General features: G+C 46.9%; 11 protein-coding genes across 18 annotated transcripts in view; 4 read left to right on the forward strand and 7 right to left on the reverse strand.

Moving 5' to 3' along the window:
* Positions 1-1,774: 1,774 nt before the first annotated feature.
* TAOK1 (TAO kinase 1) lies at positions 1,775-66,965 on the forward strand. 2 transcript variants are annotated; one of them, XM_059487207.1, is made up of 20 exons: positions 1,775-1,879; positions 29,489-29,715; positions 33,706-33,777; positions 36,694-36,795; positions 37,589-37,634; positions 38,529-38,625; positions 38,985-39,098; positions 39,860-39,951; positions 42,421-42,514; positions 43,157-43,238; positions 45,087-45,254; positions 46,230-46,433; positions 47,614-47,748; positions 48,369-48,605; positions 49,365-49,493; positions 50,739-50,942; positions 51,426-51,665; positions 55,257-55,469; positions 56,555-56,737; positions 60,221-66,965. In XM_059487207.1, exons 2-20 carry the CDS (start codon positions 29,584-29,586, stop codon positions 60,680-60,682), a joined length of 3,006 nt encoding a protein of 1,001 aa, XP_059343190.1. In that variant the 5' UTR covers positions 1,775-1,879; positions 29,489-29,583; the 3' UTR covers positions 60,683-66,965. The 2 variants fall into 2 exon arrangements, with proteins under 2 accessions (XP_059343190.1, XP_059343191.1); XM_059487208.1 differs by lacking the exon at positions 55,257-55,469.
* A 2,153-nt stretch (positions 66,966-69,118) lies between these two features.
* ABHD15 (abhydrolase domain containing 15) lies at positions 69,119-71,932 on the reverse strand. Its single transcript, XM_059487209.1, has 2 exons — positions 71,088-71,932; positions 69,119-69,887 (listed from the first exon to the last, which is right to left on the reverse strand). The coding sequence occupies exons 1-2, from the start codon at positions 71,930-71,932 to the stop codon at positions 69,410-69,412; spliced, it is 1,323 nt and encodes a 440-aa protein (XP_059343192.1). The 3' UTR covers positions 69,119-69,409.
* Positions 71,933-72,187: 255 nt separating this feature from the next.
* Positions 72,188-79,617, reverse strand: GIT1 (GIT ArfGAP 1). The gene is made up of 23 exons (XM_059487245.1): positions 79,423-79,617; positions 78,652-79,107; positions 78,126-78,336; positions 77,504-77,637; positions 77,310-77,422; positions 77,127-77,232; positions 76,965-77,051; positions 76,725-76,855; positions 76,554-76,648; positions 76,431-76,473; positions 75,892-75,940; positions 75,740-75,812; positions 75,043-75,140; positions 74,851-74,962; positions 74,639-74,766; positions 74,410-74,562; positions 74,101-74,328; positions 73,938-73,991; positions 73,580-73,666; positions 73,403-73,476; positions 73,127-73,309; positions 72,967-73,030; positions 72,188-72,866 (listed from the first exon to the last, which is right to left on the reverse strand). Exons 1-23 carry the CDS (start codon positions 79,615-79,617, stop codon positions 72,654-72,656), a joined length of 3,087 nt encoding a protein of 1,028 aa, XP_059343228.1. The 3' UTR covers positions 72,188-72,653.
* A 2,788-nt stretch (positions 79,618-82,405) lies between these two features.
* Positions 82,406-90,036, forward strand: ANKRD13B (ankyrin repeat domain 13B). 2 transcript variants are annotated; one of them, XM_059486991.1, is made up of 15 exons: positions 82,406-82,516; positions 85,780-85,915; positions 86,166-86,290; positions 86,359-86,404; positions 86,645-86,788; positions 86,872-87,061; positions 87,146-87,212; positions 87,310-87,391; positions 87,460-87,524; positions 87,604-87,734; positions 87,841-87,998; positions 88,075-88,227; positions 88,373-88,533; positions 88,731-88,807; positions 88,897-90,036. In XM_059486991.1, the coding sequence occupies exons 1-15, from the start codon at positions 82,406-82,408 to the stop codon at positions 89,105-89,107; spliced, it is 1,857 nt and encodes a 618-aa protein (XP_059342974.1). In that variant the 3' UTR covers positions 89,108-90,036. The 2 variants fall into 2 exon arrangements, with proteins under 2 accessions (XP_059342974.1, XP_059342976.1); XM_059486993.1 differs by having other exon boundaries at positions 88,731-88,811; positions 88,897-89,124.
* A 649-nt stretch (positions 90,037-90,685) lies between these two features.
* Positions 90,686-96,718, reverse strand: CORO6 (coronin 6). 3 transcript variants are annotated; one of them, XM_059486807.1, is made up of 12 exons: positions 96,580-96,718; positions 94,294-94,606; positions 93,554-93,676; positions 92,985-93,114; positions 92,721-92,902; positions 92,486-92,605; positions 92,157-92,276; positions 91,677-91,781; positions 91,444-91,589; positions 91,309-91,366; positions 90,997-91,227; positions 90,686-90,888 (listed from the first exon to the last, which is right to left on the reverse strand). In XM_059486807.1, exons 2-12 carry the CDS (start codon positions 94,489-94,491, stop codon positions 90,766-90,768), a joined length of 1,536 nt encoding a protein of 511 aa, XP_059342790.1. In that variant the 5' UTR covers positions 94,492-94,606; positions 96,580-96,718; the 3' UTR covers positions 90,686-90,765. The 3 variants fall into 3 exon arrangements, with proteins under 3 accessions (XP_059342790.1, XP_059342788.1, XP_059342789.1); XM_059486805.1 differs by lacking the exon at positions 92,486-92,605; XM_059486806.1 differs by lacking the exon at positions 92,157-92,276.
* Positions 96,719-98,299: 1,581 nt separating this feature from the next.
* SSH2 (slingshot protein phosphatase 2) lies at positions 98,300-148,665 on the reverse strand. Of its 4 annotated transcripts, none has more exons than XM_059486731.1 (14): positions 148,572-148,665; positions 130,697-130,800; positions 125,972-126,036; positions 121,252-121,373; positions 118,808-118,876; positions 117,982-118,047; positions 116,779-116,973; positions 115,129-115,222; positions 114,873-115,001; positions 112,774-112,820; positions 111,268-111,414; positions 110,476-110,676; positions 105,603-106,425; positions 98,300-104,369 (listed from the first exon to the last, which is right to left on the reverse strand). In XM_059486731.1, the coding sequence occupies exons 1-14, from the start codon at positions 148,625-148,627 to the stop codon at positions 102,414-102,416; spliced, it is 4,074 nt and encodes a 1,357-aa protein (XP_059342714.1). In that variant the 5' UTR covers positions 148,628-148,665; the 3' UTR covers positions 98,300-102,413. The 4 variants fall into 4 exon arrangements, with proteins under 4 accessions (XP_059342714.1, XP_059342716.1, XP_059342715.1 ...); XM_059486733.1 differs by lacking the exon at positions 148,572-148,665 and adding an exon at positions 147,187-147,294; XM_059486732.1 differs by lacking the exon at positions 117,982-118,047.
* A 43,654-nt stretch (positions 148,666-192,319) lies between these two features.
* EFCAB5 (EF-hand calcium binding domain 5) lies at positions 192,320-223,955 on the forward strand. The gene is made up of 19 exons (XM_059487078.1): positions 192,320-192,409; positions 195,363-195,938; positions 199,699-199,855; positions 200,122-200,185; positions 201,935-202,005; positions 205,445-205,600; positions 210,274-210,373; positions 211,052-211,702; positions 212,789-212,994; positions 214,222-214,378; positions 216,426-216,715; positions 217,347-217,519; positions 218,244-218,472; positions 219,168-219,320; positions 220,517-220,614; positions 221,372-221,625; positions 221,978-222,207; positions 222,397-222,493; positions 223,775-223,955. Exons 2-19 carry the CDS (start codon positions 195,373-195,375, stop codon positions 223,900-223,902), a joined length of 3,780 nt encoding a protein of 1,259 aa, XP_059343061.1. The 5' UTR covers positions 192,320-192,409; positions 195,363-195,372; the 3' UTR covers positions 223,903-223,955.
* Positions 223,956-224,938: 983 nt separating this feature from the next.
* Positions 224,939-236,725, forward strand: NSRP1 (nuclear speckle splicing regulatory protein 1). Its single transcript, XM_059487135.1, has 7 exons — positions 224,939-224,972; positions 226,102-226,189; positions 231,597-231,653; positions 231,816-231,947; positions 232,477-232,684; positions 233,255-233,363; positions 235,088-236,725. Exons 1-7 carry the CDS (start codon positions 224,953-224,955, stop codon positions 236,112-236,114), a joined length of 1,641 nt encoding a protein of 546 aa, XP_059343118.1. The 5' UTR covers positions 224,939-224,952; the 3' UTR covers positions 236,115-236,725.
* A 669-nt stretch (positions 236,726-237,394) lies between these two features.
* SLC6A4 (solute carrier family 6 member 4) lies at positions 237,395-258,138 on the reverse strand. Its single transcript, XM_059486755.1, has 14 exons — positions 257,875-258,138; positions 250,521-251,113; positions 249,707-249,841; positions 248,883-249,102; positions 248,350-248,488; positions 247,848-247,982; positions 246,064-246,167; positions 245,246-245,373; positions 244,848-244,960; positions 244,037-244,168; positions 242,953-243,052; positions 242,502-242,602; positions 241,034-241,201; positions 237,395-240,370 (listed from the first exon to the last, which is right to left on the reverse strand). Exons 2-14 carry the CDS (start codon positions 250,972-250,974, stop codon positions 240,296-240,298), a joined length of 2,004 nt encoding a protein of 667 aa, XP_059342738.1. The 5' UTR covers positions 250,975-251,113; positions 257,875-258,138; the 3' UTR covers positions 237,395-240,295.
* Positions 258,139-262,176: 4,038 nt separating this feature from the next.
* BLMH (bleomycin hydrolase) lies at positions 262,177-278,227 on the reverse strand. The gene is made up of 12 exons (XM_059487069.1): positions 278,173-278,227; positions 277,538-277,735; positions 277,057-277,166; positions 276,303-276,444; positions 274,886-274,974; positions 273,492-273,584; positions 269,880-270,035; positions 269,239-269,397; positions 269,074-269,141; positions 268,443-268,560; positions 266,729-266,798; positions 262,177-263,160 (listed from the first exon to the last, which is right to left on the reverse strand). The coding sequence occupies exons 1-12, from the start codon at positions 278,183-278,185 to the stop codon at positions 263,009-263,011; spliced, it is 1,368 nt and encodes a 455-aa protein (XP_059343052.1). The 5' UTR covers positions 278,186-278,227; the 3' UTR covers positions 262,177-263,008.
* A 1,224-nt stretch (positions 278,228-279,451) lies between these two features.
* Positions 279,452-282,535, reverse strand: part of TMIGD1 (transmembrane and immunoglobulin domain containing 1) — a 4,764-nt gene continuing 1,680 nt past the window's right edge. Inside the window, exons 3-7 of the mRNA XM_059486740.1 lie at positions 282,498-282,535; positions 281,326-281,604; positions 280,435-280,538; positions 280,134-280,162; positions 279,452-279,807 (exon numbers count right to left, since the gene is read on the reverse strand). The exon at positions 282,498-282,535 is cut by the window's right edge and continues 241 nt beyond it. Coding sequence (XP_059342723.1) covers positions 279,804-279,807; positions 280,134-280,162; positions 280,435-280,538; positions 281,326-281,604; positions 282,498-282,535 — 454 coding nt within the window. The 3' untranslated portion in view covers positions 279,452-279,803. The remainder of the gene's footprint in view (positions 279,808-280,133; positions 280,163-280,434; positions 280,539-281,325; positions 281,605-282,497) is intronic.

Genomic DNA, 282,535 nt, shown 5'->3' on the forward strand with positions numbered 1-282,535 from the left:
CTACAAACACACCTTTGACAAACTTTGTGTCTTATGTAACTGTTTCTATTAATTTATTATCAGGATGTCAGTACAAATTGTTATTTTGATGATTCCTTGTCCCCCTACTTCTGAAAGGGAAAGCAACGATAAACACAAGGGAGACTGACCTCAGTGATTTCCTCTGTTCAGACAGGAGCACAATGCGCTCAAACACCATGACAAGGAGGAGTGGACTGTTTAGAATTCCTCCAGCTGTAATCTATAGCAAAAACAAATAAACAAATACGTGACTACAAGATGCGATAATTAATCCCTGCATGAAGCCAACTGTTATCTCTGCTTCGTAGATGGAGATACCAAAGCACACAAAGGCTCAACAACCTACCAAGTTCAACACCCACCACTGTGAGCCAAGGGTACAGTTTAGGAGACCATGTGCTCAACCCATGAGATTTTTTTTCCCTCTTCTGGCCACAACCCAGATACAGCTTGGCCAAGGGCAGCTGAAATACACCCATTTGGTGAGGGCAGCTACACTAGAGCAGTCACCTACCACCTCCTGGGATTGTCACTGCCTGTAGATGAGCTGCTCCTGGCCAAAGAGGCAGCTCCACTTGGCTCCATGGCCTCACCACAGCCAGCCTGCCCCAAACCCACTGTCCTCTGCCACATTGCCCTCAAAAAGCTCCCACCCGTGTCAGGCCTCTCCCATACACACGTCCTGGCCCCATGTATCCCCTTGCTGAGCCCCTCATCTCTCTTGCCTCCCTCCCACACCTTTCCTCATTCTCCCTCAGGCCTGCTGCCCCTCAAAATGCTGTCTGAGCTCAAATGGCCTCAGCAGCAGCCCCTCACCATCTGCTCCCTCAGGCCCCGCTCAGCCCTCAGTGTCGCCACATGGGGCTTCCACAAAACCTCTGTCCCAAACTCCCCTCAGCCAGCTCTCTCCTGTTCTCCTATCCCTCAGCAAGCCCTCACCTGTCCCCTAAAACTGCCCCTCACGCCAAAACCTCTCCTCACAGCTGGTTAGGTTACCCTCTCCTCACACCAACGACCCCTCTCCAAGACCCCCTCACACCAAGGGTTCCGCCCCACATAACCCCTCACAACCGGCTGCCCCCTCCTCACAACAGCCCACCAGACCAACGCCCTCTCCCCACAGAGACCCTCACACAGACACTCCATCCTCGGAGAGACCCTCACACCGAGAGCCGCCCGCCCCTCGCAGCCGGGACCCCTGAGCCCGCCGCTCGCTCCTCACGCAGCCCCGCCCGCCCCCGCGCCACAACTGCCCCTCCGCCGCCCCCTCGCGGCCCCGCCCCTGCTCCCCCCGCCGCCCCCAGCCCCTCCCGCCGGCCGCGGTGGTGGGGGGGGAGGGAGAGGGCGGCGAAGTCTCGCGAGAGGGGCGGGCGGGGGCCGCTGGCTGCGGGCAGCGCGGAGCGGCGGCGGCGGCGCAGCCGGAGCCCGGGCGGCGCTGAGGGGAGGTGGCGGCGGGGCGGCGGCAGCGATCGCGGCCCGGCACACGGACCCGCTCCGCCGCGGCGGCACGGCCGGCGCCGCCCGCCCTCCCGCACGCCGCGTCTCCGCGGCGCGGCCTGGCCGCGGCTCGGCGAGCGGGGCCCAGGCAGCGGCGGCGGCGGTGGTAGTGGCGGCGGTGGCGGCGGCTGAGCGCTCCGCCGCGCCCGCCCTGCCATCTTAGGTGCCGTGCCCCGCCGCCTTTGTGCCCGCCGCGCCCGGGCACCCGCGGGGGCCGGGCCCGACGCCCCTCCGGGGGCGCCTCCCCCCGCGGGGCCGCCGCCCCTTGCCCCGCTCCTCCTCCTCCTTCTCCTCCTCCTCCTCCTCCTCCTCCTCCTCCGCGGGGGGCCGACCGGCGCTCCCAGCCCGGCTGCGGCGGAGGGTAAGGCAGGCAGCGCGGCGGGGGTTCGGCCGGGGCGGCCCCGGGAGGGTGCGGGAGGCGGCGGGTGGGGGGGGCGGCCCGGTGGGGCCGGCGCCTCCCCCGCCGCGCTCTGCGGCAGTGCCGCAGGGTCGGGGCCGCCGCCGCCGAGCACCGGCGGGGGAGCGGGCGGCGAAATGGCGCTTCCCGCGGAGGGGCGGCCGCGGGCGGAGGGATGTTCCCCGCTGTCAGGGGCCGCCGGAGGCCCAGGGCTGGGGCCGGGGCGGCCCCGCGGCCAGGCGTGCCCAGCGCCGCGGCCCTTTTTGTCTGCGGCTCCCCCGGGGGCTCCGCCGGCCGAGCCCCGAACCCCAGAGGGGCTTTGGGGTCCCTCGGAGACCCGCGCGGATTTATGCCCTTTTATTTTTTTCACCCTTCCCTTTTTTTTTCTTTTTTTTTTTTTTTTTTTTTCCTCCATGCCCCTCGCTCCTCCCCAAGCGGTGAGTTTTCAGTGTATATACCATTTTGTTCGGTGCTGGTGTGGGATTTGGCTGAAAGTGACCTATTTTAAAGACCTTTTATTGCTCCCCTCTCAGCAATGCTTGTGGCGGCCGATTCCGTTACCCAAATAGCGTTTCCCAACCATTTTAATTTGTCAGATTAAAACATCTCATGGAGGCTGGATTTCTGTAAACCAGTGTATGGGTATGTCGTTAGAAATATCTCTCACCCAGCTTTGCTGCAAGCATCTTTGGAGCATCAGAGTTGACCTTTGTCACTGTGAAAGCAGAAATAAATACCAAGGCGATACCTGGGAGATGCAGTTGTACCATTGTGTTGGGCGCGGTACAAGAAATGGGGAGGGGGGGAGAGAACCACAGATTAAAATGGTTGTTGTCAAATGTAGATCTTTACATGCCTTCGGAAGAAAATATGACAGATCGGTAACAGCCCTGAGGACTTCTAATATATTTTCTTAGAAAAACGTTTCGTGTTTATCGTGCTTGTCTCTGCTGCTTATCATGGTACGGAGTATTTCATTAGGTGGCATTTTAGTGGCTCTGTTGGTTAAATAGCAGTTGCATTAACTAGTTGAACAAATTGTGTCCTTCACCTTTGACTATTGCATTTTGAGAGCCGTTACAGCAGTGTGCCCATGCATGCCAAGGGCGGATTAATAAGATGTTACCTAAAGGTTTGGATGTTATTGATTCCTTACTATTAATGCTATTTATAGTGCATTTGACATGGCTCTTGTTTTATGTATTTGGATAAAGGTTATCAGCTTGGAATGCTTCAGATGAAACGTTTCAAAAACCCACCATATATATATATATATATATATATATATATATATATATATAAAATTGAACAATATAGTTCAGATTCTCAGTGTCTGAAAAACAGCTTTAGCAGATAGCACATAATAGTGAAAACCGTGGAAAACTGATACATTTTGACACTAGGGAAGGCTTGTTTTCATATTTCAGGATTACAGAATAGCAACTTCTGTTGCAATCAATACAGTTTTTGGTATGCTTTTCTTGAGCCTGTATTTTCCTTGCCTTTGTGCCTCCTCATAGTTAGTGTGCCATAGTTTCTGCTACTTATGTCCAAGGGCAAACCTAATCAACGATTGGCTTGAGCCTTCATATTAGATTCTCCACAACATTGGCCTAGTTCTGACTGGTATGTTTGCCATTTTTAGTACTCCTCTTCCTTTTATCCATTTGCTGAAATACATTGATAAACTTGAACCTCAATTTGTCCTTTGAACTTGATAGAAGGTTTTTCTCCTCTGTTAACAATATCTCAGTGAAGAGAAGGTGGTTCTGATGGAACAGCTTAATTTTAAGTTTTATCCTGCTGAAATACAGCTGCCTGAAGTAAAAACTCTTTGTATAGTTGGATATTATTTTTCTTTTTAAGTTCAATGAATTAAGTGTTGCCTGTAGAGGACCAGATGTTGGCATTAAAATTATGCACAGATAAGGTGGCTTAGGCCTCAAGTTAGACTATTTGAAAAAGTTATCTATGTCCTGCTGTTAAATACCAGTGTAAGCTAAACTGGAGAACTTTTAATGTTTACTTACAGCTAAATAACATTTCCAGTTGTGCAGTTTTCATCTCTAGCTCTATTCACCAGTTTTGTCTCCAGAATAACATGTTTTTAATGAGTAGTAGGACAGTCTCAGGTTTTATGTTTGGTGAGATTCATTAGAAGAGAAACAAATATCACACTAATAATTACATCTTCAGATGTATCCTAGTAGTGGATTTCCTGTAATGAGGATGTTTTGTAGAGAACAATAGATATGGCAGCAATTTCAGAGATTTGTTTTAAAGATGTTGTAGGTAGCTGACTCTGCAGTAGTGAGTTCCACTTTGACACAACCCTTGCATACTCAACATTAGGTGGTTTCCAGGTACTTGGTTTTTTCAGATGTAATTTTCTTTCTAGCAAAGACAGACTGGATGTACTGCTGCTGGTGTCTGTCACTTCTGCAAGGATAAACTTGTAAGGTCATTTCCGAAATATGCCTCATAGAAGTTTTTTTGACAGTATAGGTATTTTGTCAAGTTAGAAGATAATTAGGGTTGATCTGGCTCTCTTTGTGATCCAGAAGTGGTGAGGAAGCTATGGTAAATACCACTTGCCTTATTCCATTCTCAGTGTGTTTTGAAGAACACTCCCATAATCACTAAGATCCTATCTTAGAAGCATTTTCTGTTGTGTTCCTGTTCATATTAAAATCATGTAAACAACATCCTGTTAGATTGAAGTGCATATTAGAAATTAGAAAAATCTTTGGTGTTACCAGGGATGAACCATGCTCTTGCCTTCTGAATGGCAGTGCTGCTGGGGGGCCCTTATCTTTTTCCTGTTCAAGTGTGCTGTGCAGTGTCAAGGATTTTACTTTTATTTCCTTTTGTGATCCTGGACAAAGGGAAGAGCTGAGCTCCAACCCTGGCCTGGAGTCATGTCTGAACTGGAAAGTTTCCTGGGTCTGACAGCAGAGTTTCAGTTCTGTCCTCTCCTGGTTAACCATGCTTGGGACAAGCTTGCCTGTAACAGCACAGAGCAGGATGATTTAATACTTTCTGAGACCCACATCTGTATTTTCCTGTGTAATAGTGAGTGTATCCTACTCTTCTCCACCAAGTGCTCATTCTGGATGGACACAGTGCAGGATGAAGCCCTGGTGTGTGAGGCCTGGTGCTCTTTGGCAAATTCCCCTTACTGAGGTGTCATTCCATTGGCTCTGGTCTTTGATCCTGCACCAGCAGAAAGCGGTTTTATGTCAGCTTGGTGGTCTGAAATGCTCAGTGCACAGTGAGGTGAGATTAGAGACAACCCCAGGGACTGGGCTGCACCACCACAGCCAGCAGTGAGGTTTAAAGGCAGAGGTGGCTGGTGGCACTTTTTGCTAAACTTGTAGTGGTTAGGGTTCAGGATTCTTTGTTTTTATTGTCCTTTAACATGCTGAGGCATTGCTGATTGTACATTGATTTCTCTGTGGAGAAGAGACTGAAAAAGATTCAATGGACAAAGGGTCAGAAAATCACTGAACCCCTCATGTGAAGGGAGAGTCCTTCCTGTGAAAAAGTTTAAAATATAAAAACATGAAATCAGAGGTGAAATGCAAAGTGTCTGGAGGGAAGAAGTGTGCAAAAAATAGTAGGAAAAGATAGAGAGCTGTTTAAAAGCAGAGTTGGCTTTTACACACTATTCCTTCCTCTTTGCCTAAGTGCTCATTTACAGTACGGAACATGGAGGAGGGAACACTTTCTGAAGGCCCTTAGAAACACAATGGACATTAGCCAGCACAGTGGGGGCTCCAAACGTGCTTTTTAAAGCAGTTTTTGAACAAATACTTGATGATCACTGGAATTACAGCATTTTTTTAATTGTGAAAGAGTAGCCATTAGGAACTTCTAATACTTGATGAGAAATCAGTACATTATTAGTCTTGATTTTTTCTTTTCTCACATTCTGCTAAATCTTTGTTTCTTTGCCAGAAGAAAAGGCAAGGTAGCCACTGTAAACAAAACATGAAATTGCCAAAGCAGCAATAAGTTTTGTCTAAACAAAGAAGTTTCTCCAGTTCAATCAGAGCTTGCTGAGGACAGATCTACAGCATTAGTTACACACCTATAGCTTGGAGGTGAGGTTTCCTTTCTCTTAGGAGTTGGTGAGGACAGTCCAACATGAGTTTGAGTGCTGATGGCTTCTTAGTACAACTGGACAGTAGCTTGTAGTTTTGCCTGCTGTATTGCTTGGCTGGAAACAGTTTTGATTTTTCTTTAGGGGTCAGAATGGGGTGACAGCATGAGATTTACATATTGAGTATTGTCCTCAGGATGGAAAAGGCTTGAAATGTTTGGTTTGGGGGAAAAGTTAGATCTTGAGGAAAAAAAGTAGAAGTCACAAAACTCTAAAGCTGGCAGGCTCTTCAGTTTTCTGTGCCTGTGATCTTCCAATGACCCTTATTACACTCCTGGCTACAGCCATACAAATATTTTCTTTAGAGTGAGATGTAATTTTATAAAAACAGTTTTCTGCTATGCTCATTGAGTTCAGCATGTTTACAGGGCAGACTCCTATCAGAATGTGGGGGAACAGTGCCTGTGAGTTTCATTGGAAGCTTTTATTGCAGGTCAGCTTTATCAATCCATATTTGAAAGGAAAATTTCTTCTGTTTACTGTTAATCTCAGAGATTTTTGCTATGGCTTTAGACTGAAAGCCAATATGTATTATGTTTGATTTCTTAAAATGTGAATAAAGTCGCTTTCAGCCTTTCACTTAGTTCACCTAAATTTTAAAACTTCTTTTACTTTCCTTTGGCCTTCTGTCTTTAGTTGAGCACTGCTAAACACAGATTTTGGGGGAGTAGGCCCTGAGGATCAGTCCTTCCCTTTGCATTCCTGGTTCAGCTTCAGCTCACTCTGCTCTGACTGATTTCTAATGTCTGGAAAGCTTTGGGGTCCAGGAGGATGGGAAGGAGGAATATGCAAGTACAAGTGTGTTGGAAGTGTGGGGAGCATTTCTTGTAGCACTTTTGGCTTGTTCCCCATCCATGTGTTCAGTCTGTTTTCAAGCACCCAGCAATCCTTTCTGTTCCCTGACATTCCACTGCTCAAGGGCATTAACAGACCCATGAGCCCATGCCCAGAGAAATGTTGGACTGAGATTTCTTGGAAAGAATCTCATGTGCTATTGCACATATTTGTTATTTTTGCCTCCTTCACCATTCTTAATATGCAGTTCTCATTTCCCACCTCAGTCCCCTTTTAATTGGTGACTGTCCCTCCCTCCTCAGCTGAGATGAGATATGAGGAGAGGTTATTTTTGCTAGTGCTGTTTCTCAAATAGGCCACGGGTTTTCAGTAAGTAGTGCAGTAACTTTCTCCATCAGTATTAGGATTTCTCAAGCTGTGTCCTGGTGGCAGTGCAACACGTTTCTCCTTTAGTTCTGCCTTGCAGTTGTCACTGACATTAACTCCTCCCAGTTCCCACTTCCTTGTAACCCAATCTGAATAAAGATCATGGGATTTGAATGTGCCTTGCTTTGCTGCTGCTGCTCTGGATGTTTGGGTTGTGTCTGTGCTCTTTGTAAACTGTGTGCTGTGATCTTCTTTTTGGCTTTGCCTGTTTCAAGGAGCAGTTGACAGTTGTTAAAATCAGTTCTGGGCCAGCTGTGATTTGATGCGATTAAACTGTGTTAAATGTGTTCCAGAACTGTTTCCTGGCCTAGATAGCAAACTAGTTAAACCCTGGGTTTGGAATCTATTTTGGTATGATTTTGCCCTGTACCCCTAGGTAAGCTGTGTCCCTCTTTGAGGGTCAGACAGAACACAGGGGCTGTGCACAGCACCCAATCTTCTGCCTTTAATCCATCACTCTCCTCTGTCTCCTTGGGCTTTTTAAATTGGTCTTTGCATATCCAAGTCTTGTCTTGGGAATTATGTGCTGGACTGGCTGCACAAATGTGGTTTTGCCACCCATACAGACCAAGGTGCAGTGATCTGATTTTCACTGGCATCAGCTGAGCTGGTACAAACCTCCCTTTATACTGGCTTGGTATATCTGGGTGTGCAGCCAGGCTCTTGGATTGGGGTTTTTATGAGGGCTTGCAACTTCAGTTAAAAAAGAGGGTAACCTTGGCCTTGACAAAAATTCCTGCTGTCTCCTAGAAGTGCATGTCAGAGTTGGGAAGGAAATAATGATACATTTCAGAGGCAGTGCCTTGCAAAGAATGCCAAGCTTCATTTTTATTATGGGTTAATTGCCATATAGGCAAACCCTGAACTCTTACCTGTGTTTTTGGCTTAATTTTCCTTCTTCCCTTTCCACACAAACCCCCTCTAACACATGCTTTGAAGTGTTTAAATCTAGGTTAGTCTCTGGCTGGAGGTGTGTGGTAGAACCTCCTTTTCATTCTTGCTGGGACCTGCCCGTTTTGCAGCAAGAATGCAGGCAAACCCATCTGAATGCTGATCATCTGGCCTTTGTAAGTGATGGAAGGTTATTTTTCCCTTCATTTGGCACAATATATGGGCAAGGAAATCCTAGAGCATCTCCATTCCAGAAGCCACCTTGAGTGGCCAGATCTGTACAAATTGGAGTGCTCATGGAGGGGGAGAGGAGGGCTTGGTGAGGATGCTGGGGCTGAATTTAGGTGGTTGCATGACAATCACTGGAGACATTTCCTTCTGCTCTCAGAAGATGTTGCTGTCAGCTGCTAGCTCAGTAGTTGACCACATTCTTAGCAGATCAGCCTACACATATGTCCTGAACTGACCAGAGAATTCAACATTTCTATTGCTGACTGGAGGGACAGAGCACAGGGAGCCAAACACTAAGATAATCTGTACTTCAGAAGACATCTGAATACGTGTTTTTTTAATCCAAAATAAAATGTTATGGAATAAGGAAGTCTTCATCCTCACCTTTGCTTTGATTTCATTACAATACTGATGATGTAAATTTATTTGCAAAAACAAGACTGGGCAAAAGATTCGTTCCTGATTTGACAATAACATGCAGAGTGCTTTGAATACTAGACTAACGTGAAAATAGTTTACTTATAAAGTGCATGATTTACCTTCACTAGCTCATAATTAGTCACAAAACCATAAAGAACATTTAAAGAATTACTTGCTAGTTTATTGAATAAAAATTTGACATGGAATTTTGGAAAAGCCCTTAAATTTTCCCAGATATTTTAGTGCTTTTTCTCGAATGGCCCTTATATATTTAAAATACTAATTAGCACATTATTTTAAGTCTCTTGTGTTTTCCTCTGTTGTTGGAATTTATAATTGTGGACCACTGGGCAGGTGGGCTGTCACATTGGGCTCTGGAGTTTCTCCAGGGGCTGGTCCAGCACCAGGGTGTGTGATCCACATTTGAATATTCTTCCCATTGCTGTGGGAATCTCTGGTACTGAAAAGTAATTACTCTAGTGACTATAAATTAGTATAATCACAATGTTTTTCTGTAGGTATTACAAATATTTTATGTTTAAACAGAAATAGTTATAATTAATATTAATATGAGAAATGAAATATTAATACACAAATAGCAATTTAAGCTATAGCAAAGAAATATTATCTTACATATGTGATAGTTTTATGCTTTTCTCTGAATTAGCAGGATAATAATAGTAATTCCGTGCTCTGAATTTCACCCACAAATCTCAAGGTATTTCAAATGGATGATAAAGACATATTTATTTTCTACATTTATGAGGTGGGGATGCTGAAGTACAGGTGGAGAAATGAGCAATTTGCTCAGCATGGCTGGTGGTGATGGTGTAGGAGAATTTGTCTCCTTGGCTCCCAGTTTGCATCAGCACCTCCCAGGTTGTGAGGTGGAAGCAGGAGTGTAGGAGATGCTGCTTTGCCTGTGGGGTGTGGTGGAGCAGCACAGGGCTCAAAGCTGAGCAGCAGCACTGTCCCAAATCTCCCTCTGAAACTCTGCCCCACCTGCTGAAAATGCAGGGGATGGGGTTTGGGGTTTCTTGTTTCATCAGAGGAGCACTGTGTAGATTTTTCTTGCCATAATGGCAATTTAATGCTGCTCATGAATAAGCTGGCTAAATCTTGAAAATTTTAATATTCTTTGTTATTATGATCTGACACTTTTTGCTGATTTTTATCTTAACATAAATCTGAAAAGAGCTTTTAATGCATTGTAAATCAGTCCCTGAACTTGATGAACAACAAACTTAAGTTTTTTTCATTTTTGAAGTCAGTCACGCACAGGGATAACCAGGGACTGCCCATCTAAGTTAAAAATATTCCTGTGCATATAAAATGGAAAGACTTGGGTATTGTCTGGACATTTTTATGGAGATCTGTGGAGGCAGAGTGTATCTTTGACCCTGTTTGTGCAGTCTCTGCCACAGCTGAATCTCACCTTTTCTTCAGGGTCTAGTTACTGTGTAATGCAAATGCTCACTGCTGTAAAGAGCTGAAAGGGTTCTCGCCTGGTGCCCTGGGAAGGAAGAGGAGCTCCCAGCCCCTGTGCCTGTTGGGAATCCATAAGCATTGCAGGGTGAGACATTACTCAGCTCATCACCAGTAACTTTCATCTGATCTAGATTCTGCTGTACCTGTCTTTGCAGTGTGGGGATTCATTTAAGGCATATCTGTGCAGTAAAATAGCTGGGGCTTACCTGGAAATAATAAAATTAAAGAGTATTGTTGCTTTAGTCATCCTTTTAAACTAGAATAACCCCCAAAAAGCATTAAAACCTTGAAGTCTGAGTACCTGTGTGAAAGTCCTCAGTATTTTGGGACCTTGTTTTTCCAAAGGATTTTTGTTCCATGTTGCCACATACCTGGAGTGTGAAATTTAGCAAGCTTTCTCCAAAAGCTGCTTTCAGCTTTGAAACTAATGTTACCTGTGCTGGTTTGAAGTAGTTCATACTTGTTTATTATGCCTGTTGCAAAATCTGCCTACCTATTTACATAGATGTTGGGGAAGCAAGGATGATATGGAGCAGCATGAGTGGAAGGAGAGGATGGCGTGAGTTGTGATTCTACTTGTCTGCTTATTTTCTGGTTTGGAGGCAGTGAGCACCTGCTGATTTAGGGGTTTTCTGTATGTGATTTCATGTCTGTGATTAGCATTTCTAAGGACATGACACATACGGTCTCACCACTTAAATACATTCTGTAAATATGTAAACAGAAAATTACAGAGATGGTCACTGTCCAACTGTCCTGACTGGTCTCTGGAGTCAACCCAGCAGGACTCAGCACGCTCCATTGGGCCCATCCAAGACAGCAGAGCTCAGACTTCAAACTTAGAAGCAGAATTCCATCTTGGGTTGGAGTTACCACCTGGTTTTGATGCTTCCTTAAAGGCAATTGCTTGTTTCATTTTCCTTCCTTTTAATCGCTGAGGCAGGAGATTGAGATCTTCAGATAGACCCTGGAATGCACTTACTGTTTCACTGCTGGAAGTCAAATTCTATAGAAAACATCAGCTGCTTTACAGAAATCTGTAATTGCATTTGATCTGAAATCAGTCATTGTTGTGAGAGGCTTTCTCAGGGTAGTTGATCACAGAATGGTCTGAATTGAAAGGGATCACAAGGATCCACAAGGATCATCAGTCCAACTCCTGTGCCCCAAGAATCCCACCATGTGCCTGAGATCTTTGTCCAAACACTTCTTGAACTCTCTGCCTGTGACTGCTTCCCTGGAGAGCTTGTTCCAACACCCTTTGGATGAAGAACCTTTTCTTAGTATTTAATGTAGAGTAATAACAAGACATTTGAGTTCTGAAAGGAATGTGAGATCCTCTGTGAGGGCATATTTTAAAAATATTTTTGGGGACAAAATCTGAGAATAGTCCCTGGTTAGCTGATGTTCCTGGTGGAGCATTGTCCCTAAGTTAATAGCAAGTCTGGGTTTATTTTGCTGCTTTGAGGAATTATTAGTGTTCTGTCTGAACTGAGCTTGTACATAAGGTAGAGATGGCAGTTTTCTTAGTTTCATCTTCAATTACCAAAGAATCACAGCAAAAGCAATCAGATGCTTTGTCACCATTGTGCTGTTCAGTAGGTATAAGTGGAACCATGTGACCACTGAATATTTAGTAACTTCCACTTCTGTAATTCTCTGTTTCTTTCCTGCTTTTTGTTGTTGTTGTGAAAATTAAGTCATAAATTGTTAGAAGCAAGGAGAGCGGTCGTGTGCTATCTAGTTTGGTGTCTTAAATGGAGATTTTCTTCCAAGATTTGGCAGGTATTTCTCACTTAAAACCTGCTATTTCTGAGCTTGCCAATCATGTCAATGTGTTGGGTCAGGAATTAGATGAAGGGTAAATCTCCTTGTGACATGGAGCAGTGAGTGCACATGTTCTGTCAAGGGCCTTTCCTGAGATTTAATAAATACAGACAAGGAATGAACACGTTGTCACCACAAGAGGTGTGTTTGTATCCTGTGCAGGTGCTGCACTCTGCATGCATGCACACCTAGCAGTTCCTCTGCTCCTGGTGCAGCGTGGCTCCTTGCTCTGCAGGAAGGATGCTGCTCAGAGTGCCTGCCTCATACAGAAAAAATAACTTTATAATGCATTTCAGAAAGAGCAGCTTCCAGTTTGCTGAGTGACTTAAATGTGCTGTACTTTGCTTTATTTCATCATGGTAAAAGCCACTTGCCTGTGTAATTCCTAACCAACAATAAAACAGGTATAAACAGGCAGAAAACAATGTAGTGTTCAAGGTATCTCTAGAGGGGAACAGTAGCTAAACACTTTTTAACTTGATTTTTGCCTGGCCTGGAAAGGAGCAGGACTGTCCCCCATTTTCATGGGCTGCTCACACGGGCCAGGGTTCTGAAGGGAATATTTGGTTACCCCCAGCCCCAGTGAGTTTGAATTATGCAGAAGGCAGCACCAGCAGCAGAGCTGGTGCTGTGAGCTGTTGGAGGGAGAGCTGCTTCCCTCCTGTTTGGGTTTGGCTTTTTTTGTGGCTGTGATGTCATCATTGTGCGAGGTCTGCGCCGCCGCCTCCTCCAGGAAAACAAAACGGGGGGACGAGACCTGAATGGCAAATGCAAAAAACAACCAGATCTGATTCTTCCTATCCTCCCTCCCCCTTTGGCTTTGAAAGGAGCTTTCAAGCTGACTTTATACAACAGGAATTAGCTTAATAGAAAAAGAGAGTGAGAGAAGTTGAGTTATTTCTTTTCAGTTGTTACTATCAAGTTCTCAAAAATAACTCCTTCCTGTCTTGCTGGAGGATGGGATGCATGTTTTGTGCCAGATGCAAATATAGGGGCACTTCATGAATATCCAAATATCCCTTTCAGAGATCTTTTATCTTTTAATATAATCTTTCTCTGGTTTTGATTATTTTGGAGATATTTAAATGAGCACTGCACAGCGTCTTCTTGCCGTGCTTATGTGAATTTCTACCAGGGAACTGTCCCATACATTTGAGGTGTTTGTATAGATATCAAGGTAGTACTAGCAGCAGCCTTCCACCAAGATTACTTTTGGGCCCTGGCCAGAGTCAGGGGAGCAGCCAAAACCAACTGCTGGGCTGATACAACCAGGATGATTTTTATTCAAGCCTTTGGAATTATATTAATATAAGAATGTATTGGAATTTTTCCTTCTTTCTGGGAGCCCTTTTGTGGCCTGGCAGCAGTTGGCTCTCATGCAGCTTGTTAGCTATACTGAGCAATACAGTTCCTGCAAACATGGATAGGTTTATTCTTTTTCAGGCTAGAGCTTCAGATACTCCCTCATTCAGAATGACTTTGCAAAATAATCTGCAGAGAGGCCTTTTGAGGCTTTTGGAGGCTCTAAACTGGGTATTGATATTGAGAGGATGGGCTGGTGGTCTCTGAGAAGCTGTCCAGATGTATTAAGAACTTCTGAGCAGTGAGCAACACTGGAGCTGATATTTTTTGCCCTGTTATGTTCAAGAACCTTAATTACTTCTTGGTTGGTCTTTATAGCTTGTGTCCAAAAAGTAAATAGTGTTTTCTGGCATGGCCTGTTGAGCTCTCAGTAGCTCCCTGTCCAGCTGGGCTGCTCGGGTGAGCTGCATGCATGATGAGGGAGCAGTTCTTGCTTTTTGCTGGTTGGTTGTTAGGGATGTATCTGCCCAAGGTATCAGGAGGTTGTCCTACTTTCCCAGTTCAAAAATCCAAGATCCTTAGAATTTATAAAATGGACACCTGATGTTCCCTTTGTTTATTAGCCAACATGAACAGTCAGAAAATAGCTCTTCTTCTAATACAGGAATTGTTGCTTGAAACTTTGCAGTTGTTTTTTTTTCCTCTTATTTGTCTGTTCCTACTGACAAACAAAAAGGCAAAATCCATTATTCCAAACTGCTGAAAGAGGCTTCAAATTGCCAGGTATGAAATTATGCTGCTTGTTCCGTTACCAGTAGGAAACGGCATGTGAGATGTTTCAAAACCTACAAAGGAGAAAGTTCTTTGTATGTGTGAATTTAGTATTCACAAAAGGTGTCAGATTGACAGCCATGGAGATTGTGGAGATCAGAATTTTATTTATCCCTGGAGAAGGTGCAGTGCAGACTGCAGTAGTGCTAAAATGTCCTGTATTATTCTGCTGTTCCACCCTACCTGTGCCCTTCACACGCAGCCTCTTGGGGTGAGGAGCTCCTCCTTTCTCTGTGCCCCTGCAGGGAGCTGGCTGACAAAAGGATGTGAGGGTGGTTTTTGTGTGTGTGATGTGGGTGCTTGTCTCCTGAAATCTAAAGAGATGTGGAAGGAATTTGATAACATCTACTTCTAAACAGCCACTGGAGCAGAGCCAGCCTTTGGCCCCCAAGTTCTCTGGCTGGAGGCAGGCTGAGAGTCTCCAGGCAGAAGATGTTAGTGGTCATGATTCTGTTATTCACCAACTTAGCTGTTCTTCTGCAAAGATTTACCACTCTAGTATGGAAACTCTCCTACAGCCAACTCCTTCTGCTTTGTCTAAAAGTGTTTGATAAATTCTCCAGGGGAATGGGAGGTTCTCTAGGAGCTGTCATGAAAGAGGAGTGTGATGTGAATCGTCCATTTGCCAAAATGAAAATGGAGAAAAAATATCAAGCCCTTTTTTTGAGGGGAAAAACCAAACAAACACAAACCCAACACCAAAACAAACCAGCAGGTGACTGATTTTTGAAAATTTCTAGCACCTCTTTGGCAGGATCTCTTGTGCCACTGCTGTCTTGGAACTGGTCTTGTAACTCTCCTTGTTCCCTGATGCTTTGCTTCTTCATGTCTTGCTAGAGCCAGGCCCCTCCTGTCACACATTTGCAGACCATTTTAAGGAGGCCCTTCAAACCATGGAGCTCAGTCCTGCTCCAGCTGTGCTGTGTGCTTATTGCTCTGGGTAGTAGCTTTAATCATCTGCAGCTCCCATCCTTCATTAGATGGCTCTGAGCAGTGTGGCTTAGCTTGGGCCAAATCACTGATTGCCTTCAGATCAGCAGCTCCTGGAGCAGCCAGCCCAACCCAGGACACAGCCTTCCAGCCCACTCCCTGTCAGCAGGAATGCTTAGGGAGAAAAATAAGATTAATTTAATTGCCTTTTTGTTTGCAGCACCACTCCTTTATATGTCCTGAAGATCAGTTCGGTCTTGGACAAGTCACCTGTTGGAAGCTTCCTGCCTCACTTCCTGAGAAAGCTGAGGCCAAAGTCCTTGAAACAGGCAGGACAACCTTGTTTTCACAAAGTCCAAGCGTGAGAGCTGGTTCCACCATATCTCAATTAACCTTCTGTTTAAATGCACAGAAAATAGTTTTGTCCATTGACTGAAGCAGTCAAATTATTGTTCCCCTCAGTTAAAGGGTAGGAGTGGAAATGGTTACTAATTATTTCTTTTTCATTCATTTGCTTTTGTGAATGATTGCTGAGAACAGCTGGATTAAGTGGCTTTATGTGTGAGCACATAAAGAACCTGTGAAATATAGAGGTGTTTGGATTTGTGCTGTTGAAGCAGAGCAATTTCTGATTACAATTTTCTGTCACATTTTGGATGGATGTGTTTCTACATAAGCTGAAATTGCCATTCCAGCCTTAAAATGCTGTAGCACTTGGTAGATGCATACAAGTGGCTTAAGGTCTTTCCTCCTCTCTTCAGACCAGAAAAAATGCTGCATTTCTTACTTGAGAGCTGAAGAGTTGTGTATCAGAGAAAATTTTTTAAAAATACTAAGAGTTAATTGAGGTAGAAGGAGTCTTGGGCATTAAACTTGCTTTGTGGGCCATGTTCATGAATTGTTGTTGCAAGTATTTGCTTCAGGTGCAGATGTTGACCTACCTCTTTCATTCCTTATGTTCAGGACAATTAGTAATACTGCCAAACCAGAAAATACACAGATCATTTTCTAAGAGCAGGTTCTTGGAGAAAAGGTGTCGTCATTTACCTTCTGTGTGTGCAGAATTATGTATCAACTCAGCCTTTTTCTCTAGTGGAGAGGCAGCCATGCACAAGGATGTCTGAGTCCATGGTTTGATGGACTTTTTAGGAAACTTGAAGGAGAGATGTGCTGAATGTTCTGGGTGTGTTCCACTGCAGTGGATTCAGCTCCTGACTCCACAGTGCTTGCAGGTGCTGGTGTTCAGGGAAAACACAGCTCTTAAGCATTCTGTGTATGTGTCTACCTCCTAGCAGTATATTTATGTGTATAAAATAATGCTGTAGGGAGGTAAAGTATAAAGGTTAATTTGTTTATGTTGAGTTCCATCAAGATGGAGACTGTATTTGCCATCGCTCCCTGAGATGGGGGTGTGTTCCCCAGTGGGACCCATCTTTGCAGTGGCAATAAGAGGGTGAAGCAGCACTGAGTGTTGCTGAGGCATTTTGCAGCTCCTGGTGCTGGAGCAGGCAGTTATCCCTGGAGAGCAGCAGGAGATGCTCCAGCCCTGGACTATGAGAGATCAGAAGGATCTTTTCCTGCAGGAGAGGCTCCTCTTGTTTCCAGTTCCTAGACTGTCAGGAATCTGCCCTGTGTTCAGTGAATCATTCCTGGAGAGCACTCAGGCAGTGTGGAGGAGGAAAATGCCTGGTGTGAATGCAGGAGGTATAAAAGTCAGATGAGAGGGGAGAGATAAGAATATGTCAGGACAGAGTGCAGTGAAACTGGGACTGCAGAGAAAGGAGCTGGAGGTTTGCAGGAGAGGTGACTTGGGAGCCTGGGAGATGGGGAGGGAGGCAGCAAAAGAAGATGGGTTGGCAAGGGAGATGGCAGTCTGAATTCTTACACTTTCTAATTTTGGAATGCTTGCCTTTGTAACCTTAATAATTTTGTTCTAATACACCAGATACAAAAATTGCATTATATGTTCAGAGGAATTTGGTTACTATGGTAATGGGTATATAAGTACATAAGAGATGAGATGTCAGCAGTCAGAACAGCTGTAATGTAGCACACAAACCTGTGACTACCAGAATTGGGGAAGCAGGCCCTTACAAACTTCTGCTTCAGTCTCATTTCTCACTGCCAGGATGTGTGTTCCTGTGTGAAAGTGACATCAGAGCTTCTACAACAAATCTTCTGGGGTTTTAGAATTATTATATATAAATATATGAACTAGAAAAATATGGTTTATCAGTTAGAAATGGAAAGATGCAAAAGACTTGAATATATGCCTTGGTGCCATGGTGATTTTTAAACTTTTGTGCTGTTTATCTAGGAAATAAGCAGATGTGGGAAATGGTGGTGGAGGATTAAAAAAAAAACAACTTCATTTGGGACAGATGTGAGGAAGGGCTGTTAGGATGGTCTGGGAAGTCAGTGCTCTCTCCTGTGTCATAAAGGGAGACAAAACTGGCTTTTTTCAGCTAACAGGCTTAAGGGAACAGTTCTGTCTCTCCTTGTGCTTATCCCTCATATTGAAAAGGGAGGAAAACTCTAAACAGTAATGCTGGTGTGGGAAAAAGAGTAAGGCAGTGTAAACTTACAGTAATAAATCTGTAAATCAGTCTTAATCAGTTCTTAATCTTAAATTGGTTCCTAATCAAAATAGGAGTAGGGTTCTGGAGCAGCCTTGTAATCAGAGTAGTGGTTTTGAGAAGTTCTCAGGAGTTGGTTATTATTTGATGATTGGATTCTATTATAAAGTTGCTTAAAATAGCAGGAGCAGAACTTAATTGGACCTTCAGTCCTGTGATCTTAACAATTCAATTGAGACATATTCTGTATATCTGAACCACAAATTGTTTTGTGTATTAGTTAAAATGAACATTTTCCCCATGAAAGCAAATAAAACTCATCAAATTAAAAGGTTATGCTTGTCATCTTAATACATACTGAGAACTATTTTTTGTTTTAAGTGGAAAGCATAAAGAGAAGGGATTCAGACCTTGCAGAAACTGGTGGAGAGGCATTCCTTCTAGTATGTAGAACAGTAAAAAAAGGGGATTTTTAAATTTTGTTTTTGTTTGGTTTTGGTTGTTTGCCTCTTCCTATTGTTGTATGCTGTGTAGGAAATGGTTCTGCTTAGTCATGTGAAGACTGGAAAAAACATAACCTGAGCTGGAGTAAAGCAAATTGCCATGACTTTGGGGAATTCCAGCAGGAAAGGAGGTGCTCACGGGCTCTGGAAACGTGTGACATAATTGCTCATTAAAGCTATCCCATTTATGGGTACAGATAATCTGGTAACACAGATTTAACAGCTATAAAAGGTTTTAAACTCTTTTGAAGCTGAAATATGTTTGAACCGCTTTTTGAATGAGCTTTAAGTTACAAACATAGGTGAGCAGCTATAAATCCTTGCTGCTCTGGCAGTGTCTGTGTGCTGCAGTGGGTTGGTCATCTGAAGATGGTAATCTTCAACCTGAAGAACAGAATAATCTTTCACTGGTCATCTGTTCTGACAAGGGCTTCTCTGCCTGTGCCCAGTGCTGAAGGGCCATGCACTTTCCTGGAACCTCTCCTTATTTCCCTGCAGCCTTCCAATAAACCTTTTTTCTATTAATGATAGTAATCCTGTATTTTATAAAATCCTGTGTTAAAAGAATTTGACCTTTTTCATAGCAAGGTGTGTTTTGATGATGCTTATTTGACCCTAGAAGAATAGAAGCATAAAAATTGTCATCCAGGTTCTGATACCTCGCCTGTCTGCTCCTATCTCCTGTCCCTGGCAGTGGTGACAACCTGGGTGCTTGGGAAGCAGTGCCAGGAGCATCCAGGAATACCTTACCTGACCTGGCTGAGGATGTTCTTGCTCATGTAAATGTTTAAAAAGCAGTTTCTGGTTTCAAAAGCAGTGTTTCTGTCTCTTGGGTTCAATGCCTCACAGTCATTTCTGCAGGTTAATTTTGCTGTTTGTACTTTGATTGGTTGAATTCCTTTGCTGTGTTATAAACATGTTGCTCTTACAGTTTATGGCTTCTCTCTTTGTTTTTGAAGTCTGAGCACTTATCATGGCGTTCTTATTTATGATTTTTAACTACTCTTACACCTTTCTGCTCAAGCTTAGTTTGTCTTTTTAGGCATTTACAACTTCCCATTTCTGAGACTTTTTTTACTGTACTTCCATTTTACTGCTATATGTGAATGAAGAATAATCTCCAGCCATGGCAGAGACTTCTTCAAGTACTGTCAGAAATTCTGTATTATTTTTCTGATTGATTCTCCATCTTGTTTTTTAAAAAAACCCAGTCTGACATTGTCTTTGGCATAATTGTGCAATAATTTTGCTGAGTTTTCTGCAGCAGGCTCAGCTCCTAAGTTATGTTTAGTTTAAGAGTAGATGTTTGCTTTATGGTTCTTTACTTTTTTGACCTTTCATCTCCTGTCTTGTTGCTCATTTTTAAGGTTCTTGTGTGCTTTTTGATGCTGTCAGCTGCCCTAAATAAAACATGTCATGTACCTTTCCCTCCCATCCAGATCTTAAGTGCAGATATTATGCTGGATTCACACATTATCTGTGGTCACTCTGGTTGCAAGCACATTTTCTCTTGTTCAAAATGTAATGTAATTATTATCTGACCTCTTGCCTTTTTTAGTTTTGTGTCAATTCAGAGGTGATGATTCTGTTCTCCACCTATGACTAATTCTCACAGTAATTTTGTGTACTTTTTCCCCTTCTTTTTGAATATTCTTTTGAGTTGTACTGTTCTTTTAATGACATATAGTCTAGTGCATAAATGGTTCGTTTTCTGCTTCTTAGTGCAGCACAGTCACCAAGTGATTAGCATGTTGCTCCCACTAATTGATAGTTCAGTTAATTCTTCTGTTCAGTTTGGTTGCAGCCGTTGTTGGGAGCTTCTGGAGCAGCAGCAGCTGCTGGAAGGGGACAGCAGCTGTGACAAAAGCTGAACGTCACTCTGGAGCTACGTCAGACTTTAGGGCAGCTGCTTACTCGTCCCCATAGGTCAGTAATGTTTAATTTAAGTGTTTATGGAAGGACCAGCTGTCCTGGTCTGTGACAGCACCTTGCCTTGTACCCAGTTATCTTCTTTGTTTACTTTCTCTCCATTCCCTTGTTCTCCTGTGTGGCTTTTTGTCAGGCTGGGTGACTCCCCAAGGCTTCTTGCTGTTGGTTTGTAAGATTGTTCCTACAGAATCTCACAGAGTTCTCCTGGATTTTTCTGTTTGTGTTTGGTTTTATTTTCTGCCTCAAGTTCTTCCTACTGGCATCAGTTTTGTCAGGTTTATACTTGCTCAAATAAGAATCTGACCTGTGGACTGGAGGGTTGGACACAGCTTCTTGCAGGAGTGGGAGTGTTCTTCTGCACTCCAGGGAATTCATTTGCAAGCTCAATTTAAGCATTTTTTCTTTTTTTTTTTTTTTTTTTTTTTTTTTTACTGATTGACCAGAAAGACTTTGAATTGCTTTCTTTCAGGCCTCTTTTCAAAAACTATGGTGATACTGCCACTTTTTAATTACTTCTTTTCTCAAGGGTAATTATCTATGTTGTGAGCTTCAGAAGCTTATTTCTGAGTTATTTATGCTGAATCCAAAATAGCTAATTTGCTTACGTTTACTCTATTTATTGTTCTGGGACAGAATTGCTTAGGGGTCAAGAAAAGGTTTCTTTAAACTCAAGTCCCATTAGAGTATCTGACTTATTTTTTTTTTTTTTTATGGGCAGCTGGAGTTTCCCAGTATTTTTGCCTCTAGACTTAATTGACTCTCATCAACTGGCCTCTTGCTAACCTCTTCCTGGCCAGTGTGCTGCCAGCACAGCATCTCCCACACTGGATCCCTTGTAAAATGTGCTCCTTGCTTGGAGAGATGTGGCCATGGAGAGCTGGCTGTAGGTGATGCACTCGCAGAATGTTTGTTAATGTGATGCTTTACATTAATAAAGGAAAAGAGCTGGCAACGACTGTGAACTTACTGAATTGCGAAAGAAGGGCGACAGAAGATTTCATTTTTTCCAGTTGCCTTCCTCATAGCTTTGCTAGCCTAAGGAATCACTAAATTTAGAGCTGACCTTCTTAATAAATGTACCAGAACTATCACAGGCAAAGACATCCAGGAGATGTTAGTGTTGAACATGTTAAGGAATGGTGAGCACTTCTTGAACATTCATTTGAGAAATGAATGTTGGCTATTCTTCAGCTGTTCCATAGGTCTAATTTTTGATCTTGTGGGATATTCTGCTTTAAATAGTAGGAGGAAAAAAGCAAGATTTTTTTAGTATTAATTTTTCTCAACTACATCAGTATTGTCTTTTATATATGTTGTTTAAGTGGTAGGGTCAGTGGTAGATTTGGTGTGAGTGATATTGTAAAAATTGCCAGTTAACAAAACTAGTATTTTCAAGAATACAGGTAGTGTTTGCTTATAACTGACATATGAAACCCATCAAAAGAGATTTAGTTTGTTCAGAATATCTTGTCTTTAACACAAGAACACACATTATCTTTTAAGTTCTTAGAAAACTTGAAATATCGTGGAAATAATTAAAAAAAATATTTACACCCAGCACAGAAACACAGATCCTGGGCTTGTCAGAAAAGGTTTGGGAAATACAACTTTCTGACCCTTTTGTTAGTGACATTCCTGGAAAGTTAACACCCAAGCAGAACAGCTCAGCTGGATCAGAAAGTGTGCTGGGGTAAGTAATTCAAGGAGTTGATGATGGACATTTTAGTGTCAGAATCTTGAGAGGAAATCAAAGTAAGGCAGAGAGTCTACAAGTACATGTATAAGAGAAATGCAAGCAGTGCTCGAACATAAAAGTGTCTTCCTGAGGCTATTCTGTGAAAAAGTATAATGAAAGAAAAAAACAGAAGTAGAAAAGCAGAGAGGGAAAGAAAAAAAACCTGCATAGAGGTTTTTTCAGGATAGAACCATTCCTCAAAAATCTTTTAAAAATAAATTGAAAAGGGAATCTTATAGGAATGGTAGGCTTGTTCCTTGTCAGATGAAAAAAGAAGGACTGAGCAGGGAAGAAAAGCCTGTTTGAACATAGATGCTCACACAGACAAAAAATTGCAAGAATTCACTGTAATATCCAGGTGCAGATTCATCTTATCCTTCTAATCTATTCCTTCTAGAAATACCTAGGTGAGGGAATGTGAAAGATAAAGGGGACAGCATTTCATGCCTGTTCTTTGCTGAACTCCTGTGGAGAAGGTTCTCTGTTCCTGTGCAGGAAGCAGAACTTTGTTGCAGAGGTGTACATGGGCTTGGAGACCATGTGAAGTGCCCTTGCTGCTATAAGGCAAGTGATGGAAGTGTCTGAGATCTCACCTGTTCAGGCTTTGGCAGCAGAAGGGTCTCCTCACCTGGAAATGAAATTATTCTGTCTTTCCCCTTCCCCTGGAGACTGGCAGAAAGCAAAGGAGAATCTCATGTACATGGGCTTGGAGTGAAAAGCAGTGTGGAAAAGAATCTCAGTGGGGCTTCCCATGTTCCACAGGTACCTTCCACAATCCACTTTGCTCATCCCATTCCTGGTGGTTTTGTTCTGCTTGCAGTTGGCATTATTTTAGGATGATCAGTTTGGTGACAGCTTTTTGGATATTTTTCTGAGTATTTAACATTTTTCTAACAGTTTCGTGTAGAATGTCATTCATCTGCATTTCCCTTTTCCTTTGTGACTGACAGCCCTGGTGGATCCAGTGTGGAGAACAAGTGTACTGAAAAGAATGATTTTAAGATCATTAAGAGAAAGGCAAGTTCATTACTTTGTCAGCACTTTTTTTGTCTGAGCTGCAGCTCACGACTAAGTGGTACAAGTAAGTTAGCAGAATCCCAAGGGAGATGTTCCTGAGTGCCCTTTGTCCCCTTTGCAGGGCATGGGAGAAATTAAATGCCCCTTGCTGCATCTCCAGCCTTTTCTTGTTTCATTTCTGGGGTTTTTTGGTTTTGTTGTTTTTTGTTTGGTTTTTTTTTTTTTTTTTTCCCTCAATTGCCACTCTAGGAAAAATTCCAAACTGCAGAACTAGGAGGAGAAAAAATAACATGTTGTTAGCTTGGTGGGAGAGGCTTAGCCCAGTGCACCAGGAGTCTGTGATATGGGGTTTTGCATGAGTCAAGGGACTGCAATTCCTGTCTGTTCTGGGAGGTTTGAGGTGCTGATGGACCTTCCATTGTGACAGTCACTGGGACACAACTGTCTGCTGCCATCTGCCTGGGGTCACTGAGGGTGGACAGGAAGCTGATTTTGAGCTATTCAAGGAAACAGCCACCTTCTGCTGTGAGCACAGTAACTCTTCTTCCATGTGTTCAGAGCATGTTAAGGCCCTTGAGAATTACCCTGCTTTTGTCAGAACAGGAAAAAAGGGGCTGGCTGGGTGGAGCAGAGCCTGGGTTAAGAGGTTTGAAGAAATGCAAAGCAATAAAAACCAGTGTCTATAGTTTTGACAAGCTTGCTGGAAGGAGGAGTGTGGTGCAGTGATCAGGAATGTGCTTTCCCAGGATCCGTGAAGGACCTGATGGACCTGAGTCCCTCTGTGTTTGCTGAGCTGTGCAGAAGGATGGGGACAGTCTTGGATCTGACAGTCTCACACTGGCTGCAGGTTCCCTGAATTTCAGGGGAGCCACCAGAACTCCTTCTGTCTGTGCCCTTGTGGAAAGGCCCCACCACTGCTGGCACCTGGCTTTGGGAACAGTAAATAAAGTGATGGGACCTGTAGTGGGTAATTCCTGCCCTTTACTTTTCTGGGTAAGGTAACTCCATGCATAGAATTTATCAGGCTAAAGTTTTAAAGGTTGATTTAAATGCAGATAATAAATTTAAATCGCGGTTAAGTGGCATCATTGCTAAAGTGGCATATATGAGCACTGCCTGATAATTGTTCATGCTTTATGATGCTGGACCTTAATCATCTTTTCTGCTGTGTTCCCATTAACTGTACAGCCCTTCCACTTCCCATTCCAGGTTAAACTCTTATTTTTCTTAGACCGCTTTAATCTTTTTTATATTGCAAGCTTTTATTCTGAGTTTATAGAAATGGGGAGTGATTTGTCTGCTGCTTCCAAAAGAATTTGTGCTTTCAGGTCAAGTATTCAATACTACAGAGAAACTTTTAAAATTCGTTATTTTAAGCATTTAAAAAATCTAATAATTCTTTAGGCATTCTTACCATCTAGCTCTTACTTCAGGTGTAATTGAAAATAATTGAAAATCAGTTCTTTCAACAGTTTCAGTTTATCATATTTAGGATAGTTGTGGAAATTTTCAGTGTCAGCTGGAAGCCATTCAGGAAATTTTTAATAGTGTGTTGAGAGGATAATTTAATCTCAGCTTCATACACTCCCTGGATCTGACCCATATGCAAGTAACAGAAAATCCCTTTTCCCATTTTTGATAGTTGTATGATGACACTCATTCCCCATCTTATTTGGTGCTTGTGCATTAGATCATGCCAGAGAAAATTACACTCAGATTTAGCAACTGTTTGCACTACCAGCAATACAGATTCTTTAAAAAATCTAAATATCAGTTTCTAAATGATGGGTAGTTGATTTTAGTGGTGTGAGGGGTGATTTTGTTGGTTGTTTTATTACTTTGAATGAGAAGATCTGCGAAGAGCCAGTAGTTTTTTGTGTTGAATATTCACTTTTTAGTCTTTGCTGTTAGTGTCAGCTGTGAAGATCTTAGGGGCTGTAACTGGTCTCCTGCTTGGTTTGTTTGTTTTTAAAGTGTCATATATATTCAATGAGGGAAAAACACAGTGTAGCTATGTTTGACAGCAAAGAGAAGTTTTTATAGATGTTACTGTGCTAAGTGTATGGGATACCAGATGACTATAACATAAAACAAGATTTATGTCTGGAATTGTAAATAACTTTGTTTGTAGCTCAGTAATAGAGGACAGCTTTCCTCTTGGCCTCCACAGCCATTGTGGAAGCCTGTGTGGCTCTGGTTCCCAGTGAAATGGGCAGACACAGGATGATGGATGCAGAAATCTGTTTATTGTTTCCATTTTGTGCTCACATGGTATTTGTTTAGCTCTGGTTCTCATATTTTTGTTGGATGTGTTGGTTCCTTGAAATGTCATTTGTAGGGACAAAGCATGCTGCTCTTCAGTGCTAATCATCTACAAGCAAGTGTGTGGTGTAATTTGGTTTCTGCAAACTTTTGAACTGTCTTAAGGAACTAAAAATGCTATACTGTATCTCATGATTAATGTAACCAAGTACCTTCTAGTCACTGTCACTCACTGAGTTGGTCTGAATGGGAACTTGAAAAATAATATGGACAGGTGATAACCTCAGTGTGTGATTCCCTTCTCTTCTGCAGGGAATGCCAAGCACATTCTCTTTAGTACATTGGTGTATATTACCTGAAAATGGTTATCTGTGACACTGACAGATAACCAGAGTTATCTATCAGAGAGTTTAGTGTAGCGTGGACAGATTTTAATTTCTCTGAGGTCTCCTAGCATAAGACTGAAATATGCACTTTAATTATGGCAGCTGACCATTTGGAGCTTTGCTTGTTCCACTCTGCAGCATCCCAGGGGATGTTAGTCACAGGGGTGGGTCTTAACTTGAGCTTGAGATGACATGGCAGGAGGCAGAAAACTCCAAAGAGAACAGGTCTTATCCCGTCCTCATCTTCAGCTTTCTTGTGTCAGAGGTTCGAGGGGTGTGTGTGTACCTTTAATGTAGCCATAATTACAGGGATGTAACATCTTATCGATTCATAGACTTTTGTGGATGTGTGCATGTGGTTTCTGCTAACTGATAGTTGTTCAGATGAAAGTAATGTGATAAAACATTTTGGCCTGTAGTCAGTGTCATTTACACCAGTAATGGTAGCCACTAAGTGTAGTGAGTTCAGACTACTATGTGGAAATAGTCCTGTGCTTTGGTCATTCCCTGGTTTGCTTTGACTCTTTCTCACATTCCTACTCCACCTTATTGGTTAAGATTGAAGTCCTGGTAATTGTGTTAATGCAGTGCAGTATTATCTTTTCATATGAGTGACACCTTGGAAAAAATGTGGGTTTATTTTTTCTAATTTTAGCAGCCTGCAAGGTGGCCTGTAGGTAGTCGCACAAACTCAGAGGGTGCTGTATCCTGTTTGCGGTGCCTGTCCCTTGGCCAGAGCCAGGATCCAGCCACCTGATCTGATCTGAAGTGAGATGATCAGTCCCATCCACTGGGAACAATTGTATTTAACAGTATAGCTGCACCAATCCAAAAACCCTGTAGTGAATAGATTGCACTGGTGGAAGAATGTAAAATACCCAAGTGCAACTTGACTGTACTTCAGAAAAGCAGCTGCCTGCTGGTGTGTGATTTAATTTTCAGGGCAGTTTAGTTGTGGGGTTGATTTTTTTGTTTTAATCCTAAGTCTCGCTTGTATTTTTAATACACTTAAAATAATGCAATGGCTGCTTTGTGTGCCACTTCTCCTGCTTTCCATTTCCCCACAGCATTCAGGTGTCATTACTGCAAGGCAGGAGGCAGAGCTCTGCTGCTGGCACTGCTGGGCTTTGGCAGGCAGTGCCTGTTGTCTGGGTAAAAAGAAGAGGGAATTTAATATTGTAGCATCCATAAAAATTGGAGCACTTCATTAAGTGAGACTGTGTAAAGATTTCTTATGGATGGAATTTACATTAATGCATTTTACTGCTCCATCTGAGGAGATCAAATGATAAGCACAGTGTCATGTACACGTTTGTGACTATTCTGTTAAATAGATTTTAATACTTAATAGTTTTTTTTTTTTCTCATGCATTTCAAAGCAGCAATTATTTCCAAGGATAAAGATAATGAAATTTTTCTTGATGTTCTCAAGAATAAAGGGGGAAAAAAATGTATTTTAAGGTGTATCACGGTAGGTGAGGAGTTCTGCTCTGTCCCATCCCACGCCTGTGTGTGTTGTCAGTGGGCCTGGTAGGAGTTTCAGCTGCAGGAAGAAATGTTCGTGTTGCTGACATTTCAGAGCCATGCTCAGAAGGGACAGCAGGAATGAGTTTGGTGGCTGGTTTGGCGTGGGGGGTCTCTGGGGAGGGGGAGCAGGCTGTAACCCATCTCAGCTTTTCCCCGCGCGCTGGCTCTCACACGCACGCTCGCTCACAGGGACATGTGACTTTTGGCCATATTAGCAGGTTTATCCAAGCCTAGCCCCTCTGACTAACAGATGTAGGGAAAAGGGCATTCTGGGATTGCAGCAGTTGCTTTTGAACAACAATGTCCTTTTTGTAAGAATCTGATGCTTCTTAAAAGATGGAACATGACATCATTACCGTCGATCCAAGAAACATTCCTTCAATAACACTGAGTGTGCTCTGGTTATCAGCTCCCTTCCCCCAGCTCCTTTCTCTTGCTTTTCTGACACGCTTTTTGTCTATTGTTTTGTTGGGGGCTGTAAATGTGAAACAGTTGTCTTTCAGTGTTACGTGCTTGCTAGAGCTGGAATCAAGTGGAATATTGTTGATATATGAAAAAGAAAAATAACAAAAACCCCACTTTTCCTCCAGCTTTCATAAATGTAGTGTGCTTCAGGTATGGGCTGAGCTAGAGCTAATTATTTCCCTTCCCACACAGTATTAGTTATGGTGTTATGCAAGGGAAGGTGGGGATATCACAGTCCCGATCCTGTGCATCCCACTCGGCCTCCCTGGCAGCTGTGTGCAGATGCTGGTTGTTCCAAGGCTCCTGCAGTGATCCTGCATCATAGGAAAAGTGTGAGTGCTCAGCAGTGCAGTGTGGCAGGGCTGTGAGCAGCTGCGTATTTTCTGTATGTGTGTCCTGTTCTTCTGCTTGGTCCACCACTGGGATTTCAGTGTCAGCTTTTCCTTCTCCCCTGAGAGCGGGCGATCACGGAAATGCATTCTGGGTTGCATTATAAATCTCTTTGAATGCTGACTGCTTGGAGGAAAATGCTGGATTTTCCTTCCTTTCTGTGCTTTCTCTCTCCCCATGCCTGTCTTCCTCAGAAAAACTGGAGATTCCTGTGGAGTTTACAGCCAGGTACATCTCGGCTGTGTTTCACAGCCAGGCTCTGCAGCAATGCTGGGAGGTCTCTAACGAGGAGCAGGCAGGCTGTGGGACTTGCACATGCTGCAACTCTCCAGAGAGGAGAACTACTGAGCACAAACATGCAGGAATATGTCTTTTTCCATCCTTGTAGGAATTGCTCTGCAGGGACTGGAAAACAAATGATTCATTGATGGTCTAGAGGCTTGGAAAAAGGTGGAGTTTATAGTGTCCAGAAAGGGAGGAGAAATGGACAGGGCCTTCTGATGTTTTTTAAACTTAGGCTTGTTGTCTTTCACATCTTCATAATGGAAATAAACTTCCAACTTTTTTAAAAAACAAATTTGATATATGAAATAAAAATAAAAAAAGCACAACTCTTGGCCAGACAGATTTTTTTTTTGGAAAGAAGAGAGATATGTGATTAACTGTTTGCCAGTGACAGAATTGTTTTTATTAGTGATAATTTACAGGGATTTGATAGGAAATCCTAAGACCTCCCTTTAGGAGAAAAAGGGCTTTTTATTTGTAGTGGTTTTTTGGCATCACCTGTTGTAAAAATATTGTAAGATTTTAGCACAACTTAACGTTATACTTTTATTTTGGATAGATTCCAAGACACAAAGCTTGTAGTAAATGAAAGTGAACTCATGGTGCAGACAGAATTTTATACATTCCCAGTTGTGTCTGAAGTTGCAAGTTCCTCTGAAGAAAGGGTTTGCCAATGGCCTATTGTCCATTGTCTCAAATGCCAGTCACAATTCCAATGTGCGTTTGCCTCTGCTGAAGCAGAGCAGAAGGAGGAGCAGCGGGTGTGGAATTGGGTATCTCCTCTTCTGGATGCTGTTTCTCTGAGAAAGGGATTGCAAGTAAACCTCTGAAGAGCAGGCACTTTGTGATAGACAGCACAAAATCCAAACAATTTTTTAGGACACAGTGGGTGTAGCTCTTCAGAGGGAAGGTGTCACAGTAATGTGGACTCACTGGTGATGAACTGGTCAGAGATTCTCTGGCTGCTCTGCAGGTGATGGAGCAGATGCTGGAGCATGGAATGCGCCTCATTTTGTGTTTTGATTTTGGTCTCTGTCCTAGATGAGGTCCTTGACTGGTGTCACAGTGGGGCTGTGACATTATCCCAGCACCAGGGCTGCCTGCTCTGGAGGAAGTGAAGCTGCTTTGCTCTGGCTTGCTTGGGGCTCTTTGAGCAGAGGATAAGCAGTGAAGGATTGCAATCTTTTTCTTGCAGTAATCCATGCTGAAGAGGCTCCATTCATACAGATGAGCCAAGGGTTGAAGCAGCACTTTAAACCCAGATAGTCGGTCGGCTGACTGCCCAGCAGGATGCCATCAACCAGCCGAGCGGGCAGCCTGAAGGACCCCGAAATTGCAGAGCTCTTCTTCAAAGAAGATCCAGAAAAGCTCTTCACAGATCTCCGAGAGATTGGCCATGGAAGCTTCGGAGCAGTTTATTTTGTAAGTAGCACCACGACTTGTGAATTTTAGGTGTGTTTCTTTTTTAAACTGTGGGTGTAGACTTTTTTGAGCATAATGAGGAAAAGAAACTAACTACTGTGACTTTTTTTTGTGTGGTGTTTGGGGCAGAGATGTTATCTTGTGTGTCTGTATGGTCTCAATCCTTTCACAAACTTGCAGTCTCTGAGAGCTGTTTGCATACAAAAAAAAAAACCCCTGGAAACTTTGTCCTTGCCCTTTAGCTGCATCATTATGTTGCAGGCAGGGATTTATGTGCAAATTAAAACGTGGACTTCTGCTCCATCAGTTCTGACTGGCAGTGCACTTCTCTTGGTCTGATCATCTCCTTATCACCTCTTGTTCCTTGAGAGAAATTGAGTTCTCTTCCCCTTTGTGCATACCCCGAGGCTCCCTTAAAGCCATTCTTTATGTTTGACACCTGAGTGTGGGTGCTTTTGTTGTCATTTGTCCTGTCACATCCATTCCTACTGCAGGCAAGAATCCCAGTATCCATCTGCATAATACTTACCTGACATGAAGGGATCCTCATGGCAACCTCAGTGCAGCTTGCTGTGTGCTAACCAAATATTGTGGGGCCTTCATTAAAAAACACTTTCCTCAGAAAACCTTTTCACGTTTATAATTATAGGAGGTGTGGCCAAACCTGCCAATTTTCCTTCAGAAAGCCATTTGTGTCACTATTTTATGAGATGCCTATTCAGTGTTAATAATTGCAGCAGACCATGTTGGGAACCTTCCAGCACAAATTTAATGCAGCACAGATGAACTAATTAGGAAAAGCTTCTTAATTTTTTTTCCCTGCTTAAAACTATGAGCCACCACTGTCTGGGAACAGATCTGGGGGAGGAAGTGTTTTTTAACGAAACAGTCTTCACCTGTGGCCTTAAATTCACCTCACTTTGGTTAAACAGTGAATATCAAGGGGGGGAGCTGACAGATCTGTCTTCCTGCTATGTGGAAATATTATTGAAGAAATTTTGTGGAAGTTTTTTTGGAACACTGTATCTTTCAGAGGCACGCATGGACCACACAGATATGGAAACCCAAAATGCAGCTGCAGATAGGCTGTGAGCTGGAGGCAAACAGCATTCCCAAACACCAGCAGGAAGCTGCCATGGGGTTTTTGTAGCCTGCCTGAACTTTGTCCTTGTGGTAAGGGCTGATGGCCCATTACCAGCTCCATCTCCAAAGCAATTGCAACTCAGAGGCCATTAATTTCTAGCCATTCTTTCTCTTTTCCCCCCACCATTTTAAATCACCAGTTCATTATAGATTGGTATTTACTCACTATAGAGTGCAATTACTTGCTGGCATTCGGATTGTGCTTCTTTGTCAGAAAGTACCTCTGATTTGGCACTTGCTTAAAGACAAGTCTAAGCAGTGTATCACACAACCCCAGCCCATGTAGGGGCTTCATTTTTGTCAAGAGAAGGTTTCTGATAAGGGCACTCTGTTGCTGTTTCTGTGTTAGGAAGTTTAAACCTCTAAGTTTTGTGTTGTGTCTTTTTACTACTAATGGTTCTGAGATGTTGAATCTAAAACTGCTCCATGCAACGTGCCCCATCCTTCAAAGAGAAGCCCAAAAGATCAGAGAGACAACTCTGGAAAGGGAAATTAATTGTGAAAGCATGAAGAACTGAAACATAGGGGAGTCTGTCTCTTGGGTGCTTTATTCCTCTGTAAAGCTAGAAATAAAACTTCTTAAGTTTCTTGACAAAATTTTGATTCTGCTACTGCAAACAATTAAACTTTCTCTAATTAACATAATGTTGGATTATAGTTAATAACTGCTTTAAATGATATTACTGAAGCCAGTGACATACTCCACTTTTTCTTTGTGCATACTTTGCCTGTATCAATGCTGAAGCTACTCTGGTCACCAGATGTTGATCCTTTGTGTGGAGTTTTTGGAAGAAAGCAGGATATATGTGCATACATGTCTGCCATGAAACAAGCCTTGCTCATTTGGATGGTTAAAGGGAGCTGCCCTTGCACATCTTCCTGGCTTTTGTCTAGGAATTGTTTTTCAATTATCCCAGATCACAGGGAAACTTAAAAAAGCAAATGCAACTCTGTGATTTTAGTATTTCTGGGGTGTCAGCCAGGACAGTTCTCCCTCTCTAGGACTGTAGGTGTTCAGCAGACTCTGTCAGGTGTTGTTTGCTTGGGTTTTCTGATGCAAAGCATCCTCTCTCCAGGCAGCTTTCATGGCATGCAGCCTGCACCAAAAATTTGATTGATAAATAGATGTGGGGGTAATTACCCAATAGAAAATCCATATAATCCTGAAATCTCTCCTATCTAATTTAAAATAGAGTTTAGGGTTTTACTGATAGTTGTACCCATCTTTCTTCCCTTTTAGCAGTGATCCCACCAATGGGTGATATATATTGATCTTACTCCTGTCTCTTTGTTTCTGTTGCATCCTTCATAGCAAAAAGTTCCTTTCATTTTTTTTTTCCTTTTATAATTGATATGAATTTTGCTGGTTCACCTCATGGTTTTAGTTTCTTAGAAACTGCAAGTCTGGCACCTCTGAATCATTTTTGGTATTATCCTTACCCTACTCCCTGCTCTGCAGTGTAATAATAGCTTTTGCTTGACACAGGAAACCTACTACACTGGAACACTGCAGATGGAGCAGAAGAATAACCCACTCTCTTTTGTTAGAGCTGGGTTCCTTCTGCTTTACTGTAGTATTTTGCTTCCCTGCTTTATTGGCAGTTCTTCACACAGTTGAATGTTTCAGAGATTGTCTTTAGTCAGTAAAGATCTAGCAGTCAGAATTTTATTCTTTTTGTCTCAAACAACAAAAATAATCTCCCCCCCCAACTTTACAGGTACTGTCAGTGAGAGGATCCTCTGAAACAGAAAGAAAAGTAAAAATAGTATTGGTTCAAGCTTATCATAGCCAGTTGAAATAAAGACTGGCAGGGAATTCTGGGAATCTCTTTAATGAACAGCAGAATTAAAACATGACTGAAAAATCTTTTTACAAAAGGCAGAGCCCTAGTACTTCATTAATCCATGTTCTGGTAGGTTGTGCTTGATAGTACAAATATATTAAAAATCAACATTTTCATCAGTCATCTGTGAATGCTGTGGTGCACATGATTCTGATTTATATCATTTGGCTTCATGTCCAAGTTGATTATTATTATCACAGAGACTCAAAGGTCTTTTCCTCCACCACCCTCCTGTGCTGCTGAAATCTCTAACAGAGGAAATCTGGGGTCTTATTTGGAACCATCCTTCCTGCAAGGTGCTGCCTCTTCTCCTGCTGTGGAGAATGAGCCCTTGCTTTGGTGCTGAGTTAAACAAAGCTTCTTGTCTAGTCCTTGCCTTGCATTGTTGCTGTCTGAAGTCAGGAAGTTTGCCTTTGAAGTGTGAAAAACCATGTACATTTATGGTGCAGTGTAAATAACAATACTATGAAATTGAGAAGCCTCATCTGAAGATGGGTCACTTGGATTGCTGCCATGTCTCTCTTGTATCTTCTGCCTTCCTTTAAGACACAAAATTTTTGGGACCACTGGGGAGAAACCTGCTCCAGACACTGGTGGCTGTCTCCAGTGCATCATGTGACATCTTTCCTTATGGATTGAGTGGAACTGGGTGGCTGAGCCTTGCTTCTGTTTCATGTGGAATGGACCTGGGCAGGGAGAGAAGGTGATTTAGGGAAAATCTCTTCTACTTGAATCAGAGCTGAGTTTTAGTTTAAGTCACAATGCTTGACTCCTGTAGAGACTTGGTGGATGCTGAGCATGGAAAAATATCACACCTTGTCTCCCTTTCACTTTGGAAAGAAATTCCTAATTTTTGCAGCAGTCACAACTCTGGAAGATATTTTAGTTTAATGTTCTGCAAAAGTTAGTTAAGAATAGAGATTATTTGATGATTGTGTGTGGTTTGCATCTTATGGAAAGCTGGGGCCTGAAGGAGCTGATGGATTGTGTTTTCCTGTTACAGGCACGTGATGTGCGCACCAATGAAGTGGTGGCCATCAAGAAAATGTCATATAGTGGGAAGCAGTCCAATGAGGTATGTAAAACATGTTGTATATTAAACCTTGATCATTGCAAATAATTGCTATATTGGGATGGTTTTAGTTAGCTTGGGTTCCTGCAGGAGAAATATTTTCTATATATTTTCTATAACTGCAAATGTGAATAAGAGTACTGTGTAAATAAATCAATTTACTGTTCTGTGTATTTCTGTGTAGTCTGCTCCTGAAAAAAGAGAGGTGGAACTCTCTTCTTTCAGATACAAAGGGCTCTTTTTGGGACCACAGAAATGTGTAGACAGGAAAAAAAATTAAAATGATGAGTTTGTATGTTGGTGTCTTACTGCCCTTAAATGTTCCATTTTAAATACATTTCCAAAATCCAGGACAAAGGAATGATAGAAATGGATGCAGTAGTGAGAGGGAGCCTTCCTTGTACCAAGTAGTGAGGCAGAATGCATCTCTCCCTGAATGACTCTGCTGATGAGCAGCTGAAACAAAGGCAAAAAAAGAATGGTGAATGAATGAGTGTGAAAATCTGAACAGCAGCATAATTCCACAAGAATTGCCAGAGCCAGGGATTAAGGCAGTCTTTGCAGAAGGGTCTGTACAAGTGGGCCTCTGAGATTTGGACATTAAGTGTTTTTATGGCCACCCCAGATGTGTATCCTTTCCCTGGGATGCTTAGCAGAGAGAGTTGATTTTATACTTGAAACATTTAAGTGCTAATACAGTTTCTTGAAAAGCCCAAGATGACACAAGCAGCTAATTTGGTATTATTTCTGGTAAATAACATCTATCAAATCATGGCATGATTTTTCAGCAGAAGTATTTTTCATAGGCATGTTGTCCAAAGCATTTATGGTTCCCTCCCTCCATTCTCTATATTCCAATCTTAGCAGCAGCCTTGCTCTGATGAGTTCGACTAACAGCTCATTGCTTTCTGTGCCTGCCTTTTGTGTATTGATCATCTGCACTCCAAGGGGCTGAACTATTCCTTCCTCTGTGTGTGTGTCTGTGTAGGAGGTAGAGGTGGCAGTGTCTCTCCAGCAGTCCTGAATTCTAGCTTCAGAGTTAAATTTGCTGTGCCTGTTTCTGTTTTGTCGCTGCGGTGACTTGTTTAACTGTGTACTGATGAAAGAATAATTTGTACTTGCTACTTGTCCTACTGTTTTAATTACTGTGAGCTATAAATACTCTATTCACATGAATGAAACAAACTGTGCATGCTTCAAAAATAGCTTTTGTTTGTCTTCAATGCGTATGTTTCTTTATTTTGAAGAAAGTAATAAGAGCAGGATTAAAACACTTTCTATTTTACATCCATATTTATTTGTTTTGTTCAGAAGTTCACTGGAGTTATGATAGAGCTGATGTAAAGAAAATTGATTAAGGGCATTCTGGTATCATTTAGTTTCATAATAAGATATTATCATTGGTGGGAAAAAATTATTCTCTCAAATAATGTCATATTTTGTACTAAGAATAGGTTTAAAACCTTTGAAAAATGTAGTACTGTGCTCTTAATGTGATCTTGGAGCTTTTTTTTTATGCAGGAAATCATGAATACTTCTTGACTAATACATGACTTCTCTCTTCCCAGTATAGAAATTTAACATGGTGCTGCTTTCTTGGTTTGGCTTTTATTGCTTAGTACCTCAAAGCCTTTAAGGCTGAAGGTAAAAGGCAACGAAGTCACTCCAGTGTCAGTGAGAGGGTTTGTGCTATAGCTGCACTGTGTCATTCTATAGCCATTCTGGTGTTGAGAAATGCTTAATGTAGTCAATCAGCTGCCTCAGTTGTGGGATTCTGTGTTCCCCAGTTTCGTGTGTTTCTCTAACCCTAAAATTGTTATTGAGGTTTTGCACATGTTTTCCAAAACCTTACGGTGGATGGGCCCTCTGTCCCTCTGTGAGTACTACCCACATACCAACACGTGAGGAAGAGTGTGCTGAGAGATTAACAGGACCTGGAAACCAACTTTTGAGCCTTTTGGTGTTGGATTCCTCTCCCTCTGGTTAACTTCACAACTGATACTGTTGCTCAAAAGCATTTGCAGTGTCAACACTCTTACATTTATGGCTGCATACTTAAATGGTTTCAGCCACTGCAGTTACTATTGAAGGTACTTTCTGTGGTTGTAGTTTTGCTGTGGCACTCTCAGACTCTTGCCTTTATTACCTGAGGAGATGTGGATGTGCAACACATGGGGGGAGTTGGAGGTCTCCAAGGCAAGCAGTGTCAGTGTCTAGGCACACGTTGGAACTTGACATTTTGGCCTCTTCTGTGCTTTAAAGTTGCACTAACAGAGCTCTCCTTATTATAAACCTGGCTTTGTCTTATCTGTTTATATTTTTTCTCCAGCAGAGCCATCCCTTTATCTAGCAGGTAACTAGTTTTAAATTGGCCCTTGTAAAGATTAAACTAGTAATAGAGAAACATTATCAAGAATGTACTCAGATAGTTGGCAGCTGATAAAGTGAGCCTCATCCAGTGTAATATAGTGACTAGTAGGGGTAGGTCTTTATAGTAACAAGAGCTGAGAGAGGCAGCTGATCCTACTGAAGGACACTTAGCACCCACATCTCTTTCAGGTTGGGGTGTATGTTTGATTTGACAACAGAATTGGTATCCCTTAGTAGAGGATCACTTCTTTTTTGAGGACTTGCTCAGATATTAAGTGTTTACCAGTATATCCTATGCACACATACAAATATATAAACATAAAGCATTACATTGATGAGAAATTCTTGCATTGAGCCTAATTGATCAGCAACTTATTTTGTGGGTCTGCTGAGGAGTTAAGCAGTGAATATCATAGTGTTGATACAAACTTACTTTGATTTGAACCTTGAGATAGTTTTGCCTCTTGAAATAATTAAACTACATAGTAACAACAACAAGAACAAGGTAACAGTTCTAAAAAGTCTTTCTGTTTATTTTATTCCCTACAGAAATGGCAGGATATTATTAAGGAAGTCAAGTTCCTCCAAAGAATAAAACACCCTAACAGTATAGAATACAAAGGCTGCTATCTGCGGGAGCATACAGCATGGGTGAGCAAATGCTGCTCTGCACTTCTCTTCCTTGCTTTAAGGTGCTTTGAAATCCCTCCAGCTGGATTTTGGGAGGCACCTGAGCACTGGTGTTGTACAGACTGAGATGAGCATAGCCAAGGGCCTTGCAGGTGCTCAGCAAACTGGATGTACTTTCTGGAACCAAGATTTAAGGAAATTTGCCTTTTTGCTTAGATTTAAGTGTTGCTGTTCTAGTGTATTTAGCTTGATAAACTGAGTATTTGAAATAATGTGCACCCATCACTAGTAAAGTTTTGTAGTGCAATATACTAAAGAAATCATATTACTGAACTAATAGTTTAAGTTGTAAGTACTGTTTTGTGAGTTAGCTTCAATAAATCTGTAGGGCAAAGTTTTAGTTTCTCTTTTTGAAATCTGTCTGGGACAGAATCTTAAGTAAATCCCTAAATAGCCCTTTAATACTCTGATAAGCTTGTTAAGTGCAGTATAACATTCCTGTTAAGTATGTGCATATAAAATATGATATGTAATACAATATCTAACTGGTCATGAATGTGCTTTGGCCTTCCTTGCAAGTGGTGTTGCTTGGTATCTTACTGGAGGGTTATGCTTAATTCCACTTAGAGCTGTACTTGTGGGAGGGGTCAGTGCTGGGATGGAGTTTATGTTATAGTACAAGCAATATTTGCTTTGTTATGGCAGCCTGCACTGTGTGTTCCAGGAATTAGTTCTGGATTTCTCCATACAAGTCTAGAAAACATTTATTTTCTATTACAGATTTTCTAACTACTTTGATTTCTTCCTATAACAGCTTGTTATGGAATATTGTTTAGGATCAGCATCAGACTTACTAGAAGGTAAGTGAGTCACACATATTTATTTGATGGAAAGTCAGAAGTAGAGTACTGAACTAGGGGGTTACAGCATTACAGAATTTTCCTTGAATTTATAGTTTTGTTTGGGGCCAGAGTGTGTATAAATAGGTGCAGTTTGTCAAATTCTTGCATAGTTGTAGTGGGTTTTGTGTAGAATACTGATTTTCCCAGGTGTGCTTAGTTTCTCCTTGGTTCTTACCGTTTTAAAGTTGTCAGTCTGCTATTTGTTTGCTTCTGAGTTTTAGGTTCTCCTGCCATGACAGTTCAAGATTTACTTCTGAAAACCCTTGCTGTTGATCCAAATGCTTACTAACAACTCTAGGCCTGTTGACTAGAATAGCACTACAGCACTGTTAGGGTTGTGCTGATGAGGTCTTTCATTAAATGGTCATTTTTCTATCAGGCTTCTTAAAATGGCCTGGCTTTGAAGATTTCTGTATGGCCAGTAAGTTGTTCCTTGCTGAAGGAAGCATTTCAGGACCAAAAGCTGAGCTGCCAGAATCTGATCTGTGTTGCTAAAATTTGTGTGTGAATTGCTGTAAATTTCTGGGGTTTGGGGTTTTACCTCATTAATGGAAAACTCAATCCTGAGTCTCAAGAAGTTACTTGGGAAACTGGTCACATAACTGACAGGAATGCAGTTTATGGTTGGAGAGTGGTCTCTCTCGTAGTAAATAGCTGCTGGTTTACAGTTAGAAGATTACATCTGATTATAGAATGTACTCTGTGAACTATTTTTACATTTGCTTCTCATACTGAACCCAGTGAAAATGGACTTTTAGTATTTCTGTTTACATTGTTAACAGTACTGGCTTGCATGCTGCAAACTGTGTTGTTTTCTGTAATATTGAATTTCACATAAATTCTTTCCTTAAGTTCATAAAAAGCCATTGCAAGAAGTGGAAATAGCAGCAATTACCCATGGTGCTCTCCAGGGATTAGCCTACTTGCATTCTCACAATATGATCCATAGGTGAGTAGTTACACTTTTGCTGTCTCATACACATAATTTATTTTGTTGATTGTATCCTTATCCTCTCCATCCCAAATTCTACATTGTAAGCAGAGATTTGCTTTTCACAGTATCCATATACTCCAAACAAGTTATTTGTAGTAGTCTAAAAACTAGCAAGACTAACATGTAAGACAAAAGAATCCAAAATCAAGGGCCACTTTAAGCAATTAACCTAATGGTTAAAGACTTGGTGTTTGGAGGAAATGTGAATATTTTGCAGCTTGAACATGTGAATATTGGTGTGTTTCATAGTCTGTCCAATAGGGAGTTTTCTTCTTAGGAGGGGAGTAATACTGACACTTGTGTTCTATCACCAGAGATATCAAGGCAGGGAACATCCTGCTGACAGAGCCAGGACAGGTGAAACTTGCTGACTTTGGGTCTGCTTCCATAGCATCTCCTGCCAACTCATTTGTGGGGACGCCATATTGGTAAGCCAAGAGATTTACTCATTTCTGGCTTTGTGAAGTGAAAGGATCATGCATTGGCTATTTAATATACTTGGGTTTATTGGAGCTAGCTTTGTAATCTTCCAGTTGTGGTGATGATTAAAATGTACTTTGTTAGAAAAAACAGTTTCAATAGTAAGCAGGCTCTGAGTTCCAAGAAATTGTGTATCCCTGTGTTTGTATTCACAAAAAGTAATAAAAACATTTTGCTTTCTGCTTAGACTGACCTAAAGTGATAGAGGTGGGATTGAATCATCTGTAATATATTTTAATCACTCCCCCCAGTGGTTTAAACAATTCATGTATTCTCACCATGTCTGGTTGTTGAAATAACTGAAGTGTTTTTTCTTCCATAGGAAAGGCCAGGTTCACTGAACCACCCCCTTTGCAGATCCCTTGTATGCTTTTGATCTCTTACACCTAATCTGTGGTGTTTACTCAACTGCATGTTATAATTATTTCACCACAGTTGGTCAGCCAGCTAAACTATTGGAAATGTGGGAGGGTGAGAAGGTGATGATACTCACAAATGGAAAGCTGGGCAAGCACAGGAGAGCATCACCCAGCCTCTGCAGGCCTGCACCAGTGTGAGTGCCTGGTCTTTGTTCCCAGTATCCCATGGTCATGCCTGATAGCTTGGGGAATATTTGTTTATGGTAGCTGAAATCAGGGAAACATCTTTTTCATACTGATGGAGATAATGTGTTCCACTGCCTATTTTGAGCACCAGTTTCTTTTCTTAGGATGGCCCCAGAAGTGATTTTAGCCATGGATGAAGGGCAGTATGATGGCAAAGTAGATGTTTGGTCTCTTGGAATTACCTGTATTGAGTTAGGTAAGTTTTTTCCTTTGAAAAAAATTAAAATGTTATTATTTAATACCTGGAATTTATTCAGTTGAATCACAGTGCAGAAGATTTGTGCTCCTTTTCTTGTCCTGGTTTCTCTGGGCCCTGACCTTTAGAAAAGAGAGTGAAATGTGCTTTCTAGAATTCCAGACCAAGTCTCCAGTTTGATGTTTATGGAACTTGTGTTTTCATTACCTGAAGAAAAAGAGTTATATAGACAAAGAGAGTGATATCACTAAGGGTGTTCACATTCTGTGGGAGAGGCAGTTAACTTCTGAACTGAAAAACAGTCAATTGCTGAGCAGCTTTAGAAGTGAACCATTAAGGGTACCAGTGTGGAGATCTATTTAGTGCTATAAGTTGATATTGTTTCTGTGAAAATTTAACATACATTAAAAATTTTGCAGTGATGAAGTTCTGGAGAAGTTGACAACTTCAAAGCTGTATTCAGTGTGTGTTGTCACTTCTGAATAGGTTTTTTGTTCCTTCAACAAAAAGATACGAAATAATCCAATTTTGAAGTGGTAACCTGAAACTCAAAGCTTAAAGAAATGATGGCATTGCATTGCCATAGAACAGACCCTTTAAAGCTTTAAAGCAGGATGTGAGTTTAAAGGGACAGTGTTAGTATGGCATTCTGTTTAAATTTAACACATCATGTTTTCTTGGAGCAAAAACACCCTGGCTGAAGCACACCATGCACGCCACTGCTCCATGCACCTGAGGCTGTCCTCCCATCCTTGTCAGATCTGATTGCTCGTGCTCCAACCCATCCTCCATGGAGGAGCAGCCCAGCCAGGCAGTGAGAGCTCTCAGGAACACACTAATCCATGTGAACTGCACAGTTTAGCTGAAAATGCTGTCTGGCATTCCAAACTGTCAACTTCATTTTCTTCCAGGACGCGAAATAGATTCTTTCTTCAGAGCAGAGATTTTGTTTGTTGGGGTTTCTTTTTTTTTTCCTCTTGGTTGCCAATATAAAGCAAGTTGAAGGGGTGTGACTGTCATGACAGAATCCTGCTCTGAGTGGAGTAAGGAGACTTGGCTGGCTGCAGGGCTCCAGGAATGCAGTGAGCTCATGGCCACCACACCCCCGGGAGTCCTGCACGCCGCGTTCTTGCAGGATGAAGCGTGTTGGGCTTCGTCTACGGCTGCTGCTGTGGTGGGAGGTGAGACTAGGTCAGGACAGCAGAGCAGTGTAGGCTGGGTCCATGCCTGGCTCATTTGTGTTGCTTTGAGTAAGCATGGGAAGGCAGCAGGGAAATGAGATGTCTTGTAGTCTTCTCAAATTATCACGTAAGTCTTAGAAATGGTCTTATTGAGGACTCGGTTTCGGGGTTTCCAGAAGATTTCTGTTTTATTCAGGTGAGCTAAGAGGGAAAAAAAGGTAGAGAGAACAGTCAGTTCCAATAGTTTAATGAATAATCTGTCTGATCCTTGATAGCAGCAACTAGTTATCTGACAGATTAGAGGAGGTAAAGTGCTGAATTTGAGCAAAGACTTAAGTCCTCAATCTACCCGGTCTGAGGAATTTGTAGGGCTTAGTCCATCCTGCCGTAGCCATGAGTGTACCACGATCTCTGATCCATAGTTCAGTGCTGCTATTCAACTCAGAACTGAGCAGACTAAGAAAAGCAGCACATTTTTTTGTTGTTGTTTATTTTTTTCGAGGAAGGAAAGTTTTCTGTTGCATTTTCAGTAGTGTAGGAACATCCTCGTGGCCTGACCAGCTTCTCTGGAATGTCTATGGCAAGGCTGAGCTTTATAAAGTTTGCCCCATAAACATTCTTATGAAGCTTCAATTTTGTTGTTACAGTGAGATCATCTCCTTCCTCATTAGGCTTTCATGCTGTGTCAGTCTATAAGAGTAATACAAGCTTGAAAGAGAGAAGAGCCAAAGAGAGAAGGCAACTCTCAAAATAGTATAAAGAGTTGGCCTGTTGCTGACTTCCTGCCCATGTGCTTAGTCAGTTAAGTGTGATTTGATGGTTCTTGTAACCAGCATTTTCTTCATCACTGCTATCCTGCTAGAAATAAGTATTTCTTAGCTTTTTAGCAACTGTAGATTAAAAAAAACAAAGGGGGGGTGTATGAAGCCAGGAATGCTTAGTGGCTGAACACCCAGTATAGAGCTTACTGTTAACTTACTCCTATTTTAGTACATTACAATGAGTCAGAGAACTCAACTATGATAAACCACGTAATTTAAAAGCTTGAGAGGACAAGGCATTTGATCTTCAAAGGGCTTTCATCTTCTGCAATGGCACAGGACATATGCCAACATATCTGTCTGATTGCAGGGTAGGGTTGGTTTGGGGTTCCATGTTCAGGCCGTAGGGATTTTGCTGATGTGGTTTTCTTTTTAAAGAGTTGTAAACTGTAAAAAAAAAATAAATAAAAAGAGCAACAACATGAGACTATCTCCCAATATAAAAACTTCTTTTCTCTTGTGTGCAGCGGAAAGGAAGCCTCCTTTGTTTAACATGAACGCAATGAGTGCCTTATATCACATAGCGCAGAATGAATCCCCTACACTACAGTCTAATGAATGGTGAGTATTGCTGAGGGAGGAATGTTGGAGGGGATGGCTGTAAATGGAGTGCTTTGTCATGCTGAGTTCTTGAAATGGCTGGAGTCCTCTTGGGAGGATGTGAGCTGGAAGGTTCTCATTAGATTCACTATACATTTCGTACACAAAATTGACCAATTACTAAATATATGTTTGAGACTCTTCACTGTAGTAGGAACAGGACAGGCTGCTGGAAGAACTTAAGATCCTGTAAAAAATTCCGTCCATGGGTCAGTAAACTTCTGAAGCTCCCAAGCTAGCCAAAACTGTGGGGTTTAGGTTTTTTTTATCACAAACCACACTGACAATTTCTAAATCCTGTTTTGTTGAAGTATTGCTTTGCAAGATGAAGACACAGCTTGTGTGTGGCAAGTGTCTGTTGCATAAACTTCAGAAGAATAAAGCACAGTAGTAACATTTTGTGCCCCCCAGCCTCAAAAACTGTCTTGAAAACAGCAAATACAGTAAACTAATTTCAAAATTTAAAAACTTCCTAATTATGGTTTACTGAACCATAGTTCTTGGCCTAGGAGCTACAAGCATCCAGATGTGAGGATCTTGACTCCTTAATGAATTAAACTGGGTTGTTAACTTAGGTGGATTTTTTTCCTCTCCTTGACACAGGTCTGATTATTTTCGAAACTTCGTAGATTCTTGCCTCCAGAAAATTCCTCAAGACAGGCCTACATCAGAGGAGCTTCTGAAGGTTGGCTTGCTTGTCCTTTCTGTTTTCCATGTGCTATTAAAAGGGACTGTGCCCTGTGATGATGGTTTGTCTCACCTACTGTACAAGGTTATGGTTAATGATGCTCAAACACCTTTGAGCTGTGAGGACTGTGCTGGCAGCCCTGGCTTTGCTGCCTGTCTGCAGTGTCTCAGAGTGTTCCCCAGGTGACTTTCCAAGCCAGCCTTGGAGTTCTCAGCATAAAAGGTCACTCCACCAAGGTGACACTGGATGACCATCAACTTGTCAAGAGTTTTAGTTTGTAAACTCAATCATTCCAGTGATTATAATTAATCCTGACGGAGCTGCCATGCATTAGCTAACAAATACCTTTTGTTACTTCCCTCTGTGTTCTGTGCTATAGAGCACTCCAAAGTGCTTTATGCAGTACCTGAAATCCACTGTTGGGGAAAAAGAGGCAAAAGAAACCAGTTTTTCCTCCCTCTATTTTTCCTTGGCATGAAAAAGCCTCAGCAGTCTGCAGGTTTTTCCTTGCTTTATTTCTTAGCTTCTTTTTTAATTCTTCATTTGTGCTCCTGAGTGCTGCAGGTACTCGGCTTTGCTCACTGTAGTCTGGAGACAAAGCCAATGGGGTAGATTGTTGCAAAAGGCTGGCATGTGAACAGAACTCACAGAAAAGTTGGGTGTTGGAGCTGCTTTTTTGTGTGACTTTGATGGATTTCCTTTGTGGCATCAGGTGGCATTCAGAATTTTGCTAACTTGTCATTCTCTTTACAGTGCTTCTGACATTTTGGGTTTCTTTTTATCCTGGCCCTGCTTCTGCTAAACAGTGTTTTTCCAAATTTTTTGCATTGCAGGGAAATGGATGCTATTTATGAAGGTTTTATCGGCACCTTTTTGCATGGTTTTACCTAAAAATGGCTCTGGGGACTTGTGCCTCTTTGAAAACTGTCTATTCAGAAAGTAAATGCAATTATCCAGGAAAGGTTTCGGTGTGGGTGTGTAGTCCTGCCATTTCAGAATTCTACAGATTGGTTTTATTTTGAGCAATGTGCTGCAATTAAAGAGAACATTGATGGAAATGAAACGTTTGGAAATGTATTCCTTCCATAACTATAGTCTGAAACAGCTGCATGCCACTTTACAGGGACAGGTAGGGAATGTGCCATGTTGGAAACAGCATTGCAGTTCTCCAAAGGAACAAAATGAAAGTAGTGGTGGTGTTAATAATGACTCATGCTTCCACAGCACATTGCATCTGGAGACTGCAAAAGCTGCTTCTGACATACATAGACAGTTCTTGCTTTACCTATGGGTAAAATATAGCACCTTTGCAGAGAAATGTGGTGAATATCTCCAAGAGAGGAGCAGAACGTGAGGAACTGTTCCAGGACCAAGCTCTAAGGTTCACAGCCTATTTTATGACTCAGAGCTGTATGATGAATATTTGATTCCCAGGCTTTTCTAAACAAGGAAATGGGATTTATACTGAGAGTTAGCTGATGAGTTAATTAACATTTGGTTAAAGATACTAGCCAGTCTAGCAGCTTTAGCTTTTATTTGGTATTTTTTGCTCTTCCCTCACTAAACCACTAGTAGATGATGTTTCTGAAGTGTAAGTTTATAGTGAGCAAGTTTTCATGGCATGTAAAATGCTGTTTCTGGGTTTTTACACCTTTAGTTTTTGGTACAATCATTCTGAAATCTATCTTGATTGCAAAGTCTGAAAATAATACCAATGTTAGCTGTGAAGATGTTCTCCTCCTGTGCAGGGAAGAGGGCTAATAAACCCAACTAGAGCTCATCACTGTGTCCTCAAAGCCTGTGCATTGGAGGCATGAGAGCCACTTACCTGTTTGTGTTCTGCAGCACATGTTTGTTCTTCGAGAGCGACCCGAAACAGTGTTAATAGATCTGATTCAGAGAACAAAGGATGCAGTGAGAGAACTGGACAACCTGCAGTATCGTAAAATGAAGAAGCTCCTCTTCCAGGAGGCCCACAATGGCCCTGCAGTGGAAACCCAGGAGGAGGAGGAGGTGAGAGAAATGCTGGATTTCATCACTGAACCATAGAGAATGAACTGTCATTTAAATAACCACAATTCAGATATTGCTGAAATGAAGGGAGGCTGTTTACACACCTGGCTGTAAACACTGTCTCCCTCTTTGTGCTTGGAATAAAGCTACCTCAAGGCACAAACAAGGACAAACAGGGTAGATGCCTAGTGCTGGCAAGAAGCTGTGCCATGTGTTCATGCTTGAACAGTCAGCATCCAGTCCTGTAAATCCTCTCTTTCTTTGCCTGTTTATGAGGCTTCATGAGGACTCTTTAGCAACTGCAGTTAACCTCTGTTTTGACCATATGTACTGAGAATGTTGTTCTAAATCTAAAGGCATTGAGGTTTTTACTTGATTTATTAAAAGAAAAAAAAAAAAAAAGAAAAGAAAAGAAAAACAGGTCAAACCTCTGTTTTGACCATATGTACTGAGAATGTTGTTCTAAATCTAAAGGCATTGAGGTTTTTACTTGATTTATTAAAAGAAAAAAAAAAAAAAAGAAAAGAAAAGAAAAACAGGTCATCAGGGAAATGGATTTCTCTTTTTTGGGTTGAATGCTGCAGTCACCATGCAGAGAAGGAGACTGAATTCCAGTTCTCCTGTACAGAAAAGAGCCTGCAAGGTGCAGGGTCCCAGCTGAGCACTCAGGTGATTCTGGTGTCACAGCAGTTTCTGGTGACACGCTGTGGCTGATACATGATAGAATTCAGCTTGTTAACAGGCTTGCTGTTGAAAAGAATCTGACATCAGCCAGTTAATCTTGACAGGGCTGACTCTTTCTCTCCCCAGCATCCCACAAGAAAAATGTTTCATGGCAATGCCTGGAGGTTGGAAAGTGCCATGACGTGGCAGGTGGATGCCTTTAGAGAGAAATGGAATGAATATTCCATTGGGTAATGTCCACAGGTACCTCTGGGATAGGTTTGAATTTTCTTTCTAATTCCTTTCTCCTAGGAACAAGATCATGGTGTGGGCAGGACGGGAACAGTGAACAGTGTCGGAAGCAATCAGTCCATTCCTAGTATGTCTATCAGTGCCAGTAGCCAAAGCAGTAGTGTTAACAGTCTTCCAGATGCCTCGGATGATAAGAGCGAGCTGGATATGATGGAGGGGGACCACACCGTGATGTCAAACAGCTCTGTCATTCATCTAAAGCCGGTGAGCCCTGGATTCTCACTGCAGAGCTTCCAAGGTGTAAAGTGGAGAGAATTTGGTGCAAAGTCACCTGTTCCCATTCCCAAGTCATTATCTGCAGTTTATATTATTGTGCCCCAAATATATATATATATGGGTGCACTGGAGACTTGGGAAAGCGGCTGTGAAGATGGTTTATTTTTGTTAATTCACTAAAAGTTATTTGACTAATGGAATTGTTTCAAAAGCAGTTTACTTTATCAGGAGGAGTTGGAATGGGAGGTTGTAAATAGGTTTGTTTGGTGGCTATCCTTAACATGCATAGCACTGCCTTGTGGGACAACAGGATGTGTAACTTCCCCTTTTTACCTCCTTGTTAGATAATTCTTAAAGTCAGGGCCTACAGTAGGAGCTGAAATCAGTTCTGCAGCACCCAGCTTCCCAGCACTTGATTTGAATATGTTGTTAATGAATAAAGTGTAGGGGAAAAAAATGCAGCAGAAACCACTTCCCTGCTTTCCCTCTGCCAGATGAAGGGTGGGCTGGGGAGTGCCCTCTGAGCTGGGCTGCTCCTGCCATGGAGGGGTTATCACTCCATTTGCTCAAAGCACTACCGTTTCCATGGCTGATGATAGATGTGGCTAGAATGTCTTGTTCTTTGCCCAGATATGCAACAAAGACACAGGTATTTCCTCAGGGAGTTAATTAGTATATCATATCTAACTAGTAATCGCTCTATGATGAATGACAAACTCAAAATAAGAATGTGGAATACACCATGACAAATTTTAAAATTTGCTTTGAGGTATTTCTGCAGTGGGTGTAATGAAAATATTCCTCTCTCTTTCAGAGCTACAAAGATGTTGTTTTTGTCTTTCAGACTTGATAAAATCTACTTTATAGCTTTTATGTTTTGTTGCAGTAAACTGTTTAACTCAGCTTTCACTTTTCCATTATTTTTCCTCATTTTCAGCTTTGGTTAGTAATCTTCCTCTTAGTAATAAAAATTCAGTATGAAATTTCTGAAAGCAAAGGTCGTAGATCAGAACTCCTTTTGCAGTATATACCTTCATCAGCAGGAGGATCTTTCAGGGCTGATGAATGTAAAACACTTTTTTCTTCCTTTCAAATAAAAAGACCAAAATTAAAAATCTTCAGTAACACAGTTTCTCTTTATTCTCTGACATTAATATTTGCTGATAAGGAGGAAGAGAACTACAGAGAGGAGTCGGATCCTCGGACAAGGGCATCAGAACCCCAGTCTCCTCCCCAAGTGTCTCGCCACAAGTCTCATTATCGGAACCGAGAGCACTTTGCTACCATACGCACAGCGTCGCTGGTACGTGGAGGGCTGGTCTGGGAGAGCTCTGCAGGAGGGCATGCTTTGAACACAGCTCTGTGCAGCTCCTCAGAGCTTTCAGAATATCACCACAATATGAGCAACTTCTCAGAGCTTTCAGAATATCACCATAATACGAGCTATCTTCATTGACTGAGATACTGGCACTGAAATAATTTAGTGTCGGTTAATAAAAGCTTCAGTGAGATACCTGGGCAAATGTAATTTGTGTATATTAAATATTTTAAGTCTCAAATCCGATGTGCCCCATAGAATATGGGAAACCATTTATAATAATAAGCTGGTTTTTATTTTCATATGCATATTATGAATATTTGTGGGTGTGTGTATGTATCCACCCTCATTGTATTAGACTAAAAGGCCATTACTTAGTACCAGCTTTATAACAATTGTACTGTTTTTCTGCTGGAGCCCATGTGAGCTTATCTCCTACAGCAGAATTGGGTTTTTAATCTGCTCTGCTGCCATTAGGATGTGTGCCTTTCTTTACAACAAAATCATATTTCTTAACTGAATCGTTTCTTTTGTGGTTTGAAGACTGCTGAAAAGCAGATTAAGCAGCATTAACTTTCTCTGGCCCGATGTGGTTATCTTCCCAGGTGACAAGGCAAATGCAGGAACATGAGCAGGACTCTGAGCTCCGAGAGCAGATGTCTGGCTATAAACGTATGAGAAGGCAGCACCAGAAGCAGCTGATGGCATTAGAGAATAAACTGAAGGCAGAGATGGACGAGCACCGCCTCAGATTGGACAAAGATCTTGAAACACAGCGTAACAATTTTGCTGCAGAAATGGAAAAGCTAATTAAAAAGCACCAGGCAGCCATGGAAAAAGAGGTAGGAGGTTATGGTTTGTCAGACCAACCCATGTTTGTTAATTACATTGAATTGTCCACTTCCCCTCACTGATGCAGAGATGACAGTGTGGACTCTGAGATGTCTTGTTCTCAGGAGCCAAGCAAATTGGTAGTTAGAAAAAAGTTAATACATCACCTGTTACACTGAGGAGTTATGTAACTGGAGAAGAGGTATGTCCTTCATGGCAGTAGGTTGTACTGAATGTTAGAATCCTGACCCCAGAAAAAACACGGAGGGTTTTCCTCTCTCTTGCCCTGTCTGTGCTGTCAATAATTGCCTGCCATTGAATGTTGTGGAAGCAGATTAGCTTGCAGAGAAATGTGCCAGCTACAGTTAAATGTTCACTGTCTAGTTGTGTATGGATATGGGGGGGCTGTGCTTTTAAATAATTGATAATGAAGTGGTGCTGCCTACAGCAGTTATAATCGATTTTTGTTCATCTCTGATCTCTCAGTGGAAGGCTGAGGTTATAGTTTATCATAAGGTTTAGACTTTTTTAGGCAAGATTAGCTGAACAATAGGGCTGAGGGAATGTGGCACTGGAGGAGGATTCTGCTGGGTGCCTTGATGGGATGGGGAATGAGGAGAGAGGGAGGACAAGCTCCTCTGACTTGGACTTGTCCAGACTCATGGTGAATATTGTGGTGGCTACCATGACTCCTGGGTCTTGAGGCTGAAATTGGACATGGGCTATAATCCATTGGGACTCAGACTGACTTGCTGCTGGATTTGCTGTAGGCTAAAGTGATGGCCAACGAAGAGAAGAAGTTCCAACAGCATATTCAGGCCCAACAGAAAAAAGAATTGAATAGTTTCCTGGAGTCCCAGAAGAGAGAATATAAACTCCGTAAAGAGCAGCTGAAAGAGGTAACTCATCCCCAGTGAGAAATGTGAAAGGTCATGAAGATTTTTCTCATACATTGTTGTTTGCAGGTAGTGGCCATTCCCTGCAGCAGTTAGTGAAGTTTCTTATCACTTAAATTTTTTGTAAGGAAAATACCTGTAAAGCACTATTAATTTTAATGGAGAAAGCTGTGTAATTATTTAATAATCATTGCATTTTAGTGAAAATCAAGATCTCTGTGAAATGCAGAGAAACTGTAGAATCAAACTTCCGATTATTTTTGTGGAGTGACTGAAACCTTAAGCACTATAAATAATTTTTTTGAAAGAACCATTTAATGCTCAACCATCAACTTGTGTGACACAACTTTGGAACTTGCTCCAAAGGGAAATATTCCCAAACATAGGCATTTCCCAGGAGAAAAAAAAGGCTAAAGAGCAGCAGAGCCAAGAAAGATCTAACAAAAACTACAGTAGCGTGGGCTCTTTATAATAACATATAATCTTTTTCTAAGTGGGCAGTAGATCACAGAGCACCAAGAAACACTGATGAAATACAGAGGAGTTCTGTCTCATTCTTCAGTTGAAGTGTATCACAACAAGTCTTAATTACTGCATGGACATCTCTAGTATGCAATTCAAGCAAGCAGAGTCTTTTGCCAAAGATACTTTAAGCTATGTAGTACAAATGTGGAAATTCTTTAGTTTTACCTGTGAACTTCTTTACATTGTTTCTGTGAGTTACAGCATCTCAGTGAGCAGTCTGCCTTGATGAGTTACAGTAAAATGGGTATGTGCTCTGATCAAGCAAGACACAAAAAATTTTCTGATGTGCTTCATGTGGCTGGAGTTCTGTTTGAACAACAGGACGTGAACACTTTCCTTCTCTCAGTCCTTTGGGAGCCTGCAAGAATGTTTACCAGGCAGTATGGCAGTACCTCCAAGTGTCTTCAGTGTCATGAGAGGCAACCCCTCATTTTGATATTTTCAGCTGATACATAGGTCTGGAAACTGTGGACATAAACCAGTATTTTGGCCAGTGGAGAAAAAAAAAAAGCTGTAGTTGAATCTGTTCCACTGTGATTTGTCTCCTGGTATTTCCTTAGTGTTCCTTTCATGATGTGATGTGTTTTGAAGGGGCTGAGATGGCACCAACCTTGAGAATAGAGAGTAGAACATAGTTCAGTAGTTCATTAGTCAGGTCTGTCCACTTCATAGCCAAAGAACTTAATGTAACTATTCCACAATTAATCACCTTGCAATTATCAGGAGCTGAATGAAAACCAGAGCACTCCAAAGAAGGAGAAGCAGGAGTGGCTCTCTAAGCAGAAGGAGAACATCCAGCATTTCCAGGCAGAAGAAGAGGCCAACTTACTGAGGCGTCAGAGGCAGTACTTGGAGCTGGAGTGTCGCCGCTTCAAGAGACGGATGCTCCTGGGCCGCCACAACCTGGAGCAGGACCTGGTTCGGGAGGTAAGGGAACAGGCAGAGATCAGGCCTGGATGCACCTGTAGGAAGTGCATCTCACAGGAGCACCTAAATTCCAGCTCAAATCACACAGAAGTGTTTGTTACCACATCCAAAGTGTTTTGGTAGAGCAGTGGTTGGATGCTTTACAGTACCATCTGGTAATCCCTGTGGCATCCAGTGTACAGGTTAATGGCCTATTGCAGGAGAATTGTTAGGTCCAAAAAATCATCAGACACAACAGTTAACAGAAAATGCTTACTGTGAATCCTGTTGAGCATCTACAACAGGAAGAAGAAAAGTGAAATGAGGAAGGAAAATTACCGGTGGCGTTGCTGTCTGCTGCTGATAAGACCAAGAAATTCTGTGGTCTGTCCTCAGATGCCTTGGAAAGAGAAATGCCCTTGTGAACAAAGTGAAATGTCACTTTGTCAACGGAAATCCAAGTAAGTACAAAGAACCTAATAATTCCCTGTGTCCTCCTGCTAGGAGCTGAACAAAAGGCAGACACAGAAGGACCTGGAGCACGCCATGCTGCTGCGTCAGCACGAGTCCATGCAGGAGCTGGAGTTCCGCCATCTCAGCACCATCCAGAAGATGCGCTGCGAGCTGATCCGGCTGCAGCACCAGACCGAGCTCACCAACCAGCTGGAGTACAACAAGCGCCGCGAGCGGGAGCTGCGCCGCAAGCACGTCATGGAGGTCCGGCAGCAGCCCAAGAGCCTGAAGGTACTCGGGGGTGTGGGAGCTCTGAAGGTGCTGAGGGATGTAGGAGCTCTGAAGGGTACTCAGTGCTGTAGGAGCTCTGAAGGTGCTAAGTGCTGTTGGAACTCCCGTTCAAGCTGGTAATGGAAAACTGGTCCATGAAAGACTAGTCCATTACAGCCCTTTTGCAGTGCAAGCAAAGCCAAGATGATTTGAGGCTCCTTAACTTGAAGAGCACCTAGTGGTGATCAGCATTACAGGGTATTGCAGGCAGGCCACAGCAGCACTAGTCCCTCCTCTTCTTTGAAAAGCTCTTCTCAGCAATGTCCCTTCCTTTCTGGGGTAGTTTTAAATGCATTTAAATGTTCACAGTATGCGCTTCTTTCCCCCTCCTACACCATCTTCTGATCCTTCTCTCCCCCATATACAAAAATAAAATCCACGTTTCTGTAATGAAGCAGTGTCGTTTAAAAACAAAACCCAAAAGCTTTGTGTTGCTGTGTGTATCAAAATGAACTTCACTCTCAGTCTTGGCTAACTCACCTGGTTAGTGTTTTTATATTAAAGCTGGCATGGTGGCAAGTGAGGAGGGGGAAGAGAGAGACAGCAGCCAAGTGCAGTGTCCTCAGGAAGCTCCTGGCACTGACCTTTGCTGTTTGTCTCCTCTGGGTTTCTCATGCTGCCCTTGTAGCTCTGGTGGCTGACCAGAATTATGGGGCCTCTGTGATTGAGGCTTTTAGTGTTTTTGTTTAAGCCTTCACTTCATCTGAAGAAGTCCAGTGGTTTATTTTGAAGTGTCTGGGAAGGGTGTATAAGGCCTTTCACAAAGCTGCCTGGTACATTTCCTTTGAGGAGGCAGACTTCTTCTCTCCACCCAGTGTTCAGCTGTGCCAGTAACAAAACGAGTGTATGGCATACTGAGCATGGGGTTTCTTTGTTGTTCTACATCTTTCCTCTTCATGATATTTTCCATCTGACTTAGTTTTCACCACCTGCAAGTTATCTTCTTACAGAGAAAATAACCAACTTGAAAACACAACTTCAGAAAAGAAAAAATGATACCTGATTTGTCAATATTAGAATAATATTAAATAGTGAAAACCTGGCTTGTTTGAGAACAAGAGACCATCTGATCACTGTTGAGAATCTCCAAGGATATAGTGTATAAATAGCAGATGACTTCACAGGGAAGCTGTGCTGCACTCTGAGCTGAATAAAACTGAAGCAGCTGTATTAGGTTGATCCTTCTGAGATTAGCATGAATGAGTTCTGCCTCCCCAAAGTGATGTGGTGCACACACGAGTGGGCAGCATGTCCATTCTCCTTCCCTGGCAGCAGGATCTGTGGTACTGTGTGCTGCAGGGGCTTGGCTGCCCTCACACCTCTGCAGACTCTGCAACCCTTCCCTTTTCCAGGGAGGACAGGGCTGGAGCATTTTGCAGGGAGCATGGAAAGCTTGCACTTTGCTTTGCATGGCTGTTCTGTGATTAGTGAAGGATTTCAGGCTTGAGCTGTCAATCCTGCACCTTTGCAAACAGGCAGTGCTAACAGCAGAGCCCTGGACAACCGTTGGGTTTGTAGCACAATCCCCTCTTTATCGAGGCTGTTCTCTAGCATTAACTCCTTCTCCTGCCTCTGACTAATGCAGGCAAGTATTCTTAATTGGATAGATAATTTGACCATTTGTTCAGTTTCTCTCCCCAGCAACGTTTTCCCTCAAGGGCACATTTCAGGCTTTCCCTTTGTTATTTAGTGAGGCCCTTTGTCCTGGAAGCAGGTTTTTAACGGTCAGTGTCTGTTCTATGACAGCACCAGAAGGACCCATAACTAGAATTCACCCTTCAGTGAAAACGGCTGTTATTATTTCAAGTGTGTTAATTGTGATGCAAATACCCTCTTGCTGGTATTTCACAATACTAGGTCAAAATGATCTTGTCAGAAGTCTGACTGGAAATCTTACCCCTCCCTTCTGTTTCCTGTTGTTAAAGCCTTTGGATTGGGAGCCTGTAAACAGTCTGGTGTCCCAGCAAGACTTCACAAAAAATGAGGACAAAATAGGTTGATAGTGTTTTGCTGTGACCAGGTCCCTGATGGGAATGTGTAACCTGCTGACACTTCCCTTAAGGGCAGTGAGAAACAACCTTAAAGGTTTCCTGGAAGGAAATAACTTTCTGTGAAATTAGAGAAAGGTTAACAGTGATGCATTCCTCTTCATGATACGTGTTTTGATTTGAATGAAACCCATCTTTGTCCTGTTCTCTGCATCAGGTTAGCAAAGTGTTATTGTTTTATGCAGCAAAGTGTTTTTGAGCTGGAGGTTTTGTTTGATCCCACTGCACCTTTGGAGGTGGCTGCAAGTGCTGTGCTGATCACCTGCCCTGCTGAGCCCTGAGCTGGTGCCAGGAGCAGGCAGTGGAGGGGCTGATTTGGCCATGCACAGAGATCTGCTCTGCCTCACTGGTTCACATCCCAGAGCTCTTCCAACTTGCTCAAACAGGAGTCTGGTCCTGTGCTCTGTTTGTGCCTCTAGTGCTTCAGTATTTGGCATGGTGCCTAACAATGGGAAGGCCCTCATGTCTGATTTTAGTGATTTGTGTTTATTTATTTATTTGTTTATTCTTACCATGGTGAACTTGACCATCAATTAACCATCATCACTCATCACTTCTGGGTTTTGCTTTGTCAGTAGTATCCCTGCCAGACATCCCATAGAAAGATACAGAGAACTCCAGAACACCCTCCTTTTCAGGATCTTGAAACACTTAGTACATGTTAAACTTAACAGGCTGCTCTGAAGGCAGGTAAAAGAAAAAAAAAAAAATTTCTTCAAGGTCATACAGCAAAGCTGGATCCCAATACCTTTTCCAGGATTGATGTTCCCCAACCCTATGTGCAATCACAGCTATGTCTCTAAGCAGTACAGAGATGTTAGCAAGTGCAAAGGGAGGAAAACTCCATTTCCAGTAAGTCTCCACTGGGACTGGGGAATTGTTTTGTTTGCTAGACCAAAACAATACTGCTGTTTTGTGGTGTACATTTTTAAGCATCTAGTCTTTTTTTGGTTTCTTTATGAAAACCAGGCTCATAATATCAAGGGTTAGAATACATCTTATATTCATCAAACCCTCAATGGAAAAAGCATTGCTCTTTTTTCCTGTGCTTTCCCATGCACCAGATCTGCTTCTTTTCATAACATTAAGTGCTGTTCATATGTATGTGCCATACAAGCACAGTTGTGTAAGTATGGCTTTTGGTGCTAATAAATATTAGTCCTGTCCCTCAAGAACTTTTCTTGAAAAGCAGCACCCAAGACTGGATTCAGTCCAGTGACAAATGTGAGGCTCTTTGTGCAGAGACAGCTGTATTTAGGCTGGAGCTTTGTTATAAAAGTGTCTGTATTGTAATTGTTTTGCACAGTAGCAGTGTCAAAGCAGCTGCAGCAATAGTCATTGCCTCTTGTGTATTTTGCTTCCCTCCTTGCACTGTAGATGTTAATATACATTTGTGGATTCTTGAACTCATATCCTTAATGTAATCCTAAATATCCATTTGAATGGATATTTCGCTCATTTGAAACATGCTGGTTTTTTCTTTGTGTCCCCTCCATCTTTCCAGTCAAAAGAACTACAGATAAAGAAGCAGTTTCAGGATACATGCAAGATCCAAACCAGACAGTACAAAGCACTGAGAAACCATCTGCTGGAGACCACGCCAAAGAGTGAACATAAAGCTGTCCTCAAACGGCTCAAGGAGGAGCAGACCCGGAAGCTGGCTATCCTGGCTGAGCAGTATGATCACAGCATTAATGAAATGCTCTCTACACAAGCTGTGAGTCGCCTCTGAGGGACCCAGGGTTCCTCAGCCAAAGAGGGATGTTTGCATTTGAACCGCTCTGTATCCTGACAGCAGGCTCTCTGCTTCCTTGCTGCACATGCCATTCCCTGCACAGTCCTTCCTCTGTGTTTAGAAAGCAGAGTTCAAACCCAGAGGAAAGACCTACCACCCCCTCCAGGCAGGCTGAAGCTGAAGCTGCTGTTGTAGAGATGCAAAGTGATGCATCTGTGTGACCAGTGAACTGCTTTTGCATGAAATGTGGCAACATAAACATCCCTGTTAGAGCATCATTACATAGTGTGCAACTGGCTGTCCTAATTCATTTAGATTTTGATTTGCTGATGATACCAACCCAAGCATGTGCCACCAGTGGAAGATGCTCATTGAGTCATGGAGGAGTCCTCAGTTTTGACTGTAAATCTGAGGTCAAAGTGTTGTGAAACTTCTGTGATTCCTCTTTAAGAGATTCCTTCTTTAAGAAATGACCACATGAGCAATGCTTCAAATCCTTGCTACAGCTTAATGTGCACTTTTGTTTGCAATTCTTGCATATTGCATCCTGCTCACATCACTTTGTACACAAATTTAACACTGTGAGGCAGGGTAGCTGGCTTCTTTTATGATGGGAAGGTTAAAAGTTCAGTATCATGTTGCTTTTAGGTTTATTCCATTATATCCTTGTACCCAAAGTCCTGCATTGGCAAGGCTCTGGACTTAAGTCTCCTGGGTAGAGGTAATTGGTTGATCCAGTTGAATAAAGCAAGAGAGCTTCTCTTTGCCTCTAGCAAAAGGAGAGCTGAGGATGTTTGTACCTCCAGCAGTCTGGTCTCTGCAGTGTGGATCGTGGTTCCTGAGGCGCCACTGCTCATCAGCATCACTTGCATCAGTGCTGTGGGCTCACTGTCACCAGTCTTTGTCACTATAGGTCCTCTGTTCAGCCAAGCCAAGTACAATAGAGACCAATTGTATTGCTAAGAAAACAATGTCCCAGCCCATTCCCCCCCTCCCCGCGGTCCTCCCCTGGAGTGTCAGCAGTGGTTACCCCATGGTGAAACGTCTCTATTGTCTGTCTTTCCCAGCTGCGTTTGGATGAGGCACAGGAAGCAGAGTGCCAGGTTTTGAAGATGCAGCTGCAGCAAGAATTGGAGCTGCTGAACGCATATCAGAGTAAAATCAAGATGCAGGCAGAAGCCCAGCATGATCGGGAGCTGCGTGATCTGGAGCAGAGGGTGTCCCTCCGCCGGGCCCTCCTGGAGCAGAAGGTAAAGGGGGCATGTGAGCATCCTAAGCACACTCCATATTTCAGATCCTAAATTCCACTTATCAGTGAAAGATAAACTGCTCTTACTTTGCTGTATATAGTAACACAGATCATTTGGGTGTTTGTCTCTCTGGGGTTGAAAGCTCAGTGACACGTAGACTAAACTTTCTGCCAGCTCAGGCCTCCTGTGTAAGCAGCTTCTGGCTGGGATAGAGCTGCCTGAAGTGTGCCAGAGGGGGATGTGCCTCTCTGGGCAGAAGGGAGAGAGAACTGTACTGTCTCTCTCTGAGCTGGAGATTGGCTTCCCTGGCCTCTCAGAGAGCAGACAGTAACAACCTAAGGCAGGGGGCTGCAGTGTCCCTATGGAATTATGTGTCTTATGAGCAAACTCAAGTAGCCAGAGCCACAGGTGTGGTGCATCTGCTGCTCCTCAGGTCTCAGCTTGTAGTTGGCTACAGGTGTTTCTTGTTAAAGTGTATTCAGGTGTTTCTTGTTCAAGTTTGCTGCAGGTGCAGTGCTAGATATGTGTCTAGAATTGTGAGTGACCTACACAGACCAAGGGAAGGGAAATGCACCAAAAAGTGGTGAGAAGAAATAAATCGTCAGCCTTTCTCCAGGAGTTGTTTTCCCTCTGGACTTGTGCTATAAGTGTCAGCCATTGCCATTCACACATTTCCCAGTTTTGTTCATCAGTGTAATAAATTAGGGCGATTACTCTGTGGCCTCGAGGTTCCTTACACTGAAATTCTTCTAGGGGCTAATGGATGGATGCTGGGATAGTCCTCAGAGCACTGCTCCACCTCATGGCCAGCGGAGGGAGCACCCCAGGGAGGCAGCACAGTCCTGCTGGGCTTTGGTCTCTGCAAGGAGGCAATTGCTCTCAGAAAATAGATGAATCTGTGAAAGCAGAGTTCCTGTGTGTCATTCGTGTGCAATAGCTGTCTTTAGACACCACTGATAGTTATTTTGGTCCCAGATCCCGTCACAGCCTGGCACGAGTATGGATTTATCTGGAGGTGCATTGCCCTCTGGTGGCATGAGCAGCTCGGGGAGGAGGTGCCACAGTGAGCCAGTGCTCCCTGCTCTGTGGGAGCAGCATGTATTGCAGATAGTGTTAGAAGCTGCAGTGAAGCCAGCAACTCAAAGAAACCCACATCAACCAATAATGTTGTAGAAGTTTTCCATTGTGTACCAGGATTGAAGTCTCTGTGTGCATGGAGAACCCCTGTGGAGGATTTGGCATCAGTGATGGGGATAGGAAGCTTAACAATGCTATTTCACAGAGAGAAAAAACAGATAAAAACATCACCTAGCGTAGTTTTTCATTTTGTGTCCCTATATTGCTTTAGAATAGCAAAAAAAAAAAAAATGGATGGTGCTTCAGCTTTCATAGGTTCCTGTAGCAATATGTGCAGTCTTGGCACAGGAAAATCACAGGTCATGCACCAGCAGTGAGACCTTGGTGGGGTTCCAGTCACTTTGGCAGTGCCTCAAGGGCAAACATGTGGGTCCAGAGGCAGACTCATCATTCTTTTGCAGGGGTATTTTTTTGGGAGGAGATGTGATGTTCTGTTTTTGTAAGAACTAAGAGTTATGAGTTTTCTGGTGTGGGTTCCTCAATGATGTCACCTGGTGTTTGCTGGCATGTGCTAACTGAAGCTGGCAGCCAGAGAAAGGGCAGGTATGTGCACAAGATGAATGTCTGCATTTATATGCACAAATAAATGTGTAGCCTGTGGCAAAGTCAGTCCCTGGTGTTCAATAATAAACTAGATTCCAGAAGTTACTGCATGCATAGAAATCTGCTTCCTTTTCAGCAGGCTGCCCTTTACTTTTGGTGGTGCCCATCATCATAACTCACCAGAGCATGTGTGTCATGTCCATCCCTGGAGTAAGGAGGGAATAGCCAAGCTCCATTGATGTGAAATGTTGTTTGTATTGCACCAGCAATGAGCATGTCCCAAGAGTGTCTTTAAAAGAGTTCAGATTTAGTCATTTCCTTCCCACATGCCTCAGACACTTCATTTTCAGAGTGGTTTGAGTGATGTCACTTTAACAAAGTGTCAGGCCTTTCAGTGAAGTTCAGTTGCACCAAGTCCTGTGTGTTACACTGTCACTGAGGCTGAAAATGGTGACATGCTGAAGACATTGAGAAAAAGAAGGATTCTACTTAGATAGCAGGACAGGAAAAAAACAAGCAGAGCATTTTAAAGAGGTAATGTTACAGAAGGTACCTTCTTCCTCCACTGCCTTTGTGGCTTTCAGCAGGAATAGTGAGCAGGGCTGCTCAGTGCACAGTCTGTCACTCACCTAGAGTAACAGGCAAGTGGAGAAGGAGTTTCTGAAAGCCCCAAATGGCTCAGGAGATGACTCATGCTGGAGCAGATTGTTTCCTCAATTCCAGATGAAATTGCTTTGCATATTCCCTGACTCAGGCAAGAGAGTGCTTACAAGTACAAGGCTCTGCCTGGTGCCTTCAGCACAGACCCAGATAACACCTCTTGGCCATGTTGCTGCTGACAGCAGGGAGATGCCAGTGAGCTGTGCTGAAAGTCTTGGCTCCTGCTTTTTCCCCATTTGGTCTTTTTCACTGAGGCCAAAAGAAGCTTTTTCAGTGCTGGCAAGAAGATAATGGGTTTTGGTTCTCCACCTGACTGCAAAGATTTCAATAAGAAATGCTTTCATCCCTGTCTGATGGGTGTCAGGAGGCCGTAGTCCTGTGTTTTCAGTACTTATAGTGCTGATCCCAGTGCCCCTACCAAAGTAGTCTTGGAAACCAATTTGGAACAGTCTTATGGAGGAGAAATTGGAGTTGCCAGCTTGCATATCATCTAGCTAATAATCTGCCACACAAGTCAAACAGCACTGCCTATGTCCTTCAGCCACACACCCTGGAAAAAGTATCAGGGCAGTGAAATATGAGAAAACCAAATTAGGAAAGGGGTAGAGAGGAGGTGATAAATACATGAGCTAAGAAAATCTGGCCAGTGAACATTAGAGAGGAAGCTGAATGTGGGCTTGTGCATTGAATCCTAGAGAAAACAGCAGTCATCATCATAATCATCATTAGATTCAGCTACAAACAGTGAAGGTCACCATAAGCTGTGTTGGCAGGCTGTACCTGAAGGTGCTTTCCCAGTAGGCATCTATGGAAGCTGTAGACTTTGCTGGATCTCAGAAGATTAATCTATGTCAAGATGTTGGTATCAGATTCACATCCCTCAAATTTCATGTATTCACCAGGGAACAGGGACCAGCACCCTCCAACTGGTGTTCATCATGCTTTGGGCTGTGTGGGTCTTAGAGACTTAACCCTTAAAAATTCACCCTTTTGTATTCAGAGCAGACTGCATGTCCATGGATATCTGATCTAGAGCCAGTTTCCTGCACAAATGCAGGAAGAAGTCCCTCAGTAGCTGTTACAGGTCCTCCAGAGGCTGTGCCAGTCCTGCTGCTACAGACTGTCTCTTTTTTTCCTTCCTAGATTGAGGAGGAGATGCTGGCGTTGCAGAACGAGCGCACCGAGCGGATACGAAGCCTGCTGGAGCGCCAAGCTCGCGAGATCGAAGCCTTTGACTCAGAAAGCATGAGGCTAGGTTTTAGTAATATGGTTCTTTCTAATCTCTCCCCCGAGGCGTTCAGCCACAGCTACCCGGGAGCTTCTGGCTGGTCCCACAATCCTACTGGGGGTGCAGGACCTCACTGGGGTCATCCCATGGGTGGCCCACCGCAAGCTTGGGGCCATCCAATGCAAGGTGGACCTCAGCCATGGGGTCACCCCTCGGGGCCCATGCAGGGGGTACCTCGAAGTAGTGCTATAGGGGTCCGCAACAGCCCCCAGGCTCTGAGGCGGACAGCTTCTGGGGGACGGACGGAGCAGGGCATGAGCAGGAGCACAAGTGTTACTTCACAAATATCCAATGGTTCACACATGTCTTATACATAACTTAAACAATAACTGAGGGTGGCAATTCCACTGGAGCTGTCTGCCAACAGAAACTGCCTACAGACACCAGCCCAGCAGCCTCCTCAGTGCGGTGCTGACGTGTGGAAGCTGGGTGCACATGGAATATTGTATTCATTTTGTAAAGCATTACATTTTGTGTTTACTAACTGGGATGTCATAGTATTTGGCTGCAGGGTTTTGGGGGGTGGTTTTTGGTTTTTTGTTTTGTTGTTGGTTTTTTTGTTTTGTTTTTTTTTTTTTATGTTTTGGAGGGGTCTTGGGAGGGCATCTGAGAAATATATGCAATTAGTCAGAAGAGTTGGCTGGTGGTCATCACACTGACAGAAGGGCCTCAGACTGCCCTCATCATGCCATCCATGTAGGAAGTCTGAGGGAGAATGGAGACCTCTTCCCATATCCATGAATTTCAATCTGCCACCCTGCAAAAACCAGGCAAGCTGCCTTTAAACCAACATCCAGGGGAGGAACAGCTGGATCTTCTGTTCCATTTTTATTTGTCATTAAATTTGATAAATTTCTAGGCTATTGCCTCTGCCAGGAGGCATTTTCAAAAAGTTGTAGGTGAGGAAGAAGGTGAGAAGAGAGGCCAAGAGACACCAGGGCTCAACAGGGCCCTTCTACCCCAAGTGCACGCTCTGTGTTGTATAAGAAGTGACGTTCTGTCAGAAGGCACTGGTCAGCTTCCCGAGAACTCTGTAGGGAAACCTGTCTGGGGGAACAGGCTAGGAATGTTTGAAATGTTCTATCTGCTTTGGCACTCCCTGACTGTGCTGCTGGTAGCTCAGATGAGGTTGGGCAGAGGAGCGTAAGTAATGCACTTGTACAGCTAATACTGTGACATCTCATTTTAGCTAAGCATCAGAATAATTCTTGGAGCCCAGCGTAGTCCTTTTTGCTCCATTCAGAAATGTTTAGACTTTCAGCCAATCAGTCTCAAATGCCAGAGGTGTTTTGAAGGATGCCATAGTCACAAAATGCCATTGATCGGGTTTTTCATTATTACACTACATCCACCAATTTATTACCTTTTTGGCTTGTTGCAATTTCCTGTTTACATGTAGCGTGTAGCCAACTGTTGACATGTTTAGTTGCCATGGTGTACCAGGAGGAGCTGAGCCAATGACTCTTTCCCAGCTGATGACTAACCCACATCACCACTGTAGATCTTGCTGCATGTGAGGCTCCTTTTTTATTGTTTTCATTGCTGCAATACTTCACAACTTTTACAGTCCCTAGAGATGCTGTGATATTTCGGCAGCGTATCACACCATGTGAGAAGGCACTACTTCCAGAGGGCTCATTGGAGCTGCTGTACTACTGAAAGGAAACAAAGGAGGTTGTGAAATCCATACAGTGATAAAAGGTCAGGGAGTCTTATAACTGAATGACTTTGTTGGCATCGTGTCATCCCTTAAGTGCTGGGAACCAGAGATGCCCCCATGCTCTCGTGCCAGTGCCAGGACGGTGTCGCTCAGCCGGGACTGTGGGAAGAGCAGGTAGATGAAGTTTGGTTTGAGGCAAAGGTTTCCGTCTTGGGGACTGACCAGCCAGGGTTCTTTGTAAATGTTTTTCCTTGCACACTAATCATCTTGAAGAAAACACTAGCTGCTAACTCTAGGATTTGCCTTTAATATGTTTATAGGGCTCAAAAGCGAGGTTTTCCGAATGTGTTTGTCCATGTGACATATTTATATAGTAAATAGTGTCTCGCTGCTGTTCAGTACCCGACAGGGCAGCGCTCTTTCATTAGCTAAATTAACATCCACTCCCAGTCCTCAACTCTCTGCCAGTGTCTGGTGAATCCAGCTGGGATTTCTAGCATTGTGATGTAGCGTATCACTCTAATTGAAGATGGAAACTCCACCAAAACATGTTTGAGCAGCCCCTTTGTAAGGAGTTTTGTTGTACTAACAGTTGACAGAAGCCTGGGAGGAGGTGTGGGTCCCATGGAGGTTTCGCTGGATGCTCCTGGGGGCAAGTGGTAACTGTGAATTGTCCTGTCCTTTCCTCTGCTATGTTTTTATGTGGAATTGGATGTTTTGGGGTCACTCTTTTGCATTGCAGTGTTGTTGAAATGAAGCGCAACTCGTTTAGGAAAGGTACCTGTGTTTTCCTAGGTTTGGAAGGAGAGACAAAACCAAAATGAAAGGCCAAAATTGTATTGGGGTTCACCATGTGATTGTGGAGGGTGTGCCCAGAGCATGGTGCTAACACAGCATTTTGAGTTCAGCTCCTCTATCCCAAACAGCAGCAGCTACAGTGGGGACAGGCTATACCTGCAAGTTCAGTGGGTTCATTCTTCTGCTTCTGTTATGGTTTGAATTTGGTCAAAGTCTCTGGCTTAAATTGAGCTACTTCAACAGAATTCTCTCAACACATCTATTTGTGTAATGTCAAGCATGACTGAATGCTGAATCCAAATGATGGCTATCCCATATTGGCTTTTTTGTATTCAAAAAGAATTGTGTAGTAACCATTTTTACATGTATATCATGTGCAGACCTGGACTATTCCAACAAGTTAATATTTTAATTAAAATAGTTTGCAAAAACTGATTCAGATCAACTGGTCTAAATGTGTGTGTCCCTGTGTGTACGTGGGGGAAGAAAAGCTGTCCCAAAACTGCCTGATCTCGAGAGGAAGCACCTCATTACACAGCTGTAGCCAGAGGAACTCAGGGTCAGGCGGTGCCTTGGAGGTATTTGAGGAGGCCCTTGGTGTTGAGAATTTTAATGTATCTCAGGTTTATTTCTGAGATACATGAACAACTGTGCACTAGAGAGATGCAAACACTCTCTGAATCAGTTTGCAAACTCTTATTTTTAAAAGTAAAGCATTTTTAAAAGTAAGGCCAGTTGCTCCATGTTGTGCTCAGTGCAGTCATGCCCTCAGTTTTAAAATTACTGTAATCTGTAAATTGTGGAAACTACTCCAGTACCTCAGCAAAGATGTTCTCTTGCATTTCTTACATTCATATTTAACACTGGGGAACTCTTCTGTGTGGACTACTTACAAATTTTATTGCGATGTTTTTAAATCACCAGCTTGACCCCTGAAATCTCTTTTCTGTGGTTATTTTTCTCTCCCCTCTGCAAAGACCTGAAGTTCTGGTGTAGCTTAGCCCAGAGATGGAAAAAAAAAAACAAAGTAGCCAGCATTTTTACCTCTTTCTGATTGAAATTTCCTTTGATTTTATTTAAAACCTGTGAAAGGGACCACATTTTCCTTCTTTTCCATGGTCCCAGGGAGCTAGCAGCCACCTCTCCCTTCCATGTTGAACATTACGTGCTTTCTTCCTTGGGTGCAGCACTGAAATGGAGGCCACAGCTCTGTTTCACCTGCATTCCCTCCAAGCCTGTGAACTTCAAAGAGGCTGAACAACTAAATACATGGTGTGATACCAAACTTTCCACAGAAAAATTTCCCTGCAGCCATTACTTGCCTGGCTTGGGGCCAGGCTGGCATCGCTCTGTGTCCCACCCAGCCCTCCTGCGCCGGAAGAACGGGCACTGCACACTCGCTGTGACCTGCACGGGGGTGCAGCCAGGGCACTCCTGGGGCTGTGCTGTTGTTTAAACCCCCAGGGCCCCTCGCCTCCAGGCTCCCAGCCCCTCGACCCTGCTTACGTGCCATTTCTTGAGAGGCAATAAATCCTATCGTACCACTGTCTCCCATTACTCTGTTGAATACGCACATCTCTCTGGATATATATATGGTATCTCATTTGTATATATTTATATACTCTGTATGTACTTGTGTGTGGGTATAGGTGCACACACACCTCATGCTGTGCATTTCTGTCAGGGCACTTCAGTTCTGCTGTTTTTTAGCGCTCCTGTTTGTGAGCAAAAGCAACCCCTCAGCAGGGCTCTCGGGGCGAGGGCACAGACGTGGCACAGGCTGTGCTAGGGCTGAACCCTAGCAGCCCTAGTAACTGCAGCTTGCTTTTTCTGGGGCGTGAGAGGGTAGGTAGCTGCTGTGGGTGTGCTTTGAAGGAGACCAGGGCGCTTCCTGAGGGTACCAGAAAGTCACAAGGCAGCAGAGAAGCAAACAAGATGGTTTAGCGATAGGCAAGCAGTGGAGGCACTGTAGGGATCTGCTGGGGAGGCGGCGAGTGGGCCGGTGAAGTGCTCAGCAGGCTGAGCTCAGAGTCCCCAGCTGCGTCTCGCCACGAAAGATCACAAGCCTGGCACGGTCTTGGCTCGCTGCACCGGCACTGGCTTTTGGCATTCCTGAGGTGGAGCCGCTGCTAGCTCTGAACACTGGCTGCCTTGGCATGTGTCTGATACCTGGAGGTTCTTAGGTTGTGTGGAGGGGCAAAAGAGAAGCTAGATTGGAAGATTTTAAGTACACATGTGTGTTCTTAGAGACTTATGGTCTGTACATCCATATATACACACAGAGATGCTCTTGGTCCATTCTTTACTCTGCTTAGGCCCTGTGTGCTTCGTCACTCGAGTCCAGCCAGCAGCGGACAGCCTTGTTCCTCTCCTGGGTGCTTGCTCTGCAGTTCTAGTAAATCTTGGCCCTGGTCTTTCTCATAGTAGAGGGGTGAGTGCCATGCTGGACACCACCAGCTCCTCAAGCTGTGAAGACCCTTCTGACCTTCTCCTTTGTCCTCTCCAGACCCCATCTTAGGGAGGCATTTGACAGTTCAGGGGATAAGCGGTTCTTGCATGTGTCAGGTCACGCATTTCCCCCAAGGACGCCCCGCCAGCTCAGCAGAATGCCAACCCTGGGCTCTCTGTGTGCTACCAGAGAATTCGGAGGCAATATTCCCCCTGTCCCTTCTGGAAGGTCTCTTGCAAGTTTTTTTAGGAGAGACTTGGGTTTGGTTGGGTCATTCTTACCCTTTCGCAAGGAGTAGTGTTGTCTTTACCTGTGCTCCTGCCTGTAGGATGTTCCCACCCCAGGGCTGGCCCACAGTGAGCCCAGAACCACGTGCCAAGGACAGAGGAGCAGTGGATACCCAGGCAGGGATGCTGGTCACTGTCTCTCTGCTGTGGTTGTTTGAGTTTGCACTTTTACAAATCGATTGAGCCGAAGTCTTTTGATGACTGTATGTCAGGCGCTTTGGAGGGTTGGGGCTCGCTGTTTACAGGCAGAAAATAAGAAAACCTGATAGATCTAGTGGTTTTAGTAAACATCACCCCACCAGGGAGCAGTGGCAGCAGATAACCCAGGTTCCTGTTGCACAATGAAGTTCAGCCAACTGAGCTGTGATGCTGCCTGCTATATCCCTGCCCCCTCCTCCGGGGGAAAGGAGAGCCCTTTGTCAGCTAGAGAGGGACTTAGTAAATCGGATTTGCCAGCAAACAAGCACCTTAACCACTGAGCTGTGGGTCTCAATACTTGCACTTCACCTGAAGGCTCCCTGGTGGGGAGAAGGCAGTTTGGTTCACGACCATTAGCTCTGCACCTGCCTGGCATCCTCAAAACACCCTTAAGCCATGTCCTAGGGAAAATAAGACCCCAATATCAGCTCCCGCTCTCCGTGCTTTCTCTGAGTGCACACAGTGAGACCAGGAACCAGGAGGGCTGAGCCTTGCCCCCACGGATGTGAACAAACCCTGGGGGGAAACTTCTCCCCACCTCGCCCCTCCGGCCCCTGCCCCGCTCCCCACCCTTGAGTACGGGTACCTCAGAACATGCACAGTTTGAATTTTCACTGACAATTAGTTTAATTATTGTCAGTGAAAAGAATTGTAATTATCTGTAAATATGTAGTTAACAAATTGACCTAGTTTCTGTATTTTTTAAGTTTTTGTACTAAAATTTATAGATACAGTATGTGCCAGCTAGCAAAAAGCTACTGTAATTGCCAGTCGTAGTTCAGCATGCACCTAATCCCTGAGACTTGTCCAGTGATGCTGTAAGGAATTTGTGCTTAAATATTGCGAGCTGGGGAGGCAAACAGCCACTGGCCTGGGGCTTTTGGCTTCCAGCCTCTGGCTGGGTTTTCCCTGATGGCTGTGTGGAATCTCCTTCCCTTGGGCATCCTGTACCGCACGGAGGGCAGTGCGAGGGACAGAGCAGAGCGGTGGCTTCAAGCTTGCTCTGGAGCTGAACTCAATGGGAACCAAGTTCAGGTTCTTTGCTGCAGTTTAATACCGGCTTGTGACTATGTTTTTCAATCTCTCTAGAAATGATCTGTTTTTCCCCTTCCAAATGTTTTTGTCTTTAGCCCGAGTTCATCTAAATCTACTGGAGGAAAAAAAAAAAAAAACAACAAAAAACAACAAAACAAAAAAAGACTTTGATTTGAGGTCGTTGCCTGCTTTTAGTGCCAGGATCACACATTTCTATGGCAACTCTGAGCTCAGCAGAGTGCAGAAATCAGCGCAGGGTTGTTGACAAGCTGAAGTCGGCGGCCGCTGCCTCTGCACAGCTCCGGCAGAGCCCGGCTGTGCCTGGTGGCAGCTGCCAAGGGCGACTTTGGGGGTGCAGTGTGGTGGCTTGTGGGGGTCCCAGTGTCCCTGCCCCAGTGCAGCTGGCTTGCCCTGCAAGACCTGCTGCTGAGCGAGGGGTGGGCTCCTAGGAATGGTCAGGATCTGTGCTCCGTGTCCTGTGGCAGAGGCAAGCTGTGAGTCAGTAGCTGTGCTGAGCATCCCGGGAAGCTGCGAGCAGAGGAGTCTGAGCGCCGGTGAGGCCGTGCTCTCCGGGTCTGGTTATCCTGGAGGTTGTAGGGAATGGGAGCTTGTAAGGATTTCAAGGATCAGAGAAGGAGAGGCAGACGTGCGCGTACGGGTTTGGCTTTTGGCAAGCAAACCACCCGCTTCCTTTCTTCAGCTTTTCTTCCCTCCTAACCCCCCCGCAGCTCTTCCCCCTGCTTTGCTTGGAACAGGAACATTTTTTTTACCTGCCTAGAAACAGCTAAAAGATTTGGGGGGGGGGGGGGGGGGGGGCGCAGCCCTGATGTAAATAATTAACGTTGCAAAGTGAAGTGTGTATAACATAAAAGGCTACAGCCCTTTGGTGACTTGTAAATGCTTTGAGAAGGTTGTGGTATGACGTGGAGGGGCCAAGCGACCTGCCCGGCCCCGCAGCCATCGCTGCCCCACCGCCACCGCGGGGCCGGGGGGTCGGGACAGGATGGGGGGACCCCACCCCTCGGTGTAGTGGATGGGAGGGTAGCGTAACGTGTGTAATACGGATAGGAGAAGCTGTGTGAGGTGTGTATAGTGTATATTTTTTAAAAATAGCTTGCTTGTGTTGTGAAGATTTTAAAGACAAACTTGAGAATTCTAGCCTAACTATTAACACAAGTTTAACATCAGTTACCCCACTGGGTTCAGAGCCTCTTGAATGTATATTCCTTTTTGTAACCTAAATGACCTATTCTTCTACCAGTCAGCCAGACATCCTATTTATATTTTTAATTTTATATATTACTTTCCATTTGTTTTCATTATTTCCAGCATGTTTCTGGGTTTGGGTTTTTGTTTGTTTTGGGGGGGGGGGGTGTTTCTTTTTGCACAAGAATTGTGTGAAGTCAAGGAAATGTTAACTCAAACCTGGTATTTTCCAACCTGTTCCCCCTCCCCTTCCTCTCCTCCACCCCTGGTAGTTTTTTTTTTTTTTTTCTTTCTTCCGCCAACAGTTTGGGATTTTTCTGGGCTGGGATGCAGCGGGTGGGAGGAGGGGATGGCTCTTTTCCATTTGCAGCTTTTGTGCAAATGCCAGGTCTTTTTGCCAGTCAACTACAAAAATGCTTCACTTGCTGGTTGCTTTAAAAAGGAAAAAAAAAAAAATTTAAATAAAAAACAAAAAGTGTAACCTTATCAGTGCGATGTAGACCCCGGCGGGAGGAGGGGAAGTGCACACCTGTAGCCACACACCTCTGGCTTTGGCTGCAAAACAAAAGCAGACCTTTCCTAGTGAGGAGGTGAGCACAGGGCAGCTGCTGCCCGACCCCGTGCAGGGTTTGCCGTGCCAGGAGCGCCATGCCTTGGGCTTGCTCTGCCCCCTCGGCCACCGCCTGCTCATGTGCACAAACCCCAGAGCTGCCTGCTGATGACAGCAAAGCTGTTGCTGCTTTTCCTCTCCTCCTCCTCCTCCTGTTCCTCCTCTCCCCCTCCCCAAGGAGGTCCAGCTCCCCAGCAAGAGCTCACCCAGCACCCGGCCCCAGCGCCTTGGCCGTTTGCTCTGGGGCATCATCCAGGTATGGGCAGGCCCGGCCGGCGCCGTGCTGTGCCACAGAGCATTAGATAGAAAAAAACACACACATATCTGCTGTTTTACTATGAACACTGGTCTGAGGTTTCCAGGCTCAGCACCACGGTGATGGGCCACGAAGGATTTAACCAGGGGAATTAAACTCCTTCTTGCTTCCGTGTCTGGTAGCACCAGCTGGTATGAGTGAATCTACAGGTGTGCGTTTTCCTTCTTGTAGAAAATGCCACGAGCACTAACTGGTAAGGCTTAATGTACAGTATATTGTCAGTATTCTGGTATTCTTCTGGTTCAACATACATTATAGCTCATATATAACCTGTATTAATTGTATAGATTGTGCATTTAAAGCTGTTACCAAGTTGTCAGAAAATAAGAGAAGAGAAAAAAAAAATAAGGTCATATGTAATATTTTGTTTGTAAGTATCCTTTGTATCATAGCAAAGGAAATGTTAAAAAAAAAATCAACTGTAATAAAGTAATTTTAGTACACGGAGTGTCTGCCTGCCTTTGTGAGACCCTGCCCCAGGGGTGCTACCGCGTGTAGGACCTCTGCCAGGTGAACACGGGGGGCTCCACCGTGGGACCCCCCCACCTGCGCGGCCGCGGCAGCCCCTTCCTCCTCTCCTCCGTCCGCAGGAACTCGGCCATGGCCCTGAAATATTCCAGCACGGCCTCGTGGGCCCAGCAGCGGCCCGGCCCGCGGCGGGGGAAGCCGCAGTGCCCGCCGTGCGGGGTGAGCAGCAGGAAGAAGTAGGGGCTGCTGCGGAAGAGCTCCCGGGGCAGGCTGCGGGCCGGCGGGCCGCGCACCGGGTCATCGGCGCTGCAGAGGCACAGCACCGGCACCGCCGCCTCGTCCGCGTCGCGCAGGGGCTCGTTGCGCTCCCAGTAGCTCTCCCAGCTGGTGGGGCGGCTCCGAGTCCGGCAGAAGAGCGTTTCCTCCAGCTCCCGCAGCGAGCGGCTGCCCAGGAGCCTGTCCGTGTCCACCACCTCGGCCAGGGCCCCCGCGTACCTGCGGGGATGGGGCGGCCGCCGTGGGCTTGGAGGAGCAGGGGTGCTGCACGGGCTGGGGGCAATGGGGATGCTGGGATGGGGGCCACGGAGAATGTTGGCAGCGGCTGGGGTGTGCTGCTGTGGGGGGTGGAGGGTCATAGGGGTGCACTTGGAGCTGGGGGCTACAGGGATGCTGCCATGGGGGTGCCGCCAGCTTGTGTGCCCATGGGCTGCTCAACAGTCCTGGCCCTGCACGCAGAGGAATAGGGGTGACCTCGACTGCCCCAGCCCCAGAGTGGCTTAGGAGGCCCATCCCAGCCCTTTGCCAGGGATCCTGGAGGGTCCCCACAGCACAGCCCGGGTGCCATGACAACGGGAGACGGCCGGCGCTCCTGCTTCGTTACCGTGACAGCAGCATTTGCAGTGGGAACGGGGAAACAGGGAGGGGGGAGATTCCCTGCTGCCCACCCCCAGCACCCCATCCCTGCAGTACACACTGTTCCTTGCTGCACCCATCTGAGATTTGCTGCAGCTTCACCTGTCACCTGTTTGCCCCTATGTTTTGGGGTTTATCCACATTATTTTGCCCCCATCTGGCCACCTGCAGGGCCCCTTTACCCCCACAAGCTCTCAGCACCCCCCAGGGAAGTGCCCACTTGCTCAAGGCCTTGGCCCAGGGCAGTTTGCCTCCTGTCTCAGCCAGTGCTTGGTTCACTCGAGCCTGGCTGTGTTGGGCAATAGGGAACCCAGAGCCCTTGGGAAGGGACAGCAGCAGTCACAGCCCCCAGCCCAGCCCTGGGCTGGCATCACAGTCCCCCCGCAGGGCCAACGGGAGGGTCAGGTGCTGGGGACAAGGGGCAGTGCAGGGAGAGGGGCCAGCCCCACTCACCCCTCTGGGCCCAAAACCAAACAGGGGCTTCACCAACTCCTCCCAGGAGGAGCTGTGAGACCCTGCCCCAGATCTCCCTGCTCAGGAGCCCCAAGATGCTGCGGCAGCCCCAGCCAGGCTGGGGACACACGTGGTGGCCCAGCTGGCCCCATGGCAGCCGGCTCCAGGCTGGTGTTCATTAACCAGCACATTTTGCTGCCCTCAGCACCTCTGCCCTGCACTGGGGCTCCTTGTTTCAGCAGCACCCACCCCATGCACATCCCCAGGGAAGACCGAGGGGTCCCCGGGGTACCCCCATCCACCTCCCCAGGCCCAAGGGACTGCACTGACCTGCTCAATCCCTGCTTGAGGTGGAGGAGCAGCGGCCACTCGTAAAGCCAGGGCATCCTGGCCTCAAACCAGTCGCGGCCACGGAAGATGGGGGAGAGGCAGGCGGCGGCGGCCAGGCGGCTGGAGGAGCCGCTCTCGCCCAGGTAGGCGAGCAGCAGCCCCGAGCCCGAGCCCTCGCTGACGGCCAGCAGGGAGGCACAGGGGTGCCGGCACCGCAGGTAGGTCACGGCCTCCCGCAGGTCCCCGGGATCCCCGAAGGGCTGGAGCCGGGGGGTGGTCAGGGGGCAGCCATTGTGGCCCCGGCGGTTGAAGATGACGGGGATGAAGCCCCGCTCCAGCGCCCGCAGCCCCAGCTGCAGCAGACCCCCCGTCACCTTCCCGGCCGCGTTGGGAATGAGCAGCAGAACCGGGCTGGAGACTCCCCCGCCGCCACCCGCAGCCCCCCACGGCCCCACCAACCAGTCCAGGGCTACCAGCCCAGCGTCCGACAGCTGCAGGAGCTCACGGGCCACCACCGGCTCCGGCTCAGGTGGCTGCAGGAGCTGCCACAGCATCTGGAGCCGGGGCCAGCACGGCCACAGCCAGCGTCCCCCCCGCAGCGCCGCCGACCGCCCCAAGCTCCGCACCAGGTGCTGGGCCAGAGCCGAGGGCTTGCACAGCAGCCGCCAGTGCCCCGAGCCCTCCTCGGCCATGAAGGGGATCCCCTCCTCCTCGTCCTCCTCGTCCTCGTCCTCCTCTCCCCCGTCTGCAGGCACCTCCAGCTTCCCTGCCCAAAGGCACCAAGCTAGGAGGGCCAGCCCCACGAACACCGCAGCTGCGGCCACCAGACCCTCCGGGGACAGCATGGAGGCGGCAGGAGCCTCAGCCGGCAGCCCCGATGGTCGGCGGTTCGCAGAGCGATGGCGGGGCCGCGCTGGAGAAGCCCAGCCCCGGGGCTGGGCAAACAGCAGGGCTGTGCCGGGGATGGCGTGAGCGGCCGCCAGCAGGGCCAAGGGGACTGGGTGAAACGGGAGGGACACGTGGCCAAGCCCTGCCCGGCGCCGCAGGGGTTGAAGCCCCCGCAGCCACGGACCCTCCATGGGCGCAGGAGCCGGGCGCCGTGCAATGCTCACACCTTTATTGATACAAATGTACAAGGACACATATTACAGTGGGGAGTGCGGCCCCGGCACGGGGCAGGACGCCCGGGGAGGGGTTCAGGACGCCCGGGGAGGGGCGCCCCAGTCCAGTGTAATGCCGTGGGCGGCCTCGGGGGTACCGGCCACCCAGAGAGGGGTTTTGTGGGGAGTGGGGGTACAAGGCCACCGCCGCCACGGACAGCTACAGAGGCTATGTACAGGATAAGTTAGGGGTGGGCAGGGGGCTGTACAGGGGGATGCAGGCACCTACCCCGCGGGCTGAGCACCGGCTCCTTGATGGCACGGGGGGCACGAGGAACCCCGCACCTCGGCTCCCCAAAAAGGCCACTTGCAGCCATGCTCGCCCCAGGTGCCGGCTGCTGCCGGAGGGAAGTGAGACATGGAGAGTGAAGGGGCCCGGGGACATGGGGGGGACGCGGGCTGGCGCTCACTGCTTCTTCTCACGAGTGGTGATGGTGACCAGCTGCTTGGCGGCCTTGGCGATGTCGTAGGCGCACTGGATGACCTGCTGGGTCAGAAGCTGGTAGTCCACGGTGGCGCCGGGCTCGGGGGGCACAGTCTTGCGGCACTCGCTCTGCAGCCGGTAGGCGCTGGCGTTGAGCAGCCGCAGGGAGCTGCGCACCGTCTCCAGGGCTGGTTTCTGTGGCAGAGCACAGGACCAGCGTCAGATCCTATGCTCAGGGGGCTGACAGTGTCTGGTGGGGACCACAACCACCCCAGGGACACACAGCTCCTCCTACCTTAGGGAAGAGTGATGCCATCTCTGTCACAGCCGAGTGGATCTTCTCTGAGCAGGGCACGAAGCTGGGGGCAAGGACAAAGGGTGAGCAACACAGAGGGCACGGCCCCAGCCCTGGTCTGGGTATCCAGAAGGACCCTGAGGCTGTGCCCCAGTCCTACCTATCATGCTTGGACTCTTGTGCTGCCCGCAGCAGCTCCTGGATGTTCTTAGTGACCTGCTCAGTTTTGAGGATGACATCCTCCGTGCTGGGCAGGCCAGGGTCCAGCTCCCCGTCCAGCGGGTCCAGCTCGTGGGGGAAATCCTCATCCTTGCTCAGCTCCACATACCGCTTCCCCTCCATGCTGCAGGAATCAAACAACCGCCCTGGGTCAGTATCAGCCCCCTGTCCCTATGTCCCCATGAACCCTGGTGCAGCCCCCAGCCCCACCACTCACCTGATCAGAACCTCACCAGCCTGTGTGTTGTCGTAGTCACTGTCAGTGCCGCTGCCATGCCGGTCCAGCTTGCTCTGGAGAGGAGAGGAGCAGTGTCAAGCCCTGCCCAGCCCCATCCCCACTCAGGCTCAGAAGTCTGCCCACCCCAAAGGTTGTTCTCCCTCTCTGATACATCACCATGTGTCGGGCACCATCAGGCGGGCAGGAGAGCAGCGGGGAGGATGGAGGGAAGGGCACTGAGGAGGCAGATGGACCTTTCCGGATCTGGAGGGGGAAAAGAGGGGAAGCCCATGCTGAACGGGGTGCAGAAGGGTGTGGAGCCGACCCCGGTGACGTGCAGGGGAGGACGAGCACAGGGGACACCGCCACCCTGCATGCAGGAACATTCCGCAGCTGCCACCCCCTGGGGAGGTCCCCGGCCTGACCCAGGGGGGTGCAGGGCGGCGGGGGGACAGGACATCACAAAGGCCACATCCTGGGCAGGCCACAGCCACCATGTCCCATGCAGGAGCCGCCCCCGCTGCGGCCCCCTTACCCGGTACACGCTGGCCGGGATGTGCATGGAGTACAGAGCCTCGTCCTCCACCTCCTGGCGACACACAAGAGGTTACGGCCCCGCGGGGACAGGACCCAGCGCCCTGTGGGGCTGGGGGGACTGCTGAACCCCGAAACCCTCCCACCCAGCCCAGCACACTCACGCCGGGGCTGAAGGGCTGCAGCCGGGTCACCAGCTCCTCCACGGGCTGCCCGAAGGGTTTCAGCGCCGAGCCCGGCTCGTACATGGAGAAGGCCTGGCGGTCCCGGCGGTGCTGGGGGGCCGTGCCCGGGGGGTGCCCATGCTCTGGCCGCTCGCTGGGGGCCGGGGTTGGATGCGCAGGGCCGGTCTGCTGCCGGATCTGAGTGTTCTCTGCCTGCAGCTTGTGGATCTGCAGCCAGGCGAAGGGGGAAGGTATCAGCGAGGAGAGGGGGGTACGCTGAGGAGGGAGCCCCGCTGGCCCCACACCCACCTCGCGCTGCAGCCGGCGCAGCTCATCGCTCAGGCTGTTGTTCACCTTCATCAGCTGCTGCACCTTGGCCTCAGAGGCTGCCAGAGCCTTCTTCACCTCCAGGTACTCCTGCAGCGTGATGGGGCCGTCTGACAGGTCGGAGGAGTCCATGCTCTGCAGGAGAGGAGCTCAGTGTGAGGATCCCAGAGGTGGGGGTCTGGGAAGGGGTCCAGGCCGGGTTGGGGCTCACCCTGGCGCGGTTGTTGCGGGAGGCGTTGCGCAGCAGCTCCTGGTCCGTGTCCTCGTCAGAGGCGACGCTGTCGTAGTCGTGCTGGTCGTCCAGGTCACTCTGGCTCCGCAGCGAGTAGTCGAGGGCGTCTGGGGAAGGGAGGGCAGGGTGGGTGCTGAGCACAGGGCATGGGGGAAGCGCTCAGCCCCACCTCGCTGCCCTCCATGCCTCACCTGTGGGGCTGAGCAGACTCTTCCCTTGCTGCCGGCGCTTGGCTTCCCCGAGGATGTCGATGAGCAAAGTGGCAAACTCCCTGGCGTTGAACCTGGCCAGCTTTTGCCGGCCCTGGGGGCAGCAGGGGGAAAAAGGGGGTGAGCAGAGGTCTGAGCGCACAGGGGGGTTGCGTGGCCTAGAGGGGGCCTCACCTGGTTGCGCGTGGCCGAGTACTCGGGGTTGACAGGGAGGAAGGGGACGGCGCTGCGCTCTGTCACCAGCGTGCTGTGGTTCTGCGTCGTCAGCCAGACTGCAGGAAGGCACCTGGTGTCAGAGCCCGGGGGATGCAGGGGCTGCACCCCTGGACAAGCCGGCTGCAGGGCCCGGAGCCGGCAGGACGCAGGCGCGGGCGCAGGGCCAGCCTGCTGGGGCTGGGAATGGAGCCTGGCCAGGCTGACGGGAATCGCCTCCCCCAGCCACCCAGCAGGGCTGGGGTCCCCCATAACACACCAACAGGACCCCAAAAATGCTCTTCACCCTTTCAGGCACCAGCTCAGCACCCCTCAGCCCCTTTGACACATCTCTTGCCACCCGCCCTGCCACGGAAATGGGATTGCCCCCACCCTGCCACCCCCCAGCCCAGGGGCAGCACCGCAGGCTGAGCCCCCATCCCTGGGGGATCCCGGCACCCACCTCCGGCAGCACCCCAGCCCTGGCACCCAGCGGCGGCCCCTCGCGCTGAGCAAACCTCCCGGCCGGAGGAATGAAGAAGGAGGGGCCTGCGGTCCCGGCGGACGCGTCCGGATCGGGGGGAGCGCAGGGCTCGGCCGCGGCCCCGCCGCTGCTCCTCCCCCGCGCCGCCGCCGCGCCCGCCCCGGCCCGGGGGGCTGCACCCGCACCCCCGCTCACCCGCGTCGTTCTCCCGACGGTCCACCTCGTCGTACACGTCCATGGCCAGCTCCTCGAAGAGGCGGTTGCTGAGCTGCAGCAGCACAGGGGACAGTGTCAGGCTGAGAGGGGCAAGCGGAACATCCCCCAGCCCTGCCCTGGCCCCCACTCACCGCCTGCAGCTTCTTCTTGGCTGCCTTGGCCAGTTCAGAGAGGTCCAGGCTGGGGGGTGGGAGGAGGGGGAAGCGAGGTGGGGGTTATTCCTGGTCTGTTCACACCGAAACAGTCCCCAGCTACACCCCACCAAGACAGGGACCCCCCTCAGGCATTGGGGGCTTCACCAAGCAGGGCTGGCAGGCAGGCACAGGGGGGTGAGGTGGCAGGGGGCGGACGGGACCCCCCTCCCCGAGTGTCCCCCGGGTGCCGGGCTGGGCCGAGCGGCCAGGGCTGCAGGGGGGGGCCCATGCAGCAGCATGGCGGGCCCCCGGAGCCGAGCGGACAATACCTCTGTGCCATGCACTTTGGGCGCACCCTGCGCTCCGGAGAAGGCAGCGGAGGGAAGAACAGGATAAAGGCGGACGTTAAACGCGCGGGCACGCCGACCCCCCACCCCCCAGGGACGCTCCAGAGACCGGGGTCCCCCCTCAGCCCAGCGGGGACGCTGGGGGGGACACGGGACAGGGCAGCGGGGCCACGGGCACCAGGCACTCACCTGTCGGCCATCTGCGGGATGATGTAGTGCCCGTTCTTGTGGTCTGCACAGAGAGAGGGGTGGTGAGCAGGGCCACGGGATCCCTCCAGGGTACCCCCCTCACCCCAGGACCCCCTCACTCACCCGGCTTCCTGCCGCAGAGGTAGAAGGCCAGCCGGTCGGTCAGCTCGTACTGGCACTCCACCAGCCGCTCCGCCAGCTCGTGCTGGGCTGCCTGCCTGTGGGAGGGCCGGCAGGGGTGATGCCCACCCTAGCTGGGGTGCACATAGGGGTGACCCCCTTCCCTGCCCTCACCTGGCATAGTCAATGGGGGTCCGGCCGTTCACATCGGGCGCCCCAGGGTCGGCACCGTAGACCACCAGCAGCTCTGCCTGCAGGATCTGCCCGGCCTTGGCGGCCACGTGCAGCGGGGTGGTGCCCTTCTCCTGCAGGCATGGGCGGCCTCAGCCCTGCAGCCTGCATGTGGCATGAGGCTCCAGGACCCCCCTGGGCCCCACACCCCCTCTGGGGTCCCTGAGCCCCACCAGAGCTCACCGGGTGGAAGAAGTTGGCCTGGGCACCCAGCGAGAGCAGGCGCAGGCAGGTCTCCAGGTTGCCCGTCCGCACGCTCGAGTGCAATTGCTGCAGAGGAGAGAGCTGGTAATGGGGGGGATCTGTCCCCTCTGCCACAGGGAGGTCCCTGAGCCCCCTCCCCACCTTGCTGAGGTCCTTGGCAGTGACGCCGTCATCATCCCGGCAGGGCAGCTTGTGGACGAAGGCCAGCATCTGGTACTTGGCACGGATGAACTCCGACTTGGTGGGGCTGGAGGGTGGGCAGTGGGTGAGGAGGGGGCTCCCAGCTAGAGCTGACCCCCTCCCCACAGCACAGGGGGCACTTACTGCACTTTGTCCTGGGGGTTTGCCTTCCGGCGCCCGCTCTGCACCTGCGCTGGGTCCAGCAGCGAGTGCTCCCAGATGGAGTTGGCCCCGTTGCTCGCCAAGGTGTGCACCATCTGCAGGGGACAGGCAGGGCCCAGTGGGCACGGGGGGTCCCAGTGTGCGTGTCCCCACACTGCGGTGTCCCCAGCACCCACCTGGAGCAGGGTGGCGGGCCAGGGGCTGTGGCGCAGGTGCTTGACGATGGAGATGTGGCGGCCCAGGCTGCGGTGCACGCTGCAGCACTCGTCACAGATGAGCACCCCGCGGTTGATGGACGCCCAGCCAGGGTCTGGGGGTGGCATGGGGGTGTCAGCGGGTGTCCCCTCCCTGTGCTGTCCCCTCCTCGTGCATCCCTCCAGCAGGGGGGGATGCGTTGCCACGGCAACCATTTCCCGAGAGATGGAGAGGGGCTCAGCCCATCACCAGGGGAAACCCACGGGTTTCCCATAGCAACCACCAGCCAAAACGGGGGCAGGGTTTGGCCCCCCACCATCAGGAGGACAGCTGGTGGCAGGGATGATGCCAGCACACTCGGATCAGGGGCACTCTGGCTCAGTGTGAGGTCACTCACCCCAGAGCCCCCAGCTGGGTGTTTGGGGGGTCCTGGATGGGGGCAGTGTGCCCCACAATGGGTGGGCACCCCCAGTCCATGTTCTCCTATGTAGGGTGGTCAGCAGCTCTGCAGCCCCAGCACCGCAGCACAGCCAGCCCTCGGGACACCCCAGCTCTGGGGCAGGTGCCACGGCCCCCCAGGCTGCCGTGCCCCTCCAGCCCCGCCGCTGGCCCCGGCCGGCCGGACTGGAGCCCTTTGTGTCCCCGCCGGGAACAAAGGATCGTTTGAGCAGCCGCGCTGGCCCCGCGCTGGCACCAGCCCCGGCACCCGCGGGGGCACCGCTCCCGGCCCGGCAGCAGCTCCCCACGCCTGCACCCCAAAAAGACATCCTGGGGACCACGGGTCTGGCCCCGTGGTGCGGCCGTTGAGCTGCAGCTGTTCACAGCAGAATGAGAACAGGATTTAAGGACCCCCGCTGGGTCACAGCCGCCTCCCCCCTCCCGGGAAACGCAGCCGGGCACGGGGTGACGATGCTGAAGGGTCCCCAGGTGTCCCCTGTGCCTGGCACGACGGGGGAGTCCCGCCACCCTGTGCCCACCCCCTGCCCTCCCCTTGTTTCTGTGGATCCTACACAAACACCACGGTGTCCCACGCCGGGGGCAGCCCCAAGCCCGGGGACACAGGGCCTGGGAGGTGGCCGCACTGTCCTGCCCGATGGCCTGAGGGGGGACAGCGGCCCCACGACCTCACCGAGGGAGGAAGGCAGGCAGGCAGCCAAGCCTCCCCCACTTCCTTCCTCCCTGCAGGGTCCCGGACCCCTCCCCACGCACCCCCCAAGCCCTGAGGACCCCGCGTTGGGGGCACGGCATCCTGCCCTGCTGCAGTGCCCCGGGGCCGGGCTGGGGTGGCCGGGGGGAGCGGCGGCCCCCCCAGCCTGGCAGCCCCGCGCACGCAGATGGCAGCGCCTTGGCAGCCGGTGCGGCGGCATCTGTGCCTTCGCACCCGCTGCCCACGGCCACCGCCGGGAACAGGACGCTCCGTGCGGGGGGAGCCGGCCCGCGGCCCCCCCAGGCGGCTGGATCCAGAGTATCCCTGGGGCAGCAGCCCCTCCCGCCCCAGGAGCGCGGGGATGCCGTGGGATGCGGGCGGGCACTGCAGCAGATCGCGGAGTGCTCGCACAGGGACACTCCAAACCTTGCGAGGATCCTGGAGCCCAGGGGAGCTCGCAGCACCTCAATCCCTGCATCGGGATGCGGGTGACACCGGGAGCCCCAGCAGTGGGCCCCGGAGCGGCGATGGCAGGGCTGGGGGAAGCCGGAATCCCTGCGTGGGGCCGAGGGACCGGAGCGCCACACGGGCACCTCCCCATGCAGGGCCAGGCAGCGCATCCCCGGTGCTCCCCGCGCGCTAGGAAACGGCCTCTGGACTTTATAACTCATTTCCTCCCATGGCTGCCAGGCGATAAGAGATTGGAAGAAACTGTTTTCCATTTCCCCGGGCCGCAGCAGGGAGCCCCGGCACCGCCCCGGGAACCCCGGGCCCCCCGCTCGCCCGCCGGCACGGGGGATGCCTGGAGGCAGGGCAGCCTTTCGCCCACGCGTGCCGACAGCTCCGCTGGCAGGATCCGGCCATTGGCACGTGGCCGGAATAATTTCGGCACAGCCTTGGCCCGCGGGCAGCTTTCTCCGGGGCCGGCTCCGAGCCCCGTTCATTCATTGCCGTGGGGCCACCTGCGCTGGCTACGGGCAGGTTTGGGGTCCGGCCCTACCGTGGGCAGGGTTTGGGGGGCCAAACCCTCCGCGACGCCCACGGGCGCGTCCCCAGCGTGGGGGCTGCGGGCACCGGCACCGCCGGGGATGGGAATGGTCTTGCCCAGGCTCGGCTCTGGCTTGCAGCGCCGCGGCCGCCCGGCTCGCCCGACCGGCACCGCCAAGCCCGGATCCGGCTGGGGTGGGTGCCGGCTGCGGGCTGCAGGACGGTGTCCCCCATCATGCTGTCATTTACAGGGTCACCAGCGCTGCTGGCAGCGAGCGGCGCGTCCCCGGGCTGTGCCAGCAGCCCCCGCGCTGGGGTGAGAAAGCCGTGGGTGGTGCCGGGGGGCGTGGGGGCACCCGAGGCGCGCTGGAGCCGCACGGAGGAGGCATGCGGGGGTATCGGGGCTGTGTCTCGAGTGTGTGAGGGCATTCCGGGAGGCTAAAAGGGGGTGCAGCAACGGGGTCATGAGTTTCATCGCAGCGTTTCACTGGGGGCACATCAGAGGGTTCCTGGGGGCAGGCGGGGGGGCTCAGTGGGGCTCCCTTGGCTGTGCGGAGCGGGGAGCAGAAAGGAATCGCCAGGGCGATCCTGGGGGCGCTCAGGGAGCCGCAAAGGGGTCTCGATGTGGGGCGTACGAGGAGACGCAGAAGGGGTCACGGGGAGCAGTCCGGGGCAAACACCTCGGGGTCCAGCGGGGGTGCGGGGGCCGCGCCGGGGGTGCCGTGGGGCGCACGGGGGGCTCTCGGCGGGGCGGGGGGGCGCGCAGGGCAGGCTCCGGGGGGCAGCCGGAGGCGCGGGGGGGCCGGTGGGGCCGGGCCGGTGCCGATGCGGGGGGGCCTTACCTGGGGCGCTGCAGTCGGCGCACACCTCTGCCCGCGGCGCCTTCCGGGACATCCTCAGCGGCGAGGCGGGCCCGGGCCCGGGCCTCTGCGCCAGCGTGGGGCGGCGGCGGCGCCCCCGGGCCCGCCGGGGGAGCGGCGGCGGGGAAGGGGAGGGGGGGCCGGGCGGCGGGGCGGGGGCAGCGGGGCCCGGGGCGGCGGGGCCGGGGGCTGCCGGCTGCTCCCTGCGCCCGGCGGCTCCGCAGGAAGCGGCGCAGGCCCGGCCCCGGCGGAGGAGGGGCCGCACCGCCCCCGCCCCGCCACCGGCAGCGCTGCCGCGGCCGCCCCGCACCGGCACCGGCACCGCCCCGCACTCGCAGCCGCACCCGAACCCGCACCGGCGCCGGCGCCGCCCCGCACCGGGACACGCACCGGGAACGCCCCCGCCCCGCACACGGAGCAGGAGCCGCACGCGAATTCGGACGGGCACCGGCACCGCTCCACAGCCGCACCGGGAACGCCCCCGACCCGCAGCCGCACCTGCAAACGCCCCCCGGACAGCCCCGACCCGCACCCGGGCTCCTCATCTACTGCTGGGCATCAGCCCTGCCCTTGCTCTGCCCCTGATCCCGGGCATCTCCCGGTGCTGACCCCCGTGCCCGCCCTCGGTGCACTCCCGGTCCCCTTAGCCCAGAGCACCGTCCTGGTCCTGCCCTCAGCCCTTGTCCTGTTTATCCCGGAGGGGTGGCACTGATCATCCCATTCCTATTCCGGATCCTGTGTAACCCAGTCCCAGCCCAGGGCACCCCCAAATGGCTTCAGTCCTGCCCTGGACACTTGTTCTGGATCCAGCAGCAGCCCTGGGGCACCCCAGCCCTCTACCCTGTGCCACCTGTGACACTCCCGGACAAGCCCTTCTCCAGGACACGGGGTCGGGCCACACACCCCTTATTTAGGGTGCTCAACAGGGGATTTTGGGGTGGGTGAGGGGACTGGGGACTATTTGGGGTCTGCTCCCTACTGCGACCCTTTAGGTGCTTGCACCAGAGGGGACACCCCTTGGGGCCCCACAGACACTGGTGGGGTCAGAGCCCGGCGGGAGCGGGACAGTGGGGCCGCACGGTGTCCCCAGCACCGCGGGACAGCGAGGTGAGCTCACCGCGGCTGTGAGGAGGTGGCTCATGACGTCATGGGGCATGGCAGGGGGATGGGGATGCTGTGGGGACAGGGGCGGGGGGCTGCGACCCCCGCCAGCGCCAGGGCTGGGCAGAGAACAACACGGGAGAACAACACCGGGGGCTTCCCGGCACCGGAGGGGGGAGCAGCCGGGAGCGGGGCCGGGAGCGCGGCGCCGGCGGAGGCCGGGGCGGCCGCAGAGGCCCAGCCTTGCATTGTTCTCGGGCGGCAGCCGGAAAACGCGACGCCCGCCCGGGAGAGACGCAGGCGGAAAAGGAAACGGGGCTGGGGGCCCGTGCCTGGTGCTGCGGGGGCGGGATCGGGGTCCCCCCCCCCGGCCCCCACCTGGTCCCCACCTGCCGCCTTCCCCCCTGCCCCGCCATATGCTCGGGCCGCTGCCCCGCTGGGGGAGCGGAGGTCAGCCGGGAGGGGGAAGATCAGCCTGGGAAAGGGGGGAATTTGGGGAGGATGCTGATCGCCAATGGGGTGCCCCTTTGCAGCCCCCCCCGCGGGATCGCGGCCGCGGTGATGGGCTGAGCGCTGCGGGAGGGGGGCGAGCAAAGAGCAGGATGAAGATGAGGAAGAAGGAGGGGGCGATGCCGGGCAGGGCAACTACAAGTCCCATGAGGCCGGGCGGTGCGGGGGGGCCGGGGAAGCACCGGGCGGGAGGTGGCGGCCCGCCCCGCCCCGCGCCCCCCCGCCCGCCCGCGCCGCCCCGCGCCGCGCCCGCCGCGCCGCTCCAGCATGCACGGAGGATGCTCGCGTCTTGCTCGGGCAGGAAGGGGCCGGAGGGCAGGTACCCGCTGCATTACCTCGTCTGGCACAACCGCGCCCGTGACCTGGACCGGGAGCTCAGCGCCAAGCAGGTGGGGCGGCGCGGGGACGCTCCCGGCACGGCCCGGCCCGGCCCGGCTCCGCTCGGGCTGATGCAATGCTCGGGGCCGGGGTGAGGATGAGGATGGAGATGAGGGGGGTGATAAGGATGGGGTCGCTCTGTGCGCTGGCGGGGCTCGGGGGGTGTGGTGTGTGTCCCCACCTGCACCCCGGCTCTGTGCCTGCTGCCCCCGGGGCTGCCACCCGCGGGTCCCCTGCATCCCCAGCACACGCAGCCCCGAGCATCCCTCCGCACGTGTCCCCCGCTCCCCGCTAGGCCTCTGCAGACCCCCGGCCCGCACCCCGCTGCTCAGGGCATTGCCACCCCCCTGGGGGTGCAGCTTTCAGCCCCCCACTCTCAGGCTGAGCCCCCTGGGGGCGGGGGGCACAAGGGCCCCGGTGCTGTCGGGGCGCAGCCCCCCTGCCTCACAAGGGCTCTCCTCAGGGTGAGGGGACCCACTTTGTCCCTGAGCCCGGGAGCCTCCCAGCCGCCCGGTGATGGAGCGGGGTGTGGGTGCTTCCCCGGCGGGTTCCCAGCCTCCCTCTCCCCCGTGGCGATGCAATTCAGGTAATTAAAACCCAACCCCGAAGACGCAGGAAACCGCAGGCGCTGGAGGGAGGCTGGCGGGGAAGCTGTGCTGAGCATCCCCGGTCCCTCGGCCCGGGTCCTCCAGCCCCAGGGCACTGAGGGCCGTGCTGGGTGGACCCCGGTGATGCACGGAACGGGGGTCATTGTGCCGCCAAGCTCCCGCCGGGATGCAGGCGATGGCTCCCGCCACACCCGTCTCCATTGTGGGGTCCAGCCGGAGGCTGCGCCAGCATCGCCCGGGTCTCCCACCCCACGGGCAGTGTTTTTATTTTCCTGCTAATTTGGGGTCAGCCTTCCCAGGAGCTCAGCGCGGCGGAGATCAAAGCGGGGCTCGGCAGACGTGGGGAGGTGGGGGGGCTGCGGGGGGGCTCTGACCCGCTTGCCTGCAGAGAGGCTCCCACCCTCCCGCCTGGGAGGTGCGGGGGCTCTGCCCTGGCCCCCGCTGGCGTTTGCTGGGTGAGAGCAAAGCCGGCCATGGGTGCACCCCAGGGGTGCAAGGGAGGGCATGGGTGCTGCAGGCCGGACTCTGGGGCAGGTGGGGGCTTGGGGGAGGAAGTGAGGGCCGGCCCAGGCTCCCTGCTCTGTCCAGGGCATCCAGGGACACGGCTCAGCCCTTATCCCTGCCAGAGCATCCCCCGGGTAAGGGGCTGGTGCTGTTGAAATGCTGGAGGCTGGGTGTTCCCCTGCCCAGGGCTCTGCCCTCCCTCTGCCTTGGTGACACCCCCAGGGCAGTGGCTGCCCCTCCCCAGTGCAGGGCTTTGGGGTTGGGAAGCGCTGGGGCAGCTGAGAGCTTTGCTCCTCTCCATGTCCTCGTAAGGGCTCCGTGTCTGTCACCCCCGAATTGCCACCATGGGCTCCCATCCACACTTGCCCAAGGGAGCAAGGGTCAGTGGGTCCCCTTGACAGGGACATCACGTTGATGTGGCAGGCAGTGACATGGAGCCTGTGGTGCCAGGACATCCCTGACCACAGCCTGCCCCCTCAGCGTGACAGGGACCCGGGGCTGTGCGGGGACAGCAGTGCCTGGCACCATCTTCCCGCACTGGCTCATGTCCCCTGATGGTACCCAGGGGCAGGAGCTGGGGTTCTCCAGCCCAGGGAGAGCCCCAGTGCAGGGACGTGCTGTGCCACGTGCCCGGCTGGCACAGGAGGAGCGGCTGGGCTGCGGCTCTGCACTGCACCGCTGCCACCCCAAAGCCACCCCAAAGCCACCCTGTCCTCGTCCCTGTGGGTGTCACAGCCCCAGGATGGGCAGCACCTGGGGGTCTGTGCTGTGCTCCCCAAGCTGGAGCCAACCCAACAGCAGGGCTCAGGGCTGAGCTCTTGCTGGCCAGATCTGGGTCACGCCGTGTCCCCTGGGGTGGCTCCAGCACCGTGTCCCCAACTGGGGACCCCCATCCTGCCCAGTGCTGGGGCAGGGCTGCAGCTGGGAAGCCCCACTGAGTCTGCTGCCCCCGCCCCCAGCTGGGGGGTGATTGCCTTAATTAGAGCAGTTTCATTAGTGCAATTAAAAAGCAGCAGTCGCCTGGAGAGCATTGGAGCGACACATTGGCTCCCAGGGAACTGGGGGGCTGTTTTGCTCCCGTGGTAGGGGCAGACTGGGGGGTCCCCATACCTGGCGGGTCCCTGGGGATGAGGGACGTGGGAATGCACAGCCTGGGCAGGAACAGGAACATCCCTGGAGCAGCAGCAACGCAGGACATGCCCAGAGCAAGGCAGGTGAGACTGGGCACCAGGGAGTCCATGCTCCACCTCTGCCCATGCCCAAACACCTCTGGCTGCCCACCCCAGCTGGCACCTTTGGCTCCTGCACCCCAGGTTTGTTCTCCTGAGGGTGGCCTCCCCAAAACCAATTATTTGGGCACTGCCCTGCTGCCTCCTGCCCTGGCAGCATCTGAGCGTCCCTCTCTGGGCACTTCCACCCCAGCTGGGGGCACAGAGGATGTCCCCCCTTGCCCGAGCCATGTCCCCAGCTGGGCACGGGTGTGACGCTGCTTCCACACGGGGAGCAGGGCCCGTGGGTGCCGGGGGTGCCAGCGCACCAGGGATTCCTCAGGGCTGGCCGGGTGCCAGGCTCCGGGTTTGGCACAAACAACGGCAGCCCCAGCGACGGCTCCCCAGGGCCCCGGGGATCCTCGGAGCCGCCGCTCGGCTCCCGCAGCCGCCGCCCCCGGCTCAGGCAGGGGAACACGTGCGCCCGCCGCAGCCCGGCCCTGCCAGCGAGAGGGGGAGAGGGGGGCTGCCGGCAGCTGCTGCCTGGCAACTGGGCACGGCCCCCTCCACATCCCAGAGGTGGGGGCTCTTCTGGAGCTTGCAGCTGCACCGCGATGTGCAGAGTTCCGTGCGCTGTGCCAGGGGCATCTGTGCCCCCGCTGCCGTGCCGTGCCCCTGCTGTGTGCCCGCCTGGTGGGTGCAGCCCTGCATGGCTGTGACCAGGTGTGCTGGGCGCTGGCAGCCACCGCCGTGCTCTCCATGGCCTCCCCGTGGGTCTGGCGGTGGCAGCAGGGAGAGGCTTTGAGGTGCCTCTCTTGGGGGAGGTCAGGGGTGGGGCTGCTCTCTCAGATACAGTCAAACGTTGGCTGCTTTCTGTGTCTGGGAGCTGCGCATCTGTGGGAGAGCGAGGTCTGGCCACCCCAGTGACCTCAGAGCCTCGTTCCTTCCTGGCAGGCCGACATCGAGCAGCTGGACCCCCGAGGACGCACTCCCCTGCACCTGGCCACCACGCTGGGCCACCTGGAGTGTGCCAGGGTGCTGCTGAAGCATGGCGCCGACGTGGGCAAGGAGAACCGCAGCGGATGGACAGGTGAGCTGCTGCCCTCCGTTCTCCTGCAAGCTGCCCTGGTGCAGACATGGGCATGGAGGTGGGTGTGGGCGTGAGCATGGACACAGATGTGGACATGAACACGGGCACAGGCATGGTAAAGCTCCCCAAGGCACTGCTCACGTGGTGCTCTGTCCTGTGGCTCCTGTGCAGCGCCCAGCTCTGCAGTGCCACATGTGCCATGCTGTGCCATGCCGTGCCACAGCCCTGGGCACTGCCCCTTTGCCCCCAGTCCTGCAGGAGGCTGTGAGCACCCGTGACCTGGAGCTGGTGCAGCTGGTGCTGCGCTACCGCGACTACCAGAGAGCCATCAAGCGCCTGGCAGGGATCCCGGTGCTGCTGGAGAAGCTGCGCAAGGTACCTCGCTCGGAGGGGCTGTGGGGCACCAGCCAGGGCTGCCCCTGACCCCTCCCTGCTCTCCACAGGCCCAGGACTTCTATGTGGAGATGAAGTGGGAGTTCACCAGCTGGGGTGAGCTCGGGGCACAGCGTGGCTGTGGGGGGAGTGGGAATTTCCCAGCAGAGTCCCCCAGCATCCATCCCCATCCCCAGGTTAGGGGTCACCTGCCCCTTTGCCCCCCGACACCCCAAGCTTGCAGACCCCTATCCTGCCAAGGCATTGCATTCCCCAGGTGTGTTCCCCACCCAGCTCAGCCCCCTCGGGGGTGCAGGTGTCCCCATCCCTGGCTGGGCTATTGGCATCTCTCCCCAGTGCCCCTGGTGTCCAAGATCTGCCCCAGCGACACCTACAAGGTGTGGAAGAGTGGCCAGAACCTGCGGGTGGACACCACGCTGCTGGGCTTCGACCACATGACCTGGCAGCGGGGCAACCGCAGCTTCGTCTTTCGGGGACAAGGTGAGGTGACCCCGCCGTGTCCCCCTCCCTGGGGAGCAGTGACACGGTGGGGACCGTGGCTGTGCTGACCCCATTCCCTGCAGACAGCAGTGCGGTGGTGATGGAGATTGACCACGACAGGCGGGTGGTCTACTTGGAGACGCTGGCCCTGGCCGGCCACGACCAGGAGGTGCTGCTGGCTGCTGTGCAGCCCACCGAGGAGCAGGTGATGGGGCGGCTCACGGCCCCCGTCGTCACCACCCAGCTCGACACCAAGAACATCGCCTTCGAGAGGTGGGCTGGGGTGGCACCGAGCCACCCCTGGGGTGCTGGCACCCCGGGCTGTCCAAGCAAGCTCATGGTGCTGTGTCACCCTAGGAACAAGTCTGGGATCCTGGGCTGGAGGAGCGAGAAGACGGAAATGGTGAATGGGTATGAGGCGAAGGTGAGGGGCAGGGAGCTGAGCTGCCCAGGGGGTTGTAGCTGCCCACTTGGTTGTAGCTGTGAGGTGCCCACCTGTGCCATCCCCCCTCCTTGGCCAGGTCTATGGCGCTTCCAACGTGGAGCTGATCACACGGACACGGACCGAGCACCTCTCAGACCAGCACAAGGGCAAGAGCAAAGGTGGAGCCAGCACGGGCTGGGCGGGCAGGGCACCCCCGGCTCTGCCCTCACCCCCGACTCTCCCGCAGGCTGTAAGACCCCCCTGCAATCCTTCCTGGGCATCGCTGAGCAGCACGTGGGGCCCAACAATGGGGTGAGTGTCTCAGGGGTTGGAAGGGGTGGCCCTGCAGTCAGACCTCCCCTCTCACCCCCCATGGTCTGTGCCCATGCAGACACTGATCACGCAGACACTGAGCCACGCCAACCCCACTGCCATCACCCCCGAGGAGTACTTCAACCCCAACTTCGAGCTGGGCAACCGGGACATGGGGCGGCCCATGGAGCTCACCACCAAGACCCAGAAGTGAGAGGGGCAGCAGCAGGCAGGGACTCCCTGTGTCCCCCTCCACTGCTGCAGAGCTCGAGGGGGGGACAGGTGGGGTCCCCAGCCCAACGTCCATCCCTGGCAGGTTCAAGGCAAAGCTGTGGCTGTGTGAGGACCACCCGCTGTCCCTGTGTGAGCAGGTTGCCCCCATCATCGATCTCATGGCAATAAGCAACGCGCTCTTCGCCAAACTGCGGGACTTCATCACCCTGCGCCTCCCGCCCGGCTTCCCCGTCAAGATTGGTATGGACTGGCCTCTGCTGCTGACCTGGCTGGCACAGTCAGCTTCCCTCCTCGTGTTTTTTCCCTTTTCCTGCAGAAATCCCCATCTTCCATATCCTCAACGCCCGAATAACCTTCGGCAACCTCAATGGGTGTGATGAGCCGGTGAGCTCCCTGCGGCACAGCCCCAGCAGCGAGGCGCCCTCGCCCAGCAGCGACTCCTCCAGCGTCAGCAGCTCCAGCTCCCTCAGTATGTGGAGGACACGGTGAGGTGGGGTGGGAAGGGGTCCCAGTAGGGTCTGGGGGTCACAGCAGGGTAAGGGACACACAGCTGGCAGGGTGGATTAGGGGGACCCCACGGGTGCCCAGCCTGGCCAGCTCTGCTGTCTCCACAGCCTCGTGCCGAGCGTGTGAGATGGACCCGGCGCTGTTCGAGGTGCCGCGGGGGTACAGCGTGGTGGGCACCCACCAGGATGCCCTGCGGGAGGACGAGGATGACCTGCTGCAGTTTGCCATCCAGCAGAGCCTCCTGGAAGCGGGCAGCGAGTACGACCAGGTGGGCACTGCCACCCCTTCACCTCCTCCTGGCTGAGGGACCCCGCTGCCCACCCCATCCCCATGCCACCTGTGATCCTCACTCATCCCACCTCTCTCCATCCCTGCATCCTATGGTGGCGTGTCACAATTCATGCTGGGATGGGGGGGCTGTTTTTTGGGGTGCCACCCTCCAAGCCCCCCTCTTTCCGGCCACAGGTGACCATTTGGGAAGCACTGACCAACAGCAAGCCGGGCACCCACCCCATGTCGCACGAGGGCCGCCGGGGAGACAGGTTGGTAAGGTCTGGCCACCCCCCTGGGAGGGAACGGGTGTGGGGGTGCCCGCCCCACGGGGACCCCCTGAGGCGCTGCTGCCCCCCAGGACTCCGCAGCACACGGCAGCCCCGCGTCCCCCCGCGGCCCCGGCGGCGGGGCCGGGCCGGGCGCCGGGCGCGCTGTTCCCCAGCTACGCGGAGCAGCTGCGCCTGGCCATGGCGCTGTCGGCGCGGGAGCAGGAGGAAGCGGAGCGCCGGACGCGCCAGGAGGAGGAGGATCTGCAGCGCATCCTGCAGCTCTCGCTGACGGAGAAGTGACCCCGCAGCCCCGCTGAGCCCCCTCGCCCCTACTAGTGGGGATGGGGACGTGTCTGGGGACACAGAGGGGGGAGCCGTGCGGGGGGAGCCAGCCCAAGAACTGCGGAGGGCGAATGGGGAATGCGGGAGCAGGATTTGGCCCTGGGAGAGCGGCCCCAGAGCTGGGGCAACATTGGGGTGAGGTGGGGGCACCCCACAGCAGCACAGGGGTGGGGTGGGTGTTAACCAGGACCAGGGAGGGGACCCCACGGACTGTACCCCTTCTCCAGGACACCCCTGCTCCCCCAGCCGCCCCACGGGGTGCTGCTCAGCCCCTCACCCCAGGGAGGGTGGGGGGCACATCCTGCCCCGGATGGGTGGCTGCCAGCTGTGTGGGGTCCCGGGGTGCCCCCAGAGCCAGGGGATTCTGCCCAGCTCCCTGTTCCCCCCTGCCCAGGCGCTACCAAGTGCACTTACCCGGGAGCTGCTCTGCCTGCAGCAGGGGTGGGGGCTCAGCCCTATTGCACCCCACAGCCAGCGAGGGGCTGCACAGCTGCCCCCCATGGCACGGGGACTGCTGGGGCAGCTGAAGGGGTGCCTGTGGAGGGCAGCCCGGTGTCACCCCCCCTTAGCCCTGCTCGCACCCCTCCACCCTGCTCGGATGCCCCCCCTTGCCAGCGCTGCACCCCCTGGTCCCGGGCACTGACTCCGAGAGAAACCTTCTGTCAAATGGTGCTAACCCCAGCCCCTGCCCCGGCTGCTCCCCCTTTGCACACGGGGGGCCAGGGGCTGAGGGTGGGGGGGGCTGGGCTCGCTCCCCTGGGACTTTTCACAGCTGGTCCCCCCCCCCCTCCACCCCCCCGTGCACCCCACAGCAACATCTGGGCCAGGGCCGGGGGAGCCCGAGCAGCTCCGACCGCGGCCAACACCAATAAATGCTCTTTAATGTTCGTCTCTCTCGGCCTCCCTCTGCCTGGGCCAGGGCTCACAGCCTGTGGGAGCTGGCAGGGGGGTGCTGGCAGCACCCCTGGCACGGTGCCCCTCATCCCTGGTAGTGCGATGCAGCCAAGGGTGGCTGAGCCCTTTATTAAAGGGGTGCAGGAGCAAAGAGCCGGGTGGGAGCACCCTCCGAGGGACCGATGGGGCAGGGGGAGGTGAGGTGGTGATGAGTGGGGAGGTAGCACTGTACACAACAAGCACATCCCGGCCTGGGGGGGGCTGGCAGCTCCCTGTGCTGGGAGGCTGCTGTGCCCCAGCCTGTGGGCCCTGAGTGGGACCCCCTCGGGTGCTGCAGTGGGTGCCCATGGGCCAGGACACCCCTCGGGTGCTGCAGTGGGTGCCCATGGAGCAGGACACCCCTCGGGTGCTGCAGTGGGTGCCCATGGGCCAGGACACCCCTCGGGTGCTGCTGTGGGTGCCCATGGGCCAGGACACCCCTCGGGTGCTGCAGTGGGTGCCCATGGGCCAGGACACCCCTCGGGTGCTGCAGTGGGTGCCCATGGGCCAGGACACCACTGATGCCAGTGGAGGCGGGGTCAGGTCCGACCCCTGCCTGCCCCCTCGGCTCCTGGGGAAAGAATTCGGCTCTGGGCTCCTGCCCAAGGTGGGGACTCGGCTTTAATCCCCGGCAGGCCGGGGCAGTCCTGGCCCTGCCCGTGCTCGTGGCCGTGGCCACCGCGCTAGTCCGTGCCGTTGGTGAACTGGCCGAGTTTGTTCTCCAGGTCGGAGATGCGCTTCTCCTGCGCTTGGACCGTCTCCTTCAGGGCACGGATCTCCTCCAGCACCTCCTCCAAGGCTGGCTGCTGCAGGGAGGGGGGACACACAGGGTCACCGATGAGTCAGGCCCCTCCCATGCCACCCCAGGGCAGGGGGACAGCCCTGCTGCCATGTCCCAGTCCCCGGACACTCACAGAGAAGTCTGAGTCGCAGGTAGAGTGCCTGCGCCGGGGGCTTGGCGGGGGTTTGCTGTCCAGGATGTTCTTCTTGACCACCTTCAGCTCCCGGTTCTTGATGGGCACGTACCCATCCCGCAGCGAGATGAGGATGGGCTCTGCGTCCTTCCCTGACAGCCACTCATCTGCCTCCAGGGCCGGCTCGGGGCCTGGCGTGTCGGGGTACAGGTCATCCTGGAAGAGGTCTGACTGCGGGGGCAGAGACACCGTGGTGAGATGTGGGGTGTCTCCCCAGGCCCCCATCTCCCCTGGGACCCCCCCCAGGCTCACCTTGCGTGGCACCGTCATGACAATGGGCTCGCACTTGCGCTCGTGCAGCTTGAAGAACCTGCGTGGGGCACAGGCAGTCAGGGCCCAGCTGAGCCCCCTGCCCCCTCTGGCTCTCCCCAGCCCCCTGGCTCTCACCTGGCGATCTCACACTTGCTGACATCCAGCCCTCGCTTGGGCATGAAGCCCATGCCCCGCTGGGGCTCCTTGCTGCTGTAGGTGTTCAGGTAGTGCACGTAGGGAGCCTCGTCCGTGATCTCGAAGTACCGGATGCTGCTGTCACCCTGCGGGGTGGGGACAGGTGTCAGCCAGCCCTGGCACCCTCAGGGACGGGGTGGCATTGGGGGTGAACCCCGGGGAAGGGGGGTTACCTTCCCACAGAGGTAGACAATGCTGGAATCGGCGTCGTAGAAGGGCAGCAGGACCCCGTTGCTCGTGTCCATCTCTTGCAGGGCAATGGGCTCCTCAAAGTTATTCTGGGGGGCAGTGGTGGAGGGGTGTGAGCAGTGACCCCAAAACCCCCAGCCTGGTTAGTCACACACATTAGCCACGGCACACTGGGGGACAGGGCTTGTCTCCTCTGGGGCACACAACTCCCCAGGCAGGCAGCTTGGCATGCCCCCCCATCCCCACTCCTGTTTACCTGCATGGCTGGGTACCCCCAGCCTGGCTGAACCCCCCTTCCCCAGCACTCCCAGCCCCCTCCCCACCCCAGCACTGCACGGCACACTTGGGAACTTGGCATCTTTTGGGAGGGGGATGCACAGACACGGCATCCTGGGGCAGGGGGGGTTAGCAAGGGGTCTGGGGGGGCCAAGTTCCCAGGGCAGCACTCCATGCGGCCTCGTTACCGGGTCCCACAAGCCCAGCTCCCGCTGGCTCATTCTGGTAAAGCCCGTGGTAAAGATGTGTCCTTCCCGTGTGAAGATGGCCCGCACGGGCCTCAGCCCTTCGTGGGGGGCAAACCTCTCCTGGGGGGAGGGGGACACAGTCAGCACGGGGCATGGGGAGGGGGGAATATGGAGGGGGTCCAGATCAGTCCCCCAGAACAGCCGTTGGATCCCATTCCGTGATGCTCCCTAAGCGCACGCGCTGCCATAGAGTATCCCCGGCCCCCAGAGCGCTCCTGGCTGAGATCTGCGGGATCGGCGCTGGCCAGGCTGGAGCTGCCGTCCCGTACCAGGTCCCAGAGGCCCAGCTGCCGCTCGCTCATCCTGCTGAAGCCCGTGGTGAAGATCTTGCCATCGGCCACGAAGATGGCGCGGATGGGCCGGGTGCCGTCGTGCGGTTTGGTTTTCTCCTGCGCCGGCGTTAGCGGGTTAAATCAAACACAGAGACGCGCGGAGAGGGGTTAGTAGGGTCAGGCAGGCACTGGGGACCCCGGGGTGGGATGGGGGCACAGCAGGGGCACTCACCGCTATGATCTGCTGCTTGCGGGGGTCGATGACACGGACCTTCTTGTCCTTGCACGTGGTGACCAGCAGGCTGCCGTTGCGGTTCCAGCCCACGTTGTAGATGAGGTCGGTGTGCATGTCGTCCAGAGCCAGCAGCATCTCCCCGGTGCCCACGTTCCAGAGGATCACCAGGTTGTCGCAGCCTGCAGAGGAGCCAGGGGGGCAGGTGCTGTCACGCCATGGATCTCCTGTGACCCCGGGGAGGGCGACCCGGGACCCCCTTACCTGCGCTGAGCAGGACGTTGCGGGCGGTGGGGTGCCAGGAGATGATGCTCACCCGCTTGGAGTGTCCCTCCAGTGTCACCACGGGCTCCGTGATGTTGCGCACGGGGACATAGTCGGGGATCTGCCACACCTGGGGGGGGGACAGAGCGGGGTGTTGGGGATGACCCTGTGTGTGAGCACTAAGCGGATGAGGGCCTGGGAGCCAATTAACCTCATCATTAATCCCAGCTCAGCCTGCGGGGAGGGTGGCGAGGGGACACCAGAAGCGCCTCCATCCTGGGGTGCATCCCCAGCATTTGGGGTGCTGGTGGGCACAGGGATGGGGCACGGCCAGGGTGCAGCCCCCAGCTCCCCCCTCCAGCTATTCCTGCATGCTGAGTCGCCAGGGAGGGTAAATTTAGCACAAACTGCTGCATCATGGAGCGAGCAGCCGCCGCCAGCGCGAACGCATGGCACCGCGGCTAAAAATAGGCCAGTGACACTTCACAGGCAGCGAGGCGGGGGGGGGGATGCTCTGCATTGCTCCCCCTGCACCTCCCACCCCTCCCACGCAGCGCCCAGCCCCTCACCATGACAGTGGTGTCCTCCGAGGCGCTGGCGATGACGTTGTCGTTGTGTGGACACCAGTCGATGTCCAGCACGGGCGCCGTGTGTCCCGTCACCAGCGGGTGGTTCTTGTCCACCCGTCCTGTCTGCAACAACGGTGAGGGACCAGCGTGAGCCCCCCAGGAGAGACCCTGCCAGGTACCCCCCAAAGGCCAGCCTGGCCAGCACATGGGTTGTGGCACAAATGGGGACGTGCAGGGGATTCTGGCAGTGGCCAAAGGTTTGTACCTGCCTTGAAGGGGGAAACTGAGGCACATGAGGGAAATGGGGTTCACTTGGCACAAAGCTTCATAGGGACACAGAGGAGAATCATGTGGCCCACGAGAGGTGTTTTGTGTCTGCTCTGATGGCAGGGAGGAGTTGGGGACCCTCTCTCAGTCTCTCTGACAGGGTTGGCAGGGCAGACCCCCGCTCCACTTGGTGCTGCTCCCTGGCCATGCTGTGTCCCCAGGGAATTGGGGCTGGGGGAAGGCAGCTGGGGGTTTCCAGATCACCTCGCTTGCCCCAGGGATGTCACCCTTGGCAGGTGCTGATGATCACCCCGGTTGTTCCTGCCCTGAGCCTCCACATGAGGAAGGGCTGTCAGGGCAAAGATGGGGGGATCTGGGGCCACAGCAGATCCCCAAAAAAGCAAAACCCATCACCACATTCCCCCCAACACATCTCAGCAGCGTGACCAAACCCCAGCACCCTCCCCACTCACCTTGGCAAGGGGCAGGACAATGAAGGCCCCGCCACCACCGGACTCCACAATGATGGCCACAAACTTGGGGTTGACAGCGCAGAAGGAGCTGTCACACGTCACCTTGGAGACACGGATGTCCTCGTACATCTGGTCTGCCTTCACCGGCTGCCCGAAGACGTGCCGGAACTTGCTCTGGCGCACCACGCGGCGGCTCATGGCTGGGGGACAGTCAGGCCACCTCCTCCTCCCCTCCTGGCACGGCTTGGAGGGGCTCAGTCCCCTCAGGCCTCCTGCTCCAAGAGACTCTGGGCACAACGGGAAGCCTGGAACACTGAGGTGACGGGGAATGAGGATGGGAGATGGCACAGCCCTGACCCCACAGCAGGGAGCAGGGACAGCCCCTGTGCAGGGATGGGGGGGTGCTGCAGGGGCTGGGGGCTGTCAGCTGCTGGCCAGAGCCACTTGACACTGGGCAGGGACACGGCCATGCCATAACACACAGCTGTGCTACGCCCTGTGGCTGTGCCATGTCCCAAAGCTGTGCTGTACCCCACAGCTGTGCCATGTCCCAAAGCTGTGCCATGCCCTGTGGCTGTGCCATGTCCCACAGCTGTGCCATACCCCACAGATGTGCCATACCCCACAGATATGCCATACCCCACAGCTGTGCTAACTCCATGGCTGTGCCATGTCCCACAGATGTGCTGTGCCCCACAGCTGTGCCATAACCCACAGATGTGCCATACCCCAAAGCTGTGCCATGTCCCACAGATGTGCTGTGCCCCAAAGTTGTGCCATGTCCCAAAGTTGTGCCATGTCCCAAAGCTGTGCCATGCCCTGTGGCTGTGCCATGTCCCAAAGTTGTGCCATGTCCCAAAGCTGTGCCGTGCCCTGTGGCTGGCACTGGGGTTGGCACATGAGCTGCTGCAGCAGAGCAGCAGGGTGGAGGGGACTTTGGGGTGGACATAAAGGTGCTGTGCTTGTCCCCTTGTATCCTGTCCCCTTGTCCTGCATCAGTGGCCTGAGGTTGCCTGGCTCGCCCCAGCACCGGGAGGGGGGTCAGGCTGTGCCTGCAGAGCTGCCTGCTGGGGGCTCACGCCTCCCTCCATGGCTCCCTGTCCTGTGCCACCCATCCCTGGCACCCACTGTGCACCCCCACCTGGGCAAGGGCAGGACCTGGCACAGCCCCACGGGCACACTGGAGCGTGGAGGAGCCCCTTCCATGGCCTCAATGGGGTCTCCAGCCCTCGGCCACAGCTGGGCACGATGCCCACAGACACCCACCTCAGCCCCCAGCCTGTGCTGCTCCTGGGACCTGCCCCAGGGGGACACTGAGACATTCAGCACCACAGAACCCTCGGAGCTGGGGCTCTGCAGCACCCATGAGCCCCTGGCTGCCCTGGAATCCCCTCTGCTCTTCTGGGTGCACAGCCCTTGTCAGGAGCCACATCCAGCCACCAAAGCACGGCCAGGCACCCCTGTCCCCCACACAGAGCCGGTGGGGCAGAGGCAGGAGCAGATCTGCTCCTCCAGTCCCAGCCGGTGCATTCTGCACAGGGCACATGCAGCACCTGCCAAACCACATCTGCCCAGTCCCTGAGTGTCCCCGGAGTCCTCACGGCACTTCAGCATCATCTCTGGCTTGGCTGAGCTGGGTCTGAGGGGCCCAGAGCCCGGAGCGGGGCTGGACCACAGCACTGCCGGTGTCACCCCCAGTGCCGAGCACGGTCCCCAGCCCCGGGGAGGAGCGAGCAGGCTCCGAGGGGACGCTCCCCCAGCGCCTCAACCATCGCCAGCGGGAGCAGAGTGTGGGGTGTCCGCATGCAGGGCAGGAAGGGACGGCCTGGCTGCCTGGGCCGGGTGCAGCTGGGGGCAGATGCGGTGCAGGTGGAGTTGAGCAGGGTGCAGGGATCGTGTAGGGTGCAGGAGGGGCTGGCAGGAGCAGGTGGGGCGCTGGCAAGGTGCAGGCAGGGCGGAACAGGGTGCAGGTGTGGGGGGCAGGCGTGAGAGCTGGGTGGGGTGCAGGCGGGGTGGGATGGGATGCCGGCACAGAGCGGTGGGGTGCGGGCAGGATACGGGCAGGGTGCGGGCAGGACAGCTCCGCTCCCCGGCAGTGCCATTACGTTGCCACAATTGAATCCGCAGCGACTGCTCGGGAACGACCAGAGGTCACTGTCCAAATATAGCCATCTCCGCCGGCGGGCGGCGAGGGGCCGGGGCCCGGGGGGCTCAGCCCCGCTCCCCGCGTCCCCCCGTCCCTCCCCACGGCGCTCCCGCCGCCCCCGCCCCGCGCCCGGCTCCCACCTGCGCTCGCTCGGCGGCTCCTCCGCGCCCGCTCCGCGCTGCGCCCGCTGGGCTCCGCTCCGCCCGCTCCGGCCGCGCTCAGCCCCGCTCCGCTCCCCCCGGCCCGGCCCGGCTCGGCTCGGCCCCGCTGGGCTCCGCTCCGCCCGGCCCCGCTCGGCTCGGCTGGGCTGGGCTGGGCTGGGCTCGGCCCCGCGCGGTGCCGCTGCCGCAGAGAACAGCTGAGCCGAGCCGGGCGCCGGGGCCGGCTCAGCCCCCCCGCGGCGGGCACCGGAGGGACGGGAGGGACGGGAGGGACGGGAGGGACGGGAGGGGGGGCCCGGCCCGGCCCCGCCTGCCCCGCGCCCTGCCCGGCCCCCGCTCTGCCCGCGGGGTCGGGGCAGCCCCGCCACGGCCGCCCCCCGATCCCACCCTGAATGCGGGAGGGTCCCAAGGGTGCCCCCAGCCCCCCGGTTCGGTGCGGGGAGCCCCTCGGGCGGGGAGATGGGGGCAGGAGGAGCCCCCCGAGCCTTTCTGAAGTACTGGGAGAGACCCAGGGGCGGGGCATGACCCCAGGGGTCACCTCTGCACAGGGCTGTGACCCTGCCGTGGGTCCCGCACAGCCCGGGGCCAGCCCAGCCCCACAGGGACCACGGCCATGCGCTGCTCCTGAGGCTCCCGACACTCCACGGGTCCCCACCTGCCCCAGGATAAAAGGGTCTGCAAGCCCACCTCAGCCCCAGCCCAGCAGGATGGTTACAGGCACATCCAGGAATCAGATTTGGGATTCAGTGAAGCCCAGCCCTGCAGGGATGCCCTGGCCCAAGGGGATTAAGGGATTGTAGGGCTCAGGGACCAGAGGGAGGGGAGCGGTGGTTCCTGGAAAGGCAGCAAAGCCCTGGACCCTACAAGGGCACCGTGTGGAGCTGGACGAGCATTGGCTGAGCGGGCAGGAGGGGGCAGCTGGCAAAAAGGCAGGGAAGAGGTGACATCCTTGTTTGCCCGGCCAAAGGGGTGGCAGGGAGGAAGGGGGCTGCAGAGGCACCCCTCGCTCGCCCTGTCCCACCACAGCCCTGGCTCACTCCGTGTCTCGTGTCCTTAACTCCAAGACACATCCGCAGCAAGTGAAGGTCCTGGGAAGCTTTTCCCCAGGTGGTGCTGGGGGGAGGAAGAAGGGATGGGGCACCCCAGAGACACTGCCAGACCCACAGTGACAGCCCTGCAGTGACAGCCCCACACCGTGGCCCCACACCCTGGTGCCCGCTCAGTTCTGGCCTGGTGAGAAGCTCCTGCATGGAAGGTGAGGCTGAGCCCAGGGAATTTGGCTATCTCAAGTCCCTCGCTCACAGCAAGGGCACAGAGACCCTTGCACTGCCTTTCTTGCCACAATGGAGCAAAACCAGAGACAAGTTGTCCAGTGTCCACCTAAAACCTCACATCCCCCTTGGAGCTTAAACCAGAACCCTCCTCACAGCTCCTGTGTCTGCAGCAGTGCAAGGAGGGCATCTGCAGCATCCTGAGAGTTTTAAATACACAACCCTTGGAATCTTGCAACTGCAGCGTGGTCTGGAAATATCTCTTGCTTGGAAGCACAGCTCCATCACTTGGGACAGGATGGGGCCATCCATGAGAGGGAACAATCCCACTCTGGCTTTCCAGACCCCCACTGCCACCCCATGCTCTGAGAGCAGCACAGACCACTCCCTCACCTTCAGCCCCAATCCCAAACACGAAGCCACACGCCTTTGTCATCTTCAAAATAAAACTTTTATTCATTCGGTAACAAGAACATTGAATCTGCACATCAGTGCACAAGTTCACATTTAAAAACAGCTGAGCACATCGGTCATAAAGTCTTTAGGGGGTAAGGGGGCGATCCCAGCCACCAAGGAAGATCCAGGAGGGGCAGACAGAAGCGCTCCCCTCCCTGACTCGCAGCCCCACCGCCAGCTGCTCGCCCCTGGACAATCTCTACAAACCAGCGCACGGACGTCACATCTCCAGAAAGGAAAATAAAAGGCACTGGCACCTTCTCTCGTGCCAACAGAGATGTCTGCAGCGTGGGCGGGCTGTTAGCACCTCTGGCACCGAGCCCTGCCCCAGGCCAGCACCTGCCTCTGCCCCACACCGAGGGCTTGGGGCCCCTCCCCTGGGGAGAACCGGGGGTGTTTGTGTGGAGCCAGGACCGAGTTAAGGCAGGACGCACCGTGCAGGGAGCAGGGCCCTGTGGTGGGTATGGCTTCCTCCTGCCAGAGAGCTGCGAGGCTCCTGGAGCCCCCGGTGGGTGCGGCGCCCCTGTGGCCATGGATCCCCAGCTCGCTCCTCCCAGGAGGTCCCCGGAGCAGCCGGAGGTGGGGTGGATCCCTTCCACCATGCCCTGGCTGGCAGAGGGACACTGAGCTAATCCCTGCTCAGTTTAAACATCCCAGTGACCTGGGTGTCACCTCCTGCCACCCACTGGGACTGCGCCCCCAGGAAAGGGCCGAGAGGGGAGAGATTTGTACAGGTCACAACTTCTCAAGCAGACCAGACACACACTCACACTCACACACAGAGCACCCACACACACCACCGAGTGCAACAGAACGCAGTGTAAAACCAGTTTCACGCACACACAGCCCGTTTGTGCAAGGCTCACACGTTACAGTACGGCCGGGACGGGGCAGCCATGGCTGGGATATTGTACAGGAGTCAATGTAAACAATAAAGCGTCCTCAGAGAGGCTTCGCCAGAGACCAAAGAACAGTTGCTTTGTACAAAAATGCCCTTAAAACAACACGTTTCTCCCAAACCCCCTCTACCCACGAGGCTTGTCAGCTGCTGAGCACCCTGGAGGTGCTGCTGCTCCCTGTGGTGCTCAGCAGGTCACAAGAAGCTCTTGTGGGGCGGCTGCAGGAACCAGGAGAGAGACTTCACCTCCCAAGAGCCACCAGCGTGGAGAAGGGACAACTGTCCCCAGCAGAGACCTCTGATGCCAGGGCCTTGGTGGCTTCATTGCCCAGACACTGGAAAAGGAGGTCCATACCCCTCCAGAGTATCCCCTTCCTGCCATCCTGCTCAGAGCCTCCAGACCTCCAAGGCCTTCATCACTCTGCAAGAGAACCACCATTCCTGACTCCCTGTGCCTGCCCACAGCCTCCTCAGAGAAAAACCAGTTGTGCTGGGCCAGAGCCAAGGACAAGGGACAGCAAAGCACCTCCCTGCAGGGGCCTCTGCCCCTCTGCTGCTCTCCCCAGCTGAAGCACCCGGAGAGCAGCTGAGTATTGGAAGGAAGCAGCATTTCTGGTCTGCACTGAAGACCCTTCCCAGAGGGCATTTCTCCTGAGATCAAGCTGGGCAAAGAAACCCAATCCTTTTCCTCCTCCTGCCTTCTCAAGGGAAACAATTCCACACAGGGCTTTTCCCTCCTGAGCAGATCCTTGTCACAGGACATGCTGCCAGCCAAGCACGCACCCTCCAGTGCAAGGCAGCCTGGGGGCAACCAGTGCCTTCCACCCTGGAGGGGCAGGCAGGCATGTCCTCGGGGTCAGAACAGTGGGCAGTGGTGCCTGATGAAGTTTGTGGGGGAGGCAGGGACTGAACCTGTCCTTCTGCAGATGACATGAGCCACTTGGCCTTTGCACAGTGCCTGCCCTGCTCCAGAGCCAGCTGGAGCGGGCTAGGAGAAGCCACATGTTTTCCAGTGTCCCAAAGAAATATCTGGCCTCCTGGGCCAGGGGCTTGGGTGACTTCTAGTGACTGAAATGGCCTGGGAAGACGTGCTGTGTGACCCAGGACAGGGCTGTGCTCCAGCAGGGGTAACAGCCCCCTGCCAGAGCTGAGGAAAGGGAGAGACAGTGCTCGTGGCTGCTGGAGCACAGACAGACTCACAGACCTTGCCCAGGCTGCAAGGCAGCACAGGAGGACCCTGGGGGCTGCAGGAGGGCAGCAAGGCGGCATTGCCTTGCCAAACAGGCTGAGGATACCCCACAGCCCTTCCCCAGGGCAGGCAGATGCTGCTTCCCAATACTCCAGAGAGCTCCAGCGCCGTGCGCTCCTCTCCAGCTCAGGGGAGTTTGTCCCATCTGAGCCTGCAGGACTCTGCAGCTTCAGGGCTGCTTTCTAGGCATGGCTTGGCTGCTGCTCCTCCCACACCACGTCCTCTCCATGCTGGGCTTCAGCAGCCCCAGCCACTCTGCATCTCCTCGTTGCTTTGCTCCTCCCCAGAGGGCAGGTCTGGGCCCCAGCCAAGCACAGCTCAGACAGGACCTGCCACGGGACTGCGGACAGGACCCAGAGCTCCCCTTGGCCTTTCCCTCTGCTCCTACAGCACAGGGACAACTTGCTGATGCACACTGCTAGAAATGAGGAGCTTTGATTTAGCCAAACTGCTCAGAAACCACAAAATAATTTGCTGAAATTTGCAGCAGAGCCTTCACACACAGTTTCTCCAGGGAAGCAAGAACCTGCAGAATGGCTCTGAGCAGCCAAAGGCTTTCCATGTCCAACTGGCACCCCTGGCACCCAGCTTCCAGCAGGAAGGAGATGGACAGACAGACACACAGTGCCCCTCCCACAGTGGGACAACGGGGGTTCACACAAGACTGGAGGAGAAGGGACACATTTGGCATCCAGGCTCACTTTTGGAAAGGGAAGACAGCTCATAATGTCAAATCCACTCCCATGTCTGTGCAGATCACAAAGAACAGCACTGAGTTTGAGTCACGTGGGTTTGTTTTCCAGTTTACAGAATGCAGTCTTGCCCTTCTTTTTTTAAAAAAAAAAAAACATAGAAAAGACAAAAAAAATATAAATATCATATATACAATTTAGAAAAAAAAAAAAAAAAGAAAAAAATAAGAAAAAAAAAAAGAATAAACTTCCAGAAAATATTTCCCTCTGGGTCTAGAGTTAGGAGTGACAGCAGAGAGGACAAAGCTATGCATTAAGGGCAGTATGTCATGTAACAAAAACAGCTCAAGTTTTGGGAGCCACCAGAAACACCCGTGAGCATGGCAGAGGGGAGAGGGAAACTCAGGCAGGACAAGAACAGCTTTGGGGCAGAGGGCAGAGGACAGATGATATGGCCATGAACTTGGAAGGCCCACAGCAGTATTCAAGTAATGGGAGGGTTAAAACCCTAATGAGACGTTTGTTTTAAAAGAACACTGGCTTTGGGGGTAGAGGTGAACCTGGCAGCTCCTGGAGGAGCTCTGCCCCACCTCAGCACAGAGCAGAGAGCTCTGTGTGCCCCATGGCAGATGGGAGAGCTGGTCTTGGTGCTGCCCAGGATTATTAGAGCCCATCCACTGGGAGGATTTACCCCTGTGTGCTCCTTATGGGGAAGCACCAGCTGAACTGAGCCCAGGGTGTTTGTCCTGAAGCAGCTTTGCGAGGGATCTGCCAGCATGGTGGAGTTCCAGTTTGCAGAATAAAAGAAAGGCCAAACAAAGGGACCTTGGCACAACCTTCACATTTACAGGGGCTCTCACCCCACCAACTGCCCAGCACCATTTCAAGGCATGGGGAAAATTCAAGTCAGGAACTAGGATCTGGTTGTAAGCAAAAACTCCACCTCGCCAAAGCAAGCCAACTTCCATTTTCTCATGATAAAGGTGTTCTTTTAAAACAAACTATCAACAACAACAAAAAAAGAACATTTGAGGTTATCTGAGTTAAACTTAAAAAAACCCCAAACAGTCCTGCAGTCAGAGTCACACACAGAAGAACCAACCCACACCTACATGCGCCAGGAACAGTAAAATGACAATATATATAAAATTAACCAATAAAGTGCATGTTCCTTATATTACACCTGCCCCTTGTGTGAAAGCAACACCACAGGTTCTGGGTAAGAAATCACAGCCAAGGGCCCAGGATCACATCGTGTTGTAGAGGGGATTGGTTGTCCGCTTTTTGTCATTGGTCTTTTTGAGCCTCCTCAGAGGGTGAGTTCTCCCGTGCTGCTGCCGTGGGGCAACAGCCAGAGCTTGAGATGGAGACAAGGAGTCCAGGACCTGCACCTGGAGCAGCGGAGGGCTCTCCCTGGAGCTAGTCCACGTCGGATCTGCACTGGAGCACAAGCTCTGCTGGCTGGAGCTGCACTCTTTGGCGTACTGAGCCAGCGGCCTCTCCACGGGCATGCTCTGGGCAATGCACTCAGCTGTTCTGAGCTGCTCCACAAAATGCCTGGTGGGCTCTGGGGAGGAGAGGCGATGCTTCCCACACGCGCTCTCCGAGCCCCTCTCCGACCTCCCCCCACAAAAGCCTCGACCCAGGGCAACGCAGGTGAGGAGCACGGGGTTGGCATTGGAAGAGGCCGACTCCCTGTCGTGTAAGTCGTCCTTGGAGAGCTCCAGGCAGTCCAGCTTGGCCAGGGATGCCGAGCGTTTCATGTGGGAGGGTCTGGTGAGCCCTGCGTGCCGGATGCGAGCCTCGATCTCCTTGGCCCGCAGCTTGACCGGCCCGGGGCTGCTGGAGCGCTCCTCCATGCTGAGGCTGCTGGAGCTGTGGGGGAGGCTGTAACACAGGAACGAGATGTCCAGAAGGTCCATGTTTGCAGCACGCTGCCTGCTGAAGTCCTCGCTGCTCTGCTGCCTTGAGGTGCCAGCACTGTCCCCACAGAGAGGTTTGGGACTGTCCCTGAAGGGCAGAGTCGCATCTCCCTCGGTGCCACAGGGTGTGACCGGCTCATCATCTGTGCTCGTGCTCTGCTCGGTGACACCTTCCAGGCGAATGACACAGGGGTAAGGAGAGCGCTCGAGGCTGGCTGAAGGTGGACAGGTCACCAGGGTAGAGGGAGAGGCAGCACCGAGGTGAACAGATCTCCCACTGCCCTCCTTGCTGGGGCTACCCAGGGTGAAGGCAGCCTGCTTGCGTACCGCGTGCTCCGGCGGCGAGGGATCCGCTGGAGCCTTCTCCGAGCGCATCGAGGGGTTCAAGTTTTCATCCAGAGACGGGGTGGCCGGGGCCAGCCCGCCCTGCTCACAGCTTGTGTGGGGGCGCTGCTCCGCAGGCTTGACCGTGAGGGTGTACTCAATGATTTCAATTCTCTTTGGGAGGAGGGAGGGCAGGGATGGCTCCTCCGTCCCACCAAACGAGACCACTGTCCTGTGCTCCTGTGCTGCTGCCTCCTGCCCCGGCCCGGGCTCTGTGGGCAGGGACTCCTGGGCAGGGGCCCCGAGGGGTGCAGGCAGGGGTCTGCCCACGGGCTGCTCTGCCCTGGGAGGCTGCAGCGGCTCCTCCTGCGCCTTGTCCCCCTCCGGAGCCAGCTCCAGGGGCGGCTCCTCGCTCTTGCCCCGGGGCAGGAGCTCGGCAGCAGGGGAGTCGTTCCTGGAGTTCTTGCGGGTGGGTAAAGTGCAGGCTGGGGCCGTGTGCTGGTGCTCCTGCTCCTGCCTCAGGCGCTCCTCGAACTCCAGCGTGGCTCGCCGCACCGAGCCGGGGCACCACTTGGGCTCGGCCTTGGTGGGGCCACGAGGCTCCTGCTGCTCCCCACCAGAGCTGCTTTCCTCCAGGTCTGATCTACCAGAAGACAGCTGCAGAGATGGGGCTTCTTCCTGCTCAGTTGGCAGAGGGTCCTTCTCCTTCTCCTGGTGTCCAGCACAGGCTCCTTCGCTCTGTTCCAACTTTTCTGATGCCCAAATCACCTCCACTGGCAGGTCATGCACCGTGTTCCTCTTTGGTGTCTGGCTGAGGTTGGCTGAACCCTCTTTCTGCTGGGCAGGTCCTGCTCCCTGGTTGATTGACTCGATCTCTGTGATAATTTCCTTCACAGAAATGGCATTTTCTGAGTGGGATCTTGTGAGATGACCTGCACCAGGCAGCTCAGGGACGTCCTGCAACACACAAACAGGAGAATTACAAATTGCATCAGCTATGCTGACACGGAGCAAACAGCAGCAGGTTAGAGAAAATAGGGGTGCACATCCCCAAAGGAACTAAAAAAGCATGTGGCAATGTGTGGAGACAGATCACAAGAGCAGTGATCACTTATGTAGGTTTTTTACTGTCTATGAGACTAAATTTAACACACTCCAGGCTGGATTGTCACTTAGACTAAGATCTAAGAACCTTAATTTCAACAAACTCCAAGGAAAGGTAGCTTTTTTGGTTTTCTAAATGAAGAAAAGTCCAACAAACAAAAAGAAACCTAATACTGCTAAAATACCATTCTGAACTGAAAACGTGACAAATTCTGCTCATGTATGGAGCAGACAGAAGTACAGCAGAAAGAATGACCAAATGCTCTGATTTCCCAGAGGAAAATGGCCAGGGCGACTCCCAGTCCCCACAGACACTCTCTGCTAAATCACAGGAGAGAGCATTGGCCTATTATATTTGGAAGAGCCTTACTGCCTCACATGGAGATGGAAAAGATTCAAGTAATGCAGGATGGAATTTAAATAAGAGAAGCTCCCAGAAAATGATGGCCCCGGACACCATCAATCCCTGTGAGAGTCCTGGAGGCTGAAAAGCAATTACGAGAAAAAGGTACCTAAATTTAGAGGTTACTAAATTTTGTCAAGACCATCTCTCTACCCAGGAGAAGTGAGCCATGACCAATCCCATCACTCCAGACCTGGACAGGTTAATTTCTTCCTCCAGCAGTGCAAGTTCTACACCTACCTTGATTTACTACCCCAATGCTGGTGCTTCCCAACCAGGGAAAAGGGCCAGTTTTGCCCCATTCTTTGGTGGATTTCTCAAGTCAGATTTGGGATGTTGGCTGGGCTCAGGGTCTGGCTATATTAGTGGGTCAAGTCCCACCTTTCTGCTCTCCTGATGCAAAACTCAAAAATAAGTTTCTCATGAGAACAGCACTGCAGGTCAGGTCAAGGTCGGCTCATGGCCTTGCCAATGCCAGCAAACTGATGTTTAAGGAAAAAGTGCAGAAAAGGGCAAGTATCTAAAAGGGAAGGAAGGGAGAAGCATCTAGCAATCCCTCCCCAAACACTATGTCCAGTGAAAGCAGGGCTAGAAAATCCCATCCACGGCCACCCCAGAGCAGAAAACAGCCAGAGATAGGGGCAAGCAGCAGTTCCTAAAAAACCTGAGCAAGTTATTTTAACCTTTTGTTGCTCTTCATCTGTGGAAGAGTCATCGGATGGCTGAGGAGAGTTTCCAGGGCTGCTCCTTCGAGCATCTGCACCCCCATCTGCAGCAGGTGGCACTTCCAGCACAGGCACCCTGGAGACCCCATTCCTCCCAGTGCCCTGCTCCTCTGGCCTGGAATGGGAGCAGGTTCGGGAGCGGAATTTCTCCAAAGCGCTGAAGAAATCAATCCTGTCTGTGCTGAGGTCTGTCACTTCGGGCTGAGGGTTCTGTTGGGGACCTAGGGAATTCTGGTTTGGGGATTGGGGGAAGTCTTTTAAGCATGAAGTGAATTCTTCCATGGGAACCAAGTGCACGTTCATATCAGGCTTAAGGGCATCTTTTTCCAGATCATCCACTGTCAGATCAGGAAACTCTGTTATTTCCAAAGGGTGCTGGAGCTGCATTAAGGCCTCAGAAGCACGGCAGTTGTCAGAAGGGACAGAGTCTACACAGCACCCTGCTGTACAGCCATTGATATTGTTCAGGTTCAGCTTGTCCTCCATCTGCTCAGTGTGGAAGTCTCTGCAAGTAAACTCTAAGTGGATCCTTCTCTCCTTCACACACGCATCCTCAATCATATTTGTGTCCTCTGGGAGCTGCTGCTCCCTCTCCAGCTCAGCTGAGTAAATGGGAGACATGGGCTGCTGGTTGTCATTGGTCTTGGCCTCTGATATCTGGTCAGCTGAGGTGGTGATCTCCTTTTTGTTCAGCTCCAGCCCAGCCTTGCAGATGGGCTCGTGGTGATCCGAGAGGTCGCTGTCCGAGTGTGAGCGCCACAGTTTGTTGTGCCGCTGTTTGCTGCAGGGAAGGAGAGCAAAAGAAAACAGTGAGTAACTTCTACATACCACAGCCAGATCCACCTGCTTGTAAGAGGACACAACCTACAACAGAAACTGTGCCAAATGCTGGAGTCACTGACCACAGCTGCGGCTTCACCTGAACAGTTCAGGGCCAGACCTGCTGCTGGAGAAGCTGACCCAGTAAGGAGCCACTTTCCAGGAGCTGAATTCCATGGCACCATTCTGCTCCACACAGCCCTCCCTATTTCTCAGCAGTGCTGGATCCATCCACTCAAATGCAATGCTTAATTGACTGCAGAATATGGTCCTCTTTTCTCAGCCAGCACTTTTCCATTTGCTAGCAGGTGAGAGGTGACCAGAAGAGAGAGAACCTCTTGTGTTGGACACAAGCAGGTGGTGGACACTGAAAAAAGTCCAATTTCTATAAAGTCCAATTTCCATAAAGTCCAATTTCTTTCGTGGTTCCTTCTCTGAATAGTTTCAGTAATCAATAACTGGCTCTTGTAACCAAGGGAAAGGGTGGGATGAGTAGAGGTGGGTGTGTGCAAAAACACAAGACGTCCTCAACAGTAAACACACAGCCCAAATTACCACCCACCTTCCACAGGAAGGAAGCTCAGAACTCCTCCAGCTCCTGGAAAGCCCCTTTAGGAAAGTCTGAACCATCAAAAGGCCAAATAACTGCCAGTGGCATTGCATCACCTTCCTCAACTCCACCTGCCAAAATCCCCAACCCATGCACCTGGGCTTACATTCTTGCCATGAAATGCCAGAGCTAGCCCAGGCTGCCAGGGTTCGTGAGTGGCCATGGCCACAGGGATGTGTTTCCACCCATTGCCCCTAGGAGGAACACAGAAACCACAGAAACCTCCTTGGAGTTGCAGATCTTGCAAAAACCCTCCAGTCCCTTGCTAGCAGGAGCAGGCACTCCCAGACACATCCAGTGGCCACTGTAAGTTAATTAACAGATGATACTGAGCTAATTACCACGTGCCAGTTCAGTTGTGGGTGCCCAACAGCTAAGGAAAATAACTCATTGCACATTTGGCTTTCCAACCCTATAATCAGTGACAACCTTCCTGTGTGACACAGGGCAGAATCAGGTCCTGACACAGGAGAGGAGGATCAAGATCAGAGGCCAAAGGCACGTCCTGGGGTGCACATGCTCCATCTCCAGTGGGTTTGGGAGCAGTTTGACACTGGCAGCAGAAACAGGCTTGTCCCTGAGGCAGGTTCTTGTTTGGGCTCTGTATGGAATGTCATCTGACATCTCTGTTCATACAGCCTGGGGAGCTGCTGGTGTTTTCTGAGGGCACTTCAGTGCTCAGATCCATCTCTTTGCTGCACATTTGATTTTTGAAAGTCAGAATTACCCTCCAGTGTGAGCAACTGGCACAGATCTGAGGACCAAAGCAGATGTCAAGCACCAGTGGCAGAGGTGTGCTGTGCTATCTCCCAATCTGACACATTCCCAGTCTGACAACCTGCATGAGGTGCAGTCAGAGAACAGGAGCCCACTTCCCTTCCCAGAGCCCACAGCTGCCTCTTGACCTTCCTGGGAAACATTCCCAGTGCTTGTACCCACACCAGCTTTGGACCAGGAGGCCCCCACACCTCCCACCAGCTCTCCAGGCTTGGGTATAAAACTGCTTTTGGTTCACAAGCTGCACCAGGCACAGGAGATCCCAAACACTGGTTTCCTGTAACTTATCTATAACTAATACCAGAAACAGGCCTGGCTCAGCCTTGCTGTGTTTATCAACAGAGGGAGGGGACAGTTTAACTAACCCCAGGAAGTATGATAGTCCCAAAGAGCAACACACACTTGTTGTTGTGACTAAAAGCAGGCAGGGGGTTTTTATTTTACAGCTGGAAAACATATCCCAGTTGCTATAACCCCAGCACAAAACCGTAACTGGATAGTGTGAGCACATGGCTGCCCTCACATACCTTCCCCCTGAAACTGGAGCAGTCACATGAGTGTCAATCTGTTGGGTTTTTTTGGTTTTTGTTTTTTTTTGCCTGTCCTGGAATACTGCAGCAATAAACAATGCAGCCAGAGGGCAAAGAAAGAGGAAAAAATGCAGCTTTGAGATAAAGAGGGACAGTCTCTGCAGCATGGACTGGCCATTCCTTGCTTCAGTGAAGCTTCATTTACAGCAGGCTTTTTCATCCTACACAGATGTAACACACTGCTCTTGCATTGTTTAAAGCCTCACAAGCAATCCTGTTTGTGCCATTGTACAGGGACTTGCAGAGCAGGGCAGGGCTTCAGTGGAAGGGAGGCCACATGCTATTAATGGTGGCAAAAGGAAAGATATACCTCCAAAAAATAAATTACTAAAAGACAGGGAAAAATAATCCTTAACCAAAATGTTTGTACAGGGTGGCTTTGCAGGCATGTCACCAGCTACCAGACTGGCAGATTACCCAAACCTGCTGGGCTCAGGGCTGGAAGATGTGAGATACCAGCTGCTCCTCACAGGTGTTCACCAACTTGTTTGTGTGTTTTTCACACTTAAAAAACTTCTTTTTCTCCATCCAATCTACACCAATGAGATCTAATTCCCCAGTCTGCTCAATGCACACTACACTGGTCAGGTCACCTCTGGCTCAGGACTCCACTGACCTTTACCAACTGGTGCCAGCAGCATGTTTGGTGTCACATGAGGCACCCAAGGCAGGTGTGCTGTCTGTCTCCAGGGGTTTCAGTCCAGCAGGGCACTATTTTTTAAAATTGTCTATTCCACGTGATCTGTCCTGAGACTTGATACTACTTGGCCGCTTTTTAGAAAGAAAGAGGGTCAGTATGGCAAGCAGGGTTTGGGGAGCAGGGGAGAGGAAGGATGGGAAGAATTGGTGGATGAAGTTCCTGTGGGTGCACCTGGTCAGGGAATAAGCTGGGAGGAGCCCTGAGGTTGTTTATTTGTGCAGAGAGGGAAAGAGGAAGCACACTCCAGTGACAGGGGAGCTCAGACCAAGGGCTTGGTGTAAAAATTGGGAATTCAGGCCTGGCCCAACAACAAACACAGTCAGGCTGATGGGAACAGGTGGAGAGCAAAAGAGGAAGAAAAAGTTATTACAATGAAAGGGAATGGAGGTCATTGCAAGTGGATACAATAGACATGAAGGGACAGAGGTAAGAAGTGTGCCCTAAAGACAGTACATGAGTGACAGAGCTGCTGTAAATAACAGTATATAAAACAATGGCTAGACTCATCCTTAAAGCTATTTTCCAACCTAAATGATTTTACAAAAAGCAGGCATCTCCCAGGCACCAAAAAAACTTTGAAATTTCCTATTTACTTTGGTCCAAACCAGCTAAGATCACCTCCTGTGGCAGGAGGATCAGATTGAGTAACTGTGTTTGCTGCAGATCTGCTTCCAGGCAAAGCACACCAGGATCCCAAACTAAATACCATAACCTGGCAAAACAGAGTATCACTACCTCCTTCCTGCTGATCACGTGAACACATTGCTTAACACAGCCTAGAAACATGCAATATTTATGTCTTTTTGCTAGTCAGGTGACTGGCTTGGGATTACAACACACTTGCCCATACCCAGGCCCAGCTCCAGACCAGCCTCAGGACTCCAGGCAGGAATAAACACCACTGTTGCAATGCACAGAACATCCTGTCCCCTCCCCTCACACCAACACTTAGCAAAGGGATCTAAATAAAACCAGACCAGCTGCTGAGGAGGGGCATGTTCAACAGGGAACTGTGAGGAGACAAAGCGAGTTCCCTGCCAAGTGATGTTACAAGCAACAGGATCATCATTTATCTCTGCTGGAGCCTGCATAGCTCTGAATGCTGCACTCAGATAACACTTCATGAGATGCTACTTTCCAAAAAGCAAACATCCTAGAAGAAGTCAAACAGCTTCCTGACAGCTCCTGGTTACACCCATTTTCCCAGGCTGAGCTAACCCTGAAAACAGAGCGCTACCTTTGCTATGAACCCGAGCTTGCGCAACACAAAAATGGAGTCAACCATTGAAGTGTTACACCTCAACATGGGTAATGAGGATCAATCCCTGCACCCACCTGGCCAGCAGGATGCCCTGGTACTCCTCCAGCTGCCTCATGAAGCTGGGGTTGGGCTTGGTGACCGTGCGCCGCTCCTTCACGTAGTCGTAAGCCCTGTCCAGGTTCCAGCCGTATTCCTTCATGGCATAGGCAATCACAGTGGAGGCTGAGCGGCTCACTCCCATCTTGCAGTGCACCAGGCACTTAGAACCATTTTTCCTAAAGTGGGAGAAAGAACAGAAGAGGATCACTAAACAGAAAACATCTGACAAGCTGAAGAAAACAGCAATTTCTTTACCAGAGAATTATCTAACATATTTTCAGCACTGTGGCCACAGCTGGAGTCTGGGATGTGATCTGATAATCCAATTTACAAACTGGAGCAAGACACACAAAGAAACTGAAGAACAAGGTCTTGTTAATATTCCTAAGAGATTTTGTTACAACAGCTCTTCTCAAGCTGTTATTGCACAGTGGAAAACCACAGAGATACAGAAAAACCTCTGAAGACTAGTGTGGCACCCTTGAGCTCAGCCCAAATGGCCCACTGGTATCGAGCCACATTCCAAGTGAAAAGAGAACCTGTACCACAAACATGGTGTCACAATTTAGAAACACATCCCAGGAAGATATGAAGCAGTTCAGAGCAGCCTCTAGCACAGAGATGCTCTTCTACTGCAAACCACAAAATGAAAATGCTGTGATGCTAGATATGCAAGGAGGAAAATCAGTTAAGAAAATCAGCAGGAAAACAAAATGCTTAGTATATATCTTCTAAATGTGTGTGTTGTGTTTTCTGAAGAGACTTACTTTGCCTTGGAGATGAATTTGTAGGTATCATTCCAGTAAGCCAGAAGATCTGTAGCTTCTTCATCATAAACCCTGATATTGTGGTATTCAAAGAGCCCAGGGAAGAAATTGTCTATTTCTCGAGTCACATTCAAAATGTACCGTACCCTGCATGGGAAACACAGCCAGTTCAGAGAGATGTCCCACTGCTGCACTGCAGCCTTGCTTTGCTTTGCCAAGGGCATTTGGAAGTGCACCCTTCAACAAAATTCTTGGGAAATCAGGAATTAATGCAAGGAAGCAGCAGCTAGCACAGACAATAGGTTTTGCTGGGCACTTCAGCGCCTGGTAACAGAGATCCATGGATAGAAACTTCCTCTGCACAATGTCAGCTCACACTGCCCACCACCTCTGCTCTACATGTCAGCAACACTTGTGCCACAGGAGCTCCTGCAATTGGTGTTTGCACACCTTTTCCAACCCCTTTGCGAATCTCTCCTCCTGCTGCACCAAAACCACAGGAAGATGGAAGCCTAAGCCTCCCAGTAACACCAGAGCTAAACAAACACATAATACAACTACAGAGAGATGTAACAGACAATGAGCCACTGGGGAGGATTTATTTCTTATCCCTAAATTTTCTGGAAAGGAAACTGCTAGAGAAAGCATGTGGTATTTATGTACACAGCACTGAGTATTTTTAGCCCTGAGGGTTGCTCGTAAGATGCTTATGAAATGTACTCATGCTGGGATATCAGACAGAACAAGGGAACTGCAAGAGGGTGACATCCCCTTTCCCAAGCAGGTATGAGATCACTGGCAATCAAGTAGGACCTGTTGGACTCAAGGAAATCACAGCAGACCCTGAGCTCACCAGGAAGAGTCAATTTTGCCAGGCTGAATTTCTGAGGTACAGAATGACACTAGCAGTTCACCAGCACAATTAGTTTTTTCCACTGGTTTGTCACAAATAAGCCAAACTCGTGAATAATTTTTTAATTGCACAATCTTGGTGCTTATAACCACCTGGTCTAGAGAAAGGACAATTTAAACTTGAAAAGTAGAAAGGGCAGGAAACAGAGGAACCCATTGGTGGGGTTCCTACAGCACTTTACCTCCTACTGGGCCCCACTCAGAGGAACAAATGCTCTTCTCCACATTTTCCTTCCTGCACAGCCTGGAGGTCCTAAGTGCCTCTGTAATCAGTCCAGAACTATGGGCTGGGGCTGAGGGCACAGAGCCAACTATGCAGCATCCAGTTCAGTAATTGCAGCTTTTTACTACTTATAGCTATGAGCTTGCTGCCTTCCTTTGTTTGCCTTGGGGACATCAGTCAAGGTCAGGGTAAGATCCCTCTACATTAAGGTGCCTGTTTGTGGGACAAGGAGTTTGGAGGAAGCAAGAGCTCGTTTGGATCTGCAATCCCTTAAATAAGACTCAGGTTATACAGCAGGTATGGAATAGTTTGTTGCATAGAAAAGTGTGGCCAGGCTCTTGCTTTTAAGCTGATGGCCTGAAGCTACTCACCCTCTGTTCTGCAAATCTTCCAAATTGGAGGCATTCCATTCTGAGCCCTGCAGGGAAAACATGCAAAGGGACACATCAGGCAGAAGGAAGGCATGGCCAGGCAACTGGTGGAGGGAGGGATAGTGAACCAGAGCTGACCAGCCAAAGGCTGGAGAGCTGGGGCTCCTTTGAGCACAGGGATACACAAGTGGTAACCAGGGCTGATGCTCAGCCCCTTCTCTCACCCCATTAACCAGATCCCTTCTGAAACAAGAAGCAGCTCTGCCAACATGAGCCCAGCACTGTGTTGGCACTTCCTGCAAACTGCTGACAAATCAACCTCAGCAAGACAGGACCACCCCACCCTTTCCCTGGAGGCTGCTGCCAGTTCTGCCCCACAGAGGAGAAGCTGCCTGCATTTAAGAGCCATCCAGGTGCTGTTTATACACAAAACACCCATCTCGAACATCAAAGGCAGCAACACCTAAGCTCACTTGGGTTACACCTCTTCTCCCCATGTTCAAAGCCTGTGTGAGCAGAGAAATGAAGACATTTAACTAACCCTGGCTAGGTAACCCTCTCCTCTGCAGCACACACAGCTGCTGGCTTCCTGTTCAAACACAAACCTGACTGAGGACAAAACCACTCAAAGACTTCCTTCAAAATTGAAGGTGCACAAGCTCTCTGCTTCCCTGCCCTAAAATGGCTCCCAAATGGAAAAATGATCCAGATGAAGATGATTGATTGTATTTACCAAGGCCCAGACTCAGTTTAATGTCTCTTTCAGTCAAGGCAGAACAATTTAATTCAGGCCTGGGAACCATCAGTTTCCACAGGTAGGGAGAACAAATGCTTCAGCGGTGAAAGCCTTTTCTCCTGTCCTTTGATCCACAAGTACCAACATCATCAGTTCTCTTATTTCCTGCTTAGTTCTTTTAGCACTCCTTAAATGGGATCCCACAGGGCTCTTGCCTCCACCTAGAAGGAAACAGCTCCTTGGCTCTCTGAGCCCTCATAACACAACCCTGCCTTGCAGCACACGTGCTCCTGGGTGAAGCTGGTGCCCAGCCCCAGCAGCACTGCTCCTCACCACAGCAGCTGCTCTGCAAACACTTTTATTCCACACGTTAACCACAGCTCTTCTTGGTGCTGCCTGCAAGCCTTGTTTGAAAGGTTTTCTCCCCATTAAATGCACTCAGAGCCAAGACTCCAAGCCCTGCAGTGCATCCAGCTGCCTGTAACAGCTTTTGGCCAGCACCATAAGCCTGTAACAGGTCCCTCTCTCTCCTTATAACACATAGTCTGCAAAAAAAAAATCCATTACATCTTAGGTGCTTCCAAGTTTCCTGGCTCTACCCCAACACGATATCCTGGGAGTGCTCACATTAACAGAGACCATCCCTTCTGAGCTGGAGACTGGGAGAGGCCCTCTCCACTTGGAAAGACCAGCTGGTCCAAGAGGAATGGCTTTGTTTAAAGTTGAGCCAAGCTCACAGGCTAGACAGCCCAACCAAACCTGTGTCCATGGCTCCAGGGCTGGGAAATCCAGCAGAGCGCTGACTCACCAGAAGGAGCTGCAGTAATTAAGACAGGCCTCAGCAGCAACTAAGCAAGCAAAACATTAAACAGCAAAATGTTTATGTTTCCTTAAGTGACTTATCTCCAGAATTCTTCATTACTTTACTCTGTTCTTCCTGGATCACACAAACTCAGAGCTTTCCATGTTAAAAGAGTGTCATTCCACAGCTCCCCTCCCTCTTCGCTGTGTTATGTCTTCCCCAAACACAAGAACTTGGCATGTGGCTACCCTGGACAGTTAAAGCCACAAAACTGGTCTTACATCAATGGAAACAGCCCTGAGAAACTGTTAGAATTAAGACCTTGTCTCTTCCATCCACTAGGTACAGGGTCTACAGCTTGGTGCTACGTGGCAAAGTTTAGCACGGCCAAAAAGCCAAACTGCTCTTGTTCATTACTGTCTTGTTTAAGAGTAATTGATCCCAGGATCAACCAACCTTTCCTTCAGAATTCCTTTTACTTCCTCCAGAAGCTCCTGCGCCAACCAACCCATAGTGAAAAGTGTTTGGAGTGTTTACTTTTGTGTTCACTGTTAGACTCACCAAAAAGACATGATCAAATATCTGTGTGGGGCTGTCCATCTGCCCAAGGATCACTATCATTTCATTGTCAATGAATTCTTTGAACTCCCGCAGGTTGCACACCATCTGCATCTCCAGCTCCGTGCGGATCTGCATGGGTACAAGGGACACAAGGAAATGATGTGAATCTTTTGTTCTGGCCTTTCTTCATGGCATGAAGCACAGAGCTTTTTAGTTTGCACCACAGCATGTCCAGTGCTGCACCCTCACCACTCACCTCTTTTGAGGTGATGTTCTCCAAATCTTTCTGCATCATGATCTCCCTTAATTTGGTCTTAATCAGCCGTTCCGTGCGTTCCCGCTCAGTTGGGCTGTCAGAAGAAAGCAACAGAGTCACTGGGAGGGAAAACAAACTGCATTCATGACACTTTTAAAATAGGTATAGACTGCATACTCTGTAGAGCCTCAGACTCTCACACTACTTCCCCCAAGGCATGTCCTCTGGAGGGAATTCAGGTGACAGTAAAGCCCAGTTTAGATTCACAGTTGTATATGAAAGCCACTAATGAATGCTCCTAATCCATTGTAGTCATCCAGAGAACCCCTGGTATTTGGTAAAATTTAAATTGGGAAGGCTGCATTATACCCTCTGGAGCAATATCTAAGCCTCTCCCTACCTTTCTTGGAAAGGTAACAGCTCCAAAACTCCTTACATGGAGAGCTGAGGGCAGCTAAGCCTCTGCATTCCTCCTGCCTCTGCTGCCAGGGGCCTTATCACCAGCTGCAAAAATAGCCTGAGTAACACCAGGGGAAGCTGCAGCAGAGCAGCAGCACGGAGCTGGCTCACCCAGCATCTCTACAGGGGACCCAGCAGTGCCATGTCCCACCACCTTTCCCTTTCTCTGGAAGGCTGCCAGGATGGGGAGGGCATGGACGGTACAAGTGGTTCACAAACAAAAATCATGCAAGTTCCTGGTTCTTTTAATCTCATGCATTATTTCAGGATTCCATTAAGAGAGTGCTGTTTAAGTGTCCCAAGGAAATCATTCAATTTCAAGGTGCCACCAGGGAAAGGGTGGGTTAGATAAAAATTATATATGAAAAGCTGCAAGAAAACATTAATCTGTCAGTCTGCCAAAACTTTTCAGCCACCCGCCTTGTACATTAAAAAACAATCAAGTGTGAAGACTTGTTCACAGCTGAACAACTGCTCAGCATCATTATTCACTCACTAGACTCCAGCAACAGGAAATATCTGGGAGCATAAATCAACCAAAGGCACTATTATTCTGGGAAAGCAGCTGGGACCAGTGAAGTAATTATAAAATGGGCAAATGAAAACTCTCACACTTGGCACCACATCTGGTCACATACTGCCTTTCAGGTTATATGGTATCAGTACCATCAGCAGTTACTAATGACAGGGGTGGTAAACCTTGAATGCTGATACAGCCTATAAATTTTGCCTTTCCAAATTGTCTATCCATTTACCTGAAGTCCACACATAAACACTTCACTTTACAGCAAAATGAACTGAGTAAAGATAAAAAGACCATGTTAGCCTAAACATGTGCTCAGACACGTGCCAGTGTAAGAGCAAAGTCCAGAGAAACCTGTTCCTTCCAGGCCTGGAACAAGAGGACAAAACCAGCAGAGACAAGGCTGAGGTACACCACACCTCTCTCACCAGTAACATGGGACTCACCTTGCAGAAGCAAAGCCCAAGGTAAACAACTAAACTGAAAACAGAGGAGATACAAGGGAGCCCCAGGAGGGCTAAACTTCCAGTGCTGGTGTTTACCCAACCATGAGTCCACTTTTTACATGGAACAGGAAGTCTCTCCTTATTAATACCTAATTAATAGCAATCTCTTGTGGAAACTCTCTCCTCATTTGGGGATAGTTCAGCAAAGCCAGCCCAACTTACACATCTGTGAAGAGGGCGGGCGAGTCGGGCCGGTGGGACTGCACGTCCTGCATGGCATTCCACTCATTGACTGATGACTGGTCAGAGTTGATGTGGCTCTCATAGTAACTGACCCACGTGAGGAAGAGGCTCCCTGGATAGTAGTTGTTGCTCCTTGCCACTTCACAAGCCTTATGCAAACTCTGCAGAGCAGACCTAGCAAGGGAACAACATTTGTCAGTTTATCATTTCTTCCTCAGGCATTATCAAGCACTAAGCAGCAGCCAAATCCAGCATGCTGCTCATGTCCCATCAGTTGGTACAAACCCCTGGCACTGTGCACCAGGCTGTCCTGCAAGGCTGTGGATTCCCACACGCTGCCAGAGCTTGCATGTCTTAATTGGAGCATGCCAAAACAAGGCTGGATAGCAGTGAAGGTGCCCACAATTCAGACCCGTGTCTCTGGTTCCAAAATCTGCTACAAATACCCAAGCCCTAAATAAGATGCATAGAGTTTGTGTCCAAGACAGGGTGCTGACAGCTCCTACTGTGCCATCAGCTGTCCCATGTGAGGGCAGGAACACCCAGGAATCAGACATGCACAACCAAGGGCTCAAGACTGCACTGAGATGTTGAGGTGTCTGCCCTCTCTCACTGCACGAGGGATGGCAGAAGTTTCTTCAGCTGCTGCTGGGAAACAAATCCCCCTCTCCTATTTTTAGCTTATTTTAAATCTTTGACTGGGATCAGAAAGATCCAGGTCAAAATCACTGGGGTGACAGCAGCATCGCTGACAGGCGATGTATTTTTGCAATGCAAAGAAGCTCGAGCCAGAAATACTTTCATGATCACTACATGAACCACCCTAAAAGGAAAGAAAAATGCAAGCAGCTTCTCTTTCCTCCATCACAATGAACATAACTCAAAATATTTCAAACATATACTCAAAGCAATGTGACTCTGGGCTCAAAGCAGCAGCCCTTTGCAAGGAAAATTACCCTATTCCTTCCTGCCCTCAGCTGAGACAAAGCTGCTCTACACAGCACTTACATCTCTTCTTTCCTTTGGTACCAAACTTCCTTCCCTGTCTCTGAAGGAAACTTCTGGCTGCTCAAGCAGGTCTCAAGATCACAGTAACCTAAAGCAGCATCTGGTTTTTAAGAGCTTAAGCAGCTAAAACACCTGGAAAAAGGATCACTGGGATAGTCTGTAGTAAGTACTTACCACATTGCCTGTACTGACACGGGCTTGAATATGTGCACCCTGTTATCTGTTGATACGCTGAAGCCTCTGGTGAGAAGAAAAAAGGCAAAGTAAAAATGTCTCCCAAAAGTCACTTTTTAGTTAATAACTGATAGTCTTAGCACATTAGAACAGCAAACGTCTAGCCCTAAGCATACACTGCTGAGTTCAGCTAGCAAACAGATGAAAATAGCACATTAAAAGCTCTAAGACAACTTCTTTAAGCAGCTGCTGTTTGGGAACGAAACTAAGACAGTGGGACAGTGCTGGGCTGTGCTGTTTACCTTGGCAACACAAATTCAGTGCCACAGCTGGGAGCAACAGAGTCCAGCTAAAGAGATCCTGGGGCAGCTACCAAGGAAAGAAAAGTCATTCCATGCACTGCACTGGACAGCCTGAGTAACTGGCACAAACAGGAGTCTGCAAGTCCGGTGTCTGTTTGGCAGAGAAACATCATTCTTGCTTTATGTTGGGCTGAGTGCTGCCTGCTGCAAGCATGATGGAGGAACACATAATAGGATCCCTTTAAGGAGCTTTCACTACACACCCACTCTCCAGTAAAAGCTCCTTTACTCCAGCTTAAACACACACATAAGCCACTGTCTCAGTGCGTGTTTATTCACAGATAAGTCAATTACTGCTGTTCCCTGCCACAACCACTGTGATTGAGGGCCTCTGAGCCTGCTAACCTGATACAGGTCAACAGAGGAGGGCTGCTGGACCTGTGAGGGCTCTGCAAGCACTGGAATCCTTCCCCATGCACCTTGTTCTAAGTTGTATTAACACAGAACACACAAAAGGCACTCACCCATCCCCATCCAGGTGGATCAAGGTGTCACTCCAGAGAGGCAGCACCAAGCCCATCGTACAAGTGCTACTGCAGTGAGAAAGAGAAAGTCAGTATATCTACTACAGCACCATGTTATTATTCTAATTTCATGGCAATAGTTGCATATTTTTGTATTCATTTGGAAAAAGAAAAACCCCACTGTTGCTTCAGAGACAAACAGCGCCAGTGTTGTTCTACAGGGGCCTGGCAAGGATTACCAACCAGATTCAGGGCACAGCACTGTCCTTTCAAGCAAGCTTGAAGGGTTAACACACCCAAGAGAAGAGCAAACAGGATCCAAAAACACTGAACTTTGTGCAGAAGGTCAGAGGGGGCTCACAGTCTTTGGTCAGCTCAAGGCTTTCTTTACAGATTAATCCCTCTCAGGCTCAAGAGGTTTGGTTCTAGCTCTGATTTTGCAATCCACAGCTTTATTTTCTTGTTTGTCTCCCAGCCACAGCTGCTGGGGACTGGGAGCAGGGCAGTGCAATAGCAGGATGACTGGCAGCATGGCAAGTTGGCAATCTCAGCCTATCACCTGTGGCTGACTCCTGACCCTTCTTTGCCCTCAAGAAGGAGCACAACAGTGATGCCATACAATCCCTGGCAATCCCATTCCTCCCTCAGCTACTTTGCTCTCTTTGCCCTCACAGTCCCCCAAGATTTCTGTAAGGCTGAGCAAAAAGCCAAGCTAAAAGCAGAAACCAAGTGATGGGAAAAAGGCAGGGGCGGGGGAACCCAACACAACCTCCTCTATGTTGTTAAATGAAAAGAGCTGAATCTCATAAAGCTGCAAATCTGCTCCATAATCAAAGCAGCATCTTGAAGAACTGAATTCAACTGCCTCCTGCTCTTATGCTCCTAGATTTCCAGCAGTTCCAGCACACCTGCCAGCCTCCAGCTTCAGAGAAGAGTGGGAAGAGGGAGAGACCAGGCTTTGGAGGGTCAGACAGGGAGCCCTGGAAATGCACATGCCTGGTGCCCAGCACCCGGAGACAGCATGCAGCTATTTCTGTTGACAACATGAGATGAGCTCATGGAAAGATGTGTTTTTAAAAGGCTTCCCAAGGTGGCTGGGGTATTTATAGTGATACTGTTCAGCAAGCGCTTATCAGAGACCATAGCAACAAGTCTACATGGAGTTATAAATACCAAGTGGGCTCGGGGAGGGCAGATCACAGTGACCATCCAGAAGCCCAGGAACTCCAGCAGAAAGCTAAAATGACTCTGCTGTGTTATTAGAGACTGAATACCAGTGAGCTCTCAGTTATCAAAGGTGGCTGCGCTGGTACATCACAGCCAACAGTGAGTTCCAATCTCACAGCAACCTGTGCAAGGACAAGTTATTCTTGCCCCAAGGCAAGAGCATCTCTAAATCACAGCTGTGCACACATGTGCAGAGACAGGAGCCAGGGGCAGCATCAAGCTGGTCCCCCATTTTAGCAGGCATCACCCAAGCTCAGCATCCAAACCAAGCGTGGTGGCTGCTGTGACTAGCAGGCAATATTTGGAAGGCAATTTCTTAGCCAAAAAGTTAAAAAATATTTTCCTGTGATCCTACTAACTACCTGGAAGTCATTTATTCCAACTAGTGTCAAAAGCAAGATTCATTCCTGTAGCAGCTGTGGTGAAGTAAGCATGAGTATGAAACCTTCCAAAATTGAATATCCAGCTGATTGTCTTCCAATAGAGACCAAGATTTACTTAAAACTCTTTTAAAAAGAGTCATGTGCCTCCATGCCCTCTTCAAAGTGCCCACTGTCCCCTTCTAAATGTGAAGTTTCTGCCCTTGAAGCTGCTGAGTTGCTGTCACCTGGCATACAGCCCCTCCAGCAGCAAAAGCTGCTTCCCAGCCACATTCTGCAGCCTTGTGGAAAGGTCAGCAGGAATTTAAATGAATGAAGCAGAAGCACTAAACCCTGATGACACAGTGCTGCCTGGGGACAGCACATGGTGTGCAAGATCTGCCATCACCAACCCTGACACTGCCATCAGGCCTTTGTGCCATGACCTTGGCAAGGGACTGCCTGACAGTCCCTCTCTTATTTATCAGCTGTTCTCCTGAATGCTGAGGTCCAGCTTCTCTAATTGCAGCTTTCTCTTTCTTTGCATGAAGATTGTCCCTGTCCCTGGTGTGCAGATGCAGGGCTTGGGGAACTTACCATTCAGAGGCACTGAACATCCTCACAGAAAGCCTGATGCTTGGAGGAACGAGGGAAATGCTGACCTGCACTGTTGCCTTGACATTTACCACCTCCTCTCAAGAAATAAAAAAAGGCAATTCTGAATCTCAAGAAAAATGTTAGGCTAGAAAAGCTGAAGCAGCCTGTCCCCAGAAAACACAGGACACCAGACAGTGATTTCTACAGGTAACTTGTGTGGAGGTGAGCACAAGGACTTCCCCACCTGGGCACTCTGAGTACCTGTCATTGGAAGAGAAATCCATTCCTAGGACGATGCTCTCCTCCGTGTCTTGTCTGCCATTGGTGGACACCACCACCATGTATCTAGTGCGGTTCTGGTAGGTACTTTCCAGTCTTACAGCCTGAAGAAAAGAAGGGGAAGAGATGAGCAGTGCAGTCAGCAAAACACACATTATGACCTTCACAGGGCACTTTTTCATGCTGAGTGAGGCGCAGAAGCAGCGATGCAGCCTGGACTGGTACGGATGTCCAACGCTCCTCAGCTGGGTAAGAAGTGCTTTACTCCTACACAGTGCCCTCCTCAACAGCTGGCACCTTCCTGGTGCACTCTGCACACCTGGCTGCAGGCTCTGCTCTTTCCCACCAACTGACTTTGAACAACCTACAGCCCTCTGACTGGTCCCAGCCCACTGAGCTTTGTGGGCCATCAGTAGACAGATGGCTGTTGAACCTTCACCTTCACCGAAGAACCAGAGCTTTCCTTTAAGCTTCTGTGTGCTACAACAGCTCCAATGAGTCTCCTTCCACCAGCTTCCCAGGCAGCTGGACAGACAACCAGGACCTAATTCATACATGGTTTCCTGCTGGCCCTTTGAATTCTTCTGGCAATCGTACTGCCTTACACCTGGCAGGAAAAGATATCCCTATGACTAAGCTGTATCCTTCACTGTTCAGATTGCCCAGGAAAGGTGAAAAGTCATTGTGCCTTGTTGCTCCTGCCACGTTCACTTGTATCCCAGAGCCAAAAGAGCTCTAGGAGGACTGGTGCTCAGCCCAAAATCCCCCAAATCAAATACGAATGAGAGCACTCAGAGAACAGTGGAACTTAAACCGTGAATGTCAGACCAATGCTGAAGCCCCTGGAAGGCTGCACGGAGGTGAGCTGCTCCTCCAAAAGCCACAAGGAAGTGAGAACTGAAGGGACTCCAGGAAGTCTTGCAGACAGACTGCTGGTTCATGAGGAGGCTGGGGAAGGCAGCCCAGCACTGAAAGTTTTGCTTATCAACACTTGCAGCAAGCAGCCTTTACTTGCAACACTTTTTGGACTCCGTTCCGAGCTGTTTGCAGCTATTTTAGTCACAGGATCCCAAGCAGAGAAACTAGGACATCCCTAGAAAGGAAGTGTCTTAATTCTGCACATTAAACCTTAACTTTGGATGGCCCAAACCAACCCCAAGACTCTGTCTGGCCTCAGTGTTTACCATATTGTTAAACTGCTGCTTGAACTTTGAGCAGGGCCTGCAGAGAGCAAACAGGGGTGGAAGGAGCCTTCCTAGCCCAGCCTTGCACTGTGCCATGGACAGATCTCTGTCTGCTATAACAGGACTTGGGTCCTGAATTCCTTGAAAGCCAGTGGTTGAAGTCTGAAGTAGTGTTTGACATCCTCCACAAACTGAAACCAAATTCCTCAAACTCCCGAGCCACGGCTTGTGTAGACGTCTCTTGGTGGTCCTCACAGGAGGTCATGGCTCAGAGACCCCAGCTGAAACAGTCATCCTTAAAAAGCTAAGAAATAAGCTATAGTGTGAGATCCCTCAGGAGCAGGCTGCTTTTCCCAATATGCTCCTTTAGTTGTTCACAACTTGGCCTTGAGGTCAGAGCAGCATCTCCCAGCTTAGAGGAAGCCCCCTGTGATCTCAGAGCTCTCCTGTCCACCACCAGCTGGGAAATCTTGACCACAACACGTGGTGGAGTCTACAACAAAGGTTAAACCAGTGCCTGGCAGCTGAACAGAGCTCGCCATCCCAGCAGAGTGCTCTGTGCAGGGAATGCTGAGCGTGGCATTGCAGGGAGCAGCAGCTCTGGTGATGGGGTGGAACAGCAAGTGCAGGCAGGAGACAGTGCTGTCAGAATCTTCCAGACTTGCCCAGTTGGACCAAAGACCAACAGAAACTACCCAAATGCTGATGCCAGCAGACAGCTGTGCTCTGTACAGCCAGAGACTGTGCCCCACCCCATCTCCTTAGGATAAGTCATGCTAAAACCAGCCTTATTTTCCTTCTTGCTTCTTGAGTCACTGGGATTCCTCTGGAAACACGGAGGATCAAAGTGGTCAATCCTTCAAGGCGCAAATTCTCCCAAAGATGGTTGTTTCTAGAACTAACCACTTGTGGGAAAACAGAAAGGTGCTCTTCAACCTAGAAGAGCAAGTAATCACCAAGGTCTTGGTGGTTAATGTAATTATCTACATTAGGAACCAAACCTCAATAATCAGCACAGACTTGTCTAAAATGAGAGCAGACAGACATAGCTGCCCCATGTCTGGGGCATCCACACAGGAGTTTCTGTTCTGCTTCTCTTGAGGACAGTCCAGCAGCAAGAGGATTAACAAAATCTAACTTACTAACTTACTTTGCTAAACCAATTTGGCCAGCAGTAATGGGAAGTCTTGATGCAAGACCCTTTAGAACAGAGCAAGACAAACAGTGAGCAAAGGTCACATAGCTACACACTGGTAGGGTGGGATTTTCAGAGGTCAGTTAAGAGAAACAGGGCATGGCTCAGTGTGAATCTCTGGATTCAACACTTACACCCTTAGCACAAAGTGCTAAGAACCATGATTGGGCAGACAATGTGTTTTGCTAAATTTAATGGAGTATTAAAACAGCAGAATTGACATTGTAAACCAGCCAACTTCTAAAGCTGCTATTAGAGCCCCAGTGTGCCTATCAAACCACAAATGAAGCTCTAACCTTTCCATGAAGTGCTAGTTCACATGCTCACCTCTCAGAAGGAGCACACCAAGTGCTCTGATGTCTTTTAAATGAAGATATTTGAAATCCCAGTTATTGTAGGGAGGATGGCCTGGCTTCAGGGACTGTGATGAGATGGAAAGTTCTTTCTCAACCAGTTCATCTATACAGAGCTTTCTGCTGAGTTTTGGAAGGTTATTTGTAGTCTGGTCAAAACAGGGCCAGCCACATTCTTCTTAAGTTTTAGGCTCACCTGAACACAAGCCAACTTTATCTTCTGCTGCATTCTTGTATCATCAGAAGCATGATGTGATATTTCACCAGCCCTTATGAACAGCACATTCCAAGAAGTTCATACTGACCTTTCACGCTCCACAACAGTAGGTGTTTCATACAAGAACACATTTCTCATGGAGATAAATGATTTGAAGACAAAAAAAAAAAAAAAAGTGTGTGTCCAACTTTCAAGTTCCCAGCTCTGCTAAGCTACAGGAACATATTCAATCACTTTGCATTCTTAACTCCTTTTCCTCCTTCCTACTGATCTTACCATGGCTCTAATTCTGCTCTCACAGAAGGCTAAAAACCTCTGCCAACAGCTCCAAGAAACAAGAGTTGTTCCAAATTTTAAGTGTAGGTTTTTAGAGGATTAGATTCCTCTGCTGGCCCCTGAGCTGTGAAGCCAGCCCTCCAAATGACAGCAGCCAAGAAAATGAAGGGAATGCATTTCTCTCAGTAGTGTTTATATTTCAAATCTCATTTGTATCTGCTGTTTTATGAGAGAGTCCATTGCAGCCCTGCACACCCTTCGTTCGTCAAGAATCAATTAAATTCAAGTAGACTATCGAACTTAACCTCATGCAAGATTTCAGCATTCCAAATGTAGCTCTGGACAAAAGGGTTTATGTCTCAGCCCACAAAGTCCTTATTCAGCTGTTAAGGCTAATTTGTCCCAAATCACACAATGTAGCCAGTGATACTGCTGAACAATGCCCTGTTCAATAGTTTCCAATGTTCTAACCCTGGCTCAAATTCTGAAAAGCATTGAGAACCCCCATGCCCATCATTTTCACTGAAATTTTAGTGACAGCAAGGTGTGCCTGACAAAATTTAGGGGAGTAGGTCTTTTGGCTTGCTTATGGCAAATTATTTTCAATGGTCATTCGGGAAGCTAAAGCATTCCATAGTAACCTTGGCTGTTTCCTAGCTATACTCATCCAATCAGCCCATCTCCAGCACAGCTCAGGAGGATTCAGCAAACCAGAGGTGTTGGAATAACACTTGGGATGCTGGCAGTCCTTCTTTGGGCAGAGGTTGCTAAGATGCACCAAGAAAACACAGGAAACAAACTTCAGGCTACCAAGTGCTGAAAGGTGCAGACTCACTGCAGTCATGCCTGGCCTTGTAGAGCACTTCAACATGTCCCAGGCAAATTCCTCACTGCTCACATTTGGCTTCTGGAGCTCCTCAGGACTGTGCATCAATGCCATGAACAGCAATGCCTCATTTTACATCATTACAGGAGGCAACAGCCCAGGAAAGCAGAAGGCCAAGGTTCAGTACATGGCTACATAGGGGTCCTGCATGCTCCCACCTGTTCAGCCATGGCCTTTTGGGATGCCACAAGTCAGGACAGCAGAGTGAGGAACACAACTGAGCTCTCACATAAGGGCAGATGCTCACTCACACTGTCAGACATAAGTCACCTACTCTTAATTTAAACACCAAGATAATTTACCCATTCTCTCTGGCAATTCTTACAATACTTTTTGGGAGCACAAATACTCAGTACTTGGTTCCAAGACAACCTTCTAGCCAAACAATTTGTCTCACTGAACAACCAAAGCAGACCCTTCACAACCAGCTCCTTTCCTACCTTTGTGGTTGCAAAGGCTCCCCAAACCTGCTGATGAAACCACTCCAACACACACACACACCACAGCTTCCCTGAGTTACACAGGTGTGTTTGTCAAGTGGTGCTTAACCTTTGCATTGGTTCACAGGAGATAAGCAGAAAGCCAACCTACCAGTCTGATGTTGTCCTCTGGGCGGAGCAGGATGAACATGGCCTGCAGGTGCTGCTGGAGATCCCCTGCGGGCAAGAGGGCAAGGTGAGTGCACAAAAATAGTTCAAAATCACATGCAAGTTCCTGGCTGTCCAGCCAGAGCAAATGTCCACCGAGAAACCTGACACGTCACCGAGAGTGTCGTCACTGTCACTCCCACCTACTCAGAGATGGGAGTTTTGTCATCTCTTAGTCAGCTGCTCTTTGCTTTGTGTGCTCACCTGTTCCTGTGTTACCATGTTCTCTCCTGCTAAATTCTGGTTTTGGGGTTTTTTTAACAGAAATAGGCAGTGTTTCATTGCTCTTTGTTCCTTTGACAGACAAGTCAACCTAGTTAGAAATGGAACCCATCCTGTGGTTCAACATCTCATTCTACCACGTGCTCCAAACCAGAAATTTGCCATTTCTTTTACACCAGCTTATTACTCAGTGCAGAAATACTACCCAGGGAAAAGCATACTCTACTTGGAATGAGATTTAATTCTGATTTAGAGCAGCATGTGCCCACCTATGGCTATGTACCAACCCCACCCAAAAGCAGCTAAGAACTGCCACCTGAAAAATCAAACACCATTTTTTCCCTAGAAAACACTTGGAACAGCTTCCCTGGTGAAGCTGAGGAAAAATAAAGGAGAATTAAATTTAGTGCATGACAGTGATTTTAAGTCTTATTAAGAAGAGACAAGTGTCACAAGTTCCTAAAACATCAAGCATTTCAAAGACAAGTGAGATGATTTTCTGTCAGCACTGCTGCACTAGTTTCTCAGCACTACTCCTGGCATGCAGAGAGCCAACATCATCCCCTGAGTACCAGCCAGCAGCAACAGCTCCTGCAAGGGGCTGGTTTTTCAATCATTACATGGAAAAATTAATCTGCATTCCCACAAAGGAGAGTGCAGGGCTGCCAGGTTGGTGGCACAGATCAGCAAGAAGAGAAGCCTTTACTCTTCCACCTCTCCCACTCCTCCACAGCCAGGAAGCTGAGTTTAGGCAACACTGCAAGGAGCAAATATTCAGCAGGATCAGCTACAGGAACCCTTTCTAGGAAGGTTGGTTAATCCCCCTGACCTCCCTGATTCACCAGGGTTGCCCGAATCCATGCTATTTCACAGACTCCCAGAAATAATGAAAGCTTGGACACAGAGCAGCATCCAGAAATACCAAAAAGGGAAAGAGAGGAAAGGAAAGGCTGTCCAGTGAGAGTACCTGGTTTCCAAATGATTTTTATAGCTGGTGGAAGAGCAAGGCTGAAGGGCTGTGCAGCCCCTCTGTGTATGGGACAGAGACAGCCTCGCATGGAGTGGGTTACACAGGACACTGCAATCCCTGCTCTGCTCCTCCTTCCTCCTTGAACTGCATTTCAGCATATGGAGAATGAGTCAAGGCTCTGGGAATGAATTTTTAACTGGGGGTGGGAAAACTGAGGCACTCAGCAGTGCCAGGGAAATCACCAAGTATCACTGGCCACAAGCACCTGAAGCTGCTTCCTGCCCATGGACATTGTTCCCAGCACGGGAGTGGCTGGCACGAGCCCCCCTAAATAGAAATTATTTATGGAGATAGGGCACTCAGGAAGGCCAAGTCATCCATCAGGTGCTTGTTCTGCCAGGACTGCCATGACAGGATCTCCCCACGTCAACACCAGTGCAAAATCCTGACAGCACTGCTCAGTTCCAGCAAGTTCCAGCTAATAATACAGTGGGAGTTGCTGAGAACTGTCAGTCAACAAGCAAAGGGCCCCCTGCACCTCCTGCCCACAGCTTGGAAGAGCTCAGCAAGTATTTGACTCATGAAGCTTCCACATGTCTTAGTCTGAAATGAAAGATGCTTCACCTCAGCTTTTTCCCTCTCCAAAATGCAGCAGTTCCCACTTATTGCTGCCAGTAATTCAGAGACTTCTTAAGAGCCAAAGTTTCCACAGTTAAAAAAAAAATAAAAATCTCCTGGACTACTGGATTATCTCAATACTTAAAGAGAAGAAGTTTCTACGACAACCCTTTCTGCAGGGCTCAGCCAAAGAGCTCCATTATCCTTCATCCTCAGAAAGTTTACCACACTCCTCCTCTCTGCTGTCCCCCTGCCAGCCTTGGGATCTCCAGAGCTGGAAAGTAAAAGATTGCTTCCTTGGCCAGCTTTAATCAACTTGCAGGGTTTTCAGCCCCAAACACACAAGTCATTTTGTAAACTTCCTGGATTAAGAAAAACCAAAGGAAGGGCTTTAACATGCCAGAATCAGCACAAAGATATCACATCCTGTCCCGTGAAGAGCTGCCTTTGCTGGCAGCCATGGCAGGGCTGCTGCTTCCTATCACATTGTCCTGTGCTGAGCAGATGCTTTTGTTTCCTTGAGCGGGCAGGCAAGGTGCAAAGCATGGGCAAGGGTGGGATCTGAAAAGTGATTCACAGTATTCCAGAGATGGCAAAAGCCCCAGGAAAGTTACATCCCTTTCTGGCCTCCTGCAGCACTGTTTGTTGTGGAAAAGCAAGCCCATCATCCCACAGAAGTTTGCCAGGTGGCACAGGACCACCCAGGGAGAGGAATAAGGACAGCTGGTACCATATCTAGTCAATCTGCCAATGATTCCCATTGATGGAGGTGATTAGAGAAATGGGTGTGAGCATTAATTATTTCCTGTTACCCATTCACTCTTCAGGCTGGATTCTAGCGCCTCTGATGAATTAAAAAAGCAGGTCAGGAAGGTCAGCCAGCCTTCCTAGAAAATGCTCTTGGAGCCACTTGAAATACTACTGCATCTATAGGCAGCAATTCCATACTGGAAAGTTTTGTCTGCTCTCTACCCCTTTCTAATTTTGTGTGCCAGAGATAAGTCACGACGCGCATGGGGATGGAAGCTGAGCATGGATTATCGGTGTCCCAGAAAGGAGGCAGCTGCACACACTGTGCCAGCCACGCTCTCCACATCACTGATTTAATTCTGGTGGCACAGATGTTTTCCTCAGGAAGGTGACACACTGATTCCCTGGTGCTTTGGTCTGCTGATACCAGAAAAATTCACAGAAATCTGGTGCAGACTCTGACAAGAGACTCTCCTCAGTGAAACCTCCAAGCACCATAAGAAACCACAAGAGCGTTCCCACCACTTGACAGACAGGGAAACTGAGGAAAGGGCAAGCACTGATGCCTCATTAAATCTCACCCTGTAAGCTGAAGAGACAGGAATAAAGTAAGTTTTCTAAGAACAAAAATCCCAGCCCTTAGGCAAACCAGCCTCGGCAGCACCAAACATCTCGCTGTAAGCAATTACAACACACCGGATTTGCTTCCTTGGCAATCTGGCTTCCAAGAGCTCTGGGCCGATTAGACAAACAATTATTTTCCACCAAGGTCTCCAGACCTCATGCAAATCAGCTGGAGCAAGTAAATGAGGCAAGCAGAGAGAATCAACAGCTGTTTGTGCTGCCTTGCAGAGGTTCAGCAGGAAAATCTTTGGGTTTCCTCAGGGAGGCAAAGCCGAGGCAGCAGTGCCAGGGGCTTCAGCAATGGGCTTCAGCAATGGGCTTTGGAGAGATTAAACACCAAGACAGGCCAAGAGAAACTTTTTAAAGACTGCTCACTCTGCTTTCACACTAAAGGACATTTCACTTCATTCTCAACCAGAAAGGCCAGCTTTAATTTAAGTTTCAGAACATTTTCTTTTGACAACTGGTAATTAATGCATCTCACCAAAGCAATTTGGGTACTGCTTGTGCTATGTTTGAGTGGAAGTATGTAATTAAATGCCTTCTGACTTAAACTTTTTCTATAAATATGTTTGCAAACAGATTTTGAGGTGGCCACTCATCACATACATAACTCTGACAGATGCAGAGGTGGATGACAGTCTGATGGTGTCAAAGTACAAAGGGATATACACCTGGAACCAAACCAAATCACATTTTTCCTGGTCACCTTCTAGCAAAGCACGTTGACTCCTGTCTCTGTTTCTATCTCTGTGCCATTTGCAAGCATCTGAAGGTCTCAATTTATTTTTGTTTCCTGCCAATTGCTTTATGGAAGGGAAAAATCCCCACACTATCACCTGATGCCAGTAAAATACCAGCAGTGATTAAGCACCATATAGCCAGTGAAAAAACCCTACCCTGAAATGTTTGAGTTATGATATTCAGAGCAACTTTTCAAAGAGAGTCAAAGCAAAAACACAAATCAAACTTCCAGCAGATAAAGGAGGTGGAATTATAACTGACTCTCTATTACTCACTCTGCTCACACCTCTGAGAAGTCACACTGACTTTGCTCAGAGGTTTCCTCATCCCCACATGGAGGTAAGCCTGGTAAACCTCCTTCCTCTCCTCCATCATAACCGGTTCCTTTCAGATTAGGGAGGACCATTACTCACCCAGTATCACAAACTCAGGTTTCTCACTGCAGTGCACAAAGGTTTTGGAAGGCAATCCTCCCCTCCCTCTCTCATATTGAAATTACAGGATGATATTTTATCATTCTCAAGTCTCCACTGCTGCCCTGATGTCACTCATTTGAGGATCCTGTTTGAACAGCAGAGTTTTGAAAACTTTCTTTCCTGTCAGCATTGACACTGGCAGGCCAGGCTTTCATACACACGTGGGCCAGACAAACGTGTGTCATCAGGTGAGAGTGAGCTCAGCAAAGGTGAACTCTGGAACAGGAGGGAGCAGACAAGGCCCAGCCATCGATACCACACTCACCTGCGTGTTTGTTGCGCCTGTGACTGATCCTGGGGGTGGATGACCCATTTCCTCGTGGCAGGAAGAGAGCTGCACCTTTCACAGTGAGGAAGCTTTCGCTGATGCTGCAAGGGAAAAGACATACAGGGGGTGAGGAAAAGTGTCTTGTCTTCAAAAAGGAAAAAAGCAATGAACACTACAGGTTAAAAGCACTGAATGCATGCTCTGTTCTTGGGCAATGAAGTGATTTAGACCAAATCATTCTGCTGGTAAAGGATTTTCCCCCCATGTAACTACTGCAGACATTCAAAGCATAACTGAGAACAACACAAACAGAGAAACACTGAAAAGCAGAACATATGCTGGTGCCACTCTGCCTGCAGAGGTGCAACCTGAGCAGGCAGGGGGAATTAACCTATGGCTACATTTTAGATCTGAAAGTCAAGATGACAGATCCACATTTCTAAATGGTGATGAATAGAACAAGCCCACGCATCTGGGTAATTATGGACTCTGTTAACCCTGAGCTTTGTGGTTCAGACACAGCTGATGCCCTGCAGAAACAAATGTCTCCCTTCAGCAGTTAGCCAAAAGAAAATTAGTGTACACAAAAGATTAAGAAATCATAAAACTGCTCTCTGTGAGTTGCATGATGATTAACTTTTAAAGACCTATAAATCAAGAAAGCAAGAAACTGTAATGCTGTTGAAATCGGCCATCACTTCATGACTTGATTTTGCCCTTTCTGAAGTCACATGAGGAGAGAAGTTTGTAAAAAGGGGCAATAAAGAACTCCCAAATACTGAGAACAGCTGGTATTTTAAGCACATCTTCCAGCCCTTTTCTTGCAGATGCTGTGGTTCGTGGAAGAAGCAAGACACGCTCCAGATTCTGCACTGCAGCCATCCTGCTGCATACTCGAGGGCTCCTGCTTTTCTCAGAATTGATAAGACAATCCTAGAGGCTTTGAAGAAAGCCAGAAACAATTCTCTAGTCAACAGGATGGGTGATGAATATGATAAGACAGGATGGGAGAGTCTCTGGCATCGTGCATCCCAACAGCTCCATGCTTTGAAAAAGATGTTGGCTTGTCCTTCAAGACAACTCTTGTCCTGAGCAAGAGGTTAGGAGCTTTTTTATTCCTTTCTCCACTTAAGCAAATATCAAACCTAGTTTGTTATTCCTTTCCTCTAAGGGATGAGGACTGGGAAATTAATAGAGTAAAAATCCCTGCATTATTTGGGGTTGACTGCTTTAAAAAAGGATTTTCTGACTACATTTTTAGAAGTAAAAGAATTAGAAAAGCTTGTGTTAAAGTTGGATTTCCCCCTAAGCTCAAGCACATTTCTGGGCACCTCTCCATTTTGCTGCCAGGGATATAAAAAATGAAGTTTTCCAAGCTCCAGAAAAGCAGATGCACAGAGTCAGAAAGACTTTTCTCAAGGCTGCAGCACATCCCAATGTTTAGACCCTGCTGTCATAGCCTCAGCACTCCTGAGTGACAAAGTTTCTCCCAGAACTTTCTTCCTAAAATTGAACCAGATGTCAAACATGGTCTGGATGTTTCAATAAAAACAGAATTTTGAAAAGGAGAAAATCACTCATCCTAAATGAAAATGGATCAGAGTTCTCTACTTACATTAAAGTTAAAACCAAAAAATATAAGTTCATTGGGCACACTGAACCTGTTTCCTTAGACCATTCTCACATTAAAAAATTTGACTGAGCCTTTCTAGCTTTTGTTGACAAATAAATCCTCTCCAAGTTCTCAAGGTACACAGTTTCTTACAGCCTGAACTAGAAAAACACCGAGTTATCTTAAGGATACTTAAAAAAATAATAGTAGTATTATTAATGATAAAAATAAATTCTCCTCCTCCCATTATAATCTCACCACAGAAGAAAACTATTAAAAGATGTTAGGCTGCAGAGGAGGAGAAAGAATTCAGCACTCACAGACAGCTTTCACACTGTTCATTTTATCAGCAAAGCCAACCACTAATATTAGCAATCCTTTAGCCTGTGCCTGAGGTTCCCCCAGAAGGTGGAATTAGCAACTATTTTTAGTGGATAATGTAGCATGCAGCTAAGAGGGCCAGGAAGTTAAAAACCTTCTCAATTCCATCACTTTCCCTTATCACCAGCTCTCAGCCACCAGCCTGGAAAGCCAAGAGCAGCAGAACTAAAGAGATTCCCATCAGGTGCATCCTTCCAGGAGGCCACCTCCTCTCCTAAGGCCATGGGAGCCTTGTTCTGGGCTATTAACCACGGGCTTTAAGTGTAACTTGGTAGGACCAGGGAAAGGGAAAGTAATTTCCCATACAAAGGGCTGGAGCAGCTGAAGAATGTGGCAAAGCAGATCATTCTTGTGGAACAAGGAGGTCAGGCAGGGAGGGCAGGAGCAGGGCAGGAGATGGGCATCAGCTCCATGGGGACAACAGCCTCGGGCCAAATCCAGCTGTGGGGACGCTCCCTGTGCACCTCTGGCACCACCTGCCCTGAATTCTAACCCCAGATGCATCAGTGTCCAGAAAAGAAACCCATAGCACATACACACACACACACAAAGCTCTTGCTTCGAGATTCAAGCAGTAAAGAAAATCTTGGGAGGGAAGGCAACAAATTCATGGGAAAGTCAAGTAGCTCTAATACTGAATTCGGCAGATGCTGATTTTGGTGCCTGTGATGCACTACATGGACAAAAAAAAGCAATCACTGGCCTGACACCCTCTGTGCCACACTCAGATGGCTGCTCCATTTGGGTCCACCCTGGCATGACCTTCACCTAAAGCTCATATTTCAGATCACCTTTGGATGCTGTCCCTGATTTATAAAGAAAAAGGATTCCTTGGGTGGGACACTAACAGCAGGCCTCAGTCTGAGACACTTCAAAACCACAAAAGGTAGAAAAGATGGCTGTGAAAAGGGCAATTCAGGCTCTAAACAAGTGTTGCCATCCACTCCTGATTTCACCCTGCTGACAGCTCGATGGCTTCCAAGCATAACGTGGGCTTTGAAATACTTCACAAAATCTGGCTTGCCAGAGCCTACAGGAGATTCAGGGCTCTTTGAAACACTCTCCTGGAACAGACTGGTGTTAAAAGACACTCAACGTGCTTAGGGGAGAAGTTGAGGCCAGGACAACAGAAGACAAGAAGCCAACTTGGCTCAGGTAACAAAGCTGAGCTGGGTTTTATCAGCACCCCAGGCTTGTCATCAGTTGTCTGTACTGCACAGCAGGTTTTGTCAGGAGAAGACTCACTCAGGACATACCTAGGAAGGAGTTCACAATCCTCAGCACCACAGCTGGGGAAAACCCCTTCTGTTCCACGTTCACCTCTGCAGTGAAGCAGCAGCCCCAAGGCCACCAGTGTTGTGCTGTTTGTAATTCCCTGCTCACTGGGAAGAGAACCAGTGCAACCAGAAGACTTAAGCTATTTCTACAGAAATCACTACTTGTACCAATTTTTCTCCCAGGCAGAAAAGATTTCGTAGAAATTGTACAAGTCACATCAGAACTATTGAAAGCCTTTTGCACAAAAAGCACAGACTCTGCCCTCAGAAGGCTCTGCTTCTAACCAGCACTAACAGCTGGAAACAGAAGTGATTCTGTGCTCCCTGATGTGCTGCCCAGGGCTGAGCTCCTCCTGAACATGGAAATCACTGCACAGCTCAAACTAAATTCTCATCATGCTACAAAATGAGATCCACACAGAACTTATAGATGGCAAACAAAAAAAAAAATGCCTTCCCAGATGTTACACTGCACAGCTCAATTCATAAACTGCAAGCACAAACACCAAATACACTGGTTTGAGGACATAAAAGAGAAAGTGTTACTGGTTTAGGGCTGTGCCAAAGACATGTGATAAATCACTGGATGCATTGTCACGACCCCCTGGACAATGCAGCTCCCAGCCAGGTGAATCTGCGCCACTCTCCAATTTCATTGAGAAACCCTCAGTCCTCAGTGTAAAATACTCAAAAAGGAACTTTGCTGCTTTCTCTTGAAACTGCTTCACAATGAAAGGAGAGAAAACCTTTTTAGGAATAAGGCAAGGAGGCACCTGAACGGCTGCTGGCAATGTTTTATCCTAATAAACACTTAATTAAGCTATTGAGAGCCTGAGGATGACTTTCCAAAGTCTGTTCTCCTCACTCATGGGAGCAGCTCCTTGCAGCAGGCTCTGTCCTGTCCAGCCCAGCCCTTGGTGGGGCACTTGCCAAGTAGCACAAGCAGAAATTGGCACCATTCCCTGCCAGGCTCGGCAGGAGAAGTCCTTCCATGCACATCCTCCCACACAACAGGACAGGTCAGTGTGGCAAAGGCCAAAGCTCCTTGTGCTGTCACCTCCTCACAGCCATGCCCAAAGCACAAGGGCACTGCATGTGGTCACATCCTCCCACCCTGCTCACCCTAATCCTTAGATGAAATGGGAGATTGAAAAGTGGTGGTGGGGGAAATGAGGGTATCAAGGTACTCCACATTTGAATGGAAGTCCACTACCTGTGTGATTTACAGAAATACAATTTCACTTAGTGGGTATTTATTAACCACAGCCCTGCAGAAAAGAGCTCTGAAGCACCTACAATGGGATTTCAATGCCAAGCCTGGCTCCAGCTGTAGCTCCCCATGACAAGAGAGTTGCGCAGTCCCTCAAGAGCCCCCCAGATTTTGCCCTAACATGAGCAGCCAATGCTGCCTTGCACACTCAGCTGCCTGCTCAGCTCCATCATCCTCCCTTAATCCAGCGGCTGCAAAACTCCAACCAAGCAAAAAGGAAATTCCAAGGCTGGCAGGAGCGGCACAGCAGGCACCAATACTGAGCTCATTCCCGAGGTGTGGAAGGAGGGAGAGAGGGCAGCTGGGGACGTGTGAGTGAGCTCTGGAGCAGCCAGGACTGCAAGAGCAGCAATTCCCCCGCAGCCTGCTGATTTTTTCAGCACCTCAAGCCACTTCCCTCCCTCTCCCTGCTCCCCTTCCCAAACTGGCTGTCTCCCCTTCTCCACAGGCAGGCACACCTGCTCTGGGGGCAGCTCTCACTGCCAGCCTCCCACCCTTCACCTGCCCACAAGAAAAGTCCAGGTTAATAAAGCATCAGTCCCACAGCCAAGGATGATGTGCAGCCTGGCAGCCCAGGGCACTTCTCCCTCAAACACCAGATAAAAGCATTGCATTCCTCCAGCATCCCTCCCCAGGGAAGTGCCTCTTTCACCTTCACTGTAGTTTGTTTTTCAATAAACAACATCCCTACTTCCCTTGTTTACTTTTTAAAGCACCTATTTTAATAACTGCCTACAGTATTAATGAATTAAATAGAGGGAAGCAATGTCTGGCTTCCAGTTTAAATCTTTGCTCCTAGGCAAGGGTTTAAGGTGCTTGATTCTTTCCACACAGAGGGCAGATCTCAGAGCTGTGTAAAGCACAATACCAGGTACTAATAAAGAGAACCCATCAAAACCATACAAGGAAAATGAAAAGGCAAGGATAACGCAGGATTGTCCTGCACTGACATGTGTATTATCAGGGTCAGCAGGCAGCAAATACAGACAAGCAGAGGCTTCTCTGATACCCAAAACAGAAACAAACTCAGTGCCGAGCAAAATAAGAGCCACAAGTTACAGAAAAGGGGTCAGTGACACTGCCACCAGAGGTGACACCCCCGAGGGCAGGGAGAGAAAAGGGAAGTGGTTCTCCACCAAAGGCCATCTCTCAGCACTTTTGCAACTTAAGAAACAGCCCAAGGAGAAAAACAAACTGAGCGTGGGAACCCACTTGGGCTCAGAGGTTTGACGCAAACTGCATTTTTAGCAACATCTGCATTTGTGCCTTTTTTTTAAAAAAAGGAACTGTCTGCAGGCACTTCCTCTGCTCCAAGGTGGGGCTCCCTGGAGAGAGAACTCAGCCTTCATGACACACACACAGGCATCATCACAGAGAGATCTGCAATGCCAACTGTTACTCATCCACATGAACTTACCCACTGATCTCTTCTCACTAGCACCAGGTCACTCTTCCCTTGTTTTGGGCCCTAATATGGACAACTTCTGAAGCCAAACTAAGTTTGCCAGAAGACAGTCAAAGGTGAGGATGGATGGGTGTGAATCTGAATTCCAAAGGACTAATTTTTTTACCTTGCTCCAAGCAAGGAGAGAATTTCTGCTGAATTCAGAGAGGGTACAACTTGCCAAGGGAACTCTGATGACCACAACTGTCTGTGTAAGTGAAGAACAACTGCTTCAGGTGCACAAAACAACCACACTCAGTTTCAGAGACAGGATCAAACCAGCCTCAGGTCATCCCACCAGGCTCTGGGGTGCTTTGATACCTACTCAACACCAAAGTGAGTTACCAGTCTGCAAGTCACACCCACTGCTGAAACCAACCATGACATGCCATGAGAGCTCCTCTGCCACCAGATCATTTGAACTGAGCTCAGAAATACCTCTGCAAACTTGGGCAGCTTTGGTATGCAGGAAAGAGCAGTGGCATCCTTTGGAAACTACACAGAAGACAACAGCTCTGGGCTGAGAAACTGATCCCTGCCAGAAACTCATCCCAGCCTTGCTGCAGGCGAGGGGAGCAACAACAGCTGCTGTTTGCAGCCCAAGATTTCAGCCCACGCAGCTGCGACAGGGCTGCACTGTGCACACACAACCCCAACCACCTGCAGCATTCCTCTGCCTCCCTGCCCCAGCCTTGCTCTGCAGGGCTGAGTTTCACACTCCCATCCAATGTGTTCCACCACAGGCAGGGCTGGGATTTATTCCTTACAGGCAAAGGAAAGCAGACTGGGTTTTGTTTTAAGCTGATGAGCATTTTATGGTGTCTGATGGAAGTGAAACTCCATGCGGGTTTCCTGTTCCCCTCACACACTCTTGGCCTAGAGATGAACCAGCTCAACAAACTCCTAAAGCCCAGGCAGAGCCCTGGCAGGGACATCAGCTCACCTCAGCACCCAGCCCCGTGCCCAGCCTGCTGCTGGCAGCCCCAGGTTGGGTTTCACTGGGCTGCTGCTGAGTAACCCTGACACAGCCCTCCCTGTGCCACCCAGCCTGTCCCCATCACCTGTGCCAGCCCTCAGCAGCCTGGGAAGGGAGGGAATGTCCTGGTGCTGAGGCTGGGGAGAGGGACATGTGCTGAGCTGAGCTGTGGCTGTTGTCACCACCGAGAAACAGACTTGGGGCACACCCCGCTGATGACAGATCACCAGATAATGATTTATTTCACTGAGCACAGGTTGTAGGATCGCCATGGCAGTGAAGAAGGAAATTAAGCAGGGATGATTTAAATTATCACAGACTGAAAGGACCCATTTTCCATGCAGCACAAACAGCAAAAAGCTTTACTGCCCATCTCTCTGGCTATGCAGCACAGAGGGAATCCCAGCAAGGCATGTGTTGGTGGCCCATGTTTAGCCTCTGAGGCAGCTTCAGAGTATCCATCCAGAGAGAAAGCAAAAGTTTCCAAAAAGCAGCAGCAAAACAAGTTGTGCAAACAAAGCCCTGATGTCTCTGGAATTTGAGACTGAAGATATGCACAAAATCGTTCTTCCTGCAGTCCAAGCACGAGCACGGCAGCTCACGGACTAGGAAGGGGGTGGCTAACACAATTAGGATGCTGATTAAGAAATCTGGGCACTTGGTGTTTACAGAAGAAATTTGATTCTTTGCACTTTTTAAAGCAAGAGACCCAGACCGGAAGAGAGACCATGAAAGGAATTTGTTTTACATGATAGTCCCCAAAGGCTCCCAGGTCTCCCAAGTCGAGACATTCCCAGATGAAAGCTCTACATGACATTCTTCTTGTGCCATATACTGTTTAAACATCCTTTGGGCATTTTTAATGCATACCACTGGGTTCATGGAGCAGGACAGCAGTACCCAGGACAACACTCCACAGTGTTTTACCACCATGCTCCTACCAGCTCAGCCTGCCCAGAGTGAGCCAGCTGCTGTGGTACCAACAAAATGCTTTCACAAATGTGTTCTTAGAAACACTTTATTAAACATGAAAAAACTTTCTAAGGATAATCTATCGCATCAAGGAACAGAAAAATAACCACCAGCTTTTTGATTAATCTTCAGGAAGAACACCCCTCTGATTGACACATGCTTATCTTTTTTCTCTCCTAATTAACACAGTCTATGTTGATTATCTTTAAACCACACAGTAATCTCCCCTGCCACCAGAGGTTGAAAGCATTGCCTTCATACACAGCACGTTTCTTTTTAAACCTTAAATGACAGCTGACAGACCCTCCAGCAGTTAATTAACAACCTGATCTCTCCGCACTACGATTAAACGCATTTAAGATGAGATATTTTATAATAAATTTTTATGCCAGTCTCCCTGCATGTCGCTGTCACAGACCTGACCATGTTTGGCCTGACTGGCAGTGTCCCACGAGAAGGACCCATCTGCTTTAAATACAACTGTAACACAAGTGACAGGAGACACACCGAGGTCAACTTACTGTCCCTCCCTGCACAGCCAAGTCCAGGCCCCCCTATATTTAGACAAAGAATGTCCAGCACTTTACAGATGGAAGGAGATCACTGACTTGCATGAAGCATGGCCAGTGCTGGGTGTGACCAGGAGGTGACAAGTCCCCAGCACCCGCTCAGGGCAGGGCACGCTGTGTCCCCACTCTGTCCCCAGCAGCCACAGCTCCCCCAGGCACAGCCCCAGGATGGGACTGGTTCAGGAGGATGCTGCTCTGTGTTTTTCTGGTCTCAGTGGTTGTGGACAGCACTGAGCATGGTTCTGGTCAGCCAGGGAGCAGAGCTCCTGCTGCCTTGAGATGCAGAACTGTGCCAGGACTTGGCTCTGCAGCCACCCCAACCAGGGCATGGCATGGAGGAATTACGCTGGGGAAGCTGCCTGGCTCTGATCACAGCCTTGTTGGCTGCCCTCAGTAAATACATTAACAGACCCCTGTAAATAGAGCACCAAAACAAGGACCACTCTGTCTCTGCACAAAGAAATCAATGCTGAATAATAAGCCTTTTCCTCCTGCTAAGAAGAAGCAGATGCTTGTTTACCCAAAGCATCAAAAATCATCAAGAGGCTGTTGGATTTGACTCATAAAAATATAGAAGGAGGTTATTTGTTCAGTATTTTAACTTCTGCAGCGCTCAGCACTTTCAATTTTCTCTCATTCTTACTGCATCCTCCCAATGCAATGGTATTTGATCCCTGAATGGCAGTTTCCACCAGGAACAGTAAAATCAGTTTAGGAACGACTGTCCCTTTAGATTAGCAAAAAGGACAGTCAGCAGTAGCCAGTGATGTGAGATGGTTTGTGGGCTGTTTCACAGAGAACTGCCATGTGCCAGGTTTCTTTCAATAGGTTTTGATTTGAAATTGGAAGTCACAGGGAGCTTTACCTGCTGTGATGATCCAGCCAGTAACTGGGCCATTGATCTGCTCCCCCTTGCAAATACACCAGAGACTTTATTTTAGGGAACAGGGAAGCTACACTTAAGGGAATACAAACTTAAATGTGGCTGCAACTAATAACTTGAAATTTTAATCAGCTAGAAGTAAGGAATCATCAAAGACAAAGATGCAGAAACATTTTATAGTTGGAATAGTTTAATGGATTCTGTGCCCTCAAAGCAGGGCAACACTTAGAAGGACAGTTCCTTGCACAAAGCAAGGTCAACACAAACTTCAGATTCAATTAAAAGCTGCAAACCAAAGAAGAAACACAGCTTCACTGTGGGTTCAGTGACCCAGCACTGGGGGAATGGGGTGACAGCCTGGAGAGACAAGGCTGCTCGTCCCCAGGAGCTCAGAGCAGCTCCCAGCACAGCACACCTACCCTGACAGCAGCCACAAGAACCACTCCAACATCCTGCTGCTGGAAGAGACGATCAGCCTCCGGAGCCATCAGGAAAAGCTCTCCAAATCAGACCATGAGATATAATTATGATCCATTTCAAAATGCAAGCTCAGCACCACTTTCCAATGCAGCTCTTCCCCCCACGGATGTTACAAGTTCTTCCTGGAGACAACATCCCTTGTGACTCTGCTTTTTCTTTTGGTGCTCTGAATAGGGATCAGCTTACCAGGAGTCCTTTATTCCCGAAATAATTTCCATTAATCACTCACCATACACCACTTTAAACAGAAGCTGACAGACTGTGGGATGTCTAACACCAGCACAGCATCTCCCAACTTAAATAAAGGCTGAAACGAAGGGCACCCTAAGAGGCAAAAGGAACTTGGAGATTCTAAACAGGAGACAAGAAAACTTCTTCAAAATGTTCCTAAGAATTGAAATTTTTTTATACAGCTACTTTAAATACAAGCAGGAAAGCAGTAGTGTGAACCATCCACTCTTCATGGTATCTGCTCACAAAAAAAATAAAGGAAAAACAGTAAAGTGCTTCATTCTGAAGCAGTTTTGCATTTGTGATTTCTCAGCACAGCTGCAAATTAACCAATTCTTTTAGCACCTTCATGCAACTTTCAGGGGGGATGTCAATGCTTTACTTCAAAATGCATATAAAGGAGTTTTAAACTCAACATAAAAACCCCGCATAGTTTTGCTGACTAAGACTCAGACTGAAAACACATTAAATAAAAGTTTTATTTTCCAGGAGTTGGAACTCAGAAGAGTAGAGATTCCAGATGTGTTTATCCCTGCAAAAGTCAGGTGCTAAATTTCAGCAGAATTAGCACTTTAAGCAGTTTGGCAGCCAATTTTCTGTGGTTAACTCAGGTCTTCGTATTTCCTAAAAGCACAGAAACCCCTTTAAAAACCACACATTAAAGTAGAAAGACCATCAGAATACTAAACACTGCTATGTACCACAGAACCAGCAAAGTCTCTAAAAAGAACACAGTGTACTTTAGGGAAAAGGCTCTTAAACAGCTTTTTAAAAGACTCCAGAATAGATATTTGCTTAATTTCAAGCTAGAGAGCCTCTCATAGAACATTTCATTATGTACTTGAAGGAACTAAGGACAAAAGAGTCAGGCAGATTATAGCAGTGTCAAGGTTTTGCTGGGAATCTGGGTGATGTCCTGCTCCATCTCCTGACCCAAAATGCAGCTCCTGGGCTGGCTCAGCAGCCCCAGTCCTGTTCACACACACTGGACACAGCATCACCCACTCTGGGCTGGGTATTTGTGCCACCCCCACTTGCTATCAAGGCACATGGATATTCCTTTTCTGCTTTCTTGCAATTTCCTCATCATGGCAAACCAAGAGGAGGGCCAGAAATGGTGCTGACAAACTGTTTGTTTTTATTTAGACTAACTGTCTTTCAGTCTTTGCGCCACAGAGGAATGCGGCTGCTCCACTTTGCATTTGTTTTTTGATTTCTCCATCTCTTTTACAAAGCAAATAATGGGGAAAAAAAAAACAACAAACCAACCCTAACAATAACAACAACAAAGCCAGTGACAAGCTCTTCACACACCACCATGCAATGAGCCCTTTAAAAACCCAAACAAGCTAAACAAACAAAATAACCCAGTAAAACTCCTCTGACATTTTGGGTTCATTTTAATTCAGTATCGAGTTGCAGAAACCAAGCAGGAAACTAACAGGAGGACAAAAGTAAGACTAATGATAGCTTTCTACACATTGTGCAAACAGGATTCCCCCTTACTTTGTAACCTGACCAAGGTAAATTCATCATTTGCTAATCAAAATGACCCTACTCCAGTCCCACCTGCCATTTGGAGCCTCACAAAACACCAGCAATAGACCCAGAACAGAGCTGCCCGTGCCTGTCAGCTACACAAGCCACAGGAACAGCCCTCTCCAAAGCACCCAGCTGGGATTCTGCAGGAAAAGAGGCTGCAGGGCAACCAGAGGCTCAGAGAAGCAAATTTATTCTCTTCATGCTGGCAAACAAATCACAGGGAGCGAGGAAATCCAGCACAGGATACACAATAACACCACAGTACAGAGAATTCCAAGCTCCACTCAACAGGGGTCCCAGTCCACCCTGGGCACCTCCAGACTGCTCAGGACCTTGGCATGAACTTCCTCTGATCCACCTGGGTGCCCCCACTAAAGCCACACTGCAGCAGCCAGACCTGTGCTCTTCCAGGGAAAAACTGGAAGTTTAACAGGGAAACCAGACCCCAACCTGTGGTGTTCCCAAAGGGCAGGAGCCAGCCCTGCCTGCTGGGACAGCATGGAGCTCATTAAGCCATTGTGAGAAGTGTGTGAACAAATGAAAGAGTTCGCTAATAAGTGACAAAGATCATTTGTTTGAAAGAAAGGACTAAATCATTTCTGGTTCAGCAGTCTGGGTTTAGCCTACTTGTAACAAAGGTGTTTTGAGGAAAAGCATTCTGCTTAAATGGCTTATTGCAAGTAAATCAGAGAGCTCAAAGAGCTGAACATGATGTTGATGAGGGGCAGATAAGTACTGGATAAACAGGAATATGCACTGAACAAGGAGTCTTGTCACCCCAATATAATAGAAGCGCCCAAATTTATCAAGTTGCCAATCACAAAAAAACGCCAATTCTACATTGAGATCCTCCAGGTTGGATTCCTATGTCACAGCCTTCAACAACTCTGGGACTTGTCTTTTAAGTTTACCTTTACAGCCTTTTCTTCTCCCCAGCCTCCCTCATCCACAGGCTGATGTCCTTGAACCAGAAAGCTGCTGTCTGTCACAAAACACTTGGTAAATCCCACACAGCCCAGCATTAGGTGGCTGCAGAACAGCTCTCGCCAGTCTGCAGCTCCTTCTCAAGCTGCTGGATTCGAGCTCTGGCCAAGCTGCACATGCAAAGCAAAGGGGTGGCTTTGGAATATTTCAGCAAAAGCACGAGTGTTTACTATTAAGGACAGGAGTGAGTTTTGCTCCACGTGTTTGTGAAAATTTCACTCTTCAACCAGCTGCTATGAAACACCATGGCTGGAAACTCAAGTTGCAGATTTGCTCTGTACACATTATATATGTTACACTGGAGAAAAATATTTGCTGAACTAGTTTTAAGCACATACGGGCTGATAATTTAAATGCTGTTTGTCAGACCAATACAGGGGAGACAGCAGCTTTTCAGAGCCTACTGCAGAATGGGATGCAGAATTTAAACTTTCTCTGACCCCACAAACACTAGTCAGAAGCAACTGTCAAGAAAGTTAGCTTGAAGTTGTTTTAAAAACAATGAAGCAATATTTTAACCAGGGGCTCTGTGATAAAGGTGCAAGGACAAAGAATCCTGAAAAAAAAATCCCAGCCAGCTATTAACTGGCCCCAAAAGGTCTTTTTCTGCTGATAATCTCACTGGGGTCCTTCTGCTTTGTGGTCTTTACAAAAATCCCAAGCATTTCCAGAGACAGGAACATCTGCAGATGTTTCAAGACAACACAATCTCAGAGTCAACTCTACCATTTAAATCCTTTTAAAACATTAATTTGGCAGCCCAGCAGCGTGGGCTTCCTAACTAAAACATATTGCTCAAAAAGAGTGCTGGCGTGGGGGGTTTGTCCTTGAAACACTGGTTTGTGGCTCAGGTTTTGATTTGATGTCTGATAACCATCTCTGTCTCTCTTCCAGCCCTTACCAGGAAGGATCGGTGAGACAAATATCCACAGCTTCCAGGGGAATAAAAGGAAAAGCCAAACAGGAAAAGTAGTTATGAACAATACAGCCCTGGCTTGGTTAATGATCAACTCTGCACAGACCATACCACTTTTATGCAAATACCACAACCAATTTGAACAGTTTTCAGTAATCAGTGGGTAGTAAGAGGCCTCTTCAGCATCGCATTTGTTTCATCACAAGCAGCAAAGAAATAAAAAAGATGAGAAATCCCCGACGACTCTGCTCTGTCAACAGGAAGCCCATGCACTGTGCAGGGTGAGCTCAGCTGTGTGGAGGGGTGGGCAGGAAGGGGAAGGGGTCAGGTTCCCCTGCCTGCACATTCCCATCACATCCCTGATGGAGTGTGAGGCTGTGTTCTGCAGCCCAACAAACCCAGAGCACACAATGCATGTTTGAATGGAGAAAACAACTGCTGCAGCCTGCCCTGATCCTGCCAGGCTCTACAAGACATGAAAGGCTCATCAGCCACTCTCTGTATTTCAAGCACTTCCAACCAGAGCAACCCTCAGCTCGTAAGGCAACTTCAGACAGAGCTGACAGTGCTAACTGGAATGACTCTGCTGATCTTCCAGGCTTTCTGCAGCAGTTTCCAAGCATCTCCTCCTTGGCTTTTAAATATCATTGACTCTCAGCACGATGGTAAAATACTCACAAAGCTACAGTGCTTTACAATAGCACAGAAGCAATTAAAGATTTCCAATAACATGCTGCTCAGAGGATTGGGTCTAATTGCTGAATGGTCAAGGGTTTTGGCAGCAATCACACTGTAAGGAGATAAAAAGGTTGTAAGGCTTCCCATACAAGAAATAAATAAATAAGCAGCTCTCCAAAGAATGGCAACAGCAGCCACACACCAATCCAAGTTCCTGACTTGGCACTGGGCACAATTCAAGATTAGGTGGTCATGAAATTTCCCACCTTAAGGGTCAAGGCCGTGTGACAGAGGAAAATGAAAGGGGTGGGGGAGGACAAAGGGCCAAGCAGGTTATAGCACAGAGGTGGCAACACAATGAGCCTGAATTACCCAGTGCTGTCATTTACTGTACACTTTGTAATTACTTGCACAGCCTCAGAACTTCCTCTTGCACTGTCAAGTGTTGTTTCTTCACACTCTGCACACCAGGGCTATCACTTAGAAGAAAACTGATTACAGGAGAGAGCAACAGGCTGCTAAGGCAGGTCGGAAAGGACATTTTGTATCTACCTATCACTGAAAATAATTCAGTTTAACTTCCTGGGTTTATTTTTCCACCATAAACTCACAATGCTGTGAAGAAAGTGTCTACTCCTGCTCCTTCTTTTTTCCCCCTCAAAGTTTAAAATACATATAAAAACTGAGTTAACATCTTATAATAGAAAATAGACTGGTATGAGGCAAGCACAAGAGCCATGGAAAGCAGTGAGCCTATCTGTGATTTTAGATCCATCTGGCTCCTGAGTTTTGGAGGATGAAGGAGTAAACAGGGCAGGAGTGCTACAGCATGTGCTCAACTGTGCCCAGGGAGGGCTCCCACTGCTGCCTGGCAGAAAGGAAAACAAGGCAGAGTCACAAGAGTTTAAACACAACAAAAATGCTTCAAAATGCCAGAGTGATGTGGGCACAAGGGAGGTGGTCAATCCTCAGGTTCTGAACAAGGGCTGAGCATCCCTCTGCACCTTCCTGCCCCGCTGAACACAGCCTGGCAAGGCTCACACAGGAAGGATGTGGCACAGTGAAAGCAAGAGCTGGGTTTTCTCAAACCCCAAGTGAGTGCCCTGATGGCTGGGTCACTGAGATAGAGAGGAAAACTGGGTGACAGAGGAATCTGGCATTATCAGAGAAACTCGGAAAAGCCACTTGAGGGACACCAGCACTGAAATGAATCACTCAAACTTGGCCAGAGGCAAAGGAAGCGACTGCAGGCAGGAAGAACTGATCCACGGCAATTCCTCCAGGTTTCTTGATGAAAACTCTTTGATATTTGCAGACTCTCTGAAGCTTTGCTTTTTTCTTTCTATCTTTCCTATCAGCTGCCTTACAGTTTTAATAGACCAAAGTAAATTTTGAATCCTACACACAAATAAACTAGTAAATCAGCAGAATTCCCCCCAGGTTCAGTGAGAGCAGCAAGACTTTCTGGAACAAGTTACAACTATAAATTCTGAGCATTTTGATAAACACAAGTCTCCCGGATATTATTTGAATCCTTGTAAACCTGAAATGAATTAGACCCAGACCAGCTGACTACGTTACTGACTAAAAGCGTCAACACAAGAGCAATTTCTGCTGATCTCTGAAAGTCAGAGCTGATCAGCCAAATACATCTACTAAAGAATACACTGAAACAGGTTTCTGATAATGTTTGGGTCACCAATGCCCTTCCCATTCCACAGAGAACTAATTTTTAGCGTAGCAAAAAACGAAATCTGGATTTTTAGGTCTTGCTCATGATGAAATAAGGACATCCAATATTAATCAGCCTCTGTGAAATTGTAATTAGGAGCACAAACTTTAAATGCTGGCCTTTACTAGGCCAGCCCGAGAGCCACAGCACCATCCTGACTGAGAACACTAGCAAAATATTAATCCAGCACTCAGCCCTCTGAGAACACTTCTGCGTGGGCCAAAAGCTCTGTCATTCTCAGGCTTATTAATCTTCCCTCGCAGGAGGCAAAGGACAGCGTAAGCTCCACTCTGATAACTCTGTTATCTCTCTCCCCAGAAAGGAAAGGGTGGTCCTCCACCCAAGTGGCCATTTAAAGCACCACGAGGCACTTTGCTGCTGCAGGGATCCGTGTGACATGTGACGGAGGGAGCAGAGACGAGCAGCATTTCCCCTTCCTTTTGATCCCTTTCTGTACAGTCTCCAGCCAGGGGTGAAGTGTTTGAGCAGGGGATAAAACAAACACCTTAAAAGCTCTTAAATTGTTACCTGGCTACCTACTCTAGCTCGGTAAATCATCCGGAGCTCCAAGGAAATGTTTCAGCCCACAGTATGTTGGGGTTTTCGCCACAACTCCAGAATTACTGCATCTTCCCAAAGCCCAGGGCACATCCAGTTTGCCTCATTCCTTTGGAAGAAGAGTTTAGGTACATCTCTGTTAAACCTACATTATCAGCAACCGCAGGGAAAGCCCTGATTGTTTACAGGCAACACTGCAGACGGAAAAAATTACTAATTACAAACATTTTGGGTTGAGTATGAGAGCTCACAGAGACTTAGCTGAACTGATTACCAACTGCAGCATGATTGCTAGCGCTCACAAAAGAAGGCACAGAGTCCGGGGACTCATTTCCATATGAAGCATAAGCAGAGATATCTACTAAAGACTTCCAGCTGCAGCTCTAGCAGGAGCTTCTTGCTACAAGAACACAGTTCCAGGTGGGACCCAGCACTTTATCTGTAAGCCTTTCATGATGCTTTTAAGAGATAAAGCAATCTGTGGGTTTCTTTAAAGAAGTATCAAGCACGGCTAGACCACGGCGACTATCTCTCTGAAGAACGCCTTATCTACCACCCCATAGCTGCCACTTCCCTCCTTAATCCTTCCAGCCAAACCCCACGACTCAGGCAGTGGCTGTTAATTGTTTATAAATTAAATGATTATTCGTATCTGCATATCAAAGGCGAGGTCGGTGAAGCTGGAGAGACTGATTTTCCATGCGGCTTAGTTTGGGACACGGAGACACTGTGCACTTGAGATCTGCCCGAGACTGACAGTACCAACAACTGGCAGTAGCAGCACGGCACGTCCGTGCCTTGTGACCCGCAGGTGCTGAGGGTACGGTCCCAGACCTGCTCCTGGTGCCTGCGACCTGGGGCACCCCAGCCCCGCAGCCCCCCCTCCCCTGCCGCTCTGCGATAACCCCAGATCAGATAAGGGGCTGATCTCTGCTCTGAGCCCAAAACACGGCCAGAGGTCTGCAGCCCGCTGTTAGAGCCCGGCCTGCCGGGGGTCCCGCATGGCACCGGCGGGAGGAAGCGCAGCCCCGAGCAGTGTAACACCGAGAGAAGCGCTCGGATGGGACTCGGAGTGCTCGTAGTGAAAAACAGAATAATCAGGGAAGCGAGCGGCGAGGGAGCAGCAGCTGCCGGGCGCTGCCGGCGCTTATCAGCACTTGCACACTGCGGTGCCGGCCAGGGGAAAGTTTGCCCGGAGGCAGCCGGCAGCGGAGCGAACTACGGGGAACGGGACGGGCGAGGAGAAAGGGGAGAGAGGGGACAGCGGAGTGAGCGCAGCGCACCCGGGGCAGGGGGAGCCGTCGGGAGCCGGGGCAGGCGGAGCGGCAGCGGGAAGGGGAGTCTGGGCGGTGTGCACCGGTACTCACAGCTGGGCGATGGCGCCCTGGGAGATGACGGCGTTGTCGGAGAAGTAGGGGATCATCGCTCCCCGCCGCGGCGGCCGCCCTGCCCCGCGGCATCGGCACCGCCGCTCTGCCCCGCGCCCGCCGCGCCGCCCCCGCCGCGCAGGCGCGCCCCGAGGGCGGGGCCAGCCCAAACCACACCTCCTGCCCCGCCCACATCCGCACGTGGCGGCGCGGGGACAGGGAGGGGACACGCGGGACCGGGACACGCGGGACCGGGATGGAGCAGGGACACATGGAGCAGGGACAGGCGGGACCGGGATGGAGCAGGGACACATGGAGCAGGGACAGGCGGGACCGGGATGGAGCAGGGACACATGGAGCAGGGACAGGGATGGATCAGAGACACACGGAGCAGGGACAGGCGGACAGTCCGCCCCGCTCACGGACCGGGGTTCGGCTATCGGTTCCCCCGGCGGGCGGCAGCGAGGAACAGGGCACAGCACCGCGCGGGCGCGCCCAGCTTTTCCTTTCCCTTCCCTTTTCACTTCCCCTTTTCCCCCCTTCTCCTTTTTTCTCCCTCAGATCTAGCCAGCAAGGCTGCACGCCCTGCAAGCGGGTTTGATGCAGCACATCAAACGCTCTTTTTTGCAAAAGGCAGGCAGCGACAACTCGGGTGCTTAGGAAACGACCTCAATTTCTCTCCTGCAGGAGAACGGGGGGAAGAGTTCTTGGCAGTAACTTTCATATGCAGAGACGCGACAACTTGCTTTCTGCCAAAGGAGAAGAGAAGCAGCTGCCTTTCAGTGCTGTTTAATCTTTAGCTCCATCACTGCTCGAGAAAAGGAAGAAATGAAGTTATTTAAAACAAAAAGTCTTGTCGTTTGGCTGCTGGGAATTACAGTGCGAGGGAAACTTAGTACGGTTTTCCACTGGGGAGGGCCGGGGGCAGCTCGATCCCACCGTGCCCCGCCCATCCCGGAGCGGCATTCTCCAGCCCTCGCATCCAGCCAGCAGCCAAGGAGCCTTGGATTGGAAGCGAGCTCAGTTTTGTGTTTCCATAGGAATGCATGAGATCCCGGCACAGAGGAACACGATATACCAGTCTTAAGTCATCTGCTATGGGTGGCACATGCCCAGCAAGGAGGCACAAGTGAGCTGGCAGGGGAAGATGTGAGTTTAAACACAACTACTTGTTAATGACAGCTACTCAAGAGCAAAAAATACCAAGGCATCAACTGCAGAGCTGCCCCTGAGATCTGGCAGTAGAGCTGGAAGCCAAAAGCTTCATCAGCTTTATTTCCAATTATTAACTAAAATTTTCAGAGAACCAGAGAGAGGTTGGAAAAAAACCAACTCAGTGTGATGGCAGCTGCTTCAGGTCTTGATAGGAGATTTGACATGAACAAAAAGAGACTTGTCTGAAAGGTCTTGACCATCTCCTCTTCAGGGATGGGCAGAGAAAAGGGCAAAGAAGTGGAATTTGTGATTCTGCAAGTTTTGCTGGGGTATTGTTTGGTTGCAATAATTTAAGCAACGTCATCCTATATAGCCAGGAGCGCAGCTCTGGTAATGGTGCCTCACAGCTGTAAAGAAAATGCAGTGCCAGCTTGCTGCAATGCCAAAAAAAGTCATTTTGTTAGGCAGAAATGAAGTCCGTTGCAAGAAGCAATGGAAAAATCAGGACTAAGAAATGGAGGGTAACTCAATCCTTCCAGAGGTCAAGAGACTGGCAAGAACCTCATATTCAGTAGTAACACATACCACACATTCACAGACTGAAAAACAAGCCCAGAACTTCTGTTCTATTCTAATTAATAACTTAAGGGCTTTATTCAAGCATTGTTAAAGACTAAATGTACTTAGATACTGTCCAGACACGTCAGATTTCTTACACTTAACTACCATTACAAGGCAAGCCCTTAAAACCTGTTGAAAACAAGTGCAGTGATTAACTACAAGCAGCTACTCATAACATATGGATAATAGATTTGTAAATGAATTAGTCCTGGATTAATACAATCATGCACTGCATCTCCATATGCCAGGGAACCAAGTGATGACAGAAATCACCCATTTGTTTTGTTTTTGAACCTTTAGAGAACAGAAATAGGAAATCCTCAAGTAAGTTTGTATCTTGAAATCTGCACCAATAAAAGCTATTTGAACTTGGGTTTTTTGCCGTAAAGACTGAAACCCCAGCCTGAAAGTGGCACTGTTTTCAGGTGCATGTTAGTGAGATTAGCATTTCAGTTCCCACTGTCCATTTGTGGAGACTCAGAGAATCATTAAAGTTGGAAAAGACCTCCACGTTGTCAACTAGACAACAGCAATAAATGCTGTGTTATTTTCATATTTTGCTTTTAACATCAGACTTAAGGAGCAACTCTCTTTCTTTTTCAAAGTAGTTTACTAAACAAGTAAAAGTTTAGACCCAGTAAATTGATCTCTCAGCATGCAGGAGCAAGGAGCAGGCAGAAAGAAAGGGGTGCACGAGACGGAGTTTAGGCAGCGAGTCACAAGACAGCCAAGAAACAGCCAAGAAGCTGCTCCTGGCTGGAAGCAGGTGCACTCTGCTGGGACAAACACACAAAGAATTTAAAGTGCACAAAATTGCAGTGATGACAGGTAGCAGCCTAAATCACGCCGTGCTGCAGCAGAGCATGTGAGCAGAGCCATTAATCACTGCATGACAAGATGTAAATACGCCTGTCTGGGGTCTCAGGCGCTGCCCAGCCCAGTGCACAAATGACACTTTGCTGCAGGGCAAAGGGCACTGCTTGTCTGAGCTCTGCTCAGCATTTCCCACTCCCCAGGAGGCCCCAGGACCAGCGGGGCAGGCAGCAAACCCGGCAAGGCACCGTGACACCGCAGGCCTGAGGGGCAGCAGGATCCCATTCAACCTTCGAACCCCACACCAACTGATAAACTGGAGTTACACACTGCACGTGAGACACACTGCAAAAACACCAATCCCCAAACCTTTGCTACAATAATGCAGCAGCTAGAACCAGTTAGGGACAAAACAAAGAGTGTGAGGGATGTCTGAGCAAGCACTTCAGGAGGGGGGAGCAGAGGGAATGCTACCAGAGCTGCCTCTGGAAAGAAGTTTCAGGGGCTGGAAGGAGAACATGCATGCACAAATCTCTCATATTGACTTGTAGTGCTCAGTCTGGCAGACGAGGCTGACAACATATTGTTTATTCATACAGTCATCATTCTCCCTGGTGTCTGCACTGCAAAACTCCACAACCACAGCAGCCTGCACAGAACCTTCAGCTGTTTCCTGATGCATTTTAGCAGTTTTGATCTCACACAGACCAATCCCGTGTCCTACACAGGACTGGCACTTGCTAATGGGTTTCTCCTAGTCCAGCCCAATCCCTGGTGCACGGGTCAGGCTTGGCACTGGCATGCCCAGATTTGACACATGCTCAGAGCTGGACACCAAGTCATGTCAGTGCACATAGTCCACATGCAAACAGGGCATTCATCAAGCTTCTGTTTCCATCCAAGATCAACAGCTTCAGGCTGAATTGCTGCTTCTTGTCAGACCACACAGAGGTGTGGGTGTCATCGTGTTCCACCCACTCGTATCCCACAGGGGCTTGCTGAGTGTCTGCTCACGTGTTAACATGATTAAATCTGCAGAATGATTGTCTTACTAGGCATCTTCAATTTTTAGTCTACACTAAGGGGGACCTGATGACCTCTTTTCATTTTGTACTACACCTACCAGCGAGACTTTCTCTGGTCCCCTCAGTTCTTCTCTTTGAAGAACCCTAATGAACACAATACACTGTCATAGTCTAACTCCAGTGGGTGTCAAGGGCTGGGCATTATTAAGCCTGTTTGGATTGAAGTCCAGGTACTCTGCCAAAGCAAGGAATGTTCTGTTCCTACAAACATGGAAAGTAGTAAGGCTGTAACATTGATAATGTTCAAGGTAAAGGGGACAGTGAGAGGCTGTCACACATAGGAATTTTGCCCTCAGTATCACAGAAAAGACAATGCAGAACCCAGCCCCATGTTTTCAGGGGATTATGAAAAAAACCTCGTGAAGCTGCTGTGACAAACAAACCTGCCCCTCACCCCCAGCACATCCTCTCCCTGCCGAGCCTTGTGCCACGGCCGTGTCTGCTCAGCCACCTTTACTGCACATGTGGAAAGTTTATTCTGTGCTGCTCAACAGCTGTTTCCGCTGATATTTACGAAAAGCCACCGAGTTTTGAAAACAGCACGTCCCTGTCCCTGCCCACAGCCGAGCAGGGGAGTCTTGCAGAGGCACGGCTGGGAGCAGAGGTAGCAAGTTCATTTCCGTGTGCAGAGGTGGGGCCAAGTCCTTTTTTGTTCTCACCGGCAGCTACACTCAGTCTTTGTCCACAAAGGCAGCTGTGCCTGCATCAGTTCTGCTGGGAAAAGGGTCCTAAGGGGTAGCCTTGAAAAATTTGCTGCCACACTGAGCTCTTTGAGGGTCAAAGGACCTGATGACCCTGCAATTTTGGTGGGAAGTCATCCTTTTACTGTGAGGATATGTGGCTTTAAGCACTGAACAGAGTTGACAGATGAGTGTGAGTGGATTAGGGGTCCAAATAGATGATTTATTTGGGAAGAGCCTTAAATCAGGGCAGCAAACCTGTAAATAGGTACAGACTGACTGGCTGAGAGCAGCACTCATCTCCTACTCTGCCTCCACACCTCGGAGGAGAAGCTGATCTGTCAGAGGCCTTCTGGATGCTTCTGGCATGGGAGACAAAACCTTCTGCATTCTGCAGCCCAATTTATCAGGCAAACATGAACGATTTCAGTAGCAGCCACCATAAACAAGCCAATGCACGCAGGGCAGACGGAGATAGAGTACAACAGAGACACAAAGCTTTCCCAGTGATAACAGATATACCACCCACCAAGGCAGGGCTCACACACACCAGCTGGATTGCACACACACAGGGGAACTTAACCAAGTCATTATAAAGGAGCCCATATCTAGTTAAAACAAAACCAAACCAAACAAAAACCAAAAAAGAAAAAAGAAAAAAAAAAAGGCAGGGGGAGGCAGGAACAGGGAAAGCACGCAAAACTGTACTTTAATCCTGAAGAACCAGTCAGAACAGGAAGCCACATTCTAAATTTGGTTATTTAAGCTGTCAAAGAGTATTTCTGTTTCCAGTTCTTGAGCAAAGAAATCAGCCAAGTACAGGGGTAGGGAGATAAGCATCACTGAAAGAACAAACCCCTGCTTTTAAAGCCCTTTGGTCAGCTGCCCATCATGATCGATGATTAGGCTGCCTAGTTGAGAATTCAACACCTATTTTGCAATATTATCAGTTCATTAAACCCTTCCCTCACCAGCCCCACATCCAATCACTGTACAGTTTACTTATCATTAAATCTTCCAGGGTCTAACACAGAGAGGTCAATGCTCAATTACACCTTTTTTACAGAGCCTGAAGCTCAGATGACTGAAGGGACCCGAGCAGGAAAAGGGACACAAGCACCAATGTCTGCTCCCAACAAGCAACACCAGTGTAGGTAATGTATTATTTCAGTGACCTGTGGAGAAGAAAGATCTAAATCCTCCCAACTGTCAAACCTTCCACTCACCCAGTTTTACAAAGGAATGATTTTGATGCAAAGACACCAAAGAGCTGGACAGCATTGAGTCCAAAAACCCTGGCTCAGATTATCAAAATACATTTAAGTGTCTGAAATCCATGAAATGCTGAAAACTCTGAAGATTCATGTTTAACTTTGAAGTCTTGCAAAGATGTCTCACCAGGAAAGGGAATTTCAGAGTTTCTGTTCTAAAGGAATAGAAATCCTTTAGCTAAGAGCACCTGGCTCATGCTCAGGAGGAGACAGAAGCATGTATGGAATCCTTAAGGCACCTGCTGGTCGGCCCCTCCTCGGTGACCCTCTGGAGGAGCACAAGTGTGTGGCAGCAGCTCTTCTGGGCTCTGGACCCTTTTGGTAGCTGAAGGATCTGACCCACCTTCATTCCTTTCACTTCCCAGCTTGTCCTTGCCCTGTTCCTCATTCTCCTCTGTTCACACGCTTAGAATGACAAATTCAAAACCACTTTTCATATGCATTCAGATTTTGAGCCAGCTCCCTGTGCTCACTGGTAATTTGGCAGTGCTACGATATTACTCTGCTTGATCCTTCAGCCTGAAGATCACACCTGAAATCATCTCACACATTATTGTGATCCACAGGTATGTCATCAGACTGGACTGAACACGCTGCAACCACAAGCACAGACCTTGCAGTGAACCAGCCCTGCAGATACCTGTTACTAATCTAATAAACCCAAGTTTTACTGCCAGTTCAATACCTTTGCTCACAGTTTGGCGATAAAAGAACTGCTACTCAAAAATGATGGCCAGTGCAATGAATCTGGCCCACAGAACTTTTTCTGGTGGTCAGCAGAGCTGGCAAATGACCAGAACTGTTCTTTACCTCAGCATTACACTCTCCCCGGGCAGCTGTAGTAAATGCCAGAGAGAGGCTGAGCTGTCACTGAAAGGAAAGACAGAAAGATGAATTCAGGAAACACATTCTAAAGATAAGGTTCATACTACAAGAGCTTAGTGTAATCTCCAGCATGGATAAACACACGTTTTCCTGTACAGCACACACAGAGCCCCATCCTACTCAAGATGGAATTAACAAACTGTCTTGCACACCCAATAAAGATCCAGCTACTGTTCAGGTACCAATAGAGTAATTGTTTGGCAGCTGCAGCAGCAAGCAAAGCAGCACAAGGAAGGTTTAGTTGCCAGAACTCAGCACAGAGCTTTTGGAAGTGTCTCATGTAACACCAGAGAGGTTTTAAGGATAACCAGGAGGGGCAGGAGCCTGCCCCAGGAGCACCAAATGGTGATGACACACGTCTCCAAAAGTCACAGGATGCTGCAGATCCCCACAGCTCAGCGTGGAGTGTGAAGGAGCCTTTGGAAGTGCAGCCAATTCAGTATCACACCATCACCCCCCATTTCTCACAGGGACTAACACATATTGTACAAAGGGTCTCAGTTTAAAAATCAAACACCTTGGCTTGCAGTTTGTTGAGCTGCTGCCCTGCAGAAGAAAGCACATTCACCTATTCCACTTACTCTTTGAAAAGCAATTTTTATACTGCTATAAACCATCCCCTACTGCATCAGACTGTGGTCTCCTGCTCCTAAAACAAAGGTATTTACTCACAGCTTGAGACCTTGAGGCAACTTGGCACATCCAGCTGTTATCATGGCAATAATCTGATTTGCTTTCCTTCCCAGTTCACTCCTGGAAGGAACTACTTTGACTAAAAAAAACCAAACCAGAAGGTAACCATCCTTGTGCTGCAGAAGGTGTGGGGTTTTTTTTCTTTTTAAATTATAATTTAACACCACACTCTTGCCTCCACTTGAAGAGGGGAGGACAAGCACTTTCTGAGAACATTTTCAGGTAACAAGTTTCAGATTTCAAGCAGGATGTAAGCACTTTCTGTGGCACCTGAAGGGAATGACAGGCTCCTGAGCTTTACCTCAGCAAATGGACTTTAGTCTGACCCACTGCCAGCCCATAAAAGTTCAAAGAATCCCTGTGAAGTCCCTGGCAGTCACTAGGCAATACAGCTCACCCAATTATACATGCTCAGTTACCGAGCAGCCTCAAACGCTGCACTTCAGCAACCAGAGAGGTTTCAAGGCACACAGAAGTGGTAAAATCATGATGGTGTGGAAATAGAGGCACCATTTAAAACATAAAACCCAAAAAAGCAAGAGGCAGATCCTGACAGCAAATCCAATGCAGCTGCAGCACCGCTGCTGCCCCAGGCCCAGAGTTGTCATCTGTCAGCAAAACAAAGATGCTGAATCCTTGCAACCTTGGCACAGAGCACACAAAACCTGAATGTCAGTACCTCAGTGGGTGTAAACACAACTCACAGCTCAATACATGAGCGTTTTAGGTAAATTTTAACAACCTGGGATGCTGCAGAGAGCTCCTTAACACAGATGCTCCATTAAAGGTGTATTCAGTGAGGCAGCAGCAGGGATGTGCAGGCCAGTTTAGCTCCACAACCTTCAGACACACTAATAAAAATGTCAGAACACAGCTATGAAGGTAATAAATGTAATAAATAGATTGTTCAGGACATCTGGTTATGCAGCACTGTCTTGGTTCCACTAGCCAAGAGTGACAGGGACTGGCTGGATCAGGGACTCCAGAGCAAGAGCCTGGATCTGTGTCAGGGCTTTGGGGATCTCACCATACCCTGCACGAATGGTCACTGCTACAGCTGGACACAGAGCAGGGCTTGGGTGTGAGAAAAAATACTGCAGAAGCCAAGCTGGTTTCACCTATTTGTTCAGCTTCAGGTACTGGCAGCATTAACTTGCTGGGGTTTTTAATAATGGATAGAAATATTTGTAGGAGTCTGATCTATGGTCACTATACCCAAGTAATTTCCTCAGTAGGAAAAAAAAAAATCATTCCTCTTTGCATCAACACAAAAGAGTTTGACAGGAAATGCCATTTCAAGCACCTTCCAAGGATTACTGCAGAGCACACAGGAACTCTCTTTCTGCACTCTGACAGCTCTTCCCATCTTTTGGACAAAAGTTTAGGCAGATTCTGCTAATTCCCAAAGCAGAAAGCTCCTCAGTCCACGAGTGCAGACTTGTCAGGTCATTTGAATGCTCTGTAGAGCAGGTTTATGTTTAAACAGCATTTTCACACAGTTCTCCCTTCTCTGTGAGACCCAGTCCAGGCAATCACAGGCCTGTGTGGTGTTAGATTAAAAAAGCACAGGTCAGCAAACACACAGATCATTTTGTTTAACTATGGTGATCACCTACAAGTTTAAGCTTCTGTTTGTAATTTATTTCTCTGCCTCTTTGGAGCACATTTTAGTCTGCTGCTCTTCAGAGTCTCTGCTCAACAAACTCTGTCCCTGCTGCTGTCCTGCTGCCAGGCTTTCCTGCATGCTCCCCTCACCTCAGTGTATATCCCACACCTCATCAGGGAGGAAAGATAAACAGCACAAACCTAACACAAGGAGCTATCTAGGTTTTGCTGACCACAGGATTAGCAGTGCTGTTGAGCTGGATCTGAGTGTAACATTTCTTCTGAGACAGCAATCCCCAGGCTCTGCAGAGACCTGGGGACACAGGAATGGAAATGAAGCTCTGCCCAATGATTGTCAAGACTGAGCACTGCAAGAATCTTCTGACACCAAACAAGTCCATATGCTTATGCTCTGGTCTCCACCAACTCCCTTGCAAGCATTAACACCTTTGTGCACTAAGATCCTATTTAATAACCTTTGAAAAGTTATTTTATTTATGCACACACACTTTTAGTCCTCCCACAGCAGTACTCCTGGCTCCAGTGTCCAGCTGCCAGCATGAGTTTGGACATGCCTGATGCCTGACACGCTGAGGTGGCACAGGAACACATTTTCCATGACTGCAGGAGACAAAAGGTCTCCTCACCAGAAGAATTTTACAAACAGAAAAAAAAAAAAAAAAAAAATCCCAGCCCAAACACTGATCACTGCCTGGAGCTGCAGCCAGGTCACCTGAATGAAGCCTCAGGAGCACTGGGCCCTGCCCAGGCAGGCAGTGAGGAATGTCAGGCTACTGCAGAGCACCACCTGAGTGACACTGCAGCTGCAAACACACTTTTCCTTTTAAGCCAAGCTCAGTCTGTAGCCTTTTTACTGCCTGGATTTTTAATAGCTGCTACTTGCTATGTTCTTGTGAAAATTAGGGGATTAGATATACTCAGGAACTGTTTATGGACATCTGCTGCTCCTCCACAGCAGGACTCCAGGTTCACTACTTACCCCATTTGACTCTATTATTTTTATCCTACTGTAATCAAACACATTTAACACCCACCCCCTTGCTTTTCCCCAGAAGGAGTTTGGTTTTAGTTAGCTCTGTGACCCCAGTAACAGGAGTCACAGAGCTCAGATCACCACATCAACAGCAGGTTGTCATTTCCTACCCCAGGAAGTTATTTCAAATATATTAAAAAAATGCTCATTTCAGACCTAACCTACAATGGTTGCTAAGTGCCCACAACAATTAAATACCTTCCATCCCTTCCAATACATTATGTATACTGAGGTCAAGTCATGAGCTGATCTTGTGACTGCTGGAAGGCCAAGAGTAAAATGAAAAATTGGAGTTTAGCTGAGTTCAATTTGAGCCTTTGGGAATTGTGCTTTCCAGCTTTCCTCTCACTCATGAAAGCTGTAAAATGAAGAAATTCAGCAATTCTTAACTCATCATTTAGGGCTAGAAGACCGAAGTAAACAGGGCAGTCACCTTCCCTGAGCCACAGAATCACAGAACTCCAGTGAAATCATGGGAATGTGCAACCAGGACAGCTTTTTCTCTAGCAGATTTATCCAAGTTGGCCCCAAAACACAAAGCCCAGGTCTTGTTCAAGTATTTTAAATGCTAGATATTATGGCTTCTGCTGCTACCTACTCACACAAACACCATTAAGCAAAGAACTGTAACAGCCAGAGAGCTCATAAAGGGAGAACCATTTCACCTTCACTTCCCCTTTACTCCCTCTGGAGGGAATCTGAAGCCTTTCACAAAATCTGGCTGCAATATTTTAAGCCAAGAAAGTGTTCCTGCCATTGCAGAAGTCACCTGATATATACAATTTTTGCTTTTATTAGGTTCAGCTGAAATAATTTCTTTGATGGCTTAGAGGAAAGGAGATAAAGCTTACCACACCCCCAGAAGTCTTACCCTGCAGACTATACCTACATTGTAAAAATCACCATTACCTGTCACCATTCAGTCAGCTGAGTTTCAATGTTTCTTTTTAACAAATAATATTTACCAAGAAAAGTTCTTCCTGAAGCAACTGAAATCAGCTTTTACAAGAGCGAATATCTCTCTGCAAAACAATCCAAATTAAACAAAAAAAAAAATCCCTGCAAATTCTCAGTGTCTCCTAATTTTTGAGAATAATTTCGTCTACCTGCATCAGCAGCAAATATCCACAAATCCTGAAGGTGCTATTTAAGCAGCAGGTGCCTGTATGGATCAGGATCACCCTAGATGGCAACAGGGACTTTTTAACCAGAGAACAAGAGTTTATTATTCTGGTTATGCCTCTCAGAGTACTCTGCTGGTGGACTAAATCCTGAGAAGCCACACAGGACACTGGAGGGAGCTCCAGAAACAGCAGTTTGGAGAATATATTCACTGACACCTTTGCCAACTGTTCCCCATATTTATTTTTTAGTGTGCAGCCTGACTTTTCCCATTTCCTCTGCAGCAAACCCTTTATCAGAACCCATTTTTCAGTAAGGCTCATTAAGGATGGTTGTGCAACATCAACAACAGGCAGAAGGTGATGTGTGTTTGCAGGACATGCCAGAGGAACAGCAAAAGCCCTGTGGAGCATTGCACACAGCCAGGACTCCTGTGACAATCTTACCTTCTGGGCTGGGACCGGCATTCTTCTTCCCCGCTGTCTGCCTCCTGCATACACAAGGAAAGGAGAAAAAACATTAATATCTTTAAATACATGCAGAAAGCAAAGGCTTGCATTTCACTGGTTTGATTGTGTAAGGCAAGGGGAACTCTGCCTGCTCCTGCATGCAGCTGTCACTAGAGAGGAACTCACTTTCTGCTCAGCTGTCACTTCATGTTCTCTCAAAAGCCTTTTAAAAACTCAGCGTTACAGGAGTTTTTGCCCCTGCAGGATTTTGCATGCTTTTGCATGGACTTCCAGTGACCCCTGCCAAATATGGCAGGCCAAGAGCCAAACACATAGTTCACTTCTGGGCAAAAATCTCTGAGTTTTTATTACCTTTATGGAGATCATATTAATTCATAGTCCAGTCAGCAGTCAAGTGTAAAAATCTACAAAACCAGCACGTAATAAACCTGATAAATCAGACTGAGTGAGCACAGATATGACCAGAAAGGAGAAATTTGACATATTATGCTGCTTTAGATGAGATATTAATATGCACAATCTCTAATGTGCTGTGGAATTTTACTAGGCCTACCTACTACAGCCCAAAGCAATACCTCAGCAGAGAGATCTCAGCAATTAATTCTGCTTCACAGTACATTTATATACACCCTGCCAGGCATTGGAAATAGGGTACAGGATCTGTTGTATCAGTGAGAACTTACTATGTGCAGGTCCACAGGGAAAAAGCATTTTAAAACATACCAAGGGTTTTGTCAAGGCAGGGGCATCCCATGAAAACCAAAGTTCAGACAAAGGAAAAAGATAATTTTGGTTTTGGTTGATTTGGGCTTCCCTCCTGCAGGTCTCCTTTGGCAATCCTGCCAGAACATAAGTTCCAATTGAGTTCCCTGTGGGTTTACAAGAAGTTGACTTGGGGGAGCAAGAGAAAGAGGTCAAAAGGGAGGGGAAGATGCTTCATTACATGTAGAATTGCTACAGACATGATGGGGTTTTTGAATAAAAAGTGTGTATTTAGCTAGAGAACAAGTTCCTCCAACTCCACAGTAAGGCAAAACAACTGAAAGAGCCCTTGAAATCTCATTTGTACTGCTCAGGAACTTAAGCTATGCAAACATTTTTAGTATTATAATGAACAGCCATTTCTACCTGCCAAGAAAAATCCTTGTCACAGCAATTGGCAAGCCTGGTGTGCCATAGCCATAAATCCCACAAATGACAGGAGAAGATCCTGAAATATGTACATCATTATCTTAGCTCCCCTCAAAATTCAACCCTAAGGAGCTCAGTATGGAGGAGGCCAGACATGGCCCAATTAATCACCATCTGTCTCTGCTGAAACTCTTACATCTCTTTGATACCAGACATAAATGTAGCAGGTTTGTGTGAGGAGCACATTCAGAATATAACTGACTACTAAAACAGAACTGTAGACAAGTGTGATTTGAGCAAGAGACCCATTGCCAGTACCTGGGATGCCGTCTGGAACCAAACTAACCTTCAGCAGCCTCCTCCTCATCAACAACTCTGACCAGTCTGCAGCCTACTTCTTCCCTGCTCCGAGGATGAGGGAAGAGACAAGGATATGACTCCATGTTTCAGAAGGCTTGATTTAGTATTTTATGATATATATTATATTAAAACTATGCTAAAAGAATAGCAGAAATTATTTCATCAGAAAGTTAGCTAAGAATAGAAAAAGAAAGAATGAATAACAAAGGCTTGTGTCTCGGACAGAGAGTCTGAGCTAGCTGACTGTGATTGGCCATTAATTAGAAACAACCACATGAGACCAATCACAGATGCACCTGTTGCACTCCACAGCAGCAGATAACCATTGTTTACATTTTGTTCCTGAGGCCTCTCAGCTTCTCAGGAGGAAAAATCCTAAGGAAATGATTTTTCATAAAAGATGTCTGTGACATCCATGGACAGGGCTCAAAGAAGATACAGCCAATGCTCCTGTGTTTCACATATTCCACTCCAGGTGGCTGCTGCAGTGCTGTGGTCGCTGTGAAATCCTGCAGGCACAGAACATCCCCAGGTGCCCGTGGGAGCGCAGGCGGCTGCAGTGGCGGCTCCTCCCGCTAGAGGGGAGGGCAGGACAGCGCTGGGCCCGCTCAGGTGCCGCTCCGGGGAGGGAGGAGCAGCTCCGAGGGGACACGGGCCCAGCAGTGACACGGCTCTGAGGGGACACCGCTCCAGCACTGACACGGCTCTGAGGGGACACGGGCCCAGCACTGACACGGCTCTGAGGGGACACGGCTGCAGCACTGACACGGGCCCAGCATGACACGGCTCTGAGGGGACACTGCCCCAGCACTGCCACGGCCCCAGCACTGACACGGCTCTGAGGGGACACCGCTCCAGCACTGACACGGCTCTGAGGGGACACTGCCCCAGCACTGCCACGGCCCCAACACTGACACGGCTCTGAGGGGACACCGCTCCAGCACTGACACGGCTCTGAGGGGACACGGCTCCAGCACTGACACGGCTCCAGCACTGACACGGCTCTGAGGGGACACGGCTCCAGCACTGACACGGCTCTGAGGGGACACGGCTCCAGCAGTGACGCGGCTCCAGCACTGACACAGCCCCCAAACCAGCACCTCCACCCTTTCTCGCCGTTTCCAAAGGTGAAGGAGTATTGCTGCCAGTACAACAATTCATCAGCCAGGACGCGGCTCAAACATTCCTTCCTGAGGACATCTCTGAGGAGGAACATGCTTGGACAGCATCCTTGGAAAGTGACTGCAGCCATTTGGAGGTGTGACACCACCCCAGCTTTCACAGCTGCCTTTGCACAGGTGGTGACAGGAACTTTGGGTGCTGCCCCAGCTCTGGGTTCCCTGCAGCACCTGTGATGTGACCACAGCGACAGGCCCAAGAAATGGCAGCTGCCACAAATGCTCCTTGGAGGTTCCTGATGCTGCATTCCTCCAGCCTCAAACCAGCCTCCTCCACCAGAGGCTGCACAGAGGAGGAAGCTGAGCAGCACTGATGAGCTCCAGAGGGAGTCATGCCCTGCTTTCCTTGACCAGAAACAGAGGCCTCAGGGGAAATGGAAGGAATGAGTCGCATAGCTCTAAACTAGGCCATGATATTAAATGCAGTTTAAAGTGAAAGATGAAAAATTCCATCTCTGCTCCTTTCAGGCCATGTAGGACAGAATATGCAAAACATTAATCCTGTTTGTGCTTTGATCCACTGCCAACTATCTGTCATCAAAAGGGCAAGGGAGAGGAGAGAAATTTTGGAGAGCTGTTCTGTTCTATACAATGGGAGTCACTCCATGTCACGCAAACAATTCTGCTCTTATAAATCTCCTTTTTGCAGACCGATGTAATGATAAACAAGATTCAATCTCCATTCTCACGTACGGGGACTGGAGCTGTCTGCTTGGATTTAACATCAGGAACATCACAGCAAGTTCCTGTACTGTAAGATACGATTATTAGCCTAAGTCATGCGCCTAATAATCACTACATTTCTATTAACCAAGGAACATTTCACACAGACTACACCCTAAAAAAACATCTTTCAGAGCTTAAAAGGATTCCCATTTAATAACTGCTCGCTATGTATGATTTTATGCCAACATACCTGACTGTATAGACAATGCCTGGGAAGTGTTTTTATCAGGAGTGAGTGGTCACAGCCAGCAAATATCAAAAGAGCACCAACAATTTAGAGAGTTTTCACCCCTTAAGTCAGCATCTTGTAGCTGTGAGGTGAACACTTCAGATACTACAGAAAATTAGTTAATATTGATCCCCCCAAACCCACAGCAACATTCAGATGTATCCATGCCATTAGAGGAGATTTTCCCTTAACATGGTCAAACACCCACCATGTGGACAGCTTTGGACTCAGTCTCAAAGGAGAAACTACAAAGCAAAGGACTGTAATTAAGTGAGCAGTCTCCCAGCTCCCTGCCTACATCCCATCCAGTTGTTCAGACACACACTAAGTGTCTCTGAGCTGAACATGACCTTTCCTGGGAAGAAGACAGCAGCTTCAATCAAATCAGAGGCTGTGCAACCAGGTACTGACCCAGTGGTTAAACCATGCAAATGCTCCTTTCACAGCATCCAGCAGTGTCCCAGTGTCCCTTTGTCTGGGCTGCAGCCACACAGAGCACTGCACACTTCCCCATACGGGAGCTCTCCTCGTGTACCAGCAAATATTAAGCAAGTCAGTACAAAAGCCACACTCCCACAACTATTTCCCAACACATGGATCACCCAGTCTGGTCAAGTCTTGCAGAGGGTGCCACTGCTGCAGCCACAGCCTCTCCCCTAATGCAACACAAGGCACATAGAGATAAGAGCATCCATGGACAATCAGATTCCTTAGGGCTCAACTCAACTCCTGACACAGACACGTGGTGATGGTGGAGATGCCCTGAAGATACCCATGTGGGGTACCAACATCTGCATGGAACTGGCACCAGATGCCCAAAGAAGCAACTCAGTGGAGGCTTGTGAAGTCCAAGGGATGAGGATCTGTGCATGGACATCACACAGAACGGAAGCTCAGCGCCTTCCAAGACGAAATATTTGATAGATTCCTGTTCAACAGCAGACCGTGCACAAAGCTGCTCCTATCAGTAATCTCAAATCATCTGCTGGAACAAAGCAAGACAAATGTTTGAGTCGCACTGCCAAATATCTATTACACATTTCTGTAGCAGAGGGACTTTTCTGCAGTAGTCTGAGTTGTATCAATCTCTTAAATAAACTGTGTGAGCAAAAAGCCCACACATGCTGCCTTTGCAGTATGGCTGAAGTGCCAGCAACAACACTGCCTGGGAAACGAAATAAGGGCTGACTCCAAAACCTGGGTTGATAAAAGGTTCCCTGTTTCTTGCAAGAAGCCCAAGACTACACACAAATTCACTGGGGTTTGAGGGGAGATGCAGAACTGTACCAGGTACCACTTCCAGTCTGACCATGTCTAGTAGCAGTTTGGTACTGAAAAGGGTCACTTGGCCACCAAAAAAATGGGCATCCAGAATCTGCAAATTCCACAGTTGCAACATGGAGAACCAGAAATCTGTGGCAGTTTGTGTGAACCAATTTACTCAGTGTATTTTGGAAACCATCAGTGTGGTTGCAATGTGCAAGTACTCACTAATGGAGGATAGGTCTCAAAGCTGAACTGAAAACCAGTTCAGACTCCATCAGTCTCTGGAGGTGGTTAACCTTAATCATGAATAAAAATTACGAAACTAATTCATAAAGTCACCTAGCATGCTCTAGAGAGGAAGCTTACTGCTACTTTTTGAAATACTTCTATCTGCCATCAAACACATTTTAAAGAAGAAGCTGCTACCAGGAAGCCTTTAAATTTGACATAAAAGTTCTTCAAAAAGCTGAGCAAACCAGGCCACAAATGAGAAAGGGGAGAACTGCACTGTATTTTGCATAGAGCTTTTACCTCTCCTGAGCCATAGGGATAAGGGATAAAGAAGCATTTTCCAGCCATTGCTCTCTCACCCCTCACTATTTGCATGAAATGTTTTGAATGAATGCTGTTTTCCTCCTCACATGTCTTCTGGATTTGAGGTTCCACATAAGCAGTAGCTTTCTGCAGCCAAGTGTTCATTCAGAGGTTGGCATTCCTTCTGGATTGTTTTCTGTATCACTTTGCTATGTCAGTAATTGGTATATTTAGGTCAAAGATATTGTGCTCCTGCTTGGGAGAGAGAAAAAAACAAGTTCCTTATCAAAGCTTTCATCTTCCCGCTGGAGCAAAGAGATTTATGCAAACCTTGTTTAGATTAGCACTCACTAAAAACTGCAGAACTAAAACTCAGACACTTCAAGACAAAAATTACAAGCCTTCAACTGGTACAACAAGAGTTAGGATGAGAAATACAGTGTGACACAGCCTGCTATACTACACCACAAGAACAGATTAAAAAGCAGATTACTGTCAACTGAATTTCTGCAGTGAAATCAGCCTGCCTGATGAGGAGTATAACAGCTTTTGCCTTAATCAGAGACCCACCTAAGGGGAAGGAAAAAATCCCCATATATTGCAGATATATATTCACTTTAAATATCCTTACATCAAACATGTATTAATAAAATTTTTCTCTCTAAAACTGTGTAGTAGTACATCATCTCTAGCCACTTACAGACACTATGGGAAAAAACTCAGCAGATCTATGGTCTCCTTGAATAGACCTTCCCCCTGATTTTCAGAAGGCCCTTCAGCACCCTGCAAGTATGACAGAAAAGACAGGTATTTAATGTAATTATGATGCTTTGCTGGATTTAATGCCTAGCAGAACCCTAAAGGTATATGTTTAATCTCCTTTCAAGCAAAGATAGTGGCATTGTCAACTGGAAATCTTATCTAGGAGCATTTGTTACCCTAGAACAGTAACAAATGCTCATGGTAATGGGCCAAGTGTGAGAAGACTCAGTGGCTGTAAAAGCACAGGCACTGGAACTCCAGTTTTCATACTGGAAACTGTTGCTGATGTCAAGGTTTGACTAAGACCAAGTCAAAGATATGCATGTGTACACTGGTGAATCCCAGGGCAGGGCTTCTACCCAGCCAACAGTCTGTGATTAAAATGAAATCCCAGCTCCACAGGTCACAATGACGAGCAGCCCTTCATTACCCACTCATGCAGGCTGACACATTCACCTGCATGAAATTGTCCCTCTGCAATTAAACACGATGGACACTCACACTTCAGACCCTCTCTAGTCACTGCCTGTTCAAACACAGACCTTACCCAAGCTCCCAATGCCCTCCAGAGCTCCCAGAGCAGCCCTGGCCATGCTGCTCCTCACCCACAGCGTTGACACCTTCACCTCAGGAGCTGGGCCTGTTTCCAGATGGAGACAGAGAGAGAGAGAGACTCTCCTCAACTGCTGCATTAAAAACGTGGCAGCTAGAATTAAACAAGATGGAAGGAGCCTGAAAAGCAAACTGGCTAATGAGCCAAGTGCAGGGAAGTTGGAGACCTGGAACTGCAGCTGATACTCTTTTACCATCCATGAGCAATAGGAAAGCATTTCAAGGAATAAGGACATAGATCAGACACGGCAGATGCACAGCACCAGCTTCTGGGTTAAATTACTTTCCCATTGACACGAATAAGCATTTAAAAGTGTTTTTAAGAGAGGAAAATATTTGGTTTTCATTCATGCTGAAAGGCTATTTTAGGAGGAGGAGGAGGGTGGAAGGAAGGGAGGTACACGGCAAAGGGAAGGGTCTTTGTCTTGTAATCAGCCATCTTCCTGTTAGCATCTAGTTTACCTTGGTGCACACTCATTTGTATCCCTGCAGGAGTTATCTCGATTAAAAATCAGGGAGTTATTCTAGGGCTCTGATCAAGTTGTAACTCCAGAGCTTTGACTCTTCCAGAATGTACAGTAGGGTCACTAAAACAATGCTGATCCACCTGCAACATACACGAAATATATTATTCCTATAATGGAACAAGAATAGAGCTATTTGGATACCACTCCTACTTACATCATAGCTGTGTCCATAAAATGAAGCTGTGCCAGCACAGCCCACTTGTTAAAAGTCTAATTCCTGGTCAGCAGCAGCATAACCAGGCACAGTTTTTTCATTTTGACAGCTTGTCAAATTCCACAGACTGAAGCACACACAGCCATCCCTGAGACATGTTTCAGCTGCACCCTCACCCCACACCAGCTCGTAGAGCCCAGGGGCTGCCTGTAACACAAAAGCATCCTTCTGCCTGCCAGAATGCTACAGGAGACTCTCACCCACTCAGCTCCTCTGAGATCCAATCCCTGCAAGTCCCTGTCAAATCTCCTCTTGACGTAAGGAACACACAACACAGAGAATTAGGAGCAGCGCAGAAATCTTCGTGACCTACCCAAAATAAAAGCACCAGCAGCCAGGCCACTCAGGGATCTTGGCATATTGCATCAATAATTAAGAGATGATTTTCTGGATGAAAGATATTCTCAAAGGGGGAAGTTATTTAACACTTATGAAGATGAAATAAAGACTCTGAAAAGAGAACAGAGCAACACTCAATCTTTGCAAATTCCACAATGCTCAACCTTTAAAAAGCAGAGAGGAAATCATTAATATTTCTAATTCTTTACATTGCTTAACCTGAATCTGTGTTCAACATTATGAGTTGCAAATTGTTACCTAGCACTTGTGAGAAAAATAACAAAAAAAAAAAGGGTATCCAAGCAACTACATTGTACAGCGTGTCTGGATGCAGCAGCATCTGCGTTGGCACTCGCAGGCTGCTATTGCGTAACCCTGGATTCAAGCAGGAGCACAGCCGGGGAGGCTCTGCTCTATTGCAGTGACATATCTAGAACACAAGTGGCTGGTAGAGCTTTAACAGCAGGAGTTCAGATTCTAGATCAGAACAGGAATTGGCAGCAAAGTCCCTTCACCTCTAGCCTCCGTTTGGGTAAGGAAAAAACCCCCGAGTGTTTCAGGCAAAACTTCAAAAGGAATTGCTGGGACAGCTTTCTGTGCATGCAGGACACAAAGCAGAGTCTGTGGAGAGCAGAGGGAAAGGAACGCCTGGAGATATTCCCTGGCAAGACACTGCAGGAGAATCACAAGGTACAGAGCGTACTCCTTGTTCACATCCGCCATCCCCGGGGCGCACAGCAGCCTCCCAGCCGCCCCACTTCTGCCAGGGGACTGCTGCTGCTAGAACTGGGACATAACGCTTATAAACTGCTCAGATCCCTCACTTCTTCACAAAATACACCCAGGTATTAGTCTCATGTGGTTGGAATTAAAGCCAGAGCAATTTTCTTGCCTGACCCAAGTTGGTTTAGAGGCTCTCACACGGTATTTCTCTGCAGCAGGGTTCTGCCTACACTCTTCCAGCACTCCATGCCTACAGCAACTGGAGATCCGAGGGTATAGGGAGTTTCTGAGGGACCAAAAGCAAGGCAGCAAATATAACACCTCCTCAACAGAAGCTGAAGAAAAAAAAAAGAAAAAGGAAAATGAAGCTAGGGAGAAGAACAGGGTTTTCTGGATGAGTCAAATACTAGCAGAACAATGTTGCATAACGAGTGCCCCTTGACTTTTGTTATTTCTCCCAGCCAGCTCCTCCAAAAATCTATTTGTTATTGTTTATTTGGGTATCAGTCCAAATTGCTGTGGGAGGAGAGAAGAGAAGAGGATATGCTGTCAAGCTATTAATTCTAGCACTGTAGTCATTTAGCACTCTCCCACTATTAACGAATCAGTGTCCTGTTTACTGCAACATTCTCTAGAGTCAGCCTGAAAGTTAAATACAAAACCAGATGTTAATTAGCCTCTTGCAAAAGCGACTCCAGCACTGTTTCTCCTCAGCCAGAATGAATTCTGCCTTTGCTTATTTACCCACTGCTCTGTCCAGAGCAGCAGGGCTGTGTCACGTCTCTCTGGAGCAGGCAGGAGCCGGAGAAGCAGGAGCCCAGCAAGCAGCACACAGCTGGGAGCATCACTCTTGAAATTCAAGCCTCTGCGAAACATTATATTGTAATAAAGGCCAGGCTGTGTCAAAAGAGAGGAGCAACTGTGGCCACCATCCACCCTCCCATTCTTCCAGCACAGAAATCACTTTTCTACACGAGTGCACCAGTAACAGGAGAAAAGCTGTACTCAAGCAGAATGCAGGGTTATGTTTGGTTATTTCCCCCTCTCAGGAAAGGAGAACTACTGGCAGCAGGTACAGCTTGACCTGTCAAAGGGACACACTTCCATACAGCCACCTGCCCTCACTCTGTGCCAAACCTTGCTGTTCCCTGGGGCAGGAATGCTGGAGGCAGAAGCCCACTGCCCAGAACAGCCTTTAACAGAAGGACACCAACACGGTGCCAAAGGCAAAGGAACCACATTAGTCTTGGCACACGGCTGGATTTGCCTGACCCCAGGAAGTTCAATGGATGTATCAGATTTGCAGCCCTGTGGTACTTGTCTGTATAATCCCAGCTTCCTTTGTGCCATCTGTTTCCCCTTCGGCAGACTGGCCATTAGAGACTCAATGCTAAAACTCGTGTCTCCTTAGTAACAGGTTTTTGTTGATCTCCCCCGCGCCTCCAAATCTTTCTATCAATCCGGTAATCTAGCAGGATTTTCCCTGCAGGGGATACATAACAGCATCAGTGGAAAAAAAAATATATATGGGACAACAAAAACACTTTAAAGGCAAGGGTAGAAGGTGTAAAAGGGGTGTGCATGAAGCTACAAGAGTTACAAGTCTATGGAAACCAGATGTTCTCATTATGTTGGAGCAAGCCACCAACAAACCTTCCCAGTGCCAGGTTTGAGATCTCATCTGAACACTCAGTCCTTTACCAGTATTTTTTTCTTAAAGAGCTGCCAATTATAAACAATTTCCCATCAATACAAAAGTCTTCAGAGAAAACATCTTACTCAAACCCTTCATCCTTAAAACCATCCTCTCCAAGATCTCAAAGGCAGAAACACTGCCAATCTCAATGCTGTGCAGGTAAGAAAGGACTGTATTCCCTGTCTATAGAGACTGGCTCTCTTACCACAGATTTTAAGTCACTGATTGCTGGCTGCTTTTGGTTCCTTAATCCCTAAATCCCCACACTCTCTTCTTGAGGTTAATCCAGTTAAAACTCTCCTTTCCCTTTGGCTAGTGCCTTGCATAAATAACCACCTGAAGAGCAGAGCTGCAGAAGCCAATGCTTAGAGTATGGCACTTCCCAAAACTCTGTCCCACTGCAAAAGACAGTGTAAAGTTCTTGTTGCTGCCTATGCCAGAAAAGGAAATCAAGATTAGCTAGGTAAGGGCAAAAGGCACTCCTTATGGATTGCTTAAATCAGCAGGAATCAATCATCCAGTCCAATCCAAATCCTCTAGTTGCTTTCTGCCTTAAGATAACTAGAAACAGGTTTATGTTATACTAAGATAAAGCAGCCTTAAACCAGAGTAAGTCCTTATGTGAAAACCTCTCCTTTTTGGGAGGAAAGGAGAACTTGCCTTTGAGGTCAGCTCTAAATGAGCTCCAATTACAGCCATATAGGCCATGTGGGATTTGGAAAAGCAACACAGATCAGCAAAAGAAAATCACCTCTGTAGACTCTGCCTGGCTGGTCTGGCCCAGGCAGCTCCCCTGGCACTGAGCCCGTGGGCAGGAGAGTGAAAGCAGCACTGGGACAGGGAGCCAGCCCTCACCCTCAGCTGCCAGGAGAGGCAGTGCCATACACAGTCAGGCACATGCAGACCATGAGGACGGTCTCACTACGCACAAAACAGCAACAGTCTGACCCAGCAAAAAACAAAACACACCCAGTGAGGGCACAGAGGAATTTGACTCCTGTAGTGCAGAGAAAGCCAGGACAAGTGGGTGAATGAAAGCGTGTCCTTTTCTGACAGGTGAGACCTTACCCACTTCCAGTGGCACTTGTCTCCCCTGGGAGAGAGCCCTGAGTAACATGGCACCATCTCTGGAGAGGTGGCAAGTGGGTGTGCAAGAGAAGTCCTTAAGCTGGGACAGGTTTTAGGTCAGTGACACAATTGACCACGTGGATCCTGCCCCTGCAGCCCCCACGTGTATCTGTGTGTCTTACTCTCATTGTGAAGCTGGGCCAGACGCTCTGGGGCAGCAGGCCCTGCCTGCCAGAGTCAAAACACTGCACATGGGCTCCCTGTGCATGCCAAGCTCTCCAGGGCATGCACTGGAGCCAGCATTCACACCATAAGCTCTTTGTGTTCCTGGTCATTCACAACCAAGAGAAAGAGAAATCTGGTTTTGAGAACTGTTTATCAGCCCAGTGCTTCCAAGATCCTCAATCTCATGAGTAGAGAAAATGAACAGCCCCCTCAGCTTGCTGCCTAACCAAAGGGACAGCAAGCAGGGCATGCATTCTGCCTGCCAGGGCAGGGCAGTCCCACTGAGTGAGGAGTGTGGGGCAGGAGGACAAAGCAAGGAGCCTGCATAGCTCTGCAGTGCAGCACGTTCCCAGCTCCATTCACGCGGATATGGAAAGCCGCCGCTCAGTCTCTGGTGCATATTTAAATGCTCATTCTGAATGGCCAATTAGTCAGAAGTGGAATGTTTCTGCATTCACAGAGGAGCTATTTTAAGATTACATTATGCTCTCTGCTTCCATTAATAGGTACAAATAAAAAAAAAAGGAAAGGCGTTACACCCAGCAATGCATTTGTCTCAGACTCGAGTGCTGCATGTCCAAAATCCCAGCGCCAGCACAGGAAAGTTGATGAGTTCTGTTATTGACAGGCCACATTCCTCCTCACGGCTCCAGGGATCACCCAGTCATCAGGCTTGCCAAATCTTGATGGAACAAGTCAAATCTCTGTGTTCACTGGCCACCTCTGCTGCAGGCCTGTCAACCTGCATCTTCTAGAGCTGTGTTAAACCTCGTGGAAGTCACCACACTGAGAGAAGTTAAACCAGACCAGAGCAGCATCTCACATGTCTGCAGCTCCGGAGGAGGCTGACCCAGATACTCTCATTCCAGACACCACTTTCCCTGCTCGTGTTGCTCCCCAGGGCTGCCTTCACTCAACCATAACCAGTGCACATCTATACCCCTCCAGTGCCTCTGCATCCCCTTCCAGACCCTGGAGGACCACAGATATTTGACAAGCTGAAAGTTCACAGAAACTCATTTTGGAGTAAATAGAGAACTCTCAGGTTCCTTAAGCTAACAAAACTAAAATCACTAAATGCTGTTGAGCTTTCATGAAAAACAAAGGCAGTTTTAGGGAGAACACACATTTATGTTTGGCCAAGACCGACCCCTCCCAATCTCTCCTGCGTGTGTTAGGAATGCAGCTGTATCCACAACATCCACACACACTCATCCATCAACTCCCACATCCACATTTGTTTCTTCCACCCTCTCCAAGCCTGGGCTGTGATATCAGGGTTTGATCAGTGTGGTTTTCTGAGGAGGGGGACTGGAAGAGTTGAGAAGGGAAGTATGGATACAAGCATTGTGCCAAACATCTCACAGAAGTTCCATGCCAATGCCACAACGGACATTATTTTAATTCCAAAAATCAATAATCTTAACACACGACAGACTGAGTAGAGTCAGTTTTCTGTCAAAGGTTTTGCTTTCACTAACAGGTTTATCCAGATCATTTTGAAGATCAAAACCACAGAATCCAACAGGTACAGGTATAATAAATCTCATTAAAACCAGAGCAGGTCATCCCTCTGATGAACTTAAGCTGTAGATCCTTCTAATACTCTTGAAGCAAGCTTGGGTGACCAGCCAAACGAGGATTCCCTCAGCTCACAAATCCACATCTCCTGAGCCAAGTGGAAATACTGTATGAGCTAAGGAAAACAGAGTTTTGTGTGTGGGTTGGGTTTTTTTTTTAATAATGTGAAGAGCAAGCAAAAAGTCTCAAATTATGTAGCAAAAATAAGAGAGTCAGAGCTGAAAATAAAATCCAACTTGGAGAAAAAAGGTGATATAAAAACATTGTATTAAACCAATGTTACTTTGATGTTGGATTCAAATCTAAAGAAATGCTTAGCCCACGCAGACATAAAAACTACAAAAAACCCTCATAGTATGGGAACTGTATAAGGTACAGCTCTGCTGAAACATGATTTACACAAATGCAGAGGGGGAAATGCAGAGCATTCAACAGCAGTAGCAGCACATATACACAAATGTATGTGTATGTGTATGTATGTGTGTATATAAATGAAAAACAGCATTACATGATGTCAGGAAAATAAACAGGATGCCCAGTGCTGGAAAGTGCTGCTTAAAACAAACCTAAAACAAACCTTGTGAGTCCTCAGTCCTGGGAGGGCTCTGCTTCCACTGGACACAGACATCACAGGCAGGCAGCGGGACAAGGAGCTGGAGACTCACTGATAGAATTTTTATTGCTCCAAACTTTGGCCATCGTGGAGAAACCAAAAATTCTTGGCACAGATGCAGTAATTTCAACTTTGTTCATTTTACTGCAGTAATAAAGATATTGCTTTACAGATGCCACAGTTGATATATGCACAAAATGTGGATCAGAAAGACAGTTTCTAACTTTCTCAGTTAAGGCACACCCACCCACCAAGGATTAAAAAAAATCTTTTCTCCCAAGATGTCAAGGTATTTTTTTTTTACCAAAGCATTGGTTTTTCCTTGTTTTTAACAAGGGTAGTAAGAGAAAAACTCAGCTTTTAATGCAGAAAACAATTCTGTAAAACTATGGAAGAGGCAGAAAATCCTGGGTTGCATTTAACTAGGGAACAAGGTCACAAATTAAGCAGTCTGAGAATTTCTGGTAGCTTAGCCCTGAATCAGTTCCCCCTCACCTTTTTTTATTTTTTTCTCCCAACCCCCTCCACTACTTAGCTCAAAATGCAAGCCCAACAAGAACACATGATACAGCCTGCATTGGTACAGGCAAATACACGGCTAAGTCACAGGAGCACATTCTTGAGAGCTCATAAACCATCACATGACAAACATCACAAGAAGTCAATTTACTAAACTCAATTTAAACTTGAAGAAGTTAATAATAATAAAAGCCACAATGGGAATGTCTCTTAGAGAAGGAGAGGCTGCACTTGAAAAGACAGCAACAAACAACAAAGCCAAGATCAGTTCTCATGTTATTTGAAACTTTTGATTTCTAGTGCTACACATGCAAACTGGTATTGCTTACAAGTCCCTGATAAATACTTGTAGTTACACAGCTTACAGCAAAAGCTGACCAGCAGCCAGTGAAGATCTTATCAATAAGCCTCTCACAAACAAATACTGAATTTTATTGCAAGCACTTGAGCTAAGTCTTTCCTGATTCTCCATGTCTGAAAACCAGCATCCTGTTCATTTGCTGTAAAGCTGCTTTAGGATTGAGTGACTTCCTTTTCAACAGGAGGACATGCAAGGCACAATCCTCCTTAGCTGTCACAAAGTATTGACAGCTATTCAGAACACACACAAGCTCTGCTTCCAGCTCCAAGCAGACAAATGGAAATAAAAGCAGAACTGCCTCTTAACAAGATGTCATTGTGCAAACTGATGTTCATGCTTTACCTGCATTGATTTCTGCACCAGGACAAAGGAACTTGTTTTTTAATTACAAGAACCATTTTCATTGGAAAAGTCTCAAGCTACATGAACATTTTATCCTGACAATTTAATTAGGGATTGGTCCAATTCTAGTGCTCAGCATCCAGGGATCCTGAAGGCTTTTAACTGTGTAAAGAGGTTGCAGTGATCTGCAGGCCTACCATCAAACAGATCACTGTAGACTCATCCTTGGAATTAAGTCATCTCTATTTGTGAGCCCTTATGTGATGATCTGTTACAGAGCGTAAGAACTGCATGAAAGCCTCTTCAAGGCCTTCACCACCATCTGTGAATTACATTATTAACAATGGTATGAACTTCCTAAGAGCATCTGGTTCTCTCCCCACCCCCTTCTCAGATCACTGGGAAGAGCTCTTCAGTATCAAAACAGGCACAGGCAAAGCTGTTTTCCTCTTTTCCATGCTTCCCTACCTCCTCCCACCCTTCAGCAGCACAGGATAGACGGGGCTCAGCTCCCCATTCCCATGCCCTGCATGTTTTCTGCACAACCCCTGTTATTGTTAAATAAGGATGGACAAAGACAACTCCGTGATGGGTGTACCACAGGCATTTTACTGGGAAAAGAGGAAGCTTATTTCATCATTTTGCAGAGGCAGCATCTGAAGTATGCTGAGAACTGTGCTGAGGCACAACGGGGACTGCACAATCCCACCCCAGGACTCACTTCCCACCAGCACAATTCCTGACATTAACTAAAACCAGGCAGCAGCCACTCAGCCAGCTTCAGCAGTTACTGCTGTAGCAATAACTTTCTAGATGCAAAGAAGTATTTTGTCATCCCAATTCTTCTCCCACCAAGGATGTTTTAGTAGTTGATTCTGAAATCATGCCAGCTTCTTGTAAACAAGAAGGAGGAAGAAGCAGCATCGCCTGGGATGTTGGAGCACACTCTCCACTGAACTTTGCACAGAGTTCACATCAAACAGCCTCCTTGGCTGCTCTAAGGGATCATTTACTCTTGCAGGAACGGAGCCTTCCTATCTTGTTTTCTACTGCTTGTTCTTCAAACCCAGCTTCTCCTCTTGCTCTCTAAGTAGGGCTCTCGTTGCCTCGACTCTCTGTGCTCATCAGCAGCCGTTTTCCCACTCTGTTCTGCACAATACCATTCTTTAGTTGCACAACAGCTTGCAATTCAGGCATCCTTACAGCCCTGTAACACACAGCATCTTCCTCTGTCCTAAGTTAGCAGCAATGTTTCTTGAAAGAAAAGGGCAACATTGTGGGCAACTCCATTAAAGACTTGTATTCAGAGGGAAACAGAATCCAAAACTAACAATCCTGCAACGTGCAGTAACAGGCAGAAAATACTGGGTGGAGGGAGGAAGACAAAACTGTTTCTGCACAAATGCACATGAACCCTTCTAACAAACTGTTTCTCTTATGCCCATGTTTCAAATAAATAATCAGACACATGTTGATGTGCTTGGACAGTTGCATCTAGAATGTGCTGCTACTGTAATTGAACGAAAATACAAAATTTCTTCAAGTTATAAAAATAATAGGCAAGTATTTGGGGTCACCATGAGTCCAGTGTTGCCCGAATCCACGCCCTTTGTGTGGGCTGTAAGAGGAAGTCTCAGCTACTGAGCTGACCTCAAGCTACAGGAGGGGAGGAGGCCTCCAGGGCTGTTCTGCCAGGGTTTAATCTCATTATGGTCACTCAGCTTTGGCACCAGGCAGGTCAAGATGAAGATGGACCACTATTCAAACTTCTGGGAAAGCACATGGTTGTGTTTTCACACAGCCATTTAAAAAAGTCAAGGGAGCCACAAGAAAATTAAGCAAGTTTTATGAGTGGCTTTAGATGGATGGCTTGACAACAGAATCTTGACTTATTCCCTGCAGTTTATTGGGAGGGATGCAGGGAGAAGAAAAGTCAAGAAGCTGCCAAATGTTAGAGCAAATTAGTGGCAATTAGAGATAGGCTCTGCCAAGCCCAGGTCCCAGCATACAGTGGGAGCATGGTGTCCTATCAACAGGATCTTTATAACACTGGTATCTGGAACAGTAGCAACTAAAACTGGAATGAATTCCCATCTTTCAAACAGTATGTACAGGTGATCATGTAATCAAATTAATTAATATTTTGCTAAATCAGTGCATTGAATATTACCCGATGAGCTCATTTTTGGAGGCAGTTCAACGCCTCACTTCTAGGACTGATGTCAGTGTCACATGCTTGGAGAGGATCAGTCTGCAGCTGGATATTTTAAAGCCTTCTATTAGGAGCATAGAAAAGTCAGCAGATTTCAACAGCATCAACCAATGAATTTTTGTTTTATCACAACAATTTAGTCACCAGACCCCACTGTCAATATCTCTATGAGAATATCAGGCCATTTCAGACACTTCAAATCACCAGACGGAAACTGAAGAGCGCAGCAACTGAGTTGTTCCAACAGAGAAAGTTGTGTTTCAACAGGAAAGGAAATCAACAGAAAGACAAGGAAACAGGAAACTCCAATTCTGACTGGCTCCTGATAAAATAATTAACCTTTGAGAAACTAAATTCAGCAGCTGTAAAAATACATAAACAAACAAACAGTAGCAGAGCAAAGGGTGTTGAGCATCAGCAGCACAAATGCTCCAGGCAGCAACATTCAACCCTGAGTTCAAATCCCATTCAGTCACAGACCAACTGTGATGTCATCCTTTATTCTGACATAATGCAGGATGTCACTGCAGTTCAGTGGCAAGTGTTCATGCAGGATCTGTGAAGTCTCTGCACTTTGATGCTCGCTGCTTCACTTTGTACCAACAAGCAGGAACAGATTTGCATTACACAAATAAGCCGTGTCTTTATTGTGCAACTGCATGCGACTTTTTGGGAGAAAAACAATGCTCAAATACAAGGAGTGCTGTGTGCATCAGGCTCAGAGTGGGTGGCAGTGATGTTGTCAGAAAGCACCGCTTACCTCCACACCCATTGACTTCAGCAGAAGGCTACATACGAAAAGTCTCTGAAGATGAAGCTCAAGTGTTCCCTAACCCATGGCGCTGTCCATACACTATACTTAAGAAAGAGACAAAACAAAAACCACAGAAGTAAAGCAGCATGAAATTGCAGGGTTTGGGTTTTTAGTTTTTAAAGACTCTTGCAGTCCTTGTTCCAGTTAAGAAATCCAACTCTAAACCCATCAGTTGTGAGCAAGCCCTTCCCCACGCTGCCTGAGCTTTTGCCATGGCTGGGGTGTAGGATGAGAATCATGGTGTTTAAGGCATGCTTAGAGTGCTCCCAGAAGACCTTGGATGAAGAAGTGTTAAAGCTTCACAGTCAACTCAGCTGTTAAATTGTTCAGTGAGACTGCCTAGGCCAGTCAGGGGCTGTACCAAACCCCACTGCCCTCACACGCAGTACTGGACACAGCCTGTTTTAAAGGTCCCTGGAAGCTTTTGTCCATAAAGTTCACAAACCCTGCATGGACAGATCAGTTCACCCTCACCCAGGCTACTGATTTAATTTGTAATAGTTTTGAGAACAGCAGAGTCAAAGGCAGGAAGCCCTAAGCCTCAGTGAATGTGAAGCCCCATCCACAGGACTGCAGAGCAAGGAGCAGCTCAGATCCCTCCAGAGGAGCTGGCAGATACAGATATTTGAACTTCAGCATGTGATAGACCCTCCTTGCACTCTGTGAACTTATGGGAGGATAAATATGTTTGGTGCCCAGGCTGCAGATGGGGTCAGGGAAGGTTTCTATAACCAAGACAAACTCCCAGTATTCCTAGCAGTTAACTCCAGAGGCATGTGACGATTTTCAGATTGCAGCTTTTATCCCAGTTGCAGAAAGACAAGACTAAAGGAAATAACAAGATCCTTACATGTCCAAGCTCTCATTTAGCTGCCTGTGGTTCAGCAAAGCATTCCCTCTCATTTTAAGATGAGGCTTATAAATTCAGTGTACCCCAAAGATTTCAAAGCGAGCAGAATGCATCCTTCATTCCAAACTAACCCATCTCAGCCAGAATTCCTCCATACAGAATTCCAATTTTTTCCAGAGGTTTGAAGCTATTTGGCAGTTGTACGACACTCAGACCAGCCTGCACATTTCTCTCTCTTTTTTTTTTTTTTAATTTTAGACTTAATGTAGCATGTGCTCTCAGAAAGGTTTACAATGCAGCCTTTTGTAGCTGACTTGCTCCAAGCTGGGCCACTGCCAGGTTGTTATCAATGACATTTTAAGGCAGATGAATGAAGTTCTTATTACAGTGACAAGCAGAATTGTGATATGGCACATGCATACACTGAAAGAAGAGAGCTTGCTATTAGTTTGTCAGGTTAATAAATAAATAGCAATTTCATGAATAAAAGCCTTTTATTAGGAAACAAATGAACAAAATTAATATTTATAAAGCTTTAGTGGTTTAGGGCACCCTTTAAAATAAGATTATTCATTTCAGTCACAGTCACCATCATGGATTAGAGATTCTTGAACACAGCTTCCCCTCCTAATTCTCTTATCATAGCAGTGCAAGCAAAAGCAAAGCTCTGCCTTCTGAACTGCTCAGGCCAGACTCAGTTTGAGATTGACAATCCTGAAGGCCCATGACATCAAACATTTCTGTTACATCTCCAGGACTGCAGCTAAAGACTGCACCTGTTGGAAGAACTGTTGGTTCCTTATCACAGCAGGAAATTCTCACGTTTTACACAGCGTGCTTCCACACCACACAGAGCACTGAACCTGTGCCAAGCCACAAAGAGCAAGGCTGCACGTCAGACAAACTATCAGCACTCGCCCAGGAAATCGCTCCCCATCTGCCCCCAGAAGAGAATCTGCACCAAAACCCTGCTGGCATCTCTCACCCTTCAGGGTTCTTCAGCATCTCCTACAGCACATGCAGAGAATGTTCACCACCAAAGTGAAGTTTTAGGAGGGTGGAGTATGTCAAGGATGTCCCACTTCTCAGCAAGCAAATGAAATTCTGACACACAGACTGTTTCTCACCTCAAGCTGTCTCTGTCTTGTGCTGCCTTTGGCTCAAGGCATTCTGTGCTCACCTGTCCTAAAATCAAACTTGCAAGTTTAAATTTTAAATAAGCTGACTAATTTTGGGTTGGGTTTTGTGGGGCTGTTTAGTTTTGGTTTTGTTGGGTTTTTTTATTACTTTACTTCTTAAATGGGGCACTTCTCAAATTCAGGACCAAGACGTGAGCAAGTGCTCAAGCTTAAAAATTTATTTTGGCTCATTCCATCTTCTCCTCAAATACTAAAAAAAAAAGTTCTCAAACTTTTCCCTTCTCCTCAAGGCAAAGTCAAGTTTGAACTTTCTCAGTCATATGAGAAGCAGAGAGAAACTGCCCCAAAATAACCACCTCAGCCATGTATGGTCAACATGAACAGATCTGAGTTAAACAGAGCTTCCTCCCCACCAGAGCAGTTTCTGGTTTATGTGTAAAGGAGAAAAATTCCACTTCAAGGACCAGAAGTGTGGGTTGCAGAAGCGTGTGGCACAGTTGTTATCTTTGCAGCATGATGCACAAGATGAAACCAGGGATCTGTGCAGTCTATGTGAAAAATATTCACTTCACCCCCTGAGACTGTGCAAACTCTATTCCAGTCATACTATAAATGTTAACTAGTAATACCTCCCTTGCCCTAAAGTATCCTACAACTATGGGCAGCTTTTGGGAAGGGGGTTGAAAATATGCTCTGCTTATATTGGTTTTCCCTGATAAACCTTTATTTGAAATTCAGGAGCAGGGCAGAAGCTGCATTGAAGGACAATTCCCTCCCAGGACCAAGGCAGCCACACAGTGAAGTGCTGAGGGATGCAGTGGCAGGCAAACACTAAAAGCAAAAGATAATATATTAATATTTGATTCCCATCTGCAGCTGTACTGACAAGTTTATGCAATATTAAACTCGACCCACACTACAGGGGTAGCTACTGTCTCATGATTCATTAAGAGGTGGAATTCAGGCTTACACATTCTAATAACTGCTGCTGAACCAAAATACTACCAAGGAGGAAGGAACACCACAAAGAACAAAAAGGTCTAAGTTGTCCTGTTTCACTTCACTTTTTGAAGTCACAAGCTTGCTCCCCCATGTAAGCACAAAAAGCTGAAAAAAACCCAGAGCAAACTCGCAGTAATCAAACTCACTAGATGTTACATAAAAAATATTTGGTTAGAGTGTGAATGAAATAGTTGTTAACCATTCTGCAATGTGAAAGGGCAAAGGGGAGGGCTGTCACTTCAAGGTTTGCACTTCACTCAGGAAGACAATACAGCACGTAGCTGTTTCCTGACACATCTCGAAGCACTGTATTTAAATGCAGTGGTTTCAGCATCTCTGAAGTACATGCCCAGAGCTGTTTGTCCTTAAACTATTTAAAACTGTTGAGGAGGACTTTGGAAAGGAAAACAAAAAAGAATGACAACAGAAACAAAGAACAAAAAAAGAATCAATCCTTATTCCAGAAACACCTTTATCTCATCACCTAGCACTTCCTCTTGTACCTAGGTTTAGCTGCTGTCTGTAGGTCAGAAAGCTGAGTCACTTCCCTGCCTGCCCCACAGCAGCTCATGAGCTAAATTTCCAGTGTGACACCCTGTTTCCTACTGAAGATGCTCCAGGACTCAGGGAACAGCAGGCTCCAAAGGATACCTGCTACTATACAAGAAGCTCACAGACATCAGCTGGCTCTCTGCAGTCCATTCAGAGCTTCAGGGACCTGTGGAAAACTCCATTTTTAGATGCACTGAGTGAAAGGGTTGGTCCTGCACCACTCAGAGAGTCAAACTACCTCTAACTACCAACCAGCACTCCTTTGGAAAGCAAAGCACTTTACACATGCAAGGCACATGCCCTATCCCTCCCTCTCATCATCCTGTAAAATGAAAAGATGAAAAGCATGACATGTTTTGTTTCAGGGTTTTTTCTGAAGAATCCTAATGTACACAATTCTCAGATGTCAGCTGTTGAAGCTAAACCAAGCCAGTTGAACAAGTCTTAAAAGTTCTTGCTGCAATTTTAAATATGATAGTTCTGTACATCAAAACAGAAGGGACATGGTAGCAGCCAATGAGAACAGGACAGCCACAGTTCCCTGGGCAGGACTGCCTTTCCACATTAAAATTCACTTTTCGGATATTTAATTCAGTTACAAGTTGCAGTCCAACTCCTGAGACAACATCTCTGGAATTCACTTCCCCAAGATCTCCTGTGCTTCTCCATTGGCAGAGCAGTGGAAAGCTCAAGCCTCAAAGGCACCTCCTGAGCTCTGCTATGAGCTCAGCACAGGGACAGTGTGATCCCTGATAAAACACTTCTTTCAAAACAGCTCAGATGAAATGCTCTAATGTCTTTGATTACTCCAGTACAAGAAGTTTACACTGTGCCCTTAAATTCCCCAGTAATTTCACCCTGAAACAGCCCCCACCAATGCAGTAACTTCATTATTTCCATGAAGCCTCAGTTCAGGAGTGTCTGGGGAGGAAGAGGAGGAGGAGCAGCGCACCCAGGAGCAGCACACGGCGTTTCAGCGATGCCAGGGGCGTTGCACTGGCCGGGGCCATGGGGAGTTCACGTCACAGGGCATTTGCCAGGAGCTCCATGAGCGCTGGCATGCACGGCAGGGGCGCGTCTCACCATGGAAGCAACAAGCTGCTAAACGCTGTGACTCATCTCGCAGCAACGGAGCAGCCTGCAATGAGCAACGCTGATAAGATGCATATTCAGAGGAATTCTATTTGGGCAAAAAGCTATTGACACATGCAAACCCCTATATACAGAAGCCTCCCCAAACCCTGACTAAAACACATGAGCACACACGGTGCAATGTTGCAGTATTGTGATAAGACATTTTGTAGGTGGTTGGGTTGACAGTAATTTTATATGGCCCAACTGAGAAATGCAAAAATGGCTTTTAGCCCTCATAATTTTTTACCCCTTTAAACAGAGGAACAGTTTCCAGCCAAAAGGTAAGAAACAGTGTGTGCCTTGCTTCCAGTAAGTGTCACCTCTTTCTTCTCCTGCTTCCAAGGCTCCCTTTTTATGCAAAATATATGAGCTTCACTGTCACTACCTAATAATCAAATTAAAAGGACCCTCAGGCAAATCACTGGCACAGAGTGGAGGTATCTTTAATTCAGACTGAACTAAACAACTGGAACACCTGGAGCAGGCAGCTGACCAGCCCAAGTGCCCCTGAGTGGCAGGGCCAGCTCATGTGAAGGCAGCACTGCTCACAAAGCAGCAGCTCCACTTGTGCTCCTCGCTAATGGCACCAGCAGGAGTCAGACGTGAAGACTCAAAGCCTGCAAAGAGCCCCCTGCTTCAGCTGGCCCTGGGAGGATGTGGCTTGTTGTGACTGAAGAATGAAACCCTGAGCTGCAGGCTGTGATCAGGGAGCAGCTTCACTGGGCTAAGCTGCCCAAAGGCTATTTCCTTTTTTCCTTTTTTTTTTTTCTTTTTTTTTCATTTCCCAAGACAGAAGAGTTGCAGCTTTAGATCTTTCAGGATTTTTTCCAGTAACTGGAAATCCTCAGGCATTACCCCTGCATAAAGGCAGCTCTCTTACACTAAAATATTTCCAGCAGACTGCTTTGTGGATGGCAGTCTCCGCTCAAAATAGCATTTTCCACTTAAATAAACATGTCATTGGCTCCCAGAATGACTGTAGATGCTACTGTACCCAGCCCTTTTCAACTTATTTTTATTTCTTAAACAGCAAGAATCAATACTGGTCAGGTAATGACTCATTACAGCATCACAAGCTATTTGCATTTTCAAATTACAAGCTCCTTTTCAAAACACAAGAATTTATGAGCCACTGGAACTCAAGAGGTGAATACTGAAATCAAGCTATCAATTGAGATATGCTACCAAAGGAGTTAGATCTCTTTTAAAAAGTGAAGATTTTTTTCCATGCACTCTGCAAGTTTTAAGAGTGTTTCTCAGTGGTTCTCAGTGAGGCTCCAATTCCACTGTCATCATCCTCCTCCTCAGCTGCAAATGCTGTTCTCACCTCTATGGGGACATTGCATTTCATGCAGATCCTAGAGGAAACCTGCTCAGTGTGTATACAAGAGGCAGCAGAAATTCCAGAGAAGGACAGCTCTTCTGTCACAGTTTAACCACCAAACTGCTTTAGGAACAGCAGAGTCTCACCACACATGAATGCATTTACACACACAAAAATTATCTGTGCTCCAACAGCCTGGTCTTGTCCAGCTGCAGAGAAATCATCTTTTAACAATAACAGCATCACACCCAGCGAGAGGTGGAGGCCTCCTGGTTCCCTCACAGGGCTTTCAGCAGAAATTTAAAAGATGGGAAGTTACAGATCACCTCACTGAAGCAGTTTTATCTCCCAAATGGTGGCACCAGAGGAAACAGGTACCTGTGGGGCACTACAAGGTTTGCCTAAAGCAGGAATCAGCTCATTCTTCTGGGCCACTGCCTCCAAAACCTTCAGTTTTTAGAGCTCTGGCTATGCCTGAAAGACATCAGCTGGAGAAAACCAAGAAACAATAGATGATCTGTACTGATCAGAGTTTTTTAAATATTAGGCATTCCTAACTTTACTCAATATTTCATAAGAAGCTTCTGATGGCCCAGCTACATTTTAGTTCCTCCAAAAATCAGCTCTCCATAACCTTACCCATGCAGCAGCAATCAAGATCTTAATTTATTTATTTAAAAAAAGGAAAGTAGAAAAAATAAGTTCTATGTGAGATAGACTGGACTTATCAGTGATTAAGTAAACTCACAATTACCACATTGTCTAACAGCAATTACAGGACCAGGGGGAGAGAAATGTTATATTTAGCTTCTCCATAAAGAAGAGGGGAAAATATTTCCTGAACATTCTACCAGCAAGGAGCTTCCAAGCACAACATGACAGACACTCCCAAACACATTTCCAGGCCTATGCTTCCTGCTCAAGCTGTTCTCCTGGGATTAAGGAGGGCAAGTCCAATGGTTTAGGTTTTAATTTGCTGTAGCATATTTTTTTTCCCAAAGTGTGCATTTTAGAACAATATATACCCAGTGAATCCTCCCTTTTTGGGTCAGTCGGTCCCTTCCAATAAAAGCATATTGTCTCCCTCAGGGTAGGGAAGACAAGTGAACTGTGAGAGCAGCCAGGGCCAGATTGCCTGCCCAGCTTCTTCACTTCTCAGAAAAGAGATATAACAAACAAAAGGAAAGTACCATTTTCCAGAAATTACAGATCCAATTTTTTGGTACCTGTGCATCAAAAATACCTTAAAAGGCCAAGAACCAACAGATTATTTTCAATACAGGTAATTATCAGCCAAGAACTGCATTAGCACCAAGGAGCTCATGGCATCTTTGTATTTTACTGTAGCATGGCCCTGTCTGCCACCCCTTTTTGCTAACATGGCACATCAGAAGACAACTGCTCTGCTGTAAGGATTGAAGATTGCAGTCTTGTTTCTCAAGAGTGACTGCATAACCAAAGGCCAAAACAAACAGCAAAAGTCTGGACAGACAATTAAAGGAATTTTACAAGTCATCAAGCAACCAGAGGGCTGTAAATGTATAATCAACACTTTGCATGAACTGCCCTGAAATGAATGCTCATGAGATGCTCTGTGGCAATGGGAACAAGATAAAAACCTATAAATAAAAGCTGTCCAATTTCAGAGTGATTCAGATCAGCTATTCCCCTGAATCTGTAAGAGCCAATTATAACAGTTTATAGGGCACACTTAATGCAAAAAATCCAGTTTGAGGACACCAATTTCACCCTTTCTCCTTGTCTGAGAGTTTATCTCTGAAGCAAAAAGACATCAAGCAATTTAAAAAGAGAATCCTTTTCTGTCCTCAAAATTCTTAGTGACCTGGAAACAGAATTAGACATAGCCATATGCTTGCACACTCACATGCCTCTCCTTGGCCACAAGTTGAAGCAGCTAAGTTCCAGCAGTTACCAGATAATCTTTGCTCAAAACAGCAAGGACAGACCCTTACCCTACTGATAAAATTACTGAGCAAGATGAGTTTTCATTTAAAGAGGTAACCTGGAGACAGTCAAAGGAAGCTACCATCAGTTTACTACAGACTGGTTGAAACAATTTGAGTTAAAACTGAAAGAATCAAGTCCTTCTGCAGCTGACAGGGACCCAGGAGAATGGCAAGTGTGGGAGGCTTAGGACCAAAACCTTCTTAAGGACTAAAAATGTGTCTGCCCTGCTCACAAACCCTCAGCAGCTGAGGAAGGAGAAGCATCTGAAATGATAAAGATTTGATTGAGAAACAAGAAGTTTGTGGCAAAGGAGGAACACAGCTCTAACAGAAGGAGGGAGAAACAACCCACCCCAGATATCTAAGGGGCTAAAAGGGCAGCCCAGCCCTCAAGTGTGGTTAGGAAGCTGCAACAAGAAATGCAGAAGTGTTCAAACAATAGCAGTTAAGATCGTGATGAAAATCAAGTTCACTTTACACTGCAAGAGGAGTCTGAGAAAGCAGAAGTAATTACAAAGCCCAAAAGCAGGCCAGGAATATGCCACACACTTATTTCTGGTACAGAATACACCTCCATATCATGTCATGGGACAAAGAGAATATAGACACATAAACCCAAGGCTGCACCCTCTGGATTTATCAGGCTCCACAGGGAGTTGTTTATATATTTAACAACTAAGTAGTATCCAAATATCAGCACGATTTTAATTTAATTTAATTGGTTGGGAAACAGCCTGGCTGTTGCAGATGGAAAAGCTTTAGAGAATACAACTAATTGTTCATATATATATATATATAAAATATTTAACAAAGAGAGGGTCTATGCATCCAAGTGGGAGAAAGAAGGAAGATGCATCCAAATGGGAGAAAGAAGGAAGATGCCAAGAGAGACCCATCTATTCTCACTAGATGCATTCAATGCTATAAATGCATGGGAAAAGGAATAGTGGAAAGGGTAAAGAAGTCAGAGGGGGAAGAAATCTCTGAAGTAATGCAGCACATTAATATTTATAGCAGGTAAGTATAAGTGAAATTAATCTGTGTTGCTAAGTAAACATACCTTAGGAGAGACATGGGAATGAAAGAGGGGGAAAAAATGAAGTAAGTGTTCTGACAGCTAAAATGCCACTGGGGCAGGCAGGACCTGTCAAGCAGCTGATCCAGTTTCAGAAGAGGTTACCTAACACAACGAGAAATATTTTCAGAGTAGTTGGCTTTTTCATTCCCCCCCACTGAGGATGGAAGCCACTGGGATTTCAACTATTCTCTTCCTCCAAACATTTGCAAATCAGGCCTAACAGCAGTATGATAATGCATGGGGTTTTTTAAGGATAAATGCTAACTTAGAACTAAGCATAGAGAAGTGAAAGCAGAGCTATTTTCATTCTCATCCTTGACTGCATCAGAAACAGCACATGGGGGGTAGGTAGCAGCTTAAAGGGTTAACATGCAGGGGGTTATAATAGAGAAATACAAACAACAAACAAAGCAACAGCCTGTCCCAAGTTTAAAGAGCATGGAAAGGCAGAAGCCTTCAAAGCTGCCTGCCCAACCCAGGGCAGCGATGGGAACATCTGTCCTGCCGCACATCCCACTCAGGGATTTGGAATCTGGCCGTTGTGGCTCTCCTGAGCTTGACACAGCCCTATGGAGATTACATGAACCGTTCTAAAAAAAAAGGGGCAGAAAAGCACCTGAGCTGCCCGCAAAGGCAGAGCAGGCACTGGGGATACCCAGAGGGTGCTGTCAGATGAGATCAGTTGAGCACGGCCGGAGCCCCAACCGTGTCAGGTCGCTTGCACACCACGCTTCCCGCCTCTCCCACCGCATACAATGAACACAGAATAAACCGGGCGGATTTATGGCAGCAGCCCCGCGCCGCCGCATCCTTCACAGAAGGGCTGGGCATGAGCGGGACCCTGCGATACCACGAGGGCCGGCAGGGAGCTGCCCTACCCCAGCCCGGGCCTGCTGACGGGCACCGGGACCCCCGCCCGTCCCCTCGGCTGTCAGCAGGCCGCAGCCCGGGGGTGTGCGAGCCCCGTTCCCGGGCACCGCGAGCCCGCATCGCCCCCGGCCCGGGGCCCGGACACCGGCGGCACCGGGGGGTGAGGCGGAGGGGGTGCGGCGCATGCGCAGAGCCGCGCGCCGGACCCCAACGGCCGCCGAGCGCCGCGCTGCCCTCAGTGCCCGCCGGGACTCACCGAGGCGCAGGGGCTGGAGGTGGCGCTGGGGGTAGGCGAGCGCTGCACCGTGACCAGAGCCATCGAGGCGCGGCGGGGCCCCCCCGTCCGGCCGTCCGGCGGGGGCCTCACTCCATGGCGGGGACAGGGGAAGGGAGCGGAGCGGAGGTGGCGCGGCGGCGACGGCCGCAGGGGGCGGCAGCGGCAGCAGCTCCGCGCGCGCCCGCGGCCTCTCGCCGACTGAGGCGCGGCGGGGCCGGGCCGGCCGGGCACAATGAGGCGCCAGCGCGCACGCGCCGGCTGTCAGCGCGCGCGCGGCGCCGCCCCCTGGCGGCCGTGCCGCGTTAACCCCCGCGGCGCCGGCGGCTCCTGAGGGGTCCCGGCGCTCCCAGCCCCGGTCCCTGAGGGGGCTGCAGGGGCTCGACATCCTCACCCCGGCCCATGAGGGGGCTGCGATGGGCTGGAAGGACTCGACATCCTCATCCCGGCCCATGAGGGGGCTGCGATGGGCTAGAAGGACTCGACATCCTCACCCCGGCCCATGAGGGGGCTGCGATGGGCTGGAAGGACTCGACATCCTCACCCCGGCCCATGAGGGGGCTGCGATGGGCTGGAAGGACTCGACATCCTCACCCCGGCCCATGAGGGGGCTGCAGAAGGCTGGAGGGGCTCGACATCCTCATCCCGGCCTATGAGGGGGCTGCAGTGGGCTGGAGGGGCTCGACATCCTCACCCCAATCCCTGAGGGGGCTGCGATGGGCAGGGGGGCTCCCGCATCCCCACCCCGTTCCTGAGGGAGCTGGGGTGCCCCGGCTTCTTGCCCCGCTTGCTGAAGGGGTTTCGGCATCGCCCCCCCCCCCCAGTCCCTCAGCCTCATAGATGGCTTTTATTAATTTATGTCAGCAGGGCACCCCCAGTGTGCCTCCTGGCTGGTGACGGTTTGTGGAGTCCCATCCCATCGGGAGCCGTGATGGTGGGTATGGCAACCTCTGGTGAAAGTTGGCATTAATGGTCACATAACAGAGCTTTTCCTTGGATTAGGCAGCTACAGTAACTCCATAGTGAAAGTAGCATATAACACCTCTTCATACATCAATGCACTCGCCCAAACACCAAAAACCAAGTCTATTGATTACATCTTAAGCATTCAAATATTCCCAGATGCAGAACTGTTGGGTGTTTGGGGGTCTGAAACAAAGGGTTAAGTGCTATTAAACTTCATTTGCTTTGCAGTTTCAGCCTGGTGCCACCGAATTCATCAGAAGGAGGTAATTTGGATCAAGAATCTACAAAATTCATGGGAAGGAGGTGACTGGGATCAAGAATTGTCTCTTGGGCATTGAATGACAACATTATATATGATAACCAGAAACTGTTCTAAACGTTAAACAGAGCAAACTCTTTGTCAGGAGTGTGTATCAACCCATAGATTCCAATTATTATCCATTATTCCATTCGTGACTGATGCTGCTTCAATCTGTTCCTCATGCTGACAGCACTTTTTCCCAGTAAAATTTAAGAACTGGAGAGGCCACATGGTCTCTCTTTAGGTTATTCCCAAGTTAAAATAATGATTAGGGAGGCTCCTGTATCTGGGCTGGGCTGCAGTGGAGAAGTCAGGCTTGCTAATGGAGCATTTTGCCTCCTGGTGGACGGGTGAGGATGGAGGATAAAGGATGGAGGACAGCCTCCCTAAATCGGACTAAACTGAGTTTAGAGTGCAAGCCAGAGTCTTGAACATGCAAATGTGGGGCTGCTTTCATGCCCACAGCTCATGTTCAGGTATGTCTGCATTGATAGAGAGGATTGATGGAAGACTAAAGTACCCAGAATATTGTAGCTATTCCCTCACCTGAGGCTGGTGTTTCATTCTGGATTTTGATCAAGTCATGCAGGGATTACTATCAAGAAATTATTATTTAAACCATGTTCCAAAGTAGATTTTTGTGTAATTTTCATATATCCCGTAGACCTTCCAGGTATTTGAACAGCAAACACTTTTAAAAAACATTTACCACAGGTAAACAATGGAGTTGCTATCTACAGTTCACTAAAAGTCTGACATATCAGTTATTAGCTACAACAACCACAAGTTGTGACGGTTCTCCAGCCTCTAGGAGGGTGTAATTTGCATGTGCAATGTTTTGGGGTTTTTTTAGCAGCAGAATTTAAATGTGGAGGAGGAAGCTATAAGACAGATGTATTGGGATTGAAAAGAGCAATTAGAGGGCAGGCTGTGGTCACAGCATCAGGGTTGGTACAAAAAACAGACTGGAAGCTTGTGGCCTTATTCCTTCCTGTGCTGTGGTCAGCACCTGCTGCTTCAGCCCAGAGTAGCATTTCAAAGAAGTGGAGCTGTACATGAGCTGGTTTTGTACACATTTCCAAAACTGACTATTTAATACACTGCAAACATTTCCCTGGCTAACACAACTTATTATTACTACATGTTAGGGCTGTTATTGCACAATCTTGGCATCAGCTGCAAAAGACAACAGAGTGCTCCCAAAATGTATCTTACAGAGAAAAACAAAACAAAAAAAAAAGATAGAAGAGGCAATTCCAGCAAAACATCTGTGATGACATATTCAGCCCATTATTTTGTCAACAGTGCAAGTATTTGGTGGCATAATAAAAGGATACACTTTGCTTAGCAAAAACATCAAGGAATAACAGCCAAGTTAGAGTACAATTAAAGGTTTGCTAAACCCATGGGATTCCACTTCCAGAAAAATAAAAATAGAGCTGTTTTGATCCATCCTTCTAAGTTCTAGTTGTATATTCTTGTTTGGGGGTTGAAAAAAAAACACCTTTTTTTTTTTAATTTATGTTTCATTCTCAAAAAGTTTTATAAGTTAATCATAATAGCAACAGAATTCTGAATTGCAAAGGGGAAAAACCAAGCCCACCTGGGAGAAGAGATAACAGGAATTAATCATGAGCAAACTGCTTTGAGGAAAAAGTGCACAATCCAGTTTAAAGCCTCATTTTAAATTACTCCTGAGCTCTAATTTTCTGCTTCATTTTGTTAACATAATTGATGCTAGACTTCAACACATCTTGGAAATGAACTGCAATGAGCATATTTCCTTCTGCTACGTTTCTCCAAATACATAGCAAAGAAATGATAATTTATTACAGTGTATTTTTCACATGAAAGTTGACCTCCTCTATTTCAAGGTTTCTTACAGGCCATCCCATGAAATGGAGACTAATAGAGGGCAGGGCACCTTGCACCTTGACAAATACCATAGATAAAGTCACAGTTCAGTTTTCCTGCAGGTAGGCAATCCAAAGGTTTTGCCACTTCCATTATAAAATACAAAGAAAGAAACAGCATTAGATAAACCTCATTTCCTGGCAGAAATTGCCATAAGTTTCTCAGTTGGAAGTTGTGCCTTACCCAAGGGAATTGCTGAACAGGCACCTGATTTACATTCCTGTAAATGAGTGCAGAATGCCTGTTGTAGATGTATTTGTCTTTTGCCTTCTCCTTTTCCTGTCATATTATTCTTCAAAGAATATAGGAGAGATTATGAAAGGGGATTCATCAAATTCCTTTAGTTCAGGTTTAAAAGCAGTCTGACAAAATGGCACCGTGCTCTCCCCCCTTGTTAATGCTTGTGTGCCTTTCCTTCAAGGCTGCTTCAAAGCAGCACAAGAAAGAAAGCCTGAAAATGTTTAAATTGAGTTTGTAATTAATTTCTTTTTATGTCTGAGATCCTCACATCTGGTTAACACAGTCCTCCCTTCAGCTGGTAATGGGCTGGAGACAGTTCTGGACTTTGTGAGCCTTGAATCTGAAGGTAACTTGTCACTGGCACCTGCAGATTCTCTGTTTGTGCCCTTAATGTTCTCTGTTGCTATTCATAGTCTTTTCTCGATTTTATTTTACTTTCAGTCATGTGATGCAATGTTCTAAGTTCAGTACAGAAGAGTCTGTTGGGCTGTGCCACAGCCAAAAGACAACCTACAGCAATTTTGAACGTGGAAAGACATAGCAACCTTTGGGATTATTGCTTAGCAACTGCAAACACACAGAGGAGTAAAACTCACAGCCCAGCTCCACAGCAGGTCTGAGAAATCCCTAATTCATTTCAAGATTTTTAATGGTTGATGGGCATATATGAAATCCCTGTTGATTTGCAAAGCCACTTTGAATGCAGGAGGAATAAGATCTATTTTGATACCTGCTCCAAAGGTAAGAAAAACAGTTCTTCAAAGCTTCAGAAAGCAAAGGAGAAAATGTTTCTAAATTTTAATTGTATTGAAAAGATCATGTATGAAAAGTGTATTGGGCTTTTTGTGATGAGATAAATATGCTCTATGAAACACATGAGGGAAAGGCAAAATTATTTCTGAGCAATAGAATGTCAAAGAGATTGAACTTTGTTTTTGAAAGGACTTTTATAACTCAAACATCTAGAAAATATTTACCTGAACAAACTTTAGTAATTCCTGGCTTTATCCCACCCATCAAAATTCTCTAACAGAATAACAATGAAGCCATAAGAATATTGTTTATGAGCACATTTGGGTTTTCTACAGGAAACATTGAGATAATCTTTTTGTACCTGCAGGGATTCCAGCAAGAATATTTTTCTTACAGGAAAGGAGCCAGGGAAGTGGCATCCTACTAAATAATGGAAAGCTTATCTTGCCTTCAGCTTGAACAAAGGCTTACAGGAAACTTTATATCACACTTCAAATTTCCTGAGTGTTTCTGGAGCTTTCCTCTCTGCTCCATGCTCGCTGTTATTTGGGCTCCAGTTGGGAATGCCACAGGCCCTGAGAGCTCCCAATATTATTGTAAAACCATAGACTTGTAGAATCAGTAAGTTTGGAAAAGACCTCCAAGATCATTGAATCCAACATTTGACCAAACACCACATTGCCAATGTGACCATAGTCCTGAGTGCCACATCCAGTTGTTTCCTGAGCACTCCCAGGGATGGCTCCATCCCTTCCATTGCCTGACCACCCTTTCAGTGGAGAAATTCTTCCTTATGGGCCAAATTCTCAGCTAATGAAAATCACTGAAGGTTATGAGCCAATGGAGTCTTATCCATTGTGTGTCTCTGTAATCCTCCACAAATGCCAAGTTTCATGACCTGATTGTAGCATTCCTTTGTTGTTTATTTTTTTTTTTTGTTTGTTCTTCCATACCCTCTTAGTCTTCTCCATCTGTGCTGCATTAAAGCCCTGGGCACAGTTCTCCATGCTCTGCTTCCATTCCTGGAGTTACGTGGATGCCATGGAATGGAGACAGAACAGTCACACTGCTTGTTTTGTGTTTTGTTTTGGTCAGAGACATGGAGATCCTTCACAAACATTTACTAATCCTCAAAACCATCCTAACAAAAGGTTGAGAGCAGTGTAGAAAACATATTCATCATCTCTGAGAATCAGCCACCTCATAAAGCAGAGTGCAGTTGTCACTTTAACATTGCACAGAAACTGCAGAGGGTTTCATAAAGGATGTTTAAGAAATAACAGAAGTATTTGAAACTACAAGAGCAGTTTATTTTGGCACAACAAAACCAGCTGATTTGGAATGTGACCAGAACATTTGGTTAACACCCTGCTTTGAACCAAGGACTCTGGTTTTACAGCTTGTTGAAAGGAACTCACCTAAGCAAGGAACAATTCCACAGGGTGGACAGGTTTCCCTTTCTACCATTGTAAATCCTTTCCAGCTCATGTCCTTTGGTGGCAAAACCAACCACCAACCTAAAACCTTCTCTGTGGGTCAGGTAGGCAGCTTCAGCCATCCCATCCCCAGCAGGAATGTGCCTTTGGAAAAAATTTACTAGAATCTGCCAACAAGCCCATTGAGAAAACAAACCTAGAAATTTAATGCTGTGATGCATCCCACCCATCCAGGCAGTATTTGTACTCCATCAGTGTTAATGAACCAGAAGGTCAACATATCCATAATTAAATTTGTGTGCCAGGAGGGCTGTAGATCACATTTATGCATTTCCTGGAAAGCTGAACTGCCTCAGAACAGCTACAAATGCTTAAACAGGAAGAGCAGTGCATATCAAAAGCAGTGCTATTGCTATGGATACTGAAAGGCCTCAGTGAAAAGCACTTTTAAATAAAAACTTGAAGAGGGTAGAGTGGTAACAAGTTCAGAGTGGAGTTTCATCTCTAATTTGGAATGGTTTTAAATTATTTTTAATATAACCCTTCCCTTGCTGTTGTTTAACACCGACCTGGGGATTTTTCATGCTTTGAATCAAGTAGTAGCCAGACTTCTGCTCCATTCTGTGTGGGTTAATCCCATTCCAGATGCAGACAGTTATGCATGGAGATATATAGGGACATTTTTCAAATTGTGAGCAGCTCAGTTTCTTCCTGATATTTCACAGAATGAACATTTTAAGCAGTGAAGTTCTTGAAATTGTAAAGGGATTATTATTTTACAGAGTGATCTACAACATCAACATTATTGTGTGAGCAACTGAATCACAGAATTAATGGTATAGGTTTCTCCTTTCTGTAGAAGCTCTGCTGACCCATGCACCTGTGTCCTTGCTACCTTAACAAAATGTCCTGAGCAAAAAATATTTGCCACAGTCGAAGTTAAGCAGTTTGTGGGACAAGTTCCTCACTGTTCTTCACAGCCTCAGAAAAGCTGAAGCATGTAGAGGAATCTTGCTCCTGGGTATCTGGAATTTTCCATTACTTGCTTCCTTTGTCTCATATCCACTGAATTTCCTGGAGGCAGGGAATGGACCTAAACAGAAATGATGTGCTGGGGGTAAGAGGATTTCACTGGTTGGAACTAGGGGGACAAGTTCCAAGCCCTGTTCACTGATTGGTTTCTGAGTCTCTAAGTGACCTGGAATTAATCATTCCCCTTTTGTGTCTCAGTTTCTTCTGCCCTAAGAAAGGAACACATTAATTTAGTTGCTCTGTCTCCAAGGGCTGTTGTGATACATAATTAATCTTTATAAATCATTTACTGATCTTTGAAGTAAAGGGTCTGTATTTATTTAAGAGTACAAAGCAGCAGTAACAGAATAAAAAAGGAACATAGAAAAAATATTAGTTAATGCCTAACAATAGACTCTATTCCTGTGTCACCTGTTAGGGCACTGCTGCATCTTTTGGCATTACGTAACAGCTCCTTTTTTTCTGTGTCACAGTGATTGAGGTATGGCTGCTCAGCCAGAAGAATCAGCCCAGTCTGCAGATCTACAAGCTCCTGAACTTGGACATAAGGATGGGACTGCAACAGAGATGCAAAGCAATCAGAGGGGTCACAAACTGCCACATCCTCATCATTACATTTCCTGGAAAGAGTGTTTTCATGAAAAGGTACAGCAGAGGTGTCTGAGTCTGCAGGAGACAAAGATGAGGTTGGTTCAAACACAAAAGGCAGAAGAGGCAAAGGTGAGGAGGAGAGAACCTGGGGACTGCCTGGCCAGAGACTGGTACAATGAGGAGGAGAAGACACTCGACACTCGCCTCTATTTGCTCGACAACCTCCTCCCTACATTAATCCCAGGAGCAGAAAACTTGTTAACGGCAGTGGAAAGAAACCATGTGCTTGTATCAGACCAAGACCCAACCAGATTTAAGCCCACTAATTATCTTGCAGAATACCTGATGAGGCACAACCCTCAGTACAGTGCTCCTACAAAACCAGGCCCATACCTGAGAGAAATGGAGGCGGTCTCGGAGGAGCTCAAATCTTTGAGGCAAGGTACAACATCACAGAGGTGAGAGCACTGACAGGGTGGCTGGGCACAAGGCCACAGCTGGTGTCTTGGTCTCTGTTTTAGTCCCTGTGGCCTGGCTGGCAGAATCTTGAGCAAAACACACCTTGTGGAGTGCAGTGCCAGAAATTTATTTGTCTCATAAAAACTTGAGAGGCAGGACAAATACCAGAACATGGCACACAAAATGAAACACTAGTTATTCCTGTTTAAGGCAATATTCTGCCCTTCACAAGGATGTCATTGCTCCTTAGACTCTACCTTAATAACACATGAGCAATGCAAACTGCTTCCAAACTGGTCTAGCTTAGTGACAGCAGCTCTTTGGGACAGGTGTTAGTATGAAAGATCTGGAGACTCTTCAGATAGTTTCTTCTCTAGTCTTCCAAACTTAATAAAAACATAACCTTTTTTTCCTCCTTCAGGATGATTTCTCTTGACTAAGCCAACAATATTGTCCTGACACATTGTAGAAACTCCTTCACCCAGGATTTTTATTTAGGCTTTCCTTTCATATTCTGTTTTTCCTTTTAAAGTAGAAACAGTTTTGTATTTTGTTCTGTTGCTTATTTCTGGGCTGTTTGCTTTAGTATAATACTTAATGAATGTTGGAATGGGGTTCCACGGCACCTTACAAAATGCTACGGTTAAAATGTAAGAGCATTAGTTGAACAATAATTTATTTTCATTTCTCTGTTCAGGAATATATAGATGTGAACTTTTCAGTTCACAGAAGATCCAGAGGTGATTGTGATTAATGTTAAAATTACTCATTCACTACTAGATCACTTTATTCTGTATCTGTGTTTGCAGAATAATGACTTCTGTTTGAATGACTCTCTATTTGCATAAATAGTGCATACACCTTGAAAATTGGTTTCAATATCAGGAATTAGGGAAGTAAAATGTTGACATGTCTTATGCAAAAACACTAAATGAAGATAATTAAAGTTCCCAGTATTATAATGCTTAAAAGGATATGTTAAGTCTCTCTATCTGAGCTTCTGTCTCCACATTTCCATTAAACATACTGCTGCACTTTGTAGGAACATGCCTGATGTGAATACAACAAAGCAGTGTGAGAAGTGAATTTCATACAGTCACTGATAAAAGAATTTCAGTTTCATTTTCTATTTTTTAAATGTTGGTCCAGTATAACAAATGAGCTGAGGAAACATGTCTTTCAGTGAGTTTTCACTCAAGCACAGGCTGTTCTGGGGGGTGTTTAGGATGTCAGCCTTGCCAGACTTTTGCTTTGGGAACAGTTTTATCATTCCTGTTGTTTCACAGAGGGACACCTGGATATCTCTCTTTTATTTTGAAAAAGTAATTGAACTAAAATGTATAAAATTTCCTGGGGTTTTGGATTGGGCTTTTGTTGAATACAAAGTGTTGGCTACCCATGACCTGTTATCTTGACCTTGGCTGTTAAGCCCATCTTTACATTTGGAGACAGGTTCTGCATTTGTAGCTCTCAGAACTGAGTCAAAAGAAGTGACTGTCAAGACTTACAGAAATAAATATCTCCATAGACAGAATTGCCAGGGGGGTTCTGTAATCATGGCTGTAGCAGGTTTTGCATATCCACTGGTAGTAGTACCATGGGATTTGCATTCACAGCAGCTCAGGATTTACATATTTGTGATGACTGTATTGTGGGATTTGCATGGGATTCTTAAATCACAGCAACACAGGATTTTAACAGCACCACACAGCAGTGAGACTCCTCATGTGAGTCACTGGATTTAAACAGGCTGGAATTGTTACAAGAGCAATGCCAGTCTGTTCTTAACACCTTTCACATAAGCAGCAGAAAGGTGAGGAATGAAATTCTGGCCCAATTGAAGGTCCTGGGAGCCTCGGCATTACCTTCAGGCAAGGCAGGATTCATCACAGGTTCCCATCTAACACTTTTCTATCCTCAGTGAGCCCTCTTGGACTTCCTCCAGTTTCTCCTTAGCTGCCACCTGACTGGGAGTCAAGGCAGGAAAGAGAACAGATGGGAGAAATTCCTTATGCACATGGACTGATACCTGAAACAGAGCCTTTGTCCAGGGATGGGAGTCCTTCAGGCTGAGTCACCCAGCCCTGTGTGGGAGGCAGGCAGCTCTCTTCCTGAGGAAACATGTTTGGTTCTGCAGGGAGAAGTCACCTCGCTGCCATCTCATCTTTTCTGGAAATGTCTGATCCAAAATGAGCTCACTTTGCAATGGGTGGTGCCTGGTACTGTTACCCCTGTTTTGCCATTATTGTCTGGGGGACACCAGGCAGAGGATGCAGGTGCCCAGTTTTAGGACCCTAGAAATGAATGCAAAAGTGCAGCCCAGTGCAGGTGCAGCACAGAATGTAACTTGTGCTGGACACTGCCCAAATTAATCACCAGAGCACCTGGGCAGCCCTGAGCACAACCCAGGCTCTGCTTCCACTTTGCAGACAGAGGAGGAGCTACTTCTACAAATGGTCTGGTTTTCTCTTTCTGCTGCATTGGAGAAAAATCTGTTTGTCCACTTAGGTTGGTACCTGCTGCATTCCTTCTCTTCTCCAGCTCTGGGAGGGAGTCAGAAATTGGGAAAATATTTTACCCTCCCCCTGCTATCAAAGTGCCCGAGGCTGAGCTGCCTCAGCAGCACTTGTGCAATGCCCACCATGGATTAAGGAACAAAATGATTCATTAAGAAACCTCTGTGATAAATGGCCATGAAGAACAAGGACCTTGTGATAAAACTGACTGTGATCAAAGTGTATTGCTGTGACATGTAAAACAGGTCTTTATGTCCATTAAAGAAAATATTGATGGGTTGTAATTTGTAGGATGACCCCAGAGGAAAGGAAAAGGGCAGGGAGAGGATCAGCCCATTTCACAGCATGTGACACAAAGGGGGAAGAAGGGAGCAGGAATCCTTAGCTAAAATGTAGTTTTTGGAGTTGTCAGGTACAAAAGAGGAGCAATTCCCCCTTCTCTGAATAGCTACAGAGGGTGTGAAGGCCATGAAGATGAGCAGCTGCCTCAGTGCAGAGAGATTCCAGCAGCCTCCATGAACAGGAGCTGTTCTCTCCATATGAACTGATCATCTGGCTTTAAGCATTTTGACCTTCCTAAAGGGTTTTTTCCCCATTTCATAAATTAACAAAGTCGAAATCAAAGCAGATGAGTTCAAGATCAATTTTATTTACTTCTTTTGTTGTGTGAAATGGAGGATTGGGAAAAAACATGGCTGGGTGTTTAGAGAAGCAAAGAAAACAGAAGTAGGAAGAAAGGGAGCTGACTGGCAGTGCAAACCTGCAAAATTCATGTGTTGAAAATGATGGAGAGGCTGAGGTATTATCCCTGTCCTGAGGCAGTGAGGGCTCTATTGTGTGAGGCTGCTTCAGAAATTTTATTGAACATTGTTCTTTGCCAGTGAAGTGCTTGTGTGAAAAGGTACTTGAGTTTGGAGACAAAGAAGTCTGATGCAATTTTGTTGGTAAATCAAGTGTAGCAAAATTATGCACCTGTCTCCCTGCTAGAATTGAAAGGAACTTGAAGGGCATCTACACAATAAATGATGAATGTCATTATAAATGTGAAGGTAAAATGTGTCACTGTTGAAATGACACAAAACTAGGAGAGCTGCACAGATGATTTTCCATTAAATGTCTTCCACATAGACAGGAATTTCAGCAAAGAGTTGCTTCCTTTTGTTTTGTTCTTTAGGGTAGGCTTAATCACTCTTAAGTATGCCTGTGATGGTCTCTTTCTAATCCATGTTCCCATGTCCTACAGGCTGGTCCAGATGAGGGCTGAGGCAAAGAAGATGTATGAGGAAAGGGAGGAGGTGGAAAGACAGAAGGCTGAGGAGACAACAAGGAGAAAGGAGGTGTTGGCAGCTCTGTTGAAGGAGTGGACAGTGGATGCCCATGAAAGAATCCCAGCAGCCCTGGTAACTGGGGGAGATCCTGTTCTGGATGTTGCAGACAGAATGAAAAGGACATTTGTGCTAGTGCCCTGTGCCCAGGCATGGCAGCATGGGGCACAAGCATGGGTGATGACTCTGCCACCACAAGGTCAGGGGACAGGGCATTGTTCACAAATCTTACCTATGTGTAAGACCCATGACTGGCCCATATATCTGATTATTCTGGGTGATTTATTTTAGTAAGTGTCTACTGTTGTCTGCATGACACAGGCTATTATCTTGATTTTTAGGTTCAGAGTGCCTTGAGGTTTTTTCCAGATGTCACTGATTCTATTCCTGAAGATATGAGAAAAGGCAAGTTTTCAATGTGTCTTCCTTAGTTTTATTGCTGTGAGCTGAATTCTGATGTGAACAGTGAGCAAACAGCAAATGAATTTGATAACAGAGAAAGAATCTCCAAGGGCAGTTACATCAGGATGTCAAATCTTCAGATAGATTGGAAAGAGACTGAACCACCATGTAATTCATTAATATGATCTTGAAAATTATGGGAAAATGTTTAAAAAATCTTTCAGGGAGATAGAAAGACCAGATGCAGACCTTCTCCACTTACATCCCTTAGCAGCCACACATTGCCATTTGCTTGTTGCTCTTTTTAAGAGTCACTGTACCAACCTCCTCCTTTTTGAGTTTGTCTCATGAGAGGTCCTGGAAATACTGGCATACTGGGAGATATGGAACAAAGGTGGGATCCACAAACTGACAGTGTTGTTACCTGTGATGGTTTCAGGGGAGTTGCTGAGGTTTACCTCATGCTCCACCCAATAGCTCATCTCATCAAGCCCTTCCCTTGGCCAGTCCCTGGCATCCAGTGACACCCAGCCCAGGGCCTCTGTACCAGAGCACTCAGCTCAGAAAGATTTCCATAATTCCTGTCCACTTTACACAGCTCACACCTGACCTCCCCAGATGATGATAATTGAATAGAACCAGAAAACTTAAGTGGTAACAGGAGCCTGCTGCCAGCCCTTTACACTGAGGGCCTGTAATGATCATCAGTGATAACAAATGTGTCTTTGCTGATTTGGGATGATAAACAGGACACTGCAGAGTGTTTCTGTTGCTGCTGGAGTCACCTCTGCCTGGAGCTCACCCTGTCTGTATTACAGAATTGTTCCTCTGAGTAATCATCCAATGTTGGTAGGATGTTGTGTGGCTGCCAAACAAAGCCCCTGTGCTCCTGCTGTGGAGCTGTGGTTCCCCAGTGCAAACAGACCCTGGGACATGAGATTGAGAAGGAATTTCCTGCCCAGATATTTGCTCTCCAGATGCTGGGGGTGCTCTCTGTACTATTTCTCTAATAGGCTCCATTTCTTAATTTATTTTACTTAATAGCATTCAATGTACATTAACAGAACATTGCAGTCTGTTTTATAGTTCAATAAAGATAATGTACAGTTTAGGAACATATCAACCAACAAGAGATAAATGCATTCTATAATGAATTTTCTCATTATTACTGATATATTTAGAAGAAAGAACAGAAAAATAATGCCAACAGAAATAGCATGTCTGTTCTCAAAGAACTTATTCAGAAACCTATATAGATGTTTGATGTCTCTTCTCAGTTCCATTATAGCAACCCAGAAGCTGACCAAAACATACTTTTGAATATCATCATCAGTTAAAATATTCCCATATTCTTGAGAAAATTACTATGATTTTCAGATTCTTCTCTTGCAAAGCAGAATCCATGTCTTCAGAGTTCTAAGGCAGTTTTATCTGTTTGTTAAATCAAAAATCATTTCCACCCTCACATAATTAGTTGTAAGTACTGTTGCAATTTGCACCAACTTATGTCAAGAATAAATATGACTCTACAGTTTGAATAGCTAAATGGAGATTCTCAGCAAGAGAAATGCAAGCAGATTTAGATGCTCTGTATACAGTCAGATGGTTCAGCTACTGTGGGATAACCTCAAATAAATGTCATCCAACATGAGAAGAAAAATAATGTAACAGCACATCCTGCAAAATATGTGTACAATATGCAAAATCACAACTGTTGCTTTCTAAACCAATATCCCTTCATTTTTTTACCAGCAACCCATGACAGGAAGATGAAAATCTTGAACACATTGGAAAAACCAGTATATCTAGATAAGTTCACAAAGGTGAGAAATGAAATAAGAGCATTTGGTTCAGAATGTGGCACTTATCACAAAGTGTCAGCATTTCCTTGGGGACAGCCTAGAGGAGTAAGTGAAGGGCTTCCCTTCTCCAGCATCCCAGGTAACTGGCTGTATCTGGACATTTCACATTCCATCTCCATCCTCTGCTCTCACCACACTTCCATTCTGGCCAGCTGGAGGGAACTGCTTTGCTTTCCTCAGAGCTGCAGCCTTGCTGCTCTTTGGGAAGTGACTCCTGGAGCAGTGGTTTTTAGGACACCCCTCCCCATCCCTTTCTAAAATGTCAAAGCCCTGAATCACTTGGGAATTCAGACTCACAGGAGGTTTGGTGTCCCACTACAACCATTAGCCTGGGGTAATTAGTAACATCCTCACATATTGTTATTTCTGACTAAGTTCCATTAACCGGGATGAACCAAGTCATGAAGAGCTGGGATGAGAAGCCTTGTCCTGAACTATCACTGGTCTGAGCCATAACCAAACTGCAACAAGTCTCATAAATATTCATGAAGCATAACCAAGTAGTTTTAATCTCAAAACTGTCATTGGGAAACACCAGAAGTGTGGTTTCAACTCATCAAAATCATAAATGTAGTTGGAAGTTTCACCCCATTACTCTGCTGTTCCTCAAGCTGAAAACAACCAAATTGTTTCAAACTCTCTTTATTGAAAGCTGTCCAGGCCAAGGCTTTGCCAGCAATTTTTACCTGAAACAGAGCTGGATTTCATGGCTGGGTAATGAAACCTGTAAAAAGGGGTGTTTAGAATAGGAATAATGGCAGACCCTCATTGCAGCAGTGCTAGTGGGTACTGTTGTAATAATTAAAACCAGAGTATAAAGCAGCTGTGCAGAGACTAATTCCAAGCAACCATGTGTGATTTTTTTGTGCCTTCTTCCCTCTCAGGAGACTCACATGTTTGGTATTTTGCACAGAGATGCTTTTTTATGGTAACTTGTTGAAGGTTTTTTTAAGCATGAAATAAGATATTTTTGAATTTAACCTCAGAATTATTGCATCTAATTAAGAAGACTATTGTGGATAATGAGAGCCCAGAGAATTGCTTTTGTCACTGCAATGAAGCATCAGTCCATAACCCCTATGGTACATATATATAATCACTGAATGAATTCATGCTCCATTAGCATTAGAAAACTGTTTAAAATGTACTTTGTGTACTCTTTATTTTAACTCAATTAAAGATATGACAACAGAGATCAGAAGCACGAAAGACATGGATTGTCAGGCTGTGTGATTTGCCAGGAATGTTCTCTCAGAACATATTCTCTGATTCTTTTTCCAGTCTGGTTTTAATTGAATCAATTGATGAGGCTTTCATCACTTCCCTTGGGGACTGTTCCATCATCAGGACAGGGCTGCTTCTAATCCTCAACTACAATTTACCTTTGTTCACCCCTTTCCATCACCCACCAAACCCAGAAAGAGATGATCTTCCTCCACGCTGGTCACGGCCCTTTCCCATGTGGAAAGCATTGCTTTTAATGGACCTTAAAATTAAAAAGCACTTTTTTTTTCTTTCTTGAATTTAGTGCAGCTTTGGGTTACTTAAAGGCTGTTAGAAACTCAGTAGAGAGACCTCACACATCATTGTTTTTCAGGTTTGGAGGTTTTTTTCAGAAATGCAGAACTGTGGCTGTTGTATTCTTATATCCTTTGTGACAACCTCGTGGGGTCTTTTATATGAAAAGCATTTAAATCCCAAGGACCAGCCCTTAATGGTTTATTTCACAAGCTTTGTGCTCTAACACACAGAAGCCCCAGCAGTCTGGCACAAAGCTATTGACACCAAGGGAAATGCTCACATTGTCTTTGCAGGGTCAGAGTCAGGCTTTAAAGGTGAGATTATTTTCCACGATTGTATGAGGCTTTCTCCATTTCTAGTGAGATCAGCAGGAACAAGAACAGATCCATTGTTTTTGATGATAATGTGGTCACAAACTATACCAAGGACTCTGTGTAGCAAGAAGGAGGCGTGCCAGCTTTCTTTGGAGAGGTGTCAAAATCTCTCGGTTAATAACAAATTAATGTATGTTAATTATGTGTACAGTAATTTACACATCAGCCAAGCAAGGCTTAAGCCTGTGATGGTGCCCACATGGTGCTTGTAAACAGTGTCCTGTGAAGCTGTTAGACAGTATTAGTGCAGGAGCCTTTGGATGTGTCATCAAGGTGACATTCAGAATAACAAACTGCTTGTCCAACCTACCTGACCCCAACAGCCTCACCTTTAAGGTTCCTCTGTCACAGGGCTCTGGGTTCTAATAACCCCAAGAAGCTGGTGGATACTCATAGCCCCAGATGTGCCATCTCCTCTCCAATCTACATCCTTTTTTATGCTGAAATGAAGAAAAAACCCACATTGCATTGGGAGCTCTTCTTTCCTACCAGCCATCCCTCAGGCCATTGCTTTTTTTCTGTTCTTCCTCTCTTCTCCACTTGTCCCATATATTTGGAAATTACACAATATAGACATGAATAATAATAACACATATTAATATTTCAGCTGGTTATTGCCTGTGTGGCATTTCAACAAGCCCAAGATATTTTAGCACTTATGTCAGGTATCCATACTCTCAAAATGGGATAATGGGAAACATTCTGTGCTTTGGAAATTCCTCCTTTTAACTGTATGAGCTCCCTGTTAGTGTGGCTGGCTCAAGAAACCTACTGTAATAATTCAGCCCAGGCTCTGGGATTGTGGTTTGTTCTGATGGCCATTATTATTTATGTCATGCACACCACATTTTTAGAACCATATTGCTTTTGCTCATAAAAGCCACATGGCTATAAATCCAAAGTGTTAAGGTGTCTCCAAGGCTGGAACATAAAATCAATCTCAAGTCAGGAATATTCCCAGTGTCAGAGAACTTGGGTGACAGCAGGCTCATTTTCAAAAGGATCTTCCATTTTTTTTATTGTATCCAACTGCTTCTCTAAACACTGAAATTGTAGGCAATGCTCCTTTTGTGGCATTTGAGAGTTGAGTGTCACTCCTGCAGAAATGTAATGGCTCAAAATGCCTCCTTGGGGGTGAAGTCAAGAATACTAAATGCTGCAGAAAACCATGGAGAACTTAAATCCTCCACAAGAAAATTGAGCTTAAGCCACAACTTTTCATAGGAAGGATCTGATCCAGCATCTCTGCTTGAGCTTGATAAGTGGTCTCTGGACCAGGAAAGGAGCTGATCAGCATACATTTCTGCAGTGTGCCAGGCTTGTTTGGAGAATATTGTTTCTTCTGAAGGGGAGAATGAAGTAGGCACCAAGTCTGTGTTGTGTTGGCAGATTAAATTACAAATTCCCAAATATTTGATTGCACATAATAGATTTTTAGGAGTTCAACTAAAGGTGAAAATACTTGAAGAAAGATAACCATGTCCACTGCTGCTTTCTCTCTATAGCTTATCTTTTCCTATGCTGAACATGTTTCAAGTGCCAAGTTCCAAGAAATTGTGGAATATCTCCATAAGTGTGCTGAGGACTTCCGAGAAGCAACAAGACTTGACGCACGGAGGCAATTTTTTATTGATCTCTTCCGAGTTTGTGATCGTGGCAAGGTAGGCAAAGCAGCTCAGCCTAATTTCAATGTGGGCATGTTCCCAGTTTGGTATTTCTCTGGGTCACTGCTTGCTTTTTCTTTTCCTCAGCTCTAGATCCTCTCTTTGTGCTTACTCAGCAGTATTTTAGAGAACAATAGCTGCTGCACTGTTGTTAAATTCATAGTTCTTAGACACAGAAACATCCAACAGCCTATTAACTGATGGCTAATTAGAAACGGAATTAGTTAAATTGATGACTTGGGACTGAAGTTTGGTGATTCTGGAGAAAAAATTAACCATGGCCTTTAATTCTAAAAAATTACCTGCTTCCACAGCACGTTCAGAATATTTGAGTGCTAATTTATCTATTCAGCCACATTTCAGCAAAGCTAATCTGATGTAGATTGACTTTAACAAATGTGCACATTACTTCAATAATTACATATATTGCATTAATTATGTTGCATTACTTTGTAGATCAGAAGGGCTTCTATCAATAAATCTCATAGTTAAAATTTAAAATGCAAAATAATCCACCTTTACAGCCTCTCTGAGAACAGTACTGTGAACTTCAGCCACAGTTTATGGACAGGAAATTAAAATACAGTAAGTCAGTTACAGAGCTGGAACTGAAACTCAAAAGCCATAATTTGGTTTTCAGCAGCTTTAGACTCTATCTATCATCCTCTCAGTGCACCTGCACCTCCATTAAAAAGCAAACAAAAAAAGTGCTAGACTCATTAGAAAACCAGTAAATAGTAAGAACTGAAGAATCAATGGCATAAACTATTGCTAAAAACTTGGGCTTCATCCAAAAAGTGTGGTACTTGTTATGAGTACCCTCAGTTTGGCAGTTGCTGGCTCCTACAGAGCAAGCAGTTGCCCTAACCTCAGTTTTCTCCCCAACATAAATTTTATATTCCACCCAGCACTCCTCCAGCTATGCTTGCAGAGCCTACCCAGAGTGAGCTGTGCTCTACAATGTCATGCTAATAATGTCATTACTGCCAAGAGAAAGGAATTACAGGGCTCATTTCAACACCAATAGTGTGTTGTAGAGAATAGCAGGCAAGCTGCTGTTTCAGGGATGAGAGAAGAAATGTGTCTGCTTCCCAGCTAGGAGACATTTGACTTTCCTAAGGCTCTGTCAAGAAGGGCTGGGATGGATCCTCCTGCCTACAAGGATATAGAAACCTGAGTCCTGGCTTTGCCATGGATTTCCAAAGGATCCCTTCTTTCCTTTCATGTTTTAAAGTGACTTTCTTCCTATTATTTCTGTGGCAGTAATCACCATCTCCATGCTGCTAATCCCAGTGGAATCTCAGGGGCAAAGAGCCAAAAACACTGACACAACAGGAGTGAGCAGCTATCAGCAATGACGCCACTGCTGCCGAAAAAAACCTGATCAGAGCACAGAGCTGTGGTTTCCAGGCTCCGAGGTAGCCCTGCCCTGCAAACTGAGTTCACTCAAGTGTCGTGTGGGCCACGCAGCTCTTTTAAACCTGGCCTGGTTTCTTTTGTAAAGTTCTACTGTACCCACAGGGGAGATAAAATGCAAAGTAACCCAAGGACTTCTACCACTTGAATGTGATCCATTACCTGTAGAGCCCATTCTGCAAAGCACAGCAAAGCATTTGTTTCAGTTCCTAATTTCCATTTGTTTGGTAGCAGGCAGTTATTCCAGTCTGCATGGTGAGTGTGGCTGGCTGTCTCAATGAGCTGCAATTAGGGCCAGGGAGCTGAGAAAGCAGTGTTTAAATTACAGTCAAATTAGAAGGTATCCACATGATCATTATTATGATTTCAAATGCATGCATCCAGAAGGATGGCAGCTCACAAGGACAGCCTGGGCTATCCACTGCAGCAGAAAATTCCCAAGACAATCCCAGAACACAGTTGGATCACTGCTATAATACCCCAAAAGGCAACGTCTCTGTGAATTTTTAACTTATTGTCCCTGTGCTCACTTGTATCAGTTTATTTTATAACTCTTCACTAATTTCCAAGGATGTTTTAAACAAGGGATTTTAAAATTAAATTTAATTTAGTCAGAGATTAGTTTTCAAGCCAATGTAGTTTGAGACACCCCTGATTATCTTTCTTGCCATACAGCAACAACAAAGTCTGCTTTCTCATGACCTTTTCTAAATGTCTGTTCTACCCTCTTGCTCACTAACAAGCTCATTGAAGGGTTCAGGATACACACATCACATTTCCAGAAAAACAATCAAATGGTTAAACACTGACCTATCCCTGATTAAATGGCAAGTCTGGTTTAGTCTGTGTTGCCAAAGGAATTACTCACAGGTCACAGAACATTGCTGAAAACAGCTGAGAATCATCACCTGCCAATATCTAGGTGACAAAAAATTAGGTCAACATGTTTCAACTCCCTGGGCACTAAAGCTGCCCCGAGTTTTGGGCAGCTGTACAAACACAGATGGATTTCTCTTGTAGAGAGGAGAGGCTGTACCTGCCCTGCTCACAAGGTGCAGCACGAAGGGCAGGTGGGCAGGAATCTGTCATCAGCCTCCTTAGTCACACACCAAGTGCAAAGAAAAGTCACCTTTTCTACTAAATTTAGGAACTGGGAAGAATAGCACAGCTGGGGAGAGGAGTTGGAAATGGTTTCTTGTTGAAGTGCTCCTCTCTTCTATAGGTGGCTGTACTGTGACATTTTCCTCCCAGGGTAAGTTGTAAGGAAAATGTCCTGAAATAACAGGAACCCCTGCTAAAATGGCAAATCTGTGTAAATTGGAAATGTTTAAATAAGTAAATAAATCCCTATTAATATTTGACAATTTCAGCTATTTTATCTATTTTTTATATTTACCTGTTTTTATATAAAAATAAAATTTTGGGATCTAAAGAACAAAAAATTCTTCAAGAATTTGAGTTATTTAAATCCTTCAATTATATTAATATGACAAAAAGGTAACTGAATCCCAAAACAACATCCTTATTTTCTTTTTAATAGTACTTCATTCATCTATTCCCATTTTAATGAAGTAAAATTATGCATTAGTGCTGCAAAGTTTGGGCAACCAGCAGATGATTGTGATGAGTAACAGCTGAGGAAATTTGAATGGAAAATTAAGTGTGTGTAATGGAAATACTGAATGGAGGATCCAAATATTCCACAGTGATCTGGGAACACCTTTAAAACATTGTGTGTTTGTGCATCTCCTAAATGGATCAGAGCTTGATCTGATATATTCAACTGAAAGACAAATAACAAGAAGAAATGTTTGCACAGGGGTGTGCAAGGTATCTGTATGTTAATGTCAAGATACTGGGAATCAGGACCTACATCTTGTAAGTGTAGGGACAGAATTCTGTGATGTTTGTTGTTCCAAACCCACCCATAGCTGAAATTCAACCCTGACTTCCAGCATTATTTTTACCAGCAGGAATTGAATTACCAGATACTGAAGCACTAAAATTGTACCAGATGGCTTCTTACATTTCAGTTCTGGTCCTTTCTGCAGAACTGGCAAAACCCCTTCCTTGTAGAGGAAGGTGCTGCTGTACCAGCAAATGTGATGTGTTCACTTAGCTCCAGAATTAACTTCACCAGTGGGTGAGATGTGTATCTCTGGGTTGTTTCCATATCCTCTGTTTTTAACTATTGCTGCCAATAATTACAGTTTCAGGTTATAAACAATGCAGTCATCTTGAGCTAATTTCCAGAAAAGAACAGCAAAGTTCTTCCTTTATTTCTTTAGTTTAAGGGCAGGCAAAGTTCACAAGAAATTAAAAGCCTGGTGAAATTTACATTTTGCAGTTTTTAATCTAAGAACAAAATGTGAAAAGGAAATCAATAATTCAGATGGAAAGCTATTCACTACAAATAATGAACTTAAATAAATCTGTTTCCTAATTAACTACTTTATTTCACTAATGGGAGGGAGACTACAAAGGTGACAGGATTTAAATAATGACAATGGGAATACATCATAAAATGGAAAACTTGCAATCATTTAGTTTGCTTTACTTTTTAAACCCCACAATTTCCTGATTGGAAATGACCCATTTCATTGCCTTTTCCTGGGTTTATCATCTGTGTACACTCACCCTGAGCAACAAGGATTTAATAAACTCTGCACCTTCCTCTGCACTGGAACTGCTGATGCCTCTCTCACCTCTCTGGTCAAATGTCTATGAATTTTTAAAGGAAATTAGGGAGGTTGTCATAACAGCTCAGATTTTTGGACTAATTATGTTTCCAGGCCAATACATCACACTTCAAAGGAGATGAAGGGGCACAAAACCAAACTACAATGTGCAGTCACTAAGGTAACACAGCACAGCCCAGAATAGATGGAAATTCTTCCATGGTACTGTCAGGCAATCAATATCTGTCCTGAGAGTATGAAGTGTTGAAGCTTTGATCTTTACACCAAGAACTCCTCTGGCAGAACAGTTACAATTATCTCACTGTAATTTGTCAAGGACATGGAAAAGGAAGAGCCTCCAAAGTAATATGTGTGGAGAGTTCCAGCTCAGCCCAGAAGAAATTTTTGCCTCTATGAAATAAATGAACTTCTTTGGAATTTGTAGTGATGTTCTGGTAATGGATAATTATCAGCCACGGGTAATTCTTGGCTTATGGTGCCTTTGTAGTGCTGCAAATGTTGATGTAAGTCAAAGAACCACAGGAAAAACCCAATAATTGTAATCTTTTTGTCTAGGTTGGTGTCTTGAATAGAAAAAAAATACTGTCCCTGCTGAGACACTTCTATGACAGAAGGTCCACGAGTCATAAGTTGCAACTCTGGAACCCCAGAGAATGTGAGCACATGGAATGTTTCAGTTGTGGTTAAAACATTGAGAGTCCACACAAAGCTGGATGGTTCAGATATGTTTTATAAGTGTTACCAGATGTGAACAGAGCCCAAAAATGGGACCAAAATGACTTCTATGATCTATACACCAGAATTTGCAAGCACATTTGGCAAACTGTGATGCAATGTTCAGAAATGCTTCAGCATCCAAAAGTTTTCCTTGCTACAAAATTCTGAAGTAATTTTTGGGAAATAGAATTAAAGAAAGACTATTTCTGAAATGATTATTAGAAGTTAATTTTGGGTTTGCACTAAAATACCTCCAGAAAGAAAAAACTGAGGGAATCATCTGCATGAAAGTAAAATATTTTAAAGATATTGGACATTTATTAATTGCTGAGATCAAATGCAAGGTGAATTACATCCCTCCTTCTAAGTGTAGAGAATGATTAAATATTTATTTCAAAGGAAAAGTGGTGTAATTCTTAGCCAGAAGAGTAGATCTCTGCAGGCAAAGACATTATTCTGAAGTTTTGTGTTCCTGAGATGTGTCTTTTGCAGAAGATACTTTCTGGTAGTTTGTATTTACTTGGCATTACCTTTTTTCTTTAAATTTTCTTATGCAATACTAGAGAAGATAAAACAGGTAGACACTATCAGCTTACACATATTTTTTCTGTTTTAGGGCCAATAATTGAGCTGCAAGATATTAATCTTATTGATTTCTGGGGAAGCCTTGATGACCAGGACGTTTGTGAGGAAGTCAGTGTAAGTTTGTTCTGGTCTGAAACGGAAATTTCTGAGGCAGAGAATTTAGAATATGAATCTGTAGATGATGATAGGCAAGAGACTGACAGAATGAGCACCAGTGTTACAGAAGGAGCTGTTGAAGAAAAGGACATGAGTGAAACTGAGACTGGAGGAATTTCCAAGGAGGAAAATGAAGCAGCAGAGCCAAGTGTTCCTGAAGCGAGCAAGGAGGGTGAGGAGGCCATTTCAGCAGTGGAGAGCACTGGCCTTGAAGCTGCTGATTTGGATGGAGAACCTGGATCTGGAAAAGCAGAGGAAGCCATCCTGGGTAGTGAGCCTGAGACAGAAACAAAACCAGAAGAAGATTATACCTCAGACAGAGAACCTGGATCAGAAGGGCAAGTGAGTCGAGAGGGCAGTGGAGTTACAGGAGCCTCACATGAAGGTACAAGCACAGGAGCCTCAGGAGAGGGAGCTGTGACAGACACAGATGCCACTGATTCCCAACAGGCTATGAAAGAAACCTCTGCAAGCGAGAGCCAGTCTGACCAACAGACAACCTCAGAGTCAAGACTGCATGACCAGGGTAAAGTATTTTCTTTTTTCTGACAGACTTTAATCAGATTCTATGTATATGTTTAGATTGGTTTAACTACAGGGTGTTTTAAATCCATTTCAAAATCATGTGAATGATTTCTGAATAGAGAAGACCATAAGCTTTGCTGTCTTCTCAGCATAGTGTTTTCTGCCAAGGTTTCAGAGCTTATTCCTCTCACAGGAGACAGGTGAGTTACTTTGCTGGTGATCTGTATTCAAGGCCCTGAGCAGACACTTTAATTCAAGTAGGGACATTGTGAAGCAGCAGCATTTTTATAATAAGGAGAAACTTTATGTTCTGTTTCACTCTGTAATATTACCATCGCAAGACAGGAACCTGAGCACATTACATCTAGAAATTACTTAAATAACTTTTAGACTATGACTGCCTATAGGGAGATGAGCTATGAGATCATCTAGCAGGAACCTTTTATTTTAATCTCTCACTGTGTTTCCAAAGGATGATCCTACTTCATTGTCTACAAAGGCCTTTGTTCTAGGAAGGCTGTGATCAGACAACTGTGTTTCAAAGAGGTATTTTCTTAAACATCCTAGAAGGGCCAACCTCCTTGCTAGCACTCTGTGAACACTCTTGTGTCTCAGTGTTTAGAACACTGCAAGAACTGGGCCTGCATTGTCTGAACAACCAGTGAAAGGTTCTCCATGTAAAGCTGATGGTACAGCCCCCTGGGACCTACAACTTTCTGTGCTAACTTCCAGTGCTCAGCACTACCCTGTCCTTCAGTCAGTCCTTGGGTGTGCATCCTGTCTGTCTGGGACAGCAGTCCCTTTGTCTCAGACAGCCCCCTGCTGAGTAACAGCAATTCCAGCTCACCTGCAGTCAGGGTTTGACCTGGCTGCAGGATGGCGTCCATGCCAGACTGGGTCTGCAGAGCTGCTATTAGAGTGGTATAAGCAGATTAAGGCCTTTACTCAGCATGGAGTCAGTCTGTATTCAGCTGTAATTTCCCTGGATAGGAAGTGCAGGATTGAGGGCTGTGTTGATAGCTGCCACGTGGTTGGCTTTAGGGCAGCATTTGGCTTCCTGTGACACACTGTGTTTTCTGCCTTTCAGACTCAGCTTCCAGTGTGGCAGAGATTCAGGACCATCAGGATCCTTGCAGCTTTGCTGCAAGCTGCCTCACCCTGCCACAGTTTGTACAGCTCATGGACAATTTTGTTGGTGAAGACATTTCTCTGCCTACTTTGAAGAGGCTTATTGCATTTATGAAAAGAGAATTCAAACAGACAGCAGAGGAAAAAATCAAACAACGAGAAAAAGTAAATATTGATAAGTTTTGCTGATCTCATGTCCAAACAAAAATCAAGCAAATGCCCACAAACACTTTGCAAAGTCAACTGTTAATCTGGTGCTGGTAGAGCTCTCTATTTGCAGCCTTGCATCCCCCGTTCCTTCAGGAGACCTTTTACCCCTTTGTCTTCATACAGATGCTCCCTCCCTAGCCCTCAGCTCTGGAAGTGATGACAGACTCGTCCTGTTAGAGGTTGTCTGTCTGTCCTAGAGCTGGACTCAGTGAGACAACAGTTGATAGTTAATTGTGAAAGAGCCCAAAACATTCCATTCTGCTTATTCACCTTTATAATAGCCAAGAACCTGATCTCTGACCTACTGCACTGGCGTGTACATGGAAGGTTGTGGATGTTTGGGGAGGATTTTAAAACAAGTGTGTTTGGGTTTGCTATGTGCATGGCTGGATGTGAATGGGCACAGGCTTATTTGGTTTTAAGTTAAAATGTGCTCTTGCCATGTGTTGTAAAAAAAATATTCTCCTTCCTCATGCCCAGCATCAGTGTGCCTCATATCACTTCAGGTCTGTTTTGTGGTGCATTTCTCTAGCTGTGTTTTCCCCAGACATCCTTCTGGTTTCCCTCTGTGCTGCTGACCTAATTTGAATGAGATATTGGATCTGACGGCTCCATAGTCCTCACTGAACACAGCACACACTGCCAGGATTTTGGCCTTTGAGAGAATTCCACTCCAGCCAGTTATCCCTCCATGCTGGGTTTAGAGGACAAATGGTAACATGTGTTTGCTTGGAGCCCACACACTTCAGGGCAGCACCAGTAAAACAACAGCGTGCAGAAATATGAACTGTCACATCTCTGATGTCACTCACAAGGCTGTGGTTAGCTCTTGCTGGGGAGACATTTGTGTTCTGGGAAACTTGCACTTACCTGAGCTGACATCACCTTAAATCCAGCACAGGCTTCATTTGTTCACTGTGAAATAACTCTCTGCAGTGCTGGTCCTACCTGGTAAACTGAACTGTCACCTGTGTTTAGTGTTTTTAAGTTATCTCCCAGGTTTAATGATTCATCTCTTAAGTCTGAGCCCTGTATGTACAGATTTGGCCTGGCCCATAGGAATGATGTGATTAGCACAACCACTGCAGAATTTTGAATTTTTACACTTGTGTAGTGTCCCCATTTGTGTAGTGTCCAGCATCAGTGTCCAGGAGTTACCAAACACCTGTTCCTCTGTTGCAGATTCACCGCTTCTCTCACATGGCCCAAAGGAAACATCTTTTGGAGGCACTGTTTGAAAAGTGGGACAGCAAAGCATGTGGGTCTCTGGACCTGGAAGAGGTGATTACTGTTCTGAGCACATTCAAGGGACACAAGGGAAAAGAGGCCTTGATGGAGGGTAAGGAGAAATCTCTGCTCTGTCAGAACAATACAGGAGGCCTTCAACCATTCAGTGACAGGGCTAATGAGGCTGCTGCAAGCACCAGTTTGGTTTTGCAACAGTCACAAGCATACACACTATGAGGTGTAAAATGGGAAGGAACAGTTACCCAGACCTATTTGTTAATGCCTTGCTCCATCCCCTCCTCCTGTGCAAGATTCCCAGCCAGAGAAGTAGTCCAATGGTTTAATGACCTGGAGATGAGTTGAAAAATTATTTCAGCTGTAACATGCAATGTATACATGTGATATGGCAGTGAAAAAGCACACATAAAGCCTGAGGATGTGTTTGCACTTTTAGTCCAGTCCATCTGTGTAATCCAGCTATTTTTAATAGATACATTTTGCTGTGCTTCCAGCAGGAATGTACCTCACAGGAGAGAACAGCTTTCCTTATAGATCTCAAATAGCCTGTAGTTATTCACACTGTCACACAGCTCTTATGAATTACAGAGCAGCTTTGAGTATCACTTCTCTGTTGGTTGTTTCACTGCATAAACTCAGCACATTTGGTCCTTGATAGAAAAGACTTTAGTCCAGCAGAAATGCTGCATGTTCACCTGAACCTGTCTGGCAGCCTTGTGCATATTAACATGTGGGCATAAGGTGCTCTGAAACACTGTATTAGCAATTAAAAACATCTCTGCATGAGTGCTTGGGTGGACAGGTGTGGTTTTTTTATCTCCATGCTCATCTTCATGTTGCTTGTTCTGCTGCAAAGCACTAAAAATGGCTCACTTTGGCAACCACCAAAATCTCTTTGTCCTTTAGCTCACTGAAGGCAGCTGGTGGGGTGGGGAGCACACCAGTATGTCACTGTAAATAATCTCCAGGCTGTCCAGCCAGGAGAAACTGGCAGCTCACTGCTCTCTTGCATTCAAAGCATGCCAGAACATACCATGGAAATATGGAAGGACACAGTCCCTTCCATGAAGGGCTCATAAACTAAAGGACAAATAAATAGAAAGGGAGAATAGCAAAATCAATACCACCTAGCAGCAGCATGAATTATTTCTAGCAGCCTCAACCTAATGTCTCAAGGGTGTGGGACAAGCAGGTTTGGGGGAAGGGTTCACAAATATTGCACTTCTCCTGGATGGAAACACAGAGTAAAAAGTGAGTAGAGTTATTTGATTGTCCTTGCAAGTGAAAAGTGTAACATTGGATATAAAGGGAAAAATAATTCATTATGCTGTGGCTTAGTAGTGGAAGAAGTGATCATAGCACATTCAACTTCATGTCTATTTTTTTCTATATCCCTTTCTTCAAAGTGAGGAGAAAGTGGAGGTAAAAATCCAAATGTTTTATATGATCAAAAAATTCTCCATCCTAGTTCTGTCAGAAAATCAGAAATTAAATTAGAATACTGAATGTTCCTTAGATGATGGGCTGGATAAGACAGCATTAAGCATCATGGCCCCACCGTAATTGAGGCCAAATTAGTACTTGCTACTTCTTCAGCTAAAATCTATGATAATGATGACAAAATGGTTTGGATTGGAAGGTACCTGTAAAGATCATCTATTCCAACACCCTGCCATGAGCAGGGACATCTTCGGGTCCAACAGAATTTGAAAACAGGATGCAGAAAGGATGATGGAAGCATCAGTCAGAGACGGCGTGAACCCCGTTCTCCCGGAGCCAGGCAGCGCCTGCACATTGCTCAGGCTGTGCAAGAGCACCCCCGTGAGCCCAGAGCCGGGCCGGGCAGAGCCTGCCCGCGCTGGGACAGCCCTGACAGACCCGCTGCGGAGCCTAAACCAGGGCTGTGCGGGACTCTTTCTCATAGGAGGGAAGCAGGCATCTAGAGAAAAGGATGCGTCCAGTCTGGAAACTGGAGATTACTGGGCAATGTGCCCACTTCCATGTAGGAAAAGAAGCCTAGAAGGATGGGCTGCGTAGACTCCATCCAAAGCCTGTTTAAGTCTTGTTTGTTTCCTATTTTGCAAAACTGATTAATCAACTAAATTTTCCCTCTTATTTTCTTTTTTTTTTTTTCCTACTAGCAAAGGAAGAGATTTGCTCCCGATACCCACAGCTCAGTAAAGTGGGGAAGATAACCCCAAAGGCATTCCAGATTTTCCTTGAATTAATTGCTTCCAAGTTCACTGGCAATGAGGATGAAACTATGGATAACTTGGTGAGTTTCCTGACCACAAGTGTGGAACAAAGTCACATCAAGAGCTTGCAAAGCTCAGCCAGGAGGAAATGGCTGCAGGATATCCAGAAAGCGGCTGAGACCAGTGGAACAAACATGGAACCAGTGTACAAAGCAGTGATCAAGGCCCTGTACCAGGTAGGTATCCTTGCTCTCCCAGTGCTGAAGGAATCTCAGGGATAATTTTGTCTCACTTATGGAAGAGCTGATTCAGGGCAGATCTGGAAATCCATAGTTGTAGTTTTGGAGCTTCTGAGATGAAACACACCAGAGTCAGTTTGGGAAAAGATGGTTAATTTGTAGTGGAAATAGTTTCATTTTTAGTTTATAGCTGCAACTTTAGATGTTTTTATCAACATTAAAGCCCTCCTCAAAGCCAAACTTCTCTCAGTGTAGCTGAAGTGTTCTTGCAGTATTGTCTAGGTTTGTAAATGTGGCAACTCTGGTACTTGTTTTTTTTTTCTTAAAGAAATCTCCTATTGGAGAAGAAATCCATAAAACATTTTCTTAGGCACAGATTATAGTTAGGGATTATTTTTCTATTTACTCCTTCCATTAGCAACAGGAAAAAGGAAATCAGTTTCCCTTGCCAATCAAAATACTGAGTGTTTGTGCTTGTCACAGAGACACAGCCACGTCATGGGGTTGGTGGCACACAAACTCGGTGACCCAGAGCAGCATCTCAGCAAAAATTAAACAATTGCTAAGTGCATTAATTAAGTGCCAGTGGCTAATGTACAGGCTGTAATGGGGAACATTTGGTTGCTAGGACATGGAAGCCCACGGGAATAACAAGACAATCAGTGCATACATTGCCCTTTTGGAGGAGAACCAGCTCTCCCCAGAGCAGGGCCAGGTTCTCCTGCGCTACATGGCCTGCACCGCAGACAATGCTCCCTACATCCTCAACAGAGTACTGCACAGAGAGATGAAAGGAATCAGGTAAGAAAAGCTGCAAATACCTGTTCCTTTTCCTCTAAACTGCTTGGAATGGATGGGGCAGTGTTTGGGATGCTCTGGAAACTGAGGTTGATGGAGTACTCCAGAGAGGAAATCTCCCAAGAGACTGTTGTGGAATGATCCAATATCCTATACATATTCCACATGGTCTGCCTAGAACTGCTCTGTTTGGGATTTCACTCCTTTCCTTGGGGAGATTAGCTCACAGTCTAATAAATCTCATCCTTTAGCAAATGTCTGTGGCATTGGGCCTACATTTTCTTCTTTAAAAATTAATTCCCTTATGCCAATTTATATCCACAGGATATTTTTGAGAACAATGGCTTTCCTTCCCTAGTGTTTATGCTATAAACAGATTTCATGCTTCTTCATTTGTCATTTCCAAAAGCCAGATGTATTTGTCTCTTTAAACATTGCTGCCTCTAACCTATTAAATGTAACTGCTGCTTGCTTCTGTATTCCTTCTCATTCCATTCATTAGCTGATGTTTTTAAAATGTCCTAAAGATGAAAAGTGCCTCTTTATTACCACTGCCTTTGGGATGCAAGTGGTAAATGTGGTGTTGCTGAGTATGGTCAGGGTATGGAGCTCACACCTTCCTTCTCTGATGCCAGAAAACAGGGAGAGATCAAAGCTGCAGTATTTACTGTTTCACTAAAGGTTTTCTGCTCCTCCTGACAAACCTTGTCATAAATTTATATTTCAGCTTTGCAGCCATTGACCAGGGAAAGCCAATCTATGTTCCAAGAGTTCAGCACCACGGAAACATCCACTTCTGGAGCTCTGATGACCCTGAGGAGGAGAAGAAAGGTTCTCTCCTGGTGCTGCCCCTGCATGATGCTCATTGGAGAGTTTTTGGTATTCTAGGACTTGACACTCTTTGGGACCAGACTCATACATCCATCTTTCTGACCCATGAGATCACTTTCTATGAGGTGGGCACCATCAGAAAGCAGTTTGTTACTCCAGCCTGCAAAAAAATTTGTGAATTTTACATGTTTGTTCTGAGTAAATGTAAGATGTACAACTAAAAACATATCTGTCAGTCCCCTTCTGCAGTATATGGTAAAAGGAGAGTACCTTATCAGTATCCTCCTGATTAGCATCTTATCTGAAATTTATTATGAGGTATCACTTCATCAATAATTTATTTCATCTTCTCCTGACTAGGATGTTAATTGACCTTTTGTGCAAAGTCCAAAGGTAGCAGCTTTTATTTCCTCAAGCTCTCGATCTCATATTTGTGTTCGTTTTTATAAAATGACACAAAACCTTACTTTTTACGTGGTGGAATAATTAAAAGTGACAGGTCCCCGGATTTATTTGGAATGCTCTTTGGGATCAGCCTCACTGCGGATGCATCATCTGGGCAGCAGGGAGCGCAGCAAGCCAACCTTAGCGGCCCATTTGGCTATTTCCACTAAAAATCAGCTCTGTCTGGTTAAGGACTCGGCCGTGACTGGGTACTGAGCACTTCAGGGCATCCTTTGATAAGGGACATTTCACAGTCACTTTTCCACTTTACAAATTCTGACTAAAGCAATTTCTTACAACATGAACATTTCCCCAGCTTTTTTCTCCAAAATTGTGTGAAATTGTCTGGCTCACTTGGAGGATTCTGCTTTCACAGGGAGTTTGCCATGCATTCAGCAAAGCCTACCACCACATCTGCATGAGGGAACATGTCCTCCAAGTGGCTCTCACTGCTCTGGACTGGCTGTATCCCAGGACACCCAGCATCCACGCTGTCACAATCTATCTGGTGGAACCTGGCACAGACAAGGTACTGCAGAGAAAAGCTCTGGAATCATCAGGGGCTCAAAGGCTGCTTTAGAGAGGAAATGCCATCTCCACCTGCCTGTGTTTTTCCAGTGGTTTTATCATTAAAGCTGAAACCTGCACAAGATTCTTGTGCATGATCATGCAACAAAAGGGCTACAAAGGTAGAGATGGAAGATTCCCTCTGTAAAGGAGATCCCTCTTCATTCTTTTCATCCTTCCATGTAAAAGAATTCAAGAGCACTGCTAGTGTAATCCTTTCTCCATATGAAAAGGGTGTATTCTCCTACTTCAGTGCTCACTGCTGCATAGCAACCAATAGCAGAACCCTACATCCATCCATCCATCCATCCATCCATCCATCCATCCATCCATCCATCCATCCATAGCTTTGCTCTCTGGGATTTCCACTAAGGGAAATGCTTCTCTCTGGAGACCCTCTGCATGTCAAAATTATGGTATTTTACAGGGACAAGAGAATGTTCCAGCTAATATATTAGCTTTTTCTCCTGAACTTATGTCAGCAGCCAAGATATAAATACAGCTCAGGAAGTGACTGGTTCCCAATTAGCCAGCTTGTAAAGGCAGCCCTGCTCCATGAAGGTCATATTCCAGTTGTTCAGCAGGCACTCAGGCCCTGGGAAGCTTGTCACTTCATGTACCAGTGAGTTAAGAACACAAAAAGTGTATGCAATATTTAGGACTGATCCCGTGTCATCCCAAACTCTGTATGACATCTGCTGCAGTCATAATTCAGCTGCTTCCTCTGATAAGCATGGTTTATGTTGGCAGTGTTCTGTTGTCATTCCAGGCTCAGCACTGTTCCCTTGTTAGCTGCCTGATAGCCAGGTCACTTGGTCCCCTCTGTGCTTTTCATGTGTCAAGACACACTGACACAAACGTGACATGCGAGAGGACTCAAGAGGATGGGAAACAGAATGGAAACTTCTAGGCCTGTGGGTGTTCCTCAGTGTAGAGCCTGGGGTGGATTAAATAGTCTGGCTGAGGGAGGTCCAGAGCACATTCTTCACCCATCTCTGGGAAGAAAACTTAGCAGTGTTGGGAGATGTCTTTAAACAATCCCATTACTCTTGAATGTACATGTGAGTTTCCTATAAGAAACCATTTCCTCCCTCTCCAAGCTTCAAAATGTCTGCTCTTTTCTTGGATGCAGCTAAACCTTTCTTTTCTCTCTGGCAGAACTATGTTCTGTGCAAGATGATCACTACAGATAACACAGGACAAAAGGAAATCCACAAGTCTCCTGTTGTTCTCCTCAGAGAGGAAAACATCCTCAGGTAGGCTCCAGCACCTGCAATGGGACTGCTCCCCTCTGCTCCTTGAGTAACCTGCACCAGGCTGACCCACATTACCTGAAGCCCCTGGTACAGCCCTGAGAGTGTCTGGCTGCAGCTCTCTCACTATCAAGGCTTCTGGTGTGTATGCACAGGGCACTGAACTGTGAAGGGCTGAGGAGTATTTTCTCTTTGACTGTAGGCTGCAAAAACTCCTGATTTAATGTTTACCAGCTGGGCTGCCAAGGTTTGCAGGATTGCAGCTTACACTGAACCATTTTGCTCTTTAGAATAATCTGTATTTTTTCCTGGCCATATTAGTGTCATTTCCTTCAATTCTCTGCTTCCTTCCACTGCCAAGATCCTCAGACTTGTCTTTTAAGTGTATCATCCTTGTTGTCAAAGTTGAACAGCCATTTGCAGTTCCAGCAGCTGTTTTTACTTTTTATAAAACTGTCTAGAACAAACGTCAATGCAGTTAGAAACAGCAAACTGCTTTTAAAGCAAGATTTGTTAAATTCTCATGATTTTCAGCAATCACCTCGACTAAGTCATATCATGTTCCCAATGCTATTTTTTCCTTTGTGTACATGCCTTGAATGATACTTAGAGCTATGCAAACTTCAGTTCAAGGAAGCAAACTATGATTTAGTAATGTAACACCTTTATTTTAAGAACAAGAGATGAATGACATCTTATATACACTAAGTAAATCACCAAAACAAACCAGGATTGTAAACTCTAGCACATTTCATTTCAGAGGTTACCTGTTCAAGTGCACAGACAGTTCAGAGGTCACTCTCACTTCTATCTATGGAGAACACCACATTGCAGTACCTCTCCATGACCTATCAAGACACACTCTTGGCATATTTGATATCAGCATCGGCGAGCACAAGAAATTACCACCTCAGGAACAGAAAGACCTGCAGAAAATGCTAAAGATGGCCCAAGCTGCCTGCTCAGAGATCCTGCAGAGGTTTCTAGAGGAAAGAGAACCAACACAAGTGCTGGGTATTGTGCATACAGATGTGAGATAGTTTTTGGGGTGAAATTAGGAATCTCAGTAAAACTATATTAAAAGTATCCTTCCTACAAGTATGGAAAGACAAATACAAATCCTTGGTATACATAAACTACTCCCGAGCAAGCCTCAGAGCTTAGCAGAGTGGAGTTAAACAGAACGGGCAGATTTTAACTCTGGCTCACAGGGTGCTTGGCGCTGAAATCAGAGGTGTGAAGCAGACACCTTGTTGCCCTCAGGGATCTAGCACAGTGACTGTCAGTCAGTAGTGTAAGTCCTCAGTAGCAGATGTTTCTGAGATGTTTCTGAGCAGCTTCTCGAGAGGTTTGTTTTTGATTGCAGAGGCAGAACGTGTGACAAATGTGAGGCACGCAGGGATTCTGTTCCACCGGTTCATGCTGCAGGATCTGCGTGAGTGTGTCCTGAAACTCGGTGCTGAGAGCTTTGATGGAATAAAGAGCTGGGCAGAACCCCCAGCTCTGGTATACGAGGTGCTTAAGGCTGTGCTGCTGCTTTTGCATCCAGACTGGAAGGGCTCAGAGGACACTGAGTGCTGGACTCACTGTAAAATGGTGAGAATTCAAATTCTTTAGAGTTTGCTTTCTATTATTCCCCCTCCAGGAAGACGCAGTGGAATTTGCCAAGGGGGAAATGGCAGTGAAATAATTAATTGCCTATAGATTTCCTATATGTTTCTCATGTATCTTTTATTCTGTAAGCTTTTCACAAACATCATAATCTTTTTGTTCTCTGCATTGCAGAAATTCGATGACAATTTGATTCAGGAGATTTATTGCTTTGATCCAACTGCTTCATCTGTGCAAGTTGAAGCAGAGCTGCTGCTGGACCTCATCACTGGTAAATATCATAAACTCATTGGGAGGTTACCAGGTACAGTTCAACAATGAAACTGTGTCAATGGCAACATTCAGCTGAATGCTTTTATGGGCCTTGCTTCAGAAATTAACTTTGATTTCACAACAGATTAAACAACAGGTAATGGGTCCTCAATATCAGCAGTGTTTTTTGGTCAATAGAAATCAACCTGTTAAATTTAGACTCAAAATGCACTGCCTTCGGGAAAGGGGAGCAGATCAGCTTTGAAACCTTCCAGAACAAGTGATCTTGTTGTAAAGCTCCCGATAAGCATGAAGAATGAGGGTTCTTTTGGCAAGCAGCATGTAAAGACATATGAAGAATGATAGTCCTTTTGGCAAGCGAGTCTGCTTCAGACCTCTGTGCCCTGCCCTGGGGACTGACCCATCTCCAAACAGGAACACACAGTGTGAGCCCTCCTCTTCATAAACACCATCTGCCAAGTGCTCAGTGTACTCACGGGCCATAGACAGGAGCTCTTTGTCAGTCTGTCTTTTACTCCTTTAATGAATGTGAGCTTTTTTGGTGCCAGAGCAGTCAAGAGGCTGTTATTATTATTTGTAATATCTCTGTAAGAGAAATTACTTGTTCTCTTTGAGATCTCTCTCTTTGTGATCTAATACCAGTCTGAGAGGCCTGTTAAAAGCCAAACGTGGACAAGAGTTATTGCTTTAGCTGGGGATATTTATCAACAGTACCCTGCCTGCTGATAAAGAGTAAACACTTGAGGCAGTGATAGTTCCTTTTCATGTGTTCTCCTCATATATATTAAACTAATTCACTGGAAAGAACAAAACAGGCCTAGAGCATCCAGTTTTCTGGCAGTTAGGGATGCTGATGTAATTAGATTAAAGAATGTAGCTTTGGAAACTGCAGATGTGCTAGGAGAGGTTGGTTTCCCAGGATGGAACCTATTCTGAGAGAGCAGTGTCAGATCAGGGGTGTGAATGCAGGTATAACTCACAGTTATGAGAATTTCTTTAAAATGAACATCAGGTAATGTCCATATAGCTGAAATATAAGTGTTGGTTTAGCACTAAAATATAGCAGTCCACCCACCACAAAAGAAGATAAATTATAGTGGAAAGTCAGCACTTGACAGGTCGCTGTCACAATATAGCTGTGGTTTTCAAAGCATCACCATTCCTGGAATTACTGGATTCAGGGTAAACTCTGCTGAGGGGATGACTTTCTGTTCTTGTGGTAACACTGCTCGTGGTTTTGACCTTTCCTGTTGTATTTCCAGCTGTTTTTTTGTTCCAGGTTTCCCTCAAGCACCAGAGTGGCAGCAGTTGTCTGTTCCAGCCCAATACCTGTACCAGTGGCTTCAAACCTGCCTGGCACTCGTGGAGATCACAAAGACCCAACACACTGAACAAAACCATCCTTAGCCCCTTTTGGAATCTACTGTGCCTCCAATTAAATCTCTTAATTTCTCATCTAACCCTTGTGATTCTGGTGTTTCACATCTTTTATTAAATTAACTGTTGATTTTTTATTTTTTATGCATAGGCACTAGTATTTGTTGTTAAAATGGCTTAAATCTGTTAGGGATTATTAGTTAAGATGATAGGGAGTCTGTTAAGGATTACCAAGAAAAAGCAATAAAAACATTAAAGGGAAGAATTTTGCCAGCATAGCTACCAAATTTTAAAGGCTTAATAAAAGTTTTATGGGTTTTTAAATTAATTCTGGTGGGAAAACAAGAAGAAGGGACATCTTTATGGGTCCCAAGTTACAAGGCTCATAAATGATACAGCATTAATTTTCAAGGTTCAGTCTCCTTAAAGGACCTTTTAGGAATAATTTTAAATAAACCTTGTTAATCAGCATTTTGTAACGTTCTTCTGAACACGTTGCAGAAAAGCCTAACACTATTAATAAAACACAAAACGCTTTCTTATTGGGATAAAGCTTGAGATTACAGCAACTGCACTGTCTACAGTGAGATTTAATCTTTCCAATAACGTCCCTTTTGGCAGAATCACTTTTTTAATAACATTTTGGGAAATTAAACTCCTCTTTCAGTCTTTAGCGGGAAACAAGCGACAGGTCTGTGATGGGGGGTGGGGGGGAGGAACCAGCGCGGCTCCTCAGCCTCGGCCCCAGAGCGTCTCGGGGGCTTTTCCCCCTCAGGGCTTCTCCCTCCTCAGAGCCTTTCCCGCCGCTGCCCTCAGGCGCCCCCAGCTCCCTCAGGCAGCGCCCGCCATCTCCCTTCCCTGATCAGCACTTTCGCCCCTCCACAACGAACGGTTAAAAAAAATCCCCCGCCGCCTCCAGCCCCTTCCGCCGGCTCTCCGCTTCCCTCCCGGAGCGGGACCGCGGCGCGGTGCCGTGAGGGTCGCCGGGGCGGGCGGGGAAAGTGCGTGGGGAGGACTCGGCCGTGAGGAATCTGCGGCCGCGGAACGGCAGCAGCTGCGCGGGGGAGGCGGCCCGACAAGATGGCGGCGCTGGGCAAGCAGTGAGTGCCGGCAGGGCCGGGGCGGGCGGGCCCCGCTCAGCCGGGCTGGGGGCAGCGCTCGGGGGGATTCGGGGCCGGCGCTGAGGGCAGGGGCGAGCGCTGGAAAACTCTTGCCCAGGGACTCGCTTGTCCCAGGTGTCCGCCCTGAGGCCTCGCTATGTTGGTCTGACTTCAAAACTGTGTTTATTAAAAACAAGCAGAACTCGAGTAGCGGTCAGGCGCTTGAGGGTGTGGGGGTGTTGCCCGGGGGTGTTTTTCACTCTTACGCAGGAGAATTTCCTCAGTGTTCCCTCACAACTCCCACCCTCGGGCACAGCCGGGGCTGCTGCTCGGCCTCCGCGGCCGGGTCAGACGGAGCTGAGGGCGGGCTCAGGGAAGCAAACAGCGCTCACAGAAATTGTGTGGTACCCCAGAATATCGGGGTGTACCCATGTGTGGTACCCCAGAATGTTGGGGTGTACCCATGTGTGGTACAGAATGAGGGGGTGTTCCATTCGGTTCAGCCATACACCCTGTGGCGAGCTATTGATTCAGTGATGGACTCAGGGAAAGGCAGCTTTACCCAGTGTATGTTCCTGTGAATCGGGCGAGAAACCCCCGATTTAGAGGTTGCTCAGCACCCAAAGGAAGTGGTTTTAGCACAGAGATGGACTTTGTCAGCAGAAGGGTTGTTTGTGTGTGGTTAATTAATTGCAGCGTGACACAATCTGACTGTAAATCTTGTCCTTTGCCATAGCACCTGTGGTTACCTTGCCAGCAAAACATGAAATTACAGCACTGCAAACATAGGCATGGAACAGTGCTTGGTATAGACTAAAACTAAATCCCTTCAGATTAAACAGTAATTTCTTACTTCTCTGAGAAAGAAAAGTAATTACTTGGAGAACTCTGGACAGGAGAGATTTGTATCCTAATAAGACAATCATTGCATCCAGAAACTTTGCATGGCAAAAAACAGCAGTAGCTCTGGGAGAAGCTGTCCAGTGTGCTCTGCTGCAAAGGCTGCTCGCATATAACTTCCATACATTATGTTGATGCTGATCTTTTACTTCTCAAATGATAAATGTCAGATTTTTGGTTTGTTGCTATGTTGTAAGTGATGCTTAAGGTATTTTTTTTTTCTCTCTAGATATGGGCTTATTATGCCCAAAAAGTTGCCCCAGAAAAATCTTGCTTCAAAGAAGCTCTCGGTGTTTGCAGATGAGTCAGATGAAGAGGTCAGTTCAACAATTTTCTTCTGAAATTTGCCCTGTATTCTGCAAATTTATTTGTGTCCAACCCTTAATGGCTGCATCAGGTTTTGGCAGTCATTAGGATATGTGTCATCATTTTGGATTTGAGTGTGAAATATGATCTGTATTTTCTTTAGTACACATTACATGGAAGTGATGATTTTTTGTTACTTTCTGTCAACTCTTCCAGAAATTCAGCACAGGTGACAGTCTGTTTGCCAGAGTTAACTGTAGCTTGTAAAGAGATTTGTTGACTGTCACTGGTGAATGCCTGCAAATAGAAAGACCAGTAATAATCAACAGGTCTCACTCAAATACTAAGTGTGGTAGTTATATGTGTTTTATCCTTGAGCTCATTCCCCCCAAATTTGATGAAATTGATTTTATGGTGTTCATACAGGGAACAAAAGCAAAGCTGTACAACCCAAAAGTTCTACAGCAAGAGAAGGTGTATGATATTGTGTGAGAGTGTTCTTTTCTACAATCTTTAATTTTTAATTTCTTTTAAAGTATTAGATTCAAAATACTGCCTGTACCTGCCCCAGCAGAGGGCACTGTGTGCTGTGTAAATCCCACCTGGATGTGCTGCTGGAAGCAGGGGAAGTGCCCAGGCCAGGCTGGGATATGGGCTGGGGCACTTACAGAACCCTGTGCTACAAACACATTCTTTCCTCCCTAGAGCTTCACTCCATGCTTGCTCTTTTGTGTGGTCGAGAAAAACAACGCTAATAAAGCATCAAATAATTTTGGTCGGTTTCTGACTCACCAAAATATTTACTCTTAAAATCTGTTTTTATTTTAATGAACTAGCAGTTGTTAATTTTATGCCACAGAAGGCCTGAATTTAGCAATTCCCAGCCTGTGTGTACCTGGTTCCATTAGAAAATCTGGAATGTTGCTGTTGAAGGTGTCTGAGCTCATGATTTACAGGGCAGAAAAGGGCTGAGGACCTTTCTAGTGATGTCCACATCTCTGTGTCTTTGTCCTGTAGCTACACCTGAGTTACCCAGCTGAGCTCTCCCTGCCCCAGCTCCCTTTGGCTCTGGTGCTTTGTAAAGGAACTGCACAACTCCACAGGTGGGAGTTGGTGCCCTCACAGCTCAGCACCAGCCACCCAGGAACTCAGGAATATCAGGCATGGTGTTATCTCAGTTCTGCTGAAAAAGCAGCACTGATCCCAGAGGGAAACAGCCAGGCCTGGCTGTGCCTGCACCCCTTCATTTCCTTTTGACCAGTGTTTTTATTGATGGTCAGACAGGTGAAACAGCAAGTGTGCATGTTCACTGTGCAGAGGACACCTGAGAGCAGGAAGGAGAGGACAGTGAGTTAGCAAAGACAGCTCAAAAGCCTGATTTCCAAGAAGGGCCTGGGTGAAGTGAGGCTTTTTAATCTAAAGGAAATTCAGGGAAAAGGCAGAGAGGAGAACAAGGTGTCCTCCAGCTCCGTGCTGAAAACATGAAGCTGCCTCAGTGCAGCTTACAGGACACAAATGTGTTTTAAATCCCATCTCTTCCCTCACTTAGCTGTGATCCTCAGAGGTGCATCCCTGTAAGGAGAGGCTTTCCTTTAGGTTCACCTGCTGGAGGTGCTAATGGAGCACTTCCCCTCTCAGATGGGGTTTGGTGTCTTTCTCTTCATTCAGGATCTGACCCCACATTTTCCAGATCCCAGGAATAAACTTCATTTCATCTGCTGTCATTAAATGTTGTGTGGTAGGTTTGGGAACCTCCCTAAGGGATGTCTTGTATTTTTTCACTTCTTCATTTTTTTCTTAATATCTGAACATTGAAGCAAAAGAATGAATGTTAGTACTTCTAGTAAAAATAATAGATGATGCTGTCTGCCAGCTTTTAGCTAAACATCTCAAGTATCCTCCCTTTCAGAAAAACTGACAGATTCACTGTCAAAGTCTGTTATAAAACCTCTTAAAAGTTGTTGTGCTCATCAGTATGGTACATACCCAGCAAAAAGTAATAATCTCATAACTGCCTTTATCAAAGAAGATTGTTTTTTTAAAAAAATCAGAATTACTTTATTAGTTCAGTAATGATTTCAGAGCTTTTCAAGATAAGGAGCAGCATCTGGGAGGGGTTTCATTTCCTGTCTGCTACTTTATCAGTCAGAACTACATCTCAAATGTCTGGAGATTATGTATTTTTAACTGAACTCTAATAAAGTTTGTGCTGGGAAATCTGCAAACCTGACTTGTCTGTGATTATATATTAGATACCAAACTTCTGCTCCATTTTTTTTAACGTTACTATGCATTTTTCACTCAGATTTTGCCTCTACTCTTGCTGAAGGAATTTGGATTTTTTTTTCCTTGTGGTTAAGTGCAATAATGGCTGTTAGTTGCTGGTCTTTGTGTTAATTCATAAGAAACAGAGCATCTGGGATGGGAATTTTCTGGAAATACAGTGTTGAATGGGAAAAGTTGGCTTGTCAGTCTGTGTGGTGTTCATTGTTCCTTTTTGTCTTTGGAGTTTAATTGAAATTATCTCTGTGGTGCAGCAAATAAAATTTCTGGTTTGTGGTTGCACCAGAATTACCCAGTGTATGTTCCTGTACTGTACCAGTCTTTCAAAACTGATTTGTTAATAAGGGATGAAAAAAATAACTGCAAATAGACCTCAGTAGGTGCTAAATTTGGGAGGGAAATTGTGGAGCCAGTGTGAACAGTTCTGTGAATGTATCAGCTGGATTTGGTGGGTTTTTAGTGACCACCTACAAGATAAATTGAGTGTTTAAGCAGGCAGAAGCTGAAAATAAGCAGGAAATTCTGTCTTGCAGGCTCAGATTTTTGATTTTGCTAATGGATATTCCTTTGCAACTTTTCAAAGGAAAATTCTGACTAAAAGGATTTGCTGAGTAATTGATGTTGGTGCTGACCAGAGTTTTTGCAACAGTTTGCATGCAAAATAAGACTGGGTAAAGGGGTTCCTAGAAAAGAGTTTTCTGAGAAGGAGAAAGTGGAAAAAAGAAGATGATGTATGTAAAATCAAGAATAATTCAGAGAAGTGAGGTGATGTTGCCATTTCTCATAACATGAACGCTGGGTTGTGTTATGGAATCACCAGGTAACTGGTTTAATATAAACAAAAGGACATTTTGTAGTTAAGGTGTGGAACCCCTTGCCACAGGATGCTGTGGCATGGCCAGAAATAGAAATGGATTGAGAAATGGATTAGTCAAATTAAGGGATGCTCTTTTTTGTCAGACAATGGTTCAGGTGCGTCCTACAGTTCAGGAACTCCTTGGTGTGGTTTCTGGAAACCAGGATGGAGTGCTGAGGAAAGCTAATTCTGTGTACCTGACTTGTTTTTCATGTTCATTCTCTTGATCTTCTACTAGTAGCCATGGCTCATACTGTCTGTGAATTGAGAGGAATCTGTTGCCTGATGTGATTTTTGTTTTTAACTCCATGAAGGCTGGAGTCTCATGTGCAGGTTGTGCTTGCATTGTACAGTTCTCTGTGAGGGCAGGCCATAAGGATTCACACCTAAATCCATGTACATGAGGGTGTAAGTGGCTCATTTTAGAGTGAGAAGGAGCTAAAAAATTGAGAGAACCTTGAGAAATGTTAGCAGATTGGTGCAATTCTTTGTTTGATTGTTTTAATAACTTTCAGTTGTGTACAAGCTGTCTCCCATGGTCTGGTAGCAGTGCTGGACTGGAGAGCCTCATTTCTCAGAGTTCCTTGATTTGCATGGATTCTGTGTCCTTTCACAGCATAGGGTTAAAATGTTTCCTCCTTTCAGAAAATATTGAACTATAAGCTTTGTGCTCCAGAAGAATAGCTTGACTAGAGGGAGGGAAAAAGTATGAGACAGATTGCTGAGCTTACAGGGCCTTTAATAAATGGGCAGTTGATAAGTAAAACAATACAAAAGGACAGGAAGTTCTCATCTGTCAGAGCTCAGAGCACAACAGGAAATTGTCCACCATAAACCATTGGGGAAGGTGTTTGTTTTCTGTAAACTTACTGCCAGTCTGGAGAAATGGCAGATGGGCTTCTTTACCATCATGTGTCCAATAATGAGGATTATGTATTATGTTAGTGTTTACCTAATCTTTGTAGATCAGTGCATTTATTACATGTAGACAGACAAGGAAAACATTCTAAGCAGCGTTTCAGATATTTTGGTGGAATAGAGCTTATTCTGTAAATGTAACTGCAGAATCTGTTGTGTTTTTCACTGAGCCCCTGCTTTCTGGAATAGTGCAGGGGAGATTCTTCACTGCTGAGGGACCTTTTGGTTAAACCAGTATAAGAGTTTCCCACAGAGGAAACCTTCAGGGTGACCCTCAGGGTGTCAAACAAAGGAGCATCTTCTTTCTCAAGAACCTGGAGGAAATGGAGGTTTTCTGTGTAATGCTGATGTGTGCTCTATGCTAGTTTAAAATGGCTGTTTATGGTTCATACTGACTCATTTATGGCCTTTTCAAAAGATGCTGTGTGTTATAAAATTAACTACAGCATTGTAAATTATTTCTGAACATTAGTTCTTCAGAACTTCAGAGTTCTTCAGTGTGGAAAGCAGAGGTAAACATGAGATGAATGAAGCCAGAATTCTTGTAGGTTTTAAACTAAATAATCCATTATCTACTTCCCCCAGTCAACTAACCAACCAACCAGCCACATAAATAAATAAATGACTGTATCCAATTCTAGTCCAAATAATCAGCAACTACAAATTACAGAATCTCTTTGCCTTTTTTAAATGTGACACAAAGCATGTATTAGTCAAAGTTGCAAAACTTGGGAAGTTGCCAAAATGCAAAAGGATTTTTCCTTCCTATTTCTGCTTTTTAAGATTAAGAGATATTTAATTACATAAGCAAGGATACAAGTCCTGCCATTATAGTGGATCTGTTTAATAAACATTATCTATTATCTATTGGTTGAGAAAAGATAGATATGTAGTTTAGGTCAAAACTAATTAAAAGCAAAAAAGTAAATAAAATGCTAAGCATTTTTGTTAGACAGTATGATTAGAAAACATTTTCAATAGGGATCTGTTTCTTCTTAGGAAAGATTAGAATGGCTATTTTGTAGCATGCTTATCTTGAGAAATGAAACAGTAACACTTGAAGTACATGCTGTTTAGCTGTGTTCTTATTTCTGAAAATACACAACTAATGATACAAATGAGACTTGAAATAAACACCAAATCCTTGCAGAATTTTTTATTTAACTATGAATACAGTTTTTCTTTTTTCATGTGATTGTCAGTATCTCTGCTTGCTACTGCTACATCTCTGATGGACATGCAGGAAGAATTCAATATTTTCTGTATCACGCCTGTCTGTAATTGGTTGTTTGTTAGAGTGGTAGAAAGAGAACCTGTGTTAATGTAATTAATTTTGTTTCTGCAATGTGTGCTTCCTACAGCCAACTGTTGGGGAAAGTCTTCAAAAAGAGGCATTGAAAAAGCAAGCAATGAAACAGGTAAGGGACTATTTTTAATTTATTTCCAATGTTCTGATGGGTGAGTTTATACTATAGATCTGTTTAAATTATAATATAGGAATCAACTATTTGAAAATAGTAAAGATTTCATTATTATTATTTTGATATATTTTCTTCTCCTCCTCCCTGTTTTTGTTTTAGACTAAACTGGAGATTCAGAAGGCTTTAGAAGAAGATGCTACAGTGTATGAATATGACAGTATTTATGATGAAATGCAGCAGAAGAAGAAAGAAAGCAGTGCCAAATTGCTAGCTGGAAACGATGACAAAAAGGTCAGTACCTAAGGATGTATCCTGTCTGTTCGACTTTGTCTGCTTGGGGTAACGTGAGTGGTTACTTTGTAAGCTTCAAAGCATTGCTGGATTATCCTGGCGAGTGATGCTTTCATTGTTACTTATTCCAGTTCATTTCAAGGCTCTTGTAAGGTTCTGGATCAAAGGAAGCCTCCCAGTCCTTAAAAGAAGGGCAAGGCTGTTACAGTTAGGAAGACAGAGGGATGAAAAATCAAAAAAACCCACAACATTTGTTTTCATTAGGAGTAAAAATCCTCCTAGTCAAAGGTGGGATGACTTTTGAATGAATACAGCAGCCTCTCTTGGTACTGGGAAACCTGCTGTGTTAGGGGTCTGAGAGGAATGGCAGTTTGTTTTGGATATCTGTCAGAGGGAGAATATTAGAGCAGCTCCTGACAGTTTTCTTCCATTACCAACTTAATTCAACATCTCCATCAATCCCAATTTGTGTTTTCTCAGCCACCACAATTACCTCTCAGCATGGTAACTCTTTTCCCTTCTACCTCAGCCCAGATACATCCACAATATCCTCAAAGCTGCTGAGATTAGGAAGAAGGAACAAGAAAGACGAATGGAAAGAAAAATTCAGAAAGAGCGTGAAATGGAAGGAGGAGAGTTTGCACACAAAGAGGCTTTTGTGACTTCAGCCTATAAGAAGAAGCTGCAAGAAAGAGCTGAGGAGGAGGAGAGGGAAAGAAGAGAATCAGCTCTCGAGGGTGAGATTCATAGTGAAGTAATTGTTCTGAAAAAGAAGTAGGGCCTTGTACATGATGTACAATATATTCCTCTGGTGGTCTCTGTGTGAGAGTTGATAATTAAAATCAAAGAGAACCAGATTAGCAGATCCTGAATCAGATCAACCTTGGTCTGTTACTTTCCTTTGTATGTGTTACACATGGAACAGAGGAAGCTCCTCTGTTTGGGTGTCAGTTCTGTTTGGGTTGGTGATTTATTTTTTGAGGGAGCGTCAGTTTTTGCAGGAAGATTCATAAGCCTGGGGTACAGAGATGTTTCCAGTCCTTACCTCAGACATTCTGGTCAGCATCAGGAGTAGGTGTGAAGCACAGGATGTAGGATCATTAGCTAGATTGGGCTGGAGTGGATCTCTGAAGGTCACCTGTTCCAGCTGTCTGCTCCAAGCTTGGTCTGCTGTGAGACCAGATCAGGTTACTCTGAGCTTTTTCCAATTTGAATTTGAAAACCCCCAGGATGGAAATTGCAGTTGTGAGTTGTGTGTGACGAGTATTTGTGATACAGTAAATCCAACCTCCCTTTCTGTCTCTCAGCATACCTGGATGTGACCAAACAGAGGGATCTCAGTGGATTCTACAGACATCTTTTAAACCAGCGTGTGGGGGAAGAAGAGATGCCAAAATGCAGCTTCCGTGAAGCCAGGTAGGATGTGTTTCCAGCAGGGTTACAGGTATGAAGACCAGTACTGGCTGTTTGTGATTCTGTATTCACTGGAAGATTAGACAGAGCACTAAAACTGTGGTAAGGTAAACTGGTAATTTTACAGCTGATTACTGAATTATTTGGTAAATAACTAATGAACATCATCAGTGACACAGAAATGAAACAAGCAGGACAAGGATGCTGTCTGAAAGGTATCAAGAGGACAGTTATGATTGTAATCCTGCTTGTTATTATTCTAACCTACATTTTGTTTGGTTTACATAGTATTTAGCAATCTGTATAAGTTACACATTTTGAATCATGAGGAAGACAAGAGGTAAAATAGTGAGCATAGTAGTCAGTTATAGGAAATTAATATGCTATGAATTTCCTGTAAAGAATGTTCTCTTCACTTTGTACTTACTCCACATTTAGTTGCATAAAAACTACATTGAGTGTTGATACTGTGGTAAAAGGAAATGAGTCAAATATACAGGAAATCCAGTGGGAGTATTTTGAAATCTGAATATGTGAACATTCCAAAGCAATGTAATGAGATGAGACTGAATTATTTAGGTGTTTAACATGGTAACATTCTGCCCTGTGGATAAATGTGATGAAGGGGATATTTTTTGTATGCAGCAATTGATCATTTGAGACAATTAACTCAGGTTAAACCGTGGTTGATAGAGGCTTAAAGCATGGATGTCACTAGTTAAGTGTTTGCTATCACAAATAAAATGCAGCTTTCATCAAGAGATTGTATTGTTAGAACGTAAATTAAGGAAATTTCCTTTAGTGGCACATACAATTAATTCAGAGGAAACAAATTGTCCTGTAGATGGTGTTTCCAGCAAGGCTTTCAAGTAAACTCAGGTGTATATTTTAATTTCATTCTTATTCACGGTGATACAGCAGGATACAGAGAGAAAACAGCTCCATTTTTAGATCTCAGAAGTGTCCCTAAAGTGAGCCCCACCTTTGAGTTGGATTACTAAGTAAATTACCAAACTTTTCAGTGTAGTTTTTAGTTGCTGTTGATAGGCTGTCCATGCCTTCAAGCACTCAGCAGACACAGAATGTCACTGGTGGTGTGCTGACTCATGAGAGAGCCCCACAGGCTGTTCCTGGAGCTCTGTGGTTAAATGGAAGAGTCGTGGTTTGTGTGAGGGAACATGGATTTCCTCATCAGCCAGAGGAGAATGGCAAAGCATAACCCCCTCAGCATTTTGAGTCAGCATTTTGCATGTAAGAACATTTGAGCTGTACAAAGTTACTAATTTCTGTCCAGCCACAAGTGAGATCTTCAGAAATACTGGATCAAACAAAACCACGTTCCTCTCTCTGTCCACAAAACACACAACCTGCTTCTTCTCTGGATAATTATTTGATGTGAATAGAAGACCAAACATGTAGGAAAACCTGTAACTTGCCAGCAGGCTTACACAGGAACACAAGTTAATGTTTTTTCCTTAGATGGAGGCTGCACATACTTTACCATTGTCAAACTCTTTTAGATAAATTCCTCAGCTCACATTCACAGAGTGAGACAGATATGGACACTTTGTGCTGGAATCCTGGAACTTGAGCCACAGACAGATTTGCTTTCTTAGACTTTTCAGCAGCATCTTTTGCCTAAGTCCTGACCAGGAGTCACTTTGTAGGAAAGTCCAAGATTTCAGGCTTTTTAATGCTGTTATTCTTTTCTAATGTAAAAAATGTAGGATAAAGGAAGAAAAACCTGACACTGAGGAAGAACCCAATGAAAGGAGCAAAAGCCCTTCAGAAAGACAAAGAGTGAAGCCCTCTAAGAAAGAAAATGATCCAGATGCTGATACCGACCTAGGAACTGATAGTAGTGATGATGACAAGAGACACAAGCACAGTAAAGTAAATTTGAAAAAGAAGAAAAGAAGGGAGGACTCTGTGAGCAGTGAAGAGGAGGTGAAACATCACAAAAGCCAGAGGCATTCCAGGTCACCAAGCTCATCCAGTGTGGAGGAAGAACCACGCACCAAAGCCCAAACAAGTCACCAGAGGGGAGAGAGCAGGCCAAGCAAAAGGGGAAGTGATGAACAGTACAGGGAAAAGGATTATGAGAGAAGCAGGACCCATGAAAAGGATCACCAGAGGGAAAGGGAAGAGCGGTACAGGCATGGGGATCACACTAATAGAGATCACCACAGGAGGAGGGAAGATCAAGATGATAAACAAAGGGGGAAGGAAAGAAAAGAGAGGGAGGGGCATGGCAGAGAATGGAGGAGGGCAAAGGACAGAGAGGAGAAGGGCTCAGAGAAGGAACGAGAGAAAGAAAGAACCAGAAATGATAAAGATAGATATAATGACAGAGAGAAGGAGAGAGGAGAGAAATACAGAGAAAGGGAAGATCATGCAAAGGAAAGGAGAGAGAAGTATGGCAGTGAGGAAAAGAAATACAGAGAGAGGAGAGAAGGTACTCCTACATCTTTGGAAAAAGATGGAGAGAGTGATCTGGGAAAAGGGAGAAAAGGAAAAGACAGAGAGGTGGATGAGAAGGGAAGCTCCAGCTCCGGAATGTCTGAGCAGAAACGTAAAGCTGGAGAAGAAGGGGAGAAGGATGAAAAGGAACAAGCACAGAAAGCCCCTGAGACCCTGAGCAAATTTGCCAAAAGGAGCAACGAGGAGACGGTGATGTCGGCACGGGACCGGTACCTGGCCCGGCAGATGGCCCGGGTCAGCAGCAAACCCTACATCGAGAAGGAGGAGGATTGATTGATGGCCCTGGGCTGGGCACAAACACCTGGGCTGGCAGCCAGGAGCAAAGGCCACTGCTGTGCAGATCCTTGTACAGAAAAGGTTATCCCACCTATTATTCTTGGCTTTCCTTTGAGAAGTTGTGTGTCCCTTAAGAGAACAGCTTTTGGGATGGATCAGTGGGTCTCTTGACACACACTCTTAGTCTGTGTGTGCAGGTGAAATGTTGAATGTGGCTGGCTGTCCACCCTGCCCTTCAGTAGCGTGTCCTTGGTACATGAAGATTTTGGACAGACCTGGGAGTGTTAAACAGTGTAAGGTGAGATTGCATCCCCCTGATCCTTTCAGCAGCCAAAACAGTGTGCTTTGCTGAAACAAAGGTGTTCTCAGCCCTTAGGAGGGCTCACTGCCCACTGCTGCTCTCAAAAATGGGGAGCAAACCTGTAAAAGTGGGTGAAAAAGCAAGAAAACCAGCCTGAGTAATGATCTAGGAGATTTCTGTATGTAGAGTGGAGTTCTGTAAGATATATGCATATTGAGGTATGAATTTTGTATTATGTGTGGGTTTTGGTCCGGGGACCTGATGTACAGAAGCAGTTAATAAAGTGTAAGATACATATTGGATCAAATGTATGGGTCTTTTTTTGTGTGTACATTATTTTACTGCATATTTTTTGCATGGAATAAGGTAGATGAGTCTGTTTTCATGTATTACAGTTGTATCAGTTTGTTAAGTGATATTTTAGATTGGTCATATGAACCTTCTGTTCAAAGGTTGATATTCAAGAATAAAATTATCTTCCAACTAGGTAAGTAGGATGTCTGACAGTGGTCATAGCTTTTAGAATACATTTTCAACACTTTTATAATTATTTCTTTGTTTTGTTGTAAGCTTATCACTTTTATGCTAGAGTAAGTTGTACTTCTATATTTAGAAAAAAATATTTTGAGATTGGTATTTCCCAAATGATTTTTTCAGCAGACTGAGAATGATACAAAGTGTGAGTAAAATTAAATGCAAAAGCAGCCACTTTATAAAGGCTTGGAATGGGTTTTATATGTCAGCTAATCAAGTAGTTAAGCACATACTCCAGTGTGGAACAGTTTGGTTTTCTGTTCTGTGTAAACAACTGTAATGAGCTTTGGTTCTTCTGTTGGAATGCAGGGGTCAAACACTGAGGGAAATCCTCTGCTTTTTGTCAGAGGCCTTGCTGGACTCGAAATTCTGCTGTTACTTAGAATTGAGATTTTTATCTTTGCTCTTCCCACAAGAGAGAGGCACAAGAGACATCTGCAGATGGTTTATGAATATTAAATTTATTACAGTAACAGTTTACAGTACAAGGCACATACTGATGACTTACAATCAGCTTGCAACACTTGTAACTAAACAGCTGCATAAATTAATACAGGTGCATCATGTACAAGTTGGAGGGAATACTTAGTTCTGTACAGCTAAAACTCCAGTTGAATTCTCTTTAAAAGACAAAGATGGTCCTAATTTACCATTTTCATGACTCCCTTTTCACTGTTCAGAACAGAGGGTAGGATATACTCATGGTAGATGGAAGGTGAGCTGAAGAGAAGGAATTTTTTTGCCTCAAAACACTTTGTAACTGCAGTGCAGTTCATTTGGTATCAATAGAAGTAGTTTTTGTACAAAACCAGTGTTTAAGGTATGGCTGCTTGCTGAGCTACCTGATAAATATTGGTTGCTTTACATGTTATCAGATGGGTATGTTAAAAAAAAAAAAGAATTGTATAAATAAATCAATTTCTCAATATTTCAACCACTCAGCTAAATAGAAATACTAAAAAATGAACTTACCATAATAAGGTATTTGAACCAGTACAGCATGTAACAAAAAAGTAATGAGGACTAAACTGCCTTTCAAGTTCAGCATTTATAGCATGAAAACATGGATGTATTTTATCTTTGTATTATTCAGGAAGGGAAAAGCCTTTTTAATCTACATTGCTTTTTGTATCTTCAAATAGTTCTAAGAGTTTTCATCCTCTCTCAGTATCTCGGGACTCAGAGCACATTGGTCTCACATTTCAGCTGTTGCAGGGCTTGTGTTATTATCAGGGCTTCCTGGCTGACTTAATTCACTGGAAAATGTGATATTTCTTGGGAAATCTCTCTGAAACCTCCCAGCAAGCCAGTGTCTATCCTGTGTCTTAAAGTTACAATTTTTTTTGTTAGCTGAACCCTGTCTGAAGAGGAAAGAAACGGGGTAGGGTTTTGTCCTTTATTTCCCACACTTTGCTGTTGGATGTGTGCAAATACCTCATTCATCTTACACTGACATTTCATATGTGTTTTTTCAGTTAATGAGCTCAGAAAATTTAACTCTTGGAAGTGGGTTTCAAATGCACTTGAGGCAGAAGCTACAAAACTTTCACATGAGTAACTGTCCAGTAAGACAGATTTATTGTGTTTTTCTAGTGGCAATTAAAGAACATAATCCCTTTTTAAAAGTAGTTCAGAAGTCTAGTTCTGGAAGAACAGTCCTCGTCCCTCTTCAGTTATTTCTTCATTGGAAGTTAGGATTGAGACTTAGATGAACTCAAAGTCATTATCCAGAGTGGAAGAGGAAGTGGAAGAGACCTTTCTCCAGGTACACAGAGGGGGGAAACTTTGGCAGAGGTGGTGGAAATGTTTTCAGAACACAAACACAGCATCCCTGCTTCCCTCTCACCTGGCAAGTGCTTCATACCCAGGCCAGCTCCCACAGGTTCCTTGATGCCCCTGCTCTGGCTGCACAGGGAACCTTGGCAACTTTAGCAAAGGGATACAAAAGAGACTTTTATCCTCTATTTTATTTTACTTTCGTCATAATCTGTGTGCCAGAGTAAAAATACAGTGCAGGTTTGTACAGGAATGATGCTTTCCTGGGTTGGCCTGCACTCCCACTGCAGCACAACTCGTGTCCTGCAGGGGCCAGGGCAGCTGCATCTGGGGAGCACCGGTGTGCATGCCATGTAAAGAGCTTTGGATGGACATGGAGGTAATTTGTGTGTCAGTGCCTTGAAATTTAATATAAATATTTTGATGAGAATCAATCCTGCTGAACTCTATTCAGCTTCTTGCTAAGAAAAAAAATTCCTCTCTTCTTCAGCTTTAAAACCCAATGCAGTCACATCAGAATATGAGCTACTAACCCTTCACAGTAGGTTTGGATTGTTGTAAATGTACTTTTGTCATCCAGCCAAAAGGATTATTCTAAATTTTACTTCTGTACTAGGAAAGAGGAGGAAAACCCCACAGGCTGGCTCCAGCAAATTTTAGGTGTGAAATTAACTGTTAAAAAAATTGAAGTGAAACAGAGAAAGAGATCTTTAAGATTGTACTTTTTGGCATCAGAACTCAAAAAGATTCATTGTTGGTCTTTAGTTTCTGTAGCTCTGCCAGGACAATGATTGGTTATGGAAACAGTACAGTAAGTGCTGGCAGCTTAAGTGGCTTGTCGAGTAACTCATGATGAGTTTTTGTGGCTTGATTGGGTCTAAAGGAAAGTGAAGCCTCAAACATCACAAAAAAATATTTTTATAATTTTTTTTATGCAAGAAACAATAGAAATTGTTACCACCTACAAACCAGAGGAAGTGAACGTGAGGCCGGTGCTACCAGCTGTGTGTGCTGATGTGTGCAGAGCTGTGCTGCTCAGCATTTTTCCTCTCCCTCTGTCTACGCCACCACAAACCTAGGGAACTTCCTAATTTTGTTTTCCTAGTGTATAAACCCCTGCGTTACTCGAGTAATGTATGGCTATCAGAAATATTTGTGCATTTTCCCACGCAGTTGAAGCAAGTAGAGAACCTTAGAAGCGAATACGACACTGCCCGGTACGAACGATCACACGGAGGGAGGAGCTACAGGAGCACTGCCACACACTGGGGGTCTACACCTACTCCTGCCGTGCCTGGCTCGTCCTGGAGGGGCTGCTGCAGGCGCTCGGTGCCGCTCCCGGAGCAGGGATGTTCCCTCGTGCTCCTCAGTGAGTGCTCAGTTCAGTACATGTCCTTGAATTGCTTGGATCAATGTGCTGGAGGCATCACCTTTCCCAATGGTGCCAGTGGTGCAGCCTCCCTGGAAAACTCTGTTTGTTGTCTCAGCTGGAAAGGAGGTTCTTTGGGGGAAGAGGGGGGAAAAGTGACATTTTGTGCTCCTCTTCCTCCCCCAGAACCAGGGCAGCTTATACTGCGTTCATGCGGATGTCTCCAAAGGGAATTTCTGTGGCTGTTTCTGGAGTGATGCTTTTCAGAATACGCTGTTGGAAAGAAATCAGAAATGGATTGATTTTAGAGGCAGTACAAATCATGTCAGCCATTTAGAAAGATATTAATAATAAAGTATGACTTTAAGTTACGCCTCTTGAGCTACTCAGGAGTGTTGCAACCCTCTGTTAGCACTATGAAGATGGAAAGTGCTATAGAAGTACACAGCAGGATTTTTAAAATTATTTGTAACATAATTGGAATCAAAGCTTGACAGATCATATTAATGCTTTAGGACTTTGCAGTTTACTTGGATACCCTGAGCCTACTAAATATTTTCTTATGAACTGGTATTTATTTAAACTTAGAAGAAATCTCAGTATTGTCATTACAGATTTATGGCAGAGAAATCTTACTAAATGCGTGAAAGAAAAACAAGCTTTTCTTACAGATACACCCCAGGAAACCAGCCTTTCACTGCCTTATTTGCTTGACTGGGGGATTTTGAGTGTCTGGGGTGAATTTTAGGAAGACTCTCCAGTTCATCAGAGCTTAAAAAACTACTTGATGTAATATTTTATAAGAATTGTCAGCAGCCTCAGCAAGAACTGGGGAGATTTGTGAGAATCTGGGAACAGAACAGCCAGTCATGATATTTTTTTAGGGATCACCTCCTTCCTAACAGTGAAACAGAAGCAAGAGAGCATCAGGGATACCTCCTTGAGTGTCCCTGGGGTGATGACCAAGCGATAGATCATGTAGATGGGAATGAAGATGATGGAGGAGGTTCCTATGCAGTACCCCACAACTGTGGTCCAGTAAGGATAATCATAATCAAAGAGCCTCAGCTCAGGAGGGCTGGACAGAAAGCTGCAAGTGACAAACTGAAAGAGAAAAAGGGCAAAGTGTGAATATGTGGATTTTCATGGCACGCACTTCGGGGAACTCTGTTGACACTGAAAATGAATCCTAAATTACATTAGTGTAGATTTAAATCAACAACAAATCATGAAACAAACACCAAGAGGATCCTTCCCAAAACAGATGCTCTCCACTCTACACTGCTCTCTGTCAGAACAGGAAAAGGAAAAAAGTCAGCTCAGTTACTGCTGTTGGATCATCTTCCTGAGCATATCATTCAGGACTGAAAAATTCCTTAGGAAACAACAAACACTTTTAGTTGAATACTACAGGAATAATATTTGTGACTGTCCCAGGAAGGGTCTCTGACTATTTTTTTTCCAGAGTATCATCAGAAGCTCAGGATTTACCAGCAAAACTTCCATACAGAAATGACATCCTGTATCCTGAGCTTTCCTTATTTTAGGTGGGTTTCCACAGGGAATACAAATAGCTCTGCCTGGTAACCACATCCCCAGAGCTCTGTGCCTCTCCATTTTGCTGGTTTAGGATTACAAAGAGGACAGAAATGTAAAAATTACTGTGGTGACATTTTAATTTGTAGATTTCTCTTTCTAGGGGTAATAAAATCAAGGTCTGTTAATTATGCCTTGATCATTACAAGTGTTTTGAATTCACTCTGTAGGTCTTAAATCTACATTCTGTGCTTCATAAACTCCATCTTGACCTGCTGTGCTCCCACTAAGGTCAGTCAGAATAAAAGATAGATAGCATGGACTAATTTTGAATCAGGAAATGAACACTTTATGTTCAAATGTTATTAATAACACTGCCAAGCCAAGCACTGGGACAGTATTTCCAATTCTGAACTATAGATTTATAATGGTTTCAATTAACTGCTGGAAATTTAAAGTGGAATATTCTAAAGTTGTCCATCAGCAGTTGCTGAGACAGTGTATTTACTTATCTTGGTTTTCCTCCTCTGACAGTATGTTTCATCAGCTTTTATTGCTACATTTTGCTGAGGTAAACATAAGGCAGCAAAACAAAGTAAATTTGTTTAGCAGAGGGCACGGGGGGAGTTATTCAGAATCCAGACTTATTCAGCTAATTCAACTATAAAAATCCTTAAAACTGTGATTTGGTACGAAGACCTTGCAGCATGGTATTGGGTGTTTTACTAATTGAGCCTTTTTTGTTTAACAAAAATTGTTACTAAAGAACTTCAGGAGAGAATTCTGGAATTAAGCTTTTAGAATGAGCTGCATTGTTCAGTGGTGATTTTCTTGGTGCTGGAAAGAAAAAGCTCTAAAGAAAACTCACCAGAAGGAAAAGTGGACTAATTGCAACCCAGCAAACTCGCCAGTACCAGCCTGGGGCAGAGCCCAGCATTTCTTTCACATCGTGGCAAAACTGGGTGATGCCTGTGGACACAAGTGGGAGGAGAGGGATGACAGCAGATCTAAGATTTTCTTAAGTGGATACTCAACACTTTCTTATGCCCAGCAAGTAAATTCAGAATCTATCCCAGAAGACTATTTTGTTCCTATAACTCTTAATTTTACTAAATCTTTAATTATGCTGAATTACACCTCCTGTTACTTTTAGCTATCAGAGAGCAATTAACACTAATTCTCACTGCCTTAGTTATCAGTGAGGCTGTGAAAAGCTTTTGCAAACTTTTTTCTGGGGATTGTGTGATGTTGTCTGCAGAAGCTGAGGCCATGCTGAGCTGCAGGAGCTCAGGAGTTTGGGGTGGGGTGTTTGGAGGTACCATAGAACCAGGACACAGCCACTGCCTCCAGGAACACGACGGTCAGGACAGCTGGACCCGTGGCATATTCCTCAAACAGCTTCACCACATATGCTCCTCCCTGGAAAAGAGACCAAGCTGTCAGTGTGCCCAGGATGCTGCCCTGCTGCTGCTGGAGCAGAACGTTCTCAAGTGGGGAATTCACCCAGATCTGTCACTTGGTGGCTGTTCCTGCCAGGGAAACCCTGGTGAGCTGCTCACCCTCTGTGGCCACCCCTCACCCGGGGGCTGCCATGAAGAGAAGCTAAAATCTAGTGGCACTTCTGGCTGGGTTTTAGTGAAAAAAGGGGATTTTACAGCATGGCTTTGTGCATGCCCTCCTCTCCACCAGGGATCATGGCTACTGAACAGCAAATAAATAAAGTGTTGCTTTGCTTTCTTTCTGTTTGGGATCTAGAACCACGAAGGAGGAGACCTCTTGCAGAGGAACTCTGCATCCTTGTACAGCAAACACTTCATATAAGAAGGAAGTTACACATAAATGAGCAAGTGGAGTGAAACATGACAGGAAAGCCAAGTATTTCTTTCTATTTCCCTTGTGATCATTACACTCATTATTCAAAAATTGCTTGTTGTGGGAATGAAATCCACAAGCCCATGGGAGCAATTTGATGTGACTAATGGTGATTTCTGCCTTGAAACAGTGAGGAAGATCCAGGAAATTAATTACTAGATCTTTTTTAAAATTCAAAATACATTTGACACATTGTGAAGATTATAATAACTATTCATGGTATTTTTAAACACAGGGCTTTTGGGAATAAGAAATAAACTACATAAAAATGTGGCTGGTTGTCTGCTGACTGATGAGCAGCACCATTTATGATCTATAGCACATAATGAATTGCAGTATGATCATTTTGCAACATATTTCCTAGTGAAATCTAATTCACATTTATTCCAAGTAATGGATTTCTAATGCATAGAGAAAACAGCCTGGAGGTTAAATCTGATTTCTTGAAACTCTCTTCAAAAAATTACTGCCCTCTCCAAGGTGTCATTGGCAGGAAGCTGCCAGTGAGGGAGGCTGAGGTGAAATACTCACAAATGTCAGGGTTGCCAGCGACCCCAAAAAGCAAAGGATGGTCAGACCAAGGACAAACAATTCCCTGCGTTTGCCCCAGACGTGGGGGAATTCATCCAGGACTCCAGTAATCACTCCCTCTAGTCCTGCAAACTGAAAAGCATGGAAAAGTCACTGGGAAATAGAGGCCAGTGTTACCTGTTTTAAAGTATGCTTGAGTGCTTAAAGGAACATTGAAACATTGGTGCTTTATTCTGCTCTAGAGTTGGTGTGGGGTTTTAGACAAGTCTTTCCTCCTAACTTTTTAAAACTCTTTAGGTGGGGATTTAGTGTTCAGGTGTCTGTGGGGATGCACTGTCATCCAAAGGCACCAGGATGTGGAGAAATGAGAGGTGGTTCAGTAGGACCAAGACTGAAATCAGCTGAGTTCAGCCCTGCTGGAAGAAGCTGATTCTCCACCTGTAAAACCAGACTCACATGACAATTTTTTAGTGTATCTCCAGTTCCCACCTTTTAAATCCAAATTATGTGAAAAAATTCCAGATTTTCCTAATTGCTTTGTAAGTTTACAAGCAAGAAAGGAGACTGGATGGCTGCATTCAATTAGGAATGTATAAATCAATTTGCTTGTATTTCAGGGTCTTAATTGTCACAGCATGACAGTGACAAATAATTGATTATATTCAAACCTATTCACATAAAAATTGGAGTAACAGTTGCTGTCTTACAGAAGGCACCTGGCACTGCAAACCCCTCAGTGGCAGTGCAGTGTTTGTAATTCTGTTTCTGTGGTGCCTCAGGGGGCCAGGCTGTGACCCTGCTGGCCACTCACCGTGCTGTCCAGGCCCAGAGTGAGCAGCATGAGGAAGAAGATGATGGCAAAGAAGGTGGAAGCTGGCATGTTTGCAATGGCCTCTGCGTAGGTGATGAAGAGCAGGCTGGGTCCTGGAGCAGAGATGGGATCACTGTCAGGACATGGTGTCTCCCAGGGGAGAACTTCTACCCCCAGGCTGCTTTGCCATGCCTGTGAAACTGCAAATCTGAAATCTGCCTTTTATATGTGATATTTATAGGCTATTTTTTTATCTGTAACAGTGCCCAATAAAGTCAGCATCCTGAATAATATATTAAATATTTCTTATCTCTTGGGCTGCTCCTGATCTGGAAGTACATATGCAGATGTATTCTATCTTAGAAGCAGTTTGAGATGTGTATGAAATCTTTACCTACCAGTGTCTTTGGCAACCTCTGAGACATCTTCATTCCTCATCTCAGCCATGTAGCCTAGCACGGTGAAGATGACAAACCCAGACACAAAGCTGGTCAGGCAGTTCACGGTGCTGGTGACCAGAGCATCTCTGCAACAGAAGACCTAACTCTCATCAGGGACCTGATTCATCTGCACCTGCTAGAAAGGGTTTACAACCTCTTGGTTTACAATCTAGACACACTCCTAGAAAAACTAGGGGAATACAAGGAAAAAATGAGCAGCAGATTTGAAAGACAAAGGAAAAAACCCCAACAACCCATGACTACTTTTTCTTCTCAAATCCACACAGGTGCAGTAACATCAGTCTGCCCCTGGATTGAATGCTGGCTGCATCCTGCTGTTTTAAAAGAATAGGAATTACTACATGAATATTAAAAAATTGTGAATTTTATTTTAGAAGTTAGAAATAGATTTTTTTTCAGGTAACAAGGAAAAAACATAAATTGCCTTTCTGCTTGAAACAATTAAGTTATTTTTTAACTGACTACTGAGATTAAATAACTACAATGTGATGGTTTGGCAGGGGTTTAGTCCGTTTTGTTGTGGCAGGTTTCTACAATTTAGACCTCTTGCTGTAAAATTAGTAAAAATCATCTTACTTTAAGTGGGCAACAGAGGAGAAATGCTTGAGATTGCAGGTTCTCTGTTACTTCTGATTTCTATGTACACAGGTCTGACAATTTAGTGCCTTTCACCAACACCCTGTTTCTTTTTCATAAATAACCAGTCATATTTTTAAACTCAATTTTACTTATGGAATAAGGTAGAACTCACTCACTGGTAGCAGTTGTTGTGGAATTTGTTGTAGCTGGAATAAGCCAACAGGACCCCAAAACCTGGTCCCAGGGAGAAAAAAATCTGAGCTGCTGCATCCACCCAAACCTGAAAAATATTGAAGGCCAAAAAGAAAGATGCCATGAAACAGATTTGAGTGAGTTTGGCATATTCAGAATATCACTTAGGTCTACAAAAGGGCATTTCACTGGTCTGCCTATGTCCTAGTCCTGGTCTAACAGACACTGTTGAGAGAGCTGTTGAAATATGAATGTTTGTTGTAGAGCTGTTGTGGCTGTTGCACTTCTCCCAGCATCTTAGATTAATTCAGTCAATTGCCTGTAATCAATTTAACACAAATTTTGCAGTGTATGGAGAACTTTATACCCATGATTTTGAAGTCTTCCAAATCTTCCTCCAAACTCTGTGTGTTATGGAATAGCTCTGTGCTTGGCAATGTGTCCTCCAGGCTATGTAGACTTTTCCTGGATTTATGGAAATCCATTTGGCTGTGTGGATGCAGTTCTGGTTCTTGGGGCTCAATTCAGCTTTGTTGTAGCTGTGACAGATGCAAGTGTGATGATCTTGTTATGAAAAGCTTGTTGTACTTGAAAAGTGGCCACAGCCCTAATGAGTAATGTTCTAAAGTACAATATCAGCTCTCTTTCTGAAGGTGAAAGTCCTCATTCATTTATTCTCTTTTGATTGAAACATGGAGTTCATTACAACTCATTTCTAATATTCTCTCCCATCGTGTGAGGCCATCCTGTATCACCCAGACAGAGCTCTGTCATCACCCAGCACACAGATTGCAATCTGCTGTCCTCACTCCAGATACATCCAATACAATATCAATGCCCTTTATTGCTTTTTCAGAAGATGTGGTTCCTTATTGGAGATGCTGCTTTATCAGAGGCTGGTGTCTTTTCATTTCCTCTTCATTCAAAACTCTCCATATCAGCTGGGCAGCAGCAGACTTGCAAACATTGGAAATTTTTAATCTTTGTGTTTGTAGTATTTATTGCATTGGGGTTTTTTCCATCACCCTCCTCACCAGACACTTTCACAGGCAGTGGAGTGAGCACAGCCTCGAGCCTGATGGATTGCTTGTCATCCACAGAGTTCAAGGCTGGATCAGACACTGGAGAGCCTGGGCTTTGTTGGGTAGCTCAGTTTGTCCTCATTCCTGCTTTCCTGTCAAATTTTGGTGGTGCATGCAGGCCTGACTGATTTATTCCTCCTCCACAGGCACTTACATGAGTTACTGGGCCAGAGTTTAGTTGGTGTCTGTGGGCTCATCTGCCAAAGATTGTTACAGGATGGAGACAGAAGTTTCTGCTCCAGTAACCTGCACTATTTAAATGGGGGCAGCTGTGGACACTGTAGGGCTGTACTCATCCCCTTAAGCCAAAATCTGCAGCTCTACCACTTGTTAGGGTTTAATAAATTCACTTTTCTCAGTGTGACTCACAGGGGAAGGATTTGTTGCAGTGTAGGAGCACTCACATCTTCTCACTCAGTGCCAGCCTGGTCACCATTTTCCTGGTGAAAAAGTGTTTGGTCACTTGCTTTCTTCTAATCAGATCACTCATTCTGTTCAGCCACTGTATGGGAGCTCTGCCTGTAGTTCAAGCTAAACTGAGGGTAGACTCTAATCTTTAAAATTCTTTATGATTATGGAAAGAGCATGGGCTCAGGCTAAGACATTTGTTCAGTCATGCTCTATACATCTATGGTGACACACACAGGCAGGCTGAAAGCAAATCTCCCTTTTATAAAGTTCTTTACCTCAGTGGCCAGGAGTTTCTGCCAGTCAGGTTTCAGGTAGTAGAGGACACCTCTCCAAGCCCCAGGCAAAGTTGCACCTCTCACGAGCAGGATGAAGAGGATGATGTAAGGGAACGTGGCAGTCACCCAAACCACCTGTGGGGGAACGTGGTGAGAGCGTTTGCCATGGGGAGAAAGGTAGCAGGGATAATAAAAGTTAGTTAATCATGTAATATGTCTTAGCATTTATAGCATCTTCACATGAGCTTCTCTGCAGGTCTGTAAAGAGGCAGTTTGCACATCTGAACCCTCTCCCTGGCAGGGTTGGTCCTGCTCAGAGAACAGCGGTGTCACTTATTTTATTTTGTTGCTTAGAGTAGCAGTCACTGTACAGCAAGTGCTCCCCAAATACCTCAGCCCATAATCCCTGTCATGAAAACAACCTGAACTGATCCCCTGGCAGTTAATTGGCTCAGGCAGAACTGCCTCAAGACAAGCTGATGTGTTGTGCTTTTGCATTCACCTTGCCAGATGTTTTGACCCCTTTCCAGATGCTGAAGTACACAATGGTGAAGATGAGCAGCAGGCAGAGGGTCAGCTGCCAGCTAATGCCCCCCAGGTCATCCAGCCCATTGGACCTGTGCACCTGCAGAACCTGGCGGCTGCAAGAGGAAAGAGAAACACAGCAGAGATACTTTTTAAACAAATCCTTACATTAAATGTGCATTTAACAGTCCCATATCGTGATCTGAGCATTACAAGGAATCTTGAGGTCTTGTTAAGCAGCCTTCAAAGTCATGACATTTTGGATTCATTTTATTTTACTTAAAAGTTTGGTATTAACAGCACAGCAGTGATGATAAGTGACAGCAGACAGCAACTGGGAAACTCCTAAAACACAGTGCGCACCCCATGCACCCTAAGCTTAGACCCCCTCCGAAAATCCAGTGATTTGAAGAGGATGCCATCAACAATCAGCCCTGCTGCCCTGAGGAAAACCTTGCTGGTGTTCCAGCAGTCTGGCTACCACCACCATCCTCACTTACATGCACTTACGTATAAAATTCTTCTGCAGGAGAGATGGAGTGCTGGGACCAGCTGACATTGTCCTTGCTGAAGTAGTTGGTGCAGTTTCCTGTGTTCCAGGGGTTTGTGCAGCTGGTCCAGGGCAGCTCCGCCGTGAAGGAGGAGATGAGGTAGTAAAAAGCCCAAGCCATGATGGTGTTGTAGTAGGAGGCTACGTAAAGATCTATGATACAGATGGCAAAGCCAATTCCTGGAGAGGCAGGAAAGAATTGCATTCAGTCAGTGTAAGTTTTAGGCACAAAAAAAAGAGAAAATAATTGGTTATCACATCAACAACCATTTGTCTAAGGCAGCTCTGCAGGAGGAACACACACCCTCCCAAGTGTTTACAGCATTGGCATTTCTTGTGACTTCAGAAATACTCTGATTCCAGCAAAGTATCCTTAATCAAGACAGAACATTCTTTTAAGGGATATTTTCTATGTGTTCCTAAGTTTATACAATTTAGAAATAGGCATCTTGCAGTCTCAGTAAATATATAAAGACAGGATTAGAGCTTCAGCACTGGGAACCAGACTAAGTGAGGATATAGAGCAGTTCTTTTTATTCTTTATCATTTTAGGCTTGGTCAGCTTCTCTCTAATCAATTTGAGTTGCAAAGTGTATGTGTATACAAGAGTACACACACATGTGCAGGTGTACCTGGAGTTTTAGGAAAGCTTTGTTTATAAAGCCAAAATCTTGTTTAGAACAAGTCTTACTTGGCTTTATGAGATTTTCTTTTTCCCCCCCAAAGTGCCACCTTTATAGGAAGATTTTCCAGTTATTCAGAAAGTTCCATTTCCCTTTGTTACCTTTGAATATAGGACATATTTTTCTCCAAATGGAAATACAGCCATTCCTGTGGTACTGTCCTAGTGCTAATTCCATATAGAAGAGAGGAATCCCTCCAAAGAGGGCCATGATTGTGTAAGGAATGAGGAATGCTCCTGCAAGAGAGAAAGCAGATGATTGTAACTCTTCACAGACTTCTCTTACAGCATTACCAGCACTCCATAAACAGGAGCTCCTTTTATCTCACAGGGAAAATGCATGTCCCTTCCCTAGCCAGCACACCTCTGAGTTACTGTGGGGTTTCTCATGAGAGTAACTCCCCAGCAGTGTGAACAAGAAGCAACACCCAGCCCAAACTTCTCACATTTCTGCAACACAGGATTCACCAAGACTCCACTGACTCGCACACCTGTGAGATGGGCTACAGATAAAATTATTAATTTCTCCAATAAAATGCCTTTGTTACATCAGAGAGACGAAAGTCCTTTCTAAGATCTCCTTGATTAGATTTTAGATTTGTATTTTGTCTCTTATGTCAGTGAGTCAAAGACCCAGCCTTCCTCGTGAGTTGGTTTAGACATGTTGGTTTATTTTAAAATGCTCCTTGGGAAAGGGATTGAGGTGTTGGAGTGTGGGTCTGCACCTACCTGGTTCTCAGCTTCTAGTTGTACTGTGCTAAACAGCTTTTCTGTGATTTTCCTATCCCAATATTTAGGTTTTTCAGTGAATAATTTCTCCTTGATAATTTGTTACACAAGATCTTTGAAAAGCCACTAAATCATCCATTTATAAACCAAAAAATTCAGCATTAAGGAACAATAAGTGGGCACTGACCTCCTCCATTCTGGTAGCAGATATAAGGAAATCTCCACACATTTCCCAGATCCACTGCGTATCCAATGACAGAGAGGAGAAAGTCAATTTTTTTACTCCAGGTCTCCCTGTCCTCCAGCTCCATCAGCTGCTGCTGAGCCTCGGCCCCGCAGGTGGTGGACGTGGTGGTGGTGGTGGTGGTGGCTGCTGGGGCCGTGCCCTGGGCATCCTCCCCCTCTCCATTGCAGGGAGCCGAGCTCTGAACCCCTGAATAGCCATTGGAGATCTGGGCTGCCTCCCCTTTGTCCCCCTGGCTCGGGTGGGCTTTGTTGCCATCCTCCACCAGCCGCAGGGCAGATTTGGGGTTCCTGACCACAAGTCCGTTCTCTTTGCAATCTTCTCCTTTGCTACAGTCTGAGGTGTCTTTCTTGGAAGTCAGGGGCTCTGTCTCATTGCTTGTGGTCTTTTTTTCCATCTTTGCTGAGATTTGTTCTGGTCACTTGCAGACAGGCAGCACCTCAGGGTCCCTTTGGGGTTTATCTTCCTTTATTCCCAGCACTTTTAGAATTCCTCTTCCATACTTAAATCCATCAGATTGAAGGCACAAGCACCATCTAATAAATGAGAAAGAGTTGAAAATCCATTACAAGCTTTACTGATGCTGGTAATTTTCAAGTTACAGCCAGCAGATTCTGTGATTAAAATACAGAGGTAATTAACCATCACAGCATGCAGTGTGGATCACAGAATAGATCATCTGGGATTTTGCTCAGAGAAGGGCAGGAAGAAATCATCCTCTTTCAGAAGCAGAACCTGGTGTACCTGGATCACACCCTCTCAGGAGGATCTGCTGGACTTTGTGCATTGCTGGACACCTCACACCCAGTCACAGTCCTGCTGTCTTCTGGCATCACATTCTCCTCTGGCCACTGCTGGACTCCCAGTTTGCAAACTGAGGGCAGAGCTTAGTGGGACTTTTATTGTCATTTTCCTAAGTTCATCCTGCAACTCATCCACTCATCTTGTAGCAATTTCTAAATTCACCCAGTATGAAGGGAAAAGAATTCATTAAACAAATATGAGATAACTAAGGATATAAAAATTACATTTCATAACCACCTTTCTTGAGAAATCCTAGAGTCTGCTTTGTTTAGCAGCAGATGTGGAAGGCTTAAATGAAACTTTGGAAAAGTATTTAAATCTCAGTGGTTTTGCATCAACTAACTTTTGAGGCTCAGTCAACACTGATAAGAAAAAGAAGAAGTCATATACTTCAATTTGATTCTTCTCATTAGGAACTGACATGTGAGTCTAAAGGACAAAACTTGTCCCCGATTTTATCTGACTCCCTGGGCAAATAAAAGCATCTTTCACTCAGTTTGGATCTGCTGACACTGTGGTCCCAGCCCTGGGAAGGGCGGTGGGCACAGCTGCGGTGCTCCTGCCCTGGGAGGATCCCTGGCTGCTCTGCCCTCTTCTGGTGTGCTAAAAACAGAATCCAAGGGAAATAAACTATCCTGAAATAAAGTATAACACAATTAACTTTTCCTGCAGAACAAAGATAACAGAGAAGGAGTTGTGATTCTGGGAGCAGGTCATGTTTTGTTTTCTGCTGATTTGTTCAGGTAAACACCCAGCTGCCTTTACCCAAGAAAACCTTGGAACAGGAGCTGATCCCCTGGGCTGTAAATTCCCCAGGGCAGTAACCCTGCTTTATTGCTAGCAAAGAGTCACACAAGCTATACCATGCCAAGATTAAATTGTTACATCTAATTTTTCCCTTTCAAAACATTTTATCATGGTAGTAAATGTCATTGCCACATCCTAGCAGGAAAATAAGCATTATTTTACTTATAACTAACTGCAGGAAAAAACTAAAGCAGAGAAGGGATATCACTTGCTTATTTCTAGAATTTGCTGATTATCAGAGCTATGAAAACTCAGGTTTTTCCCAGCTTTCCACCTTTTACAAAGACAGTTTGCTAAACCTTTTCTAAACATTTCTCAATGCAAGCAGAAAGAGAAGGAAAGTTACTGAGCTGCAGAGCAAACAGGAGGATGGTTTTGAGATAAGATTCACTTGAAAATATTGCTTATAACTTTCAGAAATATTTAGTTCTTCAGGTTTACATTCTATCTCTACTCAAATACTCCCTTTTTTGTCATACAGCAAGCAGTGCATCATTAATGTGAATTCTTACAAGAGCAAGTGCTTTGCCGCTATTAATTAATTATCCACAAAGATTGAAACATCTTCAAGTTCCAGAGAAAAACACCAGGGCAAAGAACAGGAGGTTCTCTTTTACCTGCAGGACTATAAAACCTGAATGCCTTTGGAGTCCAAAACCTTCCAAATGTCCCAAAAGAGGTTCTGGAGATGGAAACAGCCCTGGTGGCCACAGAGAAATCCAAGGGAAGGCCACAGCCAATCCTCCCCTTGTACAGAGCATGGTAAATTCCAGGTGGGAATGTGGAAAAGTAACCTGAGCCCTTCTGGACTTTACACCTCTCACTCATAAATGGGAACACAGTAAAGGATGTTGATTTAACTGCATTATCTCATGGGACTGATTTTTCCATATCTGAGGCTAAACTCTCACTGTGTTTGTAAAACTCTTTATTTCTGCACATTTTTAGTGCTTTCTTTACTAAGGGGAGGTCAAGGAGTTATTGTTATTGTTGATATCCAAGATTTGTGACAACCAGGATTGTTGTCATTCAGACCTAAATTCCTTCTCCTGTTCTTCTGCACACCACATAGAAAAAAAAAAATCACATTGTTTGAAATACTTTGGTTGAATTTTCAGTAGTTTGAGCCTCAAATATGCAAAATTACTTGTGAATGTTCAGGGGCTCCAGCTGAAATCAGAACTATTTATTTCTGAAAAAGGAGTTCCAGCTTGTCAGCTGTCCTGGGAAATCTCTGCAGTGATGGAGTCCACGGCTGCACAGTGGAATTCACGGGGGCATAATTGGCACATACAAGCAGAACAGTTTCAGATTATTTCATTACACCATAAAAAATTGTGGGAGAATGTACATTGTTCTTTGCTTTGCTACAAATCAAGAAAAAAAAGATTGAAGGCGCTGTGAGCACTACAAAGAGTGTAAAGAGCTGCAGAGAAAATTGGAGTGGGAAATATGCTCGTACACAGGGAAGATATCCAGGGGAAAATGACCCCAATTTTTCCCACCTCAGCCTCCATCACTTCTCTGCACAGATCCCCAATTCAGGTGAATGAATGATGGCAGCAGTGATTTTAGAAATAAGTTTATTACCCATTTTCAATCTGAGCTGTCACAAAGGTTGCTGTTACATAACTGCACCTTGGCTTCTTATCAGGCCTAATTAGCAGCAGGAGAAAAAGAGATAAAAAAGGGAAGAAGACAGAGCCGTGTGCTTTCGTTTCCCTTTGATCTGTGCTTGGCAGACTTGGTGACTTTGCTCCTCTGGGAGCCCCGGTGCCCTGAGCTGGGGCTGTTCCCTCCAGGAGCACGTGGAAGGTGCCAGCCCTGGCAATGTCACCTCCCTGAGCAAAGAGTGACTCAAGAGGAGTGACCCCGCAGTCCTGCACAGCTGTCCCAGCCTTGCTGAAAACATTTGGGTGATAACTGAAGACATGTGTTCCCACACGTGCTGCTGCAGCCACCAACGCAGTTCACATCAGTCAGACATTAATTAAATTATATTTATTTATCTCCCTCACGGAGATGAGCTTGAACACTGCAGGAATTAAAATCCCTGCATATTCCTTGATGCACAAATCCGGCTCTTTTGCCTGTACCAGAGCAATCCTCGAGGAGCATCCCTGGCCTGCAGCCCGGTTCAAGTTTTAAGTGTTGGAGCATCTCCTGTTTATTTCTGGAGGCTCGCAGTGACCTCTCCTGGCAGTGCGGGAATCCCTCGCCTTTCATGCTCTGCCACAGAGTAAACAACTCTTCCCAACACCACAACAACGGGATTTTCCTGCTCTCGGCACTTTTTAAAGGAGGAATTGGCTTTTCATGTGTCTGGGAGAGCAAAGCGATGGGGTTGAGGAGCAGCAAAGAGCAGAATCAGCAAGGGAGGCAAATCCGGAGTCACCAGGAGTTCCTGAGTTTGAGTGGGGCTGCAGAGCCTTCACCCACCCCTGTGCCTCCCATTTTAGCCCTCACAGCTGCAGAATGTATAGATTTGTACAAATATCACTTCACACCAATGAAGTTCTTATTGCATGTGCTGATTCCGTGACAGTGGGGAAGCAGCACTCGCTGGGCTGAAGGAAAACTCAGGTCCCACCTTCCCTCCCCTGCTCCTCCATCCTCCAGCCCTTCACATGCAGGCACTTGCTGGGAATTGAAGCTTTGAACCTCAGGAAGAATCAGCCCAGGGTGTTGGCAAACAGAATGAAACCCTGGGATGATTCCTGTTAACTTGACCTAAATCTCACATTTATCACAGAGAATTTGAGATGGTTGAAGTTACAGCTGCCTGACTCACCTGACACCGTGCGGCTCACCCAGGCAGTTGTGCAGAAATGGAAGGAGGCCAAGGACATTGCTTTTATCTCAAATATCAAGCAAGAAGTTTGTGTGACAAGATAGAAACACTCACCCCAGGCAGGAGAGGGCTGTGCTGTTTGCCTGGACCTGTTCTCACCCCTGAGCCACAAATGAGCCAGAGAGGTCTCATGATTTTCCTCTGAGTTTGCACAGGTCAGGAGCAACCCTTAAATCAAAGTATCACGGAATAGATGTCCCCATACTGTGAGGATTTGTTAAAAAATTTAAAATTTCAGCCAATTAAATTGCATTGCTCTCAATTATGGTGGATTTTGCCTGCTGTGTGTCATACACAAGTCATATTTAGGTTCGTAATGCTAAAAAGAATTTGGTGCCTTTTGATGTTGAATGTGTTCACTTTTACTGATTTCTTTAAAAAATGAGTACCCAGAATGTCCTTTCCTGTTAGCTCATTAGCAAGTGTGACAGTCGGTATTTCAGATTTCAAAACCTGATAGTCAAAACTGCTTGGGAGCCACAGAATTGGGGCATTAGGTATAAAGCAGATCTAAGCTGATATCTAGACCATCCCTCCACAGCTGAAAATTGATTTATTCAGGGGAATTTTTTTAGAAATTCTTTTCTAGTTTAAGAGAATCAAAATAAAGAGTGATCAAACCCCACTGAAATTAATGGTCCAGTGAATTGTAAGAGACTTGTGCCAATGATTTTAAATGTTACAAAAGTTGGGTACTTACGCGCAGCACTGTGACCTGGGAGTGTTTTAAGAGGAGTCTTTGAGCACGCAGGTGACAAAATGGACAAAATATCCTTTGTGTGGATATTTGCAGGGCTCCAAGGGTCCCTCAAGTTCCTGCTGAAGCAGAGTGAGCTCAGCAAGCCCTGCTGGTGGGACAATGGCCCTGAAAGCCCTCAAAAGCTGCTTCCCAAAGAGAGGCACAAGGAGAGGTTAACTCCTGTATTCCCAGATAAGGCTGCACATGAGTGGGATGGGAAAATAATTCCTCTGAAAGCAGCACTTTGGGGGAAATATAAACCTGCACTGGGAGTTTTACATCACAATCTTGTCCCTGTCTCAGTCTGAAATTAAAAACTCATCAGGACAGAGAGATTTTTACCTTTACAATTGCGTAGAGAAGACAGGCACTGCACTGTAGTGGGAGTGCTGCCAAGCTGGTGTCAGTCATGTAAAGAACAGGGAGGAGGGGAAATGTTTTTTTTTGGCTTGAGAGTGTCTGTGTGTAGTGCAAGGAAACAGATAAGCTTGGAGGGGATGATATTGCTTTTGTATTCTTCCTCCAGTTATTTATATAAACTTGAAGGAAGGGTCATAACACAGCAAACTAAATAGTAAATAAATGGAGCACCATCCCCTGGTAACAGATGATGTTTCTCTGAAGGGGATTTGTTAATGGCTATCTGCAAATTACAGCCCTGAATTCAGGCTCCAAGTTCCACTCAAGTTCTGTATGGAACATTTACCCCACAGGCAGGGCTCATTGTGTTCTGTCAGTTCTGTAAAATACAGAGCTGCAAACACACAGGCTGGGAAAAGAGTTCAAACATGGGCATCAGGAAGGAGATCAAGACACAGAATTAACATTTCTTTAGGCTGTTACTGATGAAAACTCAGCAGTTTATATTTCCATGGAGGAAAGCTGGAACAAACTTAAACACTGCACGTTTCCATGTGTGGGAATAATTTTGTGTTGTTATTAAATTCTAGTTTTGGGGCAGTTTTTCTTAATTTAACCATCTGAAATTCATCACACCCTGTCCAATTAGAAAATGGTCACAACAGCCACTTGCTATATGAGAAGTTTGAAAAGTATTCTCCAAGAAAATTATGGTTAATTCACCATCAAAATCACCAGAAGATGCAGCCCAAGTGTTTGAGCCCTTCCCTGGTAAATGTCTGACAACCCACATTAAAAAATGCCACAACATTTTCAAGAATCCAAACCCATTAAATGCCTGATCCCTTTTCCCCCAGGCTTTCTCAACATATCAAAACATGTTTTCCTTGCCTATTTATATATTCAGTTGCATTGCATTCCTTAATTAAACTCCATATTTCTTATGAACTAACCCAACAAGCCTGTTGGTTTCAGTAAACGTGATTGACTATAAATATATGTAGGACATACACTTCAGATTTATTACTTGCAATAAATCTGTCCCATTGAGTTCAATAATTTACTGTGCTGGAACCATTTACCTTTTAAAATATAACAATATAGTTAATAAAGCTCACTTCACCCTTTCAGAATAAATAACAGCCCAAATTGCCTATTTTTTTCTTCTTTTTCCTTCAGATTCTGCTGTTTTCCTTCATTTTTCCTTATAGATTAATGCTTTTTTGTAAGCCTTAAATAACTTTACATCTGTAATGCAGTTATGTGGACTGCCAAAACTCTGAAGTTTAGATTGTCAGAACATGTTCTGCTACAGGCATTTGACTCCCAACATTCATAACTGCTGGACAAGTGCCTGAACACGACAGAGCAGAGCATGGAACAGCAGGAAAGAAATAAAAGGCACTAAAAGTTTTAAAAACTCAAGGAAAACTCAAACTAAAATCAATGTATCTCTGTTTGCCCCCAAAGCTTTGTTAGATGAAAAATGTTTTAGAAATTGTCAAAGCCCTTAAAGCTGATTTAAAAACAAACAAAACCCAGAGTACGGATTTTAGCCTGTCACTCATATTTCAGATTTTATAACTGAAACACAGCGAGGAGGGAAAGTTAATGAAACTCTGCGGCTGCTGCAGGGGGGCAGCTCTGAGGAGCAGCTCTCTCTGTGCCTGCCTGAATTTCATAAAAGTGTAAAAGTGCCCGAGCCATGGCTGTGTAAAGACAAAACGATTCAGTACCTGTGTGCGGGGTGGGTCCCAAGCGCTGCCCTGGCGGAGATCCGAGCTCGAGTCCCCTTCAGCCACATTTACCTCAGCCTGTGGCCACCTCAGCATCCTGGGCAGCTTTTTGTACACCAGTCCCCCTCACATGGTCTGATTGCCAGATAATCTGCTGCCAAAGAGCTCTTTAAGAATTTTTGCGTCACTTTAGTCAAATAAACTTTATGTTTCACCAGGGCTGCAGCTCAGTTTTCCTCCTAGAGGTGGGTGGCTACATTTGCCTGCTCTGATCTGTTCTGGCGAGCAGGATCCAATGAAGGCAGAGGCAGAAGGAAGGGGAGCTTTCCTGGGAAGGGACAGCTTTGCTGGGTGTTTTTATAAATATAATTAACAGGACGGACACAACGAAGTTTTGAGGGAGTCAATGAATTAGAAATTTGTGTAGATTACAGGGGGATAGGAAGGACGGGGATATTATCACAATAAAAGGGCTTGAAAAGAATAATTTCAATTCTCTTAAATTCTTGAAAAGAATAATTTCTTTTCAATAATCCTGAATAGCTACATTATTTTAATAAAGAAATAAGGTTTAGTTTTGTTCTAAAGCTTGAAGCACAAATTCTTTACAAGCGTTTTGCTGCCTCAATAAGCTCAACAAGTAATTTCCTTTTTTCCTACCACTACTTCAAATACCTCACTCCACTTCTAACACTTTTTTTTTTCTCCAGTGTTTTTCATCCAGGATTTCTTCATTCCTGCACTCCACGACTTGTTTATAAAAGGTCATAATCACAGGTCAATGCCATAGTTTAGGGGGCAGATTTAGGGGGGAAAAAAGGTGGAAAAGCAGAATAGGGGCAATAAGTAGGAGTAGCTGATTGTTAGAGCACCAGCAGCTTTGCTGTAAGCAGTTGCCAGTTTTCAGAGACTTCTTCCAAACAATTGAAAATAAAATAAACTGGAAACTGAAGAGCTGCAATTCGCACTTTGCTGTCCCCGGTCCCCGGCGGAGCTGTGGGCAGGCAGGGCGAGGCTCCTGCACCATCTCAAGGAGAGCTCGGGCACTGCAGCTCCGCACACGGGAACGCACTGGAATCAGCTTTGTTTCCCATTTACCGCCCTGGGCACTGTCTTAAGGCCGTTTCGTCAAATTGAGTTTTCCCCCCTTCACTTGCTGTAGAAATTCATTGATCTTTTCGTGCAAACAGCAACACTCACCTTCTGTCTGCTGGGCTGGATTTCCCTCCTGTGTCCTGCTTTCCAAAATCATCAGGATTGGTGCTCGCCTCCCTTGGCTGCAGGCAGGAAAACCCCCCCAGTTCGTGTCCTTGCCTCTGATATTCCTCCTCTGTTTTGTGCTATTCCAGACGGGTTGCAAGGACAGATCCTGCCATGCCTCACCCAGCAAACCTTTCTGGAGGTCACAGCACAGAGTTTAATGTGCAAATATCCAGCTGTGGGTCAGACCCCAGGCTCTGGAGAGCAGAATTTTTCTTTCTTGAGAGGATGGGCAGCACAAGGAGTCTGCACCTTTACTTTCCAAACAGATTTCCAGCTCACCACTGCTGGGAGACTGGAAGGGGTTTTCCAAAATCACTTTTTCCTTCTGCTTACAAGAAATGAATTCTCTCTGCTGAAAGCCCTTCTGCTCATTGCATAATTATATCTTGGGTTTTAAAAAATTGTAGAGGGATTGTGACCTTTGCCTGATGTTTTTCTCCATCTCAGTCTCTGCTCAGAGTAGGTTTTTTATGCCTTACCCAGGCCTTTTGGTTCAGGTGTTTTTTTCATTATCTTCAGCAGCAGTTATTGGGTTTGGTTTTGTTGTGTTGGGATTTTTTGTTTTGAATTTCTTGCCAAACAGTCTGGAGCCTTTGGGACATAATAGAAATAACAGACTGAGGATGTCAGGCAAAACCCCTTAACCTTGTAACACCTTATTTATCTCATAAGTGAAAAACTTTCAGGGGCTGTAACTGAGCCAGATCCGGACTCTCATGAAATTTGGGCATTGTTGGTTGAAATTCTGATGATTTAGAGAAAGTATGAAAAAAAAAGAGAAAGAAAATGGACTTTACACAAGACACACAGATAAAGCAGCTGCAGATTCCAGCACAAGGATGGGAATCATCATTTAAATGACCTCATAAAAGTAGTACCAACTGTTCTGTGAGATCAGCAATGGCTCTGCAAGTGACTCTGATTCACTGCCAATAAAAGGGTTGGAACAATTTTCCAAATAACACAAACCAAACAAATCCTGCAATATTTGTTTGTTCATATCTTTCCTTAGTTAGCAATCAGACTGCATTTAGAAGCTATTACAATTGGCTTTGGGATAAAAGAAATTCTGATTGCCCTTTCCTGCTATTTTCCACACTGCTGGGATGCACATCTGGCAGTGGGATGAGTTTTGGAGAGGTTTTGTTATTTCCACTACAACTGCTTTAAGAGCACATTCCAATGGGGAAATCTGATTCCTAGAACCCACAAAGCACCACTACACAACTCTCCTCAGTTCCCTCATTAGGAATTGTTGTTATTTTCTGCCACTCAAATCTGAGTTGACTTTCATAATATTATCTGTCAATATTTACCACCTGTCAGGGGAACTGTCTTCAAATTCTCACATGAAAACTGCATGGTTTTGTTGACAAACTGGAAATGGAAACTATTAAGTCAGCTGGTTCCTCAGCAATCTAAAGATCAAGCTTAGCAAAGAATAAATATAATGTATAAACTAAGGGAAAAATCAGCATTGAATACAGTGGGCACTAATTTTTTTTATTCTAACCAAAGCATGTTTTTAGTATGTTAACTTTTTCATAGTCTGGATTTACAGTTCACAGAGCTTTCTTTGCTGAGTGACAACAAAGCAGCAAGCCCGGCTTATTCCCACATTATTTCTATTCCATCCCTTGGAAAGTTTAATTTTTTATCATCTCTGAAGCATCTCCTGTGCACTGAGAGGGGTTAAGTGGCTTGTTCCTCCAGCACACCCTCAGCAGAAACGCTGGGACAATTCACTGGGAGCAATCCCTGGCTGTGAAGTCTCTCCCACACACCTGGGAGAGCCTGAGGCTCTCCTTGGATCCAGCTGTGCCTTGTGCTGAGCAGGACCCTGAGAATTCCTCAGGCAGCTCCATCATCACCCAGCTGCCTCCTGCCTTATCTCAGGGCTGCTGATCTCATCATTGAGCTCTCCCTCAGGACAGGGGGGCAGAGGGACCCAGTGAAAGTCACACCAGGAGGGAATCATTCCACCCACAGATTTTACCCACATTTCAAACCACAGGTTAAAAGCAGCCACCTGGAAGGTGTTTATGGATAAAGAGCCTGCAGGCACCAATCCTTACCAAAGTTTCCGTGGCTGTCTCCCACAGGCAGAGGAATGTCCTTGACTTGGTGGCACCAGCACAAACCTCAAAACCTCTTTGTTCAACTGTCCCCAGAGGAAAAAACCACAGCTCTCACCTTGGCATGTGCATTTCCCCCTTTCCCTTCCCAATTCCACCATGGAAAGAACTTACAAAATCACAGGGCATGAAGGCACAAGTGCTGCTGCCAGATTGGCTTCGTTCCCCATAATGTGTTTCAGCCATGTGGATTTTCTGTGCTTATTTGAAGGAAAGGAAAAAAATCACAGCACTATTGTATAAAGTGTACAGGGAAGTATCTGGGCAAGAACTGGGGAGATAAGCACAGGCTGGACAATACCTTAAAACACTGAAACCAACAAAAACTGGCTTGGAATCAGTTTTGAGTTTATCAAGCTCAATCCTCATCGGTGCTAGCACCAGCAACAAAAATGTCAGTTAAACTCTGGAGAAAAAGTTAATTCTCCTTGGCTGATATCACACTCACAGATAGCAGAGAGGAAACAGAAGAACTGGTGTTAAAGTCATAAGTAGAAAGATCTTGAAGGACTAAAATTACTGACCTTTTGGAGGAGGAAAAAGCCCCCAAAACAGCCCATGCATTAGTCATAATGAAAATATTGTGCATAGCACAGCTTTCCAAGAGATCTGGCTCCGTGTCAGATCCACCAGGGAGTACAAGAACTGTTTGCTTGCCTTCACTCAAGTAACAGCACAAAGTGGAGATTGCATGAGATCCCAGAAGGGTCCCTGGAGGATCATCTGCTCCATCCCCCTGCCCAAAGGAGGATCAGCTCCACCAGTGCCATTTCTGACATTTGTGTACCCATTTCTGCACCAGGTCTGTGATGGAGGCACCACACCCTCACTGCAGCTCACCAACATCTTCCCATTCCATCAGCTCCATGCACCTCTTCAAAAAAAGAAACCAGAACCGTCCCAGTCACTTTAGAAAGTGTTTATTCAAAAGCTTCATAGCACCATCTTGTTTTTTAAAACAACCAAATAAAATGCAGCAATTAAAACATTGTTTTTTCTGTTGAGCATGACACTAACTCCACCTGTGAACATATTTATGGTTGTTCTTGCTAAAATAACTGAAAAATAGCGCTCCTGTGCACACAGACATAGCACTGGCCCCTGGGGGGGTTATCCAGTCCCAGCTCAATAATGGAAGAATAAAACCAAGTGGAACTGGATACCTCAAGGAAACCATTCCCCTTCCCAATTCTGCTGGAAGAGAAAGTTTTCTAAAGGTAATTTTTAGCAGTTTCAATTCATACATCCCCTCCAAAACTTCAGCAAAACCTAAACTGTAAATATATAAAATATTTTTGGGAAGTTTTTATAGGACAAGCCAGATCATAATTGGTTAATTATCTCAATATGTTTGCTCTAACAATCACCTAACTATTAATTCCAAAGGGCCTTTAATGCCCATTTTTCCTAGGGAAAACATCAGTAAAGATAATTTTACTACATTACTACGGTGATTCGCATTAAAAATTTCAGGTAAAATCAAACTGCCATTGACAGCACTTATCATCTGCTTTCATTGTGAGGTTTTTTTCCTTTTCCCTTGTGAGTTTTGGAGCAGCCTGTCTGAGAGCTGGGATCAGTGAAGCGCTATTTCCCAAGGATCCTTAACTTACATTTCAGGAATAGGGACCAGGCCAAGGGCTCGGTCTCGTTATCGTTTGGCTATGGCTTCCGACCACTGGAATTCTCTATTGCAGCTACTTCTGATGGCCATGGCGAGGCAAATGCTCCCTGCTTCACTTGGCCAAGGCCCCCATGGGGTCCCAGGCTGGCAGCACGATGGGCTCCTGCTGCATCACGGCCAGGATCTCCTCGGGCACGTGCTTCTTGTCCACCACCACCTCGTACACGTACTCTGAGAACCAGTCGTCGGTCATGATCAGGTAACCTGGGGGAAAAGAGCATCACAGCTCAGAGCCACTGCAGGAAAGCAGCCACAGATAAGCCTCACCTATGAGTGATGCATTAAACAGGGCCTGGTCACCCTGGTTATCTCTCAAAACACAGCAAAAAATATCTCGAGGAAGTTAACATACAGGATGTACTTTGTGTGCACCTCAAGGTCAGGCAAGAAGCCCACCAGGAAAAACAAGAGCCAGAACATCCATAATTTATGTTTGCTCTGTTAAAATGGGCATTGAGAATACTCAAGGGAATTACAAAGCCTTTAAGACAGAACATTACATTTGAATCTATTGAAGCTTTAGAATTTTTCAGGTGAATACCAACCTGTTCTAAGAAAACTTTCTTGGTTTAGTTTTTGCAGTAAGAGGCAGCCACTGCTTTCCTGAAAGCCATTTAAATCACACTTAGGCTGAAGCAAATTGTCTCCCTTAATATGAAAATGACAGTGAGCACCCTTGAACTGGGAGTGAGGGAAGTCACTTCAGAGGTTTTAGCAGAGAGCTGCCTCTGGAAACAAGGTATTCCAGGTGAAATGGGAATATAAGAGTGGCTGTGAGAAAGGAAGCATTTAGGAGAGAGAGATGAGAAGGCTTTATGTAATAAAGTTCCTTGTGTCCTTATATTGTATCATCACACAATCAAATGAAACAAGAAAATGTTCAAAGAATATGGACAATAAATGCATCTATCTCCACCATCTTGCTTCTAAAGCAAGAGATCAGATAATCCCATAAATTAAAACCCCTATCAACTGTAACCCGAGCTAGAAGCCATTTTGGAAACACTGCCAAAGGGAGCTGCCTTGATTATCCTCTCTTCAGGATATGAGTTCTTGGGACACACAAAAACCTCTCACTCCCAAGAGCCAACAAGTAATTGCACCCTGAGAGGATTAATGAACTCTGCCTCTGACATCCTGTCCCTCGCGGCCGATTGGGATCGCGGCGTCTGAGCGGGAGGAAGCGCCGAGCACGACTGCAGAACATGCAAATAACTCAGCTTTGGGGAGGCCTGGGCACTGCAGACCCACACTCACACACCCTACACACACCTGGGAACCCCCTGAAAGTCCCCAAAGAGCCTTGGAGCTGGAACTCCTGCCCAGGGACAGCAAACAAACAGCATCTCTGTCCCAGGGCACTTTTGGGATGAGAGATGCACACACAGACACGGGGTGTCTGTTCCTGCAGGGGAGCAACAGCCAAGACAAGACATGAAAAGCCCAAAGGGAGCTGACTTCTAACTGGAGATGAATCCTAAAAAAGCTCCTCTCATGCCAAAACAAGCAGATGGACCCCTCTCCACAGTGTGATTTAGTACTCTCCTCTTCCTTGCTTTTAAAAACAGATATCCGATGGGATAAGCTGGGTTCAAAGTTAGGCAATAACGTCCTGTGTGTCTCCAGAACAAAGGACTACTCAGAATAATTCAACTTGCCTGTGTGGCTGAAAAATAGCCAATAAAACAGAAAGGAAATATTTGATTGGGAAGTGACTTTTTTACCTCAGAAAACAAGCAATGTTTGTCAGCAGCTGTGTTCATTCCTGGAGGAAAAACACACAGGGTTCCAGAAACGCTTATACAACAGATATAAATGGAATTACTAAATGTTTAGGAGAGGCAAAGCTGGGCTGGTTCACAGGGGTTCCCTTTCTCCAGGATAAGCCACAAGATTTCAGTTCTGCCACTCTGGAGTGTGAGCATATAACTGACACCATCCCATAATTCCCAAACCTTTCCAGTCTTTCACCATTCCTGTCAGGGGAAACAGGTGGCACCTGGCACCCTGGACTGTACTTGGGAAAACAGGGAACCCCACATGAAAAAAGCCTGCTCTTTCCTCACAAAAAAATAATTTCTTTGCTCATTGTTCAATGACTCCAGTGCAGTCCCTGGTGTTCTCTTGCAGGCTGGACCCATGGTCACCCTGGCCAAGAAATCCTGGGAGCTGGGGCACATCCCATCCCCACACCCAGCTGGGATGTGCCAAGTTCAGCATCATTCTTGGCTGACTCTTCACTGATGTGGACTCTGGTTTCTGGTGCTGGACTTACCCAAGCACAGCTTCCCAATTCCTTAACAAGGCAGATAAGATAAAAATCTTAACTCTTATCACAGTGAGATACAGACTCAGTGGCACTAAAAGACAGCTCAGGCAAACTCTGAGTCCTCACCCTCCTACACAGCTACTCCTGGACACTGCAGAGTGGAAAATCAGGGCAGCAAGGAGAAGAAACCCCATCAAGTTGAGTCACAGTCCCTGAAGGGATTTAAATGATGTGTAGATGTGACATTTGGGGACCATGGTTCAGTGGGGACTTGGCAGTGCTGGGTGAACAGTTGGACTCTTTTGCACCTTAAAAGGGCTTTTCCATCCTAAATGGTTCTGTGACTCTCAGTTACCTCTCCCAGGGTTTGGGAAGCAGCCCTGGAGGACATGTCCCATTGCCTCTTGCTCCAGAGCAGCTCATTTGGCCATACCCAAGAAAATCATTCAGGGATTCAGTTCCCTGGAAAAAAAGCAGTCTGAAATAGAGGCAAGCATCCTAACTCTGATGGGATTTTCTGTCAAGGCTCTTTTCCAGGGAACTCCCAGAGCAACACAAAGCACAGTTAGGGAGCAAGACTTTCCAGAGAGCAGGGTGTCCCCTGGTACATGAGGCACATAAGGGACAGTGACTCAGCCTGCAAAGCCACACAGATGCCATGGGGACAAGATAGGGCAGGGTTATTCAAGTCACTCTGGGCTCCTATTTTATTTATTTCAAAGGAACAACCAGCTCCTCTTCACAGCTCTAAAGGTCATTCTGGAGAGGTGAGTGTGGGTTTGGATGCTGCAGCACAGCAGTGCCACAGCTCAGTCCCAGCCCAGCAGGCACCACCTGGAGCAGTGTCAGGGTTCAGCTGCTGCCCTGAGCCATTGATGTTACCCCTCAGCATTGATTTGGCTTCTTCACTTAATCCAACATTCCAAAGAACATTTCACTGCTGTCATATTGCTGAGCCTTGAAGGCTGGACATCAACAGCTTCATTGTTTTGTGAAGTCTGAAGATTTTTATTGAAATACTTTGCTGTGAATGGATACAGTTAACTCAGAACAGAAACTACTGCAAGACCAAGAGGGCACAACATAAATTAAGACACTTCCTAGAATATTCTATGTTTTCCTCTGAGTTGTTCATGTTATTGAAAAGCTTATAAATAAGACCACATCCTAAAACAGAGTTCTCCAAAAATAGTCTATTCCCAGAAGAAAGCCAAGACATCCTGGGAAAGTTCTGCCACACCAAGTCTTACAAGCACAACATTTGGGATTAATGTGCAGCAGAAAAATGTGGCCAGCAGTGACTTATTCCTGGGGACACAGAGTCTGGCCTGGCACACTCACCACTGAGGCTGTGCCATGGCTGAGCCCACATCTCCTCTCACTCAGGAGATAATAAAAATCATGGAGTTCCCCTCCACTCCACGTAGGAAGAGCTGCCTCATTGTCCTTGCCACATCCTTATTTCCAAACATTCAGCTTTCTGCTCTCATGACTATAAATTACCTTTATTGCCACGGTCCTCTCCCCAGGAGTTTTCCACTCTCCATTTTTCAAATGCATCTTCTTGCCCATCCTGTGCCAAAACAAGCCCATGACAGTGAGTGGTGAAGGAGAGGCCACACCTGAGCAGGCAACCCCTTCCAAACCCAGCACCAGGAACACACAGAGCTCTGCTCCTCAGAGTCCCAATGGTTTCTTGCTAATGCCATTTTATAAAATACTCATCTACCTACTTAGATAAAATGTGGTGAAGAAGAGTCTGCAGTCAATATTTATTTCATCAGGCAGCTGAAATTTAACTAAATTCTAGTTTGGACTTAACTGACTCACAGAATTTCAGCTGCTGTCCCTGTCCCCCATCAGGGAATGAGGGAAATTAAACACAGGATGCACAACTTGCCTGAACTGGAAATCGGAGGGAAGGAATAAGGAAATGTCAGAATTCAGAACAGCATTGGTAAGAGAAGTGCAAACCCTTGAAGAATCCAGCTGAAGGACACAGCTCCAAGTCTGGTGCTGTGCAATTAAAATATTTTAATACAAAAAACTAACCTAAAAAACACCCCATAAATCCATTTTTAATATTGAATGGATTATTGGTGTAATGCTTCTATTCTCCCTTGAAAAGAGAACACTCCTTAAGGTGGGACACTTGAGAGCTCCCAGACCAAGAATGTCAACTCTGGATGCTCTCAGAAATTGGGAAGAGCACATTCATGTAGAATAACTTTTTAACAAAAAGGTGCATTTAATCCACATCAATTTTTGATGATGTAAAATTGTAATTTTTTTTTTAAATCTTCAAAGCCTTTTAATAAAAAAGTAAGTAAAACCAAAATATTACATTTTACAACTCAGATTCTCAAAGCACCTTCAGTTAAGGTTTTTAAGCACTACCTACAAAGTTTTCCTTGTTTTTCAGTTGGATATTTACAGAGGTGTTTGTGCAATCTGATACATGGTGGAAACATTAAGAGCTCAGAATGCAGAAAACAGGAAAAAATTGAGCTGTAAAAAGTAACTTGGAACGTTCTTATGACTCAGCAGTTCCACCTCAAGTCTCAAAACTCCACAGCTCAGGCAAACTCGTTCAGTGCTGTGCAAGCTGCTATTTCTCAAGCCAAGGTCAAGCTGGACAGGAAGAGATCACTTCAAAGAAACTTTAATAATGACAGCTTCTGGAAATAAATGGAAACATCAACCCTGCAGATAACCCCAAGTTGTAAGTTTTTGAATGCTTCTTTTTACTTCATTATGTGCTTTGTTATGGTGCCAGGAGCAGATCTAACTGTGGATTCATCTCAGCCTGCTGTTTGCCACACAGCTATGCTGGACACCACTTCCCCTCCCTAATTAGAGGTCAGAGATCACATGCCAGGGAGCTGCAGGAGATTAACCCTGCTGCAAATGCCTCCTGCCAGCATTTTAACAGGAGCTTCAGGCTCTAAACCAGACTGGACTAACCATGCAGTGGTTGTCCAATCCAAGTTTGTGGGCAAAAGGAAAAAAGTCCTTTGAGATGTCTAAAATTCTTCACTCCTTGTTAAATATTTATAGTTCTGAACACTCAGACACAAACAACACAAAGGGAATAAACAACCAGCCTTGTGCACCAGGGGGTTGTGGCACACTTTGAGTGAGCCCAGGACACAAAGAATCTCTCAGGATATTCCAACACATCCCTGCCAGCACCAGAACTCCAGGAGGGAGACTCTACCTTCTCAGTGACAGCTGTCAGGACCATGGCATGGGTCATCAGGGACTCCCCAAAGATCAATCGTTCTGCTTTGTTCATGTTCTTGATGGAGACACCAAACACCAGCTCATGATTAAATCTAGCAGAAAGACAAATAAGCCAGTCTGAAATAGAGGCAAGCTTCCTAACTCTGATGGGATTTTCTATCAAGGCACTTTTCCAGGGAACTCCCAGAGCAACACAAAGCACAGTCAGGGAGCAAGACTTTCCAGAGAGCAGGGTGTCCCCTGGTGAGAGAGATGAGAAAGGATGCAGGGGGAGTGCTGACAAAGTCAGGGGATCAGGAGACTGCCCTGTGCCAGGAACATACAAGTTCAACCAATTTTAATGTCAGAATAAATGCAAAACCTGATCCCTTTAGGAGTTTCGCTCACCATATATTAGACATTTATATAAGTAAGAATATTTACAGCTACTCATAGTGCATCTTAATAGGATTCAGATTAAACTAACAAGTAAAAAAATTCTTCTGCTGCTGAATTACTTAAATATACTCTTTTGGGGTTTATAATCCAATGTAGAAAGAACTAAAGCACTGTTCATATCCTCACTGAGGATCCCAAATGACAGCCTGGTTTGATTCTCTACTCACATATTCAGGTCATTGATTCCCAGCTTGCCATAGAAGTGCTTTGCCACATCACAGCCAAACCACACAGCCTGCAGAGAGAAGGAAGGGTCATGTCTGGGCCAAATCCCAGGAGCTTTACATGGCATGGGCTGCACTGTGCCACCCACAAAGAGAAACCAAACCCACCTCGCCATCCTTGATAGATGCTGCAGCCAATTTCTTCAGGACCTCCACAGGCTGGTTGTTGTAGAGAGTTTTCCTCCCTCCAGCCATGTTGCCCAGGTACTCCACTGTGTAGAGCCTGTTGTAGGGGTTCTGGGGTCGAGGATCATTCACTAGACAAATCTGCCAAAAAACCAAGATGTCATAAAATACGGTGCAACATAACTGCAATCCTTGAACCTAAAAGGATTTCAGGGAATGGCTTTTGTCCCAGCCAGCTGTCTGCCCCATTAGCAAACAAGCCACTTGGCTGAAATAAGAGGTTTCTTAAGGTTGTGCTTGTTGGGCTTTTTTTGCTTTGTTTCACAAGTTCACCTCGTAACTGTGGCAGAGCAGCTCTGTGTGTAATTCCTTCTCTAATGCCTGCCTTATGACCTATTACAACTAGATCACTGCATATTTTATCATTACAAAACCCTTGTGGACTGCAACACAAGATCCCAGATAATTGAGGGGTAGTGCACAAACAGCACAACAGGGAGAATAAACACACTGACTTGGGCAAGCTGTGCCCATCCCAGGTGCTGCAGACACTGGCAACAGTGGAAAATAAATGGCTTAGCAGTAAAAAAAAAAGGCCTTGGAAAGTTTTCAGCATGCCCAACCTTGTCCTCCATGTTGAAGTAAGGCTTCACATGCTCGTTGTAGAACTGCACCGGGGTCATGGGGCCGTACTTGTGGTAATTCTTCTCCTTGTCGCGGAACTCCCAGCAGAAAGTCTCCGGAGGGCTGCCCAGGCAAGTGCTCACTATTCTGAATACCTGCCCAGAGAAGCAAACAGCTGTGAGCCTGCTTGGACATGCAGCTGTGCCTCTCCTACCACAGCAATGCCACTGGAGCTTGGATTTCTCCATGTGAGAACCAGTGAGATCTTAATGGTCGCCTTTGAACACGCACACATCAATATCTGGATTCAGCTCCTGAAATCTTGGTGGTTCACCAGTTCAAAACCAATCTGAAAGGCCTCAGGAAAATCAACAGAGCTTCTTTCTCCACCCTCACACTCCATGTTCTCAGGTAAACCGCCAGGCAAAACAGAAGCTTACTGATTCCAGGTTACCCTAGGAATGCAGCAGCCCAAAGCAAAAACAGGACACTACCCAGCCTCGTTACAACATTTTATCAGTAATTCTGAAGCTCCTCCAACACTGACAGAGAAACTTACTCAAATTGATTCTCTAAAGGCTTGATCATTCAGCATCACCTGCTCCACCAGCTGGTTTGCCCCATGCAGAGACAAACCAGACCTTTTAATGTGGGCATTTTATCCCAGTGTTTCCCTGTACTAATTCATTTTTTATTGTAATGTTAATTTGGATTTGAAAGATGGGCCTTTGCTTATTTTCAAAACCCCAGAATAATCTCCTCATCTCTTTTAATACATTTAGCATCTGTTTAGGGCTGAGCTGGCAGGTTATGCAATTTAATTCCATCTCCCTGCCTGCTGCCTGTGACATCCTTTGCAGCTGGCAGCTATCTTTGGATTTTTAGCACAAAAAGTTGACCAGATTTCAAGTCATCAGCCTCCCTGAACATCAGAATATAAAGCTGCACTTCAGAACCACTACTGTACTTTCTCACAGGGCTTATCAGAAAATGTGCCAACACTGGCAGTGTAACCACATGAGTGTCTTTAAAGATACAGAGCAGGACCTGCCACAGGTACTCTGGGGACAGGGAATTTAATCACAGTTAAACAGGTTTGAATCTGTTTTATTTCAGCTGACACTGATCTTTAGCTCTGTCCATGTCCTGAGCACAAGCCTCTTCCTTGCAAGGAACCTTCAGGTTACTTTAAATAAGAGGAGAGGGAGTCAAATCTCAGCTGCACCTTTTGCACTGGGATCCAGCTCCTGTGGTCTGTGCCAGCCTGCCCAGCCTGGCAATCTTCACACTTACACAGCAGAATAGACACAACACCTTCCCAAAGCTGATTTAACTCTTTCTGGAGCTGATCCATAGGAACTGGCTGTATGTTAATGTGCTCTTTGTGCTGGCAGCAAAAGGAGTGCAGTGCTCCTGCTAAATAAAGGTGTTCTTGCTCCGAGCAAATTAAGAAAACAAGTGAAAAGATTAATTACAGGTTGAAACCAGGGTGTGGGCATAAGGCTTCTACTGCAGGAACTCACACATTTCTCAATAAATATGGTAAAGAGCAAATATAAACCCCTGAACTACTATAAATATTTTATTTTGCACAGACTGCACAAAAGGCACCATTTGCTGTGGCTACACCCACATTACCTCAGATAACTGCAAGCACTGAGAGATGAGGCCATGAACACAAAATAAGCAAGAAAAATGCCTGAAAGGAGAGCAGCAACCAAGCCAGAGGAAGGAAAACGATGGAGACAGAAGTCTCCAGTGAACAGAGGCACTGGAGCCTGGAATGGCCTCCCTCAATTGTTTTGCCACCACACCCAACATAGGCCCTCTCTTCAGATCTCACAAGCTTCCTCTGCCAATAAATAAAATAAGCATATTTAAACTAAAAGGTGACTTACATTGCCCTAGTGACAACTAGAAGCAAGATAAGGCAAAGATAGAGTGGCTTGTGCTAAACCCCAAAACAAATGAGGAGGGGAAAAGGAGGACACTCCTGATAAGGAAGAGTCTACAAAGAGAACAGCAAAGGAAGAAAAATTCTATTGCATGAACTGCACTGATTTCAGCTTCTGACCCACTGTGCACTGGTTTGATAAGAATGTTTATACAGTTCTGGAGTGAATATTTAATCCCATGTTCCATAACAATTGCCCCATTTCAGCTGAGTGCTGCTCCCAGCAGGAGCAAACCAAGATTTGCTATGCAAATAGAACCTCCCACAACAAAACCAAATACAGAGGCAACACCACTCATACACATCCAAACACATGCAAACCACCTGTACTACTGCAGGAGAAAAGGCTGTGGTAACCTCAGAGAATGAAGCACAACCATTTACAGAACAGAAACTGCAATCAGTGAAGAACCTTTCATGCCAGTTCCAGCATCTCTTGTCAGAGGGCAAGAAGCTCTAAATCAATGAGGAAATATTTAGCAGTGAACTGTGTGTCCATGCCCTAAGAACGACCATCTCTAGGAAGCTTTTGATGTTTGCTGCAGAATCCCCAAGGGCTTTTGGACACACACTGCATGTACATTGCATTAATTCACCTTTGAACCAAGTGCAGATTGGCAACATTCTGGGGTAGGCTCAAAGCACAGCATTCTTAAAGCATGAATTTCACAACAGTTTTGATGAAACCCAAGGAACACAAATCAGTTTTCTTCTGCAACCCTAACCTTAATTAGATTATAAAAAGCTACATAATTTTACATGAGGTGCAAAGATGAATTTTCAAAACCTAAACCAACACATTACTGTGGAACTAAAACTCTACAGAGATAGCCCAAGGTATGTTCTGCCTAACAGTGATGTTTGAGTGGATTGCAGAAAAAGCCAACACACATCACCAAAACATTTGATTTCTTGACTCATCTAAAGACATACATTAACCACTGGGTCACTTGGCAGTGTATGTTTGAGAAACAAATTAAATACTTTTTTTAAAGTGCATGAACTCAGTCACACTAAAGCAGCCCCAAGTTTAAGTTATTTTTGGCAGTTTAGGAATCAAGTATGAGCAGCACAGGATGAGAAAAGTTATGTGGGTTTGTGTGAGCAGGAGGAGGTTGAGGCACTGCAGACACTGACAGTGATGGAGTGAGCTCACAGCCAAACCCATGCTGCAATTCATTGCTCTGCTGCCCCCCAGGACCAGCCCTCAGCTGGGCTCAGCCCTGGGCAGGCACCTCCCTTTTGTGGTTCTTTTCTGCTCTCTTGTGGGGAATCCTTGCACAACACTCGTGCTACAAGATTTGCATTCAAAGCCATCAGAATGCAAATTTCAGCCTTTCCTGTTATTTCTAAGAGCCAGACAGGGCAACCTTTTGATCTCTCAAGGCACAAAATGCTGCTTTTCCTACAGCAAGGTGCAAATGGCTGTAAAATATCATTCTGAAACCTATGGATTCAAAATCTTTGTCTGGAAGGATTAGAAAAACTCAGGATGAAGCAAGCAACAAGCCACTGCAAAACAAATTCACTTGAACAGCTCCAAAACCACTTTGTTAAGCAACAAGAGGCACTTGTTTTGGCTACACAACAAGAAAATAAGCAATCTCATCCATTCCAGCCTTGTGTTCCAAGATTCATGTCACACCACTTTATTTACCTCCTCTATCATCATGTCCATGGCAGCACAAAGTTCTCCTTTGCTTCCTCCACTTTCCACCATATTTCTTAGCCTCAAACAGTATTCTCTCATCTGTTTAAAGAGAAAGTCACTTTGTTATAAAGGGTGTGAAAGGTGTCACCTGATCATTTTCAGGACTTCCCATCTGCTTGTTTCCAGCACCTATTTTACTCTTCACAAAAAGTTTTCAGGATGAAAAGACCTTTCAGAGGTGTCATTAGAGATTAATTCATTACCAAATAACAAGATAATTGAATGCTGTTGAAGTAAAATACGACTAAAAAATTAACAAATAGTCACAATTCAATTACCATTTCCAACCACTGATGTGAGGCTTGCAGCCATTAAGCTCTCAAAGCTTGATTTCCCTCAGTCCCACAAGTGATGCCACAACATCCACACACACCAGCACGCCTGTGACTCACAGAACACACTTTCCTCACACTGTCACATTTATTTTGCAATTCTAATGCATAATTGATCTCCTGGCTGATGAAAAGAAAGGGGCATTTCCCCACTGCATGCACAGCTGCAGTCAGAGCAGCACAAGCTTCCCATTAGTGTCACCATCCATAAGGCCAGGAACGGTGATGGGGCTCCCTCAGGAGCAGCTGCTTGGCCATGCTCGGGATTAGAACAACACTGACAACATTTAAAATGTCCAAGCTCATTCCACCACGTATTTTGCATTTTTTATGTGGATTTCAGCAGGCAGTTCTCCCTGAGCATGCAGCATATGAACTGGAAAAAATGTAGCAAACTGTAAAAAATGTTTTAATTGCCTTTTCCATCTAGCTACCTACACCAGCCTCTTCCCAGGCTAATTCATTTCTGCAGTTCAGGGAGGGAGTTAACACCTTCCTTCAGACAAAGCTGTGCACTTCTATACTGAAAGCTGATTTTTAACATGCAGCGTTTTTAAAATACATTTTTTTCCTCCATCTTTTTCACCACATTTGGCAGTCATCTCTAGAAACCTTGGCACACAGGGAGCTGAGATACTGAAAGGGTGGGAAAGAGACACTTAGACACCATGTGCTGGCTTTGCAGAAACAGATTTTAGCAGCCACATGTCAGGAAATCTTTGGAAATCTGAGGATTAGGAATAACTGCTACTAAAACCACAAAAGGTGCTTTCAAGGTACTGAAGCCTGACAATGGACTTCTTCCATGATCTCATCTTCCTGCTCCATGTTTCAAGATGAACATCAGACTTTGCTGAGACTTTAGGCTGCTTGTAAATAAATTTAAGTTGCTGAAAGTTGCTGAATGCACTTAACACTTTGGCCAGTAAGGATAAGGTGGTTAGGAACATTTGGAGCAGATTCATTCCCATCCCCTCCCCTAAATTTTATCATCTAAATCAATTTTACCTTATGATTCAAGATCTCATTCATCCTTCTGGTAGCCTCTGTGGTGTGAGACTCTGGGAAGTATTTCTTGGGGACAACACCATACTTCTCTAAAAGAAATAAAACTACAGGTTAACAATTGGCTTTTTCACACAATAGATGCCCCTACTGTTCATATCTACATGAACGATAAAGAGAGTCTGGGTTTGTGCAGAGATTATAACAGAAAGGCTCTTGCTTAAAGGTTACAAGTACCCAAAGTTTACTTTTTAATTTGTGACTGAATCTTGAACTCTGAGCTGCATTCCACAGGGATCCCAGTAAGTGGAATCCCTGAACTACTCACTATTATTTAACTCAACAGTTAAAAGTTCTGAATTAATTAGTGCTTTAAGAAGTCCTGTTGCCCTGGGGAAAAAAAAAAAAAAAAAAAAACAAACAAAAACAAAAAAATCCCACAAAAACACAAAAAAAAAACAAAAACAAAAAAAAACAAACAAACAAACAAAAAAACAAACAAAACCTTGATTACTTTAAAATTAAGCTCCTGAAATACCTTCTAAAGAACCGGGCCTCCTGTGAATCACTCCATGTAAATTATCTAAGGTCAAAACTGACTTCCCAGTCTCCTTTCCTGCTCAACATTTATAAAACACCAGCAGCAGCTCATGGCTTCCTACATTAGAGCACCACTCACAGATCTCACCATGCAAGGCTCTGGATGTAACAGCAGCAGCCAAAATCTCTGCCCTGATTAAGTATTTATAGCAATGGGAAGAGGAAAAAAAGGAACCTCCAGGCTTCAAAGAAACAAATTCCTTTTGTGATTCTAAATTTATATTATTGCCTTGTTGATTTACAAAGGTGTCACATTGCTTCACAACACAAATGAGAGCAAGTGCTGCTGTAATTAAGTATCTCCAGCAGCGTGGGTTCCTCCTGGAGCTCTGTAAGACCAGCAGTGCCACATTCCACATCAATTCCTTCTCACTGATCTTTACACCAACTTCAGGCTGCAATTCCAAGCAGTTTTGCTTTGTAAACACACCTGGGTCCAGTAGGGGCTTTTCCCTTACCATGTGCCCTAAAGACTGTACATGGCTATAAATAAATGAGGTTGAGTTGATGACTGCAGGAAAAGGGGATTGAACACTGTTATTAACCTGAAAGTCAGGGCTATCTAATTATTTGTTCATCACCTGAGCTTTTATCATCAACAGAACTATGCAAAAGCGATGCCAGACAAGATTTAAACCCAATATGTATAATCTAGCCCCCAAAAAAGTCTTTGATTAAAAAAAAACCCACAGTGGTTAATGGCATCATGTGCCTTAGCCAATTCCCAGGTCTCAAGGTCAATTTTTTACTCTATTCCATCCCCCATTTCTCAAAGCAGGCTGCAGTTTCAGGAAGGGCTCCCTGTGAGCAGTTCTCTCACCAATAATGTTGACCAACATATCCCACTGTCCACCATCATTGGTGGGGTTGGAGAGCAGGAACTGCACCAGTCTCCCTTCCACTGGCTCCTTCTTCTGAGCTGTTTCCACAAAGGCATTTAAAAAGTAGTAACAACGCTCAACCTGAAACACACAGGTAAAACAACCCCAACCCTCGTAAGTCTGATATATTATGCATTAATTAATTGCTGAGTATTCAGTTCTTTGCAAGCACAGAATACATGAAGCAACTTTCTGCTCATCCAATGAAATCCTCATTTTCCCCTCCAGCATTCCAGGGGCTACCCTATAAAATTCTTTGTTAGAACAAATATTTAGGAGTGACTTCACACAGAGCTTGAGGACAGGGGAACAGGAAATGGGGAGCAGAAGTTATGCAATGAAGCCTGACCCAAACCAGCACTAGATTTGCTTAATTTCCCTTAGGGGGAGGAGCAGGCACACACGAGCACAACTGAAACCTCAGAGCTACAGTCATGTTTTCCCTGAACTACCAAATATACAGAACTCTTGACAAAAAAGTCTTCTACTACTCCAAAACATCAACATCTTGACAACTTTCTTCTCAAGCTGAAAGTCCCACTGTGCTCGACCACCTGCATTTAAAACACATTTTTAAGGAACTTTTGAAGTTTCCTCTCATACATGCTAAAACAATGCAGCCTAAAAAAAGCTCTGTCCCAACACTAACACCTGATTGCATAAGCAATCCTACAACAACCTACACAACTGTACCTTATCCCAGAAAAAGAGATAGGACTGGCTGAACTCAAACTCTTCAATGTTGTATTTCTTCATGAAAGGAAGACGCATTGCGTTGAGGCAGGAAAAGATCCAGCATCTCCCTGAGAGATCAAAGGAACAGGAATTAAAGTGGAACACCTGTGCTCAGGAGCTGCACGACAATTCCTTTCACCACGAGATTCATGACACAGTTCTGCCTCGAGCCTTTGGCAACACCAAAGAGCTCTGAAGGTGTTCTGAAATCTTTCATTGCAAGCACATCTCTCAGTTACACCATGCAGGAGGGAAAGGAGGCAAACGCTGCGGGTCTAACGTGTGTTATTAACTTAAGGAGAGTCTAACGTGTGTTATTAACTCAAGGGGATGCTGCAGGAATTCGACTTTTCCCCGAAGCCCGGACAAAGGGCTCCGGAGCACGATCAGCATTAGGAGTCAGCCCCCAAACACCGCCCCCGGCCCCGAGCGCCCTCACCGGAGTTCTTCTGGTTGGTGACGGGCTTGCCCTCGTTGGGCACGGCGTGCTGGAACACCTGCACCGTGTCCTGCACCACCTGCCGCTGCAGGCACACCTCCAGCGGGTCGTTGCATGTGGCCACGTTCTGGGCCAGCAGGAACTGCGGCTCGGCCCGCAGCCGCCGAGTGAAGGCCACGGCCTTCTCCGTGCTCAGCCCTGCGGGACAGCGGGGCAGGGTCACGGCCGGGCCACCGGCACCGCACCCGGTAACACGCACACACCCTCCCACCGCTGATAACGGAGAGCCTGCGGTCCCGTAACAATGGGCACGTTATCCCTGCCCACAGCCCCGGTAAGGTCCCGGAATGCCTCGTTGCCCCCGGTAATTCCCCCCCCCCCCCCCCCCCCGCCCGGCTTATTGCTGAGGTATCCATGAGTCTCCCACCCTTCGGTAATGGCCGGTAAGCCCCTCGCTTCCCCGGGAATTTCCGTTCCCTGACTCGCTGTTAAGGTACCGATGAGCCCCCCCGCCCCCATCCCCGCCATGGACAAAATCCCCCCCTCCCCGGTATCCGCCCTCCATCGCTGAGGTGCCGCTGTGCCCCCTCCGCCCGCACCCGCCCCTCACGGACGGACCCCCGGCCCCCCCTCACCGCGGGCGTTCATGGCGGCACCGGCAGCACGGTCCCAGGCGGAAGCGGCTCTTATAGCGCCGGCACCGGAAGCCGGAAGAGGGGCCCGGGGCCGCGGCCGGGGGCGAGGGGGGGAGCGGCGGCGGGAGGGCGGACGGCGAGAGGCGAGGGACAGGATTAGTGCCGGTGGGGCGGTCCCCCACAGAGAACCCTCACGCCGGCGCCTGATATCGGTGCATGGCGGCGATCCCTGAGAACGACCCCTCACACGGACCCCTCTCGGCGGCCCCTCACAGCGAGCCCCTCACAGGGACCCCTCGCAAAGATCGCTCACACCGGCCCCTCACAGGGACCCCTCACATGGACCCCTCGCAAAGATGGCCCACACTGTCCCCTCACATGGATCCCTCACAGGGACCCCTCGCACAGATCGCCCACACTGTCCCCTCACAGGGACGCCTCGCACAGATCCTCACACTGGCCCCTCACAGGGAGCCCTCACACCGACCGCTTGCATGGACCCCTCACACGGGCCCCTCACAGGGAGCCCTCACACCCACACAGCCCCGGCTCCAGACCCTTCCACGCTTCCTGCAGTCCATCATCTCCCCGCCCCACAGAGGGTCAGTGCTGGGGGCTGTTTGTGGCACAAGCTCGTGTCAGTGCCAGGGGCACAGACTGGGCACACTATGTCAACAGAAAGGTTTGGGACAGCTCTCCACGGCTCGTGGTGTTGAGGCCAAGCGCCCAGAAACATGAGATGGCACTGCTGTGACACCTTGAGGAACCTCCCTGAGCACTGGTGAGTCAAGGACAGGCTCTGGATCACACTCCAGATCAAGCTGCTGAATTTTCCTCTTGAGGAACTGCCCGCTCCTCTGAGAGGAATGCTGGTGCTTCACTGCCTCAAATTGATTTACAGCACGCAGTGTTTATTGACAGCATTAGTAATGGACAATTCCAAGGCATGATGAGGCCTCAACAGCTTTCCAGGACCTTGAGAAAAGTGCTTGAGTGGCACATTTGCTGGGGGAAGGGATGGATGGAGATGTTTTCCACCCATCGTGCCGCTGGAGCAATCACACTGGGACTTCACCGTGTGTCATCGAGCACTTGGGGCTGCCCCAAGCCCTGGTGAGCCACAGAGATGGGACATGCAGCAGCAGTGCTGAGTGCCAGGCAGCTTTTGCCCTGGCAAGAGAAGCTGAGATGCCCAGAGGATCATTGGGAAGGGGCAGAGAGTTGGGTGGCCATCACCCCAATGCCCTGTGGAATGGCACTGAAGGACAGAGAGCAGCTGTCAGCACAACACCTCACTTTATTGTGTCCATCACAATGCAGTAGAGATTGCTCTGCAGACTGATCCACATCCCACATGCCTGACTGCACATGCATTCCTTGTTGGAATAAGCTTGGAGGGCAAGAGCTGGCATCACCTCATGAATGGTGCTCCAAGGAAAGGTTCCCAGTGACCAGTTCTAACAGTTCTGACCTTCTAAGCAGCAGCTTAGAATCAACAGATGCAAAGAACCACTTATATTTTAAAAAAACCATATAAACTTGATCCCAAAAAACCAGTTTCGGTGCTTTATCTCATCATCTCACACAATGGCTTTGGTTGACCACTAGAAATGATGTTTTCTGGGTGTTCTTTACCTGCAGCAAAATGAACAGAAGAAATGAAAAATCACCTCCTAGAAAAAAATAAAAAACACAAGTAAGTTGAATTCATCTGGGCTGTGTTCAGCTCCAGAAAGCTGCCAGCAGGCTGAGGATATGATATTAGGGATTTTTCCCTTCCAGTGGTTACACACAGAAAAGGGCAGGATTTTTGTGTGTCCTGTCATGTTCCCAGGGACCCCTCTCTGCTGGGACAGGGCTGATGTTCACCAGCCAGAGCAAGAGCAGGGTGGGTTTATTATACTTAATTTTAAAGAAGGAATTCATTTGGAATAGGTGTGAATAAGCAGTGAAATACTTACAGAGCTGTTTCTTTTGGTTTCTTGAAGCACTGAAAAGAAAAGAAAAAAAGCAGCCCTGTTATCATTCACGTTTCCTGGCCGTGGGGATATTGTTACAAATGTTGCAAGTACATAATGCCTTCCACATGAAATGTCTAATGCTTGGTTTATCTACTGGTAATTCTAAAGCAGGAGGTAGTTTGTAGCAGTTTTCTAACTGTGAAAAGCAACATTGTGAAATAGAATAGAAAAGGTAGAAAAAACCACAGGGCACTGCAGCAAACAATACTATTTTTTCCTATGAAATTAGAGCTTTCCATACCTTAAGAAATTTATCTATTCGAGCCACAATTCCAAAAAGTATTGTGATTGTAACCACCACGACAGCAGCAATAACAGCCTCCTTGGGAAAAACAGGTTTTTTATCTGTCAGGAAAGAAGTAGTTGGATATGTGAGAAATTTGTGCAGTCACATAACCCAGAACACTTCACAGGACTGTGGAAAGACATTTCCCACAGCTGTCACTGCTGAATTAACTGTTGCTCTCCCTGCTGTTCAGAGACTGACTCTGTGTGTTAGTCCCCTGGAGAGGAGGGTGCTGAGCCTGTGTTTTAGTGAACTGAAGAAGGATTGAAACATCAGATCCTGAAGAAGATCCCCCAGGCAGTGTTATGCTCAGAAACAAGGCAGCCCAGAGGTACCACTGACACAGGTAACATTGCTTCCCTCCCTGTGCCAGGAGGACAGAAATGAAAGGGACAGAGGTGATTTAGTGTCACCAGTCTGAGCCCTGAGCACCCAGCCCCTGGAGTCACCTCTGGAGCACAACTTCTCTTGCCTTCAGCAGCTCTTTGGGCATGACAGAACCCTGTGGCCACAGTAAGATGCTTCACACAAGACCTGAGGTGCTTTTAACCCACACTTGAGTGTGCCCTGTCAGCGTGGGAGGAGCAGCAGTGGGATGAGCCTGCCCCAGGTCACACTTGCCAAATGCTTTTGAACAACAACAGGTAGAGCAGGAGAGGCCCTTCCTGTGCTGTGGTCCCAGGCACAGGTGCAGGGAGAGCTCCTTGCTGTTGCTGTGCCCTCAGAAATCCACACAGGGAATTTTCACACTCCACTTACACTGCGTAATAGAAATGGATTGTTGATATTATAAAAGAGAACAGAGAGTAATTTGTAAAGCTTATTAATCAGCAGCAGCCTTGCTACCTTCAACGATGAGGTGGAAATCCCTTGTCCCATTTCCCAGGCGTGATTCCACCAGGCAGGTGTAGGTCCCATTGTCAGATTTCTGCACTTTGCTGATGGAGAGCTGAAAGACCTCGCTGGTCTGGTACAGCTTGTGCCGACTTTGCTGCAGGGTCAGGCTCTGGCTGTCCTTTAACCAGGTGCTTTGGCCTTGAGGGTTGGATTTGGAGTTGCAGGTCAGGGTAACATCTTTCTCTTCTTCCACGTGCAGGGTCTCCTCTCCACTCAGATGGGGAGGGACTGTTCACAGGAATGCATTTCAACAGGTCATTAGTAATGCTGCTCATAGAACCACAGAACCATTTAGGCTGGAAAAGCCTCTTCAAATTGAGTTCAACCTTTAACCCAGCACTGCCAGGGCCACCACAAAACCATGTCCCCTTGTGCCACATCTACACATCTTTTAAATCCCTGCAGGGATGGTGTCTGCACTGCTGCTCTGGGCAGCCTGTGCCAGGAATTGATGACCCTTTCAGTAAAAGAATTTTCCTTAATACCCAATCTAAGCCTCCTCTGGCACAATTTGAGGCTATTTCCTCTTATCACTTTTTACCTGGGAGAAGAGGCTGACCCCACCTTGCTCCAACTTCATAGAATGCCCACATTTACCACAAAATAAGTTCCCTTCTCACATCCCTCGTGCTCCTTGTTCAGTGGTCTAACAGATCACAGTAGTACAGCCTTTCCTGATCCCTGGGAATGAGGAGGGCAGTCATTGGCAGAGACTTTCACTCCAGTATTTCCTCTGCCCTGACTTGTATCCTTGGGAAATAACCTAGGTGGAGGCAGGGAAATATCCAGAGTATCTTTCTTAAGGTACCCACCCACTCCTATAAAAGAGCCCTTAGATCAGCCATAAGCACCAGTGCAGGAAGGGAGTGCCTTATCACGTGATTTATCTCCTCCTAAACGCATTTTTTCTCGGTGAAGACAGCGTACAAGGGTGCAAAACACCGCCCAGACAGAGCTGCTCTGCCCAGGACTCCATCCCACCCCAGCCATTCCACACAGGAATCGACTCACACCGCACATCCAGGGTCACAGACACCTGCCCAGCCCCAGACAGAGCTGCTGTGCCCAGGACGCCATCCCACCCCAGCCCTTCCACACAGGAATCCACCACAGCAACTCACACTGCACATCCAGGGTCACAGACACCTGCACGGCCCTG

The sequence above is a fragment of the Ammospiza nelsoni genome, chromosome 21, assembly GCF_027579445.1.
Source record: "Ammospiza nelsoni isolate bAmmNel1 chromosome 21, bAmmNel1.pri, whole genome shotgun sequence".
Lineage (NCBI taxonomy): Eukaryota > Metazoa > Chordata > Aves > Passeriformes > Passerellidae > Ammospiza > Ammospiza nelsoni.

Excerpts from the sequence above, each read along its gene's own strand:
- TAOK1 (XM_059487207.1), top strand. The coding sequence starts at position 29,584 with ATGCCATCAACCAGCCGAGCGGGCAGCCTGAAGGACCCCGAAATTGCA. Across the intron at positions 48,606-49,364 it reads AGGCAGCCATGGAAAAAGAG|GCTAAAGTGATGGCCAACGA; the intron begins GTAGGAGGTTAT and ends GATTTGCTGTAG. Across the intron at positions 49,494-50,738 it reads GTAAAGAGCAGCTGAAAGAG|GAGCTGAATGAAAACCAGAG; the intron begins GTAACTCATCCC and ends TGCAATTATCAG.
- ABHD15 (XM_059487209.1), bottom strand. The coding sequence starts at position 71,932 with ATGCTGTCCCCGGAGGGTCTGGTGGCCGCAGCTGCGGTGTTCGTGGGG. Across the intron at positions 69,888-71,087 it reads CTCAAGCAGGGATTGAGCAG|GTACGCGGGGGCCCTGGCCG; the intron begins GTCAGTGCAGTC and ends CCATCCCCGCAG.
- GIT1 (XM_059487245.1), bottom strand. The coding sequence starts at position 79,617 with ATGAATGAACGGGGCTCGGAGCCGGCCCCGGAGAAAGCTGCCCGCGGG. Across the intron at positions 77,423-77,503 it reads GGCCCGCCACCCTGCTCCAG|ATGGTGCACACCTTGGCGAG; the intron begins GTGGGTGCTGGG and ends TGTCCCCTGCAG. Across the intron at positions 74,329-74,409 it reads TGCGCCGGCTGCAGCGCGAG|ATCCACAAGCTGCAGGCAGA; the intron begins GTGGGTGTGGGG and ends GCCTGGCTGCAG.
- ANKRD13B (XM_059486993.1), top strand. The coding sequence starts at position 82,406 with ATGCTCGCGTCTTGCTCGGGCAGGAAGGGGCCGGAGGGCAGGTACCCG. Across the intron at positions 85,916-86,165 it reads GAACCGCAGCGGATGGACAG|TCCTGCAGGAGGCTGTGAGC; the intron begins GTGAGCTGCTGC and ends CTTTGCCCCCAG. Across the intron at positions 87,999-88,074 it reads CGGCTTCCCCGTCAAGATTG|AAATCCCCATCTTCCATATC; the intron begins GTATGGACTGGC and ends CTTTTCCTGCAG.
- CORO6 (XM_059486807.1), bottom strand. The coding sequence starts at position 94,491 with ATGAGCCGCCGCGTGGTGCGCCAGAGCAAGTTCCGGCACGTCTTCGGG. Across the intron at positions 93,677-94,293 it reads TTGTCCTGCCCCTTGCCAAG|ACAGGACGGGTGGACAAGAA; the intron begins GTGAGTGGGGAG and ends CCGTTGTTGCAG. Across the intron at positions 91,367-91,443 it reads AGCAAGTGTGAGATCGCCAG|GTTCTTCAAGCTGCACGAGC; the intron begins GTGAGAGCCAGG and ends TGCCCCACGCAG.
- SSH2 (XM_059486731.1), bottom strand. The coding sequence starts at position 148,627 with ATGATCCCCTACTTCTCCGACAACGCCGTCATCTCCCAGGGCGCCATC. Across the intron at positions 118,877-121,251 it reads GATTTCTCTTCCAATGACAG|TAGCACTTGTACGATGGGCT; the intron begins GTACTCAGAGTG and ends TTCTCACTGCAG. Across the intron at positions 110,677-111,267 it reads AAATTCATCTCCAAGGCAAA|GAAAAATGGTTCTAAGTGCC; the intron begins GTAAGTCTCTTC and ends CTCCCACTTTAG.
- EFCAB5 (XM_059487078.1), top strand. The coding sequence starts at position 195,373 with ATGGCTGCTCAGCCAGAAGAATCAGCCCAGTCTGCAGATCTACAAGCT. Across the intron at positions 195,939-199,698 it reads CAAGGTACAACATCACAGAG|GCTGGTCCAGATGAGGGCTG; the intron begins GTGAGAGCACTG and ends CATGTCCTACAG. Across the intron at positions 205,601-210,273 it reads GAGTTTGTGATCGTGGCAAG|GTTGGTGTCTTGAATAGAAA; the intron begins GTAGGCAAAGCA and ends CTTTTTGTCTAG.
- NSRP1 (XM_059487135.1), top strand. The coding sequence starts at position 224,953 with ATGGCGGCGCTGGGCAAGCA. Across the intron at positions 224,973-226,101 it reads ATGGCGGCGCTGGGCAAGCA|ATATGGGCTTATTATGCCCA; the intron begins GTGAGTGCCGGC and ends TTTTCTCTCTAG. Across the intron at positions 232,685-233,254 it reads AAGAGAATCAGCTCTCGAGG|CATACCTGGATGTGACCAAA; the intron begins GTGAGATTCATA and ends TCTGTCTCTCAG.
- SLC6A4 (XM_059486755.1), bottom strand. The coding sequence starts at position 250,974 with ATGGAAAAAAAGACCACAAGCAATGAGACAGAGCCCCTGACTTCCAAG. Across the intron at positions 249,103-249,706 it reads AATATGTCCTATATTCAAAG|GAATTGGCTTTGCCATCTGT; the intron begins GTAACAAAGGGA and ends CTGCCTCTCCAG. Across the intron at positions 241,202-242,501 it reads TTAGTCCACTTTTCCTTCTG|TTTGTCACTTGCAGCTTTCT; the intron begins GTGAGTTTTCTT and ends TTTCTCTTTCAG.
- BLMH (XM_059487069.1), bottom strand. Across the intron at positions 273,585-274,885 it reads ATGAGATCTTGAATCATAAG|ATGAGAGAATACTGTTTGAG; the intron begins GTAAAATTGATT and ends CTCTTTAAACAG. Across the intron at positions 268,561-269,073 it reads GGAATCAATGACCTGAATAT|ATTTAATCATGAGCTGGTGT; the intron begins GTGAGTAGAGAA and ends TCTTTCTGCTAG.